The sequence below is a fragment of the Phocoena phocoena genome, chromosome X (genome assembly GCF_963924675.1).
Source record: "Phocoena phocoena chromosome X, mPhoPho1.1, whole genome shotgun sequence".
Classification (NCBI taxonomy): Eukaryota; Metazoa; Chordata; class Mammalia; order Artiodactyla; family Phocoenidae; genus Phocoena; species Phocoena phocoena.
In genome coordinates, this window is record NC_089240.1 from 106258232 (window position 1) to 106546589 (window position 288358).

At 36.0% G+C, this 288358-nt stretch overlaps 1 protein-coding gene across 1 annotated transcript; it reads right to left on the reverse strand.

Annotated features, from left to right (window-relative positions):
* Positions 1-86966: 86966 nt before the first annotated feature.
* LOC136142622 (DDB1- and CUL4-associated factor 12-like protein 2) lies at positions 86967-88346 on the reverse strand. The gene has a single exon (XM_065900895.1). It carries the CDS (start codon positions 88344-88346, stop codon positions 86967-86969), a length of 1380 nt encoding a protein of 459 aa, XP_065756967.1.
* Positions 88347-288358: the final 200012 nt, after the last annotated feature.

The following is a 288358-nucleotide window of genomic DNA, read 5'->3' on the forward strand; positions in this document are numbered from 1 at the left end:
AAAACATGCTAGTTCTATAAAATAAAAAATAACTATCCCCATGTCCAGAAAAGAGAAATAATTTACTTGCAGTAAAGTGTGGTCATGGGGTTAGATCTACACTGAAAATTTCTCCCTGACATATTTGTCTTTGATTGATGGTTGTGGAATGCCAACCTATTTAAACACATATGCACCTACACACTCAATCAAAATTCTGGACACGAATTGATTATTCTTTGACTTTGCTACTGTGCTCAGAAAATAAGGCAGTTATCAGAACACTTGGTCACAACTCCCGGATTACTGATATTAGCATTTTGTAAGTCTAGGCAAAAATATATTGTATAGTTAAGATATTTACAAAATAGAAAGAGAATTATCTGTCGCCTATAAAAGTCACAACTAGGGAAAAGACAGATGATACATATATGAAAGGTAGTTAGTAGGAAAGCCTTTAGTAAATTATAAGAACAATAGCAAATTTATAGGTGGACTCCTTTCAAGTACAGATGTGCTCTGGAAAAGTGCTTAAAAACACTTTTTAAAAATCTCTCAGGATTCCTATTGGAAATTAAGAGGTAAAGAGGGATTGGACAGATTATTATCTAAGGAAACTGTGTGGTAAGGTATTTTGAAAGTGAGTTAACCCATTGGAATGTGAAATATTACCCTTTTTAAATGAAGCTTTAGATTTTTTTTTCACCAGCTAGTATTAACGTTTGGGACTGTCATAATGTTAAGATTTGAAAAAGGCTTTGTTCAAAAGGGAAAAAAATTAACAAGGCTTTGATGGTAAATATCCACAGTTCTCTATGCAGATTAGATTATTAACAATAACATGCCACTCATGTTTTTGCCTCACAAACTTTGCACTCACTCTTCCCACTGCTAGAAATAGTCTTCCCTCAAGTATCTATATGAAGCTCCCTCTAATTTTACTCATGTCTCTGCTCAAATGTCCCGTTATCAGAGAAAACTTCTCAGACAGCATATATGTGTGTGTGTGTGTGTGTGTGTGTGTGTGTGTGTATATATATATATATATACACATACATATATATATCATACATATACATAAATATATACTATCCTCATCTCTCTACCTGTATTTATAGATATCTTCGACTCTAATTCAGCACCAAAGAATTTATTCTAGCCTTTCATCTTGCTTATTGGATCTTTCTCAGACTCTCATTATCTACAATATATTTGTTTATTTGTACATCCATAGTGTAGTTATAAGAAGTTTCATAATCGTATGCTGATACCCCTGTGGGGTGAGGGGGACAGAGGACAACTAAAGTACATTATGTTTACAAACTGAAGAGTCCATCTCTCCTGCAACTTCCCTTGTGCAACCCTTTGTAATTAACTGCTCTTCCAACCCCAGACCATGGTTTCCACTGATTTGTGCTCCATCAGTATAGGTTTACCTTTAAAAGAATGACATACAAATAGAATCATATAATATGTAACTTTCTGACTGACTTCTTTCACTAAGCGAAATACATATGAGAGTTACTGATGTTGCTGTATCAAGAGTTCATTCCTGTTTATTGCTGAGTCGAATTCCATTGTATGGTTGCCTGACAATATGCACATCTATTCAGAGTTTGAAGGACATTTAAGATGTTACAAGTTTTTGGCAAATATGAGTAAAACGGCTATATGCAATTACATAAAACCTTCGTGTGAACATAAATTTTCATTTCTCCTGTGTAATTGCTGAGGAGTGGGATGCTTGGGTCATATGGCAAATATATGATTGTATTTATTAGAAACTGCCAAACTAGGATTGGAACCAAGATGGCGGAGTAGAAGGACGTGCTCTCACTCCCTCTTGCGAGAGCACCAGGATTGCAACTAGCTGCTGGACAGTCATCAACAGGAGGACACTGGAACTCACCAAAAAAAGATACCCCACGTCTAAGGACAAAGGAGAAGCCACAGTGAGACAGTAGGAGGGGGCGCAACCACAGTAAAATCAAGTCCCATAACTGCTGGGTGGGTGACTCACAGACTGGAGAACACTTATACCAGAGAAGTTCACCCACTGGAGTGAAGGTTCTGAGCCCCACATCAGGTTTCCCAAACTCGGGGTCTGGCAACGAGAGGAGGAATTCCTAGAGAATCAGGCTTTGAAGGCTACTGGGATTTGATTGCAGGTCTTTGACAGAACTGGGGGAAACAGAGACTCCACACTTGGAGGGCACACACAAAGTGGTGTGCACATCGGGACCCAGGGGGAGGAGCAGTGACCCCAGGGGAAACTGAACCAGACCTACCTGCTAGTGTTGGAGGGTCTCCTGAGGAGGCAGGGGCTGGCTGTGGCTCACCATGGGGACAAGGACACTGGCAGCAGAAGTTCTGGGAAGTACTCCTTGGCATGAGCCCTCCCAGAGTCAGCCATTAGCCCCACCAGAGAGCCCAGGTAGGCTCCAGTATTGGGTTGCCTCAGGCCAAACAACCAACAGGGAGGGAACCCAGATCCACCCATCAGCAGTCAAGTGGATTAAAGTTTTACTGAGCTCCGCCCACCAGAGCAACAGTCAGCTCTACGCACCACCAGTCGCTCCCATCAGGAAACTTGCATAAGCCTTTTGGATAGCCTCATCCACCAGAGGGCAGACAGCAGAAGCAAGAAGAACTACAATCCTGCAGCCTGTGGAACAAAAACCACATTCACAGAAATATAGACAAGATGAAAAGGTAGAGGGCTATGTACCAGATGAAGGAACAAGATAAAACCCGAGAAAAACAACTAAATGAAGTAGAGATAGGCAACCTTCCAGAAAAAGAATTCAGAATAATGACAGTGAAGATGATCCAGGACCTCAGGGAAAAGAATAGAGGCAAAGATCGAGAAAATGCAAGAAAAATAACAAAGACCTAGAAGAATTAAAGAACAAACAAACAGAGATGAACAATACAATAATTGAAATGAAAACTACACTACAAGGAATCAATAGCAGAAAAACTGAGGCGGAAGAACGGTTAAGTAACCTGGAAGACAGAATGGTGGAATTCACTGCTGCGAACAGAATAAAGAAAAAAGAATGAAAAGAAATGAAGAGAGCCTAAGAGACCTCTGGGACAACATTAAACACAACAACATTCGCATTATAGGGGTCCCAGAAGGAGAAGAGAGAGAGAAAGGACCCAAGAAAATATTTGAAGAGATTATAGTAAAAAACTTAGCTAACATGGGAAAGGAAATAGCCACCCAAGTCCAGGAAGTGCAGAGTCCCATACAGGATAAACCCAAGGAGAAACACACTGAGACACATAGTAATCAAATTGGGAAAAATTAAAGACAAAGAAAAATTATTAAAAGCAGCAAGGGAAAAACAACATACAAGGGAACTCCCATAAGGTTAACAGCTGATTTCTCAGCAGTAACTCTACAAGCCAGAAGGGAGTGGCATGATATATTTAAAGTGATGAAAGGGAAGAACCTACAAGCAAGATTACTCTACCCGGCAAGGATCTCATTCATATTCAATGGAGAAATCAAAAGCTTTACAGACAAGCAAAAGCTAAGAGAATTCAGCACCACCAAACAAGCTCTACAACAAATGCTAAAGGAACTTCTCTAAGTGGGAAACACAAGAGAAGAAAAAGACCTACAAAAACAAACCCAAAACAATTAAGAAAATGGTCATAGGAACATACATATTGATAATTACCCTAAACGTGAATGGATTAAATGCAACCAAAAGACACAGGCTTGCTGAACAGATACAAAAACAAGACCCATATATATGCTGTCTACAAGAGACCCACTTCAGACCTAGGGACACATTCAGACTGAAAGTGAGGGGATGGAAAAAGATACTCCATGCAAATGGAAATCAAAAGAAAGCTGGAGTAGCTATACTCATATCAGATAAAATAGACTTTAAAATAAAGAATGTTACAAGAGACAAGGAAGGACACTACATAATGATCAGGGGATCAATCCAAGAAGAAGATATCACAATTTTAAATATATATGCACCCAACATAGGAGCACCTCAGTACATAAGGCAACTGCTAACAGCTCTAAAAGAGGAAATCAACAGTAACACAGTAATAGTGGGGGACCTTAACACCTCACTTACACCAATGGACAGATCATCCAAAATGAAAATAAATAAGGAAACAGAAGCTTTAAATGACACAATAGACCAGATAGATTTAATTGATATTTATAGGACATTCCATCCAAAAACAGCAGATTACACTTTTTTCTCAAGTGCGCACCGAACATTCTCCAGGATAGATCACATCTTGGGTCACAAATCAAGCTTCAGTAAATTTAAGAAAATTGAAATCATATCAAGCATCTTTTCTGACCACAACGCTAGGAGACTAGAAATGAATTACAGGGAAAAAAACACAAACGCATGGAGGCTAAACAATACGTTACCAAATAACCAAGAGTTCACTGAAAAAATCAAAGAGGAAATCAAAAAATACCTAGAGACAAATGACAATGAAAACACGACGATCCAAAACCTATGGGATGCAGCAAAAGCAGTTCTAAGAGGGAAGTTTATAGGTATACAAGCCTACCTCAAGAAATAAGAAAAATCTCAAATAAACAATGTAACCTTACACCTAAAGGAACTAGAGAAAGAAGAACAAACAAAACCCAAAGTTAGCAGAAGGAAAGAAATCATAAAGATCAGAGCAGAAATAAATGAAATAGAAACTAAGAAAACAATAGCAAAGATCAATAGAACTAAAAGCTGGTTCTTTGAGAAGATGAACAAAATTGATAAACCATTAGCCAGACTGATCAAGAAAAAGAGGGAGAGGACTCAAATCAATAAAGTTAGAAATGAAAAAGGAGAAGGTACAACAGACACCGCAGAAATACAAAGCATACTCAGAGACTACTACAAGCAACTGTATGCCAATAAAATGGACAACCTGGAAGGAATGGGCAAATTCTTAGAAAGGTATAACCTTCCAAGACTGAACTGGGAAGAAATAGAAAATATGAACAGACCAAACAAAAGCAATGTAATTGAAACTGTGATTAAAAATCTTCCCACAAACGAAAGTCCAGGACCAGATGGCTTCACAGGTGAATTCTATCAAACATTTAGAGAAGGGCTAACACCCATCCTTCTCAAACTCTTGCAAAAAATTGCAGAGGAAGGAACACTCCCAAACTCATTGTATGTGGCCACCAACACCCTGATACCAAAACCAGACAAAGATACTACAAAAGAAGAAAATCACAGACCAATGTCACTGATGAATATAGATGCAAAAATCCTCAACAAAACACTAGCAAACAGAATCCAACAACACATTAAAAGGATCATACGCCATGATCAAGTGGGATTTATCCCAGGGATGCAAGGATTCTTCAATATACGCAAATCAATCAATGTGATACACCATATTAACAAATTGAAGAATAAAAACCATACGATCATCTTGATGCAGAAAAAGCTTTTGACAAAATTCAACACCATTTATGATAAAAACTCTCGAGAAAGTGGGCATAGATGGAACCTACCTCAGCATAATAAAGGCAATCAACGACAAACCCACAGCGAACATCATTCTTAAAGGTGAAAAACTGAAAACATTTCCTCTAAGATCAGGAAAAAGTCAAGGATGTCCACTCTCTCCACTATTATTCAACACAGTTTTGGAAGTCCTCACCATGGCAATCAGAGAAGAAAAATAAAAGGAATACAAATTGGAAAAGAAGAAGTAAAACTGTCACTGTTTGCAGATGACATGATACTATACATAAAGAATCCTAAAAATACCACCAGAAAAGTACTAGAGCTAATCAATGAAATTGGTAAAGTGGCAGGATACAAAATTAATGCACAGAAATCTCTTGCATTTCTATACACTAATGATGAAAAATCTGAATGAGAAATTAAGGAAACACTCCCATTTACCATTGCAACAAAAAGAGTAAAATACCTAGGAATAAACCTACCTAAGGAGACAAAAGACCTGTATGCAGAAAACTATAAGACACTGATGAAAAAAATTAAAGATGATGCCAATAGATGGAGAGATATACCATGTTCTTGGATGGGAAGAATCAACATTGTGAAAATGACTATACTACCCAATGCAATCTACAGATTCAATGTAATCCCTATCAAGTTACCAATGGCCTTTTTTACAGAACTAGAACAAAAAATCTTAAAATTTGTATGGAGAAACAAAAGAACCCAAATAGCCAAAGCAGTCTTGAGGAAAAACACGGAGCTGGAGGAATCAGACTCCCTGACTTCAGACTATACTATAAAGCTACAGCAATCAAGACAATATGGTACTGGCACAACAACAGAAACATAGATCAATGGAACAGGATAGAAAGCCCAGAGATAAACCCACGCACCTATGGTCAACTAATCTATGACAAAGGAGGCAAGGATATACAATGGAGAAAAGGCAGTCTCTTCAATAAGTGGTGCTGGGAAAACCGGACAGCTACATGTAAAAGAATGAAATTAGAACACTCCCTAATGCCATACACAAAAATAAACTCAAAATGGATTAGAGACCTAAATGTAAGACCGGACACTATAAAACTCTTAGAGGAAAGCATAGGAAGAACACTCTGACATAAGTCACAGCAAGATCTTTTTTGATCCACCTCCTAGAGTAATGGAAATAAAAAGAAAAATAAACAAATGGGACCTAATGAAACTTCAAAGCTTTTGCACAGCAAAGGAAACCATAAACAAGACGAAAATACAACCCTCAGAATGGTTGAAAATATTTGCAAATGAATCAACAGACAAAGGGTTAATTTCCAAAGTATAGAAACAGCTCATGCAGCTGAATATTACAAAAAGAAACAACCCAATCCAAAAATGGGCAGAAGACCTAAATAGACATTTCTCCAAAGAAGATATACAGATGGCCAAGAAGCACATGAAAAGCTGCTCAACATCACTAATTATTAGAGAAATGCAAATTAAAGCTACAATGAGGTATCACCTCACACCAGTTAGAATGGCATCATCAGAAAATCTACAAACAACAAATGCTGGAGAGGATGTGGAGAAAAGGGAACCCTCTTGCACTGTTGGTGGGAATGTAAATTGATACAGCCACTATGGAGAACAGTGTGGAGGTTCCGTAAAAAATAAAAATAGAACTACCATATGACCCAGCAATCCCACTACTGGGCATATACCCAGAGAAAACCATAATTCAAAAAGACACATGCACCCCATTGTTCGTTGCAGCACTATTTACAATAGCCAGGTCATGGAAGCAACCTAAGTGTCCATTGACAGACAAATGGATAAAGAAGATGTGGTACATATATACAATGGAATATTACTCAGCCATAAAAGGAAAGAAATTGGGTCATTTATAGAGCCGTGGGTGTATCTAGAGTCTGTCATACAGAGTGAAGTAAGTCAGAAAGAGAAAAAGAAATATCATATATTAACACACATCTGTGGGACCTAGAAAAATGGTACAGATGAACTGGTTTGCAGAGCAGAAATTGAGACACAGATGTAGAGAACAAACGTATGGACACCAAGTGGGAAAGCAGCGGGGATGGGGCTAGTGGTCTGATGAACTGGGCGATTTGGATTGACATGTATACACTGATGTGTATAAAATTGAGGACTAATAAGAACCTGCTGTATAAAAAATATATATATTTATTATTCAAGTCATCCAATGAAAAATTAATTAATTAATTAATTTAAAAGAAAGAAACTGCCAAACTACCTTCCAAAGTAGCTGTACAATTTTGCATTCCCACCATCAGATAAGAGAATTCCAGTTGCTAATAAGTCTTGTAGTTTTCAGCATACAGATAATGCATGCATCTTGTGAGATTCATACAGAAGCATTTCATCTTTGGTATTATTGTTAATTATGATGTTTTATTAATTTTGAATTCTAAGTTTATTACTAATGTATAGAAATACATTTTATGCATATTGACCTTGTTCCTATGTCCTTGTTAAACTCACTGTTTGCTTTAGTATCTTTAGGGTAGACTTTTTGAGGATTTTCTATGTAAACATTTGTACCATCTGCAAACAGACACAATTATTTTCCTTTTCAATCTGTGTGCCTTCATTTCCTTTTCTTATTGCATTGCAAGCACTTAGTACATAATGTTGAATAGCAGTGGTGATAGTGAACATCCTCGTCTTATTCCCAATATCATGGGGAAAGAATTCATACTTTCAGCATTTAATATGATGTTAACTGTCAGTATTTTGTTGATGCCTTTGGGTTAATCAAGCTACCTTCTATTCTTAGTTTGCAGGATTTGTTTGTTTCTTTTTAATCAGGACAGGTTATTGGATTTGTCCTTTTTTTTTCTCTGCCTCTACTGAGGTGGTCTTATGGTTTTCCTTCTTTAGTCTGTTAACATTGTGATTTATATTGATTGATTTTAAGTACTGAACCAGCTTCACATTTGTCAAGATTTATTATCCTTTTTGTATGTTACTAGATTTACTTTTCTAATATTAAGTTGAGGATTTTTCCATCTATGTTCATTAGGGATATTAGTTGGTGATTTTTTTTTTCCTGTAATATCCTTGGCTAGTTTGCTACCAAGGTAATAGTGGTCTCATAAAATGAGTTGGGAAATAGTCTCTCCTCTTCTATTTTCTGGAAGAATCATTTACAGTTGGCATTATTTCTTAATTATTTGGTAGAGTTCAACTGGGTCTCTACTTTTCTTTGTGGGAAGGTTTTAGACTAAAAATTCAATTTATTTAATAAATACAAGTCTAAAAAGAGTATCTGTGTCCACTTCCATGAACTTGGTATTATGGCTTTGAATGGATCCTTCCTTTCCATCTATCTTGTCAAATTTATGGGTATAGAACTGTTCTTAGTATATCCTTATTATCCTTTAAATGTTTGTATGTTTTGTAGTAAAGTTCTTCCCTAATTAATTCCTGATATTGGTAATTTGTGTCCTGTCTTACACATGCTCTCTCTCTCTTTTTCTTGGTAAGGCAATTAAAACAAAAGGTTTTTTTTCAAGGATCTAGCTTTAGGCTTCATTGCTTTTGTCTGTTTTTGTTTTCAACTTCACTGATTTCAGTTCTCATCTTGATTATTTCCTTTCTTTTGCTTGCTTTGGGTTTAAAATTATCTTATTTTGGTTTCTAGTCTCTAAGTTGGGAGGTTAGATTACTGTTGTAAGGACTTTTACTCCTTTTAGTGTAACCATTTAATGATATAAATTTCCTTCTTAGTACTGCTTCAGTTGCATTCCACAAGTTGGGATGTGTTATGCTTTTGTTTTTATTTAGTTCAAAATAATTTTTTAATGTTCCTTGAGGCTTCCTTTTTGACACATGGGTTATTTAGAACTGTTGTTTATTTTCAGTATATTTGTGGATTTTCAGATATCTTCCTTTTATTGAGTTCTATTTTATTAATTTGTCAGAGAGCATGCATTCTATGATTCCTGTTCTTTTAAAATTTATGCTCTATTTTGTTCAATGTTACATGTGCATTTGAAAGAAATATATTCTGCTCTTGCTGGAATGAGTGTTCTACAAATGTCCATTAGGTCATGTTGGTCAATAGTGTTTTTCAGATCTTCTCTATCCTGACTGATTTTCTACTTGTTCTATCATTTACTGAGAGAAGAGTGTTGATGGCTCCAACTACAACTGTAGATTTTTCTTTTTCTCCTTCCAGTTCTTTCAGTTTTTGCTTCATGTATTTTGAAACTTGTTGTTAGGTGCATGCACATTTAGAATTGTTACGTCTTCTTGGAAAATGGGCCTTTTTATTATTATATAATGTCCTTATTTTCTCTGATAGTATTATTTGTTCTGAAGTCTACTTTGTCAGACATTAATAAGGATATTCCAGCTTTATTTTTTATCAGTGTTTGAATTGTGTATATTTTTGTTCCTTTCTTTAAATCTGTCTATCTACCTATTTATCATCTATCTAGTGGTTTTCCCATAGACAGGATGTAGGTTGGTCTTGAATTTTTTATCCAATATGGCAAACTCTGTCTTTTAATTCCCACATTTAGATAATTTTACCTTTAATGTGATTATTGATTTGGTTTGATTAAAATTGACCATCCTCCTAGCTGTTTTCCGTTTGTTTCATCTTTTTTCCTTTTTTTGGCCTTTATTTAGATTAATTGAGCATTTTAGTGATTCCATTTTATCTCCATTATTGACTTATTGCCTCTCTGTTAAAAAACAGTGGTTATCCTAGAGTTTAAAATATACATCTTCAATTAATTAGAGTCCACTTTAAATAATATACCACTTCATGTGTAGTGCAAGGTCCTTACAATTATATACTCAAAATTCTTTCCTCCTATCTTCTGTGCTATTTTTGTGATAATTGTCACTTTACATATGTTTTAAAAACACAGTGCTAGGGTACTATTTTTGCTTTAGATAAGTAATGCAAAACATAGAAGTAATAAAACAATTAGAATAAAGACAAAAATAATTTTTACCTACATTTTTTTTCAATTTCCAGTGGCCTTCATTTCTATGTGTAGATTCAAACTTCTTCCTGATATCATATTCCTTCTGCTTGAAGAATGTCCTTTAACATTTCTTGTAATGTAGGTATGTAGCAATACATTCACTCAGATTTTGTTTTTAGGGAAATAATTTCTTCCTCATTTTTGAAAGGTATTTTCACTAGGTATAGAACTATGGGTTGAATTTTTTTTTAATTCAGCACTTTTTAAGTGTCATTTCAATACTTTCTGTGTTGTATGGTTCCTGACAAGAAATTTTCTGCAATTCTTATCATTGTTCTTTTGTATATAATGTGTCCTTTTTTCCTAAATGACTTAGATTTTCACCTGCTTGAACATAAATCTAGTTTTGTGTGTGTATACGTGTGTACACGGTTGTGTGTTAATAATTATTCTACTTGACTTAATCTGAGCTTCTTTACTCTGTCGTTTGTTGTGTGGCATTAATTTTGACAGATTGGTAAAGGCTGACTATGGCTGGAAAGATAATATAGAATCCCTGGGGGCACAGATGTAAGGGTGTAATGAGTACATATTCATTACAGGCTCTTCTCCATGGGTGTCACTGGACACTCAAAACAAAGATTGGTGAGATCCTGACAATGCATCCCTTGTAGTACAAAAGTCTGAGTGAGAGGAATAGCAGCAGCAAATCCAGTATTTCTCCAAATATCTTTTTTAACTCCCTGTTCCCTCTTTTCCTTTTCGGATTTTGGTTACACATATGATAGATCATTTGATATCGTCCTTCAAATTTTGACTGTTCTGTATTTTTATTTTCACCCTTTTTCTCTTTGTGTTTCTGTTTAGATAATTTCTGTGGGCATATGTTCAAGGTCACTGGTTCTTTCTTCAGCTATGTCCAATCTACTGATGAGCCCATCAAAGGTATTGTATATCACATTTACTGTGATTTTCATTTTTAACATTTTACTTGATTCTTTCATATAGTTTGCATTTTTTTCTCCTGAAATTTGCCATCTGATTGTGAATGTTGTCAGTATTATCTAGAAGAACCCCTAACATATTAATCATAGTTATTTTAAATTTTCTTTCAAATAGTTCCAACATTTCTTTCTTATCTAATTCTGGTTTTGTTGACTGCTTTGTCTCTTGACAGTATGTTGTTTTTTAATTGCTTTTTAAAATATGCCTGCTATTTTTGTTGTTGTTGTTGAAAGCTGGACATCTTATGTAAGACAATAGAGACTAAGGTGAATAGTTCTTATGTCGAGAAATTGGCATGCTTTTGTATTTACTAGGCTTTTAGCGTTTGTGTGTATGTGAGTGTATGTGTGTCATTCTAGTCAAGAGTAGATTGTGGAGTTTCTTGCTGCTGTTTTTAGTCTTGTTAAGAGGTGTGCCAGGCTTTAAATTCCTCAAATGATACATTAGTTCAGGGTGGGTTCTGGTTGCCCAGTGGTTTTTATCAATGTCTGCTCCACAGCTTTGGGTCTTCCTTTGGGCTGTGCCTCAAGGAGAGTCTTCTTTCAGGCTCTTATAACACTTTCCTCATTATTTCACTGTCATTTATCACTTGATTCTGATTAGCCTGATGATGGAGAGTGTTTTCTGTTGTTCTAATTAATCCTCTATCCTGGGCAAGAACTGTGTCCCTAGGTCTTGGAGGTGTGGCCTTCTCACTACTCTTGCCCCTCCCAGATATAGTTCTTGGCCCATCCTCTTGCTCTCCCCAAGGGTACAGTTTTGTTTTGTTTTTTTCTTGTTCTGTTCTACCAGCTGCAGTACATTTTCACCAGTGCCCTAAGGGTGACAGTTTGTGTTGCCCTTTCCTCTCTCACAGTTTACAGTTTTTGTTCCATAGATGAAATAAGAGAAACAGATCTGGGTAGGATTTGCTGCTGCTATTCCTCTCACCCAGACTTGTACTATGAGGGATGCCTTTTTTTTCTTTCATAGACTGAGGGATGCTTTCTCAGCATCTCACCAATATGTTTTCAGTGTCCAGTGACACCCATGGAGAAGAGATTGCAGTCAGTATGTACTCCCCTTATACCTGTGCCCTCAAGGTTCTATATTCTCTTTCTAGCCATAGTCAGCTTTTACCAATCAGTCAATAATTTATAACAGTTAAAAAAAACTTTTAGTAACTTTTAACTTATAGAAAAATTGCAAAATAGTAGAGAGTTCCTGTATATGTGCCATTCATCCGGCTTCCCTTTATGTTAACATCTTGCATAACCATAGAACATTTATCAAAACTAAAAAATTATTCTATATAAAAAATTGTACTATACTATTCACTTAAAAATTGCTTAATTCTTCTTAATAGTGTCTGGCTACATCCATCTTCACATAAGGGCTTATATCTTTTCTTCTATTGCCTGTCTTTCCTTAGATTTAAAGTTATTTGGTTGCCTTGTGACCTCAGCTTTCTGATAGGTTCAAGAAAATTATGAATTTGCAGGATATATGGCTTTGTTGTAAAGGTAGAAGTGATGCTCTTTCCAGTTTTGTATATTCCAAGTAGAAATTGGGAGTTAACAAATATGTTTTAAATGAATGAATAACTGAATGAATAATCTGTTGTTCACAGGTAAATTTGATATACAATGGAAAACAAAACAATTATTTAAGTATTAAGGTACATCAAGCAGACTGAGTATTTTCTAACTTAGTGTGTTTATGTACTAACGTAGTAATCCATTTGGGAATCCTTCATAGGCTAAATCTAAATGTAGTATTTGCAAACACTTTACAAAAAATGTTTCTTCTTTTTTAAGTAGCCACCCTTCTTAGAGGATAGTTTTTTGTTTTATTTTTTTTCAAATTTGAGATCGTCTTTTTTTTTCAGTGGATACATCTACAGAGTGAAAATATAGAAAGCAATAGCTCTAGGTCCTTGAGCTCTGATTTGGAAATCTTTTGATAAAAGCTCAGATATGCTTCAGATTAGTCACAATATTTAAATGAAAAACTTCTCTCCTTTCACAGAAAATAAATTACATAGATATGAACTGTGGTAATATATTGGTAAATCTGACCTTGTTACATGTCAATATGCTGCAACCATAATGTGCATTTTTGAGTCTTTCTGTTTTGGCAAATAGACATTGGATGTTTTAAGACATTGAAACACTTAATGTTGTCATTGTTATCACTTAAAACATTTTGGGGCACAACTATGGAACAGACGGATTATTTTTTTGAAGGCTCAAGAAATTGTACCCAAATTAAACATCTTTCATAATGTGAGCTATAATTCTAAAAAAATAGTTTCATGGTTTTTACAAATGAAAGGGATTTTAGAGATTACTTAATTCAATGTTGAGGGAAAGGAGATCCACAAAAGCAAAATATCATAAAAGATCATATGTCCAATTAGGAAGGAATCTGCTCAACTTTGAATATTGTCACAGCATGCCCAGGGTACTTTTTATCACATGCATTGCTCTTTTGTTTGAGTGCTTGCTTTAAGAAAGCCTACCAGAACTTTTATATAAAACATCTTTTGAAACTGTCTGTAGATTAATTTAGTAGTCACACAAAAATATCACTTTCATTACTTTCAAGTCATGCCTCATACACTTAAATTGTTGGTAGAAAATATATATAAGGAGAGATTTATATTAGCCAAATGCTCGCTTCTCTCTCTCTCTTTCTCTCTTTCATTTTCTTCCTCTCTCTCTCATCTGTTTCTCTCTCTCTGCACTGTTGGCACAAATGACAAGCATCTACTGTGCATAGTTATTATATATTCCCTCAGATTCCTTGCTTATTAAACTTAAAGGGTATGTAGGATGGTAATTGCCACTTAATCTGCACTCTGTTTTGGAGGAAAGAAATTAACATATATTTATTTTGCAAATACAGCAGTGGCTAAAATCGAACTGATTTCACAAGACACTTTTCCTTATTTTAATGCAAACAACTGTGACAAATTTTAATATATCTCAAAAAACTCTTAAAGAGAAAATATATCGTACAGTGATATTTTCCATTTTCTATCTTTTGTTTAAAGGAAACTAATCCTATTTCTTATGACATGTTAGGCCTCAGATAATAGTATATAACTTTAAAATATCGAGTTTTTTTAATGAAGACATACTATCTTTTGTTTACAAATAAAATATAAAAACCCAGTTGCTTCTAATGGTATAATTCTGTACAGTTTTATTCAACACATTTATTTTGCAAATAAAATCTACAAATCTACAGATCTAGGTAGGAGGTTCTAATAGTGAAAAAAAAAGGCAAAAATCCCTTCCATGCATTAATATGTCACTGGGCATTTGGTTGGATGTGGCTGAGTCATTCAGTTAGGACAGAGTTTGAAAGGAGGAGCTTGGTCAAGCTGCTGTGTAAAGCAGGCAGTGACCTTGTTGATGTAAACACTATACAGAGCATCTTCAGGAGGAGTGAGAACGGGTGTGGCTCTCCTACTACACAGTGATCAGGTGTAATAGCTGCCATGAGGGTGATATCAGGCATCTAATTAACATCCCTACAACTATCTCATCACCCATGGTTAATGGTCAGTGTTTCCCTTGGATGGATATCCTATAGAGGTACACTAGCAATTGCGGTAGACTGCCAGAAGCATCTGCTTATTTGGAGAGATTTTAATGGGTGTGATTCCCACACTTACCTGCCCATTGGCATTGACCACCATGCCCTCCACTGGTGCCGACATACTGGCTAATCCTGTCCAGTCGAACCAGGTGTCAAATCCATAAGACATTAGTAAGGTTTCTTCTACCAGTAAGCCATAGACCATTGGTCAGACTGCTGCAAAAGAAGAAAAACGATGATAAATAACTCTTCTTCTGTTGCTTGGCAATATGATATCTTTATTTGAAAATTCTCAGTGGAATATGGCAGAAATAATATCCTCACAAAAAGAAAAGCCCATGGCACATTGTAATGCTTTTTGTTATCATTTCCATTCCCTTAATAGATAGGAGTAAAAGGTACTGGTTTTGTGAAGAGAGGAGAACCTGCATGCCCAAATGTACAAGCTAGTCAGGATTTGGATAACAGTGCAATTATTCAAGATGGAAAAGGAAAACATCAGCAAAACGCTGATGTTGAAGGGGAAGTAAGAAAAACTCTGAATAGATTAAAAGGACACACAGAAGAAGAACCAAATGCAACACCATTGTAGGTACTTCAAAGAACTCTCCATCATGATGAAGAAGTCCTATTAATGCCACCAGAAAGAAACTCATTGAAGAAGTCATTGCATGGAAATGAAATTCCAGAGTAGTATAAAGTGACCAGACATAGAGAATGATTTCTTATGCACGATTCTGGTGCCCAAGATGAGGAAAGCATTCTTATTTACACAACTCTGACAATATTCAATATTTAAGTGACAGTACATTATTCAGTGATAGCACCTTCAAGATGGCACTAATACAGTTCATTCAGTTATCTACTGTGCATGGTGTAGTATTAGGTTATACTATGTCATTGATTTATGCACTAAAAATGAAAAAGCAAGAGGACGCTTACATACATACATACATACATATATATATATATGAAAGTACTTGCATTTGCATGGAAAAGAAATCTCAACATTAATCTTTCATTGTGTATGATGGATTTCAAGGTTGCAAATATGAATGCGATTCAACTGTTCCTACCAAATGCCCAAGTAAAAGGATACTTATTTCACTTTTCATAGTCATTGTGGTGAAAAACATCTTCTTTGGGTCTAACACGAGAGTATACAACAATGAAGACTAACACCAGTACATGAGCATCCATGATGTTTGGACTTCCATTTATGCCTTTGGAAGATGTAAATGAAACTTTTGAGTACATTGTGGAGAATGCAGAAGAATATTTAGATGACCTAATGAATTATATCCTTGGAAGTCATGGCAGAAGCAGAGGAAAAGCAGAAGTTCCAAGATTTCTGCCAAAAACTTGGAATGTTTATATATCAGTACTGAATAGCAATCACAGGACAAATGATGCTGTGGAAGACTGGCATAGCAAATTTCAAAGCTAATGGTAGTGCATCATCCTTAAATTTGGAGATTTATTGGAGTGTTAAAAGATGAACATCAAACGAACAAGTTATCACCCAGGTTCTTGGTGGTCACACTCAAATACAACCACCAACTTCATGACGATACCAACAAAATCAAATTCCTATAACTGAAATTGTTAACAGATATAACAAATATAAAGCCGATAATCAAGTTGATATATACTTGAGATCAGTTGCTCATTGACTTAAGACTAACCTTGCTAAACTTCATGATGAAGAAGAACAAAAATAAATGTGAAGTCCAAAATTTATCAGGAATTAACAATAAAAATAATGAAAACAAAACTCTAATGAAGTTAAATGTTTGTATTATTTGATGAATCATGGACCAAATATCTCACGGACGTTTTGGACAGGACCAAATTTTAAAGACCTTTTCGTGTGGACCAGATGTCTCAATGGGCATTTTGGACAGGGCCAAATGCCCTACAAGCTTTCAAATAAATTTTCTAAACCTATACATGGCTGTAGTTTAAGTACTATTATTATCATTACCAATGAGTAAAGTAAGGTTCATAAAATTTCAGTAGCTTGATAATAAGCTGCTAAGCATAGGTAATAAGTATTTGGTGTTTGACTTTCCAGCATGGGTATTGTGATACTGGGATCCCAGAGTTTCAGAGCCACATGGTTATGTGACTGGATAACAAGTTTTGAGATTTCAAGTCTCTTTATGTCTTACTTATACCAGATGCTAGCCAGACTCTATGTTTGAAACTTTCTCAATAACTCTTGGTTCTCAATTACTCAATCATACTTCTTGCCTTGCTTTCATTTAACTCGGAACCCAAGTTACCTAGGGTAGGGAGGAACCTGAAACAGCAACTCCCGATGGCCAATAACAAAAGATGGTTTAAAGTATATATGGGCCTCCAGGCAGGGACACCTCATTGATTAATTTTGAAGATTACCTGTGGAAACACTTATGTTAAGGGCAAATGGAAACTTGTCTTCTCATTCCAAAGTAGCTTCTGATGTTTAGTACTATATAGAAATTTTTAGTACAGATATTTCAGAGACATTTTAGAGTTTCAGTTTGTATTTCATTTGTTTTATCTCAGAACTACATGAAATTCAGGAGATAAATTTATACTATATTGTTTCAGTCTATAGTCCTAACACCATTTTAATTGAAATATCAGTATTACAATAGCCCTATTATCCTATTTATTAACTATTCTCTAGAAGTTTATATTTTTTCACATATCCAATATATCATACTGAAAATAGTTAATTATGTTCTCATCCAGTTATCTTTGCAGCCTCCTGACATAAAAACCTGCTATGATTTGCATGAATTTTGTTCCCTCTGGACTTTACTGTCAAGTACTCTTGACAATTTGTATTTCTTATCTCATATAACCATACTATTTGGTCACTTTAGCATCTTCATTACTAAAACCTTTATCCTGTTTCTTTTCACCAGCCACTCGCATTGCATCCCCAAAGCCAATTCTCACTCCTTTGGTGTTACCTATGAGCCTGTGGCAGAGACTGGCTAACTACTGACCAAAATGATTGCTTTCCATTTTGACTGGATTTCTGCTAGATTGAATTTCTCAGCCTCTTGTGCAGTTAGGTCTAGCCAATGGAATGTGAGCAGAAGTAGTGTATGCCACCTCTAGGTCTGATCTATAGAATCCTCCATACAATCTTTCATTCTTTCCCTTTCTTTCCATCCAGAGACCCTGAGAACTTAGACAAACACATGAAGGAATGAACTTACACCCATGAATGACTATGAAAGCATAATTCTCATTCCCTCATAGTGCATATTGTCACAGTAGCTAGTACTTATTAAGCATTCTACAAATATTATCTATTTTGATCATTAAACCAGGCCGTATCTTTAAAGCATTTCCTTTTCTCTTCTACCTCTTAGGGCTACTGAAAGAGATAACTCATAGATTGGTAATGTTTAATTATTTCAGTTTTCATTAATTTTCTTTTTTGGTTCTCTACCACCATTACATTATATTATATTGTCTTGGGGAAGATAGTTTTGTGTTGCTATCTTGGGCTTACCTATAATCTTCATGAATGTGGATGTCCAAATCTCTCCCCAGATTTGTGAAGTTTTCAGCCATTATTTCTTTAAATAAGCTTCCTTCCCCTTTCTTCTTCTCATCTCCTTCTGGGACTCCAATAATGCATAGATTATTTCTCTTAATGATATCTCATAGTTTATGTAGGCTTTCTTCACTCTCTTCCTTCTATCCTTCCTTCCTTCCTTCCTTCCTTCCTTCCTATCTTCCTTCCTTCCTTCCTTCCTCCCTCCCTCCCTCCCTTCCTTCCTTCCTTCTCTGACTGGATAATTGCAAAGAACCTGTCTTCTACTTAACAGATCCTTTCTTCTGCTTGATCCAGTCTGCTGTTGATGCTCTCTATTGCTTTTTTGTTTTTTCATTTTATTCATTGTATTCTTCAGCTCCAGAATTTCTGTTTCTTTTTTTTAAGATTTCTGTGTCTTTATTGAACTTCTCAGTTTATTCATGTATTGTTTTCCTGATTTCACTGAACTGTCTTTGTATTTTCTTGTAGTTCACTGAGTTTCCTTAAGACAATCATTTTGAATTCTTTATCAGGAAAATCAAAGATCTCCATTTCTTTGTTTTGGTTACTGAGAAATCATGTCCCTTTGGTGGTGTCATGTTTCCTTGATTTTTCATGTTTCTTGAATTCTTGCATTGCTGTGTTCGCATTTGAAGAAAGCACTCACCTCCTCCATTCTTTACAGACTAGCTTTGGGAGTAAAATTCCTTCCATCAGCCCTGTTGGAATTCTGAGGGTCTTCTCAGACCTTTTCTGTGGGTGCTCTTGCTCCAGAGTTCTCATTCCCTCTTGTGGCTGAATTATTAAGCTTGTATGCTTTCGCTCAATCCTGCAAACCCAGGCCAGGTACTGAGAGCATCCCTCTTTCTTTCCTTAGAGTGTTACTGAATGCTCAAGTTTGTGTAATTTCTCCCAGTCCAACGTACTTTGACCAGCTTTCTGTGTACACTCACTACCCATTTGCAAAACCTTGCTCTTGCTGCCATTGGGCACGTGCACAGAGATCCAGCCATGGAGTGGGAGATGTGTGCAGGTGAACCGTATAGAGCTTTGAGTGTGTCCATGGGCCAGTGGAAGAATCTACAGACATTGCATACCCAGTAGCTTGTAGTCAGACTTCCTGATGGAGTCTGCAAACTGGTCAGCAAGATCTGTGTCACTTTGATGACCCCTGAGAGCCCTATCTGCTGTTCTCCCACCTGCTTTCTGCTTTCCAGTCACACAGCACATGTCAGTATCCTGAATGGGGTGAGAAACAAATGAGTCTCTCTGGTAGCATCCCACATAGCTGGGGAATCTGGGTGGTCATTCACATGCTTTCATTTCCCCCCACAGGGAAATTGTGGGCTAAGTAGGTCTCTCTGGTACTAAGCTGTACCACCTTGGAGGAGGGTGATGTGAGTAAAGCGAAACTTCCTCTTATTCTCTTCAGTGGTCTAATCTTGCTTTTTTTTTCTTTTGGCTCCAGTGGTGTTCTTATACTTCTCTGCTGGACTCCTGGACTTTCAAAAAGACTCTCTTATCCATGGGTGATTGTTTAAATCAGTGTTCCTTGGGGAGAAGATTGTAGAAAACTCTTATTCTGCCATGATGATGACATAACTCTTAACTTTTTTTCCTGGTATTCCTTATACAGAAGTTTCTATCTGCAAGGTGAACTCTGTCCACATTTCTGTCTCCATCTTACCTTGTAAATATGAAAATAGCATGTGCATGGATTATTTTCTTTTTCACTATTATTTATTTTTATAAACCTGACTTATTGATATATTTTATTTAATCACAAGTATTGGCAGACATTAACAGGGCTGATGATTCCAGTTAACACTTATCTCTCACTTCTTTGACTCTAATGCATCTATTGTTTCTGTTACTCAAATAGTACCTTATTAAGCAGCATTATTAATAACTGATATATTCGAAATAATTGGTGTACATGAAATCAGATTATAAACACATTAGGTGGAGGTGCCTAATTTTTTGTTACTTTAGTTTAAGTTAGGATAGCACTACTATATTTCCAAAACACTTAGTGTACTGCTGAACACATAGTAACAACTCAATTAATCATTGTTGCTTACAAAACAGATATTTAAGATCACCACAATGATGTAGGAAACAAGAGAGTTAATTGTGTGCGTCTCCTTGAGAAAAAATTTTATATTTTCTAAGACAGCAAACATGTGTTGCTAAGATATCATGGAGTCTTCAAACATGGAAGAGTAAATAGGAAAAGAAAATGGTAAAAGTTGCTAGTAAATCTTCCTGACCCAAGGCTTTAGTTAGTTATATGTAGTAGTTTTTCTTGCCAATATTGAAGAATGTTAGAGACCCTAAGTTAGAAACTACACATAGAAAAGTAAAAAAAAAATTGTGTTCAAATCAAGCTCTGCCACCTATTGTGAATGTGGGTGTTCTCTTAAGTTTCCTGAGCCTCAATTTTCTCACTTATAAAAAATGAAATGCCACCTACACCTACAATTAAATGAGATGAGGAATGTCCCATTCAGGGTTAATATAGAAATATTTTCAAGTGGTTTTATAGTGCAAGTGTTGCTTACTTTCTACCAAAGATATAGGAAATTATTATTTATTTCATAAAATAATCATTAATTTTAAATATGGATTTCTAATAATATTTCTTTAAGTGCTTTTAAAAATCAGTGTGCTTCATGTTTTTGGTTTATGTAACCATTTGAGGAACATAGTTATATATATTTTGAATGTATGGAATTTTAAATACAAATTTACACATTTTATGAAATAAAGTAATAGCTGGTTCAGAGTAACATTTCTCTTTCAGTTATTTAGACATAATCTTAATAAAGTGTACTTATAAAAAGAAATGTCTTTGAACTACAAAATAAATAGGCTTCTACATACATCTATGGAAAACATTTTATAAATTAAATGTTATGATCTAACTAGGAGATAATCCAGGGAAGGTAAATCTAACCAACACATGAACCTTTTTGGGGGCAGAAAAGCCATCTCAGGTTCAATTCAATCAGAGGGCATAGGTAATTTCTATAAGATTCCATCCAGAAATCATCTTGCCTCCAGTTCTACAAATTACTAATTTCAGAGACATTATGTGGAAAGCTTCACAGACTCCAAATTTGGATAGTAAGATAAGTAATTACCAAAATATTAATGTGCCACAGAGAAACGATTTAGGTTATTGATGTGGTCTGGCTATACACGTTTGAATTTCTCCTTTCCACAAGAAAAGGAAATCACTGTGTAGCACTGATTCAAAATATACTTGAATGTATTATGTATAGTAAATTCAATTCAATTCAATTTAATGAAGATATACTATGCCAAAGTTGCGTGTATTTAAAAAAATGTAAAATGAATTCCTGTCCTCAAGAAGCCTATAATTATACTAATAATTATAATATAAAGGAAATACTTTAGGTATAACAGGAGAAATAGAAATGCTGCAGTATCACTCTGGGAATTTAAAGGAGAAGAGTGAGACCGAGAGAGAGAGAAAATTACTAATAAGATTAAAAAGGGCTTCATGAAAAAGGTGACAGAGAAAAGACTGTAAACCTAGTAAACTTTTCCATCTTAGATATCTTAGATGTTTTCAAGTATAGGATAGACCAGTGTTATTCAAACCATTATATAGAACCCTTGATTAAATTTCAATTTGAATTTTATCATTTAAAATATATTTTTACTATTTAAAAATAAGATACAAACTCAAATGTATTATAGATCTACATTTAGAATTCTGGAGACAACCAAAGTATTAATATGTTTTCAGATGAGGAATTTTTTTTCATACATGAGAATAAAATCTATTGTAGCATCTTTGTGAATACATCTGAACTTCTTATGAATAGCATCAATTTAAACTTTTCTAATTCTTGTATCAGTTTAGGAATTGTCTTTTTCATCTAAACTTTCAAATATGTTGGCATCAAGTTGTTTATAATATTCTTTTATGGTTTTTAAAAATATCTGTAAGTCCTATGTGAAGTTTCTTTTCTTTATTTGCTCTCTCTTTCTTTGTCTCCCTCTGTGTGTGTGTGTGTCTCTCTCTCACATCACAATGGATTTAAACTAGAAATAAAAAACAACAAGATAGCTGGAAATTCCCAAAATAATTGGAGATTAAACAACATAACACACTGCTAAATTGCTAAATAACACATGGATCAAAGAAGAAATATCAAGAGAAGTTTAAAAAACATTTTGAATTAAATGAAAATGGGAAAACAACTTATTGAAATTTGTGAGCTGCAGTGAAAGCAGTGCTTAGAGGGAAATTTTTAGCATCGAATGTACCTATTGGAAAAGGAGAAAGATCTAAAATGAATAATTTACCCATCCACCTTAGGAAACTAGAAAAAGAAGATAAAATTAAATCCAAAGTAAGAAAGAAAATAATAAATATTAGAGCAGAAATCAATGAAATTTAAAACAGGAAATCAACAGAGAAGATCACAAAACCTAAAGCTGGTTCTTTGAAAACATCAATAAAATTGATAAGTCTCTAGCCAGATTAACCAATAAAAAGAGAATATAGAAATTGTTAATATCAGAAATTAAAAAGGGACATCATTTCAGATTCATTGCAAAGTAAAAGGATAATAAAGGAGTATTATGAATAACTCGATTCCCACAAATTTGAAAATGTAGATGAAATACCAGTTCCTTGAAAGAGACAATCAGCCAAAACTCACACAGGAAGATATAGACAATGTGAAAAGGTCTATATCTATTGAAGAAATTGAATCAATAATTAATAACCTTCCAAAAACAGAAAGCAGTAGGCCCAGAAGTGTTATTTAAGTGTTTGGTAGCTGAAATCTACCAAACACTTAAAGAAAAAATTATACTAATTTTCTACAAGCTCTTTCAGAAGATAGAAGCAGAGGGAATACTTCCTAATTCATTCCATGAGGCCAGCATTATCCTAATAGCAAAACCAGAAAAAGATGTTACAAAACATCTTTTATAACTACAAAAGGAAAACTACAGACCACTATCTCTCCTGAACACAGATGCAAAAATCCTCAACAAAATATCAGCAAATAAAATTCAATAATGAATAAAAATATTTATACACCACAAACAAGGTATCCAAGTATGCAAGATTGGTTAAAAACTTAAAAATCAACCAATGAAATCCATTGCATCAACAGACTAAAGAAGAAAAACAACATGTTTATATCAATACATGCAGAAAAAGCACTTGGCAAAATCCAACACACATTCATCATAAAAAATATCTCAGCAAAGTTGGAATAGAGGAGAACTTCTTTAACTTGATGTTAAAAATCTACAAAAAAACCCAACAGCTGACGTACTTAATAATGAGAAATTTGAAGCTTCCTACTAGGATCAAGAACAAGACAAGGATATCCACTCTCACCAATGCTTTTCACACCATACTGGAAGACATAGAAAATGCAATAAGAAAAGGAAATAAAAGGTACACAGATTGGGAAGGGAGAAATAAAACTGTCTTTTCTTGCAAATCACATGATTGTCTACGTAGAAAAGTATTCTACATACAAAATTCAACAGCTTTCTTATATACCAGGAATGAAAAAATGGAATTTGAAGTTAAAAACTCAGTACCATTTATATTGGCACCCCCAAAGATGAAATGCTTAGGTATAAATATTTAGGTATAGATAAAATATGTGCAAGATATATGTGATGAAAACTACAAAACTGTGATGAAAGATATCAAAGAACCAAATATATGGAGCGATATTTCATGTTCATGGATAGGAAGACTCAATATTGTCAAAATGTCCATTCTTCCCAACTTGATCTATAGATTCAATGCAATACCAATCAAAACCCCAGGAAGTTATTTTGTGGATATTGAATTATTGATTCTAAAGTTAACATGGAGAGGAAAAAGACCCAGAATAACCAACTCAATATTGAATGAGAAGAACAAAATCAGAAGGACACTACCAGACATTAAGACTTAGTATATGAGTCACTTTGCTGTACAGAAGAGATTGACACAACATTGTAAATCAACTATACTCAATAAAGAAGCAAAATTAAAAAAGACTTAATATAAAGCTACAGTAATCAAGACAGTATAGTACTGGAAAAAGAAAAGACATATGGATCAAAGGAATAGAATAGAGAGCATATAAGTAGGCCCGCATCAATAGTTATGTCATCTTAGATAAAGGAGAAAAGTCTTTTCATCAAATGGTGCTGGAAAAACTGGACATATGCATGCGCACACACACACACACACACGAAAGAAACTAGACACAGACATTACACGCTTAATAAAAATTAACTCAAAATGGATCACAGACCTAAACGTAAAATGCAAAATTATAAAATTACTAGAAGATAACATAGGAGAAAACCTAGATGACCTTGGGTATGATGATGCCTATTTAGACACAACATCAAAGTCATGACCCATGAAAGATATAATTGATAAGCTGGACTTCATTAAAAATTTTTTTAAAATCTTGTCTGTGATAGACAATGTCAAAGAAATTAGAAGACAAGCAACAGACTGGGAGAAAATATTTGCAAAAGACACATCTGATAAAGGACTGTTTTTGAAAATATACAAAGAACTCTTAAAACTCAATGGTAAAAAAATGAACAGCCAGATGTTTTTTTTAAATGGGCAAATGAACTAAACAGATACATTACCAAAGAAGATATACAGATAACAAGTAAACATATGAAAAAATGCTCAATATTATATGACATTAGTGAATTCCAAATTGAAGCAACAATGAAATAGCATTACACATCTTTTAGAATGGCCTAATTCAAAACACTGACAACCCCAAATGCTGGCAAGGATTTGGAGAAACAAGAACTCTCATTAATTGATTCTGGGAATGCAGAATGTTGCAGCCACTTTACAAGACATTTTGATATTCTTTCAAAACTAAACATATTCTTACCACATGATCCAGCAATTGCACTCCTTGGTATTTACTCAAGTGAATTAAAAACTTATATCCATACAAAGCATGTACATGGATATTTATAGCAGCTTTACTTGCCAAAACGTGGAAGCAACCAAGATTTCCCTTAATAGGTGAATGGAAAATTAACTGTGGTACATCCAGACAGTAGAATATTACTCAGTGCTAAAAATAAAAGAGCTATCAAGCCATGAAAAGACATGGAGGAAACTTAAATGCATATTACTAAGTGAAAGAAGCCAATCTAAAAAGGCTACCTACTGTATGATTCCAACTATATGACATTCTGAAAAAGAAAACTCTGGAGACAGTAAAAAGATTAGTAGATGCCAGGTCTTAGTTGGCAGGGGAGGTTGAAGAGACAGCACAGAGGATTGTTAAGGCAGTGAAATGATTCTGTATGATACTACATTGGGAGGGTGCATGTAGTTAGTTATACATTTATTCAAACCCATAGAATGTACAGCAAGAGTGAACCTGAATGTAAATTATGGACTTTGAGGGATAATGATGTATCAATGTAGGTTCATTGGTTCTAACAAATGTACCACTGTGGGGTGGGATGACCATATTGGGAGAGTTTGTGCATGTGTGGAGACAGGGAGTATATGGGAATTCTTTGTACTTTCTGCTCAATTTTGCTGTGAACCTAAAACTGTTCTAAAAAATAATGTTTATTAATTTTAAAAAAGAAACATATGGAAATCCTGGAACTGAGAAATAAAATATTTCAAAATAAGAACTCAATAGATGGGTTTAACAGCAGATTAGACACAATTAAAGAAATGATTTGTGGGTACAGATTAAATCATTGACAGAAACAAAAAAGAATGAAAACCCAGGAGAAAAAATAAAATGCATATAGGACAAGACAAAATGTTCTAAATACTTGTAATTAGTGTCCCAGTGGTGAGGAAAGACTGGGGAAGAAGCAATATTGGAAAACAAAATAGCTGATGGATTTCTAGAACTGATGAAAGTTATCAAGCCACAGATTCAAGAAGTAACACAAACCCAAATAGGATCACATAAAGAAAACTTTAACTAGCTGAATCATATTAAAGCTCCTAAGTATCAAAGATAAAGAGAAAATGTTAAAAGCAGCTGGAGAAAAAAAGACAGTAATCCCAAAGGAGGGAAAATAACTCTGATAGTTGACTCAACAACATAAATTTTGATAGCCAGTAGACAGTGGTCTGATCTCTTCACAATCCTGAAAGAAAATAACTGCCAATCTATAATCCCATATCCAGAAAAATATAGTCTTCAAAAAGGAGAGCAATTTAAAGATATTTTCACACCTGCACCAAATGAAATACTGAAGTCTTTTTTGAAGGAAAGTGATCCCAGATGGAAGCATGTTAAGATGTATTTTATGAACCAGAATGTGTTCTATCTTGAAAACTGCTCCACATGAGCTTGAGAAGAATGTGTAATCTGCTATTGCTGGGTGAAATAATCTATAAATGTCAATTGTATCCAGCTATATAATGTTGCTGTTAAGTTCCATTCTGTCCTTACTGATTTGATTTTCTGACTGCTGGATCTGTCCATTTCAGATAGAGAGATGTTAATGTCTCCAACTACAATAATGAATTCATCTATTTCTCCTTGAAGCTCTCTAAGTTTTTGCCTCACATATTTTGATACACTGTTGTTGCCACATATACATTAAAGATTGTTTGTCTTCTTGGAATATTGACCCCTTTATCATTATATAATGCCCCTCATTTTCTCTGATAATTTTCCTTGTTCTGAAGTCTGTTCTGTTTGAAATTAATGTAGCTATTCCTGCTGTCTTTTGATTAGTGTTAGCATGGTATATATTTCTCTAGCCTTTTACTTTTAATCTATATGTGTCCTTATACAGGCATACCTTATTTTATAGTGCTTTGCTTTATTCCACTTTGAAGATGCTCTGTTTTTTACAAATTGAAGTTTTGTGTCAACCCTTTGTCAAGCAAATCTATTGTCACCATTTTTTCAACAGCATTTCCTCACTCCATGTCTCTGTCACATTTTAGTAATTTTTGCAGTATTTCAAACCTTTTTGTTTCCCTAAAGTTTGAAATAGACTTTTACAACTAATCCACTTACGTTTCCAAATAACACTATAACTCTTCCAAATAACGCTGTAACTCTTCACCAATAAGATTCCTAATATCTTCCTCCCATCCTTTGTATCTTTGGTGTCATTCATTTCACTTATAGATAAGCATCCTTCCATATATATATATATATATATATATATATATATATATATATACACACACATTATGTATATATACACACAATTATATATAAAGTTGTTATTCTTCACTTTTGAACGATAATTTTGCAAGTTACAGAATTCTAGGTTGGTGGGGCTTTTTTCCCCTTCAATACTTAATTTCACTCTACTCTTTTCTCGCATGCATGGTTTCTGAGAAGTTGGATATAATTCTTATCTTTGTTCCTCTGTCTTCTCTCAATATTTTTCTTTATCTTTGATTTTTTTAAATTTAAATATGATATGCCTAGTTGTAGGGGTTTGCTTTTATTTATTTATTTGTTTATTTATTTAGTATTTATCCTGTTTTGTGTTCTCTGAGCTTCCTAGATCTGTGATTTGGTGTCTTGACATTAATTTGGGTAAATTTTCAATCATTATTGCTTCAAATATTTCTTCTGTTCCTTCATTAATTTCTTCTTCTAGTATTCCCATTACACATATGTTATACCTTGTGTAGTTATCCCACAGTTCTTTATTTTGTTCTTTTTTCCCTTTGCTTCTAAGTTTTGGAAATTTCTATTGTCATTTCCTTAATTCAAAGATTCTTTCCTCAGCTGTGTTCAGTCTACTAGTGAGCCTATCAAAGGAATTCTTTATCTCTGTTAGTGTTTTTGAACTCTAGTATTTCTTTTTGATTCTTAGACTTTCTCTCTGCTTATATTATCCATCCGTTTTTGCATGTTTTCTACTTTTTCCATGAAAGCCTTTAGAATATTATTCATAGTTTAAAAAAAAATCCTGGTCTGATAATTCAACATTCCTGCCACTTCTGACTCTGGTTCTGATGCTTGGTTAATCTCTTCAGACTGTGTATTTGCCTTTTAGTGTGCCTTTTAATTTTTGTTGAAAGGGGACATTATGTAGTGGGTAAAAGGAATTGCAGTAAATCAGTCTTTAGTAATGCAGTGATAAGGTGTTGGGGGAGGGGAAGAATTTTATAGTCTCATGATTCTGTTTTAGTTTTTTGGTGAGTTGTGCTCCTGGACTATGAACTTGACCAGTGCTTCTCAGTCTCCTCCCTTAGATGGGGCAGGATGGCTAAAGGGAGCTGAAGTTAGGCAACTCAGGTTGGTTAGGCTCTAAAAAAAACCTCAGTAAATTAGGCTCTGGCTAAATAGTTTTTCCTGAGGGCAGACTTTATTAAGAACAGAATGATCTGGCATACTTCAAAATGGTTCCTTTTTCCCCTCCCCTGCCAGAAGCATGAGGAAGATTTTCTCCAGTATTCACTGTGAGGGGGTCCCTCTATGACTAGGTCCCCCTGGAGTTTTTATCTCTCAGACTTGTACATACTGAGCCTCCAGCACTTCATTCATTACAGTTCAGGTTTTCCTATCCTGGCACTGGTTCCTGTGGAGATTTCTGCTCCTTGGTTTCTGTTCTGGTATGTAGTGATTCTCTGTATCCGCCTGTGTTTCCTTCCAGTTTTGGGGGCAGCGATTTGCTTGTGACCTCACTTTTCTGATCAACCTAAGAAGAGCTGTTGATGTTTCAGTTTGTTAAGCGTTTTACTTATTGGAATAGAGTGGTGACTTCTAAGTTCCTTATATGCTGAACTGGAAAACCAGAAGTGCCCATATGTTTGTTATTTACAGCTTCCTATTCTGTACTGAAATTCTCATTTTAAAAATATTAATTACAGTTATTTAAAATTTTGTGTCTGGTAACCTTAACATTTAAATATCCTATACATCTATCGATAATTCTATTATCTAGTTTTCTGTTGATATTGGTCACCTGGTCTTATCTGCTAGTATGTTTATTGTTTTATTACATGACAGAAATGGCATATGAAGTGTTTTAAAGATACTTTGAGGTTCAGAATTACAGATCTTCCTCGACTTATGATGGGGTTATGTCCTGATAAATCCATCATAATTTGAAAATATCCTGTCAAAAATGCATTTAATAACCTACCAAACACCGTAGCTAGCCTACTTTAAACATGCTCAGAATACTTATATTAGTCTACAATTTGGCAAAATCATCTAACACAAAGCCTATTTTATAATAGTGTTGAATATGTCATGTAAGTTGTTTAATACTGAACAAAAAGTGAAAAACAGACTGGTTGTATGGGTACAGAATGGTTGTAAGTGTACTGATTGTTGACCCAGCATCACAAGACAGTATTCTACCACATATCACTAGCCCAGGAAAAGACCAAAATTCAAAGTATGGTTTCTACTGAATGCGTATCACTTTCAAACGACAATAAGTCAAAAAATCATAAGTGAAATCATCGTTAAGTTTAGGAGTCTGTACAGTCTTTCCTAAGAGAGGATTTGCTTTTGCTTCTTACTTTCATTAGAATATGGACATAATACCTCCATAAATTCAGTGATTGGTTACATTAGAAGCTGAATTTAATCCTTTATGTGGTCTTGTCTATGTCCAGTTCCCTGTTTTCCTGAAAGATGAGCCTTCAAAAGTCTAAAATGAAAGCCAGGTGTGTTGAGAGATACTCCTCCTTATTGAGCTCTGAATTCTGGTTGTCTCCCTTTGACTCATGAGACTGCTCAAAGCACTGATGGTTTCTCAGCCTCTCAGAAGCCGTATAATAATTGGTTAATGCATTGAAGGGAAAATTGAATTGAAATGCCTTCCTTAAATTTTTTTTCCCTTTGTTTCTGGATTTTGGCCCTGCAGATTCTGGCTGCCTTGGCAGCTCACTCATGCCTTCAGAAATATTTTACACGATATTTTCCACAGCTTTTCTAGTTGATTTTTGCAGAATGGCTTGTTTGAAAAATATATATGTATATTTTTTTTTCGGGGGGTACACGGGCCTCTCACTGCCTCTCACTGTTGTGGCCTCTCCCGTTGCGGAGCACAGGCTCCGGACGCGCAGCCTCAGCGGCCATGGCTCACGGACCCAGCCGCTCTGCGGCATGTGGGATCTTCCCGCACCGGGGCACGAACCCGTGTCCCCTGCATCGGCAGGTGGACTCTCAACCACTGCGCCACCAGGGAAGCCCCTCCTGTATATATTTTGATATGCTATTTGCTACATATTTGCTACATAAAGTTTCATGACTGAATCATTTAACCGTATTTGCAGTCTTCCTTGGTTGCAGGAGTTATTTATTTGTCTTGGGATTCAGGTTGAGAAGGAATATATTCTTGGTGTACTTTGTTGAGTATTTTACTCCCATGTCTTCTAATTTCCTCTTGCTCCTGTTAGCCATATCAAAGGGCCGATCAGTTCAAACGGTTACTTTTTTTTCTACCTTCTAAAGATATAACACCAATACATAAAAAGCTTAAATTCGTATAATATTTTGAAATGGTAATAGATTTTTATTGATTTAAATTAGGCTTCATGGCTACAGGTTGTTTGTTTTTTAATGTATCACCTTGACTAGGCTACATTCCCTGTTTATTCAAACATTAATCTGGGTGATGCTGTGAAGTTATGTTGCTAATGTAAATTCCCTAATCAGTTGACTTTAAGTAAAGGAGCTTGCTCTGGATAATCTGGGTGGGTCTGATTTAATCAGCTGGAAGACCTTAAAAACAGTGCTGAAATTTTAGAGAGATTGAGAGAGATGGAGAAAGAGGGAGATGAGTTCAGCCTGTGGACAACAGTATAGGCCCATGCCTGTGGGATCCATCCTGCCCTTACTTACAACCTGCCTATGGATTTTAGGTTTCCTTAGCCAGCCCCACAATTATGTGAGCCAAGTTATTTTAATAAGCCTGAAGATTTATTAGGAAAGAATCTGAAGCTTTCATATCTATATCTATACATCTTTTATTGATTCAGGTTCTCTCGTTGAGTCCCAACTGATAATATGTCAATGAACATATTCTTCAGGAAAAAAATCAGATCATATAGTGTAAATGAACACAAGAGTATGCCATAGCCATGAAATGGATCTGTGGTATTATATTTAAATGGGTTTCTTTGTCCTGTATCTGACAGAAATGGCTATAAGGTACATAATTAAGTCAGACTTCTTTAATTAACTTTGGGAATAGAAATGGAAATAGAAACACAATTAATGAATATGCTAATTTCACCCCATGAAATGTCAGGGGATAGGTGATCTTTATCAATGGCTTAAAAATACATACTAGATTAAAGTGATGATTCCCATAAATTTTTTTTTTCTAAAGAACAATGCTTTTTCAAGGTTAAACTTAAAACAATGGGAGACAGACATCAATTTATTATCATTGAGATTAATTAAATATGAGATATGAGAAAATATTGACTAAATACCAGAAGGCTGTATTGATGCTATAAAAGGGTAGGCAGCTAATAATGATTCTTAATAATGTCCAGTGAGAATAGAATCCCACCACTCTCTATTAGTGAACACTGTTTGTTCTTTTTTGCAAAAAAGCTAACATTACCATAATAAGCATGTAAAACATCATAAATAATTGTGTATGCAGGAATAAATTACTTCTGCTCTAAGAAACTATAACCGGAGGGAAAAAATATTCTTCTGGATTTGGGCAAGCAAAGCTCTGTGGCAAAGTGAAACATTAATTCCTTGGAAAGAATTTGAAGTTTTAAATTTGGAGTGATTCCCTTCAGAAGATTTTATAAATCTATTCTCTTTTTTTTTGCGGTACGCGGGCCTCTCACGGGCCTAGCCGCTCCGCAGCATGTGGGATCTTCCCGCACCGGGGCACGAACCCGTGTCCCCTGCATCGGCAGGTGGACTCTCAACCACTGCGCCACCAGGGAAGCCCTATGAATCTATTTTTAAGTGAATTATTTAAAAATAAATCGATCAGTAGTTATCTAAAACCTTCTTTTGAACTCAGTTAAAATGAAATCCAGTGTTCTTTAGTTGCTCAAATTGGCAGTTTTTGAAAAAGTGGGTTACTACTAAAGCTTTGGTTCACATAAAATTACTCTTTAAGCATATGCAAAAGACGTCATTATTCATCTACCAAAATATATAAATAACAATAAAATCATGTTTAAAAAGTAATTTTAGCACATATGTCTGGGTTAGGCTTAGGTCCCATGTTTTGTTAAGGGTTATAGTTCCAACTAAAATTTTCTTTTGACCTTCAGGTGTTTTATACTAACCTCTACCCTCTGTAACGTCATCATTCATAGCTGTTAAGCAGTTTCATAATATTTAAGTGTATGGAGACTGATTTGACATCCTAACAATTTTACAAAAACCGAAAAGTAAAAGAGCCAAGTGAAAGTTGAAAAAAAATGTAACACTATGACAACCAACAGTCCACAGCATTTTCTTTTTGGAGTTAACTGTAACAGGACTTGAAGTACTATAACTTGGATGATTGCTATTATCATCATTTGCTCATTCAGTAGGAGGCCATGTATGGTACAATAGGAATTATCAAGAAAATACACTTCAAGTATGCTACACAAACTTGTTTAAAACAACATGGAATAAATGCCAGCTTGTATTTTACTATGATGGGGTTTTTATTAACAAGCACTGGTGAGACAGAGCCTTCTTTGAAAATAGAAATGCTACTGTACCTAGTTCAATTATTTAGGTCCAGATTTTAATAATTTTTGATGTGTCTTAAAAGGAGAATTTCATGACAAAAGAAAATTTCAAATATCCTTTTTCTTTCTAAACTTCCCTTTGAAATAAAAGTAGTTATTTGACATTTGAGAAATATTTCCTATCTTAGATAATAAGTTGGATTCTCTCCTACAAACATTTACCCTTGACTCACTGTTCATTTATTGATTTTAAAAGAAGACCCATTCCTGATTTATTTTGTGTATTTGATTTCATTCTGGATTATATTTGATAATTAATGCAGCTCCCCAAATCAACATATAATGTGCTGCCCCATCATGCTCCTAATTGAGGGGGGCCAACTCTGTAGATTCTTAATAACACTCAGGGTATTGTGAGTATCTGAAGCATGTTGATTAATTTATCAAAAAAAAGTAGCACTGTCTAAATGAATATTAGTACTTTGAAAATTTAGGAAACTAGGAGAACCAAGGCTCTTATTTTCTATGTGTACAGTATGCTTTATTTCTCTCTAGAAAGTATGAAAGTCATCAACCTCAAAAAAGGTTGCCTATTTCCAGTATATACTATCTCCTCTCCAATACATACATATGTTCACAAGTCCTCACTTCTTTTGTTAAGTTTTCTAATTAAATAACTTTGAGTTAACAACACCTTTCTAACATTATTTTCTAAATATCATAGATATACCACACAAAGATAACCCAATGCACCGAAAGTTTATGTGTTTTTAATGCTCTATTATGTACTATTTTAGTATAGCATAGGCATGTTTCTGCATGAACTATAAACCTGAGAACCATATCTTACCAATGTGTAAGCTGTTCTCTGGTAACAGAATGCTTCACTATCACTTCTCTGGCATAATACTGGCAACTTAGGGATGCCAGACTTCAAAAGCCAGTTAACATGAAGTATTTCCCCTTTTATTAGGCATGATGAAAAAAAGAGAAATTCTATGTCAGTTTTGTCTTCGCTTATAGAAATAATAGGCCCAAGGTTGAGAGAGTGACTCTTTTTGGAAGAACGTCAAGGAGGACTGTGGCTAGAGCAAATATAATAAGGGAAAAATGGTAGGAAATGAAGTGAGAGAAAAGTAAGGGGGACGCAGAATATTGTTTAGTGTTTAGATCATTGTAAGGGTATTTGTTTACACTCTTATTTGATATTGACAGCCATAGTAATGACAAGATCTGACTTAGATAAATGAATCTCTTTGTTGCTGTGTGAATACTAGACAGTGTGTATGGACAGAAGTGGGGAGTGGGAAGGGTGGAAGCAGATACAGCAGTTAGTAGGCTCTAAGTTGATCAAGAATGATGATTTCTTGGACCATGGAGCTAGTAGTGGAAGTTGTGAGAACCTGTTATTCTCTAGATTTATATAGAAGTTCGAACCAAAAGAATTTGTTGACGGACAGGATATGGGGAGTGAGAAAGAGTTTCCACTGACTGAAATGGGAAAAGACTGTGGATGGAATCTTTTTGGTAGGGAGAGGATAAGAAACTAGATTTTGGATATATTAAATTTGAGTTGCCTATTAATAACATATCTACTATGGAGAAACAATTTGAGGAGACCTATAGCATCTACAATCTTCATGTTTTCTGATACTTTATTATTAATATATCAGTCAAGATCTCACTGACAGTATTATAAATATTGGCAATCTTGATATTCATTATGTATTATATATGCTGTCTTATTGAGAAGTAAAATCTTGGGTTTAAAAAGAAGTCTCTCCTTGCTATCATGGAATTGATCAGAAGTGACAAATGTTTTCTCCAACTAGAAACTAGTTTAACATTCAGAAAGGAATGGGTGGAAACATTTCTATCACAGGCATGCACCTCATCTTTCAAGTGGAAACTTCGAAACTCAAATAAAAAATTTTTAAATGGGAAAAACTTACGTGTCCATTTGTATTAAAGTACTGAAGGATGCAAAATCTTTGTGATACCCTGTCATCTAGCCTTATCCCTAACTCCCCAAACTTGCAAAAAGAATGTTACTAGCTGCTAGTGAGTGACACTAAATCTCCTATACCATGACAGGCATAATCCTTTGATAAAATAGGCTTCTTTATCTGTAATGTTATCAACTGTCAACCAAAGTGATGTGATGTCCCATCAAGGGCAGAATATAATATGATTTGGGTATGGATACACTAAGTTTTCTTTTGCATGAAATAATCGGATTTAGAGATATCTGACAAGTACTGTAATTATTTAACGTACTTGTGACAAAGTAGCATAATTTGTCAATATTGCAAACATACTTGCAATGTGAGTATTCAAAATAATTGTGATTAAACTACTCTTTAGACACTGTTTAGAAGAAGATAAAACAAGAATGACAAGCAGCTATAGTTACTGTCATTTAGAACTCAGGGAGAATTTTCAACCTATCTATAGGGATTGCTTTCATGAAAAATGTTTTTCAGTTCTGATTCTGATGTTACAAAGGTATATGATAGCAGCTGTGCATTTATATGGGACTGTCAAATAAATTCTGCTTTTCACATGGTGTGGCATACAGCTTCTAATTACCATTCCATCACAATACATCACTCTAGAAGAACTTCATCAATTGTCCTCTCAGAACTTCCTTTTGTTTTTCTTTAAAGAAACCTAGATTATAGGGCAAGTACATTTTCAAATATTTATGTTAATCTTCATTTGAGTCTACTTATGGATGTTTATTCTTAATCATTTTACTTAAACAATTGAACACTTTGATTTCAAATGAATATCGTATTCTCATTTCTTATTTGCCTTATGCACTTTATCTGCAACATTCTATCAACTATGTCTCTATATTTACTTTGATTGTTTTGGCTGTTGTAAAGAAAAAGTTTTGTTTAGACGCATGGCTTGGATTGTTCCTCTTCTTGCCTTTAATTTTTAAGTTGTATCATACTAGCATAGGCTTGAAATTCATAAATACTGATTTATGAGTCCGTGACCAAACACGTAAGGTCACTGAGTCTCCAAAAACTATATATAAATACGTATTTTTGTCATCTCAATGAACTATTGGCCTAGCAGACTGAACAATATGTAACATTAAAAATCAGTTAAATGCCTACTAGAAGAATTGTCTCCTTCTAATACTACAAGAAAGTTGAGCATAAGCATTATTGTAGAAATATGAATATGAGCTTTAATAAAAGATCAGATCTCAAGTTGTACAGCATCATTGACATAATCTTCCTTTGAGTAAAATGTATATATATATTTATTTATTTATTGCATATTTTTTAAATTGAATGTGTACTTTATGGGTACTCTAAAGATGGGACATACTCCACTGTGCTTCAAAGGGCAAATCATTCATGCCCAGGCCATCACATTCAGAAAATCATATTCACTGTTTCCTTCTTTTTAGAATACTTGAATCTCTAAAGTCTGATATTCGTTCACCTGAAGTTGTTTTTTAGATTATTGGTCTGACTACTTTGTACTTTATAATCCTTGGTGCCTTCAATTAAGATCATGAATTACATTTAACTTACATTTCCATATTTTTACTTTCCTCTATAATATTATCATAAAACTTAGGTCATTGAATTCAGTGTTTCAAATTACATGTAAAAATTGCATGACACCCTATAGGATATTTCAAAATAAACTAAACAGTTCATAATAATTTGTGTAAATCCACTCCTGATTAGACAGAAGCCCAAAGTCTATGGGAGTTCAGTTTATGCCTAAAATTAAATATTGGTATGGATAAGAACAAAATTTTTCAATCGAAGTCTTCATCTATACTAAAATTCACACATAATAGCAGCTTTAAAACTGGCTGAATACATTATTTACATGTGGTATATTCCTTTTTTCATATTACTAATAACACTAATAGGTAAAATGGTATTCTTCTGGCACCTTAGTAGACATCCTTGTAAAATATAATAGACTGCTACTATTTGGAACACTTGTTCCACTTAAGCCAATTAGATCTAATTTAATAAATAAAATTGGATTTAAAATAAGTTTCACCATATTTCTTCTATCTGACTCTACTACTCTTCATAGCAAATCAAGAAATTAGACTTGGAAAATAAGAGGATGGAATTCTCATGTACCTTTTTTGGAACTTTATCCCAGTGCTGTGCTAATTAAAACAAATACCTTGGAAAAGAGTCTTTAATTTAAAGCTATGCTTGATGTCATTCAATGGATTTGGCATCTTGTTTTTCTGTTCTCATTTCCATAAAATGATAGGGAATAGAATTTGGGAAGCTAAATAGCTTCACAAGGCTGAGCTGATGGTCCAGACTTCAAAGACTGTGCTATGGTATTGCTGAATTACAGACTGCCCTTAAAAAATCCCCAACATTACGACCAGGATTCACTTGCAGTCTATTTGTTCATTCTATCGTGGGTATATATGAGGTTGTCAATACGTCCTGGATATTGACACTTTACTTTTTTAACCAGAGAGTGGAAAGAACTTGCTGGATATGGTGCTAAAATATAGCCGTGTCCATTTTTCAGAGAAAAAAGCTTGCAGAATACCACATTACTTACCAGCTTCTCAAGATAGAAGTGACGATGAAATAGGAGATTATGCTTGACAGAGATGTTATTTAAACATGTCAAACATCTAACATCTAAATAAACATAGATGCGGCATTCTCAGACTACCCGAGTTGAGCTGATCAGATTAAATCTGATTTGCAAAATGGCTTTGGTAGAAATGTAGTCCCATCATATAGCAATTTTTAGGTCATTACATTCAGTTCTCTGGAGAGAGCCATGATATTTTCATCTGAATTTGCTGACAAGTTTGGACAGCCCTTTATAACTGTCATATGTTAATTAACTTGGTAATACTCATCATCATATAACCTTCCAAGTTGACTACATCACATGGTACCTCAGATCGCTGGCTGCATAATTTCTAGTATGTTTGCTAAAAATGCCTCATTACTCCAGTTATACCTCAAGCTTGGGCACTTAAGCTTAAAGGATTGTTTCTAAGGAAGAATTGAGAAATCTCCATTCCTGATTTGTAGAAATAGTGTCATCATTTCTATTCAATTAATTAGTATATATTTCTATAATGCTAGTCCTTGTTTGATATACAAACCAAGCTTAAAGTATTTTCAAGGTAAGGGAAGCTAGTTAAAAATGATTTAGTTACTTCTCCTAAATTATTGTAATACAGTTAAATAATAAGCCCAATATATCATTTTAGATGATATTAACGTGAACCTTTGGAAACTACACATCCCCTCCAAACATGTTGAAACTTTATAGGAGCTATCCATCTGTCAAAAGTGAATAATTTTGCTTGTAATCTTTTAAAATATCTCATACTCTACAGTTTTAGATAACTGTAATTTTCAACACACAAATCCGCCCCCACTTGAAGAAAATCCTAACAGAACCTTAATAATTACAACAGTTGTAATCTGTTTGGCATGAACCAGCCTAATAATACTCACGTTCTTTCCCTCTTACATATATATTTTAATATATATTAAATATATTTTAATTTCATTAAAATATATTTTAATTTCATTTTCTACTAGTGCTGCATTGTGTTTCGTTCAACAGGCGAGACTATAAAAATAGCGTTCAGCAGTACTCTCTGGCAGGAAGTCAGAGGTTTTAGAGACATTGGACAAAGGATACATACCGTGTGCTATGTAGTTTAAAGATATGTATATTTAGAATGTTCAAACAGTGTTAGTAATGTAGTTCATATAAGAGAACAGGGTGCGTGTTTTAGGAGTTGCATATAGAGCCTGTGACTTTTGCATTAGAAAGTTAGCCTTACTCTTGCTGAAAAGTAAGACTTGGTCTTAATATATCACTAAATTAAAAGAACAACTATGTTCTACAAATTAGAAAGCATCAAGTAATAAATGTTAGGTTAAAATTGAATTTTTTTTAGGTTTTTAAATTCAAAAAAGGAAAATTTCACTTTTGTGCAAAGAAATGTGAAGAATAAGTTATTTTAATAAACCATAATCACTATAAGAGAAAAAGCATGTACATTGGACTCAGACAAATCTGGTTTGAATTTGAGCTTTACAGTTTACTACCTGTGCGAGCTGGGGCAAGTTACTCAATTTCTCTAAGCTTTGGGTTTCTAATCTGTAAATAGGTATGAGAAAATTTACCTCCCAGTTTGTATTGAAGATTAAGTGGGAAACTGAATATAGAATGATGTAACTCTGCATGTTTATTGTAATATGTAGTAGCTTATTAATATATGTTCTGTTAACTGATTTCATTCACTTATTGTAATGAGATTAGATCTGATAAAGCCCTATCCAGTTCAAGTTTCTTGTCCTTGCCCTGTTGCCTGCCTTTGCCAGATTTCACCCTTGACTACCTAAGTTTATATTTTTTTACATTGCGGTTTTCAGCTTATGAAAATTTATTTTAGAATTGAGTTTTCCTTCCATCATGTCCAGAAGTCACAGTGATTTAAGCTATTTATAATTTAGGGCATTCAAAATAAATATTTACCAACCTATGGTATGTTAAACTATGGACCCTCAAGCACTAGGTACTGAACAACAAAAACAACAAATCAGAGAGAACCTCTTTACCTTTTAATAAAGAGCCTGGAATCTTAGAGAACTAGACATAAGGTATGACATCAGGACCAGCTGGCCTACCATGCCTCTTGAAAATTAAAGAACAGAGTTATATATGCAGGGATGAGGCAGCAGTGTGGTGGAATGGGTTGAGTGGGGGTGAAACAGTAAAATAAATGCCTTGTAAATCAGAAAGTAGAAAATAAGGGATAGTAATGGGAAAATCTATAAAGCAGTGTCATGGGTGAGAATAGAAGGGCTGACCCAGCAGCGATCTCTTCAGCATCTGTAAGATGTCCACAGCATTTTTTGATCCATCAAAAATATGAAGCTCCTAATATTTTTTCTAACTATAGTATGCTCAGATTGTTATTTTTAACCCTGGTACAACCCAGTTACATGATTTTTATATAAAGAATTATTTGCTAGTTTTAAGCAGGTTCCCTCATAGTTTTTTCTTAGTTATAGTACTTTCAAATTAAAGATATGCATTTTGTAGAATATTGTCAGAAATCCCTAAAACTTCCCCAATACTGTGTGTATGTATATTCAATTTCATTTAAATGTTGCTCCTTCTCATCCATTTTCTGCTCCGCACGGAATCTTTGAAATTTAGAACTTGCTAGGAAGACTTCATTTGGAATTGTGTGTGGAAATCATTAATACTTTCACCAGATATTCCCATTCTCCTCTCCTTAGTGGCACAAGGCAGGATTGCATTTTCTGTACCACTTCCTTGTGGTTGGATGGAGCTATAACTAGTTCTGGCTAGGGTTGTGAGCCATTTACTTGCCAATGCAGAGCATTTAATTTGATATGAAAAACCTTCCAGAGCTTCCTTTTTTCTTTGTCACAATGACTGAAACTGTTCAAGCTGGTGATGGTTCTATCTGCCTGGGTTTCAGAGTAAGGTGATTTGGAGCAGAGCCCCCAGACAACCATTAATAGACCGGTATTATGTGTGAGGAATACATCTCTGGTGTTCTAAGCTACTGACATTTTGAAGTTGTTTGTTACTGCAGTATAACTTAATTTATCGAGATGAAATTATGAAATTATTTTGAGCATCACATGTAAACATCAGAGGTATGCAGTCATGGTTATTCTAGAAAGAAATAATCAATACTATAGCCTCAATGATAAAATGCTTTTCATTTTTTCTCTAAATGGTATTCTTTCAGACAGGAGAGGGCTCCATGCATGAAACTGTTTTAGTTAAGCCCAGATTTTTAGTGCTTAACATTTTACCAGATAAATACAAGAATTCATCAAGAGAATATAGATGTACAGTTAGGGAACAGACTTAAGTTCCTATATTGCCTGACACTGTATTTCTTTGGCTGAACAAAAATTATAATAGCTTCCAAGCGACTTGCCTTCATTTTCTTTTAAATCACCCAAGAACCCCAAAAGTCTACAGAAATAGAATCTCCTGACGTAAAAGGTAGCTAATGACACTTAAAAGTATGTTTTCTCTCCCTCAGTGGGCAGGAGGGAACTCCTGAGTGCCTATCAAACAGCTCCAATATGAGACATCGAATTGTTACACAGAATCAAAAATTCCTTAGAGAGCCAAGAGTCACAATTAAGAGACATTAATTCTACCACTTTTTCTTTTCTGCCTCTCTATTTTCTTTCCTCTCTCTGCCTTTACACATCTCCTTCACATGTGCTTATTCCCTACCATGGCTTTCTTTGTTTCCCCACATTTTTATTATATGTTGTAAATATAAAGTATTTTAAGCATTTCTGGAAATAGAAAGTAACAGAAAGGTAACACTAATTTATTTGGGCTTATATGGGTTTTAAATTCCTGGTTTAAGGGATGTATGGAAATAATTAACTTAGACTTTTTTTTACCTTCATCTGTATGGCTAGTTGGAGTTGACACGCTCTTTACCCAAGATTATTTGAAATACTCACCAGTGGCTTTCCTCAATGCCTGTTTGATATTTTGTTAAATGCAAGTTAACACGCACATTGGTAATACTGTTCAGAATAAGTGTCATTTTTTAAAGTCTATAAAAGCCTGAGTAGATACGTCTTAAATTGCCTAAAATTCCCATTGCATTTACAAACAAGGAGACAATTAGAGAAAAGTCCTATTGAGAAGGCAGACCTTCTGAAAAGGGATCTGGCTTAGTGAGTTAAAAAGAACCAGGAGAATATACGGATATAGTTCAGAATTTTTTTAGTAGTTGATTTTATTTCCGATACAACCATCATGTAATTTCTGAAAAACCATAGAACAATCCTGATGTTTCACTTTTTTTAACCAAGCAAATCTTTTCAAGTTACGTTATTAAAAATTTTAGATTACTCTAGAACATAAATAGCGTTGAAAACTACCTTACTCCACTGTTCTTTTCCCTCGCACCTCACCAATAAACTTTGAAAGCAGATTTTCATTTAGGGGGAAGAATTGTAAATGCTATAAAATCACAGATGAGGAAAGGCTTCACTGTATTTAGGGAGGGCTTCAAAGAGGAGGCGGCATTTGAATGTTAAAATGTAGTAGCTTCTCCTACGGTATGAAGTTTTACAGGCAAAAGGAATAGTACAAGCTGAGACACAGGCATTCAGATGGACAATGTGTTTAAGAACATGTGCTAGGGTAGAGCATATCACATTAGGGAGAAGTCATAGAAGATGAGGCTTGGAAGGAAAGCCTGAGCCAAGCTGGAAAACACCTTGATATCAATATTAGTCAGGGTATAGTGCAGGAAATACACTGCTTTAAGTATATTTTTAAATTCCTTTCTCAAGAGCACACAGCTAAGAGTTAACCAGAATTGAGATTTGAATGTAGGCAGGCTTGTCTCCAGAGTTTGTGCTCTTAACCACTATGCTATAGATAAATGTACAGGTGACAGCTTTTATGAATAAAGTACAAGTTAAGGATCAGGAAGCAAGCGATAATTGTGTAGGGCGGCATTCATTACAGTTGTCCTGGGGGAAGTAAACTTTAGATTAATACTTGAAGTATGTTATTTTCATGGTAAGCGGAGAGGAAACACAGGTAACAAAGAAGAGCAAATATTCTCATACCTCATTTCTCTCTTCTCTCTCTTTTCTTCCCTCCCCTAGCCTTCCTTCTCCTCTCTCTCTCTCTTGTCTGTCTCTCTCTCTCTCTCTCTCTCTCTCTCTTTCTCTCTCTCGGTCTTTCTCATCAGGGGGCTGGGAGAGAGAGATTGGAATTCAAGTCACCAGGCCATTCTAACTTTGTTTAGAGTTTAAAAGAATAAATAGTTGTTTCTGAGGTATATTTTGCAGTTAATAGACAAATAGAAACATACAATGTATTTCTCGATCATATTTACAAGCAACAAGTGTGTGTGTCTTTATTTCTCTTTAGATCCCTCACTGTGTTGTTTTTATAACACATTGCGAACTGCATTACAATTACATTAACGAAGAACTCCATTTCCGTATCTACTTATTACACCCAATTATAAAACCTGAGCTGCTTGGCAAAGGTTTTCATTAACCTTTTCAGAGCTTATAATAGGAAATCTAACCACATAGAGGTGGTAGACTGCATTCTGAGAATGAGTCTAGTTGTCACGTACAGTAAATTTTAATACCCAAATTCTCTGTGAATTGGGCAGTTTCATGAAATTGAATGAGGAGGATCTATTTAATCAGCTTAAAGGTATGAAATTTGAATTCATTTGCACTGTAAAAATAATCACTGTATCTGAGATAAATGCTAAAAGAACATTTTTACTTTAATTAAAGTTCCCGTATTTATTAATTTTACTTCCATTTAGATGTTTCAAGGCTTTTCAATTCTGATTGAAATTGTATATTCAGCAATAAACGTTGTTAATTTGTGTCTCCTATTCCAGCATTCTCTTAAAATGCAAAAGGAAAACTAAATATCTTGTTTTTAATAAACACCTTTACCTTAAGTCTCATATTGCTTCTGTAGTGTACAACATGGACCAGCTTTGGTGATTTACCATGTGTGGAGTAACTTTAATTCAAATTATTTGTTCTAAATTTTTAGCATTGCTCGAATTGACACTACCACACTATACATAAAATTCCATATCTAAGAATGATTTAACAATCATAGTTAATTTCAGTGTTCAAACTGCTTAGTTTTTCCACATTTGCCATTGTCAGTAAGTCCCAACTCCTAGAATGTTTCTTTTCCCTTGTTTTATAACTACTCTCTCTTTTTTCTCCTGCCTCTTTGAACATCCTTTATTTGTTCCTATCACTTACCCCTTCATTTAATTCTGGGCTTCCTTGGGCTCTATGCATGTCCATTTTTATGTTCTCATTTTGACAGTCATTTCTGGAAAACATAATTTCTTCCCTTGTCCTCAGTTTTTATCTGTATGCTAATCAAATGTTTAATTTTTCATTTAACGGCTCTTTCATTTATTTAAGGAATATTTTGAGCACCTACTACTTGTTAACTATTTTGATGTGCATCGGGTTAAGCATAGTCCCTATCTTCTAAGAATTTACAGATTAATGAAGGATTCAGGCAAATATATGTGGGGTCTTTTAGTCCAAGGCAAGGCTTTGGTAAGTACTTTTGCGGTTGGATCAAAGTATATAGGGGTGGGTGTTGTGAGATGTGAGGTATAAAGTTCTTTTTAAACATTCGAAGAAATATTTTGCAATCAGGGGTTATTTTATTAAAGCAATATTTAATCTGGATGTACATATACATATAAATATTTTGTGATAGTGACAGAAATATCTTAACATTAGTAATATCCATTATTCGCTTTAACAGCTTCTGAAAACCAAGTTCAGTAGCGCCTTATTAATTTATTCTCGGTATATTCAATATAGATATACGATTTCATGTGACAATGTTATTAAAAATCATGGACATTAACATAGAGATGTAGTCATTGATTATCAGAGTGAGAGTTGTCTCTGTTAAGCATTTTCAAAATATGAGTTGGTGATAGATATAACATGTACTTATTCACTTGGCTCTTCACCTATATTCTTATTTTACCTATTACAGCTCATTTCATCATTAAATATTCTGAGAGTTAGTTCCAATGTAAAGATGCAGTTTGGGTTGGCATAGGAAAGACCCCACTAATATTATCTTGCTAATAAAATACATTATTAAATGCCTGAAGCTATTGGTAATAAATTCTAAAGGCCAATATGTGAAGGGCAGAGACAACCACCTGCACATTTAAATATTCCTATTTCTTAATGGCAGTGCCAGAGAAGTTAAAAAGCAGTCATCAAATGATGCTCTGAATCGTATCAGCAATTTCTCATGTAAGTGACATGGAAATTGGAGTATGGAGATGTGGATAATTTATGAATTTTAGTGCCACCTGTAAATGCAGTCATGATTTTTGCTATTATATTCTATTTCACCTTTAGTTGACTAATGAAAGGATACAGATAACTAACGGATTTCTTGTTAAAAGCAGAAGAGCAAGCCTATCTTTAAAACATCAAGAAAACTAAGTGCTGAAGTACTAGCAATTGAGTTTTTAGCCCTGGATAGTAATAAATGCTCCTGGAGTAAATTTCGCTCATTATAGGGTTGAAAGACATAATGTGGTCAGGAGGACAGACTCAGAAGCTAGACTGTTATTAAATCAAAACTCAGCTCTCCCACTCATTGGCTGTGTTATCTTGAGCAACTGATTTAACCTTTCAATGGCTCAATTTAGTCATCGACAAAATAAGGACAATAATTAGAATACCTACCTCATAAAGTTGTTGTGAGGATTAAAGAAGATTAACGTAGGTAAAAGCAAGTATCTATCTATCATCTATCTACCTATCTATCTATCTGCCTATCTATGGCATTCAGACTCTGTCTATATACAGATAAATATAATTGAATTCTTAAAACCACACTGAGTCAGGTACTAATATTATTCCATATGCCTCATAGGAATTTTTTATGGGTATAACGTTTTCCTTTATTTTACAGATGAGGAAACTGAAGTACCAGGTCACATACCTAGGGAATGGCTTAGTCAGGATTCAAACCCAAGTAACTTGGTTTCAGACTCTTGCTCTGTTATGCATTATGGCATACAACTTCCCACAGAAACTTTTTAAAGAAAAACACCCTAATACAAATATATTGGAAATTTATTCATGATAAAATAATGAGAAATGGGACGGTAAGAAGAAGATGGACAAAGAGTAATATGGCCTGAACTTTCAGTAAGCTATTTAAATCAATTCTTCTTTCTATACCTCCCAACTTTCTGCAGGGTGTCCATGAGAACCCATTAAAAAAATATAACCTATATATAGCTTTCATAGCTTTCCTTCCTCCTCACTTGACCCTCCATTCATAGTATGTGATGATGAGTGGGAGACTTATTTTCTTGAAGTAAAGTGAGATCTAAATTCATCGTCCTCAAAGTTATACTTATGGGAGGGTTATGTACAACTTGCCTTCACATATAATTGGTAACCGTGAGTAAACTCATATATAAAAATCACTGCATAGCGTTTGCAAGAATGATCTAGACAAGGCACATCTCCTTTCAAGATAATCTTTAGATTTCACCCCCAAAGCTGCGCACATATTTACAAAGATCGAATTCAACCTTATCTACCAAAGACCTGAATTCCAAAGTCCCAGTGAGAAATGTCAGTTGGGAGAATGGTAGAACATTTTCTTATGTCCCAATTTTAGGTTCTTACTTTATTTTCACATAATATTGGTAAAATTAGTTCCAACTCCTGAAGTACATGTAGCACTGGGTAATAGGTTTTATGTTTGTATTATTTTGTTTTACTAAGATAAATATTTGCCTTGTCAGTATTTTCTGATCAAAAACCTTCCCATCGTATATCATAAAGTCTATTATACAAGTCAGAGATTACCAGCAAAAATAAAAATGATCAGGGAATTGAGGACAAAGGTAAGGGTAGAGTTGGAATGATTGGCTTTGTGCTGTGGCACGGGTATGGAGTGATTTAAATCCAGGAGATCGTTAAAGTAGTATGATGTTGATCTGAATATTTCAATGGTTTTGAAGAAAAGGTTTACTAAGCGTGAGAAAGTGGAAAAGAGGTGATCACCAGGCAAGGTTATCACAGATGTGTATCTAGGTTCCAGTAAAATCCTTTGTACACAGGAGTACTTCAATAAATATTTGTTGACTGAATAAATGAATAATGCTGTGTATCTGGGTCATCAATATTTTTTTTTAAATAAGACTTTTTTTTTTAAGATGTTGGTAGGAGTTTATTAATTAATTAATTTATTTTTGCTGTGTTGGGTCTTCGTTTCTGTGTGAGGGCTTTCTCTAGTTGTGGCAAGTGGGGGCCACTCTTCATCGCGGTGCGCGGGCCTCTTGCTATCACGGCCTCTCGTTGTGTAGCACAGGCTCCAGACGTGCAGGCTCAGTAGTTGTGGCTCACGGGCCTAGTTGCTCCGCGGCATGTGGGATCCTCCCAGACCAGGGCTCAAACCCGTGTCCCCTGCATTAGCAGGCAGATTCTCAACCACTGCACCACCAGGAAAGCCCTGGGTCATCAATATTGATCTTAGTGTAATTAAGGGTATTGGTCGAAGTTAAGGTGGAAGATTCTGCATTTACTGTTTTTCTTTTCTTTTCTCTTTTTTTACACAAGATTCCACATTCTAGTGCAAATGAGATATTTTGGTGAATAAGATGCATCTCAAAATTCTCAAACCACCCCCATAACCTTAGTAATTACTCAATGCATTATCATGATCACACCTGAGTTTACATGTGGTAAATCACAAAGCATCAATCTATAGTAGCAATTAGTCAAGACAGTCAATGCATTTTAAAGATGCAGTAAATTATTACTCAGGTTTCTTTATAATGAATAAGTCTGTCATATTCCTTTAAGTAGGTATGATTTTGTAGAGAGTAAAAATTATTCAGTAATTCTCGGCACAATGTTCTGGTACAGTGATTATGTAAATTGTTTACCTATTGCTAACAAGTGCTGGAATGGTACACCACCAATAATTGTTGTAAGTTGTCATTAAACATGACAAGATTCCATCTGAACTGTGAGATAAAAGACTCGGCTTGGAAAACACATTTCTTGGTACTAAAAAGGAGTGGAAATGAAAGAAGAATAGCATCTGAAGACAGGTTACAGAATCCACCTGAAAACATACAGTCTCACCATGATTCTTCAACGTGATGTTCAGAGTAAAAAATATATATATATCATAATTGGCTGTAATAAAGCCTAAAGTAAATTCTTTGAAAATTCTAAGTGGGTGGTATAATATCTGAATCCTTTTGCATCTGAAGATTTACTTCTATTGCCTTCACACATGGAAGTCATCATGGCTGAATATAAAAGACATGTCAAATCCTTTTGTCACCTCTAGATTTTGCCTCTTTAGATGTTGTTACATTGCCTTCAGGACTAAGATGTCACAGATAAATCCAGAGCCAGCTTTCTTTTTTCTAGATTATCTTTATTATATTTTCCCCTTCTCAGATGCCTGCAGGACTTTAAAATGTATCCTTATAATGTAAGAAATTAACCAGAATACATTTAGATATGAGTTTCCTTTCATTATTTTTTCTGGAAATTTAGTAAGCCATTTCAAGGTACATACATGGGTATTTTTTGAATTCATAAAAGTTGTCTTCCACTATATTTTTAACAACTTCTGTAACATTTGTTCCTCAGATACATCAATTATTCATAGGCTAGATCTCCATTTTCTTTCCTCCCTAGCTCTCATTTTCCCTCTCATTTTCATCCCTTTTTCCTTTTCTCAGGACTCCAGTAAAGCTTCCTAAGTTTTTATTCTGCATTACTAATTTGATATTCTGCAGTATATTTCTTCTTTTTAGTAACTCCAATATGCATTTAATTTCCTAATCTTCTATTGCATTTTTAGTTACATTGAAACCCTTACTTATCTTGCCCATATCCCTTTTCACCTATTTTTGTTGCCTGCACATCTCAGAATGTTGTCCCTATGACTTTATGCTTTTGTATCTCCAAGACATGTTTTTTCTCCCAATGTGTTTAGGATGGCAAAGAGTTTTAAGATATTTTCTACTGGATCTTGTAGGGACTCATTTTCTCTTCTTTTGAAATTTATGTTCCATTTCCCCAGTCCTGTGTGATTTTTTTCATAACCAATGTGGTGAGTTTTTTCTCTTTACTCATTTTCAAATGAGGCAAGTTCTCTTCAGACAAAATATTTGGCAACAGAACCAGCGAGTTGTTTGCCTTTGGTCCCAGTCTTTCTCAATTCAGAGAATGGTTGAATAGCTTTTTTTGGTCCATAGTTAGAGGATAGGTTAATGCCCACATATTTAAGTCCTATTTCCAGTTTTCAGCTACCACGTGCTTAACATAGCTTTGCTTTACTTCAGTAACTTTTTTCCTACCCTTAACCTTGTTCCAGAATGTACAATAAACATTTATAATTTTTAGTCTCCAGTTATCACAGTTTATTTGTGAGTCTTACATGTTCCCAGGATAAAATATACTACTGTCAGTTCTGGGAGCTGCTGTCTTTCAATGAACATAGTAAAATGGATGAGGGTAGGCCTACTCTTTTTGACTCATAAAGTAGCAACTTCACAGTAGAGATATGGTTGTCCAGAGTTTTGGTTAGTATAGGGACTCTGGGCCATCGGCCATAGTGTAGAATTGCAAAACCTCACGCATCTTACCCCTACCCATCTTAGTTTCATGAGGCAAACTTTGGCTCATAACTTAGTCTGGTCTCATTAACCCAGATACTGGCTTTTTTGTTTTGTTTTGTTTGTTTTAATCTTTCGATCTGTGTGTTCTCATCATTTTCTATGGATTCATAATATTTCCATAGGAAGTTGGGAGAGACTTCAGCAGGGGCTAAAGTTCAGATACATTTTAACCAGAAATTGCCAATCAATTATTCAACATAGTATGTGTTACAGATGGATAAAAGAATCTGGTGGAATTGGTGGAAATTAATCATCACTACTGGGGGAAACATCTCAAAGCTCTGTTATTGGTTGTTTAATAGTTTCATCTTTTTAGATGGATAGGACATTACACTCACAAAAAGCTATCTTGATCAATAAATGAAAAAATAGTGGCTCCTTTCAAGTAGTTTCAGAGCAAAAATATAGCTTAGAAAATCTACTTACTACAGTTGTTTCAAGTGGTATGAGTATCTCATTTTTCTAACAAAATAAATAATTGGAGTTAATTTGCTTAACTCATGAAGGCTGTGGTAAGATTTAAAGTTTAACCTTATAGTATTAATGAACAATTTATAAATTCATACTTTACCTTGACAATATGAAAGCATTGCTGAGTATATTAAAAATATGTCCCTACACACGAGTTTAGTTAACCAAAAACCTCAACGCTTTGCTTACATTAGCTGCCTTTTCCTTACCATACCTAGAAAAAAATATCACTTTATCGTCCATATGCCTCATTCTCACCATATCATCTGCTAAATCCAAGTTGGCATCATCATCAGATCGGAGTAGACTCCTTCAGTGCTTTCCTAGTACTTTGTGTTAGTAGCCAAACGCTCTTCTGCTTTGCCCAAATCGTCAAGTCCATCTGCCATTAGCCTCTCCAGCTCATTATGCCATCTGCCAGGCAATGACCTATCACTCCCCTTGGTCTGGATGCCACATTGTGTGTGTATAGCATCTCCAAATAATCCCTACTGTCTCACATTCTTTCAGAATATAGAGAAATGACTCAACCTGACATTTCAAATCTAGCTAGAGCTGGAGCAAAAAGAACTGGTATTTTACCCTGTGAAGCATTCCAACTATTCAACGCCATAAGTATTTTCTCGAAATAGCAGTGGAGTGTTTCACTGTAGAATAAGATGGTCGGGGTTTTTTCTAGGGAATACCAACTGAATGGGAGGCAAATATTCATTTACATTCAGTGACTTTTCTGAGTAAACATGAGAGCAGTTTTGAAAGGGGTATACGTTTAGAAGCTTTAAGTTAAAATTTAGCCTTCTAAATACAGTGTTAACATTACTGGGAGACAGAACAGAGTAGAAAAGGAAACACAGGCTTTGAGGTAGGAGAGCAATGATGGAATCTCAGCTGTCTCTTACTAGCTCTAGGACCTTGGGCAATGTTTTTAGTCTTTCTGAGTTTTAGATTATTCATCTGCAAAATGGGGATAAAAACATATCTCACACGATTGCTGTAGAAATTAACTAAAGCTGTGTACCCCGATGCATTATGTTAATTTTAATACACTTAAAGTCACTCAGTTACCACTTGGTTGGTTTTTAGGGAGGCTCAACACTAAAAAACTTACTGACCTTACCTAAGTGACTGACTCCTAGAGAGTAACTTGCACACTGAGGAGAGAGCCCCCTACAGTGCAAATGAGCTTCCTTTTATTTTTCATATTGAGTTCTGGTGTTTAAATGGCGGTTAGGCAACAAAATATAATGATACCCCATCAAAACCATAAAACCCTTTATATATTGAAATGCCTGTTTCTTGGGCATTGGTATCTCTAGCTCAATTTAAAATTTGCATTCCTTCATTTTCTGATGGGTGGGGTATAAAAGAACCGTTTAATTGAATGAGAGATCATTAACAGCTGTATCAAAGATAGCAGCAGAAAATCTTCAAATCAAAACACACACGCACACACAGACACATACACACACACTTTAAAATGAGAAAATATACCAGAACGTTATTTTGAAACACACATTTATTAAAAAATAGCATTCATTATTTAAATATCATGAAAATCAATTCAATGAAGCTATGATGAACAAACTGTCATCCTGTTATACTAGCATTCACTGAATAAAAAGATAAAAGAAGCATAAATAACCTACTACCACAAAACTCATTAAGATGAAAGTGATGTACAAACCTTTGCTTTTATATTGTAGCAGAGGACAATTTTCCTGATGTGTAAAATGGCAGTTTTGGTATTTTTATAAAATCATTGGGAAAATGATGACATATTTTAATGAACTGCATGCTAAACAGTCTCCAGTACAAGTAAAATGAATATACATGTCTAAGACCTACACAAAGACATATGCATCTGTATATAGATATGCATAGACAGAACACTCCACTATTTTGTTTAAGATTTTAAATATTTTCCCTTTTATTTGAGCAAAGAAAATATTCAGTGTAATGTATATAGATCATATTCTATATATTCAACCTAAAATGACCAACACCAACAAATATCTCTCACTACCTTAGGTCCCATCTACCACAGCCAGAACTCTCAAAGACACTACATTGAAGATGATTCCTAAAAATAGAAAACATTAGCTTATGAGTACCAAAGATGAACAAGAAAAAAACAGTAAAAATTTAAAGGCAGCGTTTTGGACAGGCCTAGCCTGCCTGCCATAATATCTGCATATAGTTAACCCGTCTCCTGTACCTCCTTACATAATGCCTGAAAGTTTTGCTACATCTCTTGGCAATATTAAACACTATTATTAACTAGTTAAATCATATTGTTTTCTTAAAATTTCTTAACTCAGATCTTCACACTAAGGGGATGAAAATATTTTTTAAATGATACGTTTTTCTGAGGGAAAAGAAAGTATTGATTAAAACTTTATTGAGACTTTTATGTTTTTAAATTACTTTATAATGTAAATATCCATATACCTGCATATGAATATTATCATATATGTAGCTGCAGACTTTAATCTCCCCAGGATGTCCTATTTCTAATTTCCAAGTACTTTATAACCAATCTATATTTTTTTATTCAATGAAAGTATTTATTGAGCATCTACTGAATGTGGGGCACTATACTTGGTGCTAGGAATACAAGAGAGAACAAAATGCTCACGGGTCCTGTCCTCATGGAGCTTGTAGAATTACTGTACCCATGTTAAAATTCAAAGAAGAGACAAAATTGTGGTTTAGTGTGATTTTAAGGAAAATTTATATTAGAGTTTTCTGAATAATTGGCCCTAATACAGGGCCAATTGGTTTATAGTTGACTATGTGTTTTACAACATTCTCTGAGCACTTCATTGGGTTATCATACCTGACTATTTTTTTCCAGTCTGTCTCTTCTCATAAACAGAGCCAATGTGAATGTACAGATGTGACTTTATAAATAAAGCCCTAAGGGTTTATATTTGTCATCTGTCATTCTCAGTGTCGAGAAGGAACCATATAAAGTATATTTGTGTAGGTAGCTATCTTTGTACCTATCACTCAATATAAACGCAGATGTCACCCCCATTTTAATGTTGTGTTTCCTAGGATCTCAAGGAGGAAGGCACCTTGAAGTTTTCTGATTCGATAATACAGAGATGTGTTCCTTTTTTGTGAAATTTTGAAGGCCTTTTTATCCTATGTTTACAGTATCATACAACTTTATACTTAGTAGTGCATATATATTTTGAAGCTTCAGGTTAATTATTGCTTCTTCACTGTTATTGTGTTTATTGTTAGTATTTTATATTTCAAAGTAATGACGCATACTAAGAAACATAGAGAATGCTGGATTTAAATTTAACCCTATTAAGAACCTTCTACACAGTGTCTATTTTAAATCTTTCACAGATTCTCAAGATTGAGATCATATTTTAGACAACTACAAATAATCACAGAATAACTATATAAAAAGATTTTCTCCAACTACATAGCATAGATTCTTTATTCACTGAATTGTTCAATTCTTTATAAATTATGTAGTATGATATATAGATTTATGAGAATAGATTGAAGTCTGTTATTTATAATTTAAGCATCCTTAATTTTTAATGTAAATATAATCATGAAATTGATTAAATATTTATTTAATTAAATTATAATACAAATACTTAGCAATTACCTTAAAAGGTAGATAAAAAGGATATAGAAAATATGACTAGTAATTAGTATGTCTAGACATGAAATGATATGAAAAATATAATCATGATATAATACTGATTTTAAAAGCAAGATTAAACAGTATGTAAAGTATAAGATTAATATGTAACTATATTTATACACATAGAAATATATTTCACTGTAGAAAGGCTGAAATCGTACTGAAATATTAACAGTGTTTATCTTTGAATAAACACTGTAGGAATATGGAATTTTTTTTGTTTTCTTCCTCACACATTTCTATATTTTCCAAATATTATAATGTGGTCCTGTATTTCTTTACAACTAAAATACATGTCAAACGTGACTTGTACAAAGGAGATAAAAAGTTATATAGATTTTATAATGATTCCTCTTAAAAGTGGTTATAATTAATCATCTTGGTGCTTTTAATGCTAAGTTGTATTTATCTGGAAAATCCACTTATGTCGAACTACTCAATTCTCCACAAAGCCAAAATGAAAGAGACATTCGTATATTCAGAATTAGAGTCCAGATTGCCATATCCATAATGGTTCTAGTCAAGTAACAAGACTGTGGTGTATGGGAACACTCTATAAGCAAAACATTCCATTAAGTGTTCCTGTCCAAATATAATAGGCTACCAAATGAGACAAAACCTGCAAAAGCACTCTGTAGATTAGAGAGTGCTATACAATTGTTAGTTGTTATTAATTATTTTGACACATCAGTGTTTATATTTAATTAAGTCAGTTAAAATTTATTCGAACAAGGGCACACTAGTAGAAGAGCATTTTCATGCAGAGTAGCTTTGTACAGCTTGTTTTATGTTTTACCTCCCTTCATATTCACAACGTTGGATGCTTCTCATACCAGTTTTAAGAACTTCTTCATAAAGCTTAGAAACTGATTGGAGGATGGATGGAACAGGCAAGAGAGAGCTCTCACGTCAAATAAGTCAGAGCCTATTACTTTGTCAGCACTATGGCATTTGCTAGTTTGCTTTAAAATACTGAAATACAACATTAGCCTTAGGTTATGAACACTTGTAAAAGAATCTTTAAAAATATACAATATGGTCAAGTATGCATCCAAAAAAATAGCCCTCCATGATGCTCCAGGCTTCAAAATTTATGAGATCAAGTTATTAAACTAGACTAATAATCAACTATCCTCCTATAGAGTGATCCTTAGATAAATGTTTTGCAGTCGGCCAAGCCAATAATAAGTTGTAAACATTTGTCCTGAGGTATCAGGAGCCCCATGCCAACAGTGAAAATGCAGCATAACTTTGATATATTTTAGAAATGAAAAATAATAATTAAAAAAGTAAAGCTCATAACAGCATATATTAGAGGAAAGGAATAATGAAAAACAAATATATATATATTTATATTTTCCCACCCCCCCCCACAGGTAAACATTACTTACACATTGTAGAAGTCATCTTTTAATATTTTACTAGACATCTGCCTCCTTGTTGCTTTGTACTTTTGCAGTTTCTATTGAAGTAGAACTTATATATAGCACAATGCATACTTTGTGAAGAAATTCTATCTATGTATGGATACTCTTGTAATCTTATCTAGAGCAATATTGCATTTTCATCACCCCCAGAGATGCTGCTTTCCAGACAAGATCTCTCCCAGTAAATACTCCTCCAATGTTAACCACTATTCTGATTTCTGATACCATAATTAATCCTTGTTTGTTCCAGACCTCATATAATTTGAATCATATACTCTTTTGTACCTGGCTTCTTTTTTTGTTTGACATACTATTTCTTTTAGTTTCATCCACGATTTTCCATATATCAGTAGCTTGTACTTTTTATCGATGGATAGTATTCCATTTTGTGAATATACCACAATTTGTTTATCTATTCCAGCTTCATGGATATTTGGGGTACTTTTAGTGTTTATTAGTTGTTTTGACTATTATCAATAAAGTTGCTAAGAGCATGCTTGTAGAAATCTTTCCTTAGACACATGTACTCATTTTCATCTTTCTTCAGTATATACCTAGTAGTGAATTGCTGGGTCATGCAGTGTATGTGTATATATATATATATATATTTTTTTTTTTTTTTGCTGTACGCAGGCCTCTCACTGTTGTGGCCTCTCCCATTGCGGAGCACAGGCTCCAGATGCGCAGGCTCAGCGGCCATGGCTCACGGGCCCAGCCGCTCCGCGGCATGTGGGATCTTCCCAGACCGGGGCACGAACCCATGTCCCCTGCATCAGCAGGCGGACTCTCAACCACTGTGCCACCAGGGAAGCCCTGTAGTTGACTTTTAAGTGCTAACTTTCTGAACTCCTACATAATTTTCTCTGTACCGTCCTTAAGGTACTTATCACTTTCTAACTTTATTCAGGGTTTATGAAATCTAGACTAACTTTCTGAATATGCCTGCCTACAAGCATCAGAGTGGGTGAGGCCACGTGGGACAAATGACCTCTCACCAAATCCCTAGGAATGCAGAACTGATTTCAGAAGGATAGAGGAAATGGGACAGTGTAAACAACTGCTAGATTGGCCCACTAACAAGATTCAGCTAATAGAGTACACATGCAGTAGAGCAGATGTGCAAAGGGCAACAAGATTATGGAAGCTGTTGATGAGAAACAAATCCTTTGGGATCACTATTAATTTGGTAGAATGGGCCATACTAATGCCGATAAACCTTCAGTTACTGAGTGCTTACTATATGCTTATTTAATTTAATCTTCAGATTAAAGTTAGGAAGCAGCTACTGCTATGACCCCATTTTATATATGGAGTAATTAGCTAATGGAGGCTCAGAAATGTTAGGTAAATTACCAAAGGTCAAACCAACAGTTATAAACTAGGACTGGAACCTGGGCTATGACTCCAGGCCAGGGCCAGTGCTCTCTCTCTGACATAATATTGTCTCAGAGATGGCTTTGCTAGATTAATGTTTCTTAGAATTCCATAGAGAGACCTACAAACCAGAGTGAAATCAGGTCATAATGAGTTACCAAAATAGACAACTGTGAAAATGTCAATCATAATGTATAATATAAATGTATAACTAAGTATTGATTATGTAGAGCAAGCTGTATGAATCAATGGTAGAGGGATACAAAATGTATACATATGATTTGTGCTAATTAAGGAAGAATTCTGCAATAGAATATTTTTTAAATCAAGATTTTAAAAGAAATCAAGTATAAATATGGCTAGGGAGAATGGTCATTGAACAATTAAGTGTAACCTGTGGAGGCAGATATAAGATGTAAGAAAAGTTTCAGTAGGGATGAGAAGTTACTTTTCTTGGCTGGAGAGCAGATCATGGTAGAGAGTATCTAAAAATAAAGTTGGTGAATTGTAGCATAATGAGATGGGAAAGTGAGAGCTGATGGAGGCCACAGATACCTGATAAGAGAAATTTTACAAAAACCAGTGGTAAGGAGCTACAGGCTTTTGAAAAGGGAAATGACATGGTCAAAATGGTTTTAAAGTGAGATGATTATTGTTTCACCGAGAAGCAGAGTTTTAGAAAAGGCAGAGGACAAGCAAACCAGCTACTCTTATTTTTCATAAAATTAAGTCTGAGGTTTTAATGTGCTTTAACTTCATCTATCAAATATATTTCCTATTACAAAATATATCTTGATCACAAAATGATTTAATGAAACCCAAAAGTTTAGAATGGCTAATTTTTAAAATCACAAATAGATAAAAGTCTACACATGTAAAAAGATAGTAGTCTTGTTATTGTCATTCTATATTTGATACATTTGCCCAACCCATAATGAGAAGGCTAAATTGAAGTATAATTTTAAAAGTTTCAATTTAAGAAATTTAAAATATTTTTTTGGATATAAAAACCTCCAAAGGGAGGTTTTATTTATGTTATGTTATGGAAGTACTTTTAACTTTTGTAAAATATATAAATGCCTTCTAAGGAGGATACAGTTTGCAGGATCAGATGAGTGATGCTATGCTAAATAAAATATGATGAAAATAACTTACATTGGTAGCCTGGAAATGCAATTAACTTTTTCCTAAAAAAATAAGATTACAATTTATGATATTTTCTGGATTAATATATTTCTTTATTTAAACAAAAGCCACTTATATTTCAGTAGCAAAATCGTAGTAGTGTAATTCACACAGCCAATATAACAGCAAAGCAAAGTTTTCATTTGAAAACTGATTCTTTGTTGGAAAACACTCTTCTAAAGTCGTGGATGACTTCACTGATGAAAAAAACGAGAGAGTTAAAAGCACACAATGCAGTGCCAATTACGTTTGGTTCTATAGATATTTTAAGCCTTCCATTTATAAACCTGAAGAGGAATGCAATAATGAGGCAGCTTGATCTGATTGTCAATAAGGGCCAGGTAATGACTACACAGAGAAGTGTATATCATGCCATTTATTTTGTAGATGGCATACAGAAACTACAGATGACTACAAAAATACTACTTTTGTCTCCTCAGCTTTTCATTATTTTTTAAAAATATAGTTTTTTTCCAAAACTGCTCACAAGTCAAATTTTACAGGACTTTGTTTTCAAGAATTTAATATCAAGGAAACTCTTGCCTCTCTAATCATCTTTTGTCTGACTTTTTTTCTTATTCTTTATAGTAAATGTAGCTCTAATTTTTTTCATTCATTTATTCAGCATTCATATACTGAGCAATTACAGGATGCGAGGCATTATGCTAAGTGTTGCAATTATAAATATGAATAAGACCCCGAGCTATTTTCCAACATTATTTTCTTTCTTCTCTCTTTCTTCCTTGGCAGTATGGCTCTGACCTTTCTCCCAAATTCCAGTCCTGTACTTCCAATTTCCTGATTGATATCTTTCTGGATGTCTCATTGATACCACAAGTTATACATATCTAAAACACAATTTATAATCTTTTTTTAAATTTTTATTTTATTTTTATTGGGGTATAGTTGTTTTACACTGTTGTGTTAGTTTCTACTGTAGGGCAAAGTGAATCAGCCATATGTATACATATATCCCCTCTTTTGTGGATTTCCTTCCCATTTAGGCCACCACAGAGCACTAAGTAGAGTTCCCTGTGCTATACAGCTATACAGGTTCTCATTAGTTATCTGTTTTATACATATTAGTGTATATATGTCAATCCCAATCTTCCAATTCATCCCACCCTCCCTTTCCCCCCTTGGTGTCCATATGTTTGTTCTCTACGTCTGTATCTCTATTTCTGCCTTGCTAACAGGTTCATCTGTACCATTTTTCTAGATTCCACATATTTACGTTAATATACGATATTTGTTTTTACCTCTCAGACTTACTTCACTCTGTATGACAGTCTCAAGGTCCATCCATGTCTCTACAAATGACCCAATTCTGTTCCTTTTTATGGCTGTGTAATATTCCATTGTATATATGTGCCATATCTTCTTTATCCATTCATCTGTCGATGGACAGTTAGGTTGCTTCCATGTCCTGGCTATTGTAAATAGTGCTGCAATGAACATTGTGGTATATGACTCTTTTTGAATTATGGTTTTCTCAACATATATGCCCAGTAGTGGGATTGCTGGGTCATATGGTAGTTCTATTTTTAGTTTTTTAAGGAACCTCCATACTGTTCTCCATAGTGGCTGTATCATCTTACATTCCCACCAACAGGGCAAGAGGGTTCCGTTTTCTCCACACCCTCTCCAGCATTTATTGTTTGTAGATTTTTTGATGATGGCCATTCTGACCGGTGTGAGATGATACCTTATTGTAGTTTTGATTTGCATTTCTCTCATAAGTAGTGATGTTGAGCATCTTTTCATGTGCCTCTTGGCCATCTGTATGTCTTCTTTGGAAAAGTGTCTATTTAGGTCTTCTGCCCATTTTTTGATTGGGTTGTTTGTTAAAATACAATTTATCATCTATTGCATCATAATTGTAGTCTTCGTTAGTCATTTACTTGATTTCTATTTTTTTATCTTCTTCACCTTTCTACTCATTCTATTTATTCAATTATGACTCCTTTTAAAATATAACCCATCCTGCAAGCATGTTCAAAATCATTGATGGGGACTTCCACTTCTGTCCATGATTCCTCTGTAAGTTAACAATGAGAAAACTGGGCAAAATATATGAAACACATGCTTTTCTATATTGAAATGTCAAAACCCAGAGGATTGGAACTCCTGCTTTGAGAAGAATGAAAATGGAAAAGCAGGGAACAAATTTACCTTCCCACCTGGAACGAATAACATTCTGGACAAAATGTATGAAACAACATTTTCTGGACATCAGACATTAGTCAACACAGGACAGTGATTCCTGAGAGGAAGGAAATAAATGAGGTGAGCCCTACAAGTGCCCCAGCTTACCTTCTGGAGAGAGGTTCCATATTGCAATGCAGTGGCCAGAAGCTGAGAGGAACCTGACAGTCTATCTGAGTTGAAAAGCTGAGTGGAGTGACCAAACTGGTGAAAAAGGCTAGAGTTCACAGGATAGAGTAATGGAGAGGCAAGGGTTGCATTGAGAGAGTGCTCTGGATATCTGCAGAGGGTTCATCTTGAGTCTTGAGCCAAGTATTGATCAGTTCCTGCATGTGCTAAAATCTACCTGAGGCCAAAAAAAACGCCACCCATAAGGAGCAGAGGGAACAATCGATGAAAACTGCATAGGGCCAAGAAAAGTACCTGTTCCCACCAGCCAGCAGAAATCCTTGTAATTCATGAGGAATTGGTACAGTACTCAGAAGAATATTGCCTCACTAGTGGGGCAAAAGTATCCCTAGACTAAAGGCTATTCTGGTCCCACCTAACAAACTTAGAAATAAGGCTTGAAAGAATCAAGCTAAATCTCAATAACTTAACTATGTCTCAGAATAAAGATCAAGAATATTCAGAGGAATACAAAAAATCTGGCCCTCAGCAAGGTAAAATTAACAATATGTGGCACACAATAAAAAATTACCCAGAAAGCAAAAAAGCAGGAAAATATAAGAAATAATAAGGTAAGAATGCAATCAATAGAAACAGATTTTTTAAAAAACGGAGATGATAGGAGTCAAAGTCATTAAAAGAGTTACTATACACATATTTAAGAACGTAAAGGAAAGGTCAAGCATGTTAAGTAGAGACAATGAAAATATAAATATTCCAAATGAAATTTTGGAAATGTAAAACAAAATATCTGAGATAAAATATACTGATAAGATTAAACAGATTAGACGTTGTAGAAGAAAATATTAGTGAACTTGCATGACTAGCAGTAGAAAATATCCAAAATGAAACAGAAAGAGAAAAGAGTGGAGAATAAAATGAAAATAGCTTTGGGGAGCTCCAGAACAACTTCAAGTAGCTTATTATATGTGTAATTGCAGTCCTCAAACGGGATGAGAAAGTGAGGGGCAGAAAAAAATATTTGAAGAAACTATGGCTGAAAAATGTCCAAGTATGATGAAAACTATAATAAACCCAGTGATCCAGAAATTCAATGAAATCTAAATATATAACATCAACAGCATAATCCATAAAAGAAAAAATGATATATCGATTTTTATAAGAATTAAGATTCTCACTCTTCAAAGCTCATAAGAAGAATGAAAATACAGGTCAAATATTGGGAGAAAATGTTTTGTAAATCTTACATCTGATAAAGCAGTGGTTCCCAACCTTTTTGGCACCAGGGACCAGTTTCGTGGAAGACAAGTTTTCTACGGACTGGGGTAGGGGTTGGGGGGGATTGTTCAGGCGGTAATGCGAGCAATGGGGAGTGGCAGAGGAAGCTTCACTTGCTCACCAGCTGCTCATTTCCTGCTGCGTGGCCCAGTTCCTAACAGGCCGCAGACTGGTACCGGTCCGCAGCCCGGGGGTTGGAGACCCCTGTGATAAAGGACTTGTATACAGACTATAAAAGAAATCTCTCAAAATGCAATAACATGAAAGCACACAACACAATAAAAATTGCCTACAGATTTAAACGGACATTTCATCACGTAACATATACAAGTGGTATGTAAGCACATAAAAGATGTTCAGCATCATTATTCATTAGTGAAATGAAAATTAAAACCACAATGAGATAGCACTACACCCCAACCAGAATGTGTAAAGTTAAAAAGTCTAACCATATAAAGTCTTGGTGAGGATGTGGAGCAACTAGACCACTTAAAGACTGCTTGTTGGAGTGTAGAATGTCACAACTGCTTTGAAAACACATTTGACAGTTCCTAGAAAAGTTCACCATAAGTCTTCCAATTGACCTAGGCATTCCACTCCTAGGTATATATCCAAGAAAACTGAAAGCACATGTCCACACAAAGACTTGTATGAGAATGTTCATAATGATTTTATTAGCAATACTCAAGAACTGAAAACAACCAAAAGTCCATTAATATGAGAATGCATAAACAAAGTCTGGTGTGTGTAGACAATGGAATATTACTCAGAAATAAAAATTAATTAATTATTAACATGTACCAATGTGGACGACTTTAAAAATAATTAGCTTGAATCAAAGAAGTCAAGCCAAAAAAAGAGTATATATGGTATCATCCCATTTATTTAAAGTTCTAGAAGTTGGAAACTATTCTGTAGTGACATAGAACATATCAGTGGTTGCCTAGGGCCTTGGGTAGGAGGAACAGTGGGTGGAAGGGTTTCAAGGTATAAAAAGGAAACCTTTTCAGTTAATGGAGAGTTCATTATCTTGATTGTGTTGATAGTTTCATGGGTACATGCATATATCAAAACTTATCAAAGTTTACATTTTAAACATGTCAACCACATCTCAATAAAACTAGGGGGAAAAACAACATTATCTATCATTATGTAGCAGACTGGACAGATGCCTCTGAGGCTATAGCCCCTTGAGCACCATCCAAAGTTCTTGCAAGCCTGAACTCTTCCCTCTGTAGTGCTGGTATGTGGGGTGAAAAGAAAATAAAAATGTAGTCCATAAAAGGACAACAAATGAAGTGAGTCCTAAAAGTGTCCCTGGGTCACAGAAAGAGAGAGAAATCCCAAGCAGATAGCAGTGGTTTTACTTTGTTGAAAATTCAGAGAACAATGTTTAGTGAGATTGAGGCAGAAGACAAGAGAATAGAATAGCTATGCAGAGAAAAATATCTAAAAATCCACATAGGCATCCCTGAGTCTATTGCTGAATACTATGTGACATGCTTAAAATGAAATTCCACAAGGCTGGGTAAGAAACTACCAGTGAGTTACAACCTGAGCAATTCCTAGAATTCACACAGGGCTGGGAATCATTCTAATTCCCACCTTTTAGACTGCATAGTTTGCTTGAATATCCAGGGCATTTGGTAGAGACACCAGAAAGGTCACACCTTAGTAGTGAGGCTAAAATAACACTAAATTTAAAGCTACTAGAGATATCACCATAACAAAGCTATAAAACAAGCCACAAAAGGACCAGTTTGACTCTCAATTAACCTAACAACCTAAAAAACAATTTTCAACATCCTTCAAGGGTGACAACAAAATCCAGAAATTGAACAACACAGCACTGCAATGTTTAGCATCTAATCAGAAATTACTAGACATATGAAGAAGAAGTACAGGAGAAAATATCATTCAATAGAATACATTATATTCAACACATGATACAGGTTGTATGGTTAACCAAATTTTTTTTAAAAAGGATTTAAAGGAGCTATTAAATACATTCAAGTTTTAAAGAAAAGTATGAACATAAGAGATAAATGAAAAATATAATAAAACACTGAGAACTAAAAATACAATATTTGAAAAAAGTTTCACTGTATAAGTCTAACAGCAAACTAGACATTGCAGAATAATGATCAGTGAACTTGAAGTTACAGCAATGGAAATTATCAAAAATGAAATGCACAGAGGAAAAAAAAGCTTTAAAATCCATGAACAGAGTGACAGTGACTTGTGTGATACTATCAAGCTGTCTACCATATATATAATTGAAGTCTAGAAAGAGGGAAAGAGGGTAGACAGTAAAAACTATTTGAAAAAATAAATGGCCCCTTTTCCAAATTCGATGAAAATAATAAACCCACATAACCACAAAACTCAACAAACACAAGTAGAATACATATGAACAACATGCCAAGGCACATCAAAATCAAATTGCTGAAAATCAGTGATACAGAGAAAATCTTAAAATCACCAGAGGAAAAAAGACATTATTATAAAGGAACAAAAGCAAGAATGAATGCAGACTTCTTGTCAGAAATAATGCAAGCCAGAAGACAACGAAACAATATCTAAACTGTTGACAGAAGAAACTGTCAACTTAGATTTCTATACAGAGGAAACTATTCTTCAAAATTGAGAGTAAAATGAATAGTTTTTCAAATAGACAAAAGCAGAGAGAATTTTAGTGAACCTACATTATAAGAAATGTTAAGGGAACATTCTTCACTCTTTAGAGTGAAGAAAAATGATGCTAACTGAAAATTTGACTATACATGAAAACATAAAGAATGATGGGAATGTTAAATATGTGGCCAAATATAAATTTTTACATAAATTTTAAACACATTGTTGACAATTTAAAGGTAAAATAATAACACTGTATTGTGGAACTTATAAAATATGTAGCAGTGAAATTTTAAGTAACAGTAACACAAAAGAGTAAATGGAAATAGACTATTGTAAATTCCTAACGTTCTTAAATTAGATGTGAAATGCTATATTATTTTAAGACAGATTATGATAAGTTAGAGATGCACATAACGATCCCAAAACAGACACTTAACATGAAACAATGTGGAATAGCTATTAAGTAAAGAATGGAGATAAAATGGAATATTAAAAATGTAATAATTGCCCTCAATAAATGCAGGAAATGATGGAAATTTATGAACAAATAAGATACAGACCAATAAAAAAACATAGGAAAATGGTAGATTTAAAGCCAACAGTATAAAAAATTGCATTAAGCGTAAAATTTCTAAGCACTTGAATTAAAAGGCAGAGGTTATAAAACTGGCTTAAAAAAAGCAAGATCTAACTTTATGCTGTGCAGAGAAAACTCACTTTAAATGTAAATATTGATGATTGGTTAGAAGTAAAATGATAGAATGAGACATACCATGCAAACTTTAATCATAACACAGCTAGATTGTGTAATGTCAGACAGTAAACCTCAGGACAATAAATATCATCGGAGGCTAAGAGGGGCATTTTATGAGTATAGCAGTTCAATTCATTAAAAAGATGTAACAGTCCTAAATGTGTATGTACTTAAAAACAGATCTTCATAATACATAAAATGGAAAAAACTGACAGAAAGGAAAGTAAAATAAACAAATCCCACTTACAGTTGGATAATTTAGCACTTGAAAAAACAGAAATCAGTAAGTATGTAGAAACATAGAAAACACTAGTGAAGAACTTGACCTAGTTGACATTTGTAGAACTCTCCAACTAAAACCAGCAGAACACACATTCTTTTCAGGTGTACCTGGACATTCTCCAAGGTAGACCATGTTCAGAGCTACCTGGCAAGTCACAATAAAGTTAAACAGATTGAAACCACACTGTGTATCCCCATTCCCTCTGAACTTGAATAAAACTAAATTGGAGGGCTTCCCTGGTGGCACAGTGGTTGAGAGTCCGCCTGCCGATTCAGGGGACACGGGTTCATGCCCCGGTCCAGGAAGATCCCACATGCCACGGAGCGGCTGGGCCCGTGAGCCATGGCCGCTGAGCCTGCGCATCCGGAGCCTGTGCTCCGCAACGGGAGAGGCCACAACAGTGAGAGGCCCACATACCGCAAAAATAAATAAGTAAATAAACAAAATAAAAACTAAATTAGAAACCAATAACTAAAAGTTATCTGAAACGTACCCAAACATTTGGCAAGTAACCAGCACCGTCGGATCAAATAAGAAATCATAAGGGAAATTAGAAAATATCTTGAAGTGAATTATAATGAAAAAACATATCAAAAGTGAAATACAGCTACTTTAGCTTTCAGAGGATGTTATATAGCATCATTAAATACTCATATTAAAAAATAACTAAATCTAAGATAAATGATTTAGGATGCCACCTTATAAAAGTATAAAATAAACAAGCAAAATAAACCTAAAATAGAAGGACAGGGCTTCCCTGGTGGCGCAGTGGTTGAGAGTCCGCCTGCCGATGCAGGGGACACGGGTTCATGCCCCGGTCCGGGAAGATCCCACATGCCACAGAGCAGCTGGGCCCGTGAGCCGTGGCCGCTGAGCCTGTGCATCCGGAGCCTGTGCTCCGCAACGGGAGAGGCCACAGCAGTGAGAAGCCCACGTACCGCAAAAATAAATAAATAATAAAGAAAAATAGAAGGGCAGAATAAAAATAAGAGACCCATGACAGAGAAAATGAATAAACATTAGAGGTAACCAAAAGCTGTTTCTTATAAAAATAATCAAAGGTAAGTAAAACTGAAAAGACTCTATTTAAATGAATTAAGAAATAAAGAGAGGAAACACAAATTAGCAATATCAAGAATGGAAAAGAGAAACTCACCAGCGATGTAACATTTTAAAAGAATAAGGGAATATTATGAATAAATATAATACTTATGCCAGTAAATTTGATAACTTTGATGAAATGGAAGAATTTCTTAAAAGATGCAAACTACTAAAACTGATACAAGTAAACATAGGAAATACAAATACAGCTATTTGTATTTGTAATGAAATATGTTCTCATAAAGAAAACTGTAGGCCCAGACAGTGGTTTCAATGGTGAATTCTATCAAATACCAAGGAAGAAATAATATCAATCCTTTACAAACTCTTTTGGAAATATAAGAGGGGGGAATGCATTCCAGCTATTTTCATGAGACCAGAATTCACCTTACCAAAATTTTTGAAAATATAAACACCTTAAATAAAAGAAAAATTAAGGAAGGCCTAAATACGTGAAGTGTATCGTGTTCATGATTTGGAGGACTCAATATAGTTATGATGCTAATTATCCCCAAATTTAACTTTAGATTCAATTCAATTATGAATGTATTGACAATCTGCATATAGAATTCATATGGAAATGCAAATGATCCTGCATAGCCAAAACAATTTTGGGAAAGAACAAATTGGAGGATAGAACTACCAAATATCAAGACTTGCTATAAATCTACAGTAATCAAGACGGTGTGTTATTGGCATAGAATAGATGTATAGATCTGTAGTGGAATAACTGAGGACAGGGAAAGGAGACGTGACCCATAAGCCAGAACCCCTCTGCAAGGCAAGGGGCTGGCACCCCTTGGCAAACTGAGGGCTAGCCAATAGGCCAGACGCCCTCTGCAAAGCAAGGGGCTGGCACCCCTCGGCAAACCGAGGGCGGGCGAATAAGCCAGGACTGCAGGCAGTCCTGGATACTTTGGGCACTGATCCATGAAATGACCTCAGTATAATCAGAATACAAGGAAACGTCCTTGTGCTACTTTAGTATAATCAAAATGATGGGAACACAAGGAGAGGTCCTTGTGCTGCTTATGAGCTCAAGGCCGAAGCACAGCACGTCTTCAAGAAAGCCCATTGTTGCTTGTATAATAAATAAAAGCACATGTTGCTGCTTTGGCATTTCTGGAATGTTAAGAAAACAGGACTTAAAATGTAAACATAGATAATGCTTTAATAAAAGCTACCACAGCAGGACAGACGGCGGCGCTGTTTTGCCTGAGCGAGCGGCAGCCCTCTACTGCTGTGCTCCGGCACAATTCATCCCGTGTGATGAGCTTACTTTCGGAAACCCTGTCATAAGATAAACTGCAACATAGATCCATGAAACAGAATAGAGAGTTCAGAAATAGAACCACACATATTTGGATAATTGGTTTTACTTACAAGGTGCCAAGGCAATTTGAAAGGGAAGTGTGGTAGGCAGGATTTTGGTCCTCATGACCTTTGCCCCTTCTTGTTATACCTATGTATGTTATGTTTCATGGTAAAGGGACTTTGCAGGTGAAATTAAAGTTACGGACCGTAAATAGGGAGATTGTCCTGGATAATCCACATGGGCCTAATGTAAACACATGGGTTCTTAAAAGTGAAGGCAGAAGTGTCAATCAGATAGATGAGACAGAAAAAGAGGCAGGAGATATTCAAAGTATAAGAGATACTTGACCAACCATTGCTAGCACTGAATATAGAAAGAGGACACAGGAATGGGGGTGGCCTCTAGAAGTTGGTAACAACCCTCAGCTGACAATCAGCAAGGGAACAGGGGCCTCATACCTACAATCACAAGGAACCGGGCCCTGCCAATAACCTGAATGAACAGGGAAATGGATTCTCCCTTAGAGCCTCCGGAAGGGAACACAGGCCTGAGAATCCCTTGATTTTGGCCCCGTGAGACCCATGTCATGCTTCTGAACTACGGACTGTAAGATAATAAATTTGTGTAGTTTCAAGCTCGTAAGTTTGTAGAAATTTATCACAGCAATAGAAAACTAACACAGGAAACAATAGTATTTTCAACAAGTGGTGCTGGAACAACTGGTATCCTTATATAGAAATTGTAGAAACCTCAAATTGTACCTCATGCCATAAATAAAAATTAACATAAAATTAATCAGAAACCTAAAGATAAAACTATAATATTTATGGAAAAATAGCATAGTTTCCAAAGCTAGAAGTAGCCAATGATTTCTTATGTAGGACACAAAAGGCAGGAATTACTAAGAAACAAACACAAAAAAATCAAAACGATAAATTGAGCTTTGTTGAAATAAAAAAAAATTCTGCTCTTTGAAAGACACTATTAGTAAAATAAAAAGGCAAAATATGTACTGGGAGAAATATTTGTAGAACATGTGTCTAACCAAGGATTTACATATAGACCATATAAAGAACACCTGCAAACCAATAATGAAAAGGTAAATAACCCAATAAAAATGTACATGACACAAAGATGTACAAGTGTTTAATAAGCACACAAATAGACACTCAACCTTACTAGTCACAAAGGAAATAAGGAGTTAGAATTTAAGTGCACAGGGGCATAAGGAGCTGTTTAGGGCATTGGGGATGTTTCTTGACGGTAGTAGTGGTTACATGGTTTTGTATATGTGTCAAAATTCCTCAAATTATAGATTCAAAGTGAGTACATTTATGTATAAATTATGACTCCATGAAATTGATTTAAAATGATTTACATGATAAAACAAACAATAACAATGACAGATCCTTAAATGATACTCAGAAGTTTAGCAGATTCTAAGTGTCTAATTTTGCCTTTCAAGTCACTGCTCAATTTCACCCAAACCCACATTTCCATACTTCTCTCCTGCCACTGGTCTGCATACACCAAAAGTGATTTCCAAGTGTCCAGGAAAACATGACTATTTATTGTTCTGATGTTTTCTATCTTCTTTCCCTTTTTTTCAGACTCTATTTTTTCAACTTCTCTATGACACCTTTCCTAAAATCCTCCCTTTGTATGTACTTCTCTTGATCTGCCCAGAACTTTTCTTTTTGTATTTTCGTTATGTAAATCTTACTAGAACTAAGACATATATTTCGCTATCCATCACTGTACCTTGTCTGTTTTATTGCATATAATAGTCCCTATATAAATAATGAATGCATGAACAAATGACTGAGTGAATATAGGAATATAAAAAGGTATGAGAGACGAAGAAAATTAGGGACAAAAGTGTTCACTGGGTCAACAGAATTTTCAGTTAACTATAATTTTTCTCTCCTAGTTTTTGTTACGATTTGCAAGATGTAACTAAAAAATTCAGTCAAGTAGACACTAACATATCAAGTACAAATTGATAATTGTCGCAATCCAAAAGAACAGCTTTCAGATAATGAGCAAATCTGGAAAATATAGTGGCACGCTGACAACTATCTGCCTTGCAAAATTAAGTGGTCTTTTAAATATCCAAAATTCTTTATCTGTTTCATGCTGAAATGGGGAGCATTGCATGATGCTATCATATATTGTTACATTTTGGTCATTCTCCACTTTTCAGAGTTAAATACTATTACAATATTTCTTCTTCTCTCACCCCGCATCCTCCTTTACAGATCCATTATGTTTGGAAGGTCTTTGACATTTTCAATAAGTCTTTTTGCAAAGCTGAATGTGGAAACTATTTTATTGTTGCCATTGATAAAGTATCTTCCCTATTTCATTAAACATTAAGTGAAGACCCATGGGGTCTAAAGAAAATGTATTTCCATTTTTTCTCTTTGCTCTTGAGAATGATTTATGAAATACAGATACATTCATAAACTGAGATACCATACCCTAGGGAAAATAGCTGGAATTTATTCCATTGTTAGTGGTTCACATTGTAGTCTCTACCCAATTTACATGGTGAATTTAAGTCATATTTAACCACATCATGTCATCCCAGATGATGAGAAATAGGAAAAGCAAACTTCTATTTGTTATCCAGATCGAAAACTTTAGAGTAATTTAGAATCATGTGTCTATTTTACATGGTTGAATCTAAAATGATATCACCACAATGGAGTTCAGTTCATTAAAGGGTATTTATTCAGAGGAACAGCCTTCTTCCTGCTGTGTTTTCATATGACTTGAGCTATTTATTCAGCTTATGTTTTCACAAAATGACACAGAAAATAACGGCATCACAGAATTGAGGTTGGTTTTTAATCTGTATTTATTGTACCAATCAGAAAAACCATAGCTTGGATTCTTTTTTAAACTTTTAAAATGGATGTGTATTAAGTTATGGTCATCCTGCCCTTGAATTTTCCATTGACTACAACATCGTGATGCCCTAAATATTATAGGAGGGTAGGCATACTTTTTCACATCAACCAGAAGTAATTCAGCAATAATCTAAAACAGCTAGTGCAATTCTCACTGTGATTACCGAAACTTTAGAGAAAACCTTTAACAAAAGCCGGGACCATCTAACAAATTGGGACAATTATCAGCATGAACAGCCAAGGGGGAAACTGCATTTGAATAAAATAGGCCTTTGATTTTCCAACCACCTTCTTTTATTCTATGCCCTTGTTCAAGGTCACTATCCAGATTAAAATCCTTCTTTGGTTTGTCATTGCCTATAAGTAGGGTTTGCTTGCGGCAACTCCAGTTTATACCTGTAGTCCTGTCATTATCATTAATAGTTCCACCTTTATATCTCAAAAGGGTTCCAGCTTAGATGATATCAACCTATCCATAGGATAGTCACTAACCCAATTTATGAACTTCTTTATAGTCTGGTCCCCGGCTGTACTTCCCACTCTATCTTTTCTACTTGTACTTTACCCTCCAGAAACAAGAAACTATTTACCCTGAAAATCCTGTGCATTGCTATATTTTATATTCTTGAACAAATAGTTCTTTCTGCCTGAACTGTACTTCCTCTGCTTTTTTCACATAATGATTTTGTATCCATTCTTAGAGGCACAAACATCAAGTCCTCTGTGACAACTTACCTAATTACCCTAGGCTAAGAATCAGAAAGCAGTTTCAACTTGTTTTGTTACAAATGGTTGTTAAAGCACATTTCAGTTTAGCGAGAAATTGCCTGGAGCCATTAGCAAAGGAGTTCTGCCACAGGCAAGGTAGAATGTGGCAGGTGAGCCTGCTACTTACTATTCCTTCCCTAAACAGTGTTTGATGCCCCCTGCTCTGTGGTTTGGGGTACTGAATTTATTTATATATTTTATATCACTATGCTAAGCAGAATTCTCACCTGGGCTCCAAGATTTCCACTCTCTGGTGTATATGCTCTGTATAATCCTCTTCCCTTGAGTGTGGACAGGGCCTGTGAATATGATGGGATGTTACTCCCGTTATCAGGGCACTAACTAGTTAAACTTGAGTTCTTCAAAAGGAATATTATCCTGCACGGCCTGACCTAATCAGGAGAGCCTTTAAAAGGGACTGAGCCCTTCCTGAAGTCAGGGAGATTTGAAGTGTAAACCTGAATGATTTCTAGAAAGAAGCGTGAGCTCCAGATCAAAACATAGTTCAGCCAACACCTTGATTTCAGTCCGGTGAATCCCTGATCAGAGGACCCAGCTAACCTGTGCCTGGACTCCTGACTTACAGAACCGTGAAGTAAGAAATAGATGTGTGATTAAGTTGTTAGGTTTGTGGTGATTTGTGGTGTAGCAATAGAAAACAAATATAATCACTTAACACATTGATTAATATTTACTTTTATTTAGCATTATGTAGTTTAAAAAAATAATTGCTTAGTAATAATTGCAGTGAGTTTCTTGAGGACAGGGACTATGTTTTATTTTCTTTATTATACTCAATGCCTATCAAAGTCTGTGTACTAAATGAATATTTGTCAAACAAATGAATGACAGTGCCCAATTTCCTCTTGTCACTTAGGGCCCCGAGATAGAGCTAACCACATATGTCCAGTTAGTCCAGGAAACGCCCCACGTCCTAGATCTCTCCCTCCTACATTCTCCCGTATCCAAATTTACCTCCTGGCAGGGTCTGGTTATTAGAAACCTATTCTCTGCTTTTCATATCAATAGCGGCTACTACTGTTCTCTCTCTAGAACCCAACTCAATTGGGTAGCAATTTCATATCAGTAGCTGGTCTGGTTATTAGAAACCTATTCTCTGCTTTTCATATCAGTAGCTGCTACTACTGTTCTCTCTCTAGAACCCAACTCAATTGGGTTCTAGAGAGAGAATTAAAATTAAGCACAAATGCCCTAAGGCATTCCTTGTATGTAATGAAGTAACTCTACTTGTGCATCTAGAATGGTTCTAGTTCCATTCTATCTTTGGGGAAATTTAGAAAAGAATCACTCAAATAGTTTTTTTTTTAATGTTCTGTGTTTTAGATGAGGAACCCATTCACTCTAAACACGAATGGCTTTATGTGTTATCCCCCCCAGTACCATTTTTTTAAAATCAAGAATTCCTGTTTCCACTGGAATGAACATATTGAAGTCATGTCAAGCACCATGCAAAGTCACCCATAAACTGTTTTGTAATAGCATTCAAATTCTTCAAATAATCGTACATAGTCCATTTCTAGGACCGGCAGAAAGTTCCAGACCCTTACATCCAAAATTAACTAATAATAAATTCAACGGCCCTTTCCACTTTGTGAATGCTGATATTTGTACATATTTTTGCACAACTTTAATTACTTCTTTAAGATACAGAAGTAGGCATGGTGTGATGTGCATTGCAGAATTGTCCTCGAAAAAGGTGGCAAAAACTTAACTTAGCGCCACGCTGGGCCTAAGGTTTCTCCAGTGAGAAAAAGAGAGCCCAGGGTGAACATTCAGCTTTTCCAGCATTGCAGGACACTTCTGGGGAGAACCACTTGGTTTTCACCTCACGGGGATCTTGCGGTAATCTGTGGAGCTGGACCATGTGGGATCAAATAGAAACAGGGATTACAGCAACCGTGCTCAGATCTTGGCAGACCATGTTCTGGCAGGTGGTGGCCCCCACGTTGAGAATGCAGCCAGTGGCTTGGCCCATTTGCAGAGCTTAACTGGTGGCTTTGTCTGGCCAGCGAGCTCAGTAGGTGGTTCTGCCTAGTATGGGTCTCCAGCTAACATATCATACTGGCAATGGGGCCCATTCTATATACAGTCCTCTTCAGTCAGGGAAGCAAGTTCACTGCCCCACCTAACTGCTTAGCATAGCCTCTGGTTCACCCCAACAGGAAGCCTAGCCATAGATGTCTGGCAGTCGTGGAGCACATTCTGTGGCCCACCTGGACAGGGAAATGAGTTAGCAGCCCTTCCCGTGGAGCATAGTCTCCAGTCCTGCTCTACCAAGGAGCTTAGCCAGAGTACCAGGGCAGCTGCAGAGCTCTTCCTCCAGCCCTGCCTCACGACAGAGGACAGCCTATGGACTAGCACAATTTCTGAGCAGAGCCTTTGGCCTTGCCCAGACAGGGATACCAGCCCTGGTATCTCACTTTTTTTTTCCTTTTTAAAATAAATGTATTTATTTATTTTTATTTTATTTTTGGCTGCGTTGGGTCTTCGTTGCTGCACGTGGGCTTTCCCTAGCTGCAGCGAGCAGGGGCCACTCTTCGCTGCAGTGCGCAGACCTTTCACCGCAGTGGCCCCTCTCTGTTTCAGAGCACGGGCCCCAGGCATGCGGGCCTCAGCAGTTGTGGCTCGCGGGCTCTAGAGCTTAGGCTCAGTAGTTGTGGTGCACGGGCTTAGTTGCTCTGCAGCACGTGGGATATTCCCGGACCAGGGCTCGAACCCATGTCCGCATTGGCAGGCAGACTCTTAACCACTGCGCCACCAGGGAAACCCCTCAATTTTTTGAGAAATTGTAAGTAGTATTGTATTTTAAATTTCGGTGTCTACATGTTGATTGCTAGCATGTGGAAATGCAATTAATTTTTGCATGTTTTCATATAGCCTATGATCTTGCTGAAATCGTGTGTTCTATGATTTCTTTTTGTAGATTCTCTGGGATTTTCTATATAGACAATCAGATGTCATCTCCTAATAAGGACAATTTTACTTCTTCCTTTATGATTCATATTTAATTAATTAATTTATTTACCTTGCAATGTTTAGGATTTTCATCACTATGGTAAGTGAGAATTGTGAGCGAGGACATCCTTGCATTGTCCATGAACTTAGGAGAAAGCTTTTTCACCATTACGTATAATGTTAGATGTGGTCTCTTTGTAGATAGTCCTAATTAAGATGAAGAAGTTTCCTTCTATTCCTAATTTTCTGTAATTATTTATCATGAACGAGTATTGAATTTGGTCAAGTGCTTTTTCTGCATTGATTGATATGCTCATGTGATTTTTTTCTTTAGGCTTTTAATATGATGAATTATACTAATTGATTTTCAAATATTTAACCAGCCTTGCATACCTGGAAAAACCTTACTTATATGGTCATGGTGAATAATTCTTTGTATGTATTGCTGAATTCTGTTTGCCAATATTAGTTAAGGATGTCTGCATGTATATTCAGGAGGGATAATGGTCTGTAGTTTTCTTGTATTCTCTTTGTCTGGTTTCGGTATCAGGGTATTACTAACTTCAGAAAATGAATTGGAAATTGGTGTTAATTCTTCTTTAAACATTTGATAGATTTCTAGATTTTGGGGGGGAGTTATTAAATTACCAATTAAAGTTCATTAATAATTACACTTCTATTAAAATTGTATATTTCATATTAAGTAACTTGAGGTAGTTTTTGTTTTTCAAGGAATACATCCTTTTCACCTAATTTATCAAATTTATCTGTGAAGAGATTTTTGTAGTTTTCTCTTATTATTCTTTGATGTCTTTAGGGTCTGTATTGATATCCTTTGTTTTATTCCCAATGTTGATTATATGTATCTTTGCTCTTTGTCAGTCTTGCTAGACGTTTGTCAATTTTATTGAACTTTTCAAAGAATCAAATCTTTAGTTTCACTGATTTTCTCTATTGTTTTCCTGTTTTCAATTCCATTGATTTTTAAAATCTTTATTATATTCTTTCTTCTATTTTCTTTGGACCTATTTTGCTCTTCTTTTCCTAGGTTTTTCAGATGGGAGCTTAGATTATTGATTTGAGACTTTTCTTTTTTTTCTAATGTACATGTTCAGTGCTATAAATTTCCATCTCAGTACTGCTTTAGCTGCTTCCTACAAATTTTGATATTTTTTACTTTCATTTTCATTCATTTCAATGTACAGTTGACCCTTGAACAGTACAGATTGGAACTGTGTGGTTCCCCTCATGCATAGATTTTTTTCAGTTGTAAATACAGCAGTAATATAGGATCTGCAGTTTGTTGAATCTGCAGATGTGGAACCGAGATATGGAGGAACCATGTATACAGAGGGCCGACTATAAGTTACATGTGGATTTTCGACTACTCGGAGAGTCAGTGTCCCTAACCCCCATGTTGTTCAGGGGTCAACTGTATATTTTATTACCCTATGAGACTTCCTCTTTGACACATGCATTATTTAAATGTGTGTTGTTTAGTTTCCAAGTGCTTGGATTTCCCTAATATCATTACGTTATTTAATTTAGCTTGATTTCATTGTGTTTAAAGAATACACTCTGTATGATTTCAAATGTTTATATTTGTTGAATTCTCTTTTTTGTCTGAGGATATGGTCTATCTTGTACATATTGTATGGGAACATGTAAAGAATATGTATTCTGCTGTTGTTGGGTAGAGTATGCCATAAATGTCAATTAGATGCTATTAGATGATGGTATTGTTTTCTTCTATGCCCTTGCTATATTCTACTTAGATGTTTTGTCAGTTGTCAGGAGAAGGGTGTTAAAGTATTGTGGATTTGTCTACTTCTTCTTTCAATTCTATGAGCTTTGTCTCCTATAATTTGCATTTCTGTTCTTTGATATATACACATTTAGAGTTTCTACGTGTCCTTGGGGTATTGACTCTTTTATATAATATCCTTCTCTGTCTTTGGCAATTTTCTTTGCTCTGAAGTTGAATTTATCAGATATTAATATAGCCACTCCTGCTTTCCTTTGATTAAATTTTGTATTATATATATGTGTGTGTGTGTATATATATATATATTTACATTCAACCTGACTATATTACTATATTTGAAGAAAATTTCTTGTAGACAGAATACAGCTGGGTCAGGCTTTATAAATCCATTGTAATAATCTCTGAGTTTTAATTGGCATATTTAGATCATATACATTTAATACAATTATTGATATGTTAGGGCTTAAGTCTGCCATTGTATTCTTTTGCTTATGTCTTTGTTCTCTCCACTTTTGGTTGACTCTTTTACTTTTCCTACCTTGCTGTGGGTTATTTGAACATTTTTTACAATTCAATTTTGATTCGTTTTGTAGTATTTTTGAGTATCAAAGGCTCAATAAGACATGGTCCCTGCCCTTGAGGGAATCATAGCAAACAGCAGTAGTTCTCAACTCTGTATGAACATCAGGGTAACTTGTTGATATATATATATACATGATAGATGATAGGTAGATAGACATTATAGAGACATTATATATTATATCTCTAGCTCGCTCTATCTATCTATCTATCTATCTTCCTGTATCCTGAATAGGGATTCTAATTTTGTGGGACTGAGTTACGACCCAGGGTCTGATGTTTAAAACCTCCACAATTCAATTCTTTTTGTTGTTTATAACAACTTTATTGAGATATAATTCACACATCATAAAATTCACAACTTTAAAAGTGTGTAATTCTTTGGTTTACAGTATATTTACAGAGTTTTGCAACAATCAGAACTATCTACTTTCTACCTCTATGGATTTGCTTATTCTGGACCTTTCATATAGACAGAATAATAAAATAGGCGGTCTTTTGTGAGTGGCTTCTTTCACTTGGCATTTTTTCAGGGGTCATCCATGTTGTAGCATGTGTTATACTTTATTCCCATCTATTGTTGAATAATATACCATTGTATAGATATATCATAAGTTGTTTATCCATTTTTCAGTTGATCACTATTTGGGTTATTTTTACCTAATGGCTATTATTAGTAATGTTGCTATAAGCATTCTTGTACAAATTCTGTGTGGATCCAAAGTTTGATTCTGATATCCCACTAAAACTGTGAACCAATAATCTAGAGCATCACTGTCTATTATAATCTTCTGCAATAGTGGAAGTAGTGTGTATTGGCAACATCCAAAGCGGTAGCTGCTGGCCAGATGTTATTATTAACCACTTGTCGGAACTGTGGTGAAATTTTATTTCATTTTAATTAATTTTAATTTTACTAGCCACATGTCACTAGTGGCTACCATACTGGACAGCATAGAAGGAGACCTGGATTTAGGAAGGTAAATACTGACAATAAAATATGGATTGGTAAAGAATGAGGATGTAGGACAATATAGGAAATTATTTAAAAATTCCATTTTGAGGAGACGAGGGTCAGAACTAGGCCAGTAGTAGCAGGAAATAACCTGAGGAGAAAAATCCAAGAGGCATCTTAGACTAGACATGAATAGGTTGATGATTTAGGGGAATGGAGAGGGAGGAGTCTAGTCTTAAGCCCTGCTATATGTCTAGGCCTCACCTTGATATGTATACATCTGTTTAGGCTTGTTTGTTAATGTTTAGCAATATAGAGGCATTCCCTCTAAACTCTGCCATTATTCAATTGACTAAAATCTGGAACTCACTGGTAGAAAAAGTGTATTCACTACAGATGTGAACATGTTAACAGTTACCATTACAATTTTAAGGATTGCCATTCTTATTTTTTTATTTAATTAGAAGTTTCAATATTTATTTTTACATAGAAAAATACACTTAGCATGCAATGCTTGTGCTATTATTATACTGAATAAATAAGCAAGGAAAAATCTGTGACTCTTAACTTCAGAGATGAATTTGTAATCTACAGAGGTTTTCCTATAACTATTGTCTAAAGATGGGTATTCTTCTATTTTATATTTACAAAGCATATGAGGAACTTGGGTAGCAGTTATGTAGGAGCTACTGTAAAATAGTACTGAATTCACAGTGCATGTTTATTCTTTCAGGTTCTATCACTGTTATTTAATTGTTAATGGAAAGAGAATTAGGGAACAGTGCATGCTTGTTTTGACAGTGGCAGCTGTAATGATTAGTAAAAATGTAGTCAATAAGCCACATTTTATGAAAAAACAATGAAATACGTAATTATCCCTTTCCTCATCTCAACCATGTTTTTCTCAGCTTGTCTTTCAGCTGTAGAATATACTTATAGTACAGTGATAAACAACGTACAGTGATGTAGATGTAAGACATACATTCCCTTTATATTTATTGAATGACTAAGATAAAAGCTTTTTCAGTGGGTTTTCAGAAGAGTGATATATCTCATTTTATTAAGTCAAACGTTTAATCCTTGTTCTGCTTCTTACTTAGCTGTATGACATGAGTAAACACATTCACTCTGGTTTAACTTTAATCCTCTATAAAATCATCTGGTTGCTAGTAAACAAGGATATTCAAATTACAACAATAACATGTCATATTTTATCCACCAGACTGGAAAAAAATGAAAATATTTAAAAATATCAAGTGTTGGTGAGGATATGAGACAAAAGGAAATTTTATACACCATTTACAAGAATAAAACTTGACACAGCCAGTGTTAGTTTTCTATTGCTGCCCAACAAATTACCACAAACTGAGCAGCTTAAAACAATCTCCATTTATTACCCCACACTTCTGTAGGTTAGAAGTCCAGACACAACAGAACTGGGTTATCTGCTTAGAATCTTACAAGGATGAAATCGAGATCTTGGTCTACCTTGTTCTTGTCCAGAGAGAGACTCTGGGGAAGAATCTACTTCTAAGCTTGTTCATGTTGTTGTCAGAATTCAGTATTTTGTTTATGTTTTTGTCTTTTTTTTTTTGTGGTTGAAGGACTGAAATTCCCATTTTCTTGCTGACTGTTGGCTGGGGGTCACTATCAACTCCTATAAGCCACCCACAGATCCTATTAATGTCACTTCTCCATCTTCAAAGCCAGCAACAGAGAATATCTCTTGTGTCAAAAACCTCTCGTGGTTCAATTTTTTTCTCTCCAGGAAGAGCCCAGTCCCTTTTAAGAGTTCACCTGATTAAGTCCACCCCAGATAATCTCCCTATTTTAAAATCCACTGATTTGAGATTTTAATTATATCTGCAAAATCCCCTAACAGCATGATTATTTCTTGTATTGCTGGGAGAAGGTGTATGTGTACCTGAGGCCAGCCATCCTTGGGGTCATCAGAATTACTCTTACCCCAGGAAGCTTAGAGTTCTGTTTTGGCAGCATGAAGCAAATTGAAAATGCACACACTCTGTAAAATGACAAGTCCTCTTCATTTAAGAAAAATCTAGAGTAGTTATCTCATGTGTGCATCATAATATTTTTTTAAATGTGTGTATTGCAACATAGTTTGAAACACAGAAAATTTGGTAAGAACCCAATTGTCCATTGATATAATACACCAATTGTGGTATATTCATATAATAGATGATCCAATGGTGAAAATAAACTAAATAGATACATACACATATCATTAGAAGATTGTAATTACATAATGTTGAGTAAAAAAAGAACAAATTGCTGAATAAATTCAGTATATAATTTATGTAAATTTTGTAATGCACTCAAAATTAATAAAAGTCATTCTGTATATTATAGATGGAAACATTTATATGTATGGACTGACTCTGGATATAACTCAGCATCTTACCACCTCTTATGACCTTGGGCAAATTATTTAATTATTCCTTTGTAAAGTGATCATCCGTAAAATGTGGATTACTATGAGGGTTAAGTAAGCAAATCTTTGGAAAGTGTTAACTGTCTAGCACATGCTAAGTACTTAAGAATTTGTTAAGTAAATATAAATAGATAACAGTATAAAACTTGAACTGGACAGATACTTGCTGAACTGTTATAGTGAGTGTTTACCTCTGGGGAGGTGAGAAGGTAATTTATAGCGTTCAAGGAGGGCTTCTACTTCATCCATGGTTTTACTTTCAGTTAATTCTAGAAGGTAGAAACATGAGTTTTTGTTACATTATGTGTACATTTTGTCATTTTAAAAATTATAAGTCAGGAAATACATTTAAAATGGCCATTATCAGAAGTATCTTGATCCTTAAAAATCAGAGTGTTTTACTATATGATCTTTAATGTATAGACCTACACCTACCTATTCTTGACCATATATTCTGTAGGTGCATACTCATAATAACAGATGAATAAATTGTCATATTTATTTACCGTTTTCTTTTTCTTTATAAGAAGTAACCTTAGGAGAAGCTTAATTGGTAGTATAGATTCTGAAAGGTAGTCACTTCCGTCATCTGATTTCCCATAAGCGCTGCATAATGAACAGTATACACTTTGTACCTTGATATTTGACATTTACAATGTCAGAACTAATTGCTATTATCTGAGCAGCAACTCAAAATATTGAGGTAAAGTGAAGACTTGGTTATTACTTAGATTTGAAGTTTTGAGATTTTTTTAAATGTTTATATGTTCTCAAAGAATGGTGGTGCCAAGTTATCATTCATTACTCAAAGCTCATACCAGCAAATTGGAAAAAATACAACAATAACAGATGCCGGGGGTGACTGCAGTGCTCTGCCATTAGTTTGACTTGTGTTTTTCATTTTGAGACTGGGTGAATCACCCAGAGAGAGTTATAACGTAAAACAAAGAAGATTCAAGATTTTAATAAGACATTACCTTGAGCTCCTCACGTTGAAGATAGTTTATCTCTGTCTGGAGCAAGTGTTTATATATGTGAACACTCACACAAAGATAGAGAGCCCAATAAACAGGCATAGTAATGAAATCCCTTTGCAAGTGAAGATGAAATAATGGCTACTACTTATGTATATAGATGTGACACAAGGATCATTATTCTATTGAGATCCTGAAGGTCAAATATCTGTCTCTATCTAATGCTCCTTCTCAGCAGAAGGTTCTGATCCTACTGTGATGTCTCTGGTTCTTTGCTTATGGGAAGTTGCCTTTTAAAAAGGGAATTATTTAATGCATGATTTTAGTCTTTTATGTTCTTCTATAGAGAATATTTACTTGGTTTTCCAGAACAATATTGTATTCTCAGGTTGCCAAATTGAAAACAGCTAGATGGGCTGGCTGAGGAAGATTATTACTGTTAACAGTTGGTGGTTTGGTCCACATTAGTCTAAATCACTGGTTTGAATGATTCTCAATGAATCGACTCATTCATAGTTATATCAATCAGCTATTATGTTGTGTGTCAATATCATGAGTAATTACTGGGTAAAACCTAGTGAAAAGCAAGACAAATGAGCAAATTTATGTATTATATCTCAGTTTTGCTTTATATTCCCAATGTTAAATATTTGTGATATTTAATCCTTTGTAAGTGAAAGTGTCTAGATTTCAGAAGACCTCTGATTAACCATAGGGAAGTATGCGCAGCAAATATGTTCCCACGTGTTAACAGTGCTCAAGTCCTAATATTGAGGGAAAAAAAGACTATGAATTATGTTTCTCCCCCGTCTGTGACTATAGACTCCATACACCTTTTAAAAGTTCTTAGTGACTATTTTTCTCCTAGCCTCCTATAAATAATAAAACCTCATCAGAAATTAAATGAATTATAGTGTAGGACTGGCCTTATTATCAGTTAAGGTTATCAGAGATGGGAATGGATTTAAGTGTTACAGCAATTACTGAGAATATACCTTGGTCTATTCCAAAGCTAAAATTCACCTCTCCCCTATAATTATAGTTGGGAATGTGGAGCTAGAGAAGATTAATGGACATTTAGGTGTCAAGACTCAAACTAAAATTGTGGCATATAATAAGCAGGATGTTTTGGGGGAAAAAATGAGTATCAAAAAAAACTGAAAGTCTCTAGTGTTAGAGTTTCTTCAAATTAGCCTCTGGCTATGAATTTTATATATATATGTATATATAATTCAGATATATATTATATTGTAATTATTATTATAACATATTATAATTTTAACCAGGAAAGGCTAAAGTACAACACAAATTCTTGAAATTGGTAGGTGCTGGGTCATGTCTTCTCTTTGCTCCGCATCTGGATCGGGAACATTTAATCACTATTCTGCAGACACTGTGAGGTAGTGCCTATGTAACTCTCACCCTACTTGTCTGAAATCAACTGGTTTGAGGAGATGAGAAGAGGTAAATAGAAAACCAGTCTGTCAGGTATTAATGGGACCAAGGGTCCCATGGTCAATTTTGAAACACACTGAAATCTTTATCCTTCTTGGAGAGCATGCAGTTGATTACTATTGCAATTGTTCTGGCAAAAGGCCTCCGTGGACTTCCACATTACATGAAAACGAATTTGTCTCACCTTTAGCGTCTTGCTGCATTGAGCACCATTGATCATTTCCTCCTCCTCCCCTCTCCAACCAGGCCTTTTAAAATGTGTCTTCATTGTTTTTTTCCCCTTATGTTTACTAAAGAAATACATGTCAGTACAGACTGTTCAAATATTACATAAATATATAAAATAAGAAAAAAGTCCCCTATTATACCATCTCTTAGAGACATACAGTTAACGCATTTGTATATATTCTTATATATACTGTATGCTTATTCCTCTCATCTTCCTCCTCCTAGTTGAAACAAAAATGGGATTATAGTATGCCTCTGGTTTGCAGTTTTCTTATTTCATCTAACATTATCAAGGCTACTTCTCCATGTCAGTAAATAATCAACTCCAGAATTGTCTAGTATTCCATCATTTGGAGAAGGGTCCAGCTAGCCAAGCCCATACATGGACAGTTCTCCAACTGTGCTTGCCGTTTCAAAAATCACTCCTGCTATTGATGCTCTTTTGGATTTCTTTTTTTTTTTTTTACAGTCATATCATCTGCAAATAATTATAACTTCTTTCTTTTCCAATATTTTCCTATCTTTTAAAACTGCCATATCTGGAATTTTTATAATAATATTAAATACTGGTGATGATTTTTAGAATCCTTGTTTTGTTCCTTACTTTCATAGGAATTCCTCTGTGAGGAATTTTATTGTTCTATTTAACTCTATTCAATGTTGTACCATTAAAGAAGACTATGGTTCAGGTTTGAAACACAACACACGTACACACTCACCATGTGAAGATTATATTTCTTCATACTTTACTAAGGACTTTATCAGAATTGTAGTAGGGTTTTATTAAATTATTTATTAGAATTTATTAACATGAGCATGTGTCTTATTTGACCTGTTAATATGATACATTGAAATAATAGATTTCTCAATAGTGAACACGCTTTGCATTCAAGGAACGAGCTCCACTTTGCCAGGGTATGGTTTCCTTTTAATACACTGATGGATTATATTCAGTGTTTTTAAAAGATACATTTCATTTATTTATCTATATATGTAAAACTGGTCTCTTCTCATTTTGCACAATTTTAGTCAGGTTTTTTATTAATACTATGCTGGCCTCATATAGGAAAGAGTAAACTTTTCTCTTTGGGCCCTGAAGTGGCTCAAAATGAAATATTCCTTGACAATGTGAAATAATTTATTTGTGAGACCATCAGGCTGAGCATGCCTATTATATGTTTATATGTTTATGTGTGTGATTTTCTTGGAGGGAAGGGAAGATTAAACAAGATAGCATTCACAGTTTTCTGTTCTTGTTTCTCATTTCTTCTGGAAAAAGTTTAGTTATTTGTATCTTCTGATAATTTCTTCACTCAGATTTTACAGTTACCTGCCTTATAAATAAATCTGTGCCTGTGGTTATTTTTTCTTTTTCACCTCTAATTCTCTTTATTTGTGCTTTTGTGATCGTGATGCTGAGGAAAAGAGCATCCTCTCCTGGACACCCCATTTGTCCTTTGGTAGAATGGGAAAAGTGGCAGAGGCCTGCACCTGTGGGATTGAGGCAGGAACTCAAACACAGGCTAGTAGCAGCTGGTGATGAGGTGATACTCCACCTCTGTGAGGCTGCCAGGGCTTTGGCATGACTGCCAGGCATACTGGTGCCAGCAGTAAAACTGGCCTTTTGTGACTGAGGTGGAGACTCAAAAGTTATTGTAATTATAAAATAATTAGAAATATTTGTTGTCTCATGCTGATGAGGTCATGGCATTTGAGTAAAATAAGCCTCTTCTATTTTACATTCCCCCCCCCCCTTTTATAGGCTCTTCTATTCTGCTTGCCCCTAAAAGGGAGCGTTTCCCAGCATTTCATATCATTCACCTTCCCAGCAGTGAGAAATCTCATTCTGGAATATATAACCAGTTCTTCACTGGGTGTGTTCTCCTGATGCCAAATAGGCACCGCAAATTCAACATGTCCGCAATTGAGTTAATCACCCTCCACGTGTGTCATCCGTGGCTATATTTTCTATATTCATTTGTTGCCACTATTCATTTGCATTCAATCTCAGAGCCTTAGAGTCCACCTAAATTCTTTGGCTTTCTTCACCCTTCATGTGAAATACCAAATACTGCTTGTTCACTTAATTTTTCCCTCATTTTTCTAATACCTTCCTCCCTCTCCACACTTACCTCAAATATCCTAGCGCAGGCTCTCATCATCTCCTTCTTGGATTTTCTTCAGTGACATGTGATGCATTGAATACAAGAGAAACCAGGGTGCAATAAACCAGGAAACGCTACTAGCTCCAGCTAAGCATTTAAGAAATGTAGTCTTTTATAATCCATCTGCAGATATGTGAACCTGAACTGTCGGTGTTCTCTGCCTTTGGTTTGACAGTATTTTTATTGCTTGCCCTCATTTCCTCATATTCTTGATCTTTGTTTCAGAACCTACTTGGTACTCTGACCACAAATCTAGTTAACTCAGCCACAGTGGCTTAGAAACAAAGGATCAAGATCAAGTGGATATCTGATTGGCAAAGAGCACAGAATTTGATGACACACTGTTGGCAAGAGTGTGGTAAAGCAGGCTTGCATACATTACTTATGGGAGGTTAAGTTGATAGGACCTCTTTGGAGGGTAATTTGGCAATGGCTATTAAATATAAAATTGACCCAGCAATTTCATTTCTAGGAATTTATCCCTGCAGATACACTTACACATGTGCATAAAGATGTATGCACCTGAGTAATCATTGCAGAACAGTTCATAGTAACAGAAAATAAGAACCAATATAAATGCTCATCAAAAGTGTAATGAAGAAATAAAATATGTTCCAGCCATATTTTAGGGAATAATATACAATTAAAATGAATTAGGTAGATATGTATGAGAAAGACTCTAAGGTTTTGTGATAAAAAAGGCACAGGTATGTAAAACATGTGCTACCATTTGTGTAAAAGTTGCATACACACATACATATGTGTTTATATATGTATAGACTATCTGTAAATGGATAGACACACAAGATGTACTGCCTTTGAGCTATGGGCAGATCAGGGAACTTGGGGTATGACACTCACTTTTCACTATACACCTTTTATAAAGTATGATTCTTTTTTCATATGCAAGTATTACTTAAGTTAAAATAAAACAAAACAAAAATAGAGACCAAGTGGGAAGTCTTGATAGATGTAGTTTAAAATATATGAAATATCTGCATATGTAAAATGGCATACATCTATGCCTTTTCCTCACATGGGAAGTAACATATACATATACACAAATATACAGTATATGTGAGTAGGTGGTTATAAGCACAATATGTATGTTTGTGTAGATGAAAAACAGTGTGTTAAATCATCTTAAAAGCACGACAAGACCCCTAACTGTCCTAACCTGTAGCAAGTATATTTAGATAAGGTATTGAAGATGTCATTGAATGTTTTAACCCATAATAGAATAAGTTTGCTGTTCAAAAACAAATGTACAGAGTACTGTATGCATAGGTGATATTTCAGCTTCAGTTTCTCTCCTGGAAGATTTTGACTTTGATAAATATATTCCTAGAAGGACAATTAAGAAAAAGTAAAGTGTATGTTTAAGCATTCAAAAACTTTAGCCTAGCACTTAATTACTAAAATGCTGAATATGTTTTATTTTTTTTTCCTGCAATACATCATATACTCAATCCAGATAGAAGACTTATCCAGGTATACAATAAAAAATTGTCAACACCTGCATTGAGCACAACAATCAGCCTTTCTCTGTAAATGGCTGCCTGGATAGTGTTACCTGAAATGTAAAGAAATGTTTACCCCCAAAAGTACCTCCCTGATTGTCAAGCCACATATAGGCCAGTTTTGATTAGCTCTTAAAATCTGTAGCATAAATGCTACCCAAGGAAGCAGGCCATAATATAGCAGATTTAAAGAAGAAGGCTGAGGGCCTGGGGGTACCGATGCTAAATTTCTACTAAATAATCAAAACTGTGATTAATAGGATGAACATCATTGTAAGATTTCTTAACAAAGAGAACATATTTTAAAGTATTTTATACACCAACAATATACAAACACTGAGTTTCCAACCTCCAAATGAAACATACCCCAAATGGTGGCAATCTAGAACTTGAAATGCATTTCTAATTGGAGCAGGGCTATAAACCTGCTCTGTTACATGATGGGTTGTTCCTCAGACCAGCCCAAAAGACACTTTTTAGCACACATTTTCCAGAAATACATCTGAAATGTGTAAAAGACCTGAACATACTGTTGAAATATTGATAAAACTAAAGTACTAAACGGTTGTTGGAACCATGACTACATCAGCCAAGAGAAACAGCATATGTGAATCACTCAGAGAGAACACAGTTAAGGATTAGTCAAAATTCTTTGTAAGAGAGGCAAAAAAAAAATGGTGATATTGGAGGAGGTGCAGAAAAATCTGAAAGCCAAGTTTTGATTGCCCAAGAGACCACTTTTGCCTTGTTTCTTTCTCTCTCTTTGCCTAATACACTGAGCAGAGGTAAGTTGGGCCCTTTCCACCTGGAAGATAAAAGCCACACAGAGTAAAAGCACAAACACAGAGTGAAGGAGGAAAGCAAGAGGGGACTGGAAGGTTTATCTGGGCACTTTGAGGACACGGAGGCCATCCTTAGCTCCAGAGGCCGGCATAGTTCCCGTGGAGGCCAGAAGGGAGAGGCCCCCCAGCGACGAAGAGCTTCATCTCGGGCCAGTTGTAGCAGTGCGTGTAGAGCGCGTTGGGGAACTCGCCAATGCCACCGAAGTAGTTCACCCACAGGTCATCGTGGTTGAGCCAGCCTCTGCCACAGGTGAGCTTGAGCTTCCTCCCTGCGGGCCCCGGAGAAAAGTGCGGGCTGGCCGAGGCCCTCTCCTCCAGGAACTTCTGCGCGCGGATGTCATAGAAGAGCAGGGAGCCGTGGCCCGTGCCCACGGTGACGATGTGCTGGTAGAAGCTCAGGGAGCGCACACCCGTGCCGCCCTCTCGGGAGCACAGGGGCCGGATGTTCTGCTGGCGCTGCCGCGGATCCAGGAAGGAGACGTGGGACTGGGAGCCCACCGCGTACAGGGACAACTCGTCGCAGTAGGTCAGGCACACGTTCTCTCGGCAGTAGGGCAGCCTGATGGACAGCAGCCTGGACAGGTTGCTCCGGGCTTTCCACAGGTGGAAGTAGCCGTCCAGGGACACGGCTCCCAGCTCCTGGTTCTTGCCGCTGAAGGCCAGGGCCCGCACCTTGCGGTTACTGGGGTTGGTGCTGGCCCTGGGGATGGTCTCCACGTCCCTGGGACGGATGTGGGCGTACACGGGGAGGCCCGCGTCGTTGTGCCAGGCGATGCTGCCGTGGAACATGTCGGGGTCCATCTTCCAGAGCGCCACGGTGCCGTCGCGGGAGCCGCTCACGGCCACCGTGTCGCTCAGCCAGGCGATGGCGAAGATCCAGTCCTTGTGGCCGTGGCGGTCGCCCAGGCACACGGGGTCTAGCGTGGGCAGCTGGTAGACGGCCAGGCTGTTGGGGTTCTCGCCCCCGGTGGCCAGAAGCGTCTTGGAGGGATTCAGCTGGATGGCGTGGATGCCGCAGCTCGGCTGGGCGCGGGCCGACCCGGGCCCGCGGTCCCGCATCAGGGGGATGCGCGTGATCTGGCCCGACTGCACGTCCACCACGAAGAGCGTGTTGCACTTGGTGCCGCACACCACCTGCCTGGCGTTCAGCCACTGCGACGCGAACACCTTGTTGAGGGTGCCCAGCGCCAGCTCGCGCTCCCTCAGCAGCTCGGGCAGCTTCTGCACCGCGTAGCCGCGCAGCTTGCCCTCGAAGCCCGGGAGCCCGGCGCGGCCCCGCGCCCCCACCTCGCGGCCCTTCAGGTAGTGCAGCAGCGAGCGCAGCGCCGCCGGCCGCCTGGGCTTCTTGGGAGGCTGCGGCCCGTCCCCATCCGCAGCCGCCGCCGAGCCCAGCGACGACGCCGCGAGCGCCGGCGCTTTCCGCTTCCTGCTACCTGTTTGCCTCGGGGCCATGGTGGGCGGCGGGCGAGTGGCGGCGGCGGGGACGGCTGAGTCGGCCGGGGGCCGGGGCGTCCGCGGGGCGCGGAGCCAACAGAGTCCGGGGCGCGGCGGCGACGGAGGCGAGGGCGGCCGGGCCGGACGAGGAGAGGTGGCCAGGGGGAGCGGAGCGCAGGCGGCGCGCGGCGGCTAGGGCGGCGGCGGCACGAATCGAAGCGAGGGCGAGAAGCGCGGCCGGCGGCGCGGCGGGAGCGAAGTCTGTGTGGGACGAAGACGACGCGGGGGGCGAGTGTGAGGGGGCGGAGGCGGCGGGGGGAGCGGGCCTGGGGTGCCAGATAGCACACGCCGGACTGGGAGGGATGGGATAAGTGCGGGAGCGAGGGGGGGAAGTGGAGCCCGCGAGGAGGGGGAGACTAACCCAGGACCAGCGCTTCGGGATGCCCAAGGCTTCTCCGTGTGGACACATCTAGTGCGCCTGCCCATGCCCCCTGATATCCTACTTGGGGAGTTTCACTACCCTCTGGACAGCAACCAAGTAGCCTTCTTAAAATCCTTACTTAAATAATTCTGAAAGCTAAAATACAGTCAAGTATGAGGCTAGAAGGAGCGCTGAAGTTATCTGTCGAAGAAACAAATGTGCCCTTGGTGCAATTTCGGGAGACTCTTTGCTGCAATTAGATAGTGAACTTGACCAGGGATGGTAGTGTTTGGCAGAGGCAAAGAGGCCCTCCCCATTAGGTCTCGCCTGCAGCCGCTCCTGTCTCAGCCCCTCTACCGGTGTCTGTTAAAATTTTTCAACCTATTTTTTAAACCAGTTTTTCCCTGTATTTCTCAAATTGAGTCCCCTGAGCTCCTGCGCCAGAATCTTTGAGGGGTGCATTCCAAATGTAGTTCCCCAGGCTCCACTTCCCGCCGGGGTGGGGTTAGGACCCTGTGGTCAAGAGGGAAGCCTCAGGATCTGAGGGGATGGCACTGAGGATGGGCGTGGGTGTTCAGGGTGTTGACTTCTCTTGAACCTCAGAGCCCTCAGGCGGTGGAGCTGACTGGAAGAGGGCTAGGAGACTGAGGGATACCCCTTTCTCTGCTCTAGGGAGGGAAGGGTCAGTCCTCACTGTCAGTCTCAGGAGAAGCCCGCGGAGCCTGGGCAGAGCCCTGTCATGTGTGAGAGGCCCCCTGGGACGTTGGCGCAGGGCCCTGAGGGATGCACAGGATTTCCAGAATCACATAGTGAAGAACTTTCCAAAAGGATATAACCACATAAACACAGTGGTGAAGAGTAGGAATTCAGAGCATGCGTTTAGCAGTCTAAGGATTTGGATGGTCCATACGTGGCTCTGCAGCTTCAGAGCAGCCGCAGTGGCAAGCCCATATCCAGGCATGCTCAGTTACGCAGTTACAAGTGGCTGGTGGCTGATACCAGCTCTGCACACACACCCCAATCTTCTGCTATAAAACCGTGTTTGCTCAGTGGGTGCATATGGGGAGGGGAGGTGGATTAACTTTTCTGATCCAGCAGTGGAAAGCATGGGAGTTACTTTGTTGCTGCTTTTATGCCCCTTCACCAAGCCCTTTTTGCGACCCCACCTCAAATGCACAAACTCCAAGTACGTAAACCATGGGTCCTTCCCACCACTCCAGTCCAGCTGCGAAGTCCCAGTGCCCACTTCTCCCCCATATTCCTCCCCATGTTTAATGCGATATCAAGATGTGGGTGAGGATGGTGGATAGGGAGTGACCTGACAATGAAAAGAGTGCTGACAACTTCATAATTAGAACTGATGTTACTCGAGAATAACTGACTGCAAATTCCTTTAACTTAACCTACCATGATGTTTTCCTTTTTTTTTTTAATTCAACCTCAGAAAAATGGATATTATACAGTAAGAATTCATGGCATATTTTTTACTGTTGTGGTAGAACAAATAGACTGAACGTTTGGGGAGATAGATAGATAGATAGATACATAGATACATAGATAGATACAGACATTTCAATTGTAAAAATAATTCTTATAACAGCTATTATTTATTGAGAGCCTATTTGTGTCATGGGCTGGAGGGCTGTGCTAAACACTTCGAATGCTTTATGTGCATTCAGTCTCACAATAGCTTGGTGACGTAGGTTCTATTTTTATAGCCATAATTTAAAATGAGAGAACTGAGGCCCAGAAAGAGTAATGATGACTCCCCCATGGTCACACAGCTAGTAAATGGTAAAGTCGGGTTGTGAATCCCGGTCTGACTCCAAAGCTTTTAAGACTAACAACTACTCTGTATTATTCTATAAATACAATTTTTCTATTTCTGCCTCTTTAAAAACCATGTAAACTACCCCATCATGGAAATTTTACAGGTGTTGCATCTTGTGCATTTTTGAGAGACAGCCACAATTTCTAAAATACATGAATAAATACTGAATGCAAATTATGTATAACACTTTCCGTAGAATATTTAAAGGCAAAAATACGATCTCTGAAGCACATTTTTTTTTACAAATTCTTTTAAATTAATATTTATGAAATGTAATAATATATGCCTACATTTGTTTGGTTTTTGTTTGGTAAAAATAACACCCATATAAATTGTCCTGGTATTATGTCTCCACTTTTTTGATAATATAAATATGCAATATTTATGTATAGTAATGTGTTTGTAGTCAGTGTGCAGATTACTATTTTGTATTGATAAATGAAGTGTGTTAATTTTATCTGGAATACAATACATGAAACGCATTTCATTTCATTTATGTCTGCACTTTCAAATTTCTCTGAGCTTTGTACTTAAAGATGTAAAACTTCCAGACCAGAGCCAAGTTATGTTGAGAGGTTTACAGTTTTTTATGTCAGCTTACAAATTTGAACCTTTATTTACATTTTATTGCTTCCATTTTTAGGAAAACACAATGTCTGATAATATATAAAGTCATGCACAGTACATTTATTGTTAAAGCAGTAGGTGTAATGGCCTGATGATAAAATTTCAGATGTCTGCATGGCCCTCTGAATGTCAGGGTCTCCATTACTTTTTGTTACCTGTGAAGACCACTGTGTGTATGAGTGTAAACATCTTGTCAGTCCTTGCTAATCTATTTGTACATTCATTACTGCTTTGTGCTACTAACATATACCCGGATAAATTTGTATTAGCCTCACCTATTTCCCCTACACGATATTCCCCTCCATTGGATAGGGGCTTTTATGTGTGGTTTCAGGGCACTGTCTTATCCTGTTCTCTAATCACTTAATATGTTTAAATGTTATTTTCTTAATCAGATTGTAAACTCCTCAAGGGGTTAGGTAATGTTTTCTACTTCTTTCACACCATCACATCCTTCTAGATACGCACTAAATGGTTTGTAAAACTTGATTGTCCTGTTGATAAACTAATAGAAGAAAGGAGAGAAAACAAAATGAAATATCAAAAAATTACAAGTAAGATATTTTGAAATCAAATTACTTAAGGGAGAAAGTGAAGGATTTGAATTGATTTGTAATATTGCCACATAACTTGTTTGAAGTTATATAAATATATATAACTTCAGTATAGTTATCTATATTGATCTATATATCTATATATATTCAAAAAAGTTATGTGGAATTATTATCTATATCAATTTATCTCTCTGTTTTTATATGTGTTTCTTTTCAGCCTACTGAATAATTTTATCAACTGTGTCTACCTTCCTAATCTATGAATGAAGAAAAGTATCTGTCTAGCCAAAAAATGTTAGATTACCAGTTTAAAATTAGTTAAGGCCGAAGATATTTTACTGTGATATAATGAACATAAACTTGGTTGTTAAATATGACTTAAATTATTTTGAAAATATTACTATTTTTCACTTCAAAACTAAAACAGTCTCAGGAGAAAGGCACTGAAAGAGAAAGGCAGGGTAATAAGAAAATTGGAAGGTTAGCAACAAGTCTTTTTGAAGAAGTGATCAATTCTGAAACTTTCTTTTCACATTCTTCTATACAAAACTAGATCTTACAAATACAGGCTTTAGAGATTGGAGCACATTGTCAGGTATAAAGGCATTTGTCTTCAGAAGTGAGGTTTATAATTGTTTCTGATACATTGTATATAGATGTAAAGCAAGGCTATCCTCAAGCATATTTTTGACATCTTGTCTATATTTGTATGTATAGCTTTTCCATTATCTTTATCAACAAGTGTAAGGCACTAAATAAAAAAAGAAATATAGTTAATTAAGCTTGTTTGAAAATAATATATGATAACGATACCCTGTTATTTATAACAGACACAAGGCAAACTATTCTTGAATGATTAAATTGAATACATTTTCACTTAATCTCTGATTATAATACAGCCATAGCATTTCAAGCTGTGACCTTGTCAAGGCTCCTAAGATAAGCAGCTGTGAACCTGGTTTGTAGTCAGACGGGAGGCTTCCTCCAAACCTCGTGATGCAGAAACTGGTGGAGATGACTCAGCAGGCTATGTTTCCCCCAACAAAGGCACTACTAAAGGCATATGCTGTCAGATGGGGGAATAACGGAAAGATTTATCACATTATTTCATTTACTAGAAACAGAATTATAGGGAAAGAGGCAATTTTGACTCTATGACCTCTTCCTTGCCCTTTCTCTCTCTATCTTCTCTAAGAGGAAGAAATGTGTCAGAGCCCAAGCTTGGACTTTGTTTATTGAGAGGGTAGATTCGATGCTGGTTATATGCTTTATGGGAGGCACAACAGTGTAGTGGTTAAGAGAGTAGACTTCGAAGCCACATAACATGGTTTGATTCTGTTTCTGTGGTTTTCTGGTCTTGGAACTGGGTCAGTTAGTATACCTTCTTTGGATTTATTCCCTTATCTATAAACATAGGATAATAACACCTATGTCCTGGGGTAGTTTTGATGATTGAATGAGTTAATACGTAAAACCCACTAAGAACAGTGTCTGGAAGACTATAAGCTCTTAATAAATTTCTCTTAAACCCTAATGGCTTCCCCTCCTTTCCCTTATTTAACTTTATGAAGACAACTGGGAAGCTGCAGAAAGGGGGTTTTTGAGTGTGAACTGCAGTGCAACACACACTTATACACTAGTACACACAGGGATAAAATATGTGGAGAGCTAGCTACTTGTCTGCTCACATACAACTCATCAATCTCCATTATCTATCCAACCTATAGATAAACATTCTGTCCAATCTGTAGGGTTAGTGTTATCTATAGAGTTATAGATAAATATTCATATGGGAAGAATGTATTGTAGGAACAACTTTATAGTATGCTAGTAGATGAACCTCTGTACAAAAAATAGGTCTTTTCTTTGATTGGGGGCATTGCCCACTGATGATAGTAGTTAAATTGGACAGAAGTGACTGTAAAAATGTATATAGACCACACTCTAATGTCAGATGGGTACATAAAGGAAGCCCGTAAAGTTCATTGATAAACAATTCTATTCCATGTTCTGTAGTGTCTTAACTGGATAGAGATACCCAGTTATTACTTTCCCTAACTTAGATACTCACTTACACCTAGCCTCAACTACACCATATATACCAATGCCTCCCAACTTTTTATCTTTGTCCCAAACTGACATGGCCAACTTTCTGCTTGACATTTTGGACATCAAGAAAGAACTTCAGACTCAGCATGTATAAGCTCAAGATCTTGAATTTGACTCCCATGCACCTGATCTTTTACTGTTTCCTATCTTAATGAATAGCACCACCATCAGTCCAGCTGTGTCAACTTGAGTCCTAAGAATTATCCTTGAAACCCAATGCTCCTCATCTTCAGGTCCCATATCTATCCTCTAACATTTTTCAAATCCACTCAATTCTCACCCTCTCCACTGCTACCACCCTTTCCTGAGCTACTGTTTCATCTTGACTTGACAACTACAGTAGCCTCCTAACTGATTTTCCTGCAACCACTTTTGCTCTCCTCCATTAAACACTCTACACTGCAGCCAGAGTGATATTTTCAAAATGCAAATATGGCCATGTCACTGATCTGATTTAAACAAGCCAGTGTTTTCCTACTGTCTTAGGATAAAGACCAAAATCTCTAACACAGCCTATGAGACCCAGCATGATCTGACTTATGTTCTCCAGCTACATTTCTACCTTCTTTTCATTGCTTTTTCTGCTCCAAGACACACTGGCCCTTTTTAATTTCTTCAGTGACATTACATAAGTTCATGCCTCAGATCCTTTTTTGTATGCTGTTCTCTCTGCCTGGAAAGCTTTCTACCTGCAGGTCTTCCCACCTTTTAACCCCCACAGATACCTGACCTTGTTAAGTTCTTATCCTTCAGATTTTAGGTAAGTTATCACTTTCTTATGGAAACTCTGACTACCCAGACTAGGTCCGATCTATTATACATGGAGATCCCCTTAACTTTATTTCATGGCATTCACCACAGGTGAAATGGCATGGTTATTTCTGTGACTCTTTGTTTAATGTCTGTATCTACCAAAATATTGAATGAAAACTTCGTGAGGACAGAGGCAGTATCCATTGTGCTCACTACTGTATCTCCATTACTTAGCATGTCATAGAAATAATCGGTGTTCGTTGAATAATACTGACAGAAATTTTAGAGACCCTGGATCTCTGTTTAACTGGTACATCAGAACCCCAAAACTTCATGCTGTTTGATCAACCACTTCTAACTGAACACAACTTGGAGGGAAGAACTTTTGCTACCGTCAAGTCAAACATTACCTTCTCCACTATGATCACTTCTTTGACTCTACCAGATAGGCCTAAGAGCATCTTTTTTTGTACAGTACGTACATACTTCCATTATAGCAATTAACTTACTTCATTGCAGGCATTGACTCATCTAATTCGAAAATAAGTGCAAGCCCCTTTGAAGTAGAAATATTTTTTAAAATATATTTGGATCCCCAGAACCTAGCACACTGCCTGGCATATAGATGGCCCATGCACTTTTGCTGAATGAATGAACAAATGAATTCGGCCTCTATCCAAACCCTTGCTAATAAAATATAATAGCATTCTGAAGGCTGATTCACATACTTTCAGTTTTATTCTTGAATCACCTTAGGCCACCAGGAGACTGTATCATAGGATCATATTAGCTTAGTATTTGCTGAATCAGTTTCACTCGCTTGCACTTTAATGTTATGCTTTAGGCAGTTATCAAAGGTCATTAAAAAAAATAGCCAAACAGCTATACGGATATTCGTTCTGCATTTATTGTAAATCTGTTATGAAGGGCACTGTTCATCACATTGTTTAATGTCCCCTTTATACAATGTCACACAGAAAATTAATTTTATAATATAATGACAAAAGCCTTTATCTCTGGAATTATTATATTTCCTCCTTTCTGACCTTGAGAACTATATCAGAGTGCAGACTATGAAGTCAGAGAGTCCTTGGATTTGAATCTTGGCTCCACTTAAGGGTTTAGTTTTGTGACACTGGGCAAGATCATTTTTCCAACTTCAGTAACTTCATCTGTAAGATGAGGATTATAACACCTACTCTCCATGGCTGTAGTGAAGATAGATACAATGTCAGTGCACCTAGCAAAGTTCCTGGCACACAATATGCGTACAGTATATAGTAAAAATCATTTAATTTTTTCCCCTTGGCTGCTAGGAAGCACAGAGGCAAACTTGATACTTAACTATAGCAACTATATCAACTTTTCCACTTTTTCTTGACCTGATTTTAATTTTCCTTGAATTTTATTTTTAAAAACTACTTCAATTAATTATGGAAAGGAGGCACATAAAATATATAAAAGGATTATTACCTGTGAACTCTGAACTACAGCAACAACAAAAATCTCCATTAGTTAAAAACCCTTAAGTTATAATTATCATAGACTACTGTAGTATAGGAAATGTCGAGATTTAAGGGACAGAGAAGAAAACCCCAATATTTCTACAAGTGCCCCCCTTTAGGTGCCACAATATATTGCATCTCACCATTAGGGATTCCTCTTCCAACAGGACTCTTGAAATGTAAATACACGAATATACATTAAACTATTACTTGTCGTCAGAATCAGGAGGATCAAAGACAGGAAGGATTGCTTAGAGGAAAAGGACATGAGGAAGAGAATAGAAGGGGAGAAAATGGTTAAAATATTTTGAAAAGAGAAAAAGCTGGAAATGAGGGAAGAATGCAGAATACCGACTTTGCTCATATCCTAATTTCCTTCAGGTAGACCACATCATACTGTTCTTTGGGATATAAATTAAAGAAGAAACAATTACTTTACAATATGTCCTCTAACTAAAGAGACCTATTATGGAATATGCATTTGAAATGATCACAGATATGCTTGTGAAAAAAATGGGCAAGATGCTAGGACAATAAGGTAGATTGCAGTGTGAATGATTAATGGTTGTATTTATTCAACAAGGACTTGTTACATGCCTGTGATATGCTAGAAGGCATTCGATATTAGGAAATACCAAGATTAATGGGACATAAAGTCTTTCCCTTCAATGAATTGCCATTCTAGTGTGACAAAGAGGCAGAATGGAAGGATAGGAGACCAAACTCATTCACCAAACACTCACATGGATAACTACTATGTATCGGGAACTTTGCCAGAACCTGTGTGTACATCACATATATTTTTTAAATTAAAAATTATTATTTACATATATTTGCATCTATTTAAATAGATATACGATATATCTATCGTACATATAAAATATGATATATATCGTACATATAAAATATGATGTATATATCATATATATATTTGTTTATAATAGCTTCCAGGTTTTGATAACCTGTGTTGCACTACAGATTTTACGTATATTATCTCTATACTTCACAACGAATCTGTGTAACAGAGGGCATTCTTTCAATTTTATAGATGAAGACACTCAGGTTTAGTGAAGTAAAATAGCTAGTAAGTGACAGAGGTGAGATTCCAACCAGGCCAGTGTCCTTTCCCCCGTCGCACTGTGTCCGCTACAATATTCTTTTCTGGGCCTTTGCCAGTACCATAAAAGTGGTGAGTGTGGCATGAGGTAAGTCAATATGCTACAGTCTCGGTGCCTGGCCACTGAGTGATTTGGAAAGCTACCCCAATCTGGGTGATCCCCAGCCTTCCTATTTTGCCCTGCCAGCATCTTGCTAGTTGTGGTACATAGCCTCTGAGATGGTCCCCAATGAGCTCTGCCTCCTAGTTTCCATACCCTCATATAATCCCCACTAAGCATTTGACTGGCCTAGTGACTTGACTCTAATCAATTTAATACAGCAAAGATGATGGGATGTCACTTCCATGAGTAATTTACAAAAGACTGTGACGTCCATCTCCCCCCTTCTTTCACTGGCTCACTGTGAGAGAGAAGCCAGCTGCCACGTTGTGAGTTGCCTTTTAGAGAGACTCACTTGGTAAAGGACTTGATGTCAGCCTGCCTACAGCCACATGAGTGGGAGTGGATTCCCCCTCCCCTGCCCCCAGGTGAGCTATGAGATGACTCCACAGCCCAGGCTGACATCTTGATTGCAGCCTGATGACACACTCTGAGCCATAGAAACGCACGTAAGCTGTGCCCAGATTTTTCTGATCTACAAAAACTGTGAGATAATAAATGTGTGTTGTTTTAAGCTATTATGTTGTGGGGTAATTTTTTGCATAGCAATAAATAATTTATTCATTGGGGGGAAATGTTTCCCAGATTTGTAAATAGTTGATTCAACCAGAACAATGGCTGGGCTAGTGACTCAACATGGTAACAAGTACATGACTTGAGCTCTTGAAACATTAAAACATTTACTGAGCATTTGCCAAGCACCAGACCCATAGAAGATGATCTTAGTTCTTTAAAACAAGTCTATGGAAGTACTGTATTCAACCCCATTTGGCTGATGAGGAAACTGAGGCACAGCGTTTTCCAAGTTTGCACAGCCAGTAAAGTAGCAATGCTTTGATTTGCACCCAGTGCTGACTCTAGAGCAAGCATTCTTAAATAGATAGCCATGTTGTCTCAACTCTGCTATAATATTCTCAGTACATTTCCTAGAAGTTAGCTAAGTGGTTCTTTCTCCCAGTCTTTTTTTTTTTTTTTTTGATAAGGACGTAAAAGGAATATTGATGAAATTTAGAGATGGAATATTGATGAAATTTAGAGATGAAATTAAACTGGGAAGCAGAATGAATATGAAACATAACAAACATGATTCAAAAATCTCAATAGATTGGGGCAATGTTCCAAATCTAGCATGGTGACACTTAATGGGGATATGTGCTGAATTTGCATATTTAAAATTTTTAAGTATAAAAGCAAAATGACATGGCTTCACACTTAGAAATCCATGTTAAAGGACTTTGGGATTTTATTTAATAATAATCCCAAAGAGTGAATAAGAAAGGTCCTCTGATTTTAGACTGCGATAGTAGAAGTGCAGTACGTAGAAGAAGCAAAAGATAATTTTACTCTTTATGAGTATGTTAGATTACATACGAAGGGCTGCATTCAAAATTAGTCACCTTATTTTAAAAAACTTTAGACCCGCTGGAAAAGGGCATTGTGGGGGTGGCTGCTGACCCCCAGGGGACACTTTGAAAACTTGGGGTGATTTTTGTCTTAAAAAAAGTTTTTAGGGCTTCCCTGGTGGCGCAGTGGTTGAGAGTCTGCCTTCCGATGCAGGGGACACGGGTTCGTGCCCTGGTCCGGGAAGATCCCACATGCCGCGGAGCGGCTGGGCCCGTGAGCCATGGCCGCTGAGCCTGCGCATCCGGAGCCTGTGCTCCACAACGGGAGAGGCCACAACAGTGAGAGGTCCGCATACCGCAAAAAACAAAACAAAACAAAAAAAAAAGTTTTTAGTTGTAACTTACACATTGCAAAATATGTTATTTATTATAAATCTATTTCATTGAATGTCTCATTTATATTAAAGTTCAAGAATTATATAGACTTTTATAGGTGATGTGTGTAGGTAGGCTATATTACCTATGAGTTTAATTTCAGTAAAGGGGATGTAGCAAAATATGGTCATTAAATCTGATAAGCTTGATAAGAACAGCACTGGAGCATATTTAGGGCAGAACAATCAGGGTGGTGAGGAGACTTGGAACCAGATTATTGGGAAACTGGAAAGAGTTGAAGTGTTGTGACAGAGAGAAGAGAAATATTACTGTAGGGTAGCATGAGAGTTATCTTAAATACTAATGGCTTGTCCTGCAGAACAGACACTAGAATTGTTTTATAGTGTCCTAATAACTAAAATGAGATAAACAAAGGAAATTCCAGAGAGCATATTTCAGTGAAATACAAGGGAGACCTCTCCAACAAGGCATTATCTGATAGAATGGGCGGCTTCACGCCTCTGAGAGTTGCAAGTTACTACGTGTAGTCAAGTACTATCTGCTTTAGTGACTAGTACATGTGAGGTGTTCAGTGACTATGTGTTGAATAAATGAATAACTTTCATACAAAAGATTCAAGCATTAGACTGGTCACTTGAATTAGATGAACTCTAAGGTTCTGTCCTACTCTGAAAGTTTGTGATTAAGACTGGAACTGAAAAATATAGGTATGTTATATATCTTTGTAAACTATGAATTTCAGAATGGGAGGCTACACATGTGATGATGAAAAGAAAAATAATAGCATGTCTGATCTGTATGCTATAGAAATGTCAACCACCACAGTGTAAAATAGATGATGACTGTCAATCTACACAATATACAGAATCTCAAAATTGCCAAAGTCTGTTTTTAAAGCATAAATTATTAGCTCAATTTTGGTAAAGTTTTATAAATTGACAGGCTATATTAAGCAAGGAAACACTTGTGTTCTCCTGTTAAATTAAATGATGGAAGAAGGTGTACGTGGCAAGTGTGCTCATTTGCTGGGTGGATGATCTGATGGCAGTAAGTCAAAAATTCAGAAGTGAGATTTAACTCATTTAACTCTCCTTATCAATAAATATTGACAGTTTCTTTATCAATCGATATTCATTGAGGATCTAGTACGTATATAATGATATTCTCGGTTGTGCAGAACATCTGCAAGAAAATGAATAATGGCCCATGCCGTCCTACTTTGGTTAGGAAGATAAGATGAAAATAACATAACATTTATAATAATTTTTAAAATTCACGACTATAAAATTAAGTGCCAACACAAGGGGTCATAAAGGAGGGTTGTGAAGGAAATTACTCAGTATAGGCTGTGGCACAGAGAGAAGAATTCATGGAGGAGCTGTGACCTTCTTGAACCTTGAAGGTTATTTGGATAACATGAGCAGCACAGTGTAGAAAATAGCCTGATGAAAGCAGAGTAATTGTGTTATGGAAAAGTGGGAAATTGACTTGACCATTAAGCTAAGGATCATCCAATTACAGAAGGCTTTGGAAGTCATGCAGGGTAGTACTGGTAAATAGGGAAATACCATAGGTTTTTGAGAAGATGAATGAGATGATGGGTGTATCATTTAAAGGAAATTAGATTAGCCATGGTTTACTGAGTGGGCTTAATCAGGGAGAAAAAAGACTGTAGAGACAAGTAGGCTGTAATAATCCATTCACAGGGGAATAGTGTTTTAGAATGACATATTTTCTCTGGAAATGAAAGTTAAGGTATAAACATGTCTAAATAATGCTAAGAAGACTTGAGTATTGCCTGGGCATAAGAGATGGAGAAAAACTACTCAAGTGGCTACAAAATTCTAAGCTTAAGAATTGACAGAGAAAAGAAAATTTAAGAAGAGAAGACAAAGGAAAGTGAAGATGTGGATTTCTAAATTGATTCAGTATTGAACAAATGAATTTAAGATGGCTCAGTTAAAGAAAAACAATGAAAGAAGCACATCCTCCTAACTTGAAAAGTTCCTTTGAGACATACCTATCTTCTGATTTCCTCATAATAGCAGTCACAAGTACAAAACCTTAATATTCTTTGGTTTCTTATACTGGAAGATATAAAGGATAAAGTAGACTGTAGAATTTGTAATTTAACAATGCTAAAAATCATGTTAACAATTCCTAGACAAAATATGGTGGTAGGTATTAGGGAAGGCAGGAACTACTGTAGCACCATCATAATTCCCATTCTTTAGAAACTTAGTAAAAGATAAAAAATATAGAGGGATGGAGGATAGAGCATTGAGAAAGGTAGAGGATGGGGTGCTGTTGTAATTTCATCTCATCCAGATGCTTTTATTAACCATTTCTTATCTTGGCAAGGAAAACCATTCTGCTTATTAAAAACAACTGCCTTCAGCATCATTGCTTTTTGAAGGCAGATATATATAATCTCCACAGATATCGCTTGTGCCCAAGTGATAGTGGAAATATAAGGAGTTAACATGGTTTGCGAAAGCATCATCTATGCATGTGGGAAACTTGAAGGGAAATACCATATTCTTTCATATGCAAATGTTCTAGGAAATTGCTAATGGGACAAGAAAACCCCAAGAATAAATAAGAAAAACTCAAGAAATTTGAACTTCTAGAACTTAGTTCATGTCTATATTATGTCAAAACAACTGGTTAAAAATTCCAAGAAAATTGCCTTCAGACCAATTTGATGTTATATTTGACTGGGGTGGATTCTAATGTACTGCCCACAGTAGCTATTAAATAAATATGAATAATGATACTAAGGATTTAATAAAATTTTAAACTTTTTAACCCATTGGGTTGGTAAGTAGCTAAAGTCTTACTCTGTTGTGAAAACACTAGGCAACTAGATTAACAACTCTAATTGATTATACTGGTCACCTCGGACCCTTTTACTTGTACCCTTTGACCAGCATCTCATCCACTTCCCTGCCCTGGTATCCACTATTCTACTCTCTGCTGCTATGCATTTGACTTTTTTAGATTCCACATATAAGTGAGATTATGCGGTTTTTCTTTTTCTGCGTTTGGCTTATTGAGCTTAGTGTAATGTCTTCCAGGTTCATCCATATTGTCAGAAATGGCAAGATCACCTCCTTTCTTAAGGCTGAATAATATTCCATTGCATATATATGCCACAAATTCTTCATTCATCAACGAATAGACACTTAGGTTGTTTCCATGTGTTGGCTGTTGTGAATAATGCTGCAATGAATATAGTAGCAATCCTTTCACTATGCATATATCTATCTAATCATCACGTTGCACATCTTAAACATATACAATCTTTATTAAAAAAAATAACAGAAAAGAAAATTTTAAAGAAATTGAAAAAAAGAAAAAAACTGGGATGGCCTGCCTCCCCTTTGGACTGTATTCTGGTTCACACAAAGGGAATTGGAGAAGAACTTTCAAGTTTTAAAAATTTGGTTCAGTGTCTTTTCTCTTTGTACAAATTGGCATGTTCAAGAGGAGAAAGAATGAAAACAAGGTAATAGATGGAAACATGTCATTGGTAACGAGAGAGATCTAATGATTTACTTTAAAACTTTCTGAGCTTTGAAACTAAGGAGAGCTTAATTTTACATCTACAGAACTTATGCACTTAAATGAGCTATTTTTGTTTGCTTGCACGCAATCTCCCTCTTCTGTTCCTGCTGTGTTACAGAGACAAATGAAAATAAATTTACGGTAATAAAATTAAGAGCTTAAACATGCTGTTCTTGTGTATGTTCATAAAGTTGTTCCCCCACCACCACACCTACTGCGATTTGCCCTGGAGTTTCAAAACCTCTTTATTTGGTTGGTAGATAAGCTATTTTATCACAAAAGTACAAAATGTCATTTTGAAAGCCTACTAACTTTTTTTAAAATTAATTAATTTATTTATTTTAGTTTTGGCTGTGTTGGGTCTTTGTTTCTGTGCGAGGGCTTTCTCTAGTTGTGGTGAGCAGGGGCCACTCTTCATCGCGGTGCGCGGGCCTCTCACCGTCGCGGCCTCTCTTGTTGTGGAGCACAGGCTCCAGACGCACAGGCTCAGTAGTTGTGGCTCACGGGCCCCAGTTGCTCCGCGGCATGTGGGATCCTCCCAGACCAGGGCTCAAACCCGTGTCCCCTGCATTGGCAGGCGGATTCTCAACCATTGCGCCACCAGAGAAGCCCAAGTCTACTAGCTTAAAAAAAATTACATTGCCCACCATAGAGAATTCAAGAGTTTGTGGTTGTTAGAGAAATGTCTGAAGGTATTGAGTTAACATATGCAAACAGCAACAACTTTCTTTTCTTCTTTAACTTTCCAGTCAAATAAAAACATTTTTGCAAGTTTTAGATGAAATCATGTTCTGAAATTTAAATCATATGCTTTCCTTGGCATGAGAAAGACTACTGACCTTCTTTAAGTACATAAAGCAGGGTGTCTCGTGTTGTTTGAAGATATTTTGAGTTTGCTTTTTAATGTGAGCCCTATGTGAACAAGGAGCTTTGCTTGAGCGTGTTTTGAAAGTGTAGGGAGTGCCAGATCCCAGTTCTCCAGTGGAGAGCTGGCAAGTTGCCCTACTCAATATTCATCCACTGAGCAGAAAAATATTGACGTTCACAGAATAAAAGAATTAAATATGCATTTTTAAAGTGTAAATAAAATGTGTCGCTTTATAAGCATTGGAGGATTAGGAGGAATCAGACATTCTAACTTTTATTGACACATTGACATCAGCAATGGTAAAGAAAAGAAGAAATGTCATAAGGTTTACTTATTGTGTCTTGAAATTCTCATACTAGTAAAAGTATTATTACTGGAAGCATATAAAGGTAGGAATTATCTAATTTCACAATCTCTGCCAACAAAGCAGAGAACTAAGGTTAAAATATTATACAGAGAGAGGGATATAAGAGGCATTTATTGGTTTTTTAGCCTTGTACTTTCCTTTTGGATTAATTTCATCCCCTCTGAGCTATTGACTAATTGATTTACAAAACTCAGGACATGAAGGTAGGGAATTTCTTAGAATATTTTGTTTGCTTGACCAGATAAACAGAGGTTATTGGGATAAGTTAAAATGACCACATACGTATATTATCGTTAAGACTCATATTTCCTGTAATATGTAAATTGGTCCAAGATGTCACATTGAAGTTCAACTATCCAGAATCCTTTCTGATTTTGGTAATTAACAGTGTTGACAACACTTTGTCAGTAAGCAAAACTGGGCAGATGGTGACTTTCAATATACACTCATTATGCAGCATGAATGAGTGTAAATAACGTTGCTCTTTGTTTTGGAGCATTTGAAAGGGATTCTTTTAACTAATATTTTTAAGTTGACATGGAGCTTTAAAGATGAAAACCTAGAATACTTAAGGACTTTTAGAAAGTAAGTCCCTTCTATTTTATGAGAGACTGAACTTTTGAAGTAGATATACACCTTTTTTTCTTTGTTCCCATCTATTAGATGCTCAATAAATACTTCTTGAATAAGTGAATGAATTAATTCCCTATTAGCTTCTAAAGGGAAGGAACCATGATTTAAACATCTCTGTATCCTCAGAGTCCAGGAGAGTGTTTGACACAAATTCTCAGCAAAGGTTTATTCCACATTTACTCTAAAATATAGAATAAAAGTATGAATACATCTCAAGCTTATCATTAAATCCCTCCCTATAACCCTTAAGCTCTGCAAGATATCTCTGATCTTGAATTCTTAAGTATTTGAGGAATCCCAGTTAGAGTTAGCAATATATTTAACAAAAACATTTATATGCAAAATATACAAATAGTTCCTGTACAGGGAAGCCTACAATATCAAAGTAACTTTTTTCCAAATTTTTTGAAGTATAGTTGACAAATAAAATTGCAATATATGTAAAGTGTACAACATGATGGTTTGATATACGTATATGTTGAGAAAGGATTCCACCATCAATAAAATAACTCTTTTATTGACTGTTTACATGACTTAGGAAAAAGCAAAGCCTTAGAGGACAAGACAAATATTGGTTTGAATACTGGCTCCACCAAGTTACGAACTGCAATCTGAGGTAAGTTATTAAAACTTTCTGAGTCTGTTTCTTCACATATAAAATGTGGTTAGTAATATTCATCTTAGATAACTAAATAACAGACATGAAAATTCATTAGGATATAAATAATTGGATAGAACAGATACTCAGATACAACAGTTTCTCAAATCTATGTTTTCTGAATATTTTGTTTCTTAACATGCATAGTTTTGTGAATAAGGTACATTTAACAAAAATGAAATTATCTGATAAATGATGTTTGAGTTTTGACAAGTATGCTTCGATATTTGTCTAGTTACAAATTATAAGTTTTTGGATGGCACTATATTTTAGTATTAAAATTGCAGTGTTTGGAGGCAAAAGATCTACATTAGAATCCTGGCTCTTCTACTTCCTAGCTCTGTGATTTTGGCTGAGTAATTTAACCTCTCTGAGTTTTACATTCCACACCTCTAAAATAAGGATTAAAATACCTGCCTTACATGCTTCTAAGGTTGTTCTAAAAAAAATGAGATAATGGGTGTGAAAATACTTTGTAAAGTGCCAAGCACCATGCATCTGCTAGGTGTTTATTATTATTGCTTTCTCTGTGTTAGATTTGACTTGGTAGTTACCTTCATTGATTTGTCAGAAGCAGTTATTCAGTGGTTAAGAGAGTTGACTGAGAATAATGACAGAAATTCCTTAAGGAACACATTGCACGGAACCTGCAATGATACATTTTTGTTTCAGTCTCTATCATAGATATAATACGTGACCTTGAAAAAAATTACTTTTTCATTTCCCAGTTCTCAAAATGGGAGCAAGAATTACCCCAATTAGTGCAGATTAATATAAGGATTGCAAGGGTAATAACACATACTGAGATACTGGATTAAGAGGAACACTGTAATTGCAAATGTAACAGGGTGTTTCCTATTGTCAATAAGGATTTTTCATTATCCAATCTGTTTTTTTGGCTAAGAAAGGCATTGAGTCAGATTTTCCCCTGCCGTTAAACTACTATGTTAACATTTTACTAAATGGAACTGTGGTAGTTCCAAAATGTCAGTATAAGTAGCTCACTCCCAGACAGTAGCTTTTCCATTGTAAGAACCTGGTTTATTCATTCATAATAAGAACACCCCCAGTATGAACCTTAAAATTCTCTAAATGTATAACTATTTACATTTAGAATTGACAGTCAGAATTGTCACATATAATGTCTTTAAACTTGAGTGATACGTTAAAAATCAAAGAATTAATTTAAAATAAGCTGACAGCCCCAATCCAAACAAAAATCTTTCTGAAATGGTGTTTTATTGTCAAGTAATGATTTTTCTGATGGCAGCTGGGTAAAGGGTGATGGTGGAAGGGGTGGTAGAGGTCTTGAAAGGATGGAGCTCTCTTAGCAATAGAGACATTTAATCAAGAAACTATTGCAACTAATAATTGAAAAATAAATCTTTACCTATTGTAATCAGACTCTATATGTAGATACGGGATTTGTATGGGTGACAGAAAGATTGAAATCACTAGAAGCTTTCAGCCATGAAGGAGTTGTACGCTGTAAACACTCAAATCAAGATCTTTCATCCATGACAGAACGGCTTGTTACTTTGCACAAAGGACAATAAACTGGCTTATAAGCAAAGTGAGTAATTTTTTAAAACACTCTATTGCATGTATAACAATCCTTGTAACATATCTGTCAAGCACATCATTTGTAAATACAAAAGGAATTTGAAAATAAATCTTAAAGCCAGAAAATCAGGGAGAAAGACTGGTGGAAATCAAATGGGTCCAAGAAATACATAATCACAAGTCCTGACAAATTACCTTTCGCAAATTACCTTCTTGGTGATGTGCCTCCAAAATGGAAAATATTACTGAGAGATGGCTGTATTTACTGAGAGGGAGAAGAAATTCAGGAGCTAGAATTTTTGTCTTTATTTTTTTTTCCATCTTACTGATGAGGCCTTAGTGAAAATAAAACTGTAAGTCACAGGCATTGATTTTATTTTCTGTAGATCCAAATGACTCACAGTTAATGGTACAAACAAAAACATGTTTATTAAAGTAAGAGAATGCTCCCATAACACAATTTTGAATGAAGGTGTAATTTTTGTTTTCCAATGAAAGTTAATGTTCTTTCCTCTTTAATAAGATGCTGCAAAAGAATCTTTAGCCAACTCAAACCAACAACAACGACAACAATAATAATAGAAGCCAAAATAAGGGTTTTGAAATGGAGTAAAAGGTCACAATAGGAAAAAAGAAAAAACTTGCACTCCTTAAGAATTGATTAACTTTTATTTGAATTATATCAAGTGTAATAAAGGCTGTTTTCCAGAAGTTGTTCCATAATTAAGGAATTCAGTTATGCTTGAAATAAACTACACTTTTAATAGGTCAATATATGTATTGCTTACTACAGAAATGTTTTTCAAACCTAGCCTCAAATTAAAATTTAAGGAAGTCTCATTAATTTATATATTGGTGGTTAGGCTAGGAATGAAGAGTTAATATACACTTCCTTTCCTTGAATTTTAGTATACCTCACTTATTTGACTTGAATTCTCTCCTCAATAAAAGTTAGTGTTTTTCCTCCCTCTCTCCCTCTTTCTCTCCCTCCCTCTATCATGTTTGCAGAAACACACATATACACACATACACATGGATATAGGCACAGACATACAGATACATACACACTCACACATACCATTCTTTTTTTTTTTAATTAATTTATTTTTGGCTGCTTTGGGTCTTCGTTGCTGAGTGTGGGCTTTCTCTAGTTGCGGTGAACGGGGGCTACTCTTTGTTATGGTGTGAGACCAGACACTATAAAACTTTTAGAGGAAAACATAGGAAAAACACTTTGACATAAACCACAGCAAGAACTTTTTGGACCCACCTCCTAGAGTAACAGAAATAAAAAAAAAAAAGGACTTAATTAAACTTAAAAGCTTTTGCACAGCAAAGGAAACCATAAACAAGACAAAAAGACAGCCCTTGGAATGGGAGAAAATATTTGCAAATCAAACAACAGACAAAAGATTAATCTCCAAAAATGCAAACAGCGCATGGAGCTCAATATCAAAAAGACAAACAATCCAGTTAAAAAATGGGCAGAAGACCTAAATAAACATTTCACCAAGAAAGACATACAGATAGGCAAGAGGCACATGAAAAGTTGCTCAACATCACTAATTATTAGAGAAATGCAAATCAAAACCACAATGAGGTATCACCTCACACCAGTCAGAATGGCCATTATCAAAAAAGCTAGAAACAATAAATGATGGAAAGGGTGTGGCGAAAAGGGAACCCTCCTACACTGTTGGTGGGAATGTAAATTGATACAGCCACTATGGAGAACAGTATGGAGGTTCCTTAAAAAAGTAAAAATAGAACTACCATTGACCCAGCAATCCCACTACTGGGCATATACCCTGAGAAAACTGTAATTCATAAAGAGACATGCACCACAATGTTCATTGCAGCACTATTTACAATAGCCAGGACATGGAACCAACCTAAGTGTCCATCCACAGATGAATGGATAAAGAAGATGTGGCACATATATACAATGGAATATTACTCAGCCTTAAAAAGAAACACAATTGAGTTATTTGTAGTGAGGTGGATGGAACTAGAGTCTGTCATACAGAGTGAAGTAAGTCAGAAAGAGAAAAACAGATACCATATGCTAACGCATATATATGGAATATAAAAAAAATGGTACTGATGAACCTAGTTGCAGGGCAGGAATAAAGAGGTAGGCATAGAGAGTGGACTTGATGACATGGGGTGGGAATGTGAATCTGGGGCTGAGAGTAGCATCGACATATATACACTACCGAATGTAAGACAGTTGGCTGATGGGAAGCAGCAGCATAGCACAGGGAGATTGGGTCAGTGCTTTGTGATGACCTAGAAGGGTGGGATAGGGAGGATGGGAGGGAGGCTCAATGGGGAGGGGATATGGGGACATGTGTATGCATATGACTGATTCACTTTGTTGTGCAACAGAAACTAACACGGTATTGTGAAGCAATTATACTCCAATAAAGATCTATTAAAAAAATAAAAGTAAAATAAAATAGATTCATGATATCTGGTTTCCTTTTTAATTCTTTCTCCAAAATAAGAGAAGGGAGTTGTCAAATTTTGCTCCCTAAATAATATAATCTAAACTTGTAAGCTTTGAACATTTATTACTACTATATTTTTTTAAATAGAAGAAAATAAATAAATAAAAGTTTTTTATAATAGTATCTAGAAACTTATACCATAATACAGAAACACTGAGGATATTATTGTGTTAAGAAAACCCAGTAATCTATGATTTGTGAAATGTGACCACCTGGTCACTGGGTATTTTATGTAACAGTTTTATTTATAGGTCATATACTGTAAACCTCTATTTTAAAAATCATATCCTCTGCATTTTATAAATTACTTATACTTCCAGACATAGCAAATTATTTTTTTTTAATCTTTGTAATTTAAATTGCAAAACAAATTCATATTTTTCCCAAGATGCTAATAGTTCTATTTAGTTAATTTCTGTTTGCACAACTGTAGATCATATAAATGTGTATAAAATGTTGCTTTGATTTATGAATCACATTATAGATCTAAAGGTTTCAATTCATTAGCAGTGAATATAATGACTTTGGAAGCACTGAGGTGTCTCATGTCATATGTAGCTATCTAATGTCCAAAAGCTCTGCAGTAAAAGTCTAATATCCACTGGATAGGAAATTTATATCAGACCAAAACTTTTTAAGAATAAAAATGTCCTTAAAGTGGTTTTGTCAAATGAATGAAAGCCATCATCCTTCTGAAATGCAGGGCTGTACTGATCTTTTTTTTTTTCTGTAAAATATGGATATTATACCACTTTGCTTTCAGTTTTAATCTGTTGTATTGTTTATATAGTAGGGGTACTGGAACATAAGATTGGGATCAGATGCAAGGCTATATAGCCATTCCTATATTCTCGTACAAGAAACAGATTCATAGACAATTTTGTTTAGGTAGGAGCGTTTTTCACATTTAAAATTAATAGACAGATTTCCAATTTCTACTTGAATATCCTTTAACCAGTATTTCATATTACTTAATTTCTAAAAATTTAATATTTTCCATTAATGATAATAATTTAAAATCATATAATTTGGACTTTGTGTACATGGCAGTTCTAAAACATTTTAAATTAGAAAGGTTTTGGTAAAATAGGTGATGTGATAGTCATTACAACGATATTTTAAAAATGATTTGGATAATAAAATCAATTTCAAGAGTGCCCATACCACCATCTATACATGTATGCTAATACTTGATTGCCTAAAGACAGATAGTAATAGCACATTTATGGAGTGTTTATTATGTGTTAGGTACTGATCTAAGCATTTTACATTATTATCCCCTATTTTATAGATGATAGATCTGAAGCAAAAAGAGATTATATCACTTGCCTAAAGTCACTTGACATGTACTTGCTGAAAGCAAATATTTTAACTCTAGAGCCAACACTTTTAACTTCTAGACTTTACTGTCTCTAATGGTAATCTGCAGTATTGAGGGAGGCAATACTAAAATACTTCAGTTTTTAAGTTTTTCTGCTGATATGGGGGTATTGGATTTTACTGAGGCTCTGAAAATTACCAACAGCTCACCCTTGAACAAGTCATATCACCCCTCTGAGCTTCCTCAATTTCTTCATCTAGAAAATGAGAGTCTGAATGAAGTAGAAACTACATTTCCTTCAGTTTTGCAATTTTATGTTTATATGATTTTACTCAGAGTTCAAAGAGGTAGAAATCAATGCATTGACTACTTACAATGCAGAGAATGAGAACAAAAGGACCATTGATTCTTAAATTTATTTTCACTGATGCCATACAAATGGACGTCAAGCAAGCTTATGAACACAATCTTTGGGTGTTATTCTTTCTATTTAGAAAACATTCTTTCTCGATTCTTTCTTTAGGTTACTTTTATACTTTCAGACTTCTGTCAACCTTTACCTCATTCAGGAAGCCTTCTCTTTTCTTCAGGAAGCATTCTGTTTTTCACTGCCATATCATACATTAGGAGAGGTGACCTTCATTTTAATCATATCTGTGACTTAAAACCCCTTTCCCTGCTGCTCTATGAAGCTCCACATCTTTTTTTTTTTTTGCCTGGCTGCCTCCTACTCACATTTTGATAGGCATTATCTCTTCAAGTATTTCTTCATTGGCCTAACCTCCTCCTCAAGCTGGTTTGAATGTCCCTATTCAGGGTTTCAATATCATCCCACACATATCTCAGAATGCTCAACAGACTGTATTAAAGTGATGTATATACGTGACTTCCTCAATCATTATATGATCTGAGAAGACAAGGGTCATGTTGTATTCATTTTTATAAACCTAGAGACATTGCCTGGAATGGAATGTGATCAACATATATTAGATAAACTGAGCTTAAATGGTGATTCATTTAAGCATTAATGAATGCTTAAATTCATTTAAGGTGCTACCTTAAATGCAGAGGTAGCCTTGAGGTATTCCTTTACCACATCCTAAAGGGAGGGCAGTCACATCTTACTTATTTTTACCTTATAGAAAATTATGAGAATTAGTGAGTCAAACTACTAGTTTGAGGTTTTAAGACTAGATGATATACAAAGATGCAACACATAAGCCAGCTACCATTATACCTAATAAACATATGAGCACTGATAACATTTCTGATAACAGTAAGTTACATTTCACAGAGATGGATTTTTATTAGGATACAAACACTTAAAAGGGTCATAGTGAACTTACAGGGTGAATGTCATACGTAAGTCAACTATTAAAATAAAGTTAAATTAAATTAAAGCTTATTGAAAACAAATTAGCATATTATGCTGGCTGTTAAACTTTCCCCATTGGTGTTCTCAGCAGCTATGATCTGGGGCTTAAATGAAAGTTAAATACGCTAAAGAGGCTGCTGATGAATTAATGAGGAATATGGGCGTAGCTCAGTAATAAACTCCTAAGTGGAGACTAGCATAAGAAAGAGAATCCAAACTTGAAGTATTTTATCAAAATCCTTAGTGCCATATAGCAAACCTTGTTTACACAGGGCAGTAGACCAATTTCTAGGCTGCTGTGAAGCATAACTCTTCTCTCCCTTGCTCCCTACCTTCCAACATTCAACAAACACAGGCACCTTGATAGACCCTAAAAGGAGGGTTGGGATTCAGAGATTAATATATAGTCCCTGAATCTTCTCAAACATGATGAAACTTCTAGAGACACTCAAAAGTGTAGTTCCCTCTAAGGCTAACAGGTCCAACAAAATTAGCTACTTTGCCACTATTATAGCTATAGCTTTACCTGTTTATACTTTGAAAATCCAGAATCAGTAAGATAATTGTCATCTTCAATAAGTCAGTCCCAATTGGTATGAATATAGACATTACATATCAATTCATTTGGGAGTGATCTGTCTTTTGTGGCAAATAATTTTTTATTCAAGTTTTAAATTTAGTGAAAAACATCCCATTATTAGAGACTACAGGGGAAAAGTGTGAATACTTTTCAACTTTCTTTTCGTATCTACATGTTTTGTTAGATTTGAGTTTAGGGACTGATAGTGCATCTTTTTTTTTTTTTTTTTTTTTTTTGCGGTACGCGGGCCTCTCACTGTTGTGGCCTCTCCCGTTGCGGAGCACAGGCTCCGGACGCGCAGGCTCAGCGGCCATGGCTCACGGGCCCAGCCGCTCCGCGGCACGCGGGACCCTCCCAAACCGGAGCACGAACCCGCGTCCCCTTCATCGGCAGGCGGGCTCTCAACCACTGCGCCACCAGGGAAGCCCCCGATAGTGCATCTTTAAATGACACCTCTGATTATATCATTCCTCTGATATAGGCAGTGTTACTCAGTGCAGTGTAACATTCCAAAGAAATGACCATGTCAGACCAAGTATTTCAAAAATGATGAATTAACAACATGAGAATTAAGAGACATCATGATGGAGTGAACAGAAAGCTGTTAAGTATGACCCCATGATATGAGCAAATATGGACATGATCTGTTATTAGAATAATACTAGGATTGTGAATATTTTTTTAAAAAATAACATTTAAGGTTGCCATTTAGCACCAGAGCATCATAGAATCGCTATTAAATAAAGTAGAAGATTCATTTTGCAATCCACATTACCATTTGTGGTATATCAGTGACATTAATAATTATTACCTTAGGCTACTGCAACATCAAAGAGAAAAAAATAACCCTGTGTGGTTCATTTCATAATAGAAGACATAGAGTCCTTGGAATTGAGATGCCACACTTGAGCACATTTAGTGTTCGGCAAATAATTTCTGAATGTCACTGATCCTAGATCATTTTTTTTTTTTTTTTTTTTTATGCGTTACGCGGGCCTCTCACTCTTGTGGCCTCTCCCGTTGCGGAGGACAGGCTCCGGACGCGCAGGCTCAGCGGCCATGGCTCACGGGCCCAGCCGCTCCGCGGCATGTGGGATCCTCCCAGACCGGGGCACGAACCCGCGTCCCCTGCATCGGCAGGCGGACTCTCAACCACTGCGCCACCAGGGAAGCCCCTAGATCATTTTTAAAAAGCTACTTCCCCTTACTTTGAAAGACGTGTTATGCTGCATTTCATTACTTTTCTCCTTACCTCGTTCTTCTTTTGTTTTAAAATAAGCGATGAGGCTTTCGGTGAAGATTAAGCACTAGCAGGCAGTAACGCAATGGCCCAAACAGGGTTTTAATTGGAACTTCAAATCCTGTGAAAAAATAAGAAATTAAATCATTAATAAAATGCATTTCCCAGAAGACACTACATTGATATATGTTATGTTAGGAAGCCTTCATTTATTTTTTCCTATAAGATTCTTATAGACACATTTGTGAAACCTAAAATTCACTAGCCATGCCACCTTAAGATTATATAATGAAATTCCAGCCCTTTCAAAGTTCCAAATATCAAGGAATAAATAAGAAATCCATAACAATTTTCCTTTTACGAATATTAGCATTTTTATGTCAACATTAATCCTCATGTTTCCTTACAATGTTACAATACATTCATTACTTAAAGCAATCTTGGAAGTACTACAGAAATATTTCAGTATGACCCAATCAAAAGCACGGCACAGTGTTAAACAATTCAAGCTGCCACATAGCTGAAAGTTTAGAATGAAATGTCTTTTCTCTAGAGACTTGCAAAGACTCTAATTACAAATGCCCCCATTAAAGAAAATCATAAGAACAGTCTTCTAGTGAGCCATAGGTTATACCAGGTATGTGACTAAAGCACATTATAGAAATAAAAATGCAGATGATAAATTGTAGAGTACTAGATTTAGGATCCTGTCTAAAAGACCCTTTATTATGCATTTGGTCAACTAACAATTATTGAGAAACTCTAGACCAACTTTTGCTTAAGAGTAATGCAAAAACAGATTATATTGAAGAGCTTAAATCTAGTTGGGGGAACCAACTGCAAACGTTACAACTACATATTAATCCATATATATTGAGAGTAATGATTCTAAGGTCATGTTTTACCATTCAAATGGCATATTATTATATTTCATAATTACTTTTGGTGATCTGTTTTAGGGGGTAGGAGTTTATTTTTGTAAAGAACATGTTTCTCTATTTTATAAGTATTCAGATGAGTATGTATATATAAGATACACACTACACTCCTATACTGTGTTCTATAAAGAGATGCACATGCTACTTTTATGCGTCACCTTTTACTGTTCGGTAGTAAATGTAAACAATGACAAATTATATGTAGTATAAACATCTAAAATCTTCTTTACTTCCCCTTGCCTCATTGATTTCAAATGGCTTATTTGCTTGGTAAACCTTAGTGCAGATAAATCCAAAGCCTATACTATTGGCATTTAAAAGGTCACACATTTTTCAAGTGTATTCTATCAATTATAACTTGCTACTCTACTGCATTTATTCTGTCATATGCTGATGAGAGGATGTCTCCCAAAGATTATCAACAGGATTGCAATTCTCCTCGGCTTCTGTCTTCTGTCTCTAATATACTATTTTAGTAACCGAACAATACTTTGCATTTTGATAAACACGTTCTTGCAACAAATATTTATTGATCACTCAAAATATTTTACTAAGTGCCATGCAAAATACAATGAAATAAAATAAAAAGTTGAAATAGACATGACCTTTACCTTCAGGGTGCTTTATAGTCTTGTAAGAGAGATGACAACTCATTACTAAAAAGAAGATGATGAATATCATAAAAAACATAGTGAGTGAAAAAGCTACACTAGTTCAGAGGAGGAAAGTTTGCTTCCAACTGTGAGGATCAAGGAAGATTCTGTACAGTATGTGGGATTTCTGCAGGTCTTTAAAGGATTTGGGCAATTAGAGATCAAACAAAGCATTTGGTAGAGAGAAAACTGTATGGGAAAATGACTATAAGGGGAAAGTGCAGGGCAGATTTGGAAATTAGTGGGCAGCTTTATTTAGCTGAATTACATGGAACTTGGATTGAGGTAGTAGAGGTAAGGCCTGAAGGATATATGATTATCAAACAATGCAAAGTCATCTGCTTTAGCATCAATTGTTACAGTATTTATGAGAACTAAAGAAGCTATTGAAAAATGTACAGATGTTTGTTGGAGTTGTCCTTCACCTAATGGACTAGAATTTTTAAGTAATTCATTTGATTTAGTTTTGTTGTTGTTCATTTTATTTTTACCGTCTTTCCTATCAAGTTGTCAATTGTCACTTATTGATGAACTGGTATAGCAGGTTCTGGCAGCCTCTTCATTCCCTTCAGATTTGGTGCTTATAATCTACTACTGATTGAGGAATGCCATAAAAATTCACTAGACTTGTGTCTAAAGTAAAAGTAAATATAGTCTAAGTAAGGGCCAGTAGGACTTGGTTAAATGTAAAGCACAAGAATCATAGTGCTTGGATTCTGGCTCATGTGTATCAATGGACCCACACCTAGAGTAAATGGGTTCAGAGTGTGGCTCCAGGGTTTCTGTGGTATTCTGGAGTTTATGCCTCTGTTTTTATATCCTAACCCCAATAGTGATATAATGATTAAAAGTTAAGCCTGGAATGAGGGACCTAATACAGAATTTAAGAATTTAATACAATTTAGGAGCCAACTGATCTAGGTACTAGATAGAGTCATGAGCCTTTGAGAAACCTATAAAATGATTATGAAGACAAAACAGACACACATACATACATACATACACATGTTTTCCAGCTTCCTAATCAAAGGCCTATAAAGGTAGAGATTTTTTAAAATTTGACTCTTAAGAGATATAAATTTCCTCTAGATCTTGCTCTTGGCCCCTGTAGATTTCAATGTTCCAAAACATAAATGAGAGGGTTAGGCTAGATGGGCTCTAAGGTTGCTTCCAGCTCTAACATTCTGGGAAACTGTGATTGTCAAGATTTATAGAAATGCCCAATCTCTGAGCCAGGAAAACATTTTGAATTATAAAATTTGATGTTTTGATTTGAATTTTGCTAATTTGAAGCTAAATAACTAAAACCTAAGAGGAAATATGATCTTTCAGAAACTAACTGGAGAATAGATCAGTGGGGCTTAATTAACCTATTAAAGCAACTTGTCCATCACCTTAATTCTTTCCAAAGGCCAAAGGTGGTAACTAGACTGTTTGTGTCTACTTACTTAGGTCTTTTAGTAGAGCAAATCCAGTTTGATCATCAGTAAAAAAATTCATGTGATAGCCAACAAAATGGAGATATTTGGTTGAATGTCTTAACTGCATTATTCAAGTGACTAAGAGATAAGGCAATCTTAATTTCCTAAACTAATATACCGCATATTGAAAAAATGACTGGGGAAAAAAGAGTTAAAAAGTTGGTAGTCTTTGCATTTTTCATCATTACATGGACTGAAAAAGTATCAAAAAAACTCTAAAGCTATTTGCACAACCAATTATTAAACCATATTCAGTGTCCTCTCTCTGGGCAGAACTAAAATTAAGTCTCAAATAATTAGACTTAATTTAGTCTCAATAAGCTGGGAAATCATCACAAATAGCAGTTAATATTTATTGAGCACTTACTATGTGTTGGTCACTGTTTTAAGTGCTTCACATTCATCCCTTCCATTAATTATCTCAAAGGCCCAGTGAAATGAGTGCTAGCATTATCCTGATTTTAGAAGTAAGGTGATGGAGGCACAGCAACGTAAATAAATTGCTCAAGATCAAATAGCTGGCAAGTGGTGAAGTCAATACTTGAGCTTTTAGATTATTAGATCATATTGAGCTGAAGCTTACCATTGTGTTTCAATAATGAAGATCCTGTTTGAGCAAACTAAAATAAAAGTGTAAATAAAACAGAAAGAAAAATATTTACCCTACTTGAAATAAAAGTAAGTTGTCTTAAGTATATCATTAATTTGTAGGTAAGCAGGTCAGTTATAGCTGAGTCTTATCTGTTTCTTGAATTAAGATTTTATAGGGCTTATATGTAAAACTTTTAAATCAAAACAGTTTGATATATGTACCTGAAAGCTATATTTATATAGCTATATCTATCTATATATGGGTATATGTACATATATTTCATTTCAAATTGCTATAATTCAATCTTTCTTACTAATTCAAATAAGCTTTAGCTTGAATTATTCAATCAAAGTAGGATTCTAGTATGCACCGTCCTGCACTTAAAGGGGTCCTTTTCTTTATTAAGAATGATTTTTTCTTCAACCTTATTGAGGTATAATTGTATACAATAAAATGCATCCATTTTAAGTATACAGTTTGCGTTTTAACAAATGAAATTATTACTAATGTTTTAGCACAAAAATTAGATTTAATCAGAAAGCCATTCTTACTAATAAATAAAACTGTATTTCCATTATTCAGGTTTCAATAAAAGCTGACTATCAACCACACAATAATCATCAAATACTTTAAGCATCTTGAGGTTCCACAAGATAGTATTGTTCAAATTTTGTGCTGCTATTCTCTAGGGAAACAATGTATGCAGTATGATTCTAAGGTATCCCAAGAGCCTCAAACAGTGTCTGGCACATAGTAGGCTTTTAAATCCAAATATTTCTTAAATGAATGGAATGAGATATTGATAATGAAAATAAATGTGGGAAATCAGTGTGGAAATAAATGTAGATATATTACCACAAAGAGGTATTCAAGGTATTTGAGAATGAAATCTAGAGATTAATGATGAAGAGTTTGCCTAAAAGTTACCTGCAGAGGCATCTAAATTGGAACAGAAGAAGTAAAATTATCTCTATTTGCAGATGACATGATCTTATATGTAGAAAACTCTAAAGATTCCACAAAAACCTGCCAGAACTAATAAATGAATTCAGCAACGTAGCAGAATATAAAATCTACACTAAAAAATCATGTTCCATTTCTATACACTGATATTGGAATAATCCAAAAATGAAATTAAGAAACAATTCTATTTACAATAGCATCAAAAAACAATAAAAAATACTTAGGAGTAAACTTAACCGAGGATAAGACATATAAACTAAAAACTACAAAATATTGCCAAAAGAAAATTCAAAGACACAAATAAATGGAACAACATCTGTGTGCATGGATTGGAAGACAATATTGTTAAGATGTCAACACTACCCAAAGTGATTTATAGATTTAATGCAATCCCTCTCAAAATCTCAGTGACAGTCTTTGCAGAAATAGAAATATTCATTCTAAATCTTAAATGGAATCTCAAGGGACCCCAAATAGTGAAACCAATCTTGAAAAGGAAGAACAAAGTTGGAGGTCTCTCACATCCTGATTTCAGAACTTGCTACAGAGTTACCACAATTAAAACAGTGGTGCTGTCGTAAAGACAGACATTTGGACCAATGGAATAGAATACAGAGCCCAGAAATAAACCCTTGCATATATGGTCAAATTATTTTCAACAGGTTGGTTGCTAAGACCAACGGGGAAAGGTAGTCTCTTCAACAAATGGTATTGGGAAAATTGATATCCACAGGTAAAATAATAAAATTGGACACATACCATATAGAAAAATTAACTGAAAATGGATCAAGGATATATATGTAAGAGCTGAAACTAATAAAACTCTTAGAAGAAAGCAAAGGAAAAGCTTCATGCTATTAGATTTGGAAATGATTTCGAGATATAACATCAAAACACTGCCAACAAAAGAAAAAATAAATAAGTTGGAATTCATCAAAAACTTCTGTGCATCAAAGAATGCTATCAACAGAGTTAAAAGGTAATCCATGAAATGAGAAAAAGTATTTGCAAATCTTATATCTGAAAAGGGATTATTATCCAGAATATATAAAGAACTCCTATAATCCAGCAGTAAAAAAATCCCCAGACAACACTATTAAAAGTAAACAAATGACTTGAATAAACATTTCTCCAAAGAAGATAAAGAAATGGCCAATAAACACATGAAAATATGCTCAGTAATTAATCATTAGGGAAGTGCAAAGCAAAACCACAGTGTGATACCATTAGGATGGCTACTATTAAAAACAAACAGAACAAAATATCAAACAGACATAGAAAATAAAAATGTTTGTGAGAATGTGGAAAAGTTGGAACTCTTGTACGTTGCTGGTGGGAATGTAAAATAGTGCAGACACTGTGGAAAACATTATGGTGATTCCTCAAAAAATTAAACATAGAATTGCCATATGATGCTGCAATTCCACTATCGCACATATACCCAAAAGAAGTGAAAGCAGAGGCTTGAACAGATATTTGTAAACCCATGTTCATAGCAGCAATAGCCTGAGGAAAACAATGGCAGATTTTTTTGACTAACTAGGTATTCGAAGTACTAAAGAGAAGCTGCTTACATTTGTTATTGAAGAAAATGCTCAAAGAGAAGTTAGTGAAAATAAATATTTATTATTTCACTTTCTATATGCATGGGCTTTTTGAATTCAGGTTAAGAACCATAAAGATAAAGAAAAGAGCAAACAGAATCCAACAGCACATTAAAAGGATCATACACTGTGATCAAGTGGGGTTTATCCCAGGAATGCAAGGTTTCTTCAATATACGTAAATCAATCAATGTGATGCACCATATTAACAAATTGAAGGAGAAAAACCATATGATCATCTCAATAGATGCAGAAAAAGTTTTGACAAAATTCAACACCCATTTATGATAAAAAACCCTCCAGAAAAGTAGGCATAGAGGGAACATACCTCAAGATAATAAAGGCCATATATGACAAACCCACAGCCAACATGGTTCTCAATGGTGAAAAACTGAAAGCATCTCCTCTAAGATCAGGAACAAGACAAGGATGCCCACTCTCACCACTATTATTCAACATAGTTTTGGAAGTTTTAGCCACAGCAATCAGAGAAGAAAAAGAAATAAGAGGAATCCAAACTGGAAAAGAAGAAGTAAATCTGTCACTGTTCGCAGATGACATGATACTATACACAGAGAAGCCTAAGGATGCTACCAGAACACTACTAGAGCTAATCAATGAATTTGATAAAGTAGCAGGATACAAAACTAATGCACAGAAAACTCTTGCATTCCTATACACTGATGAAAAATCTTAAAGAGAAATTAAGGAAATACTCCCAATTTACCATCGCAACAAAAAGAATAAAATACCTAGGAATAAACCTACCTAGGGAGACAAAAGACCTGTATGCAGAAAACTATAAGAAACTGATGAAAGAAATTAAAGATGATCCAAACAGATGGAGAGATATACCACGTTCTTGGATTGGAAGAATCAACATTTTGAAAATGACTATACTACCCAAAGCAATCTACAGATTGAATGCAATCCCTATCAAACTACCAATGGCATTTTTCACAGAGCTAGAACAAAAAATTTCACAATTTGTATGGAAACACAAAAGACACTGAACAGGCAAAGCAATCTTGAGGAAGGAAAATGGAGCTGGAGGAATCAGACTCCTTGACTTCAGACTATACTACAAAGCTAGAGTAATCAAGAGAGTATGGTACTGGCACAAAAACAGAAATATAGATCAATGGAACAGGATAGAAAGCCCAGAGATAAACCCATGTGCATATGATTGCCTTATTTTGATAAAGGAGGCAAGAATATACAATGGAGAAAAGACAGCCTCTTCAATAAGTGGTGCTGGGAAAACTGGACAGCTACATGTAAAAGAATGAAACTAGAACACTTCCTAACACCATACACAAAAATAAGCTCAAAATGGATTAAAAACCTAAATGTAAGGCCAGACACTATCAAACTCTTAGAGGAAAACAGAGGCAGAACCCTCTATGACATAAATCACAGCAAGATCCTTTTTGACCCACCTCCTAGAGAAATGGAAATAAAAACAAAAATAAACAAATGGGACCTAATGAAACTTAAAAGCTTTTGCACAGCAAAGGAAACAATAAACAAGATGAAAAGACAACCCTCAGAATGGGAGAAAATATTTGCCAACAAAGCAACTGACAAAGGGTTACTCTCCAAAATATACAAGCAGATCATGCAACTCCATATCAAAAAAACAAGCAACCCAGTCCAAAAATGGGCAGAAGACCTAAATAGACATTTCTTCAAAGAAGATAAACAGACTGCCAACAAACACATGAAAGAATGCTCAACATCATTAATCATTAGAGAAATGCAAATCAAAACTACAATGAGATATCATCTCACACCTGTAGAATGGCCATCATCAAAAAATCTAGAAACAATAAATGCTGGAGAGGGTGTGGAGAAAAGGGAACCCTCTTGCACTGTTGGTGGGAATGTAAATTGATACAGGCACTATGGAGAACAGTATTGATGTTCTTTGAAAAACAAAAAATAGAAGTACCATATGACCCAGCAATCCCACTACTGGGTATATACCCTGAGAAAACCATAATTCAGAAAGAGTCATATACCACAATGTTCACTGCAGCACTATTTACAATAGCCAGGACATGGAAGCAACCTAAGTGTCCTTTGACAGATGAATGGATAAAAAAGATATGACATATATACAGTGGATTATTACTCAGCCATAAAAAGAAACAAAATTGAGTTATTTGTAGTGAGGTGGATGGACCTAGAGTCTGTCATGCAGAGTGAAGTAAGTCAGAAAGAGAAAAACAAATACCGTATGCTAACACATATATATGGAATCTAAAAAACAAGAAAGAAAAAATTGTTCTGATGAACCTAGGGGCAGGACAGGAATAAAGACGCAAATGTAGAGAATGGACTTGAGGACATGGGGAGGGGGAAGGGTAAGCTGGGATGAACTGAGAGAGTAGCATGGACATATATCCACTACCAAATGTAAAATAGATAGTTAGTGGGAAGCAGCCACATAGCACAGGGAGATCTGCTCGGTGCTTTGTGACAACCTAGAGGGGTGGGATAGGGAGGGTGGGAGGGAGACGCAAGAGGGAGGGGATACGGGGATATATGTATACATATAGCTGATTCACTTTGTTATGCAGCAGAAACTAACACAACATCGTAAAGCAATTATAGTCCAATAAAGATGTTAAAAAATGAACTATTAAGAAGGGGAATAAATAAGTTAAAAAAAAAAGAAAGAAACTCTTTCAACTCCAATAGAAAAGAAGCTGCAGTGCTGGCAACTCTTAAAATAAACACTGCATATTATCAAGAACAGCCTGGATGCCACTGGCATTTACCTTAAAGTTGTAACAGGGAAGAGCAAATCTGACTCCATATTTCATCAGTTTCTTTTACTTTAACCTTTGCATTCTAATGCTGTTGCTTTGAGTTAAGAGTGTTGCCTATAACCTGAAATATACAGGATAGCCCATTCTCAAGGCTCTGACCTTTAAGCGTATAACACGTTTACAGTCATATAGAGATAACAAAGTTGTAGAACAGAGAATAACATTTGTCTTGTTGGAGGTTTACAGAAACATCATGACCTGACCTATGTGGACAGGCGCAAGAACAAATGATTCCTAAACCCAGAAGCCTGCAACAACCAACAACATCCCTCCCTCATCTTGCCTGTAAAAATGCTTTGATGAAACCCTTTGGGGAGTTCCTGGTTTTTTGGGCATGAGCCACCCATCTCCTTGCTTGGCCCTGCAATAAACCTTTATCTGCTCAAAAAAAAAAAATGATAAAGCAAAGGAACGATGATGGCTAGATATAGGAGATAAGGGAGATTAAATAATTCAAAATAATTTCAACATTTGTTCCTGATTAATTGTCAGCTTTAATTAGTTCTCTGTGGACAAAGTTAGGTTCTTCAAAAGGACTGCTACACTTAGTGCTATGGTCTGAATATTTGTGTCGCTCAAAATCCATTTGTTAAAATTCTAATCCCCCAAATGATGGTATTAGGAGGTGGGCCTTTGGGAGGTGATTAGATCATGAGGACAGGGCTCTCATGAATGGAATTAGTTCCCTTATAAATGAGACCATAGAGAGATCCCTAGCCCCTTTCACCATGTGAAGACACAGAGAGAAGTTGGTATTCTAGAACCCAGAAGAGGGCCTTCACCAGAATCTGACCATGCTGGCACCCTGATCTTAGACTTACAACCTCCAGAACTTTAAGAAATACATTTCTGTTCTTTATGAGCTACCACTTCTGGAGTATTTTTTTTAATAGCAGCCTGGAAAGTCTGAAAAGACTAAGATACTTGGGGATTAAGAGATGACACATAAGAACTTCCCATGGGACAGAAATGTGAGACTGGATGCAGGCAAGACATAGACTAAAGATAAACATCAGAAAGTAATTTCCACATATATAAAAATGGAAGCATCGGAATGGGCAATATTCATTTGAAGAAGGGAGAGTAGAGTTGCACAGCATATGATAGTTTAAGATATGCAAAAGAGGAAACAGATTTTTCCATTTGGAAAAATGGAAAAATTGGCTGGGGAAGTTATTTCCTCTTCATGAGGAGATTAAGATGATCTATAGGTTTTCTGCCATGTTTTATTTTATACTATTACAAGCTTTAGAGAAAATTAAGGATAGAACATGTTAATGTCCATGTTAAGGAGAAAGATCAGGCAATAAAGCAAACATGTAAGATGTGGTCACAGAAGTGGGAAGAGAACCAAGGATTTAAGAGGTTAAGGAAGGAGGGAGTTTAATAATGAAGGCTACGTTTAGCTGTAAATATCTCAAAGATAGAGAAGAGATGCTTCAAGATCTTCTATAAGACATATCCATCAGAGTTGTAAGGGGCAGGAGACTGGTTGTAAGCAATGCAGAAGTGATAATTTCGTGAAAAGAATGAGGCAAGAATTGTAGATTATTTTTTGAAAAGATTGCTGTCCATAATACTAAAAGATGACTCCGATCAGCTCCCCAGTCTTAGCTTTTGTTTCTCTTTACTCTCATTCCACCTCTTAAAATCTGTTGTCTTGCTTGTATTTTCCTACATTTGTCTGGTTTGTTCACACTTACCATGCTGTTTTTGTCTCCCTTCACAATAAGGTGCTTCTGAATAGCTAACATAGTGACTGGAACATGTGGATGCTTTATAGTTGTTTGTGGAACGGGTACAGTGATGAATGTGTGATAGTAGAATAAGGTAAATTTGTACTGCTCTTCATACGTGCTGATCAATGGATCAATGTCAGTTTATGTGGAGGTCTCCTCACATGTTGCCAGGTTCTGAATTTGGTCTTATCTTGATCAACACTTGTATCCATAATCCAGGTTATCTAATCTGCAAGTAACACAAACCTGGAGTGGTAAGTGGATGTTTGTTAGATGATAGACTGAAGATTCACAAAGCTCTCAAGATCCTGTGATTAGGTGATGAAAGGAGATACTTCTATACACACAATATTTGCATGTAACTTCAGGGGCTAGAGTGATGGACTAAAAATTAAAGACAAAAAATAGTAATAAAAGTCAATTTCACAGGGAAAAATGTAAAAAAAATGAAGAAAAGGTGAAAAAAATCAACATCATGTATTTTGATTGAGGAGGCCTGGCTTGACAGCAGTCTCTGTACAAAAGACCTGGGATTCAAAACCACAAACTGATAAAGATAAGTCCGTACCATCCTTGCCTGTACTGATAAATATGTAGTGTCCAGACTAAAATACATATGTAGTGTCCAGACTGCAGGGGGTTGGGCATCAGTCCAGTGGATGGGTTGCAACTCTATGTAGTGGAGTACTCAATCATGCACACCATGCTCTAGAAGGGACATTTGACAAGGGTGGTTAGGATGGTGAAGGGAACCTGGTGGTACCACTTGTTATGGGTTGAATTGTGTCTCCCCTCAAAAAAGATAAACAGGCATACCTTGGAGATATTGTGGGTTTGAAGACCACTGCAATAAAGCGAATTTCACAATAAGGTGAGTCACATGAATTTTTTGGTATCCCAGTGCATATAAAAGTTATTTTTAGGAAATTCCCTGGTGGTCCCATGGTTAGGACTCCGCGACTTCATTGCTGAGGGTGCGCTTCAGTCCTTGGTCTGGGAACTAAGATCTCGCAAGTCCCGCAGCTCAGCCAAAAAAAAAAAGAAGTTATATTCACACTATACTGTGGTCTATTAACTGTGCAATAGCATTGTGTCTACAAAAAAGTGTACATACCTTAATTAAAAAATACTTTGCGGGCTTCCCTTGTGGCGCAGTGGTTGAGAGTCCGCCTGCCGATGCAGTGGACACGGGTTCGTGTCCCGGTCCGGCGGCTGGGCCCATGAGCCATGGCCGCTGAGCCTGCGTGTCCGGAGCCTGTGCCCCGCAGCGGGAGAGGCCACAACAGTGAGAGGCCCGCGTACCGCAAAAAAAAAAAAAAAAAATACTTTGCTGCTAAAAAATGCTAACTATCATCTGAGTCTTCAGCAAGTTGTAGTAAGAACATCAAAGATCTCTGATCATAGATCACCACAACAAATATAATAATAAATGAAAAAGTTTGAAATATTGCAAAAATTACCAAAATGTGATGCACAGACACAAGTGAGCAAATGCTGTTAGAAAACTGGTGCTAATAGGCTTGCTTGATGCAGAGTTTCCATAAACCTTCAGTTTGTAAAAAACACAACATCTGCAAAGCTCAATAAAATGAAGTTTGCCTGTATTGAAGCCCTAACCCACCCATACCTCAGTGTAACCTTATTTGGAGGTAGAGTCTTTGCAGAGGTAATCAAGTTAAAGCAAGGTCATTAGGGTGGGCCCTAGTCCAGTGTGACTGGTGTCCTTATAAAAAGGAGAAAACAGACACACATAGATGAAAAACCCTGTGAAGAAGTCATCTTGTGAAGATGGAGGCAGAGATTGAGATTAAGCTTCCAAAGCTAAGATGTTTCTGGGGTTTACAGAAGCTATAAGAAGAAAGGGAAGATCCTTTACCTACAGGTTTCAGAAGGAGCATGGCCCTGCCAACGCCTTGATTTCAGATGTCTAGCCTCCAAGACTGTGAGGCAATAAATTTGTCATTTTGTAAGTCACCCAGTTCGTGGTACTTTGTTGTGGCAGCCCTAGGAAACTAATAAACCAATGAAGAACCATTGGGAATCCTAGCGAAGAGCAGCTTAGTGGATAGAAGGATTGTGATGGCTGCCCTTCAGTGTTTTTGGTCAATGATTCGTAGTAGCAGTTCTGGCCCAGAAAAAGAAAATTACAACTTCAGAAAATAAAGAGAAAAAAGTAAAATCTTTAGTTTCCTGCTCTGGGAGTTATTTTTGGCTCAAGGATTCAAGAAGAGTAGAATTTAAGAGATGATTGCCAGTTAGCACAGGGAATTATTGATTTGTTTGGTTTGATTTGGTTTTTAATCTTCACCTTCTTTTCTGTATACTGTTTCCTTCATTATATATCCTGTGTTTGTGCCACTGACATATTCATATTGGTATATATATATATACACCCTAATAATTTTTAAAATATTTATGATTTTTCCCCAGAGTTAGATATACTTATTTATTTTCTACTTCTATAATAAAAATAAAAATTATATTCACACAGTTCTGATTTTAGGGGACAAGGGCACAAAGGATGCTCTGTACATAGCTGTAAACCTGTGGCAGCATTAAACATGTTCAGTAGTTCCACCCATTTGAGTAGTTACAATCTGAGTCTGTTTAACTCTGGCTGATGCATTTTTTAAAATTTCCTAGGTGAAAAAGGAATCCAGGAAAAAGCAGGCAGGCAGCCAGTCAGTAAGCTAGTGACATCCATGAAATATTTGTTCATCTTGGCAGTCATTCTGGCACTGTGCTTGTCTTCTGAGAGTAGGTGTCTGACAGGTATTCTTTTGATGTAACCAATGAATGAAATGCTGTTGGTAGCCACTATGCCATTAGTTCTTGCCTAATTAATATACCCAACCAACCATTGATTCCTGTGAGAATATATAGGGCCTATGGACCTGGAGGTAGAGTGAGTAAAGTAATGAGTGTGGTTTTCTTAAAGAACACTCCAGAATTCAAACACACAAGTGACTGTTAGCCCATTCAAAATAGTTGTCTTGGAAAGCTGACCTGGATACTCCATATTTTTTTAAAATGCATACAGTTTTGGAGATTGTCAAGGTAGGCCAAATGGAAACAAATCCTGTGAAGAGCCATTCCAGTATATAACTTAGTCTGAAAGGCCTGAGAGGCACAATTACCAGTTGTTTTGCCTTTCTAGGCCCACTATCTGGGAACAAACTGGGAGACCTGCAGAAATAGAATTGAGATGCTAGGACTCTCTCTAGTCATTCAGTTGGGCGGGGTGGTCGGCCTACATTGTCGCTATGTCCCAACAGAGCATGCTGTACAGCTTCTTCCTCAAGTCTCCAAAGCTGAATAATGCCAACAAGGCCCCAGTCGGGGCCTCAAGTGAACGCGGAGGCACCTTCCCCCTTCCCCCAGCGGAGATGCGGCCTGGAGCAGCCCAAAAGGAGGGCCCAGGCCAGGCCTGGACACCAGCCTCGGCGGTTTCGGGAACTGGGGAGGGAGACTCACCTCTGAGGCTTGTAGGTGTGCCGCCAAGCCCTGGGCTCTGAGGAGGTGAGGCTGCACACTGGCTTGGAAGAATGTAGTGGCTGAGTTTGTAGCATTGGAGTGGGTGATGTATATCATCAACAGGGTAGGATGAAATAGACTTCAAGAAGGGTTAGAGGGAAGAGAATGGGAAAGTTTGGAGGAAATGCTTTGGCCAGGTTGGGGGCTGGGTGGAGGAGAGGGAGCTGTGAGCTGCTGGGGGTGAGGAGGAGAAAAGGGAGATGGGAACACACACACACACACACACACACACACACACACACACCCTTGGGTCTCTACAGTGGTTTGCAGGCATTTCAGGGCCTGGTGAACATGATCAGTTGGAATGTAGGAAGAAAACATTGGAATTTATGTTTAATTTTAATCTTTTTAGAAAATCTTATTTTCGTGGAGCTTTATGATATACTTAATAATTAGTATACTTACTACATGCATATAACTCATAAATGAATAAAATCCGTATATTGAGTTATAAGTTCATTTTTAAAATGTGGAAAATAGTAGTAACTAATTTATAGGATTGTGTCAAGATCAAATGAGTTAATACATACCACATACTTATAAGAATGCCTGGAAGACAGTAAATACTATATGAGAATTAACTATTGTTATTACAGTGTTCAGTTGTAGGAGGTTTGGTGAACTTGGCTCCCAAGAATAAGAGGAGATTGGTACTCAATAAACGTTAGCTATTAATATTATTGAAACAATTTCTAAACAGTTGATATTTCCAAATCCTATCAAAATGACACCAAAAGTATAAAATAAGATTAAATGAATAACAACACTGGAAAACTGGGTAGGTGGCATTAATGAACCAGAAGCCCTGATAAATGTCTGCATATTATGAATTAGATGACACCAGGTTGACAGTGAAAACAGGGCCAAGGAACTATAATACAATACACTTGAAACAGAGACTGATGGAAAATGAGTTTTCACAGGAGAATCTGTACTAACCCCCAAATTAGAGACAGAAATGATTAGTTATGAGGGCATAGATAGTTTATAGGGATGATCAAGGGGGTAATTAGTTTTAAAAGTGCTAGAGGTTGCGGGGGGGTGGTCCTTACCTACAGAATATGCCACAAATGGCACACAAGCCCCATAGCTTCAAGGCAAGGTCCTGGGCATACTAAAGGGAGGTGCAAAAGTATACCTCAGTCACTCATGTGAGTCACAGCTCCAGCAAGTCTCAAAGAGTTAATATCACAAGTGCTAGGAAAACCCACTCTAGTTACTAACTGTGGTCAAATAAGACCCTCATTTGTGAAAATGAGCAGAAAATCACGATTCATCACACTTTTGAAGGAAAACAGCCGAAATAGAAGAAGGCACATATTGATCAGAGAAACCGATCCCTAAGCAAACCAAGTTATCAAATAAATAAAACGGATGAGAACTTTTAGAACCACTGACTGTGTCTGTAAAGTCAGGAGAGTATTGAGCTCTAAAATGGGATTCTATGGTAATGAAGCAAGCAGAAAATTTTACGTAAATATGGGAAATTAAAAACATGGTAGCTGATATATTAAAAATCAGTAGGAGAGCTGAAATGGCAGAACTGGCATACATGACTACTGATATCGAAGACCGGACCAGAGGATTCTCCTAGAATGCATTGCAAAAAGATGATGAAAATTATCTTTTTAAAGAGAAGACTTAAGAAACATAGAAAGTATATCTTAGACAAAAAAAAAAAGGAGAAGAAAAAGAAACTGGAGTTGAGGGAAGGGGAGGGAAGGGAAGAAATTAGTTTTCTTGAAAGACTTTCTTCTCTTGGCTTCTGAGAAAATACTGTTTTCTGCATTTCCATTTACTTTATTGGTTACTCCTCTGACTCACCCTCTTCCTTACCTTTGATATTGGGATATCCTACAGTTCAAACCTCCGTCTTCTTATTCTCTTCTCTATCTAAGCTCATTCCTTAGATGACTTAATCCTGTTCCAAGGATTTAAACACCATACATATGTGGATGATTTCTAAATTTATATCTTTACCCATATTTCTTCCCTGAACTCATATATTTTATTGTTCACACAACATGTGTACTCGAAGGTATAACGGACATAGAATATTTCACATGGCCAAGCTAAATATTTGCTTTCTCCAACTAAATATGCTCCTCTTGCAGTGTTCCTGAACTCAGTAAATGACTTATTCAATTGATCAGACCGCAAACCTGGAAGTCACTATTGACTCTTTTTTTTTTTCTTACCTCCCCAAAACCAAACTTTCAGCAAATCTGTTGGATTCTACCTTCAAAATTTATCCAGAACTATGTACTTTCTCTGCCTCAAATATGGATCCAGCCATTTCTTGAAGAAATCCTGGCTCCTTTCAGTGGGGGAATGTAACTTAAGCACTAAAACCTTGTTAGAACATTACTCATTGCTACTGGGGTGTCATTGTTCTTAGGCTTTTTAAGGGAACAAAGCTAAGAAGTACCCCTTTCCATATTTGTATTTCCTTTATTCCACAGTGAGAATCCTTCCTCCCAATAATATCAATATTTTCTCTATCCTAGAATATACACAGTTTCAGAATAATAAACCAGTATGAGGGGTGGAATAGGGAAGGTGGGAGGGAGACGCAACAGGGAGGAGATATGGGGATATATGTATACGTATAGCTGATTCACTTTGTTATAAAGCAGAAACTAACACAACACTGTAAAGCAATTATACACCAATAAAGATGTTAAATAAATAAATAAACCAATGTGAGTTCTGAAAACAAACATGAATAAAGTTCAAGTTTTCTATATATATTTTAGTGTGTTTAGACTATATCCCTGCCAGTGTAGAGCCAGAGTATTAATTTAAATGTTATTTGAATTAAATTTTTTTTTCTTGATGTGCTTGGATTTTTTAAAAATTTACTTAATTTTTTTAAACAGGTTGTTATTAGTTATCTATTTTATACATATTAGTGTATATATGTCAATCCCAATCTCCCAAGTCATCCCACCACCAACAACAACACCCCTGCCGCTTTCCCCCCTTGGTGTCCATACGTTTGTTCTTTCCATCTGTGTCTCTATTTCTACCTTGCAAACCAGTTCATCTGTACCATTTTTCTAGATTCCACATATTTACATTAATATACAATATTTTTTTCTCATTCTGACTTACCTCACTCTGTATGACAGTCTCTAGGTCCAACCACATCTCTACAAATGACCCAATTTCATTCCTTTTTTATGGCTGAGTAATATTCCATTGTATACATGTACCACATCTTCTTTATCCATTCGTCTGTCGATGGGCATTTAGGTTGCTTCCATGACCTGGCTATTTTAAATAGTGCTGCAATGAACATTGAGGTGCATGTGTCTTTTTTAATTATGGTTTTCTCAGGTTATATGCCCAGGAGTGGGATTGCTGGGTCATATGGTAATTCTATTTATAGGTTTTTAAGGAACCTCCATACTGTTCTCCATAGTGGCTATTTCAATTTACATTCCCACCAACAGCGCAAGAGGGTTCCCTTTTCTCCACACCCTCTCCACCATTTGTTGTTTGTAGATTTTCTGATGATGCCCATTCTAACTGGTGTGAGGTGATACCTCATTGTAGTTCCGATTTGCATTTCTATAATAATTGGTGATGTTGAGCAGCTTTTCATGTGCCTCTTGGCCATCTGTATATCTTCTCTGGAGAAATGTCTATTTAGGTCTTCTGCCCATTTTTGGATTGGGTTGTGTTTTTTTTTAATATTGAGCTGAATGAGCTGTTTATATATTTTGGAGGTTAATCCTTCGTCTGTTGATGCATTTGCAAATATTTTCTCCCATTCTGAGGGTTGTCTTTTCGTCTTGTGTATACTTCCCTTGCTGTGCAAAAGCTTTTAAGATTCATTCGGTCCCATTTGTTTATTTTTGTTTTTATTTCCATTACTCTAGGAGGTGGGTCAAAAAAGATCTTGCTGTGATTTATGTCAGAAAGTGTTCTCTCTCTGTTTTCCTCTAAGAGTTTGATAGTGTCTGGTCTTACATTTAGGTCTCAAATCCATTTTGAGTTTATTTTTGTGTATGGTGTTAGGGAGAGTTCTAATTTCATTCTTTTACATGTAGCTTTCCAGATTTCCCAGCACCACTTATTGAAGAGGCTGTCTTTTCTCCATTGTATACCCTTGCCTCCTTTGTCATAGATTAGTTGACCATAGGTGCGTGGGTTTATCTCTGGGCTTTCTACTCTATTCCATTGATCTATGTTTCTGTTTTTGTGCCAGTACCATACTGTCTTGCTTACTGTAGCTTTGTAGTGTAGCTTGAAGTCAGGGAGTCTGATTCCTCCAGTTCTGTTTTTTTTTTTTTTCCTCAAGATTGCTTTGGCTATTTGGGGTCTTTTGTGTCTCCATACAAATTTTATGATTTTTTGTTCTATTTCTGTAAAAAAAATGCCATTGGTAGGTTGATAGTGATTGCATTGAATCTGTAGATTGCTTTGGGTGGTATAGTCATTTTCACAATATTGATTCTTCCCATCCAAGAACATGGTGTATCTCTCCATCTGTTTGTGTCATCTTTAATTTCTTTCATCAGTGTCTTATAGTTTTCTGCATACAGGTCTTTTTTCTCCTTAGGTAGGTTTATTCCTAGCTATTTTATTCTTTTTGTTTCAGTGGTGAATGGGATTGTTTCCTTAATTTCTCTTTCTGATCTTTTGTTATTAGTGTATAGGAATGCAAGAGATTTCTGTGCATTAATTTTGTATCCTGCAACTTTACCAAATTCATTGATGAGCTCTAGTAGTTTTCTGGTGGCATTTTTAGGATTATCTATGTATAGTATCATGTCATCTGCAAGCAGTGACAGTTTTAGTTCTTCTTTTCCAATCTGTATTCCTTTAATTTTTTTTTCTTCTCTGACTGCCGTGGCTAGGACTTCCAAAACTATGTTGAATAATAGTGACAATAGTGGACATCCTTGTCTTGTTCCTCGTTCTTGATCTTAGAGGAAATGCTTTCAGTTTTTCCCCATTGAGAATGATGTTTGCTGTGGGTTTGTCGTATACGGCCTTTATTATGTTGAGGTAAGTTCCCTCTATGCCCGCTTTCTTGAGAGTTTTTATCATAAATTGGTGTTGAATTTTGTCAAAAGTTTTTTCTGCATCTATTGAGATGATCGTATGGTTTTTATTCTTCAGTTTATTAATATGGTGTATTACATTGATTGATTTCTGTATATTGAAGAATCCTTGCATCCCTGGCATATATCCCACTTGATCATGGTGTATGATCCTTTTAATGTGTTGCTCTATTCTGTTTGCTAGTATTTTGTTGAGGATTTTCGCATCTATATTCTTCAGTGATATTGGTCTATAATTTTCTTTTTTTGTAGTATCTTTGTCTGGTTTTGGTGTCAGGGTGATGGTGGCTTCATAGAATGAACTTGGGAGTGTTCCTTTCTCTGCAGGTTTTTGGAAGAGTTGGAGAAGGATGGGTGTTAGCTCTTCCCTACGTGTTTGATAGAATTCACCTGTAAAGCCATCTGGTCCTGCACTTTTGTTTGTTGGAAGATGTTTAATCACAGTTTCAATTTCAGTGTATAGTGAAACTCCAGTATATCTCTAATTGTAATGCCTATAGTGCTTAAGAAAGATAATTCATTTGTTTTTGTTTTGGTGTTGCACTAACCTGAAGGGAAATGTATTAAATGACTTCTGTATATCTCCTACAGTTCTCTGATTCTAAGATGTTCATCCTTTTGTATGTTTGCAGTATTTTAAATGAAAGGGAAGTCTTAAACACAGCATTACTATTGTTGATTATAAAGCAACTATTATTTCCATTTACAACCCTGCACAGATTCTTTATTTGATGAAAGTTGGTCAGATCTTTCCCTAAGCATTTTTGTTTCAGAGAACTGATGGACGGATGGGGCCAAACTCATAGAATATGAAATTCATCACTGCATAATATCCATTCAAATGGTAATAATAATTCTCAGGTATCTATCTTCCCCATGTTTTTGTAATTTATTCATGCCTTCTATTTTCTTTTCCTACTACTGTTCACTCTTTGGCTTACTGTTCATTAGCATATCTAACAGATAGTGAACAAGAAAGGCAAGGAAAATAAGTTGAAACAAATCAGATTGTTTTATTATTCATCACCAGATCTCAAAAAGCAGCTGTAGGAAGAGATTGGAAATTAATTTTTAAATGGATATTTTGTATTATCTCAGTCTTACCTGATGCCTATATTTTACAAAAAATAATCAACTTTATTATTGACAAAACCAAATCTAGTGTTTTTGATCTTGTATGTTTGCTAGACCGCTCTTTCAAAGGGCAGTTTGCAGAATATTTCATAAATATTTCACTGTCTTTCAATTCATCAGTATTTATTAATTTTTAAAAAATTTCTGTAGGTGTAGAATACCTAATACAGAGCTAGAAGAAACAAAAGATGCATTTGATGTGCTTGCTGCCCTCAGGGAGTTTACGAACCAGCTAGGGAATCTGGCTTACACACCTAAAACAGATAATAAGAAAAGACAGCAAACTATCATTCAACACCAACACTATCATTCATTGTGGAGTACAAAGGAAAAGAAAAAGGCAAAATCTATACTAATGAATCAAATAAGAAAGTATAAAATTTATTTGGCACACTCTATCTCATTTCTGAAATTAACTATTATTGATACTTCCATTCTAATAATGATTCCATTAGTAACAGACTCTAATGATTAGAGATAGTTTGTCTTTATCAAGCATGGAGTCAACTAAGACTTTGCTGAATGGTTCAAATTATATTTTTATTATAGAAAATATCATTGGTTTGACAGGTTATATATGTTTAGGTTTTTGATGGAGTTAAATGCTCTGACCTAACTTTTTTCTTCTGGAGCAAACTCTTAAAACAAAGACAAATAAAACTTCATTAATATGCCAACGTATTTTTTTCCTTTGAATTTTTCTTGAGTATAAAATTTGTCATTTGGCTTGAGACAGCAGTATGTTGGTGAAATATGATTTACAGTAGTATTTTCCTAAGTTACTTGGTTAATAGGCCACATTGCTTGGACAAAATTCTGCATAATTAATACATATAAAAATCTATCATATACCTACTATGTGAAAAAGATTCTTTGTGTTATATATTCTTCCCATTTCCCCTCCTTTTAATGAATAATAGACTAATCTTCCTATAGTAATAAGACAAACATTGCTGAGAAATCAATAAGAAAATGCCCAATATTTATAAAATTATAGCAAAATTATGATTACATATCAAATAAAATGATCATACATTGTCACAAGGTAAGAAATATCTGAACTTTGACACATAGAAGAATTTTATTTTATTTTTTGAGACTGAGACTTCTGGTGATTGTGTTCTCTGAACTGTGAGTGTTTATATATGATGATAAAGAGGGGCAGGTGATAGATTCCATCCAGCTGTTGGTTTGTCACAAAGAGAGATCTCCAGATACCTAAAAAAACAATTTTCTGCTTTTTAACCTTCCTCAGAAAGTGTAAACAGCTTGGTTGAAATCCTTCCCCACACCCCTCTTCCTGGATAAACAAGTCACATTTTATAGCAATGCCTATATCGTCATCCACATTAAAAAATAAAATAGAATAACAAACAAAAATTAGTACAACAGTCACCATGTATTCATTGAGACTTACATTATATAATTTCCTTTAACATTCTGTTAAAATTACTGGTTGGTTCAGTTAAAATGATCTGCTTCACATCATCACCCAATCAAAAAACAAACTTAAATATGTCTTGTATTATTTCTAAGTCTGTCTACACAAAGTCTAAACAACCCATAACAAAATGAAAAGTTCAATCAGTCCCACTGTTTAGGCTATATGATGCCAAATTACCAGTTTGAGTTTTCCCCACTGAATTGGCCAGATGTTTTAGCATTTTGCAGACACAGCCTAAGAAAGTATTCAACCACTTACTACCGATGATTGTATCAGAGGGTGGGAATTCACATGCCTAGCCACACCAGTACAGGCAGTAATACACCCTTTGCATAAAGTGAAGCACACCGTATAATTTTATGATGTTATGTCAGCAGTCATATTTTATCTTGCACAGAAATTATGAGGACATACTGCAGTCATATAAAACAGGATTTTGTTTTACCTAAACTCCGATGAATTAAGGTAATTTATTGTGCATAGTTTTTTGCATGTATTTAAAATGCCTAGAATATGTAGTTATATATATACTTTTTTGAATTAGTGACCTGAAGATTTTTCTAATGATAGAATTGTGAACTCCAGGCTGAATTTTTTTTAAAAAATGTGATGATAGATTTACAATTCAAAGGAACATAAATGAACAGCAATGCCCTAAAAAACAACTATCTACCTGACTGATCTAAGAAAATGAACACTGAAAACAAACTGCCCTATAGTAGACTTTGTGGTAAAACTGATCACCCTGAGCATAACGAATTTATTTTCTTTTATGCTTATTATGAACTTGGCCAACTGTCTCTGGTATAATTATTTCACTGTAACAATGAAGAGAAACAGCAAAAGCTCAACATCCAAGAGGGAGCTAGAACTGCTTCTTGGAAATTTGAGGACTCTGAGAAAACTTACTTTCAATTTGCAATTCTTCTTTGGCAATTAGAGTTAGGAATCTCTTTATCCTTAAGTTTCTGTCAAGCCTAATTAAAGAATGTAAGTGTCATTGTGGAGTACAAAGGAAAAGAACAGGAAGTGAGAGAGTGAGAGAAATGGTGGTTGGGGAAGGATAGAAGAGAAGGAGTGAGGGGAAGAAAGAAGAGAAGGGAAGGAGGGAGAGGAGAGAAGAGAGGGAGAGGCATCAGCACAGTAGTAGAGTAGTGTTGGCATTCTTGAAGTGTGGTGTAATAAGTAAGCATGACCTAAGCTGTCAAATGAAATCAGGTTTACCCTTTTCAAGGTAGTCAAGGAGTCTTGAATATAGAGCAAGGTTAAATGATTTCCGGTGATTCCATATGCAAAAAGTCAACATGTCCATATTTCTTCTTGAATAACACCATTTCCCCAAGTTTTCTTGGTTGCATACTTGCTAGCACTATAATATGCTAAAGGCAATTCCTTTAAGTAAATCTTAAAGCTCTGTCTTTTTTTTTTGTAAATGACATTGCTAATAAGGAACCTTTTAGAGCAAAGGAAAATGGGCTCAGTTAAACACGTTAGTGCTGTTCTACAAGATTCTGGTATCAGAAATTCTAAATTACAAAAATTTCCATTAGTGCATCTGTTTATAAGCAGCCTGTATGGAAAAATGAGTGAACCATAAAAAAGTCAATACCACGGCATGATTTTATGTAGCAAAATTCAGCTAGTGAGGTCTATGATGCTTAGGAGTGCCAATTACATTTCTGCCATATCTTGTCCCCCCAGAAAAGATTTCAGCTGCCTTTTAACAAGAGCTACAGATGCATTATAATCATTGCAGCCAGCAAAAATAGGCAACAGCAAATAATAGATGGAGGTTGGTGTGGAGGTGGGAGAGATACTTATCTTCCTGGCGATCAGAGTAAAGAAAGGAGAAATAATGGACTAACTCCCATTCTCAAATAAAAAGAAGCAACACAGATTTTCAGATAAGACAAACTCTCTGTCGAAGGCCTCATCTTTGAAATAAAGTATTGGTGTGATCCTTCATGTGAGAAGTATTAGGCAACAAACTACTGTCTTGGATAATTTTACAAAATAAAAGCATAAGGACAGTCTTTATGTGTTTTTCAATAGTGAGTACAGATCAGAGTAAAGAGAAAACATGAAACTGTGTATTTACTGAGGCATTTCTGTGGGGAACTATAATAGTATTAGTTAAATTTGCAGAAGTCTGACAATCTGATTTGATAGAAAGCTACAGCATAGAGATTCTGACAACTTCATTATTTATGTCAGTGGCTTTTAACTGAGCTAGTCATTAAAATAATCTGGAGATCTTTAAAAATATACATCTGGTTCTGATTCTCTAGTATGCCGTTTAAATATGTTTGAGATGGGGCTAAGTATTTTTTAAATATCTATTTTTAAATGTCTCTTTCTGGTTGGCTCTTCTGAATATTTGACATCCTTATTCTCTGGGTTTCCTCAGAATGCAACCAGTATATTTATGCCTGCTGTAAGTTTATGTTTTCCTGATGCTATTTTATTATCATTTATTTCTTTTCCCTCTGGATCCCAAGAAGATATATTATAGACATTTTTTTTCCAGGTGACATCTAGGAAACCAAACTTTCAAAACTGTAAAATTTTAACTGATAGGTATAGCATTTGCCTGAGTTCCTGGAAACTCTACATGGTGGCATGGCTTAAAAATTTTTTCGTCTAGACAAGTACACCAGTTAACGGATAAAGAAGAGAATTAATTTAAATATATTGAGTGTCTACCCTGTGCCAGGAATTGTATCACTTTATATCACTTTATATATGTTATCCCATTTAACCACCAGAACAATTCTGGGAGAGTTATAACCCCCATTTTACATATGAGAAAACTCAGACTCATAGAGGTTAAGCCTTGCCCAAAGTTACACAGCTTAAAAGTGGTGGAGCTGAGATTTAACTGTCCTTAAAACCAATGATTGTTCCACTCTCCCATGTTGCTTCTATGGTAGGTTATACGGTGTGCTACATACTTTGAGTTCATGATGATAACTGATGGCATGGCTTAAAATCAGACAAAAAGGTATATAGTGCTCCTTCTTACTAAGCAAGAGCAAAAATAAATTATTTGTTTGATTCTTAAATTTATGAATCCATTGCTCTTCAAAGCCTATTGTAACTAAGATTGCTTCTCTATCATTGTGCCGATGATCCTCTGGTCATTTTATGAGGGCAGAGATTCTCTTTTTGCCACTGAGAAATGGAACCAATAGATAATATCCAGGTGTTAAAAATGAAAGCACACAGCAAATAAAAACCTTGATTGAAAAAATTTTGAAATACCAAAAAAAGGAATCTTAAAATCCCATTAATAAACAATTACCAAAGAGCCAGAATTTAAATAAATCTTGTTAATTGTGTTTATCTCAGTGTGAAGCCATGTCAGAAAGTCTAAAGCAAATGTATTTTGTTAAAAGTACTACTGGCACAGCAGGCCCTGAACATTAAAAAGGAAGCTTGTCATTATGGGGCTGCAACTGAAAGAGGAGACTAACATGGGTCTAAGTCATTAATATTATATCTTAAACTTGAAATGCTGCATTGTAAAGCTGTTTATGTCCAACAGAATTCCCTACCACCCTGCATTTGTCTTAAGACTACTTGAATTGAGCATTTATAATCTGTTGAACATCAAGTGAATCACAACTTAGGGACTTGGCTTGTTAGTTATACTCAGAGTTGTAATACTAGTGTGCTTGAGACTATTACCAATATTAATTGATATAAAAATGATTTTCCCTTTGGATAGATTACTGGGTGTCTATCGTGTAACACAGATAGAGTCCTATAACCTGAGAAGTAAGAATGAGAATCTTTGATAAGGTATCTGGTTCAAGATGATAGACAGCACACATTTATATCCTTTCTTTTGGAAAATCTTCTGAATAATAGTAGTGAAATATTAAAGATAGTAAATCTGTAAATTCACTGAAAATAGAAAACTCATTAAAAGATCAGGGCTATGATACATATTCTAGAAGATGGAAGAAAGGTGAGACCATATTAATGGACAATCTACAAAGGTGAGAGCCAGAGCTCAGGACCTGCACAGAATGCTGCAGCAGAGGTTAGAGGTGCTTTCACAAGAGAGGTGGAATAGGAATAGTATTATACAGCAACAGGATTGATGATCTATAGCAGTGGTCTCCAAGGTTGTGTGTGCTCATCCTAGAGGGTGCGCGAGATGATTCCATGTGGTACACAGAAAAAATAATGAAGTTTCCATTTCTACTTGTTTTCTATCAAAAAATAAGAAATATATGGTGCTTATCAATATTTTATAAACAGATTTATAAACACAGTAGTCTGTGTATGTGATTAAGAAGTATATATAATATATATATTGATATATTAAATATATAGTATTTATTTATTTATATAAATTGATACAAATAAAAGTATAAATTTATATAAATTTTTTTTCACACACACACACTGTATTTTATTTTTACAAGAGATAAATAAACTGACACCAAGCATTGTAAATGGATGACCACGACAAAAGCAACAATGATTGCAATTACCACACACGAAACACACTCATACTATGTCATAATATTGACATTCAGTCCAGTAATCCTCCACTGTAACAGGTCCTTTACTCTGCAGTGAAAATTGATTTGTATATGTTTTGCCTCTGAGTCCTTGTGGGATTTTTTTTTTATTCAAACAGAAAGTCACAAAAGTTATAATCATCTTCATCAGTTCACTCAGTCCCATGTAATTATTTTCTTTTATCTTGATCTTTTGTTAGCACTTTTATGAATTCATCAGTTTTCCATTAGAATTCTGAAAATGCTTATTCATTCAGTTCCGCAGTATAGTCAGTTACCAGAAACCTGTACTTGTCAGAGTCTTTTCCATGAATTAACTTGAAGATGAAACACTTTTATAGGAACATTTTTGCAAAAGCATCGGAGTACACCCAGAACTGTCTGTAAATGACAAAAGACTTAAAAATGACCATGGTTAAAGATTTGATGAAAGTTCATAATAATGCAACTGACAAGGAAATTTAGTTATTTCTGAGATATAAATTTTAAAGTAATAACTAGAATTATGACTTATAACATTATACCAGAACATATAAGATTTTTAGAAATTTCATGTAATGTCTGAAACATTTATATTAACCTATTTCCATACAAATAACCCTAAGAAAGTTTAGTATTAGTTGTTTTTGTTTGTTTGTATGTTTATACTGCAGGTTCTTATTAGTCACCAATTTTATACACATCAGTGTATACATGTCAATCCCAATCGCCCAATTCAGCACACCACCACCACCACCCCACCACGGTTTTCCCCGCTTGGTGTCCATATGTTTGTTCTCTACATCTGTGTCTCAACTTCTGTCCTGCAAACTGGTTCATCTGTACCATTTTTCTAGGTTCCACATACATGTGTTAATATACGATATTTGTTTTTCTCTTTCTGACTTACTTCACTCTGTATGACAGTCTCTAGATCCATCCACGTCTCAACAAATGACCCAAGTTAGTTCCTTTTTATGGCTGAGTAATATTCCATTGTATGTATGTACCACATCTTCTTTATCCATTCGTCTGTCAATGGGCATTTAGGTTGCTTCCATGACCTGGCTATTGAAATAATTTATTATATATATATATATAATTATTGATGGATGTCCTTTTTTGTAACTGATAGAGTCTGCAGAATGGCTGTGGGGATCAGCAACACCCCTATACTGGCCAAGATGCTATTTTCTAAAGAAATGAATGATCTACCAGGAAGGGGTTAGTGCTCTTGTTATGGTAGTTGATACCTCACAGAAGAGCCATCCTCATTTTGGTATATAGAAGAGTGACTGTGTGCCTGTTTTCTGCCATAAGCACTAAAATGTAATCCACTTGTTTGAAGTTAGATCTGACTTTCAGGAACAAGGCTTGTGGAAGGAGACCTTAAGAATGGTAGAAGAATTGCTTGGTAGTGACCTATTATAATCCACCTAGTCCTTCATTTGTAAGTATGAATAGAAAACCAAGCATTATCAGATATTTGAGAAAGACTGGAAACATAAAATAAGCACAACTAACTCTGGAAAAACCAGGAATTTGGAAGAAAATAACTTAAAAAAATTATAGTAATTAATATTCTTGAATCAAAAGGTTCCCACATTCATAAAATAAGAGCAGATGACTACAAGAATAGCCAGAAAACAAGGGAAATTTAAATTTGATTAAAAAGAAAGTCAACAGAATAAATTCAAATTGAATGTAAAATGAATTGCAAAAATATTGGATATCACATAGATGATGAAAGTTTTATTGGCAAACAGTAAGAATCACATGGCAGAGCCATTGGTAAATGAATATCTAGTAAAATTAGATCAGTTCAAAATTGAAAGAAGAAAAAAATTGATAAATATAATGACATAGGGCTCCCCTGGTGGCGCAGTGGTTGAGAGTCCGCCTGCCGATGCAGGGGACACGGGTTCGTGCCCCGGTCCGGGAAGATTCCACATGCCGCGGAGTGGCTGGGCCCGTGGGCCATGGCCGCTGAGCCTGCACGTCCGGAGCCTGTGCTCTGCAATGGGAGAGGCCACAGCAGTGAGAGGGCCGCGTACCGCAAATAATAATAATAATAATCATAATAATGACATGGTAGGTGTTTCACAAGAAGGTAATTTAAATATCAAAATATTAGGGAAATCCTTTTGGAAAATGAATGAAGCCTTCAAATATTTTTGTAAAAATGACTTTATTTTCATGCAGTGAAGTTTAAATGCAAAATGAGGAATATAGTAGAATGTTATAATTTAGTTGGGAAAATTCTTTCCCAGACCCCAATAAAAATTAATACTTTCATTCATTGTTTATTCTAAGAAATTAATGCAAAGTTTTAATTAAAACATAAATGTTATTAAATATAAGATTAAAGAAATGTAAATTTTATTGTTTTTCCAGGCAAGTTCTCAATAAAACCTTTACTTTCCACTATTTTCATAACTGTGAAATTTTGGTTCTGGTTTTCAGCATTTTCACTTTAAGTAGAATTTTTAAAAAACATGGATAAGGAAGTCTTAGAATAGTATGATTTAAGAAGGTTGATGATCTTAGTCATAAGGCAAATAAGACATACATTTCTTATGTCAACAGCCAAAAAGGGGGAAAAAAATCCCTGACCCGTTATGCTAGGAAAAACAAGCTCTATAAGGATGTAATGATCCAAAGACAAAGCAAACTAAAATGTGGCATGATTTTGAGCATTAAGTGGAGTGTAAAATAGAAGAATGCATTTGACTTTGATGCTTGAAGTGTCTTCCTTTAAGAGAGTATATGATTTTTCTGTAGATCCAGTCATACCACTTGGCCGTACAGTGAAAAATATTCACATAATTCTAATATTGAAAAGTATAATATACATATTTACATAATTTGAACAAACAACCTATAAATTTGGAAATTTTAATTATATTTGAAGTGCAGGTTTATGTCATAAATCTTGTCAATGTAAAAAGAAAAGGTCATGTTAAGTTAGGATGTAAAGGGGAAGAAGAAGATTGCAATTTTTCTCTGACTTAGTGGGGGAATCAATGGCTATAATTTAAAATCAATAAATTAAGAAGTAAGGCTTTGTAAAGATAATCAACAGAAGAATTATAAAAACAAAATCTATCTAACAGATATTGGGAAGACTGGAGAAAAAGGGTCTATTAATTGAGCTCAATTCATTATATTTAAATACTCTTTAAATTTTCATTTGCAGAATGGGAGTATAAGCATATTATTTAGAGATTTTGACATGACCCCCAGAAAAGCAAAATAAATAACTCCTAAGTAGTGGGACTGGTAATGTCAGAATGGGGTGGATTTTTAAAAACTTCTTATTTAATACACTTCTGTAGTTTTGAAATTTTATTTCCATGTGCATATATAATACCCTCTTCTTCCTCACTTTCTAATTCCTTCCTCCTGAAGTAACCAATGGTAAAAATTTAATATACCTTCATTCACACCCTTACATCTGCTAATTTTCTCTATTCTCTCTCTCTCTCTCTCTCTCACACACACACACACACACGCACACACACACATGCATACATGCATACATACTTATTAGTGCTTTTTGTCTTTCTGTAGGTGAGATTCTCAAAAGAGTGATTGTTAGGCCAAATAATATGCATATATTTATCGTAATAGATTTTGCGACATTGCTTTTTTAAAAAGTTGTAGCATTTCATAATCCCAGTGTCAATAATGAGAATGCCTTTTCCCGTATCTCTGCCAGTACTGGATATTATTATCCTTGTTAATTTTACCATCAGATGGGTAAAAAAAAGTAAGTACATTGTTGTTTTACTTTGAATTTCTCTGACCACTGATGAGATTGAGTCTCCTTTCATATGTATATTTACATTTCGATTTTCTTCTTCTCTGGATTGGTTGTTTGTAACCTTTATACATATTTCTATTTAATAATTAGTCTTTTCTTCATTAAGCATAGTATCTTTTGCTAATTAGTCACATTAACCCATAGTCAGAAAATTTAGAAAATATTTGGGACATGAGTATAATTTTTAAATGATTGTTTATCTGAAATGCATATTTAAATGGGATTCCTTTGATTTATCTGAAAGACTACCCATAGTCTGTTATTTATTTGATTTTGCTTATGATATCCTTTGCCAAACAATTAGGTAATTGAATTTACTAATCATTCTCTAAAGGCTTCTATTTTCCTGTCTATATTAAGAAGATATTCCCCACTCCATGGTAATGTGAATATTTCCTGTTATTGCAAAATGTTTCTATTATTTTACTTGTTACATTTAGATCTTTATATGGAATTTATTTTTTGATTATGTGAAGTAGTAGACTTTTTTCTCAAATGAAATCATTTTTTCCAGCACCATTTATTAAATAAATTATGCTTTGTCAACTGAATTAAATGCCAACTTTGTCACATTTATAATATATATTAGATTTAGACACTTATGCTTTACAACTAATCTATTTGTCCATTCTTATCCACCTGACTTTAGAGTAAGTTTACTGTTTGATACAGAAGGTCTTATATCACTGCTACTGCACTATCAATTTTAATATAATATCCTAGGCATTTGATGATCTTTACTATTCTATATAAAATTTTATATCATTTAATCCAATTCTAAAAATTTGGAATGAGTAAAATTATGTATTCATTTGCAATAAATTGAGGTGTTCATACTATTAACTACCCCTATGCAGGAAATGCTATTCATTCCCACTAGTTCTGTTATTTTTATGTTGGCCTATAAAATTTGTTTTTAATTTAATTAAATGACTTATTGAGATAATATTCACATACCATAAAATTTACCCCTTTAAAGTATTAAATCCAGAGGTTTTACTATATTAACAAAGATGCAACCATAACCACTATCTAATTACAAAATAAATCATTACCCCCAAAAGAGAGCACATACCCATTAGCAATCATTTCCATTTCCTCTTTCTCCTCAGTCTTTGACAACCACTAATCTAATTTCTGTCTTTATGGATTTGCATATTTTGGACATTTCATGTAAGTTGAATTACATAATGTGTTGTACTTTGAGACTGGCTTCTTTTACTTAGCATAATGTTTTCAAAAGTCCATCCATATTGCAACACATATCAGTATGCTATTTCTTTTTCTTGATGAATAGTATTACATTTTATGGATATACCCCACATTATTTATCCACTGTTCAGTTGATGCATATTTGAGTTGTTTCCACTTTTTGGCTATTATTATCAATTCTGCTGTGAACACTCATGTATGAGTCTTTGTGTGGATATTTGTTTTCATTTTTCGTGGGTATATACCTAGGAGTAGAATTGCTGAGCCATAGGGTAACACTATGTTTAAATGCTTGAGGAAATGCTAAACTCTTTTTCATATAGGCTGTACCAGCAAGATATATGGTGCATATCTTCATCAACACTTAGTATTGTCTCTCTTATTTATCTGCCACCCTAGAGGCTATGGAGTTGTATCACATAGTGATTTTCATTTTCACTGCCCTGATGGCTAATGATGCTGAGCATTTGTTCATTTTTTTAATTACCATTTATATGTACCTTCTTTGGAGAAATGTGTTTTCAAATCCTATGCCCTTTTTGAAGTGGACTGTAGACTTTTTATTGTTGAGTTAGTAGAATTTGTTATATATTCTCGATGCTAAAACCTTATAACATATATGATTTGCAAGTATTTCCACCCATTATGCTTTTTTATTTATCCTGTCCCCAGAAATCTTCCTAAATTACGTTATCTGCTTTGGTAAGTTTTTTAAGAGTAGACTTTCTTAGGTTGTCTACATCAATAATTAAATCAAACAAAAATAAAAATATATTAATTGGTTTCTAATATTTGTGCTAATTATTTCAGTCTCTTATATTGGATAAAACTAAAACAAGTCTTTTTAACTGAATTTATTTATTTATGTATTTTTATTTTTGGCTGCATTGGGTCTTGGTTGCTGGGCATGGGCTTTCTCTAGTTGTGGTGACCCGGGACTACTCTTCCTTATGGTGCGTGGTCTGTCTCATTGTGGTGGCTTCTCTTGTTGCGGAGCATGGACTCTAGAGCGCAGTTTCAGTAGTTGTAGCACACGGGCTTAGTTGCTCCACAGCATGTGGTATCTTCCCGGACCAGGGATCGAACCCATGTCCCCTGCATTGGCAGGCAGATTCTTAACCACTGCGCCACCAGGGAAGTTCTAAAACAAGTCTTGTTAACATGGTCATTTATCTCATTGACTTATTTCTAATTTATTGAAATTGGCTCCAGTATTCTTCAACTAAAATAATATTTGATTTTGGCTTTTCATAAATAGTATTTTTCATAGTTACTAGTCCTATTTTATTAGGAGTCATATGGAATTCTTTTGGAATTCTATTAAATGTCATTTCAGTATTTAAAACACAACCATACGGTTTTCTTCACTTTCTTCATGTAATTTGTTAATGTAATGACCTTTGTTCATATATTTCTTAATGATTAAAACGATGAACCATCCTTACAATTTTGTAATTAACTAAACGTGATTCTTGTGTATTATTAATATTTAGATTCACTTATGATTTTTTTTTTTTTTTTTCTGTACGTGGGCCTCTCACTGTTGTGGCCTCTCCCGTTGCGGAGCACAGGCTCTGGACGTGCAGGCTCAGCGGCCATGGCTCACGGGCCCAGCCGCTCCGCGGCATGTGGGATCTTCCCAGACCAGGGCACGAACCCGTGTCCCCTGCATCGGCAGGTGGACTCTCAACCACTGCGCCACCAGGGAAGCCCCCACTTATGATTTTGATTGTTAATATTTCTTTTAAAAATTTTCAATGACATTAACAAATTATTTTATATCAAAATGAAAGAATCACTAAAAGCCCAATTCAATTATCATTTCCTTATCCCTAACACTGAACTGAATCTTTTAGATTGCTTTTACTACCCACAATCTCCCACTTAACTGCTTGAATTTGCTAAATATACTTTGTATTCTTAATTCCCAATACCATTAGCTGTAATATTAGTACATATATTTTGTTTTAACAATTCTTGTAAGAACAACAAGAGCTGTAATAATTATGAGGAAGAGCACAAGGAAAAGGAAGAGAAGATATAATAGATGATGGGTTAGTTAAGTCATAAAAAGAAACAAATGGTGATTGTTCTCTATTATTACTGAAAAATGTTCCAGAATAAATAACTGAATTATATTAATGAGAGAGAGAGAGATACCGAGAGACAAAGGAGGAAACATAAAGCTTATTAAAGAACATAATAGTTAGACAAAGGGAAGAAGGGGGATTCTTTTGTTTCTGAGACAAATGTGTGCCTGTTAACAGTGAATTACATCATTGGACTATGGCCTAACTGTTTTGATCAGTTCTGTGATTAGTATCAGTCGTAGACACAAGTATTATGCATTTTTTGGTAGTTATGGTTAAGGGGAACAATATGATGTGAATATACTTTTAAAAAATATCATCTATCTTGTATTATTAGAGTGGAATTAGCTTAAATATAGTAAGCTAATTCCTAAAGTAATTTTGGGTCAATCAATCTGATTCTAAACTTTGAACTTTGAGAGGTTTTAGTTGTTCCTGTTGTTGTTGCTGCTGCTGTTTTCCTTTTTATTTTGAAAGAATTTTAGGTTTATGGAAAAGTGATAAAATCATATAGAAGTCCTACATTTCCGTCACCCAACTTAGATCTTCTAAGATGAAGATCTTACACAGCAATAGTAAAATTATCAAAACCAAATAATTAACATTGGTACAATCTGATTAATAAGCTGTAGAACTTACTTCAGTTTTACTAAAGTTTCAACTAAACTCTAAGGTTTTAACTTTTTGTATCTCAGGATTCCATCTTGAGCTTAATCTCCAATCTCTCACAATTCCTCATTTGTTCCGTGTATTCCATTACCTTGACAATTTTGAAGTTCAGTTATTTTGACACAGATTACTTTTTTCTTTTGTAAGTTACAATACAAAATAAAATGATGGAAACCGCATGCCCCTCCTATTGTACAAAGAAATACCCACTAAGTCTATAGAGTTCCAGAATTAAATGACTGATATCATAAGTCTACAGGCTATTTATATCTGGAAGTTCTTCCCTCAGAGTGGAGACAAATGGAAAGAGATTGGAAATCTGATGTGCTTCCTAATATTTGCTCTGGTGCATTCTCCAGAATATTCAGAACCTAGTTATTTTCTGCATATAAATTGAACAACTCAGTTCTGATCTGAATGGAAAGTGGATAATATTCTCTCAAGATTGCAATATAGTAATTAAACTGATCAGGGAATAATTCCTTCATTTGAAAAGGAGTGTGAAAATGAATATGAAGATAACCATGTTTACATATTCAGAGAATGACCCATCTTATTAGATTCCTTATTCCCAAAAAAATGGGAAAGTTATTAAAAACCAGTATTCTTTTAAAAAGCCTGACATTTTAAAAACATGATAATAATGATGAAGTATAGAAAGATTTCATGAAAGCCCTGTAATTATATTACTGTTGAGATGGGAAATAATTACTCATTATAAAAAATAAATGAGTCATAGACCTTAAAAACAAAACTATGGTTAGGGAAAGTCTGTTTTAAAGAAAACAGTCTATTGGAAAAGGATCTTCAGACAACTTTCCCCTTGCTTTATTACAGCAAATTACTCTCCTTTTGCTCAATGTCTATTAAGCAAACTAAACTAAAATCACATAATTTTTTCTACCTTGATATAAAATAAATTGTTACCTGAGGGAGTCTGGATTTTTGCAATTTGTATTGAGATATAATTCCCATCATATAATATTTACCATTTTAAAGTGTTCGATTCAGTGGTTTTCAGTATATTTACAAGGTTGTGCAACCATCACCACTATTTAATTCCAGAATATTTTCACGTCCGCAAAAAGAAACCCCTTACCTGTTAGCCATCACTCCCAGCTGCCACCTCCACCCATCCGCTTACAACCACTAATCTAATTTCTGTCGCTATGGGCTTGCTTATTTTGGACATTTCATATAAGTGAAACCATATAATGTGTGCCCTTTTGAGTCTGGCTTATTTAATTAAGAATGTAGGGCTTCCCTGGTGGCGCAGTGGTTGGGAGTCCGCCTGCCGATGCAGGGGACATGGGTTCGTGCCCCGGTCCGGGAAGATCCCACATGCCGCGGAGCGGCTGGGCCCGTGAGCCATGGCCGCTGAGCCTGCGCGTCCGGAGCCTGTGCTCCGCAACGGGAGAGGCCACAACAGTGAGAGGCCCACGTACCGCAAAAAGAACCCAAAAAAACAAAAAAAACCAATAGTAATAAGAATGCTAACTGAACTGGGGAAAAGATAGAGGAACACACTGAGAATTTTAACAAAGAACTGGAAAATATAAAAAAGTCAGAGCTTACGATTACAACAACTAAAATGAAAAATAGAGGGAATTAATGGCAGATTAGGTGATATGGAAGAACACATGTGATCTGGAAAACAGAATAATGGAAATCAAACAATCAGAACATTAAAAAGTAAAATAAATTTTTAAAAAATGAGAATAGTTTATTGGACCTCTGGGACAACATCAAGCATACTAACATTTGTATTATAGGGGTCCCAGAAGGAGAATTGAGAGACAAAATGGTATAAAATGTATTTGATGAACTTATGGCTGAAAACTTTCAGAACCTGAAAAAGGAAACATATATTCAGCACAGAGTTCCAAACAAGATGACTCCAACGAGACCCGCACCAAGATATATCATAATTAAAATGGCAAAAGTTAAAGAGAGAATTCTAAAGGCAGCAAGAGAAAAACAAAGCATCTACATACAAGCAAACCTCAACAAGGCTACCAGCTTATTTTTCAGCAGAAATTCTGCAGGGCAGAAGAGAGTGGCATGATATATTTATCATGTGCTAAGAGGAAAAAATCTACAACATAAAATCCCCTACCCAGCAAGGTTATCATTCAGAATTGAAGGAGTGATAAAGAACTTCTCAGACAAGCAAAAACTAAGAGTTCATCAATACTAAATCAACCTTACAAGAAGTTTACAGGGTCTTCTTTAAGTGAAAAAGAAGAGGCTACAGCAAGAAATTATAAGAAGTTATAGGAAGGGAAAAATGCAAATCAAAACCAGAGTGAGGTATCACAGCACACCTTACTGAACGTTTCAATCTGCCTGTCTCCTTAAGGATACTCTAGTAAATATCCTCCAACCTCCTTGCTGTCACATATAATAAACAATTTCTAGCTCTCCTTTGATCTCTTAACAACATTTGAGTGTTGCCCGTTGTTATTTCGCATTGCTCTGTTACCACACTCTGCTGGTTTTCATTCTATTTATGTAAATTTTCATATTCATCATACTCATTCTCAATTTTCTTTGCTGGCTCCTATTTCTCTCCATATATCATTCTTTGGTAGGTCCATAACTTATCTCAGTTTGGTTAACCTTATCCACTTGCATGGTTTCAATTACCTAATTCTGTATCTCTAGCCCAGAAATTGTTCTCCTGAGTTCCGGACCTATGTATCTATCTACTTAATGCCCTGTTCACCTGTATTTTGATCAGTCACCTAAATCTCAAAAGTACCTGCCGCTTTGACAGGCCCATTTTGATGAGATCAGACTATGTATGGCAAGCACAAACATTTAAAAAATATTTTTAAAACAATTATTTTATACTTTAAATGTATACTAAATGTAGTTCATACAAGATTCCAAAACTGAAAATATATACAGTGAAAAGTGAGTCTCTCTCACTGCCCTTTCCCCCATTACTTAGTTTTCCAACCCAGGGACAACCACTTTACTAGTTTCTTAGAAATCTCTACAGACATATTCTGTCTGTATGCAATACGTTCCATCGAAGAGCTTGTTGTGTTTCCCCCAATATTTAAACATTCAGCTTTTTTTTTATTGAGTTGGTGCTATGAGTACTTTGAAGTTATGATACGTGACTTCACAATCTTTGCATCCCAATTCCTAGTACAGTGTATGACACATAGTAGGAACTCAGTGCATCATAATTAAATAAATGATAAATTATGCACTGTGCTAAAACCAGACAACATAACAATAATCAGACAGACCAAATGGCAATTACATTAACACATAGTGGATTTTCAAAAGCAACTTCCCGATTTTAATTGTATGAATTTTAATTTAGCTGTTCATTTATTAAATCTTGCTCCAAGCTGTATGTAATTTGATCTGTAGTGCTCTTTAATGTTTATCAGTAGTTCTGTTCACTAGTAATTAGTTTTATTTGAAAAAAAGCATAATTAAAAGAAGAATCATGCTATAATCTTTGATTCAGGTCAAGTGTATGGGAAATCTAGAGGTTCAGAATACAAGCTCCCGTGAAGTGTAGTCTTAGTAGCTAGTGGGATAAAATAACAGCTTCAGGAGTATGCTGGCCTCAGAAACTAAAAACCCATAGAGTGATGACAAATACCAATTTTCTCAAGAAGATAAACTGAACTGGCCTAGTTAGCATATGTTTCGATGTTCAGTAAGGCATCTGATTAAACTTGTCTTTCTCCTTTATTTTTCACGTATAATTTAATTTACTTTTATAGTTACAAATCTGAAGAAAAAGCCCTTTAGTATTCACCTGATTCTTTTCAGGTCACTCCATGAATATAAGGCTATAATTCTACCTAAAAGGTTCATAGATAATAAACCTCAAGAGCACAGGTTTTTGTAAGCAGTTAACCCTCCATTCTTCCACCTCCCCAACTCCCCGTAAATTATTTACTTTTAAAATACATCGTGTTGGCAGAAAAAGTTCATAGTGCAAGAAACACATAAGGAGAGAGGGCCACAGTATATTCAGAAGGATGAAAAAATTGCTATTTGAGGACAGAGATCACTTGGAAATGCAAAAGTACAGCTGTTCCTAATGCAAAAAGTACATAGAAATTATTTGTGTTAAATGAAGCTTCCAAAGTTCCATGGAGACCTAAGGACCCTACAGTCTAGACATTCCATTGAGCTGTATGTCACCCAGACATAGCACAACTTGACCTCATTCTTCATTACACCAAATGTGACTTTTAAAGTGCAGTCTCAGTTAGCTCAGGGAACAAAAATACTAATTTTGACTTTAACCCACTGTAGAGGACCTACAGATGCCAATAATTATTTTCTAAATCATTTGTTTCCTTTTCCCAGATCCTTTTCTTCAACCTGACTTTCCCCTATCCAAATCTATGTTCCAAAAGAAGCAAAACAAGACAAACCACACAAAAAATCTCAGTTGGGGCTTAAAATTATCATGTCAACTCTACCTGAAGTTAAATTTTGGTCTTTATGAAATGCTAGAGTGCAATATTTTCAACTGCATCTGAATTATGTGAGATAAATGCTAACAGATTCAGTGTGTATTATGTGTGATATTTGTTCTTTTGGTATGTGTTCTAAAACAGTTCAAGTAAAATGAAAATGTAAGGATACTAAATTACAATGGTGTCCAGTATGACCATGAGAGAACAGGGGTGCCATCTTCTACAGTAGTCATGTGCATCTCATCTTTTTCTACTAATTTTTCTGGGTGCTCGATCTGTATCATTTACCTGGTTGCTTCCCTTAGAAAAGTTTTATTTCAGCTAGGAAAAACATGCTGGGTTATTCAGAAGCAATCTATATAGATTTCAATTCTCTGTATATACTCCAATGTTAATTCTAGTCTAGAAAGAGGCCAACGTTGGGGAAAGGAGTACACTTCAGAGCTACCATTCTCTCAGTGTGTGTGTGTGTGAATAGTTTGAAAAGGCTCATCAGGAGATTCTAATAGAGTTCCTACACCACCACTCTCATCCAATTATTTGTTCATGTTCAAGTCTAAAGTAGTGCCATGGAAATTGAATGTATTGCTCATCTTTGTAAATAAATAGAGGAAAACAACAGGTACCTTTGTGTTATTGAGAGATAACTGCGCACGAACCAGGCTCAAAGCTGAGTATGTCCTACATAGTACCAGCTCTGCAAAGGTTTGAGGAAGAGAAATGAAGGACGACTGAAGAAAAAGACAATTCCAATGTTTCCTGAGGTAAAGAAGTAGGTCACAGTTGAAAGTTAATTTTTCAAAATAAATACTAATGTTTCAAATTTCTATTAAAAGAATTGGGGCTTGGTGTTGAGTTGAGAGACTATTGCAGTAATATGGGTGATAGATGACTGGCCTGGACCAGAGTGGTAGCATTGGAAATGGTGAGAATTGGCCATATTCTGAACATAATATGAAGGTAGAACCGAAATATTTGCTGTGAGATCTTAGGTGGAATATGGAGGAAAAAATGAATCAAGGATAACTCCAAGTTTTTGGCCTAAGAGACTTAAAAAATTCAGTTGGCGTTAACTAAGTTAGGAAATCCTAGTGGAGGAGCAGGCTTAGGGATGGTGATATGGAGTTTAGTTTTTCATCATGTTAAGTTTGAAAAGAGTTTGACTTTTTTTTTTTTTTTTTGCGGTACGTGGGCCTCTCACTGCCGCGGCCTCCCGCGCCGCGGAGCACAGGCTCCAGACGCACAGGCCCAGCGGCCACGGCCCACGGGCCCAGCCGCTCCGCGGCACGTGGGATCCCCCCAGGCCAGGGCACGATCCCGCGCCCCCCGTACCGGCAGGCGGACTCCCAACCACCACGCCACCAGGGAAGCCCAAGAGTTTGACTTTTAATTTGAATAAGTCTATTCCATTTATCTGCATAACAATCTTTAAACTTAGTGAATTAAAACAGCAACCATTTAACTATATTTTATGATTTTCTGTGTCAGGAACTAAAATGAGGCTTGGCTGGGTGATTTTTCTGGTCCATGTGGCATTGATGAATGTCACTTGTTGCCATTCAGCTGGCAGATGGGTTGCTTTGGAGGTTCTGCAAAAGGTTGCCTCACATGTTTGGCACCTTGGTGGGGATGGATGGAAGGCTAAGCTGAGCTAGGACTGTCAACCACAGCACAGCAAACTCAGGACAGTTAGATTTCTTACATGGCAGCTCAGAGCTATGAGAAACTATTCCAGTGAACAAGGTAAGACCTGCATAATCTTTCATGGCCTACCGTTGGTAGTCACATAGCAGCATTCTGCAACACTCTACTGGTCAAAAGAGACATATGCCAACTCAAGGTGAGAGGACATATATTTCACCACTTGATGGGAAGTGTTAAAGATTTTGCAGTATGCTTTAAAGCTACCACAAATTCACTGGAGTGTTTCGAGAAGAGGATCAGCCCAATGTGACTTAGGTTTAAAAGGATAGCTCTGAATGCTGTGTAGAAAAAAAGACTATAATGGGGAGAGGGTAGAAGCAGGGAGAGCAATTAGAAGGCTATTACAGTGATTCAGGTGAAAGATGATGGCTTTGACCAGAGTGGCAGTAGTGCAAGTGGTAAGGAGTTTTTTAATTTCAGATACAATTTGAAGATAGAACTGATGGGAATTCGATGGGAAAGATGTAAGGAAAAGAGAGAAGCCAAGGATGATGTCCAAGGCTAAGTCTAAGCAACTGAGTGCATTTACCTTTATGTGGAATATTGCAGGAATAACAAGTTTCAGAATGAGGGAGTAGAAATCAACAGTTTAGTTATTTATCATGTAAGGGTTAAGATACCTATTAGATATCAAAGTGATAACTGGATGTAGAAGCCTGGAGTTGAATCGATTGCTCATGGCTACTTACATAAATTTTCAAAATACAGATGACATTTAAAAGCATTAGGACTGTATGAGATCATCAAAGAATTCAGTCTAAATAGAGAAGGTAAGAGGACACGTGATGACAGACTCCTGGAGAACTCCAATATTTAGAGGTTGAGAAGCGGAAGAGAATTGAGCAAATGATACTGAGAAGGAGCAGCCAGTGAGATAAGAGAAGGACAAGAAAAATTTTATGTCCTGGAACCTAAGTAAAGGAAGTGGATCAGTGATCAACTGTGTCAAATATTAGTAATAGTTCTAGTAAAACAAAGACTAAAAGTTGACCCAAGTTTTTGGCAATTTGGAGGTTGTTGTTGACTTTGAAAAGAATGGCTTTAGTGTATTGATGGGGATAAAAATCTGTCTTTAGATTTTTGAGTTGGAAGCAAACGACGACTTCTGAAGAATTTTCTATGAATGGAAGAAAAAAATGGAGATGGCCGAGGATACGTGGAGTCAGGTAAATAATTTTGAAACATGGTAGATATAGTACTTCTTTGTGATGAAAGTGAGAAATAATGAATTTATGCTCAATCAATCCATGTAATCATTATAATGTTATTTTTAACATTTTAGCAAATATTTTAAAGGTATATTTGAATTTACACACATATTATTAAGGTGAAGTTAGGGGAAGCAGTCTGTGCCCTTAAATATTACAAAATTCAACAAAAATTAACTCATATTATTAGACAAAACCATGAATATATAGTGAAGAAGGTGCATTCCACTGAAACGTTTTTAGCAGAAAATTTACTAACTGGAAGTACATAATCTTAGATAAGAGGATTTCAGGGGTTGTTAACAGGGACAAATCCTGTCAATGCCCTCTTCACAGTATTTCTAACATTGTTCTCTTTATTTCGATTCCCACTTTCATCACCTAATTCTGGCGTTCTTTATCCCTTGCCTGAATTATTACAGGAGAATATTTACTGATTTTACTCTCTATCCCTATACGAACTTATCTAATACTTGGCTGTAAATGTATCTTGACTGGCAGAGTTCTAACTTGGATGTTCTATGCCTGCCACAATCTAACCTAAGTGAGCTTTTAGCTATATCTCTCACTATTCTTCTATCCTCCTGCACAACATACCTTTATACTCCAAATAATGGTGACTAGTCATTTCCAAAACTAACCTTAAATTTCCCTAATTTCATGCCTTTCCCTATGACCACTGCTTAAATAAGTTGAAACCATATTTATGAGTAGCAGTGTAGGGAAGTGGAAATGAAGGGTTTGGGGGAGGGGAAAGGGCAATCTGTGTAGGCTGGTTTCTTAATGCTAGATCTGCTACTCTTAGGTGTATGACCATTGGACAAGGTTTTGATCACTGTGAGCCCTTGTTTCCTCGAGTGTAAAATAACTTGTTAGCATTATTGTGAGGATATAAGTGGTATGTATAAAGAGCATCACAAATATCTATCTGGCAAGCTGAACTTGCTCAAAGGTGGTAGCTATTACTGTTATTACAGACTTGATTTAAATGAAGCCTTCTTCCATGAAATCTTCCCATATCCTTTTGCTGTGTTTCCACAGTACTTTGTTGACATCTTTATTATTGATATCTCAAAATCACTGCTGAGCTGTAGTTATTTGCGCATGCATCTTTCTTTCTCATTCCAGGAAATGTAGTGTAGTAACATTCATTAAAAAGTCTGTCTCTGGTGTCAGAAAGACCTGAATGAAAATCCTAGGTCCTCTACTTACTAGCTGTGAGACTTCAGGTGAGAAACCTCTGCCTGAATTTCTTCACCTAAAAAGTACAGATAAAAATAGTAGCTAACTCATGTGGGTTTTGCTAATAAATGTAAATGCCAGGACATGTGTGAAACATAGTAAAGGCTCAATAAATGTAAAATGTACTTGGTTTTAAGCTCTTAAAGGATGGGAAATGGTTTTGTTACCTTTGTTCTTTCCCCGCTAAGTCTATTAGTGTAATGTGTTGCACATTCTAGGTATTCAAGTACTTGTTGAATTACAATGATATTGATTAAGACAATGCGAAATATACCAAGATGATTCATCTTTTGGCTTTGGAGCAGAGAGGAGAATGGTTGAATTAGGGCTTGAACCAGGAGCCTGACCTATGTATACTGTATTAAAGATGTTCTTTCCACCTCATAATGTGGGCGTGGCACAGTATCTTATACTTAGTAAATGTGTAACAGATATTTATCAAATGAGTGAATGATCTTTATTTTTAGATATCAATTGCAAAGTAACATTGTTGATTGTTGTTTAGTAGTAAACAATAGAAATTTATTTTTCAATAAAATAAGTTTGGAACCAAAAAGCATCAAGGAAAGGAAAAGATAAAACAATCCAAAGTGAAATTTTCATAGAACCGTTATGATACTGTGAATCAGAAAACATACCTCTATATTTTTCATCATTTAACTTGAGTTCATAACATAAAGCTTGACTTTTAAAAAATATCTGTATACTTACCTGTTAGACAATAGACTTGTAATTGTGATAGTTGCCACGTGAATACGAAGTAACACAAAGACATGGCAAATAAGCTTTTCTTGGGTGTGGAAGACAGAGAGAAGTGGAAATGACACAGCGACCTATAAATTGCATGGTTTCCTCAAGGTATCCATAAGAGGAATTGTAATGGAAGAGCATCACAAATGTGTGTTTGTGTAAGTGAATGTAGTCTGTGTTTTTGCAAGAGTATGTGAATTAATAGGGTTCTATCTCTGTGTAGGTCTAAGTAAAGAACAAGTAATGTGGAGAATGAAACACAAAAGTTAAAAAGTGCAACCCAGGGCTTCCCTGGTGGCACAGTGGTTGAGAGTCTGCCTGCCGATGCAGGGGACATGGGTTCGTGCCCCGGTCCGGGAAGATCCCACATGCCGCGGAGCAGCTGGGCCTGTGAGCCATGGCCGCTGAGCCTGCGCGTCCAGAGCCTGTGCTCCGCAACAGAAGAGGCCACAACAGTGAGAGGCCCGCGTACCGCAAAAAAAAAAAAAAAAAAAAAAAAACTCTGATACTTTCTGTAACTACTGCAAGATTCAGTTTCCCAAAGTACAATTATGATCACAATGCTACCATTCATTCATTCATTCATTCATTCCTGCCTTCAAAAATGTGTCTTGAACATCTATTATGTATTAGGCTACCTAGACAATGAGGATAAAAATATTTATAATACTCAAAGGGCTCATAGTCTAGTAAGAGAGACAGACAAGTAAAGTGACTATGGGATTTTCAGATATAAAACTCAGGAGAACATTGGGTTGGAAATGGATACTGTAAAATTCTAAAGATAGTGGTGGTAATTGTAGACAAAGGTATAGGTGAGATGCTCCAGGAAGAATATGAAGAAACAACATTTAAGGGGTAAATAGGGAAAAGACTTTGTGAAGACTAAGAAAGAACAGCCAGAGAGGTAAGAGGAAAACAAGACGTAATGGTGAGGAAACAGTTTCAAGAGGAACTTGTATCATTTTCAAAGCAGCAGAGATAAACAACAAAAAGTATTCAGAAAACATTAATGGTTCTCCAATTCCTATTAGTATGCATAAACTTACCAGTGTTACACGAAAAAATTCCATAAAATGCTTCCAACCTACTTTCCCCACAAGCATTTCTCTATTTGTCTCCTTCACTTCTACTCTTGAAGGAGTTGGAATACTCATTGCACCATGAACATAATGAGAACTTGCCTGCCTCTGTGACATGATTCATGTTATACCTCTAAACTGAATGATCTCCTCCTGGATGAGGCACACCTGTCCACAGTCTAGCAATACTTCTAGGCCCATATTTTCTATGAAAGCTCTCTTGGTAATCTTTCCTTCTTTTAACTCTCATAGCACTTTTTACAATAGCTTCCTGGACACTTATCATATTACATATTGGATTATAGCTATTGGTACACTCTATATACTTTTCCTATTCTCTCTATGCGTTTTTATGGAAGAGTCTGTGCCATACTCATATTCAAAACCTCAGCATAGTACCATGCATATATAGATGTTCAATAAATATATTCTGAAAGCTGAGTGAATAGATGCTCAAGTACCCCGAGAAACCAACAAAATTAATGACACAAATATCGAGAATACACATTGAGAAACCAGAAAAACAATTTCCCATTATTTAGCCTTCAAATTCTCTTTCTGACTTTCTTTCAAGCACAAAGTATCTATTATCTTTATGGGTAATATCTCTATGAGAACATTTTAGGCCGGTGTAGAATACCTTGACTCATACTTCTATATTAACCACAGTAAGCATTCCATATTAATTGAATGATTAATCTTAATTATGTGTTAACTGTGACATAGGGGACAACTATTTCATTATAATGAAAATGTTCATTGCAAAAATTATCAAAAGTAGATTGCAGTGCTTGATAAACCAATGGTCTGCAGTATGCAATGTCCTTGTGCAGTGCTTGGTTCCCAGACTCAAAGATAATTTGTCAGGAAGGGTGGCAGGTTATTCTTGGTTCACAAAAGAAGAATTCTATAAATGATGTTATGCTCATTTCAGTTGAACTCTGTCCATTTCCTTCTTCAAGATAGAGTAGAACTTAATATTCTAGGGTGCTGCAAACTCTGAACACTAACACTTTTGATTTATTGCTGTAAAAATGAATTTACTTGAAGAAACAATGGGGGAAGACATATATCACGAGAAAAAAAGTTGTTGCAGAATGTATTTCTATTATGAAATAAATTTGGGATTCGAGGTTGTAGGTTATTTAATATTTCTTTTCAGGGGGATCCCTTCGATTTTTTTAAGAGAAAATATTTGATAGAATAATGCTATAATACCTCATGAAAACCACACTTCCTAGAAAGATAATCTTTTGCGCAGTTCAAAATGATTTTGGTAGATGAGCATAAAATTTGCATGGGGGGGTGGATGTGTTGATCATTTAGATTCGAAACAGCTTAGAAGCACCTCAAAGTTGTTTTAAAAATGTACTGAAGAGACATTATGAAAGGTGGAATAAATCATGTTTTTTTCACAACTCTCCCAAATATTTATTTGCCTAAAACAGGTACAGAAATCTGAAAGTAAACATATGCATTGACATTTTCTTGACAGATTCATAACCCTATAGTTTCCAAAACTTTAATGTTCAATAACATTTCATTAGTATACTCCAGTGTATTTATTACTCTGCATTATTAATACATATAGGTGCCTGGGAGATGTACAATTTGTAATTATTTTTCCTTTCAAAACATAATAGCTTCACACTGGGCTTGTTGCAGCTATGATATTTCATCTCTGAATTCTCCTTCAGACTTTCTGGGGCTGTGACAGAAATGTGTATTTGAACAGAAAAGCTGTCAAGAAGGTGCTGTGGTACTATCCATCACATTTTTAATCCTGACCTTACTTAGATGCTACTGAGGTTGGCTGTCCAAGACACTAAACAAAGATTGAAATTATGCCTTCTGTCCTTACGCATCAAAGTAGCACCATTATACCAAATTCAATAGGCCTGTATTACACTCTATTAATTTCCTATTAGTTCTCAGCTATGCAAAGTCTAACCATGGTGTCACTATGCTTTAGACATGCAACCTTGATTCCAGCATCAAAAAAATGGAACCTGTCACTTCTAATAATTTTACAGGAGATTCTACAAATGTAAATCCTTTTTCATCTTGTCATCCTTTCATGTCTTTAATGAGTTTGCTCACTAACAGTGTAGAATCTTAATTTAAGTTTCAGAAATATTAACAGCTATTATAATTGAGCATCTCTAGGAGTATACTAATTAAAGTGTAATAAAGAGTAATTTATAATACCCGAAACATTTGCCTTTTAAAAATCCCATCAATATTTAACTGTATATCAGAAAGAAAACAAAGACAATAGTGAACTCAAGATTCCTAGCCAAAGTGCTTATTTTGAGAGAAAGCATCATGTAGCATAACTGGATCATCTACAAGTTAAACTCAACCATTTGTAAAAACAAGCAAACACCATGTGCTTCAAAAGCAAATTAACCAGGGATTACCATGTTAAAGTTACATCACAGAAAATAGTTAACTCTTGAGAATAGGCACCATGATCAATCTGACAAGTACTTTACATGAAATATTAGTATATCCTCTCATAGAAGTTTATGCTTTATTTAGATACGTTGCCTTTTTCTGCTATTGCTGACCTTTAAGTCTAATTAAAGTCCCTTAAAATCCAGATCTACATCCTTTTATCTCTCTTGACAGCTTTTTATTTGAATGTCTGTAATAAAGTCCACTAAAATTCATAATGTATCCGTAGTAAAAATAGCGCTTGCTGTACTAGGGTCTCAGATATAATACTTTAAGCTGAAAGAAAACAACGACTCAAAATTTTTAATTTTGAACCACAAACTTCCTTATTAAATTTTCTAAAGATTAAATGGAGTGGGTTTGATAGTAGAATTATACTGATTTTTTTCCTTTAATCTATTTCCCCCATTCCATGTTGTTGAATTATTTTATAAGCAATAATATAACATCGATTTTTTATAGAGAATCAGAGGAACTTATTCTGGTGTTCCAGAATTCTACATTCAAGGAGTCTGAAGCCTTAGGCATTTGGTTGGGGAAGTAACATTACACAGGTCAAGTCTGCCAAACCACAATTGCTCAAGTAATCCAAGTCTTGGCTTTCAGATTTAACTGTAAATCTTAACTGCTTCAAACTGTGCTTCATCATGACACAAGAAGTTTTTTTCTATATACACTGGACACAGAATACTTTATTCATTTCAATCTTTTCTGTCCATTACCATTCTAGAAGAGCTAAATTGCTGAAAGTCTGCTTTTATCTCAGTTTCAACTGCCAGGGTGACAATTTCAGCATAAGTCGTGATATGTAGTAGTACAAAGTACACATGATATGTAGTAGTTTCAAAGTACATTCAATGAATGTGTATTTTACTATTTGTCAACACAAAATATCTTTGTCTACAATTTTGAACCCTTCTGACCTAGCATTTATATTATGGTTTTTACAAATAGGAAGAGCATTCATAGCAAATAGCTATCAAGTATTTATGTCTTGGGCACTAAGTGAAGCCCTTTACATATATTATCTCATTTAATTTTTGCCTTATCATTAACACTGTATAACATATAAAGACACAAATACAGAAAATAGTTAACACCTTTTCCAAGATCATATAACTTGTAAATGTTAGAATTAGGATTCAAACTCTTAACTACCATTACTACTCCCCTCGATGGTAATCAAAAGGGTGAAATAATATCTTTTAAGGGAGATCTGTTGTTCTGGAGGTTTCAGAATAAGATATTTTCATGACTGCTGACTATAATTGGGAAAACATAAATTTGAACACTTAAGATCTGTATATTGTATTTTTATGTATTATATATTAATAAAATGGAAATCAAATTTCTTCCTGAATTTAGCTCCTTCTCTAAACTAATCAAGTAAGACTAGGGAGTCAATAAAGAAATCTTTCCCAGGGAATTTTCACCCTCTTCTCCCTTTCATTTGTGGGAACAGAATGAATTCAAGTAAGTTTCATCTACATTACAAGGAAGAGAAGGAATTTTTGACAAAGCATAGTCCTCTTTCACAAAGGAAGCTTGTTTGGGGGCATCCCCTATTAATTTCCCAACAAGAGTATTATATTAATCAAGTATAACTAAATTTATAATATTCAGATAGAAACAAATCAATACTTGCATAAAAGTTCACTTTATAAAGGAATTTATTTCAGAGTACCATTTAAGTAATGTTTTCTTCCTAAGAGTTGCCACATAGGATTTAATTTATTGGAATTAAATTTACATGTAATTATTCAGGAATATAATCACTAAATAAAGCGAGGTATAACTCTTCTTTGTTTAAAATTTCTTTTTCCTTCTTGGGAACTTTCATGTATATTGTCTTTTCATTATGTACAATTTGAAGCATTTAAAATTATACACACCATCTTTTGGCCTTTTTCTAAATGTGCTTTTTCTTGATAGCAGCATCATATTTAAAATTACCACTTAGCCAAGAAGTTCCTGAGGGGGAAAGGTGGAAAGCAATCTTTAGAAATGGTGTGAAACGGTAGATGACTGGGGCAGCAGGGAGAAAAAGACAGGCCTTTTGTGAGCAAACAGACTTGGGAATATTGATGTTCATAGGAATTGGAGAGATTCAATACTAAGGGTGAAACTTTTTACAATATTGTAAGCTAGATAAATGGTCTGACAAATCTCACCCATGGAGATGGGGTCATTATGCACATACCTGTGAATTTCTGGGCCATAAAGGCTTCCTTTATATGTAGCCAGATGGGAAAAGTGCTATTTAAAAAACAAAATGTCTGCTTTTCTGCTGCATTCTAGGGGAAGATCAACAATCTCCTTAATGTTGACTATCACCTTTTTTCTTTCTTTTTTTTTTTCAGGACAAAAAAAACTGCAGTGTACTTTGAGGAGCCTTTTTGGTTGAAAAAGTTAGAATCCAGAGCACTAAAAGAGATAACTTTATAGTGCTACCTAAGAGAGTAAAAAAGATTGTGAGTTCATGCAGGCAGCTTGAAAGAAAGGGCAAAAGGACACCAATGTGGAGATGAAAGTGAAAGAAACAAGTCTTGAAAGAAAGAAAGAAACCTGAAAATGTGATAGCATACGGAAGAGATAGAGCCACCAAGAAGCTCTTAGTGGCAGGGAAGGCCCAGTAAAAATTTAGGGCAGTGATATCTGATGCTAAATTTTAAGATGTTTTATGTTGTACTATAATCCCACTATATTACTCCAAACCTTCAGCATAAACCTGATACATGTAAAATACTTGATAAGTGTTGTTTGGTAGAGAGTGAAGGTAGGGAATGAAGGAATAGGCATGAGGATAAGAGGTACCCAGGAAAAGCATCAGCCTTCCACTTCCCAGCTCACCCAAGAAAACTTAGAGACACAGGGAATAGTGTTGTGACTAAGCTGCTATATTTGAATAATAAAGAAAAAGTGAAGCCAGAGGCTAGAGGACTAAGGGACACACACTCATTAATCACACGTGAGCTAGGTGTATGTGTGGAAAATGTTCACATTGCTATTAGTAAAAGTTCCTGTGTGTTTCATACAGTATTTTCCTGCTGATACTGAGTAACATCAGAAATCATTACATAGTTGAATGTATGAAGCACTTCTGTCTATTAAGTGCAATATTCACAAGTATGGAAACATTGGTGTTAAAGCAAATTACTGATGTAGTGAATACCATATAACATATTTGGAGATAGGCTCTCTGTAGGTTCTGTGAAAAAAAGAATCACAGAAGCATCCACAGCTGGATGCTTGAAATCACATTTTCTGTGAAACGTGAAGTGTTATTCAATAATATTTTAGAAGTTGGAGGTTAAATGTTACCCAACTGCTAATATGTCCCTATTGTGAAGAAAGGAACAACACAAATGATGGCCCATGTTGTTATGTAGGTTGTTATGCCTGTAACATCTGAGTCATCTCATTTTAGAAACCGGGTAAAGGAGGCAATAATTTAATAATGTGGACTATATATTCGTATAAAGTCAAGGAAATGGATCCTAGTAATGATGTGTGCTCAAATTATGGGTCCCTAAGTAAGAATATTTGAACAGGCTTCTATTCCACTTCCTAACGGCAAAATAATCACTGCTTCAGGGAAAAGTTCTGTTTGGCTCTCATCATTTCTGCCACCTGCACCCAGGTGAATAAGAAGGAATTAAGTTGTGACTCTGGGACTGCAGACTATCCCTACATGTGGAAATATGTGTGTGTGTGTTTGTTTGTGTGTGTGTGTTGTGTGTGAGGTATTCCATAGTAGGACATCATCCTGGCTTAATAAGCTATGTAGAATATGATGAATTTCAGGATTCAATAAGATAAATTCTAGGTCTTAGCTGCATGTTGGAATCTAGTTTTATGTAACATATAGGGCTGACTTCTAACAGGTCACACTTTCAGAAGGGTTTGTTCTAATTTCCACATTTATTGGAACTCTGAAGCAGCTGCTACTCTGGATTCTATATTTACAAATCTTTCCCCAAATCCACTAAATGCCTGAGATAAGTTCCATCATCTATCTTTTCTTATGTGTTGTCTTGGCTTGCTGAAACAAGTCCCTCCTCCAGTATCTGAAGGCCTTGCTTGAACTGCTGACCTTTCTCTTCACTTAAGTAAATCAATATCAATTCAAATCTCCCTTTCCAGTTTCTTTCTTTTACCAACTTCTTATGTATACATTCTCCCTATTGTCCTGGAGTCTGTCAACAAATGCTGAGTCCTTCAGGAAATGAATATCTTTATCACATTTTTGTGAACAGTAGAAAGGGGTCACAATTAAACAACACATTGTTCAGGACAAGGTGCATCAAAAAGGGCACCCTTTTTTCATGCTCTCTTTCCTTCTTCCTATCCCATCTTTATAAATATATGATAAAAATTAATAATGTAACAAAATAAATCTATAATTATTAAATATATTAGATTTATCAACTGACAGAATATAGATCTAGAAGGGGACCTTAGAAATCTTCTACTTTAATCTTCTCATTTTATATTTGAATAATATGACGCTCATAGGATTACAGCAAATTGCAAATGTCATAGAGTTAGTGAGTGGCAAATCCAAGTCTCAGACCCCATTCTCCTGACACCCAGTTTAATTTTCTTTTTACTATACCACTGTGATGGAATAGACTTGACAAACCTCAAAAAGATGGGCTGATATTAACCAAAATAAAGTAGTAAAAATGGGAATAAACGTGTGCATGTTGTATATTATAGGGATAGCGAGTATTTGAATGACTGCTCAGTGTGTATTCAGTGTGTAGTCTAATAAAGTAATTTTAATTAGTTATATGGAAATAGAGATGATAATCACATTTTTGAAACTGTCATTCAATATTACTCCCAATAGGTAAGGAAAATATAACAAAAGGAGCAATATTAATTAGAAATGATTTATAAATATTGCAGGTTTTTAAGTATCAAAACTCTAGTTCACATACTCAACCTATAATAGTTTTTGCTGCATAATAAACTACCCCCAAACTTAATGACTTAATGCAGTATCCATCTATTAAATTCACAGTTCTGTAGATCTACAGTTTGGCCTGGGATTAGATGAGTGGGTCCTTTGGTCTCAGCGGCACTCATTCAGGTATCTGCAGTCAGCTGGTAGTCAGGTAGGAGCTCTGCTTCTGGAGGTTGGCTGGCTCTTCACTGGATTTACTAGGGCAACAGGGACAGGTGCATCATCATACAATATGCTAGCCTGGATTTGTTCACATAGCAGCTAGGCAGGGTGACAGGAAAGACAGCAGAACAATCAAAGCCTCTTGAAGCCTAGGTTCAGAACTAGCTCAGTGTTTTTCCTGCATTCTATTAGCCTAAGCAAACCTCAAGACCAGCCCAGATTCATGGGTTGAGGAAAAATAGTCTGATATTTAATGATAAAAGCTGAAAAATTACATTGCGAGGGACACAGGTATAGGGGGAAGAATAAGTGCAGTTTTTAAAAAATCTATAATGTCACCCAAGCAATCAACAACAAGCACATTCTCTCTCTGTCTCTCCACATATAAATCTATTTAGTACACTTATATGTACATGAATACAATTATATATACATTTGTGTAAATTCATATAAATGTATATATAGGTGTATATATAAATTTAAAATATAGCTTCATATGAATTTTAATTTAAATTATTTTTTAATTTTCAATTTTTATTGCCATTGATGTTGATTATTTTATGCTTATATTTATATTACACATTATTATAAATTACATGTTTCTAACCTATTTACTGTTTTTTAATAAACTTTTAACAATTTTAGAACAGTTTTATATTTGTGAACATGGTCCAGAGAGTTTCCATATATCTCACAGCCATTTTCTCCCTTTATCAACATGTAACAGCAGTATGGTGCATTTGGTACAATTAATTAACACCTTATTATTTATTAAAGACCACATGTTATTCAGATTCACTTAGATTCATTTGTTTGTTTGTTGCAGGCAGATAGGGCTCATTTTATTGATTTATCTGTGTAATTGTTGAGGCTACTACGTTCACACAAGAGAAGGGGAGCTTTATTTCTTGGTCTCTTCTTCCTTGGGCAGAGGTTTGATTTCCTCCTTCTTAGCCTGGAGCCAGTCTTCCTTGGTTTTAGACCCGTGGGCATCAGGCTGCTCGGCCAGGAGCTTCTTCTGAGCTTTGTTTCCTATATTTCCAGCTTACTGGAAGTTTCCATCACAAATGAGTGTTGGATTCTATCAAATGCTTTTTATACATCAATTTATATGACCAAATGGTTTTTCTTCTTTAGCCTCTTGATGTGGTGGATATTGATTGATTTTGAAACGTTGAACCAGCTTTGAATCCCTGGAATAAATCCCACTTGATTTCAAGGTAAGATTATTGTCAGATATTATTGTATTCAATTTCCTGATATTTTGTTGAGAGTTTTCACATCTATATTCATGAGAGATTCATGAGGCCTGAAATTTTATTTCTTGTAATATCTTTTTATGGTTTGGCTATTATGGTAATACTGATCTTAAAGAATGAGTTGTGGGGCTTCCCAGGCAGTCCAGTGGTTAAGACTCAGCACTTCCACTGCAGAGGGCATGGGTTCAATCCCTGGTCGAGGACTAAGATCCCACATCCCGTGCCGCCAGAAAAAAAAAAAAAAAAAAAAAGAATGAGTTGGGAAGGATTCCCTCTGGAAGAGACTGTGGAGCATTGCTATCATTTCTTCCTTAAATGTTTGGTGGAATTAGCCAGTAAAACAACTTGAACCTGCTTTATTTTTTGAAGGTTATTAATTAATGATTCAATTTCTTTACTAGATATAGAACTATTCAGGTTATCATTCTCTCCTTGTGTGAGTTTTGGTGGTTTGTGCCTTACAAGGATTTGGTCTATTTCATCTAAGTTACCAAGTTTGTGGGTATAGAGTTGTTCATAGTATTCCTTAGCAGGCATGCCTCAGAGATTGCAGGTTTGATTCCACACCGCTGCAATAAAGCAGATTTCTCAATAAAGTGCAATCACATGAATTTTTTGGTTTCCTAGTGCATATAAATGTTAATGTTTACAACGTATTATAGTCTACTAAGTGTGCAATAGCATTATGTTTTTAAAAGAATGTACATACCTTAATTTACATAAATTTGTTGCTCAAATACGCTAACCATCAGCTGAGCCTTCAGCAAGTCATAATCTTTTTCCTTTCTGAAATATTGCAAGAATTACCAAAATGTAACATAGAGACACCAAGTGAGCAAATGCTATTGGAAAACTGGCACTTATAAACTTGTTCCATGCAGGTTGCCACAAGCCTTCAATTTGTAAAACCACAGTGTCTGTGAAGCACAATAAAGCAAAGCATAATAAAATGAAGACTGCCTGAATTATACTTTTCATTGTAATGAGATCTGTAGTGATGACCCATTTTCATTTCTCAGATTAATAATTTGTTTCTTTCGTAGTCTAGCTAGAAGCTTATCAATTCTATTGATCTTTTCCAAAATCCAGCTTTTATTTTCAATTATTTTCTCTATTGTTTCCCTGTTTTCAATTCTGTTGCTTTCTGCGATAATTCTTTTTTTCTTAACATCTGTATTGGAGTATAATTGCTCTACAATGGTGTGTTAGTTTCTGCTGTATCACAAAGTGAATCAGCTATACATATACATATATCCCCATATCTCTTCCCTCTTGCATCTCCCCCCTACCCTCCCTATCCCACCCCACTAGGTGGTCACAAAGAACCCAGGTGGTCTCCCTGTGCTATGCAGCTGCTTCCCACTAGCTATCTATTTTACATTTGGTAGTGTATATATGTCCATGCCACTCTCTCACTTCGTCCCAGCTTACCCTTCCCCCTCCCCGTGTCCTCAAGTCCATTCTCTATGTCAGCGTCTTTATTCCTGTCTGTCCCCTGGGATCATCAGAACCATTTTTCCTTTTATTTTTTTCCATATATATGTGTTAGCATACGATATCTGTTTTCCTCTTTATCACTTCACTCTGTATGACAGACTCTAGGTCCATCCACCTCACTACAAATAACTCAATTTCGTTTCTTTTTATGGCTGAGTAATATTCCATTGTATATATGTGCCACATCTTCTTTATCCATTCCTCTGTCGATGGACACTTAGGTTGCTTCCATGTCCTGGCTATGGTAAATAGAGCTGCTATGAACATTGTGGTACATGACTCTTTTGGAACTATGGTTTTCTCAGGGTATATGCCCAGTAAATGGGACTGCTGGGTCATATGGTAGTTCTATTTTTCATTTTTTAAAGAACCTCCATACTGTTCTCCATAGTGGCTGTATCAATTTACATTCCCAGCAACAGTGCAAGAGGGTTCCCTTTTCTCTACACCCTCTCCAGCATTTATTGTTTGTAGATTTTCTGATGATGCCCATTCTAACTGGTGTGAGGTGATACCTCACTGTAGTTTTGATTTGCATTTCTCTAATGATTAGGGATGTTGAGCATCCTTTAATGTGTTTCTTGGCAATCTGCATATCTTCTTTGGAGAAATGTCTATTTAGCTCTTCCGCCCATTTTTGGATTGGGTTGTTTGTTTTTTTGATATGGAGTTGCATGAGCTGCTTGTGTATTTTGGAGATTAACCCTTTGTCAGTTGCTTCGTTTGCAAATATTTTCTCCCATTCTGAGGGCTGTCTTTTTGTTTTGTTTACGGTTTCCTTTGCTGTGCAAAAGCATTTAAGTTTCATTAGGTCCCATTTGTTTATTTTTATTTCCATTTCTCTAGGAGGTGGGTCAAAAAAGTCTTGCTGTGATTATGTCATAGAGTGCACTGCCTGTGTTTTCCTCTAAGAGTTTTAAAGTGTCTGGCCTTATATTTGGGTCTTTAATCCATTTTGAGTTTATTTTTGTGTATGGTGTTAGGGAGTGTTCTCATTTCATTCTTTTACAGGTAACTGTCCAGTATTCCCAACACCACTTATTGAAGAGGCTGTCCTTTCTCCAATGTACATTCCTGCCTCCTTTATCAAAGATAAGATGACCATATGTGCATGGATTTATCTCTGGGCTTTCTATCCTGTTCCGTTGATCTATATTTCTGTTTCTGTGCCAGTGCCATACTATCTTGATTACTGTAGCTCTGTAGTATATTCTAAAGTCAGGGAGTCTGATTCCTCCAACTCCGTTTTTCTTTCTCAAGATTGCTTTGGCTATTCGGGGTCTTTTGTGTTTCTGTACAAGTTGTGAAATTTTTTGTTCTAGTTCTGTGAAAAATGCCATTGGTAGTTTGTTAGGGATTGCATTGAATCTGTAGATTGCTTTGAGTGGTATAGTCATTTTCACAGTGTTGATTCTTCCAATCCAAGAACATGGTATATCTCTCCATCTGTCTTTATCATCTTTAATTTCTTTCATCAGTGTCTTATAGTTTTCTGCATACAGCTGTTTTGTCTCCTTAGGGAAGTTTATTCCTAGATATTTTATTCTTTTTGTTGCAATAGTAAATGGGAGTGTTTCCTTAATTTTTCTTTCAGCTTTTTCATCATTAGTGTATAGGAATGCAAGGGATTTCTGTGTATTAATTTTGTATCCTGCTACTTTACCAAATTCCTTGATTAGCTCTAGTAGTTTTCTGGTAGCATCTTTAGGATTCTCTATGTATAGTATCATGTCATCTTCTGCTATAATTCTTATTATTTCTTTTCTTCTGCTTACTTTATGCTTGAATTGCTCTTCTCTCATTTTTAGAGTGGTGCTTAAGTTACTGAGTTTAGATCTTTCTTCTTTTCACATATATGCACTTAATTCTATAACTTTCCCTCCAAGCTCTGCTTTTGCTGCATCTCACAAATTTTGAGTAGTTGTATTTTCATTTTGCTTTAGTTCAAAATATTTTTTAAAAATTTCTCTTGAGATTTCCTCTCTGGCCCATGGATTACTTATAAGTGTGTGTGTGTGTATGTTTTAGTTACCAAATAGTTGTATATTATCCAGCTAAATTTCTGTTACTGATTTCTAACTTAATCCCATTGTGATCTCAGAAAATACTTTGTATGATTTTTTTCCTTTAAATTTTTAAAGTGTGTTTCATGGCCCAATATGTGGTCTATCTTGAATGTTCCATGTGAGATTAAGAAAAATGTGTATTCTGTTGTTGAATGGCATATTCAATAAATGTTATTAAGATCAAGTTGATAGATACTGCTGTTTGGTCATCTATATCTTTACTGATTTTCTGCCAATTTGATGTACCAATTAATTATGGAAGGGTATTGAAGTCTTCAATTATAATAGTGGATTTTTCCATCTCTCCTTTCAGTTCTATTTGCTCTTGCCTCATCTAATTTGGCACTCTATTGTTAGGTGCTTACACATTTAGGATTGTTGTATATTCTTTGAGAATTTCACCCCTTTAACGTTATGTGTATTCCTTTTTTATCCCTAATAATCATCCTTCCTCTGAAATCAGCTTTGTCTGAAATTATTAATAGTTACTCCAGTTTCTTTTGATTAGCATTAAAAAGGTATATTTTCATTCATCTCTTTACTTTTAACCTATATGTGTTTTTATATTTAAAGTAGATTTCTTATAGACAGCATATAGTTAGACGTTGTTTTTTAATGAACTCCCATAATCTTTTTTTTTTGCATTTAGACCATTCACAGTTAAAATTATTATTAATATAGTTGGATGAATATCTACCATACTTGTATGTTTTCTATCCATTGCATTGTTCTTCATTTTTTTCACCCCTCTTTTTTCTGCCTTCTGTGGTTTTAATTGAACATTTTTATAGTTTTGTTTTTATTATTTTTAGGGTTTTCCTCTCTTAGCATATGAATTTAATAAGAGAACACTTCTCTTACTAAAACTAAGTTAGTGTTTTCCATAAAATTTACAATATACTTTTATAACTAATCTATGTCCACTTTCAAATAACACTGTACCATCCCATGGTATTGCAGCTACCTCATAAAAGAGTTTTCCTAATTCTTCTTTCTCATTTCTTATGACTTTACTGTCATTTATTTCAGTTATCCATACTCTATAATCTCTCAATACATTGCTATTATTGACTATATTTCTTATATGTGCTGTATATTATATTCCAGTGACTTATTTATTTTATAACTGATAGTTTTTACCTCATAATCCCCTTTACATATTTTGCTCCTTCCCTCACCCCTAGTCCCTCTGGCAACCACTAGCTTGTTCTTTGTGAGTCTGTTTCTGTTTTGTTATATTGGCTTTTTTGTTTTTTAGATTCCACATACAAGTGAAAACATACAGTATTTGTCTTTGTCTGACTTATTTCACTAAGCATAATACCCTCCAGGTCCATCCATGTTGAAGGGTAGCAAGATTTTAATCTTTTTCATGATCAGGTAATATTCCATTGTATGTATGTATGTTTGTATATATACAAACATACCTACATATTATATATATATATAATATCTTAATTACGCATTCATCTGTTGATGGACACTTGGGTTGCATCCATATCTTGACAACTGTAAATAATGCTGCTATGAACACTGGGGTGCATATATCTTTTCTAATTAGGGTTTTCATTTTCTTTGGATAAATATCCAGGAGTGGAGTTGCTGGATTGTATGGTAGTTTTAATTTTCTGAGGAACTTCCACACTGTTTTCCATAGTGGCTGCACCAATTTACCTTTCCATCAACAGTGTGCTAGTGTTCCCTTTTCTCTACATCCTCACCAACACTTGTTATTTTTTCCATTTTTGATGGTAGCCATTCTGACAGGTGTGAGGTGGTATCTCTTGTGTTTTTGAGCTGCATTTCCCTGATGGTTAGTGATGTAGAGCATTTTTCATGTATCTGTTGGCCATCTGTATGTCTTCTTTGGAAAAATTCCTATTCAGGTCCTCTGCTCATTTTTTAATTGGATTGTTTATTTTTTTGATATTAAGTTATTTGAGTTACCTATGTATTTTGGATATTAACTCCATGTCAAAATATCATTTGCAGGTATCTTTTCCCATTCAGTAAGTTACCTTTTCATCTGTGTATGATTATGTTCCACATAGTTTGATATTTGGGATACAGAGATGATTAAAATATTACCCCAAGTCACATAGTTTGATTATGGCTATTTGCTATGATTACATAATAAAGTGTTCATTTCCCTCATTTTATAGTTGAGGAAAATTAAAATCAGAAAAGTTAAATAACTTGCCAAGGTAACCAAGCTAGATAGCACTCCAGTGAATAAATATTTGCCACATATACCATAATATATTTTCAAGTTTTAAAAACTGTGCTATAAAAGAAGCATTTAGTTTAAAAAATATTTTATGTAATACAATACTTTTAAATTTAAAATTTATAAGATATTTTTAGTGCCTCAATTTAGTTTTAAAAATTATTATTTGAACTACAGTGATGTGAAAATACCTTTTAGAATTTATTGTACTATAATTGATAAGGGGCCTAGGACACAAAATGGCAACGTTTAGGGAAATGGAAATGAGTTTAGAGTATCCAAAAAACTTTTTTACATAACTCCTAGACTGTGGCATAACATGTTAATTGAAATTACAAATGGCATAAAGCTCTGAAAATAATAAAAAATATAAAATTTATTAAAGAATTTTATTTAGCACTTTCTACTTTCCAGTTTTGTTATGAATAAGCCCTAAGCATAACTTATTGGTTCAGTCTATCATGCAATTTCAATTTTACCATAGATTCCTACAAATTATGTAATAGTCAGGCCCTATTCTCAAACCTTGTTATGGTATCATTCATAGAACCATCAGAGTGATATTTCTAAAGTGTCGAATTTGGTCATATACATATACACTGATTTAAATTTGTCAAAAGCTCTTCATTACCTACAGGAAAAATACAGACTTAACCAACATGACGCTTCATGAATAGGTCACTATTAATCTATCCAGCCTCATCCAAACAGTCATCCTATCCTCTCTGAGAACTTCCCCACTCACCCACAGGAGCGGTTTGAAGAAGTTTGAACAGTGCCATGCCATCTGTAAGGTCCCATCACTGGCTTGTGCTATGATGATCAGAATATCTGACCTGGTAATTTTGAACTTGGAGTCAGATCTTATAATTAAGGAGTTAATGCCTGAAAGTCATAGCTATCATAATATCTGAGATTTAATGAGTGTTTCATATATGTAAACTACTGTACAGAGCACTTTGTTTTAAATTTTCCAATTTAATCCTCAAAACAGCTTTATAAGTACCAATTATCCTTGTCTTACTGATGAGGAAACTGAGTCCAGTGAGATTAAATAACTATTCATGTTCACTATACTATTTTGTCATCACAAGGTCATCTGTCTTTGAACAGGGGCAACACCTTAGAAAAGGAGAATGCATTTCTAATGATGAAACTTTAGGTGTGTATTTGATTGAAGATCTTAAGACTGACATATTGCTGCTTTTCCATTCATACCTTAAAGTTGATCTTCAAGTCCACATATGATTAAAGTCAGTTTCTTTAAGTTATTATTCAACAATGTAGGTAAATCCTGACATTCTGCTTGATTTTTGCTTCCTACCATCTTACCCCCAAAAAACGAAACATGATAACTATGTTGATATATAATATCAGGATCAGACATTTGGTAACACAGCCAATTAAACGACATTTACTATGCAAACTGTCTTTCCTCCAAAAGGATTATCTAAAGCAACATTCTTTAATATTTTCTGCATGTTTGGGGTTTATTTAAATTATATTAATAATTAATTTTTATATTCCATAGTATGCCATTTTATTTTCAGTATTAGAATATAATTTATAATATTGTGGAGATGGACAATAAAGATTTAACCTAAGATAACTAAACTTGAAAAACGATAGTCCAGCCACCAATATGTCTTATATCATGGAATATCTATACTTGTATTAGAGTCCTGTCAGGAAAACAGAAACCACACTAAGGATTTCAACAGTTATAATTTAATATAGGGGGTTGATTACACAAGTATTGGAGGACTTAATAGGCAAAAAAGTAACATTGAGATAACACAGATGTAATAAATATAGGAAGTAGCTACATTCCTAAGAAAGAAGGAAAGAGACTAGGTTATTAGAATCTAGAAGCTTGGAGAAAGGGCTCTCAGTACGGGTTTTGGAGCTCTGATGAGCAGCTGCTACTTAGCTAGAGCTGATTGATGTCTTTGAGAAGAAATAGTGAGAAGTAAGATCTGGAAGTGCCAAAAAGTAGTTGGAAACTAGAAGGAATAACTGCTGTCATAGTGAGGTGCTATTCCTCACTATGCTGTATTAAATATTTAATACTTGCTGTATTAAACAGCAAGCAAAACAGGAATGTTCAAGTCCCCTTTACACTTTTCATGCTTTCCAGTCTCTCTCTAGTTACCTGTCAGCCTCCAACCCCATTCTTTGAATTTAACAATGAATCAGCTGGCAAAGGATAAATATATACTGCAGAATCATAGCTCTTACACCATATAACTGAGTATAGTAGGGTGACTGTGGGGTTGAAAGGAAGCAGGTTAGTTTTTGGCACAATACTTATGAGTAATCCTTAATTAAGACCCCTTTAAAAATTATAATTATGGGCAATCTCCATTTTCATTTATTGAAGAACATATTTCTGAAATTTTCAAAGGATCACTAAATAGCAAGGGAAAAAAGGGGACAAAGACCAGAAATTAAGACTATAGTAATTAGTATTAGTCTAATGATAGACAAAATGAACAATGGAACAGAATAGAGAGTTCAGTAAGAGACAAACATACACGCTATGTCACATACATACATACATACTATATAGGCAAATATATATACTATGACAAAGGTGACAATTTGCTCAGTGGGGGGAAATGGTCTTTTCAGTAAATGGTTTGTTCTATTAGAAATCCATAAAATATTCAATGCATCTCAATCGTACCTCATACCATATTCAAATATCAAGTCCAGATGGATTGCAAATCTAAATGTGAATGTTAATAGGCATTAAAATAGAAAAGATTAAAAATACCAAGTTATGATAATGATGTAGAACAACTGAAACCCTGATAAACTGCAGGTGGTGGGAGTGGAGATTGCTACCACCAATTTGGAAATCTGTTTGACATGATCTACTAAAGTAGAACATATATAAGTCCCATTTCCCAACAATTTCACTCCAAGTGTATACCCAGAAGAGATGTGTGTATTTGCTCACCAGAAGCCATGTACTGGGATGTTTAGAGCAGCATTATTCACAAGAACCCCCAAACTGGAAACTAGCCAAATGTTCATAAATGGTAGAATGGATAAATTGTGGTATTTTTACACAATGGAATGCTATATAGCAAAGAAAACGAGCAATGTACAACTAAACTGAATAATATGGATAGATGTCTCAAATTCATAATGTTGAAGAAAATAATCCACACCAAAAAAAGAATTCATACTGTATGATTCATTTTATATAAAGTACCAAATAGGCAATACTAACCTGTTCTATTAAAAGTCAAATTAGTGGTTACTCTAGGAGGTTGGTGACTAGAAGGGAATTGGTCATTTTGTGATGTTAGTAATTTTCTGTTTCTTTAATCTGGGTGCTGCTTACATAATTGTGTTCAGTTTGTGAAAATTAAGCAAAAGGTATGCTTATATTACATGTACTTTTATGTATGTATATTTATTCATGAGGTATATATTATACTTCAATAAAATGGGCAAGGATAAAGTCCCTCATTATACTTCCTCATTTATGCATTTTCAACAAATAGAGTTTATAAATACTTTACAAAACTTCAAATATTTTTATGAAGAATATATCTTGAAAAATACATTTCCTCACCATAACAGACTATAGCTGTTTTTCAACAGTGAATGCTTTGCTAATAATTGTCTTTTTCCTTGTGGAAACTATAGCTATATAATATAAGAGTGAACTTGCTCAAGCATAGGTCTTTTGTCTTTTTCATCCACTAATTTCTACATCTAATGAATGCTACTCTGCCATTAACCGCTGCAGACATTCTATGTCACACAACATCATGGCTCTGGAAGTCAACCCTTTAAGCAAGTACCCTAGTTGTCAAACAGAAAATAGTGACTTGGATAGTTACAAAATAGTATTACACAAGGTATTATGCAAAGACATATGCATGAGCTTGTTTCCTAATGTTTCAATGACTAGGAAGCTAAATTTATAAATGCTGTTTATTTACTACCAAAGACACTTGACTGTGTTTTTCCTCCAGTTCATTTTGCACAGTCTTCCTTATGATATAATTGCATGCACCATTTTCAATTGATATGGGAGATTTAACAGAAAACAGATATATAAAATATTTTGATACTTATATCTTCAGCTGTTTATTTAAACATCTGAAAGTATACTTAAACACCAGTGTTAATAATATCGTAGTGATATTGCTCAGTATGAGAGCACAACACATGCCCGCCGTGTATCGATTGTCACTGCTAATTCAAAATGTTGATCATATGTATCATGGACATAGGATTTTTTGAATTCAAAAATAATTTTCGGGGCTTCCCTGGTGGCGCAGTGGTTGAGAGTCCGCCTGCTGATGCAGGGCACACGGGTTCGTGCCCCGGTCCGGGAGGATCCCACATGCCGCGGAACGGCTGGACCCGTGAGCCATGGCCGCTGAGCCTGCGTGTCCGGAGCCTGTGCTCCACAACGGGAGAGGCCACAACAGTGAGAGGCCCGCGTACCGCAAAATAATAATAATAATAATAATTTTCATTTCCATCTATATAGGATGGATGTGCAGAGAAATCCTTGCTAGTATAGAATACTTAAAAAATTTTTTTCTCTCTCTCTGTATGTGTGTTTGTGGATAGTTTCTTTTTATTAAAAAGCATGGCTAAGTTTAAGAGGGCTACACATGGCAAGATAGTTCTATTACATAGAGGTAGTCAAACTCTGGAGCAGGTGTTTGCCCTAAGGGTGTATGAAGGACATTTGCCTAGAGACTGGGTTTTAATGGGATAGGTTTAAGAGGAGATGGGCGGAGGTCTGATGAGACCCTCGCATAATGTCTAGACCCACAATTATGACACTGTCAGTGGATGAAATTGAAAGAAAAAAAAAGATCTCCCCATAGAGGAGAACAGTGTCAGAGCCAGTTTCAATCTTTATTCTTTTAACTAATGTAGGTGACAGTTTTCCTCAATATGTGAAACAAAAAGTGAAAACAGTAAGTAGTTTGGTAAAGCATATTGCAGAAAACCATGACTTTCGGATTACATGGACTCCAATGTATTACTTAAAAAAAAGTTTCCCTAACATTAAAATAATACTGACATACAGTGAATAATTAAAGAATGCATGTGAAATAATGGCCTGGATAACTCTCATGCATGGTGGAAAATGTATTTTAGGGTAGCAAACATGCATCAAACTTAACAGGATCCTATAACCAATGTAAAAGCGCTTGCACGTGAGATACTCATTAACAGACGTCTTAATGTTATTTGCTGTAGATTTTCTTGTCAAGGATCATAATTGCCACAGTATGACACATTTCTCAAATTCTGACTGAAACTAAATCTAGATATATAAAGAAACATCTAGTAAATCATAAAGTTCCGATGTACCACATGATTTTTGAGCATGTACTTTTTGTAAAGAGTAATCTATCAAAAGGTAGACACAGATTTTACATATGTATTTACATCTCACATCTATTGCAGCTTGAGTGAAACAAAAAGAATATACAGGAATGATTCTTAAAAAGTGTTGAGGTGGAAGGGTTTGCTATTCCAAAAGGTAATAATACAATTTTTGATTCTCATAATTGAACTTTTTAGTATGGAAATGTGCAAAGTGAAAAATGTCTTGAGATTCTGGAAGGGACAATATCGATGTGAAAAAAATGTATTCAGAATAATGCTTCCAGATACAAAATAGGAAACAAATCTTCAATGAAATGACACCAATTGTAATTACCCATACTTTAGGGAGATATTATCATTTTAGCTAATGAAGTAAAATGCTGACAAAGAAAAAGAAAATAGAACGTATTCAGAAAGATTTGGGGGACCCCTGCAGAGAATGCTTCAAAAATGAAATGTTGTAGCCAGTCTGGTTGAAAACAGATTATGCGTGCTCATCTAGCAACTTTTCACCTGAAAGTAGGTACTAATCACCTTTGAGGAAAAACCATCTATGAACGAACTACCAGTTTTCTCTCACCAAAAGTCACATTAAGGAATGTATATTGACTCTTGTGTATAATAAAGCATTTGTGTGTAGGATAGTTTACATAATTTATTAGTCTGGGAGAAACCATGTGGTTTTAAAGGTTTTGGATCCAATCATAAGTCTGATATTTAATTTGATCACTGAATAAAAAACGAAGAATCCTTTGAAAACATGTGTAATGCAGTTATTATTCAGTGACACCCAATTTTCCCTTCACTAAAGTTGTTTAAACATAAATAAATATTGCTTGTTAAAATAGTACAAACAAAATTTTTGCCAGAGGCTTTGAAAATGTCCCTGAATCTGTGGGATTTTCAACTCTGGACAACATCCATCTCCTTTAAACTTAACCTGAGTGTGCTGCTTTGAGGAAGAAACTATTACTATAATGCTTAGATGTGATTACAAGGTCAGGATCAATAATCTTGGAGAAATCCTGGAAAACAGAAGTCAGAGACAGCTCAGATCCACTAATTCACTAAAATGGGAAAAGATAGATATTGATATTTAAAGACTTACTTGTTTGAAACATATTCCCAGAGAAAATAAAGTTGTAAAATAGCTAAATATGGTTTATAAACATTGAAATATAAAAGAATGTGATGATCACCACTAACCATAAAAGGTTCACGAAGAAGTCATGGCAAACTAATATAATTTAATTTTTTGTTACAGAAAAATTCAAAGAGAATAAAAAGTAGAGAAAATAGTAAAACCAACCCCATGAGCCAGAATGTGTTTTTGCCTATGTTTAGGGGCAACAGGGTTTGCTGTTTCTCTCCCCTGTAGCTTAAATCTTTGCCTTCTTTTGAGAGGTCAATCTAACCTCATATTAACCTCTAATAGGTTAATCTAATAGGACTGACACTATGTGGCAAAGGATCACCTACTGTGCACCTGTACCAGAAAGCAGGACTTTTTATCTTCTCTTATCCTGCCCCAATCTTTCTCATGAGCACTTGGCAGACACCCATGAAAAATGCCTTTGAGTGCAAACTACCTCTGTGTGTCAGCCCCCTAGCTATCACAGACTGACTTACCAGCCTCCACTTTTTTTCGTAACAACTTGTTAAGATTTTAGCTTATAGCTACTTACCAGCTTGTGTGGCAGCCACGTCCTCCTCTTGAGCTCTGCCACAGGTAAGCCTATGTACGCATTTCATTTCTCTTTGGAGAGGCTTATCCTTTCTTGAGAGTTAGGCTGTTTTTTTGGCCTGAAATTTCAGATCTCTGATAAGTTCAAGAAAAGTTAAGATTTTCTAGTTTATCTGGCTTTTTCTTACTGTTAGTTTGGGAGCAACACTCCAAGTTTTCTACATCTCAAATGGTAAAAGGAATTCAAAGTCCATTACTTTATATTTAAAATAATCCACAGTTCATCAGTGTGGATTTTTACTGGTATGATAGTTGTATTTTTGTTATATAGTACAATGTCCTCTTGTGTGATGCATCAGGCTTATTTAGGGGTAGGATATAATAAAGATTGTAGCCTCCTTGTAATTTCCTAAGTGATAAGAGGAATAAGAGCATCTTTCATTCTAATATTTAGTGGGAATTTAAAATATGTTTTAAAATTTTATTTTTAAATTTTTGTACAATTTCTAAAGGTTACTTTTCATTTACAAATATTACAAAATATTGGCTATATTCCCCCATGTTGTACAATACATCCTTGAGCCTATCTTACACCCAGTAGATTGTACTTCCCACTTCCCCACTTCTATATTGGCCCTCCCTGCCCCTCCCCATTGGTAGCCAGTAGTTTGTTCTCTGTATCTGTGTCTGCTTTTTTTTTGTTATATTCACTAGTTTGTTGTATTTTTCAGATTCCACAAATAAGTAGTATCATACAGAATTTGTCTTTCTCTGACTTACTCCACTTAGCATAATGTCCTCCAAGCCCATCCATGTTGCTGAAAATGCCAAAATTTGATTCTTTTTTATGGCTGAGTAGTATTACATTGTATATATATTGTACCACATCTTTTTTTTTTAACATCTTTATTGGGGTATAATTGCTTTACAATGGTGTGTTAGTTTCTACTTTATAACAAAGTGAATCAGCTATACGTATACATATATCACCATATCCCCTCCCTTTTACGTCTCCCTCCCACCCTCCCTATCCCACCCCTCTAGGTGGTCACAAAGCACAGAGCTGATCTCCCTGTGCTATGCGGCTACTTCCCACTAGCTATCTGTTTTACATTTGGTAGTGTATGTATGTCCATGCCACTCTCTCACTTCGTCCCAGCTTACCCTTCGCCCTCCCCCAGTCCTCAAGTCTCCCTCCCCCAGTCCTCAAGTCCATTCTCTACATCTGTGTCTTTATTCCGGTCCTGCCCCTAAGTTCTTCAGAACCATTTTTGTTTTTTTTTAGATTCCATATATATATATGTGTTAGCATACAGTACTTGTTTTTCTCTTTCTGACTTATTTCACTCTGTATGACAGACTCTAGGTCCATCCACCTCACTACAAATAACTCAATTTCATTTATTTTTATGACTGAGTAATAATCCATTGTATATATGTGCCACATCTTCTTTATCCATTCATCTGGTGATGGACACTTAGGTTGCTTTCATGTCCTGGGTATTGTAAATAGAGCTGGAATGAATATTGTGGTATAGGACTCTTTTTGAATTATGGTTTTCTCAGGGTATATGCCCAGTAGTGGGATTGCTGGGTCATATGGTAGTTCTATTTTTAATTTTTTAAGGAACCTCCATACTGTTCTCCATAGTGGCTGTATCAATTTACATTCCCAGCAACAGTGCAAGAGGGTTCCCCTTTCTCCACACCCTCTGCAGCATTTACTGTTTGTAGATTTTTTGATGATGGCCATTCTGACTGGTGTGAGGTGATACTTCACTGTAGTTTTGATTTGCGTTTCTCTAATGATTAGGGATGTTGAGCATCCTTTCATGCGTTTGTTTGCCATCTGTATATCTTCTTTGGAGAAATGTCTATTTAGGTCTTCTTTTTGGATTGGGTTCTTTGTTTTTTTGATAGGGAGCTCTGTGGGCTGCTTGTATATTTTCGAGGTTAATCCTTTGTCAGTTACTTCATTTGCAAATATTTTCTCCCATTCTGAGGGTCGTCTTTTTGTCTTCTTTATGTTTTCCTTTGCTGTGCAAAAGCTTTTAACTTTCATTAGGTCCCATTTGTTTATCTTTGTTTTTATTTCCATTTCTCTAGGAGGTGGGTCAAAAAGGATCTTGCTGTGATTTATGTCATAGAGGGTTCTTCCTAGGTTTTTCTCTAAGAGTTTGACAGTGTCTGGCCTTACATTTAGGTTTTTAATCCATTTTGAGCTTATTTTTGTGTATGGTGTTAGGGAGCGTTCTAATTTCATTCTTCTACATGTAGCTGTCCAGTTTCCCAGTACCACTTATTGTAGAGGCTGTCATTTCTCCATTGTACATTCTTCCCTCCTTTATAAAATATAAGGTGACCATATATGCGTGGGTTTATGTTTGGGCTTTCTATTCTGTTCCATTGGTCTATATTTCTGTTTTTGTTCCATTTTCATACTGTCTCGACTACTATAGCTTTGGAGTACGGTCGGAAGTCTGGGAGCCTGATTCCTCCAGCTCCGTTTTTCTTTCTCATGATTGCTTTGGCTATTTGGGGTCTTTTGTGTTTCCATACAAATGGTGAAATTTTTTTTCATAGTTCTATGAAAAATGCCATTGGTAGTTTGATAGGGATTGCATTCAATCTGTAAGTTGTTCTGGGTAGTATACTCATTTTCACAATGTTGATTCTTCCACTCCAAGAACATGGTATATCTCTCCATCTGTTTGTATCATCATTAATTTCTTTCGTCAGTGTCTTATAGTTCTCTGCATACAGTGTCTCCTTAAGTAGGTTTATTCCTAGGTGTTTTTTTCTCTTTGTTGCAATGGTAAATGGAAGTGTTTCCTTAATTTCCCTTTCAGATTTTTCATCATTAGTGTATAGGAATGCAAGAGATATCTGTGCATTAATTTTGTGTCATGCTACTTAACCAAATTCATTGATTAACTCTAGTAGTTTTCTGGTAGCATCTTTAAGATTCTCTATATATACTATCATGTCATCTGCAAACAGTAACAGCTTTACTTCTTCCTTTCCAGTTTGGATTCCTTTCATTTTCTTCTCTGTTTGCTGTGGCTAAAACTTCCAAAATTATGTTGAATAATAGTGGTGAGAGTGAACAACCTTGTCTTTTCCCTGATCTTAGAGTAAATGGTTTCAGTTTTTCACCATTGAGAACGATGTTGGCTGTGGGTTTGTCATATATGGCCTTTATTATGTTGACATAAGTTCCCTCTATGCCTACTTTCTGGAGGGTTTTTATCGTAAATGGGTGTTGAATTTTGTTGAAAGCTTTTTCTACATCTATTGAGATGATCATATGGTTTTTCTCCTTCAGTTTGTTAATATTGTTTATCACATTGATTGACTTGCATATATTGAAGAATCCTTGCATTCCTCAGATATACCCCATTTGATCGTGGTTTATGATCCTTTTAATGTGCTGTTGGATTCTGTTTGCTCGTAATTTGTTGAGGATTTTTGCATCTATATTCATCTGTGATATTGGCCTGTAGTTATCTTTCTTTGTGACATCTTTGTCTGGTTTTGGTATCAGGGTGATGGTGGCCTTGTAGAATGAGTTTGGGAGTGTTCCTCCCTCTGCTATATTTTGGAAGAGTTTGAGGAGGATAGGTGTTAGCTCTTCTCTAAATGTTTGAAATAATTCACCTGTGAAGCCATTTGGTCCTGGGCTTTTGTTTGCTGGAAGATTTTTAATCACAGTCTCAATTTCAGTGTTTGTGATTGGTCTGTTTTTATTTTCTATTTCTTCCCGGTTCAGTCTCAGAAAGTTTTGCTTTTCTAAGAATTTGTCCATTTCTTCCAGGTTGTCCATTTTATTGGCATATAGTTGCTGTAGTAATCTCTCATTATCCTTTGTGTTTCTGCAGTGTCAGTTCTTACTTCTTTTTCATTTCTAATTCTATTGATTTGCGTCTTCTCCCTTTTTTTCTTGATGAGTCTGGCTAATGCTTTATCACTTTTGTTTATCTTCTCAAAGAACCAGCTTTTAGTTTTATTGATCTTTGCCATTGTTTCCGCCAGTTCTTTTTCATTTATTTCTGATCTGACCTTTATGATTCCTTTCCTTTTGCTTACTTTGGGGTTTTCTGGTTCTTCTTTCTCTAATTGCTTTGGCTGTAAGGTTAGGTTTTTATTTGAGATGTTTCTTGTTTCTTGAGGTAGGATTGTATTGCTATAAAACTTCCCTCTTAGAACTGCTTTTGCTGCATCCCATAGGTTTTGGGACATGTTTTCACTTGTCATTTGTTTCTAGGTAGTTTTTGGTTTCCTCTTTGATTTCTTCAGTGATCTCTTGGTTTTTTAGTAGTGTATTGTTTAGCCTCCATGTGTTTGTATTTTTTTCAGATTTTTTCCTGTAATTGACATCTAGTCTCACAGCATTGTGGTCGCAAAAGGTACTTGATACAATTTCAATTTTCTTAAATTTACCAAGGCTTGATTTGTGACCCAAGATATGATCTATCCTGGAGAATGTTTTATGAACACTTGAGAAGAAAGTGTATTCTGTTGTTTTTGGATGAAATGTCCTATAAATATCAATTAGGTCCATTTTGTTTAATGTATCATTTGAAGCTTGTGTTTATTTATTTATTTTCATTTTGGATGATCTGTCCATTGGTGAAAGTGGGGTGTTAAAGTCCCCTGCTATTATTGTGTTACTGTTGACTTCCCCTTTTATGGCTGTTAGCATTTGCCTTATGTATTGAGGTGCTCCCATGCTGGGTGCATAAATATTTACAGTTATTATATCTTCTTCTTGGATTGATCCCTTGATCATTATGTAGTGTCCTTCTTTGTCTCTTGTAATAGTCTTTATTTTAAAGTCTATTTTGTCTGATATGAGAATTGCTACTCCAGATTTCTTTTAATTTCCATTTGCATGGAGTATCTTTTTCCATCCCATCACTTTCAGTCCGTATGTGTCCCTAGGTCTGAGGTGGGTCTCTTGTAGACAGCATATATATGGGTCTTGTTTTTATATCCATTCAGCCAGTCTATGTCTCTTCGTTGGGGCATTTAATCCATTTACATTTAACATAATTATCGATATATATGTTCCTATTACCATTTCCTTAATTATTTTGGGTTTGTTATTGTCGATCTTTTCCTTCTCTTGTGTTTCCTGACTAGAGAAGTTTCTTTAGCATATGTTGTAGAGCTGGTTTGGTGGTGCTTAATTTTCTTAACTTTTGCTTGTCTGTAAAGGTTTTAATTTCTCCATCACATCTGAATGAGATCCTTTCTGGGTAGTGTAATCTTGGTTGTAGGTTTTTCCCTTTCATCACTTTAAATATGCCCTGCCACTCCCTTCTGGCTTGCAGAGTTTCTGCTGAAAGATCAGCTATTAACCTTATGGGGATTCCCTTGTATTTTATTTGGTTTTTTTTCCCTGGCTGCTTTTAATATTTTTTCTTTGCATTTAATTTTTGGTAGTTTGATTAATATGTGTCTTGGCATGTTTCTCCTTGGATTTATCCTGTATGGGGCTCTCTGTGTTTCCTGGACTTGATTGATACCACATCTTGTTTATCCATTCATCAGTTGATGGACACTTAGGTTGTTTCAGTACCTTGGCTGTTGTAAATAATGCTGCTATGCACATTGGAGTATGTACCTTTTCAAATTAGTGTTTCATGTTTTTCAGATATATACCCAGGAGTGGAATTGCTGTGTCATATGGTATTTCTATTTTTAGTTTTTTGAGAAACCTCCATACTGTTTTCCACAGTAACTGTACCAATTTACATTCCCACCAAGAGTGTCCTAAGGTTCCCTTTTCTCCACATCCCTGTTAACATTTGTCATTTCTGTTCTTTTTGATACTAGCCATTCTGACAAGTGAGAAGTGATATCTCATTGTGGTTTTGATTTGCATTTCCCTGGTGATTAGCTATGTTGAGCATCTTTTCATGTGCTAGTTGGCCATCTGCATTTCCTCTTTGGAAAAATGTCTATTCAGTCCTTCTGCCCATTTTTTAATCCAGTTGTTTGTTTTTTTGATGTTGATTTGTATGAGCTGTTTGTATATGTTACAAACAGCTGTATTCCTTATCAGTCATATCATTTGCAAAGATTTTCTCTCATTCAGTAGGTTGTCTTTTCATTTTGTTGGTGGTTTCCTTTGCTGTGAAAAAGCTTTTAAGTTTAATTAGGTCCCATTTTTTTTCTTTTGCTTTTGTTTCCTTTACTTTAGGAGATGGAACCATTCTTTTACATGTAGCTGTCCAGTTTTCCCAGCACCACTTATTGAAGAGACTGTCTTTTCTCCATTTTATATTCTTGCCTTCTTTGTCATAGATTAATTTTCCATTGCTCTATGTGTCTGTTTTTGTGCCAGTATCATATTATCGTAATTACTAAAGCTTTGTAGTATTGTCTGACGTCAGGGAATATGATTCCTCCAGCTCTGTTCTTCTTTCTCAAGATTGTTTTGGTTATTTGTGGTTCTTTTTGTTTCCATGCAAATGTTAAAATTATTTGTTCTAGTTCTGTGAAAAATGCCATTGGTATTTTGATAGGGATTGCAATGAATCTCTAGATTGCCTTGGGTAATATGGTCATTTTAACAATATTGATTCTTCCAGTCTAAGAACACAGTATATCTTTCCATCTCTTTGTGTCATCTTCAATTTCTTTCATCAGTGTCTTATAGTTTTTGGAGTACAGGTCTTTTGCCTCCCTCGGTAGGTTTACGTCCTAAGTATTTTATTCTTTTTGATGTGATGGTAAATGGGATTGTTTTCTTAATTTCTCTTTCTGATACTTTGTTGTTAGTGTGTAGAAATGCAACAGATTTCTGTATATTAATTTTGTATCCTGCAACCTTACCAAATTCATTGATGAGCTCTAGTAGTGTTCTGGTGGTGTCTTTAGTATTTTCTATGTATAGTTTAATGTCATCTGCAAACAGTGACAGTTTTACTTAATCCTTTTCAATTTGGATTACTTTTATTTTTTTCCTTCTCCAATTGCTGTGGCTAGGACTTCCAATACTATGTTGAATAAAGGTGGTGAGAGTGGGCATCCTTGTCTTGTTCCTGATCTTAGAGGAAATGCTGTCAGCTTTTCACCATTGAGTATGATGTTAGCTGTGGGTTTGTCATATATAACCTTCATTATGTTGAGGTTTAGTATTTAGTTTTTGTACCCAGTTCCTAAAATCGCTTCAGAACATCAGTGATTTAGGTGAAAGAAGCATCTTTAGGTATTCATAGCCAACACTTTTCAACCATAGCTGAGTTTATATTAATGAGGTGACTTTTGGAAAGCCCCTAAAGATGGAGGACTGGTTGCCAGGGGAATCAACCATGTGATTAGAGTGTTGAAATTTTCAGTCCCACTCAGTAACCTCCAGAGAGGAGAGACACGCTGGAGATTCAACTAATCACCAATGGCCCGTAATTGAATAAATCACGCCTGCCTAATGAAGTCTCCAAAAATCCCTTAGTGAAGGGGTTCAGAGCTATTCCTGGCTCATGAACACATTTGCATGCTGGGAGAGTGGCATGCCCAGAGAGGGTGGCTATACTTACGATGGACAAAATAGAGTACAAGTCAAAAACTGTCTCTAGAAACAAAGAAGGTAATTATATAATTATCAAGAATCAAATTGAGAGAAAGATATAACAATTATAATTATATATGCATCTGACATCAGAACACCTAAATATATAAAACAAATATTAACAGATCCAAAGGAAAAAATTGACACTAACTTAATATTAGGAGACTTCAATGCCCCACTTTCAGCAATGTATAGAACTTCCAGACAGAAAATTAATAAAGAAACAGCAGACTTGAACAACCCTACAAAACAAATGGACCTAACAGACATATTCAGAGCTTTCTACTCAATAGCAGAATACACATTTTTCTCAAGTGCATACAGAATAATTCCCAGGATAAACTACATATTAGGTCACAAAACAAGTCTTAACAAGTTTAAGATGATCAAAATAATTCCAAATATTTTTTCCAACCACAATGGAATGAAACTGGAAATCAAAAACAGTAAGAAAATGGGGAAATTCATAAAAACATCAAAGCTAAAAAACACACCCTTCAACAACAATTAGGTCAAAGCAGAAATCAAAAAGTAATTTAAAAACTATCTTGAGACAAATGAAAACAAAACCCAATATAATAAGACTTATGGATTGCACAATAGGCATCTTATAAGAAGGACGTTTATAGCAGTAAATGCCTACATTATAAAAGAAAAGAGATAGCAAATAAGCAACCTAAACTTACACCAAATAGAAGAAGAACAAACTATTACCAAATTTAGCAGAAGAAAAAATATGATAGAGATTATAGCAGAAATAAAGCAAATAGAGAATTTTTTTAAATAGAAAAAAATCAGCACAAAAAAGAGTTGGCTTTTTGAAAATATAAACAAAATCGACAAATCCTGAAGAAAAAAAAGAACTACCATATGACCCAGTAATCTCACTTCTGAGTATTTATCCAAAATAATTTAAATCAGGATTTCAAAGAGATATTTGCATTTCTGTGTTCATTACAGCTTTATTCACAATAGCCAAGAAGTGTACCTTAGTAAGCTCAGGCCGCTCTAACAAAATACCTTAAACTGGGTTTCTTATAAACCACAGAAATTTATTTCTCGCAGTCCTGGAGGCTAGAATTCTGAGATCGTCAGCATGCCAGCATAGTTGACTTCTGGTGAGAGCCTCTTCCAGATAATAGATTGCTGACTCTTCCTTGTATCCTCACATGGCAGAAAACAGAGAAAAGAAGCAAGCAAGGCTACATATACCCTCATGACCTAATCTAATCCTAATTACTTCCCAAAGACCCTTCCTCCTAATACCATCACTTTGGGGCACAGGATTTCAACATATGAATTTGGTGGTGGTGGGGCACAAAAATTCAGTCCATAACAACATAGAAATTAGCTAAGTGCCCACCGAGGGAAGAATGGAAAAAGAAAATGTGGTATAGATATAAAATAGACTATTATTATTCAGCTATTAAAAAGGACATGCAGTCACATGCTACAACATGGGTGAACCTTGACAACATCATGCTAAGTGAAATAATCCAGTCACAGAAGGACAAATACTGTGTGATTCCATTTACATGAGGTATTTAAAGTAGTCAGACTAATTGAAACAGGAAGTAGAATGGTGGTTGTCAAGGGCTGGAAAGAGGGGGCAATGGGGAATGCTTTTCAATGGGTATAGAGTTTCAGCCATGAAGGATGAAAGAGCTCTAGTTATTTGCAGCACAACATTGTGCTTATAGTTAACAATACTATGCTGTACCTTCGTTGAAGTTAGATCTCATGTTATATGTTTTTACCACAATAATAAAAAATAAAAGGTTATGTCCACCAAAGACTTGTAAAAAAAAAAGAGAAAACAATCTACAGTAGCATCAAAAATAATATTTAGGGATACATTTAATCAAGGAGGTAATATTCAGCTATAGAAGGGAATGAAGTATTTATACATGCTACATACAAACATGGATGAACCTTGAAACATTATGCTAAGTAATGAAGCCAGACACAAATGACCACATATTGCATTACTCTGTCTATTTGAAATATACAGAATAGGCAAGTTCATAGCGAAAGAAAACAGATTAGTGGGTGCTAGCAGCTGGGGACAGAGGAATGGAGAGTGTCTTAATGAGTTTCCTTTTGGGGTGATGAAAATATTTTAGAACTACATAGTGGTGATGATAGCATATCATGACTATATAAAATGCCACTGAATTTTACACTCTAAAATAATTTAAATGGTACATTTTACCACAATAAAAAATTGAAAAAAAAAAGCAATGTAATACTGAGGCATGGTACAACATAGATGAACCTTGAAAACATAATGTAAAGTGAAAGTCAGGCACAGAATGCCACTTATTGTATAATTCATTTATATGAAATGTCCATCATAGACAATTCCATAAAGATATGCTTTAGATTACCAATAACCAGGCCCTGGTGGAAATGAGGAACGACTGCTAATGAGTATGAGGTTTCTTTTGGGGGCGATGAAAATATTTTGTAATTAGACAGTGGTGATAGTTGCACAAATCTGTGAATGTACTAAAGCTATCAAAATGTGCACTTTAACAAACTCTATTGGGCATGATTTTAACTATGTTATATTATCAGGTAGCATAACATAGGGGTTAAGTTCACAGGCTTTGGAATCAGACAGACTTTAGTTTGAGCCTGGCCTCCAAAACTTAAAAGCTCTTTGACCTTGAACAATTTATTTTCCATCTCTAAGCTACCTTTTCCTATGTAAAAGGGAAATTACTATAATTTGTGTTTAGGTTGTTTCAAGAGTTGCTGATACAATCCATTTAAAGCACTTAAAACAGAGCCTGAGTTACTTGGAGTTCATGGAAATGGCAGTTATTTTTGCTGTTGTCATAATCATCTTTATTATTATTCCATACCTCTACATAGAAAAATGCCTAGCTGGAAATACATATCGTTGGCTAAAAAATTATCTCTAGATGGTAGGATTATGGATGATTGGTATTTGATTGGTATTCAAAGTTTTGTTTATTTTATAAATATTCTACAATAGGCATTTTAATTTGATAATATAGCTAGAATGAACTTTATTATTATTGAAAAATTGAAACATTTCACCTTAAAAAAGAAGCAACCTGCTGTGAACCCCAGAAAGTTCTGCCCTATGATCTACTGTGAGGTATTTGCTTAGTTTGTTGGGTGTGGCTTCTATTTGGGGGAAATAACCATGGCAACTGACATCTCAACAGTACCATTATGATTTGCAGATGGTCCAACAGGTGGTACTATGGCTGACTGTATGACCAGTCAGAAGTAACAAGACCTGAGGCTACTGCATCAGGCAACTTTCCAGATTATTAACAGTAGTTATGTGATGGAAAATGTGGCAGAGAGTAGTGTCAGACCTGCAGATTTAGTGGTCCACTGACGTTGTTGATTGGTTGAGTGACCTTTTAATTATAACCTAAGTAGCCTGGAGTATTTGTTTATGGAAGGTTTCTAGGACTGCACTCTTGCATACATCCTTATAGCAGTATATACTTTACAGCACTGCAGCACTGGTCGATTTATGGCCTTCTTTGGAAGAGATTGTAAATCTTGGCTTGCAAAGTTATTGATCCACAGAATTCCAGTTTGATGATAAAAAAGAATCTCCAGCATTTGCCAACATATATATTCTGTTTTTACGACTGTAAGTCATACAATATTTGTAGAAGAAGAAAGGTATAAATACATTTAATTTTATGGTTCATAGGACAGTACCATCATTGCAAAGATGGAGCAATTCTTATATAATATCTGAAAAACAGTATGAAACTTTCTGTTTTTCACCAAGTATATTGTGTATGTTTATTTTCCCTGTTGTATATCTTTCCATTTGCCTTAAAAGTCTTTAAGTGATAAATCAATCTACAGAAACATTTTGGATTATTCTTCTTCTGTTTGAGTGAAGAAATGTACATTTAAAAGTTACTTCAGAGTTTTATTTATAAAGAATTTTTAAACTGAAATATTCATTTCTAACCTGGGCAAGAAAATCTTGTAGATTTCTACAAGCCTAGTTCTGCTCTAACACTAAAGGAAAATTTCTTCACCCATGAAAAGGAAAATCTCCCTTTTTCTAACTTCTACTCTTCAAATTATTGCTTTCTTCAGGCCTCTCCAAGCTTGCCTATCAGAACACTTACTCCTAAACACAGAGACTGGGTCAGGCGGAGTGGGTCAGTGATCTAGATAGTACCAATCTAGACCTAACGATAGTGACTGACTCAGGGCATTAGGGCTAAGTTGATCTGAAAATAAATCCTGTGCCTTCTTCAGATACTACCAAGAAGACAGAAGTTGCAGTTGGCCATTGCAAGGAGATGGCCTACAATAGAGTAAAGCCTTTGTGAAGGTAAGCAACTCCAAAAATGGGATCCCAATGAGATTATTTTAGTCCCTGATTCTAGCTGTTTGTGAAGATGATAATCCCCAACGCTTTTTATTTTCTTTAAACGGGGTTAGATTTTCTGTCATTTGCTACAGAAATAATACTAATTGAATTACAGCGCAAAATGAGGAAGGAACAAAAAGAAATGAACGACTAGAAAGTTGTCCCAAAGAAAGTGCCATTTACATTTAGATGGTGTACTAAAGGATATGTATGTTTCATGTGATAGCAAAGAGAGGGAAGGAAATTTCCTGCATAAGAAATAGTTGTGCACAAAAGCATGAAGGTATGAATGTGCATGGTGTGTTCAGGGAATGACAAGTCGGGAATGACAAGTCAACACCATACAAAAAAAATGACAAAGTACCTCCATAGTCTTAAATTAGTGACAGGACTTAATAACCTAACAGAGTTCTGGGAATATAAATTAATAGTTTTGTCAAAATACCAAATGGAGGAGGATGGATAAATGTTTCAATATTCAAGTTTACATCTCCTCTCACCCATTTAAGGCATTACAACAAGAAACACAGTTTTATTTTCTTGTCCCTTAAAAGACAAACTTTATGATGTCTAAATTCCAACTGTGGAATCTGATATAGGGTGATAATGGCTTTACACACAATTTTCAGAAAATGGAAATTCACTTTCTGTAACATACAAATCAACTATTAGGTTAATAAGAAAGATAAGTTGAATGGGATTTCTCTGCAAACTCAAAAGTAATAGAGAATTTAAGCAAATCTAAGATATGAAGCTTTTGTTTTATTTTTCTGATTATAATGATAATAAAAGCTCTTTTTAGAAAGTTGGAAAATATAGGACAATTATGAAGATAAAAAGTAAAGGAGCATAGTCCTATGATGCTGAAAGAGCTACTGTTATATTTCTTTCCATTATTATGTTTCATACAAATATTTATTAGGAACCACTATTTGTGTTTTACACAATTGGGTTATAGTCTTATATTTTGCTTTCTATACCTCAAATGAATTTGCAAACTTTCATCACACTATTACTTTTAAAATATATAATAGCCTATTTGATGAATGTGGTATAATATCTGGTTATTGTTGGTAATTTGGGTAATTTCCAATTTTTCATGTTACATATAAATATTCGATGAGTTTTTTGGACTAATAAAGTTAATGGCATCTCTTTCTCCTCAAAACCGATTCCCTCCCCCACTCAAAAATAGGGAGGAGAACTTGGTCGAAAAGAATGATTCTTTTAAAATATTTTATGCAAACTATCAAAGTGTCCTTCCAAAAATATTACCAGTTTACACTTTCATTAGCAGATTAAGACAGTATTTCATTACACTTCCAAACACTACTTATGATAATTTTAAAAAAAGGTTTTCAAATTTTACCATGGCAACATAGTCACTTATTGCTATTTTAATTAGAATTTCTTAGTTTATTAGTGAGGTCAAACATTCTCAATTTGCTAGCCTTTCTGTGTTTCTTATTCTGTGAATAATTTAGGGCTTTCATTGATCTTTATATAGTAAGACATTTTTACTTTGTTTGAATGTTTTTCTCAAATAGTTTTTTTTAAAATTTCCTTAGTGTATATGACCAGCAGAACTTTACATTTTACATGTTTATGTATAAAACATTTCCTTTTATTATCCTTTGTGACATATTTGTTTTTAATCTAGATAATTTTCTCTGGACCTGTTATCTGAGATATGATAAATATTTTACCTCCCTTTCTCTGCCAGCTATTTTTATATTTTATTGTTTTATAGTTAGTTCCTCAAAGACTTATAATTAATTTTGCTGTAAAGGTATACTTTATTTTCTTTTTAATAATTGAACAATTATTCCATAACCATTTGTTAGGCAGCCCTTCCATTTCCCAGTAATTTATGATACTTCTTTTATCATATTATAAATTATTAAATATATTAGGGTCTATTTAAAAGTTATTGCTTTCAATAACATCTTTCATTATGTCAAGAGAAGCTGATCACTGTAGAAAACTAAATTATTAGATTGAGGTATAAAGAAAATATCCCATTTATGATTCCACCAATCCTCATTTAATTATCCTTTGGAATATATGTGCATGCATATGTACATGTGTGTGCATGTTGAGCGTGAATTTTTCAAATTTATAAAATTCACATAAACCAGCCATATTGTGTTTTACTATAAAAATCCTGCTTTTAAAAATTGTATCAATTTTCCTCATATCATGAAATTCAAAATTACAAATGTAAACAGGTCCATAGCATTCTGTCATAGAGTTGCAGCATAATTTATTCACCCATTCCTATAATTTAGGTTATGTTTATAACATTAAATATTATTTTAAAACACTTTTAAGTAGCTGTATAACAGCTCAACAAAAGTATTTTTTTCACCGTATTTTATTTATTGATTTACATAATTTTTTATGTTTAGGTGGTCACGTAAGGGGTCAAGTTTTTGCTAATATGAGTGAACCTGCAACAAAAAATCTTTCTTATAAAGATTGTTGATGGAATCTTGACTATATTTAGTATAATTCCACAAATGTGCAATTACTAGGTCAAAGTATATGCACTCTTGGTTAGTTATTTTGTTTTAATGCTCTATTGAATCTGTGCCAGTGCCAAATGCCTTAAACTAATGCCGATATAAATATATGAAAAAATACACATTATATATACTTTACTTATCATATATGTGTATATATATATATATATATATATATATATATAAAGGCAAGTTCCCTTTTAATACTCTTCTTTGTACAATTTTCTTAGTTTTTCTTACTTTTTTACAGAAGAATTTTAGAATCATTTATCATTTTAAAATATGTAATTGAAATTATCATTGGAATTGCTTTAAATTTGTAATTTAATTTGTGAAGAAATAACACTTACAATTATGCTTCTTTCTATCCAGATATGTGAGATCTCCTTTGATTTATTCGTTTTATTTTATGTCACTCAGCAAAGTTTCATCTTTTCTTCTTTTTATGTAGATCCAGCACATTTCTTCTTAAAGGATTGTTCTTAGATATTTTATACTTTTTTGTTTCTTAGTTTAAATACTCTTTTTTTCTGTAAATACTCTATTTTCCATGTGATTATGTCTGATATATTAGAATTCTAATCTAATTTTCCTATTGTGCTAATTCTTTTATTTCTCTTATTAGTACTAATTAGTATTCTAGGTAGTGATATGACCTATAAATAATGATAATTTTGCCTTTTTATTTAATAATTATTCCTTTTATTTTTGTTTAAAATCTTGTAGCACTGGGTTGGAAATCTATAACAATTTTAAATTACAATTTTAAATCAGTTTCTAATTTCAACCAGAATGTTTCCAGTGTTTACTGTTAAACACATCATTCATGCTACAAAAATGTTTTTTAGATTACCTAGAAAGGTTTTTTTGCACATGTTATTTTTATCAAATGGCTTTTCAGCATCTATTGAGATGATTATCTAAAGTTTTCCTTTGATTTATAGATGTGAGGATTTTTATTGGTAATAATGAGCTAGTATTTATGTAGCCACATAAATGAAATTGGACCCCTATCTTAAACCATACACAAAAATCAACTCAACATGGATTAAAAGACTTAAAAGATCAGAAACTTTAAAACTCTTAGAAGAAAACATAGGAAAAAAGTTTCATGAAGTTGGCATTGCCAATGATTTCATTGGCATGACAGCAAATGTACAGGCAACAAAAGCAAAAATAAACAAGTGGGACCACATCAAACTAAAAAGCTTCTGCACACCAAAAGAAACAACCAACAGAATGAACATGCAGTCTACAGAATGAGAGAAAATATTTGCAAACCATGAATCTGATAAGGAGTTAATCTCCAAAATATATAAGGAACTCTTACAACTCAATAGTTTTAAAAAAAAAAAGATCCATTTTAAAAATGGGCAAAGGACCTGAATAGACATTTCTCTAAAGAAGTGAGGGGACTTCTTTGGTGGTCCACTGGTTAAGACTCCACACCCCCAATGCCCGGGGCAGAGGTTTGATCCCTGGTCAGGGAACTAAGATCCCACATGCCACACAGCATGGCCCCCCAGAAAAAGAGAATGTCATACAATAGCCAACAGTTATGTGAAAAGATGCTCGGGCTTCCCTGGTGGTGCAGTGGTTGAGAGTCCGCCTGCCGATGCGGGGGACGCAGGTTCGTGCCCCGGTCTGGGAGGATCCCACATGCCGCAGAGCGGCTGGACCCGTGAGCCATGGCTGCTGAGCCTGCACGTCTGGAGCCTGTGCACAGCAGTGAGAGGCCCATGTACCGCAAAAAAAAAAAAAAAAGAAAAAGAAAAGATGCTCAACATCATTAATCACCAGGGAAATACAAATCAAAACCACAATGACATATCCCCAACACACCTGTTAGGATGCCTATTATCAAAAAAAGATAAAAAGAGAAAAAAGATAAGTGTTGGTAAAGATGTGGAGAAATTGGAACCTTTATACACTGTTGGTGGGAGTGTAAAATGTAGGTATATTATTAGGCAAGATTAGGCAAAAGTTTTCATATTTCTTCTTTTGTTCCATGTACCTCCCTGGTTTTCTTATCCAGATTATTCTAACTTCATAAAAGAATTAAGGATCTTTCCATATTTGTAAGAATTTATTATCATTTCAATAAGAGTTATATCCTTAAGATTTTGACATATTAGTAGACAAAACTTTTGGATCCGTAATCTTTTGAGGAAAGTCATGTTTGGACTACTTTATCGATCTCTATAATGGCTATTATTCTTTTCAAATTTTCCATTTCTAGTTTTAATCTTAGCTAAATAATTTATATATTTCAAAAATGTATGGTATTCATATATAGTTTAAAATTTATTTCCCCATATTTCTTCATACTATTTATTTAAAATTATTTACTCTTGTCCACATTCCAGAAGACTGCTAGGAAAGGTTTAGATTTTATTCATTTATGTATTTGTGTGAGAGTTTTAAATCCATGAATTAATATTATTTTTCACCAGGAAATGTTCAAACTGAAGGCAGAAACACTCTCTCAAGCAGTACATGGCTGAAAATAAATGTAGGGAATTTGGATTGTCACAGGAATTTTGTATTTTATAAATGAGACAAGATAAGTAGCATCATTTGGGAAATTGGCTTTACCGGAAAAACACATTGTACTCTAAAATAAAGTCCATTTTTAGGGTTGGGAGGGGAATACTAGAAAGAAAATTATGCAAGTTTAAGTGAATATGACGGAAATCACCTTTCAAACTTTTGGATTTATAAATTTGGCTTTCCTGGTGATGGTATCTTTTATGTAACAACTCACAAAAAGGAAAATGGATGTCTAATCTGGAACAGCTAGATAAATTCACCATGCTTGGCAGTGTGAGGAACAGTTACTTGGCTATATTTGTCTGAAAGACTTTGTACTTGACCCTGCTCTAGGAAAATAAGAAACACATAGAATTTGGAGTTGCCATTTAAAAATTTTTTAAATTCAACAGTCCTTTAATGAATTTGTCTGTTGTATGTTAATGTATCTGTATTTAGAGATGATGTGACTGTGAAAGTATGAATGTAAATAATATATATGAATTTGATATTTGAATTCTTGCCTATACTAGTACATTAAAGGTTAATCTGGTGTGGGAAATTGGCCTGCTTCCTTAACAGTATGATTGTAGACTAAAAATAAATTACTCTAAAATCCATCTAACTTTGGTCTGGAGGAATTGTGCTAGATTGCAAAATGTATGAGCCTGAAGCACACCAAGATAACAGCCGAGAGCAAAGTAAGTTAAACTAAACACTTAGGCAAAGGGTAAAATATATTTGAATTGTAACAAATCATTTTGTCTCTGGTTATACATAATTGAATTTGCTTTTTTTGGTGGTGGCATGAGCTGGCATGTTACCTTTACTTCTAATAATGTAAATACATTTTATTTGGTCCTTTATATTAATCAGTATAAGTTAACATATATAGTTACATTTGGGTTTTATAGGTCCTATGACATATTTCTTTGTAGGCAATGCTTATATATAACCATGTGATATTTTGAATGGGCTTCTGAATGCAAGCTGGCTTGGTAAAACTATAATCTTTTATAATCTATTTTATTTTATACTACTGAATTTTGCATTTTCAGCCTAGTCAACTGAATTCTTTACAGGTATAATTTCATTAAATAAGAAATTGATTAAATTTAAGTTTTATGGAAAGAAAATTGGAAATAAATTGAATGATATTAATTCTAATTGAAAATAGTCCACTATTCTGAAATTAATTTATTTGGTGATGTCATTTCTTCAGATAGGAACTGTCATTGGCAAATGTGGTCATTATTATGGTATTTCATATTATGCTGATTGGTGGTGACACCTTTTCATAAGTAAATCACTGGTAATAAAATTCTTGGGCTGGCTTTCAAATGCAGTCCCATGAATATAATACAAAGAAGCCAGCGTATGGCATATTTAATCCATATGAATGATTACATTTATACCCAGAAAGCACTTACAGTCATTTTGAAAGCTAGAGCAATTACAAGCTAAGCATGTGGGATTATATTCAGATCTGAAAAAAGAAATTCTAGGACAGAGCAATGGCAGTTAATTTGACGAAAGTCAAATACTATCTGTTCTCTAAAGTCTATCATGGCATCCTCCCTCTTAGCCATTATTCACATCTTTATTATGTAGTCACTATCTGTTTACCTGTATGTGTCTTCCATATTAGCTTGATGAGCTTTTGAGGAGAAAGAACTTGCCATAATGATATTGGTACCACTGTGTCATCATCTAGAGCAAAGCATTTGTTCCAGAACCCAGACAAATGACAGATAATATATTTTTTAAAGGCTGTGACTTAAAACTGCATCATGGAGTGAGTTGGGGAAAAAACAAAAGGTGAAATAATAAGAAGCAAATTCTAAAATAAAATGGATGTAGAGAATTTCAAATTCCATTGAAGAATGCAATGACTTTAGGGTTCTTTAAAACTCAGGTCCCCTAAAATATCAGATCCTTTGAGATTTTGTCTTTCCTCTCAATTTATATCAAAGATGACTGATTCATTGAATAACAAACTACCTGTAATATATTTTCTCAACTGTAGGACTCACACTCTCAGTAACAGCTGTGGGGACCCACTTGGACCCCCAGAGTTGGTATGAAGATTATATTAAACTGAAGACATTTGAGAATCAACAGTTGTAGAAAGAAGCCTTCTGAAAACTTTCCTTATCTGACTAAAAACAGAAACTTGTGGGAAATGGGGCTGCCATAAATTCCATTTTTGGGGTACCTCTACTCCCAGGAGAGAGAACAGTGGTAAACCTACCATAAATACCCTCTTGGGGAAGTTTCAAGGCCAAGAAGAAGTCAGAAAGACCACTTGCACCTGCATAAACAAACATTATTACAAAATTTCTTATCTCCCATTTGCTCTCCTAAAACTTAATTTGTCTTTCCTGAAGAAATCTTCTTTGTTCTTTTCATAGAAGAGAAGCCTTTTATTTTCCCTCCCTTTTCTCTATTAACTTAGGTATATAAACCCTTAACTTTAGGCATTTAACAAGCTGGCTACTTCTTTTGTTAGCTACCATACACATAGGAAAGAACTATTTTTTTTTTACTTGTTAATCTATCTTTTGTTGGTTTAATTAGCAGGCCCCAAATGTGAAACCTTAGGAGGCAGAGTAGAACATCACTGGTTTATAGGACATTTGGGTAGTCAAATATTCACATGGTGATAGTGAGATAACAAAGGTAATCAAAGTGACCACTGAGATACTACAAAATCTAAACCACATAAATTTCTCATTTCCTGAAATATTTAGGTAAACTACCCCATGTGGAATAGACTGATTTTGGTCATCAAAGTTTGTATTAGGAACAGTTTTGAAAACATAGTTAATTGTACTGTAAATATGATTTAGTGAGTGTAAATTCATATTCCAGTCGGCACTTGGGAGGCTGCCTTTTACCAGCTTTTCAACCCAATGTTAACTGACTTGAATTTTGTGAAGCCCAGGATATCCTTGTATAATAAGGCAGATCATGTTAGTGAGGACACTAGTCCCTAGAATAAGAGAAATCAGCACTTTGGAGGGGAATATGTACAAAAGAGCCAATCATATTTTGTTTAGTAAATATTGCTCTAGTTGTTCCATTGCACTGAAAAATGACCTTATACATGGAAGTTTACTACTACTAAATAGAAAGTAGAATAATCTTCCGTGGATCTCTTGGTGATTTTGCTAAAAATATTATAACTGTTATTTTCATTCCTAAACTAAAGCTAATATTACACATTGGCACATTATTTGGTTTAATTACTATTCACAGAATTATTGAAAATGAAGAAATGCTAATTACATGAGTGAAGCTTGTAGTTTTTAGGTTACTGTTTATTGTATTAGGTTTGGTGTAATGTCTCAGATGACACTGGAGGCAGGTTCGAAAATTAACTGTCCTCATTATGAGATTTAATTGATTTGTGTCAGTAAACTGAGGGAACTTTGACCTTGCAGCAAAATCTCATCCAAGCTGTTTGCCACAAGGATGTAATTTGATAGGCAACTCTAAGCCACTAGAAGACAAGTTAAAAAAAGTATAGCATCGATATAAATGTTCTTAGGCTGATGATATCCTGAGGCTGGGAAAACACTTCCACCATCTTGACTCTTCACTTCTTCAACAGGCATTTTATGACTCATATTTACTTGAATTGCATTTAGATCCTTTAATGGTTTCACACATCTAAAGTTACTGGTCTAGAGAGAGAGGCGGAAGATGCCGGAAGAGTAAGATGCCGAGATCACCTGCCTCTCCACAGATACACCAGAAATACATCTACACGTGGAACAACTCCTACCGAACACCTACTGAATGCTGGCAGAAGACCTCAGACCTCGCAAAAGGCAAGAAAGTCCCCACGTACCTGGGTAGGGCAAAAGAAAAAAGAATAAACAGAGACAAAAGAATAGGGACGGGACCTGCACCACTGGGAGGGAGCTGTGAAGGAGGAAAGGTTTCCACACACTAGGAAGCTCCTTCGCGGGCGGAGACTGCGGGTGGCGGAGGGGGGCAGCTTCAGGGCCGCGGAGGAGAGCACAGCAACAGGGGTGTGGAGGGAAAAGCGGAGAGATTCCCACAAAGAGGATCAGTGCCGACCGGCACTCACCAGCCCGAGAGGCTTGTCTACTCACCGGCTGGGAGCTGAGGCTCCGGCTTTGATGAGAGCGAAGGGAGAGGACTGGGGTTGGCAGCGTGAACACAGCCTGAAGGGTGCTAGTGCACCATGGCTAGCCGGGAGGGAGTCCAGGGAAAAGTCTGGACCTGCCGAAGAGGCAAGAGACTTTTTCTTGCCTCTTTGTTTCCTGGTGTGCGAGGAGAGGGGATTAAGAGCGCTGCTTAAAGGAGCTCTAGAGACGGGCGCAAGCCGCGGCTAAAAGCGCGGACCCTAGAGACGGGCATGAGATGCTAAGGCTGCTGCTGCCGCCACCAAGAAGCCTATGTGGGAGAACAGGCCACTCTCCACACCTTCCCTCCGGGGAGCCTATGCAGCCCGCCACTGCCAGGGTCCCGGGATCCAGGGAAAACTTCCCCGGGAGAACGCACGGCGCACCTCAGGTTGGTTCAACGTGACGGTGGCCTCTGCTGCCGTAGGCCCGCCCCGTGCTCAGTGGCCCTCCCTCCCCCCCGGCCTGAGTGAGCCAGAGCCCCCGAATCAGCGGCTCCTTTAACCCCGTTCTGTCTGAGCGAAGAACAGACGCCCTCCGGCGACCTACACGCAGATGCAGGGCCAAATCCAAAGCTGAGCCCGGGGAGCTGTGCAAACAAAGAAGAGAAAGGGAACTTTGAGAGCAAGATATATTATTTTTTCCCCTTTTCCTCTTTTTGTGAGTGTGTATGTGTATGCTTCTGTGTGAGATTTTGACTGTATAGCTTTGCTTTCACCATTTGTCCTAGGGGTCTGTCCATCAGTTTTTTGTTTTTATTTTTGTATTTTGGGGTTTTTTTTAACTTAAAATTTTTTTCTTTCTTTTTTTTTTTTTGCGGTACATGGGCCTCTCACTGTTGTGGCCTCTCCTGTTGCGGAGCACAGGCTCCGGACGCTCAGGCTCAGTGGCCATGGCTCACGGGCCCAGCCGCTCCACGGCACGTGGGATCCTCCCAGACCGGGGAACGAACCCGTGTCCCCTGCATCGGCAGGCACACTCCCAACCACTGTGCCACCAGGGAAGCCCGATTTTTTTTCTTAATAATTATGTTTTATTTTAATAACTTTATTTTATTTTATCCTCTTTCTTTCTTTCTAATTTTTCTCTCTTTTATTCTGAGCCGTGTGGATGAAAGGCTCTTGGTGCTGCAGCCAGGAGTCAATGCTGTGCCTCTGAGGTGGGAGAGCCAACTTCAGGACACTGGTCCACAAGAGACCTCCCAGCTCCACATAATATCAAACAGCGAAAATCGCCCAGAGGTCTCCATCGCAACACCAACACCCAGCTTCACTCAATGACCAGCAAGCTACAGTGCATGACACACTATGCCAAACAACTAGCAAGACAGGAACACAACCCGACCCATTAGCAGACAGGCTGCCTAAAATCATAATAAGGCCACAGACACCCCACATCACACCACCAGACATGGACCTGCCCACCAGAAAGACAAGATCCAGCCCCATCCACCAGAACACAGGCACTAGACCCCTCCAGCAGGAAGCCTACACAAGCCACTGGACCAACTTTAGCCACTGGGGACAGACACCAAAAACAATGGGAACTACGAACCTGCAGCCTGCAAAAAGGAGACCCCAAACACAGTATGATAAGCATAATGAGAAGACAGAAAAACACACAGCAGATGAAGAAGCAAGGTAAAAACCCGCCAGACCTAACAAATGAGGAGGAAGTAGGCAGTGTACCTGAAAAAGAATTCAGAATAATGATAGTAAAGATGATTCATAATCTTGGAAATAGAATAGAGAAAATGCAAGAAACATTTATCAAGGACCTAGAAGAAATAAAGAGGAAACAAGCAACGATGAACAACACAATAAATGAAATTTAAAATACTCTAGAAGGGATCAGTAGCAGAATAACTGAGGCAGAAGAACGGATAAGTGACCTGGAAGATAAAATAGTGGAAATAACTACTGCAGAGCAGAAGAAAGAAAATAGAATGAAAAGAACTGAGGACAGTCTCAGAGACATCGGGGACAACATTAATTGCACAAACATTCGAATTATAGGGGTCCCAGAAGAAGAAGAGAAAAAGAAAGGGACTGAGAAATTTTTTGAAGCGTTTATAGTTGAAAACTTCCCTAATATGGGAAAGGAAATAGTTAATCAAGACCAGGAAGCACAGAGAGTCCCATATAGGATAAGTCCAAGGAGAAACACTCCAATACACATATTAATCAAACTGTCAAAAATTAAAAACAAAGAAAACATTTTAAAAACAGCAAGGGAAAAATAACACACAAGGGAATCCCCATAAGGTTAACAGCTGATCTTTCAGCAGAAACTCTGCAAGCCACATGGACTGGCAGAACATATTTCAAACGATGAAGGAGAAAAAACCACAACCAAGATTACTCTACCCAGCAAGGATCTCATTCAGATTTGATGGAGAAATTAAAACCTTTATAGACAAGCAAAAGCTGAGAGAGTTCAGCACCACCAAACCAGCTTTACAACATATGCTAAAGGATCTTCTCTAGGCAAGAAACACAAGAGAAGGAAAAGACGTACAATAACAAACCCAAAACAATTAAGAAAATGGGAATAGGAACATACATATCGATAATTACCTTAAATGTAAATAGATTAAATGCTCCCACAAAAGACTGGCTGAATGGATACAAAAAGAAGATCCATATATATACTGTCCAAAAGAGACCCACTTCAGACCTAGGAACACATACAGACTGAAAGTAAGGGGATGGAAAAAGATATTCCATGTAAATGGAAATCAGAAGAAAGCTGGAGTAGCAATTCTCATATCAGACAAAATAGACTTTAAAATAAAAACTATTACAAGAGACAAAGGAGGACACTACATAATGATAAACAGATCAATCCAAGAAGAAGATGTAACAATTGTAAATATTTATGCACCCAACATAGGAGCACCTCAATACATAAGGCAAATACTAACAACCATAAAAGGGGAAATCGACATTAACACATTAATAGTAGGAGACTTTAACACCCCACTTTCACCAATGGACAGATCATCCAAAATGAAAATAAATAAGGAAACACAAGCTTTAAATGATACATTAAACAAGATGGACTTAATTGATATTTATAGGACATTCCATCCAAAAAAAACAGAATACACATTTTTCTCAGGTGCTCATGGAACATTCTCCAGGATAGATCATATCTTGGGTCACAAATCAAGCCTTGGTAAATTTAAGAAAATTGAAATCGTATCAAGTATCTTTTCCCACCACAACGATGTGAGACTAGATGTCAATTACAGGAAAAGATCTGTAAAAAATACAAACACATGGAGGCTAAACAATACACTACTTAATAACGAAGTGATCACTGAAGAAATCAAAGAGGAAATCAAAAAATACCTAGAAACAAATGACAATGGAGACACGATGACCCAAAACCTATGGGATGCAGCAAAAGCAGTTCTAAGAGGGAAGTTTATACCAATACAATCCTACCTTAAGAAACAGGAAACATCTCGAATAAACAACCTGACCTTGCCCCTAAAGCAATTACAGAAAGAAAAACAAAAATACCCCAACGTTAGCAGAAGGAAAGTAATCGTAAAGATCAGATCAGAAATAAATGAAAAAGAAATGAAGGAAACGATAGCAAAGATCAATAAAACTAAAAGCTGGTTCTTCAAGAAGATAAACATAATTGATAAACCATTAGCCAAACTCATCAAGACAAAAAGGGAGAAGACTCAAATCAATAGAATTAGAAATTAAAAAGGAGAACTAACAAGAGACACTGCAGAAATACAAAAGATCATGAGAGATTACTACAAGCAACTCCATGCCAAAATAATAGACAACCTGGAAGAAATGGACAAATTCTTAAAAATGCACAATCTGCCAAGACTGAATCAGGAAGAAATAAAAAATATGAACAGACCAATCACAAGCACTGAAATTGAAACTGTGATTAAATTCGTCCAACAAACAAAAGCCCAGGACCAGGTGGCTTCACAGCCGAATTCTATCACACATTTAGAGAAGAGCTAACACGTATCCTTCTCAAACTCTTCCAAAATATAGCAGAGGGAGGAACACTCCCAAACTCATTCTACGAGGCCACCGTCACCCTGATACCAAAACCAGACAAGGATGTCACAAAGAAAGAAAACTACAGACCAATATCACTGATGAACATAGATGCAAAAATCCTCAACAAAATACTAGCAAACAGAATCCAAGAGCACATTAAAAGGATCATTCACCATGATCAAGTGGGGTTTATCCCAGGAATGCAAGGATTCTTTACTATATGCAAATCAATCAATGTGATACACCATATTCACAAGTTGAAGTATAAAAGCCATAAGATCATCTCAATAGATGCAGAGAAAACTTTCGACAAAATTCAACACCCATTTATGATAAAAACCCTGAAGAAAATAGGCATAGAGGGAACGTATGTCAGCATAATAAAGGCCATATATGACAAACCCATAGCCCACATCGTCCTCAATGGTGATAAACTGAAACCATTTCCACTAAGATCAGGAACAATACAAGGTTGCCCACTCTCACCACTCTTATTCAACATAGTTTTGGAAGTTTTAGCCACAGCAGTCAGAGAAGAAAAAGAAATAAAAGGAATGCAAATCAGAAAAGAAGTAAAGCTGTCACTGTTTGCATATGACATGAAACTATACATAGAGTATCCTAAAGATGCTACTAGAAAACTACTAGAGCTAATCAATGAATTTGGTAAAGTAGCAGGATACAAAATTAATGCACAGAAATCTCTGGCATTCCTATACAGTAGTGATGAAAAATCTGAAAGTGAAATTAAGAAAACACTCCCATTTACCGTTGCAACAAAAAGAATAAAATATCTAGAAATAAAGCTACCTAAGGAGACAAAAGACCTGTATGCAGAAAATTATAAGACACTGATGAAAAAAATTAAAGATGATACAAATAGGTGGAGAGATATACCATGTTCTTGGATTGGAAGAATCAACATTGTGAAAATGACTCTACTATGAAAAGCAATCTACATATTCAATGAAATCCCTATCAAATTACCACTGGCATTTTTCACAGACTAGAAAAAAAAAATGTCACAATATGTGTGGAAACACAAAAGACCCCGAATAGCCAAAGCAATCTTGAGAACAAGAAATGGAGCCGGAGGAATTAGGCTCTCTGACTTCAGACTATACTATAAAGCTACAGTAATCAAGACAATATGGTACTGGCACAGAAACAGAAATATAGATCAATGGAACAGGATAGAAAGCCCAGAGATAAACCCATGCATATATGGTCACCTTATCTTTGATAAAGGAGGCAGGAATGTACAGTGGAGAAAGGACAGCCTCTTCAATAAGTGGTGCTGGGAAAACTGGACAGGTACATGTAAAAGTATGAGATTAGAACACTCCCTAACACCATACACAAAAATAAGGTCAAAATGGATTAAAGACCTAAATGTAAGGGCAGCAACTATCAAACTCTTAGGGGAAAACATAGGCAGAACACTCTATGACATAAATCACAGAAAAATCCTTCTTGACCCACCACCTAGAGAAATGGAAATAAAAATATAAATAAACAAATGGGACCTAATGAAACTTTCAAAGCTTTTGCACAGCAAAGGAAACCATAAACAAGACCAAAAGACAACCCTCAGAATGGGAGAAAATATTTGCAAATGAAGCAACTGACAAAGGATTAATTCCCAAAATTTACAAGCAGCTCATGCAGCTCAATAACAAAAAACCAAACAACCCAATCCAAAAATGGGCAGAAGACCTAAATAGACATTTCTTCAAAGAAGATAAACAGACTGCCAACAAATACATGAAAGAATGCTCAACATCATTAATCATTATAGAAATGCAAATCAAAACTACAATGACATATCATCTCACAGCAGTCAGAATGGCCATCAACAAAAAATCTAGAAGGAATAAATGCTGGAAAGGTTGTGGATAAAGGGGAACACTTGCACTGCTGCTGGGAATGTGAATTGGTACAGCCACTATGGAGAACAGTATGGAGGTTCCTTAAAATACTACAAATAGAACCACCAGATGACCCAGCAATCCCACTACTGGGCATATACCCTGGGAAAACCATAATTCAAAAAGAATCATGTACCAAAATGATTATTGCAGCTCTATTTACAATAGCCCAGAGATGGAAACAACCTAAGTGTCCATCATTGGATGAATGGATAAAGAAGATGTGGCACATATATACAATGGAATATTACTCAGCCGTAAAAAGAAACGAAATTGAGTTATTTGTAGTGAGGTGGATGGACCTAGAGTCTGTCATACAGAGTGAAGTAAGTCAGAAAGAGAAAGACAAATACTGTATGCTAACACATATATATGGAATCTAACAAAAAAAATGTCATGAAGAACCTAGAGGTAAGATGGGAATAAAGACACAGACCTACTAGGAATGGACTTAAGGATATGGGGAGGGGGAAGGGTAAGCTGTGACAAAGTGAGAGATTGGCATGGACATATATACACTACCAAACGTAAAATAGATAGCTAGTGGGAAGCAGCCACATAGCACAGGGAGATCAGCTCGGTGCTTTGTGACCACCTAGAGGGGTGGGTTAGGGAGGATGGGAGGGAGGGATACGTAAGAGGGAAGAGATATGGGAACATATGTATATGTATAACTGATTCACTTTGTTATAAAGCAGAAACTAACACACCATTGTAAAGCAAATATACTCCAATAAAGATGTAAAAATTAAAAAAATAAAAATAATTTTTCTGGTCTAAAGAAGCCTCTTTTCCCACTCCTCTCTCTGACAGATTGTACTCTGAGAACAATTACGTTGGGAAAAATGTATTTAAAAGTATTCAGAATTTTAAAACGAAACAACAAAAAACTTTACCTGAAGCCTTACTACCTTTTCCATGTAATTTTTTAATCAGCCTGGGAATAAATATATTTATTTCTTTGAAACATTTGAGGATAGTTTAATACTTTAATTAGCTATTTACACATGGAAAAAATTACAGAAGTAATTACGGATATTCAGCTTAATTAAAAGCATTAGGAGGTATTAAATGTGAAAGAACAGATTTTTAAATTAAATATTTCAAGTTTTTCTTTTCAAAATCTTCTGTACTTAAAACAGAGGTAGTAACAGTTTTATCTGAATCAGTTATGCTAGAAATAGCACAAGTCAAGTATTAGACATTTTTTTAAGTGAACTGGTTATAATCTTTTGGATTCACTTGAAGTTCTGTTTCACTCCTCACTTATTAAAAATGTTTTAGTGAGATGAGCCTTCATTGCTATTAATAAATGTTTTACTAACATTGGGAAAACTCAGAGGCCCGAAGGTTTAACTTGAAAATCTCCCAAAGAGACATACCTGCAGGAAGGATGGTTCTGAATAAGCTGACCACAGTGTTCTTTTTGTAGTGAAACAGGTGAATCCCATCTATGCATCAGTGTAAAGAAGATAGTCAAGAGAGTGGAGTGCTAAGCTTTGGAAGCGACTGACAAATGCTAATAGAAAAGCCATAGTAGTAAGTCAAAGTTAAGTTTTAGATAAAGCAGGGAAAAGTTCATTCTCCTCCTAGTAAGACTGGGCTGATGGAAAAGAATATCTGTGGAGCTGTTGAATAAATGACTCTTTAAGCTTACAGTCCTCACAGCTTCCTAAACTTCAGGTGTAGGTGATGAGAGAGCTGTGAAGTAAATTTAAAATGCCAACAATTTCTTTCTCTCCATTAAATGGAAATCATTAAACTGAAATTTGGAGTATGCTGCCTTTACAAAAATAAGAAAACAAGAGGAAAAGCAAAATCATCTTTGGAGAAGAAATCCAAGAGGATTTGGGAAATGAACATGGTCCCATGAAAAGGACTACTCTATCACATGAATTGCTCTTAGAAAAATCTGAATATTAGAGTTAGATAGTGACTCATAAACAACTCTTCTCTCACTGCACTATTTAACAAATTTCATTAATATTCTTCAAAAACATGATATTTAAATATTGTTTAATATTCCACAGTAGGAATATATCATAATTTACTTAACCATTTCACTATTGTTGGACATTTGTGCTTTTTCACATATCACCGTAATGAACAGTTTTGCTTACCAATCTTTGCCCACATATTGATAATTTACTAAAGTTTGATTTCTAAAACTTGAGATGCTAGACGAAGGCAGGGAATGTTCTAAAATTCTTGAAGAGTTTGCTAATTTACATTTTCACCAACATAGCATGAATGCTCATCACTTTGAGCAAAATACTATATATTACACTTTTCCATTATTGTTAGTTTGATAGGCAAAAAGTTATTTCTATTTTTAGCAAGTTAAATTTCAGGCTTTGTTAAAAATACAGTATAATTTAAGTTACTAGCAAAGGTATTTCAGATGGCTGTTATCATAAATCATAAAGGTGCACTTAACTCACAAGTAACAAATCACCTCCTCAGGAGAAGGGATTGTCTCCTTGTAACCATTCTTAACATTTTAATTTATTTTTATTTTTAAAATTTTAAAATTTCTTTTTAAATTCTTTATTTTTAAATTGAAGTATAGTTAATTTACAATGTTGTGTTAGTTTCAGCTGTACAGCAATTGATTGAGATATATGTATGCATAACTGAATATATATATTTTTTCTTTCAGATTCTTTTCCATTATAGGTTATTATAAGATATTGAATATAGTTCCCTGTGCTATACAGTAGGTCCTTGTTGTTTATATGTTTTATATATTGTAGTGTGTATATGTTAATCGCAAACTCCTAATTTATCTCTCCCTCTACACCCCCCACCCCCGCTATCCCCTTTGGTAACCATAAGTTTTTTTTAAAATTTGTTTATTTATTTATTTATTTATCTTGGCTATGCCGGGTCTTAGTTGCAGCATGCAGACTTCTTAATTGCAGCATGCAGACTCTTAGTTGTGGCATGCATGTGGGATCTAGTTCCCTGGCCAGGGGTCATACCCCAGCTCCCTGCTTTGGGAGAATGGAGTCTTACTGGACCACCAGGGAAGTCCCAGTAACCAGAAGTTTGTTTCCTATGTCTGTGGGTTTATTTCTGTCTTTTAAATAAGTTCATTTATATCATTTTTTAGATTCCACATATAAGTGATATTATATGATATTTACCTTTCTCTGTCTGATCAACTTCACGTAATATGATAATCTCTATGTCCATCCATGTTGCTGCAAACGACATTATTTTATTCTTTTTTGTGGCTGAGTAATATTCCATTGTGTATATATACCGTATCATCTTTCTCCATCTGTTGATGGACATTTAGGTTGCTTCCATGTCTTGGCTATTGTAAATAGTGTTGCTATGAACATTAGGGTGCATGTATCTTTTCAAATTATGGTTTTCTCCAGATATATGGCCAGGAGTGGGATTGCAGTTTCATATGGTAACTCTATTTTTAGTTTTTTAAGGAACCTCCAAACTGTTCTCCATAGTGGCTGCAACAATTTACATTCCCACCAACAGTATAGGAGGGTTCCTTTTTCTCCACACCCTCTCCAGCATTTATTATTTGTAGACTTTTTAATGATGGTCATTCTGACTGGTGTGAGGTGGTACCTCATTGTAGTTTTGATTTGCATTTCTCTAATAATTAGCAATACTGGACATCTTTGCATGTGCCTGTTGGCCATCCATATGTCTTCTTTGGAGAAATGTCTGTTTAGATCTTCTGCCCATTTTTTTGGTTGGGTTGTTAGTATTTCTTTTTATATTAAACTGTATGAGCAGTTTTTATATTTTATATAAAATAAAATAAAACAAGGGAAATTAATCCCTTGTCAGTAGCATCATTTGCAAATATTTTCTCTCAGTCCATAGGTTGTCTTTTCGTTTTGTTTATGGTTTTCTTTGCTGTGTAAAAGCTTTTAAGTTTAATTAGATCCCATTTGTTTATTTTTGATTTTGTTCCATTACTCTAGGAGACAGATCCAAAAAAAACATTGCTATGATTTATGTCAAAGAATGTTCTGCCTATGTTTTCCTCTAGGAGTTTTATAGTATCTGGCCTTACATTTAGGTCTTTGATCCATTTTGAGTTTATTTTTGTGTATGATGTTAGGGAGTGTTCGAATTTATTCTTCTACATGTAGCTGTCCAGTTTTCCCAGCACCAGTTATTGAAGAGACTGCCTTTTCTCTATTGTATATTCTTGCTTCCTTTATCATAGACTGATTGACCACAGATGTGTGGGTTTATTTCTGGGCTTTCTACCCTGTTTCATTGATCTATATGTCTGTTTTTGTGCCAGTAGCATACTGTTTTTATTACTGTACCTTTGTAGTATAGTCTGAAGTCAAGGAGCATGATTCCTCCAGCTCCATTTTTCTTGTAAAATACTATATTACACTTTTTCATTATTGTTAATTTGATAGGCAAAAAGTTACTTCTATTTGTGTCTACTTTATGATTGAGGATATAACAAAGGGATGTAAAATAGAATAGGATAAAATGTAGGATAAGTGTGCATATATTGTTTTAGCTCTGTATATTCATCATTGATTTATCATGTATTTATTGAACTTCTATATCACTTTTTTGGATCTTGAATCAGTATATGTGAATCATACTGTTAGTCTTTAAGAAACTCATACTGTATTTGTAGAAATGGGTGTATAAACGAATAGTTATAGCATATTGAGGTAACTTCCAAAAACTAACTGTAGAAAGCTCTTCAGGAAGAAAAGAATAACTGGGGGCAGATGATGGAGAGACTAAGCTTCACAGAAATAGTAGCATTTGAGTTTAATTTTGGTGATTGAGATTGCTTGATGTACAAGTGCAGGAGGGGAAGTGTTTTTCAGAATAAAGAAGAGGGCTTCCCTGGTGACGCAGTGGTTGAGAGTCCGCCTGCCGATGCAGGGGGCACAGGTTCATGCCCCGGTCCGGGAAGATCCTGCATGCCGTGAAGCAGCTAGGCCCGTGAGCCATGGCTGCTGAGCCTGCGCGTCCGGAGCCTTTGCTCCACAACAGGAGAGGCCACGGCAGTGAGAGGCCCATGTACCGCAAAAAACAAAACAAAACAAAAAGAATAAAGAAGAGAATGTATAAATTCAGGAAGTATGGAGGAAATGGTGTGTTCACAGAACTGCAAAGAGGTTAGTGTGATTAGAGTGTGGAGTTCATTTTGGTGAGTGAGAAATAATGAAAGAAAAGTGAATTGTAGTCCGATAGTGAAGGATCAGTCTCTGACCTTCAACATAACATTTTAACTAGTGAAAATATTTCTACTATATATTTCCATAGTATCATGAACATCTCATAACACACCACGTTTTAATTACTTATTAGTTTCACTGTCTTTAGACTCTGACATCCATCATGGCAGGGAGTGTACCTGTCAGACTCACCTTCATACCTCTAGTTCCTAGCACAGTGCCTGATGAATAAATAAATGGATGAATGAACTTTATAACATAGGCATCAAGGATTTATTGAAGCAAGGATTTGTTAAACAAAAGAATAACTATATAAAATTTGTTATAAAAATATATATTTATATAAATATTATGGTGGGTTGAAGAGTGGCCTCCGAAAAGTGATGTCTAAGTCCTAACCCTCCAGCTCCAGCGAATGTGACCTTATTTGGAAATAGGGTATTTGCAGATGTACTTAAGGATCTCAAGATGAGATCATACTAGATGTAGCGTGGGCCCTAACTTCAAGGACAGGTTCCTTTATCAGAGAAAGGAGAGGGAAATTTGATACACAGACACACAGGAGTGAAGGCCACATGAAGATGGAGGCAGAAATTGGAGTTATGCTTTCACTAACCAAGGAGGCACCACAGCCTGGACAAATTAAGGGATTATTCTTCCCTAAAACCTTCAGAGGAAGCGTGGCCCTGCCAACACATTGATTTTGGTCTTCGGGCCTCTAGAAATGTAAGAAAATAGATTTCTGTTGTTTAAAACCACTTATTTTGTAGTAATTTGTTACAGCAACCCTAGGAAACTAAAATATAACATTATATATCTGTATTAGTCAATTATTTATGTTTAACCACTAGTAGGAAAGTGAGGAATGGAATAAAAGAAGAAAGGCTGAAGATAGGATAAAAATTAAGGAGGGCATTTATTGTTAATGGACCAGGTCAGAAATGATAGGAGAATGAAAAAAGCCTGTAGCAAGGGAGTATATCTTGTACATTTAGAAGACAGAACTTATAGATATATTGGATTTCAGGGGGAATAAGTAAGAGAAGATAAAGATGAGTCCTAGATTTCTCCACAAGCATTTGATTGACTGACCATTTTATTAACAGAAATAAATAATGCAAGGGGGAATCATGGATTTGGTAGATCTGCACCTTAAACTGAGGTATTATTTGTCATATGTAGCCAGGGAAATACCTTCGACGTTAGCTTAGTGGTCAGCTATTTATTTATACAGCAATTTCATAATAGTATAAGTCTTCCATTTTTTTGCCTAGGGACTCTGTGTACATGTTGTTGGATACTTTTAATGCTCTGCCATGAAACTGACAACTGCACTTTAGCCCTCACTTCCTGCTTGTACAGAGTCTCAGTGTGATTAGCCTGTTGTGTGTCCCAACTGTTACCTACTGCTTCAGACACCATGAATTTAATCAATTGCCTGTAACTATTTTTGACAAACACCCATTTGGAAAAGTCTTTTTACTCCTGGTGACCTCCAAGTCAGATCAAATAAGACAGCCTCACAAGTATGGTCGTCCAGGGAAATACCAGACAGGTCAAATAATGTGAATTCTTTGGGAATGAGGCCCTGAAGGAGCTCCAGCTCCATTCTGCTCCTTCTGGCAATCACAAGGCCTGAGTTTTCATAGTGATTTCATGGTGAATGTGGGCTGGTTGGTTCTCAAAGCTATGGAGAATCTGGAGGTGGAGATTGGAATAGGGCAAATTAAAACGCCACAAAACTTGTTGCTGTTACTGAGATTCCCCTGTTTTTCTTGAATAACTTCTCCCTGAATTGCTGCAAGCCTTTGGTCAATTTCCAGATTTCTAAAAAATTTGTTTCTGATAATTTTTGCCAGTTTTTCTATTGCCTTTAGGGGGGAGAGAATTTTAGAAGGTCCCTACTCTGTCATTTTTGCTGACATTACTTTATGCTGGTTTTCATCCCGTATTTACATTTGATAAGATTTTTTTTTTTTTTTTTTTGGCCACACCACATAACTTGCAGGATCTTAGTTCCCCGACCAGGGATTGAACTGGGGTCCTCTGCAGTGGAAGCGCAGAGTCCTAACCACTGGACAGCCAGGGAATTCCCAATAAGATTTTTATATTAATTACTATAGATCCCAATTATTGCTTTTATTTTTATTATTACATGTGTACTGAGGTAATATTCTGCTAAATAATATAGCCAAAGATTTTCAAGGACTGTCTTTAGTAGAAAATGGTTTGGAGAATAAACATCCCTTTAGTCTACTTCAACAGTGACCTTGCTCCCTATTCAGACCCTCATTATGTATATATGTCAAAATCAATCTTTAAAACTGCATTTTATTTACAACCTCTGAAAGTTTCTTGATTGTATATAGTAGCAGTTGAGTGACATTTTAGCTACTGTTCTTACAAAATATATCAAAGAAATCCTCACAGTATTTTTTCTTTTGAACAAAAAAATCCAGTCTTCCTCATTGTCTCTAGAAGAATTCCATCACTGGATAAAAGAATTACTAAGATTGCTAGCTGGGCAAAATCATAGAGTAACTATAACAAGAAATAATAAAAGAGGAGAAATACCTCATGTCAACAGCATAGAAAAAGACAAGTTAGAATTACTCATATTTTTTAACATAGCTGTATCTTCTATATTAAAAATCACAGTTCTACAGAGAATAATAAATAGATTTTCCAAATGAGTTTTCACCTCTTAGGAAATAAATAAGTAAATAAATAGGTTAATCAATACGGGGTGACTGAAATTAAGGCAGACAGTTGACTTTAAATTATTTCTGTGTGGATAATCCATACATGGCCTTACTTTCCTTGTATTTTGCCTCCATATCTCTCCTTGTTCTCTTGAATTACTAACACTAGGGAGGAAAACTCTGGATGGAATGTCTACATATGATATTCGAACAACATCCTAAAGTGAAATATAATTTATTTGGGATTAAATGGTACTCTATAATACTATGCCATTTACCTCTCATTGGAATATTTGTACATTATGTATATAAAGGCAAACAATTGTTTCCACAATAGTATTTTATTGTTAAATTTATATATTTATACTTATTATTATTCAGCTAGTTTTAAAATCATAGACATTTCCCTATGAAAGAGACTGTTAAGATGAAATACACATATCTCTCACTGCCTCTACCAATCAACACATATCTTCAACATTTTCTCTGGGCATTCCTTTTCCCCGCTTGCTTTGATATAAACTTGACCATCTCCATAAGAGGCCACTTCTCTGGAATTTTTGTCAAGTGGTAGATTCTTTCATGTCTCACGTATTTTAGGTTGAGTTAGTATTTTACTTCCTCCACTTTGAAATAATTATTACCCTCTTATCTTAACTTCGTGTTCAATAATTATCTTATCTTCTTGTTCAAGCAGATAAAACAAAAGTTACACAAAACCATTTCAATGAGGATGTGTCCTATTCAAAGATCTGGACTTTTGCTGAGATTTCCAGTTCAGCATTGCCTCAACTTGCACAAGCCTAAGGTCTAATTTCTCATTTTTTATGGGATAGGCCACTTATCCATGAAACTGCAGCTTCATATTCCAGCCCATATTTCACTTAGCACACTTGTTTTAACTCCCTATGTCATTTTTGCAGCCTTGGGCATTTCTCTTTCTTAAGACATCACCAATATACTTAAAGTACATTTTTTATACTTTAAGCAACATCTATGTGTTTTACACTGGAATTTTCCTTTTTTTTCTTCAGGATATCTAGTTCACTGTTCTATGGTGAGCATAAATATGGACTTTTATTTATGTTTCTAATTTTTTTAACATCTTTATTGGAGTATAATTGCTTTACAACAGTGTGTTAGTTTCTGCTTTATAACAAAGTGAATCAGTTATACATATACATATGTTACGATATCTCTTCCCTCTTGCGTCTCCCTCCCTCCCACCCTCCCTATCCCACCCCTCTAGGTGGTCACAAAGCACCGAGCTGATCTCCCTGTGCTATGCGGCTGCTTCCCACTAGCTAGCTATCTTACATTTGGTAGTTTATATGTGTCCATGCCATTCTCTCACTTTGTCACAGCTTACCCTTCCCCCTCCCCATATCCTCAAGTCCATTCTGTAGTAGTTCTCTCTTTATTCCTGTCTTACCCCTAGGTTCTTCATGACATTTTTTTCCTTAAATTCCATATATATGTGTTAGCATACGGTATTTGTCTTTCTCTTTTCGACTTACTTCACTCTGCATGACAGACTGAAGGTCCATCCACCTCATTACAAATAGCTCAATTTCGTTTCTTTTTATGGCTGAGTAATATTCCATTGTATATATGTGCCACATCTTCTTATCCATTCATCCGATGATGGACACTTAGGTTGTATTCATCTCCTGGCTATTGTAAATAGAGCTGCAATGAACATTTTGGTACCTGACTCTTTTTGAATTATGGTTTTCCCAGGGTATATGCCCAGTAGTGGGATTGCTGGGTCATCTGGTAGTTCTATTTGTAGTTTTTTGAGGAACCTCCATACTGTTCTCCATAGTGGCTGTACCAATTCACATTCCCAGCAGCAGTGCAAGAGTGTTCCCTTTTCTCCACAGCCTCTCCAGCATTTATTGTTTCTAGACTTTTTGATGATGGCCATTCTGACTGGTGTGAGATGATATGTCATTGTAGTTTTGATTTGCATTTCCATAATGATTAATGATGTTGAGCATTCTTTCATGTGTTTGTTGGCAATCTGTATATGCCCTTTGGAGAAATGTCTATTTAGGTCTTCTGCCCATTTTTGGATTGGGTTGTTTGTTTTTATGTTATTGAGCTGCATGAGCTGCTTGTAAATTTTGGAGATTAATCCTTTGTCAGTCGCTTCATTGGCAAATATTTTCTCCCATTCTGAGGGTTGTCTTTTGGTCTTGTTTATGGTTTCCTTTGCTGTGCAAAAGCTTTGAAGTTTCATTAGGTCCCATTTGTTTATTTTTGTTTTTATTTCCATTTCTCTAGGAGGTGGGTCAAAAAGGATCTTGCTGTGATTTACATCATAGAGTGTTCTGCATATGTTTTCCTCTAAGAGTTTGATAGTTGCTGCCCTTACATTTAGGTCATTTTGAGCTTATTTTTGTGTATGGTGTTAGGGAGTGTTCTAATCTCATACTTTTACATGTACCTGTCCAGTTTTCTCAGCACCACTTATTGAAGAGGCTGTCCTTTCTCCACTGTACATTCCTGCCTCCTTTATCAAAGATAAGATGACCATATGTGCGTGGGTTTATCTCTGGGCTTTCTATCCTGTTCCATTGATCTATATTTCTGTTTCTGTGCCAGTACCATATTGCCTTGATTACCGTAGCTTTGTAGTATAGTGTGAAGTCAGGGAGCCTGATTCCTCGGGCTCCATTTCTTGTTCTCAAGATTGCTTTGGCTATTTGGGGCCTTTTGTGTTTCCATACAAATTGTGAAATATGTTGTTCTAGTTCTGTGAAAAATGCCAGAGGCAGTTTGATAGGGATTGCATTGAATCTGTAGATTGCTTTGCGTAGTAGAATCATTTTCACCATGTTGATTCTTTCACTCCAAGAACATGGTATATCTCTCCACCTATTTGTATCATCTTTAATTTCTTTCATCAGTGTCTTATAATTTTCTGCATACAGGTCTTTTGTCTCCTTAGGTAGGTTTATTCCTAGATATTTTATTCTTTTTGTTGCAATGGTAAATAGGAGTGTTTACTTAATTACACTTTCAGATATTTCATCATAGGGTATAAGAATGCAAGAGATTTCTGTGTGTTAATTTTGTATCCTGTTACTTTACCAAATTCATTGATTAGCTCTAGTAGTTTTCTAGTAGCATCTTTAGGATTCTCTATGTATATCATGTCATGTGCAAACAGTGACAGCTTTACTTCTTCTTCTCCGATTTGGATCCCTTTTATTTAGTTTTCTTTTCTCATTGCAGTGCCTAAAACTGCCAAAACTATGTTGAATAGGAGTGGTGAGAGTGGGCAACCTTGTCTTGTTCCTGATCTTAGTGTGAATGCTTTCGGTTTTTCACCATTGAGGACGATGTTGGCTGTGGGTTTGTCATATATGGCCTTTATTATGTTGAGGAAAGTTCCCTGTATGCCTACTTTCTGCAGGGTTTTTATCATAAATGGGTGTTGAATTTTGTCGAAAGCTTTCTGTGCATCTATTGAGATGATCGTATGGTTTTTCTCCTTCAATTTGTTAATATGGTGTATCATGTTGATTGATTAGTATATATTGAAGAATCCGTGCATTCCTGGAATAAACCCCACTTCATCATGGTGTATGATCCTTTTAATGTGCTGTTGGATTCTGTTTGCTAGTATTTTGTTGAGAATTTTTGCATCTAAGTTCATCAGTGATATTGGCCTGTAGTTTTCTTTCTTTGTGACATCTTTTTCTGGTTTTGGTATCAGGGTGATGGTGGCCTTGTAGAATGAGTTTGGGAGTGTTCCTCCCTCTGCTATATTTTGGAAAAGTTTGAGGAAGATAGGGTTAGCTCTTCTTTAAATATTTGATAGAATTTGCCTGTGAAGCCAACTGGTCGTGGGCTTTTGTTTATTGGAAGATTTTTAAATTTTATTTTATTTTATTTTTTGCGGTACGCGGGCCTGTCACTGATGTGGCCTCTCCCGTTGCGGAGCAGAGGCTCTGGACGTGCAGGCTCAGCAGCCATGGCTCACAGGCGCATCCGCTCCATGGCATATGGGATCTTCCCTAACCGGGGCACAAACCCGTGTCCCCTGCATCAGCAGGCGGACTCTCAACCACTCCGCCACCAGGGAAGCCCCTGTTGGAAGATTTTTAATCACAGTTTGAATTTCAGTGCGTGTGATTGGTCTGTTCATATTTTCTATTTCTTCCTGATTCAGTCTTGGCATGTTGTGCATTTCTAAGAATTTGTCCGTTTCTTCCAGATTGTCCATTTTATTGGCATAGAGTTGCTTGTAGTAATCTCTCGTGATCTTTTGTATTTCTGCAGTGTCAGTTGTTACTTCTCCTTTTTCATTTCTAATTCTATTGATTTGAGTCTTCTCCCTTTTTTTCCTGATGAGTCTGGCTAATCGTTTATCAATTTTGTTTATCTTCTCAAAGAACCAGCTTTTCGTTTTATTGACCTTTGCTATTGTTTCCTTCATTTCTTTTTCATTTATTTCTGAACTGATCTTTATGATTTCTTTCCTTCTGCTAACTTTGGGGGTTTTTTGTTCTTCTTTCTCTAATTGCTTTAGGTGCAAGGTTGTGTTGTTTATTCAAGATGTTTCCTGTTTCTTAAGGAAGGATTGTATTGGTATAAACTTCCCTCTTAGAACTTCTCTTGCTGCATCCCATAGGTTTTGGGTCGTCGTTTCTCCATTTTCATTTGTTTCTAGGTATTTTTTAATTTCCTCTTTGATTTCTTCAGTGATCGTTTTGTTATTAAGTATTGTTTAGCCTCCACGTGTTTGTATTTTTTACAGATCTTTTCCTGTAATTGATATGTAGTCTCATAGCTTTGTGGTCGGCAAAGATACTTGATACGATTTCAAGTTTCTTAAATTTACCAAGACTTGATTTGTGACCCAAGATATGATCTATCCTGGAGAATGTTCCATGAGCACCTGAGAAAAATGTGTATTCTGTTGTTTTGGATGGAATGTCCTATAAATATCAATTAAGTCCATCTTGTTTAATGTATCATTTAAAGCTTGTGTTTCCTTATTTATTTTCATTTTGGATGATCTGTCCATTGGTGAAAGTGGGGTGTTAAAGTCCCCTACTATGAATGTGTTACTGTCGATTTCCCCTTTTATGGCTGTTAGTATTTGCCTTATGTATTGAGGTGCTCCTTGGTTGGGTGCATAAATATTTACAATTGTTATATCTTCTTCTTGGATCGATCCCTTGATCATTATGTAGTGTCCTTCTTTGCCTCTTGTAATACTCTTTATTTTAAAGTCTATTTTGTCTGGTATGAGAATTGCTACTCCAGCATTCTTTTGATTTCCATTTGCATGGAATATCTTTTTCCATCCCCTTACTTTCAGTCTGTATGTGTCCCTGGGTCTGAAGTGAGTCTCTTGTAGACAGCATATATAAGGGTCTTTTTTTTGTATCCATTCACCAGTCTGTGTCTGTTGGTGGGAGCATTTAATCCATTTACATTTATGGTAATTATCGATATGTATGTTCCTATTCCCATTTTCTTAATTGTTTTGGGTTTGTTATTGTAGGTTTTTTCCTTCTCTTGTGTTTCTTGCCTAGAGAAGTTCCTTTAGCATTTTTTGTAAAGCTGGTTTGGTGGTGCTGAACTCTCTCAACTTTTGCTTGTCTGTGAAGGTTTTAATTTCTCCATCAAATCTGAATGAGATCCTTGCTGGGTAGAGTAATGTTGGTTGTAGTTTTTTCCCCTTCATCACTTTAAATATGTTCTGCCAGTCCATGTGGCTTGCAGAGTTTCTGCTGAAAGATCAGCTGTTAACCTTATGGGGATTCCCTTGTGTGTTATTTGTTGTTTTTCCCTTGCTGCTTTTAATATGTTTTCTTTGTATTTAATTTTTGGTAGTTTGATTAATATGTGTCGTGGCGTGTTTCTCATTGGATTTTTCCTGTATGGAACTCTCTGTGCTTCCTGGACTTGATTAAGTATTTCCTTTCCCATATTAGGGAAGTTTTCAAGTGGAATCTCTTCAAATAATTTCTAAGTCCCTTTCTTTTTCTCTTCTTCTTCTGGGACCCCTATAATTCGAATGTTGGTGCGTTTAATGTTGTCCCAGAGGTCTCTGAGACTGTCCTCAGTTCTTTTCATTCTTTTTTCTTTCTTCTGCTCTGCAGTAGTTATTTCCACTATTTTCTCTTCCAGGTCACTTATCCGTTCTTCTGCCTCAGTTATTCTGCTGTTGATCCCTTCTAAAGTATTTTTAATTTCATTTATTGTGTTGTTCATCATTGCTTGTTTCCTCTTTAGTTCTTCTAGGTCCTTGTTAAATGTTTCTTGCATTTTGTCCATTCTATTTCCAAGATTTCGGACCATCTTTACTATCATTTTTCTAAATTTTTTTCATGTAGACTGCTTATTTCCTCTTCGTTTGTTAGTTCTGGTGGGTTTTTATCTTGCTCCTTCATCTGCTGTGTGTTTTTCTGTCTTCTCGTTATGCTTATCTTACTGTGTTTGGGGTCTCCTTTTTGCAGGCTGCAGGTTCGTAGTTCCCGTTGTTTTTGGTGTCTGTTCCCAGTGCCTAAAGTTGGTCCAGTGGCTTGTGTAGGCTTCCTGGTGGAGGGGACTAGTGCCTGTGTTCTGGTGGATGGGGCTGGATCTTGTCTTTCTGGTGGGCAGGTCCACGTGTGGTGGTGTGTTTTGGGGTGTCTGTGGCCTTATCATGATTTTAGGCAGCCTCTCTGCTAATGGGTGGGGTTGTGTTCCTGTCTTGTTAGTTGTTTGGCATAGGGTGTCCAGCACTGTAGCTTGCTGGTCATTGAGTGAAGCCGGGTGCTGGTGTTGAGATGGAGATCTCTGGGAGATTTTCGCTGTTTGATATTATGTGGAGCTGGGAGGTCTCCTGTGGACCAGTGTCCTGAAGTTGGCTCTCCCATGTCAGAGGCACAGCACTGACTCCTGGCTGCAGCACCAAGAGCCTTTCATCCACATGCTCAGAATAAAAGGGAGAAAAAGTAGAAAGTAAGAAAGAAAGAAAGATGATAAAATAAAATAAAGTAAGATATAATAAAATAGAGTTATTAAAATAAAAAATAAGTATTAAGAAAAAAATGTTTTTTAAATAAAAAGAAAACAAAACCAAAAAAACGGACGGACAGAACTGTAGGACAAATGGTGGAAGCCAAGCTATACAGACAAAATCTCACACAGAAGCATACACATACAAACTCACAAAAAGAGGAAAAGGGGACAAAATAATCTATCTTGCTCTCAAAATCCACCTCTTCAATTTGGGATGATTCATTGTCTATTCAGGTATTCCACTGATGCAGGGTACATCAAGTTGATTGTGGAGATTTAATCCGCTGTTCCTGAGGCTGCTGGGAGAGATTTCCCTTTCTCTTCTTTGTTCGCACAGCTGCCGGGGTTCAGCTTTGGATTTGGCCCCGCCTCTGCGTGTAGTTCGCCAGAGGGCGTCTCTTCCCGCTCAGACAGGACGGGGTTAAAGGAGCCGCTGATGCAGGGGCTCTGGCTTACTCAGGCCGGGGGGGAGGGAGGGGCACGGAGTGCGGGATGAGCCTGCGCGGCAGAGGCCGGCATGACGTTGCACCAGCTTGAGGTGCGCCGTGCGTTGTGCCGGGGAAGTTGTCCCTGGATTCCGGGACTCTGGCAGTGGCGGGCTGCACAGGCTGCCGGGAGGGCGGTTAGTGGAGAGTGACCTGTGCTCGCACACAGGCTTCTTGGTGGCGGCAGCAGCAGCCTTAGCGTCTCATGCCCGTCTCTGGCGTCTGCGCTGATAGTTGCAGCTCGCGTCTGTCTCTGCAGCTCCTTGAAGCAGCGCTCTTAATCCCCTCTCCTCGCGCACCTGGAAACAAAGAGGCAAAGAAGAAGTCTCTTGCCTCTTCGGCAGGTCCAGACTTTTCTCCGGACTCTCTCCCGGCTAGCCGTGGTGCACTAACCCCTGCAGGCTGTATGCACGCCGCCAGTCCTCTCTCTGCAATTTGACCGAAGCCCGAGCCTCAGCTCCCAGCCCCCGCCTGCCCAGCGAGTGAGCAGACAAGCCTCTTGAGCTGGTGAGTGCCGGTCGGCCCTGATCCTCTGTGCGGGAATCTCTCTGCTTTTCCCTCCGCACCCCTGTTGCTGTGCTCTCCTCCGCGGCCCGAAGCTTCCCCCCTCCACCCCCCGAAGTCTCCGCCCGCAAAGGGGCTTCCTAGTGTATGGAAACGTTTCCTCCTTCACAGCTCCCTCCCTGTGGTGCAGGCCCCGTCCCTATTCTTTTGTCTCTGTTTATTTTTTTTCTTTTGCCCTACCCAGGTACGTGGGGAGTTTCTTGCCTTTTGCGAGGTCTGAGGTCTTCTGCCAGTGTTCAGTGGGTGTTCTGTAGGAGTTGTTTCACGTGTAGATGTATTTCTGATGTATCTGTAGGGAGGAAGGTGATCTCCGCGTCTTACTCTTCCGCCATCTTACCCCTCTCCCCTGTTTTTAATTTAATGCCCGCCTGTACTGTTTGAACATTTTTGTATTTTGTGCTTATGTTTATTTTATAATACATACATATATACATTATTACATATAATGGAAGCCAATACAATTTATTCCCCAAAGATTTCATGATTCTGATATCAAAATCTTGTTACAATGCTATGCCTGCTCCAAATGAAAATATGTATGTTCACACACACATACACACACACACACGCACACACACACACCAGAAAAGAACGCAGATTATTTATTGGTGAAACACTAGATATATTCTCCTGAAAACAGGAACAAAGTATGTCTACTCTTAAAATTATTTTATAATGTTTCAAGATACCATTGTAAGACGTTTAGACTTCTACAGATGATGATGTAAATATCATCAAAATTTTATTTTTGGCTGTTTAGCTTCAAAGTAAACCTTGATTCAATTGACTTAATTCATCTTTGCTATTTGTGGATTTAACATTATCATTACTTTAATGCTAACTATACCTCAGAGCTGTTATATATTTCTCTGTCTTAGCCATTAACTACACAATAAGTATGGTATGCTCATTTTCCAACCTTTATTACCATGAAGGAAGAAAACCTTGGTGGCCTGACACTGAGGGCCACTATGTAAGAATTGGTGCTTGAATGATGCAATTGCATTATAGAAAATATTTCTACATCAAGTAAGACATAGATGACAATTTGTTAATTTGATTTCACCTCAAGAAAGGTGTTCTTCAGTATATATGCTATTATTGAATTTTAATTTATAATTTATAAAATTTTTATTAAAATTCTTGCTAGGTTTTTTCATGTCTCTGGTGACCAGACCTACCACTTCTTTATCCTTGTAAATGCATGTTCCAGATCCATTCTTTGCTTTGGATATTGTAGTTTCTCTGTACGTTATGTGAAACTTTGGTTGCACATTTTTAAAGAATATGAAGAAACTGGTGTTTTTTTTCAGAGAATAAGAGAAATAATTGGTATAATAGGCAATATATTATTTTTAGAATGTTAAAGGAATTAAGGTTGTTTAGCTTACAGAATGAAGGGTTAAAGACTAATTAGATTACTATCCCTAATATCCTAAGAAGCTTGTAAGAAGAAATATTAAAGAATAAATGTGCATGTGTTATTAAACAAGAAGAGATTCCCTTAAGTGGAAGTGAGAAATATGATTTTTAGAGAAACAGAAAATATTGATAAGATACTGAAATGCATTATAGGCTTCTTGAGATCTGCAAGACAATAGACAATCATCCATCCTGAATGGTTTAGCCTAAAGAAAAAGGGACTAGGTCAGATAATGCCACAGCTTATCTCTCTCATTTTGTAAATTCTTCTATGACTGATCTCATCAATAGGTAATGCTAGCAGTCGGAAAAGGCCCCTTTCGGCATCCACTGGAATTTGTTAGCTTTGGATGAGATGTTTTCACTTTCTCTAAGCATGGGTAATTCTAATTCACTAAGAATGAAAGAACAGATCTTCCTCATGGGAAAAAGGATATTTCATCCTCCTTTTTTTCCCCTGGGTATTACTTCTAACTGTTTCAACATTAAACCAGATTAACAATGAAACAACTCTCTGACCTTTGTTGGACATTTGGCCTACACCGATATCACCAATAATGTATACATGAAATAAATTACACCACAAGCTTACAGAATTTTGCTCTGCCCAGAATGTGTCCCAGCTGTTGGATGATAAAGCCATTGTTCACTAATACACAGAATAGACCAGAGGCTAACATGTCTATATGCCAAATTGTCTATAGTTCAAAAGTATATTCCACACAAAGCAATACCCTTGCTCTCTGCCTCTACCTTGCATTCCCCTTAGCTCTGTAGCTGAGAAAAGCTCTATTTAAAAACATTTCCATACTGAGATAAGCTAAACTAACATTTATGGGCAAAGACTCTAGTCAACACATATTTTATTATACCATAAAAAATTGTCCATAGAACATGACTTTTCTGACAAATTATAGTACTATTTTTTTGCTTTTGTTCTTTTTGTATTTTTATGTTTTTGGTCTTTGGTTTTTAAATATTTTTGGTATTCCTGGACAGTGCAATTTGTATTATCCACAAATTAAGTTTTTAATGCATGTATTTTAATCTGGTGTCTAAAATACTATTTCTAAAAGGCACACTGACATATTAAGGCATGCCAAGCTAGGTTTTCTGCAGGAGAAATTGATAAGTTTTACCTGTGCAAAACAATAAAAGGATGGCATTGATAGTTTTGATTGAGCAAAATATTGAGCTGGTAAAATTAAAGGATCTGTTATTGGAGTATATGGGAAAGTGGTATTTGATCAAGAGTTTTAACCTCTTTATCCCCAAATCTTCCCATAATACACTGGGTCTGGCATATTGAAGTTAATATGACACATAGAAACATGTGAAGGATTAAATGTCCCATATAAGTGTGCTAAGAGTAACAAGCTTTGATATTACAGATGTTCCTCTCTTTATTAACAATCAAAAATAAGAGTTTATAAAATGTATAAATGGAGTAGTAAATACATAAGGATTTGCTACAAAGCTCTTTTCTAATAGTGAAATGAATTTATATAAGGCATTGCTTAGAGATATGCTTATAGAATGCAGTTAAAATCAATAGTTCGTTGAAGATTCTTCTGGTATAAAATGAGGTGCAACCAATATTTCAAGTAGGTCAAGGGAAAATGAAATTTAATTTTTTCAAAAAATGGGTGTCTCTCTCTTTCTCTCTCTCTCTCTCTCTCTCTATATATATATGCATATATATCAATAATATGTACTTTATTCAGCAGCTACACATATTGAGAATTTAGAACCATGTGAAATGGTATAAATTCTAGAAGGTTTATTAGTTTACCGCTAATCATAAGGAGGCAGGAAGTAGACCTTTTTGGAATGACATAACAAGTGAGGGAAGCAATAAGGTAAGAATGATTAGGAAGAGCCTGGTGAAATGTTGACAGAATATTGATAATTGCCAGAATTTGATATCCTACTTCCTGTCTCTATTTCCTAGGTCTAACTTTTTCTCACTGCCACAATGATAATCTTTTCAAGCATTACTTGCATAAACATCTTACAGATGAACCTTATACTAAATTCTTCAAGCTTGACTTAAGTTTCTCCTGTATGCCATATCTATTACCTCCATTTCCTTTGATTCCAAATACAAGACATATAATATATTGTACCCTCCCACATAAAACTCCCTCTTAAATCACTATGTTATTATCTCACCCATCATATTTGCTGTGAATATTTGGGTGCTTATCACCTGAACTCCCATGTGGATGAATTTTTTACGTCATGAATTTTGGCAGGAGAGAGAGCCCACTTTACACGATAGAAACTGAAAAAAAAAAAAAGATACCCACTTCTCCAACCTACCTTTTAGCTAGTAGATAGCCATTTGACTAAGTTTGTCACCCACTTAAATATTGAATTTGATGTTACTGCCACTGCTTCTGTCACTTACAATAGAATGTATTCTCCATTGTACCCTTGCTCCCTTTGTCCTGCTCATTTCCCAGACCTCGTTTTTCATCTTCTTTGTGATTGTACGAGCTATCAAATAGATTTCAATAAAATATGCTTTTTCCCTAAATGATCCTAAAGTAGTTTTGGTTGCCTGCAATTAAGAACCTTAACTAAATCATCTTGTATACCAGTCTCATGGTTTTGTTTTTAAGATTTCAACTATAAACCTTTATTAAGAAATGTTAGATAGTTTTCCCCTTCTAAAGTATGCACTTTTTTTTTTTAAGAAATTTTCTATAGTCCAGAAAAGTAATACTGTAATTGCAGGGATTCAAGCATTTGTATGAAAGTTTGTGGAGAAACTAATCTGAGGCAAAGGGATATTTTCACATTACTTACTTTCAAATCACAATTAGAGGTGGCTTACTTTCCATAGAGCCACTTCCAAACATATCAGATGTCATGGCATCCAAAATGTTTCACAATTCTTGGAATTGATGTAGAGCTTTTTTCTTAAATGTATATCTAACTTATTTTTTAATTTTAAATGGATTGTGTCCTAAAAAAATGTTAAAATAACACATAAGCCTACCCCTCAAATCAATGTACTTGAGGATATTTTCTTTATTACATTTTCTTATGGAATTTAAGAGGTTGTGATCATGCTATTCATTCAATTTTGTATATTGTTCTTTCTTTACTTAGCAGTATATGCAAACTATTTCTCATCTAAAGTTACAAGCAGAAAGACAGAGAACCAAAATTTGCTCTGTTTTTGTTCACTACAACCACTCTTGAATGGAATACTCAGGGTTTATTTGCCCTATAAGAGAGCAAACTAACTGAAATAATTTTCTAAGAAAAACAAATAGCAGACTGGGTCAGAATCATATTTCATACAGCCCAGTAAAACACAAGAAGTCCAAAGAGAAGCATGGCTGACTTCCCTTTGTTCCAGGAACTCTAGGACAATTCTGCAGAATCAAGTGCTTTCTTGGCTATTTTCCACCAGACAGTGAATTCTTCATCTGGGAACATAAGGATTTGGAAATATTACTAGGATGTCATAGTATAGCAAAATTAGGCTTTTCATCCCCAAGAGATAATTTCTTTATGGTATAAATGAGGAATGGAAGAGATCATGGGGTGTTCCCTAGCCTTTATGGGTTATATTATAAATACCATGAGAAGTTTTGTATACATGCTAATTTGTAAACATCTCTGCATTTGTAGGAAGCTCTTGTCTCAATGCTTAATTGAGGAAAAATTATAATTGAGTGTCTTGACTAGCAGTCAATTTAGGCATAAAAAAAGGAGGTAGATTTTGTGAAAGGAGAGGATCAGGGAGCAGACCATGCCCGTAATGACTGACCACAGACAAACCACTTTTAGGCTAAGGCAGGAGACTGTTTTGATTCTCTGCTTGGACATTTGAAACAGTTAAACATTGGGTAGGGAAACCTCATCACTGGAGGAGGGCTGAGAAGCCAGGGTGGATAATAGCTGATTGTTGTTTAATATTATCCTAAATAGAAAATAAAGAAACTTTATGGAAATCTCTTTGGACCAATGTTTATCTCTGAGAGCTCAGAAATTGTCATTCACTGCCTTATAAAAGGAATCTGTTTATTTGGATCCAGCTGTGGAGAGATAAAAAGTCTCTTTCCCTGACATTTGGGCCAAGATTTCCTCTAAAGTATCTTCTTAAATATTTTCCTCAAAAGGCTTGAGATATCTTTCTTTTTTTAACTTTATTGAGGACTAATTGGCAATTGTAATTATATGTTTAAAATATGCACTGTGATGATTTGGTATACATATACATTGTGAAGTGATTACCAAGGTCAAGATAATAAACACATCCATCACCTCACGTAAACTCTTTTTTTGTGTGTGTGGTGAGAATGCTTATGATCTGCTCTCAGCAACATTCATGTATACAAAACCATATTATTAACTTTAGTCACCATGCTATATATTAGATCCTCAGAACTTATGATTCTTCTAACTGACAATGTTTATTCTTTTTTTTGATATTTATTTTTTAAATTGGGGTATAGTTGCTTTACAATGTTGTGTTAGTTTCTGCTGTACAGCGAAGTGAATCGGCTATATGTATACATATATCTGCTCCCTCTTGGACCGACCTCCCACTGTCCTCCCATCCCACCCATCTAGGTCACCGCTGAGCTCCCTGTGCTATACAGCAGGTTCCCACTAGCTATCTATTTTACACATGGTAGTGTATATATGTCAATCCCAATCTCCCAGTTCATCCCACCTCCCCTTCCCCTCCCCCTGTGTCCACATGTCTGTTCTCTACATCTGCATCTAATATTCCTAATTTCTGTTTAAAAATCTATTATGGATGTATCACTCTTGTAATTATGTTTCTTTAAACTATTTGTATTGTTAGCATATGCCTTTTTTTATTAGTAATTCTGCTTTATTTTTTATGTGTAAAATGGTGAAGTAACATTTAATAAATTCCCATTAAATGTCTAGTATGAAAATAATATCTCATTTAGCTCCCCAAACAAGTTATTGTCATTATCCTTATTCTTTGGGTGAAGAGATGGGATTCAGAGACAAAATAACTTGCCTAGAGTCACACAACGGGTAAGTGTTGGAACTCACTCTCACTCAAACCTGTTTTACTTCAACATCCGTGCTCTCTTTAGTCAGCCATTCAATCTCCTGTGGAAAATAATTTTTCTTTCTCCTGGTCCTAAAAATACCTGTTTCACACTTTCAACACTGCCCCTAGTTTTATAAAACAAGAACCTAGAGAGTAACACTTCACTGGAAAATCCTAGTTTAAGGTTGTTCTTCTATGGCAACATCTCCTATTCTGTGATTATTTAAGTTTCTCCTACCCCATTGTGTGGGGTCTTTCTTGTGATCCAGTGATTGTAATTGCAAGTAGTTCCAGGTACAGATGTTCTGTGGTTTCGCAACCTAGGATATGTGTTGGTCTCCTCTGCATAAGAAACAGTCAACAATGACTTCCAAATCCCCATTCTGGGATTTGATGGATATTTCAGAGCCAGTCATTTAAATGTAGTTTAGGTTAATTTTCTCTAAATGCATATGACCCATTTGGAGTTTAAAGGAAGTTGAACAATTTTATAAAACCTGGTCCATACTATTTATGTGCCAAGTGGCTTAGTCATGTTAAATAGATACTTTTGCATTAAGCTGAACTGTGATTTTTAAGTTAGTTGTTAAGTACATGTAAACACATTTATAAAAGCAAACAAAAAGAAAGAGGAAGAAGTTTACAAGTATCACAACATTTTGTAGCTTCATATACTTATACAAGTAAGAATTCTTAATTGTACAGAAATACATTTTGTGAGCCAAACAAATCTGGAGTCAGGCAGCATCAGAAGGGCACAATTTTCTTCCTGTTTGTGAGAAGATATTAAAGTGGAACTCTGAATTTGCTAATCAGTGACAACTTTAAGAAGAGTCTGAGAAGGTCTCTCCTTGAAAATTTCCCCTCTTTCTTTGATGCAGTAATAATATTTGGAGGTTCTTTTTAGTATCTGCTAATACAGATAAAGTTATGCAGAAGTTTTGACCCAGTTGATTAAATATCTACTTAGACATGAATTTCTCCCAACTCCTTAGTTGAATCTTGTAGTTTGCTACACTAAAGAGTAAATGATAACTGATATTGCCTAGTCCATCATTGCCTCACCCTTTCTTCCTTCCTTCCTTCCCTCCCGCCCTCCTTCCTTCCTTCCTTCCTTCCTTCCTTCCTTCCTTTCTTTCTTTCTCCCTTTCTTCCTTTCTTTCTTTCTTTCTTCCCTTCTTTCTTTAGGTATAGTTGACCTACAATGCCATGTTAGTTCCAGGTGCACAACATAGTGATTTGGTATTTTTATACATTAGAAAATGATTTCCATGATAAGTATAATTACCATATGTCACCAAAGTTATTACAATATTATTGGCTAAATTCTCCATTCTGTACATTTCATCCTCACGAATCATTTATTTCGTAAATGGAAGTTTATACCTCTTAATCTCCCTCACCTAGTTTACTTATCCCAACTCCCAACTTTGGCAATCATCTGTTTATTCTCTATATCTATAAGTCTGTTTCTCTTTTGTTTTGTTAGTTCATTTGTTTTGATGAAATTGTAAATGGGATAGTTTTCTTAATTTCGCTTTCTGATAGGTTGTTGCTAATGTATGGAAACACAACATATTTCTGCATATTACTTTTGTATCCTGCAGCTTCTTTGCTCAATTCATTTATTACTTCTAGTAGTTTTTTGGTGGCATCTTTAGAAACATATGTGTGTGTGTGTGTGTGTGTACTAATCTACTCTTTATTCCTTCTAGTGTATCTTTTAGTTCAATTATTATATTCTTCAGCTCTGTTTGGTTCTTCTTTATATTTTCTAACTCTTTGTTAAACTTCTCATTGTGTCCGTCCGTTCTTCAAGCTCTTTGAGCATCTTTATGATCATTACCTTGAACTCTTTATCTGGTTGATTGCTTATCACTACTTTGCTTAGTTCTTCTGGGATTTTATCTGGTTCCTTTATTTGGAACGTATTCCTCTGTCGCCTCATTTCACCTAATTCTCTTTTTATTTCGACGTGTTAGGTAGGTGGTTTACATTTACGACTTGGGAGAAGTAGCTTTATGTAGGAGATGTCCTGTGTGGCCCAGTAGCACACTCCCCTCTGGTCACTGGAGCTGTATTCTCTAGGGGTGCCCCCATGTGGGCTGCATGGGCCCTTCTGTTGTGGTGGGGCTGACTACTGCAGATGCACTGGTAGGCTGGACTGGTCCCAGCCCAGATAGTTACCCAGCCCTGCCTCATGTGGAGGCTGTTGGCTACTGGTAGGCAGAGCCATGTCCTAGCATGCTAGCTGTGGTGCCCAGGGTATCCTAGTCCTGTTGTTGGCTCATTGTTGGGCAGGGCTGTGTCCTGAAGTGGCTAGCAGTAGGGCCTGGGGGTTCCTGGGGCTGGTTCTGGCCTGTTGTTGGGCGAGGCCAGGTCCTGGCGGGGCTATTAGTAGGCCCCGGGCATTCCTAGGTCTGGTGCTGGCCTACTGGCAGGTGAGGCTGATTCCTGGGCCTTCTGGTATGTGGAGCAGAGTCCCAAAACAGCTGGCTGTGAGGCCCGGGGGGCCTGGGGCTGTTGTCAGCCCACTGGTGGGTGGGTAAGCTCCCAGCGCTAATAGGCTAGAGGGAGGACTCCAAAATGTCTCTTGTCAGCACCAGGGTTCTCATGGTAGTAGGAGCTCCCCAAAATGACTGCCATCAGCATCTGTGTCCCCAGAGTGAGCTCCACTTGCCTCCTGCCTCTCTGGAAGGCTCTCCGAGACCAGCAAGTGGGTCACACCAGGTTCCTTTCAAATTACTCCTTCTGCACTGGGTCTTGGAGTGTGTGAGATTTTCCGTGCACCATTTTATGAATAGAGTCTCTGTTTCCTACAGCCGTATGGCTTTCCCGTATGCAAGCCCCACTGGCCTACAAAGCCAGATGTTCAGGGGCTCATCTTCCCGATGCAGAACCCCAGGGATAGGGAGCCTGATGTGGGGCTCAGACTCCTATCTCCTTGGGGAGAATCTCTGCAGTTGTGATTATCTTCCCATTTGTGGGTCGCCTTCCTAGGGGTGTGGAGCTTGACTATACTGGGTCTCTGCCCCTCCTACCCATCTTGTTGTGGTTTCTCATACACATACATTTTACTAAGTGAGAAAGCCAAGGTTTGGGCCCAGTTTTGTCTGTCTTCAAAGGTTATACTCTGTTAATTATATCACACTGTCTAAAGAAGCCAGGTACCTATTTTGAATCTTAAACATTTTAAAGAGGGACAGTTTCAATGACTTACTTACATTTCTAGAGATTTAGATAAAAAATAAACTCATTTGTCTGACTTTCTGTCCATTTGGGGAACTGCTAATTGACAGTGTAGCTTGCTTTATGTCTTAGATCACTTATAAATCTCTAAAGTTTCCTTAGATCATACCTAGTTGTTGAAGATCATTTTTTTTTCCTGGATGGTTAAAAAAAACAGTAAACTCTGGTTCTTCACCATAATTAATTAGGGATTCCAGGGCACAATGGGACATTTTACTTTAAAAATAAATTTGTATTGAAACAGCTGCCTCTCTCATTACCAGGAGATCTGTACCCTTTCAGCTGCCAGTGCTGACATTTCTGTTTCCCCATTTCTCTGCAAAATGAGCATCTCTAAGAATTCTAAAGGGTCTTTTCATGATTAACTTGCAGTGGTATTTTAATAGGGCTTTTTGTGCACTTTATATCATAAGAAATTATGTAAAACGTAACGGCTAATAACTTCCTGGACTTTATTTTGGTCAGTGATTCAACTTTTTGGAACTTTTTGAATTTCTGTCTTTTTGTATAGCCAGGTCAAGTTTAAGAAGTCAGCCTTGCAAATCTATAATATTTATAAATGCAAAAAAGAATGTGTAAAAGAAAATAGCAGCGAGTAAAGAAGAAAGCTAGCAAAGCTGTGAAGCATAGGTCTCTCCCTTATGATAATCTGCCCTGTATACCTTTGAAAGTAAACAGATTTCCTTACCCCAAGATACCCATGACCAGGTTTTTCAATCCTAGGTACTGTTGAGTAGGGACTTTGCTGATATAATTAAGGTTGGTAATCAGCTGACTTTAACATAGGGAGATTATCATGGATCTTGAAATATCCAGGTGGGCCCTGAAAAGTAGAAGGAAAGGACAAAGAAAGATGGGGCAGAAGTTGAAATAAGAGAAATTCAAAGTGTGAGAAGGACTTGACCCACCATTGCTGGAGGGTGGCCACATGGAAAGCAATAGAACATCCTTATTCAGCAGCTGAATAACTAGCTTTGACCAGCATCGATTTCTTGTCATTCAAACATTCACCTATGTGTACATGCACAAATACTAACTGGAAAACCTTTAAGAAAATACCTTAATCTTCGAGTACTGGAAATACTATAATATAACGATGATGCCAAAAGGAAAAAGAAAAAGGTACATCCATCCCTAGGTAATACTGTGAGTCAGCACAGTATATTCCCAGTTGCTTTCCAATCCCCATTTTCCCGGTCCCCATTTTGGTGACCTTATTTTTGCCTTCTGTGTCTTGACTTAGGGACTCAGAATCCTCATTCTGCACCTTGGTAAGAAGTCTCTCACTAGAGTTCCACTGAGTTTGTTTTTGCTTATACAGGTGCTCATAATATCACATGCTTCATATTAATAATACTTAAATAAAACTAAATTTTCCTTCCTAATTCCCTCTTTCTGTTAAATGACAACAAATATACTCATTTTTATAATTGTATCTCATTTACTTTTTTTTTTTAACATCTTTATTGGGGTATAATTGCTTTACAATGGTGTGTTAGTTTCTGCTTTATAACAAAGTGAATCAGCTATACATATACATATGTTCCCATATCACTTCTCTCTTGTGTCTCCCTCCCTCCCACCCTCACTATCCCACCCCTCCAGGAGGTCACAAAGCACCGAGCCGATATCCCTGTGCCATGCGGCTGCTTCCCACTAGCTATCTACCTTACGTTTGTTAGTACGTATATGTACATGACTCTCTCTCGTCCTGTCACAGCTCACCCTTCCCCCTCCCCATATCCTGAAGTCCGTTCTCCAGTAGGTCTGTGTCTTTATTCCTGTCTTACCCCTGGGTTCTTCATGACATTTTTTTTTCTTCTTAAGTTCCATATATATGTGTTAGCATACGATATTTGTCTTTTTCTTTCTGACTTACTTCACTCTGTATGACAGACTGAAGGTCCATCCACCTCATTACAAATAGCTCAATTTCGTTTCTTTTTATGGCTGAGTAATATTCCATTGTATATATGTGCCACATCTTCTTTATCCATTCATCTGATGATGGGCACTTAGGTTGTTTCCATCTCCGGGCTATTGTAAATAGAGCTGCTATGAACATTTTAGTACATGACTCTTTTTGGATTTTGGTTTTCTCAGGGTATATGCCCACTAGGGGGATTGCTGGGTCATATGGTAGTTCTATTTGTAGTTTTTTAAGGAACCTCCATACTGTTCTCCATAGTGGCTGAACCAACTCACATTCCAACCAGCAGTGCAAGAGTGTTCCCTTTTCTCCACACCCTCTCCAGCATTTATTGTTTCTAGTTTTTTGATGATGGCCATTCTGACTGGTGTGAGATGATATCTCATTGTAGTTTTGATTTGCATTTCCATAATGATTAATGATGTTGAGCATTCTTTCATGTGTTTGTTGGCAGTCTGTTTATCTTCTCTGAAGAAATGTCTATTTAGGTCTTCTGCCCATTTTTGGATTGGGTTGTTTGTTTTTATGTTATTGAGCTGCATGAGCTGCTTGTAAATTCTGAAGATTAATCCTTTGTCAGTTGCTTCATTTGCAAATATTTTCTCCCATTCTGAGGGTTGTCTTTTGGTCTTGTTTATGGTTTCCTTTGCTGTGCAAAAGCTTTGAAGTTTCATTAGGTCCCATTTTTTTAATTATTGTTTTTATTTCCATTACTCTAGGAGGTGGGTCAGAAAGGATCTTGCTGTGATTTATGTCATAGAGTGTTCTGCCTATGTTTTCCTCTAAGAGTTTGATAATTTCTGGCCTTACGTTTAGGTCTTTAATCCATTTTGAGCTTATTTTTGTGTATGGTGTTAGGGAGAGATCTAATCTCATACTTTTACATGTATCTGTCCAGTTCTCCCAGCACCACTTATTGAAGAGGCTGTCCTTTCTCCACTGTACATTCCTGCCACCTTTATCAAAGATAAGGTGACCATATGTGCATGGGTTTATCTCTGGGCTTCCTATCCTGTTCCATTGATCTGTATTTCTCTTTTTGTGCCAGTACCATACTGTCTTGATTACTGTAGCTTTGGAGTATAGTCTGAAGTCAGGGAGCCTGATTCCTCCAGCTCCGTTTTTCGTTCTCAAGATTGCTTTGGCTATTCGGGGTCTTTTGTGTTTCCATACAAATTGCGAAATTTTTTCTTCCAGTTCTGTGAAAAATGCCAGTGGTAGATTGATAGGGATTGCATTGAATCTATAGATTGCTTTGGGTAGTAGAGTCATTTTCACAATGCTGATTCTTCCAATCCAAGAACATGGTATATCTCTCCATCTATTTGTATCATCTTTAACTTCTTTCATCAGTGTCTTATAATTTTCTGCATACAGGTCTTTTGTCTCCTTAGGTAGGTGTATTCCTAGATATTTTATTCTTTTTGTTGCAATTGTAAATGGGAGTGTTTTCTTGATTTCCATTTCAGATTTTTCATCATTAGTATATAGGAATGCCAGAGATTTCTCTGCATTAATTTTGTATCCTGCTACTTTACCAAATTCATTGATTAGCTCTAGTAGTTTTCTGGTAGCATCTTTAGGATTCTCTATGTATAGTATCATGTCATCTGCAAACAGTGACAGCTTTACTTCTTTTCCAATTTGGATTCCTTTTATTTCCTTTTCTTCTCTGATTGCTGTGGCTAAAACTTCCAAAACTATGTTGAATAAGAGTGGTGAGAGTGGGCAACCTTGTCTTGTTCCTGATCTTAGTGGAAATGCTTTCAGTTTTTCACCATTGAGGATGATGTTGGCTGTGGGCTTGTCATATATGGCCTTTATTATGTTGAGGAAAGTTCCCTCTATGCCTACTTTTTGCAGGGTTTTTATCATAAATCGGTGTTGAATGTTGTCGAAAGCTTTCTGTGCATCTATTGAGATGATCATATGGTTTTTCTCCTTCAATTTGTTAATATGGTTTATCACATTGATAGATTTGCGTATATTGAAGAATCCTTGCATTCCTGGAATAAACCCCACTTGATCATGGTGTATGATCTGTTTAATGTGCTGTTGGATTCTGTTTGCTAGTATTTTGTTGAGGATTTTTCCATCTATGTTCATCAGTGATATTGGCCTGTAGTTTTCTTTCTTTGTGACATCCTTGTCTGGTTTTGGTATCAAGGTGATGGTGGCCTCATAGAAGGAATTTGTGAGTTTTCCTCCCTCTGCTATATTTTGGAAGAGTTTGAGAAGGATAGGTGTTAGCTCTTCTCTAAATGTTTGATAGAATTTGCCTGTGAAGCCATCTGGTCCTGGGCTTTTGTTTGTTGGAAGATTTTTAATCACAGTTTCAATTTCAGTGCTTGTGTTTGGTCTGTTCATATTTTCTATTTCTTCCTGGTTCAGTCTTGGCAGGTTGTGCATTTCTAAGAATTCGTCCATTTCTTCCAGCTTGTCCATTTTATTGGCATAGAGTTGCTTGTAGTAATCTCTCATGATCTTTTGTATTTCTGCAGTGTCTCTTGTTACTTCTCCTTTTTCATTTCTAATTCTATTGATTTGAGTCCTCTCCCTTTTTTTCTTGATGAGTCTGGCTAGTGGTTTATCTATTTTGTTTATCTTCTCAAAGAACCACCTTTTAGTTTTATTGATCTTTGCTATTTTTTCCTTCATCTCTTTTTCATTTATTTCTGATCTGATTTTTATGATTTCTTTCCTTCTGCTAGCTTTGGGGTTTTTTGTTCTTCTTTCTCTAATTGCTTGAGGTGCAAGGTTACGTAGTTTATTCGAGATGTTTCCTGCTTCTTATGGTAGGATTGTATTGCTATAAACTTCCCCCTTAGAACTGCTTTTGCTCCATCCCATAGGTTTTGGGTCGTTGTGTCTCCATTGTCATTTGTTTCTAGGTAATTTTTGATTTCCTCTTTGATTTCTTCAGTGATCACTTCATTATTAAGTAGTGTATTGTTTAGCCTCCATGTGTTTGTAATTTTTACAGATCTTTTCCTGTTATTGATATCTAGTCTCATGGCGTTGTGGTCGGAAAAGATACTTGATACAATTTCAGTTTTCTTAAATTTACCAAGGCTTGATTTGTGACCCAAGATATGATCTATCCTGGAGAATGTTCCATGAGCACTTGAGAAAAAAGTGTATTCTGTTGTTTTTGGATGGAGTGTCCTATAAATATCAATTAAGTCCATCTTGTTTAATGTATCATTTAAAGCTTGTGTTTCCTTATTTATTTTCATTTTGGATGATCTGTCCATTGGTGAAAGTGGGGTGTTAAAGTCCCCTACTATGAATGTGTTACTGTCGATTTCCCCTTTTATGGCTGTTAGTATTTGCCTTATGTATTGAGGTGCTCCTATGTTGGGTGCATAAATATTTACAATTGTTATATCTTCTTGGATTGATCCCTTGATCATTATGTAGTGTCCTTCTGTGTCTCTTCTAATAGTCCTTATTTTAAAGTCTATTTTGTCTGATATGAGAATTGCTACTCCAGCTTTCTTTTGGTTTCCATTTGCATGGAATATCTTTTTCCATCCCCTTACTTTCAGTCTGTATGTGTCTCTAGGTCTGCAGTGGGTCTCTTGTAGACAGCAAAAATAAGGGTCTTGTTTTTGTATCCATTCAGCCAATCTGTGTCTGTTGGTGGGAGCATTTAGTCCATTTACATTTAAGGTAATTACCGATATGTATGTTCCTATTCCCATTTGCCAAATTGTTTGGGGTTCGTTATTATAGGTCTGTTCCTTCTCTTGTGTTTCTTGTCTAGAGAAGTTCCTTTAGCATTTGTTGTAAAGCTGGTTTGGTGGTGCTGAACTCTCTCAGCTTTTGCTTGTCTATAAAGCTTTTGATTTCTTCATCAAATCTGAATGAGATCCTTGCTGGGTAGAGTAGTCTTGGTTGCAGGTTTTTCTCCTTCATCACTTTCAGTATGTCCTGCCACTCCCTTCTGGCTTGTAGGGTTTCTGCTGAGAGATCAGCTGTTAACCTTATGGGGATTCCCTTGTGTGTTATTTGTTGTTTTTCCCTTGCTGCTTTTAATATGCTTTCTTTGTATTTAATTTTTGACAGTTTGATTAATATGTGTCTTGGCATATTTCTCTTTGGATTTATCCTGTATGGGACTCTCTGTGCTTCCTGGACTTGATTAACTATTTCCTTTCCCATATTAGGGAAGTTTTCAACTGTAATCTCTTCAAATATTTTCTCAGTCCCTTTCTTTTTTTCTTCTTCTTCTGGAACCCCTATAATTCCTATGTTGGTGCATTTAATGTTGTCCCAGAGGTCTCTGAGACTGTCCTCAGTTCTTTTCATTGTTTTTTCTTTATTCTGCTCTGCAGTAGTTATTTCCACTATTTTCTCTTCCAGGTCACTTATCCGTTCTTCTGCCTCAGTTATTCTGCTGTTGATCCCTTCTAAAGTATTTTTAATTTCATTTATTGTGTTGTTCATCGTTGCTTGTTTCAGCTTTGTTTCTTCTAGGTCCTTGTTAATTGTTTCTTGCATTTTGTCCATTCTATTTCCAAGATTTCGGATCATCCTTACTATCATTATTCTGAATTCTTTTTCAGGTAGACTGCCTATTTCCTCTTCATTTGTTAGGTCTGGTGCATTTTAATCTTGCTCCTTTATCTGCTGTGTGTTTTTCTGTCTTCTCATTTTGCTTATCTTACTGTGTTTGGGGTCTCCTTTTTGCAGGCTGCAGGTTCGTAGTTCCCGCTGTTTTTGATGCCTGTCTCCAGTGGCTAAGGTTGGTTCAGTGGGTTGTGTAGGCTTCCTGGTGGAGGGGACTAGTGCCTGTGTTGTGCTGGATGAGGCTGGATCTTGTCTCTCTAGTGGGCAGGTTCACGTCTGGTGGTGTGTTTTGGGGTGTCTGTGGCCTTAATATGATTTTAGGCTGCCTCTCTGCTAATGGGTGGGTTTGTGTTCCTGTTTTGCTAGTTGTTTGGCATAGGTTGTCCAGCACTGTAGCTTGCTGGTCATTGAGTGAAGCTGGGTGCTGATGTTAAGATGGAAGTCTCTGGGAGATTTTTGATGTTTGATATTATGTGGAGTTGGGAGGTCTCTTGTTGACCAGTGTCCTGAAGTTGGCTGTCCTACCTCAGAGGCAGAGCCCTGACTCTTGGCTGGAGCACCAAGAGCCTTTCATCCACACGGCTTTTGCGCTGCCCTAGTCTCGAAGCTGCCGCCACTGCTCCTCAGGCCGCGTCGTCATTCATTTACTTTTATGATTAAATATTTGTTGAATTTTGAAAAGAGTATAATGTCTGGTACTGCCTTAATGAGTCACCTTACCAGGATAATTTTATCTTAATAACAAACCAGAATGTCAATACTGTACTATAAGTATTTGCTGAATATTTCCAAGTTTTTCCTAATAATTCTAAGATTTCAAAGGAAATTCAGTGGAGGGGAAGCCTAGAAGAAGGGAAAGGAATGCCTTCCATTAAAAGTGCAGCAGTAGCTCAGTAATTTTTCATATCCCCCCTGAGAAAACAGGGTGGCAAACTGCCAATCGATGTACCACAAACTTTTAGGATTTCCTATTAGTTAAAACAAGAGGGGACCAGGTGAAGGAAGAAGGAAAGAATAGAACCCTGAACAGAAAAATGCTTCCTGTAAAAAAAAAAAAAAGTCTGAGAAGTAAAGTGAGCCAATTTCAGTGGTACTTCTTAAAGTTTAAAGAAGAAGGCTGATTGCTAGAATGGGCCAAAGAGCATTGAGGGGCATACCACATTAATGCTACCTGACCTGTGTTCATACACAGCATCTAGACCTATAATTAGACCTGGGGGAAAGTGAGATTAACTTAACTGACAGTGAAAGCCTACTAGAAGCCAAAAGTCAATGCTACAGGCAGCATCACTAAGAAGCTGGACACTGCAACGACTTATTCTTGGTACAGGGAAGCTGATTATTGTGGGCTTGCTTCTAGTGTTTGTTTGCACTGAACTTGCTCTTGCAAATGAAGAAAATAGCACAGTGGCAAAGTTTCCTACTTTGTCTGTTTAGGGCCCTGGATCCTTTCTCAATCCCTCCAGAGTATGAAGTCACTAACAGTATAAATTTACAATAATTATAAATATTCCCTCTTCTTTGCATCTAGATCTGAAAACTTTATGCAAAGATCTATACCAATTTCTTATAGAATCTATCTCAATTTCTACTGAACTTTCGCAAAGTAATGAACACCATAGATATTCTGATGTGAAAATTTTTAAAGAGACATGGAAAAACATCACCCAATATATGAAAATAAGCTGCAGTTCAAACAAAGGAAATTATCAAGAACCAGAAGAGTATTCAAGTGACTGAAGAGCATTACGGAAGTTTTAAGATTTTTTTCAACAGGATTTAAGAATATAATGGATCCCAAAAATAAATAAAACAACACTAGAATGAGTAATTATGAGAGATGAATAGCAGTTACAAACACACACACACACAGATTTTTTTTAAAGCAGGATTGTTAAATTTAACACTTTAAAGAAGTACCATATAATAAGCTAATATTTGAATTTTAAAAGTTGCATATGGATTCAAGAAATGCATTTGGAACTCTGAGGAAATGGTAAATTGGTGAAGCACAGTAAAAGAAAATATGAGAGACATTGTGGACAAATTCAAGGAATCCAATACACAGAAAGCAGGAATTTTAGAAGAAGAGGACAGACATGATGTAATAAAAGCAAAGAACTGTGGAGAGAAATTTTCCTGAGCTGAACAAATATTTGACTTTTTAATTTTAAAGGGATGGCTAATAGTCAAATTTACTCTGTGTGTGTGTGTAGAGGAGGGGATGAGGGGAGAGAGAAGGGAGAAGTGTAACCCCTAGACATATTTTGGTAAAAATTTTGAATTTCAAGGACAATGATTGCATTAAACCAGAAAAATATAGTAAATTTCAAAACAAATGTTAGAGTTCAGGATTCAAAAGCTGTAATGTACCAAATGAAATAACCTTACAACATATTTTTAAATAAATACAGCTATAAGAAGAATCAAGAGAAACACATTCATAGCAGGATACTTTAAAATGTCCTGCAGGGGCTTCCCTGGTGGCGCAGATGGTTGAGAGTCCGCCTGCCGATGCAGGGGACACGGGTTCGTGCCCCGGTCCGGGAAGATCCCATATGCCGCAGAGTGGCTGGGCCCACTGAGCCTGCATGTCCAGAGCCTGTGCTCTGCAACGGGAGTAGGCCACAGCAGTGAGAGGCCCGCGTACCACAAAAAAAAAAAAAAAAAAAAAAAAATTAAAATGTCCTGTAAGTATTTTATAGATCACATAAACAGAAAAAAAAAAATAAATCATGGTATAGAGGAATTTAATGTTATAATTAATAATTGATCTTGACAGAAAGATGGCCCAAGAACTAATGTCTTGATCCCTTTTCCAGGATCCAATTGAACAGAAAGAAAAACAAAAATGGTGGGGGGATCCCTTGCATCCAAGGGGCCAACCACTATACAAACTCTGAGAGATTTCTGTGACCTAACGTACAGTGGGAAAAAAATTGAAAGAAGTCACAAAGGTCCCGAACACGATTACAATTGATAGTGTCAATAGTGGAGTCTGGCTTGGGAGTGGGGAGCCATTGGGAATCTGGATACCAGTCCACTAGATACCACATGTGACTCTACACAACAATCAAGGCTGCAGTGCCAGGACTGGTATAGCATTACATCAAGCACGAAGCAGAAGAGATTTTCTCTGAGCTGACTTTATTCACTCATCCATTGTTCATTCAGCAAAAAATTCTATAACATCGATGTGTACCAAGGATTGTGTTAGATGATGGGGAAAAAGCACTGAAAAAGGCAGATAATATTCTTTCCTTCATGATTTTTCTATTCTGACGAGGGAGACATAAACAAATATAAAATAAAATAATTTCAAAAAAGTTATATGTGCTGCAAAAGAAACAACCCAGGGCAATGTGATCCAGAGTTTGTAGGTGCTGGAAGTAGGAGTTACTTTAGACTGGGTGATCAAAGAAAGGTTTTTTCTCTGAAGAAGTCACATATAAACTGAGATCTGAACATTTACACTGAGACATTTAAACTGAGACTTTAAAATGAGCCATTGAAGAGAAGGAAAAAAGGTGCTTTAAGCCGAAGCAATAGCATAAACAAAGACTTGGGGGAGGGCGGGGTGGTGGTGGTGGTGAGTAGGCTTATATAGATGGCAAAAACAACACTCCTTACTATGGTAAAGATATCAATACTTCCAAAATTAGTTGATGGATAATTGCTGGGAAAATAACAATGATTATTTTTTGGGGTGAAGGAGATGTGAGACTGTGATATTAATGACTATGTAGAAGAATAAACTGTTAGAATAGCTGAGGAAATATGCTACAATGAAAATTAGTTTATTACTAATGCAAGAATATAGAGACGTGGGAAAAAATAGTTCCCAAGTAGCCACCAATGTAAGTACAAATTTAGCAATTTATCAAGGTGGCATTATATTATATTAGGGAAAAAAGCAGTTAGCCAATAAACAGTGCTAGGGCAATTGGTTAGTTTTTTCCCAGATTTTAAATAGTCACTTATCAGCACTCACCAAAACATGGATTAGAGGGTTAAATGTTTAATAAATAATTAAATCTTAAAACAAAACATAAGTAATTACTTGTGCAGTGTTGGAGTGAGGAAGACATCTTGAAGCAACAATGAAGGAAATCTTAAAGAAAAAAACATATTGCATTTGGTGATAAATGATTGCTTGCCTTTTAAAATATTTTACATTTTCTAAGTCATATATATTGAGAAGGTTTTAATTTTAGAATCAGCAAACTAATGCTTATTTTAGAAAAAACTCCAAAACAATTGCTTCAAAAGAAAATTGAGGGGGCTTCCCTGGTGGCACAGTGGTTAAGAATCTGCCTGCCAATGCAGGGAACACGGGTTCGAGCCCTGGTCTGGGAAGATCCCACAGGCCGTGGAGCAACTAAGCCCGTGCGCCACAACTACTGAGCCTGCGCTCTAGAGCCCGTGCTCCGCATCAAGGGGAGCCACCTCGCTGAGAAGCCCACGCACCGCAACGAATAGTAGCCCCTGTTCGCCGCAACTAGAGAAAGCTCGCGTGCAGCACTGAAGTACCCAATGCAGCCAAAAATAAAATAAAAAAAAAAAAAGAAAATTGAGGGATTGTTTTACAGAAGAGGTGTACCTGGTGCCTCTAAAACCATGCCCCAAGGAAAGTCACCTTCTCTGTTTATTTGGTATCCCAGCATTACTCTTAAAATTTTTAGACAACAACTGCTGTTGTGTTGTTTCTTATTCTTTAATTTTCAGGGGATGGATTGTGCAAAATTATTTTAGCCTTTTAGTCTCTTGCTTTAAAAACACAGCCAAATATTGATCTTACCGCAAAGATCTGATAGGAGACGAACTTGGGAACTTCCCCCCAGACTAAAGAGTCCAAAAGAGACCTGATAACACATATTTTATCATTGTTTTCCCAGGCTTACTCTGGGAAACCTGTCTGATAAAAAATAAAAATCACAACCCTGTTTGATCCTTTGGTGCAGAATTTTCCCTTCTCTCTGTCTCGTGAAAACAAAGTTCTCTCTCTCTCTCTCTCTCTCTGTCTCGGGACTCAGACACTTTTGCTTTCATTAATACCAGAACAGCAACTTTTTTATCCAGACAAAATGGGTTCCCTGGGAATTACCAGACTTATCATTATTTAAATAAAATTACATATGTATGTCAATTCAATTGTCTTCAAATATCAGTGGTATTTCTCAGTCAGCAAGTAACCAGACTGTAGACTTTTTGCATTTTCATCTACTTTAAAGTGCTAGTGCTAAGGTAATGAAATCACTGTAGCCAGGCAGAAAGCTCAAGTTTGAAGAAAAAAATATTTTTTTCTTTTTCAATCCAAGGTTATTGTTGTGTGTGTGGTTTTTTTTTTTTTTTTTTTCTTTCAACTGCCCATTTTAAATTGTGGGCAATGAATTCAAACTTTTTAAAAAATTTTTTTTACATCTTTATTGGAGTATAACTGCTTTACAATGGTATGCTAGTTTCTGCTTTATAACAAAGTGAATCAGTTATACATATACATATGTTCCCATATCTCTTCCCACTTGCATCTCCCTCCCTCCCACCCTCCCTATCCCACCCCTCTAGGAGGTCACAAAGCACCGAGCTGATCTCCCTGTGCTATGCGGCTGCTTCCCACTAGCTACCTATTTTACGTTTGGTAGTATATATATGTCCATGCCACTCTCTCGCTTTGTCACAGCTTACCCTTCCCACTCCCCATATCCTCAAGTCCATTCTGTAGTAGGTCTGTGTCTTTATTCCTGTCTTACCCCTAGGTTCTTCATGACATTTTTTTTTCTTAAATTGCATATATATGTGTTAGCATATGGTATTTGTCTTTCTCTTTCTGACTTATTTCACTCTGTATGACAGACTGAAGGTCCATCCACCTCATTACAAATAGCTCAATTTCGTTTCTTTTTATGGCTGAGTAATATTCCATTGTATATATGTGCCACATCTTCTTTATCCATTCATCCAATGATGGACACTTAGGTTGTTTCCATCTCTGGGCTAGTGTAACCAGAGCTGCAATGAACATTTTGGTACATGACTCTTTTTGAATTATGGTTTTCTCAGGGTATATGCCCAGTAGGGGGATTGCTGGGTCATATGGTAGTTCTATTTGTAGTTTTTTAAGGAACCTCCATACTGTTCTCCATAGTGGCTGACCCAATTCACATTCCCAGCAGCAGTGCAAGAGTGTTCCCTTTTCTCCACACCCTCTCCAGCATTTATTGTTTCTAGTTTTTTGATGATGGCCATTCTGACTGGTGTGAGATGATACCTCATTGTAGTTTTGATTTGCATTTCTCTAATGATTAATGATGTTGAGCATTCTTTCATGTGTTTGTTGGCAGTCTGTATATCTTCTTTGGAGAAATGTCTATTTAGGTATTCTGCCCATTTTTGGATTGGATTCTTTTTTTGTTATTGAGCTGCTTGTAAATTTTGGAGATTAATCTTTTGTCAGTTGCTTCATTTGCAAATATTTTCTCCCATTCTGAGGGTTGTCTTTTGGTCTTGTTTATGGTTTCCTTTGCTGTGAAAAAGCTTTGAAGTTTCATTAGGTCCCATTTGTTTATTTATGTTTTTATTTCCATTTCTATGGAAGGTGGGTCAAAAAGCATCTTGCTGTGATTTGTCATAGAGTGTTCTGTCTATGTTTTCCTCAAGGAGTTTGATAGTTTCTGGCCTTACATTTAGGTCTTTAATCCATTTTGAGCTTATTTTTGTGCATGGTGTTAGGGAGTGATCTAATCTCATACTTTTACATGTACCTGTCCAATTTTCCCGGCACCATTATTGAAGAGGCTGTCCTTTCTCCACTGTACATTCCTGCATCCTTTATCAAAGGTAAGGTGACCATATGTGCATGGGTTTATCTCTGGGCTTCCTATCCTGTTCCATTGGTCTATCTTTCTGTTTTTGTTCCAGTACCATACTGCCTTGATTACTGTAGCTTTGGAGTATAGTCTGAGGTCAGGGAGCCTGATTCCTCCAGCTCCATTTTTCGTTCTCAAGATTGCTTTGGCTATTCGGGGTCTTTTGTGTTTCCATACAAATTGTGAAATTTTTTCTTCTAGTTCTGTGAAAAATGCCAGTTGTAGTTTGATAGGGATTGCATTGAATGTGTAGATTGCTTTGGGTAGTAGAGTCATTTTCACAAATCTGATTCTTCCAATCCAAGAACATGTTATATCTCTCCATCTATTTGTATCATCTTTAATTTCTTTCATCGGTGTCTTATAATTTTCTGCATACAGGTCTTTTGTCTCCTTAGGTAGGTTTATTCCTAGATATTTTATTCTTTTTGTTGCAATGGTAAATGGGAGCGTTTTCTTGATTTCACTTTCAGATTTTTCATCATTAGTGTATAGGAATGCCAGAGATTTCTGTGCATTAATTTTGTATCCTGATACTTTACCAAATTCATTGGTTAGCCTAGTAGTTTTCTGGTAGCATCTTTAGGACTGTCTATGTAGAGTATCATGTCATCTGCAAACAGTGACAGCTTTACTTCTTCTTTTCCAATTTGGATTCCGTTTATTTCCTTTTCTTCTCTGATTGCTGTGGCTAAAACTTCCAAAACTATGTTGAATAAGAGTGGTGAGAGTGGGCAACCTTGTCTTGTTCCTGATTTTAGTGGAAATGCTTTCAGTTTTTCACCATTGAGGATGATGTTGGCTGTGGGTTTGTCATATATGGCCTTTATTATGTTGAGGAAAGTTCTCTTTATGCCTACTTTCTGCAGGGTTTTTATCATAAATGGTGTTGAAGTTTGACAAAAGCTTTCTCTGCATCTATTGAGATGATCATATGGTTTTTCTCCTTCAATTTGTTAGTATGGTGTATCACGTTGATTGATTTGTGTATATTGAAGAATTCTTGCATTCCTGGAATAAACCCCACTTGATCATGGTGTATGATCCTTTTAATGTGCTGTTGGATTCTGTTTGCTAGTATTTTGTTGAGGATTTTTGCATCTATGTGTATCAGTGATATTGGCCTGTAGTTTTCTTCTTTGTGACATCTTTGTCGGGTTTTGGTATCAGGGTGATGGTGGCCTTGTAGAATGAGTTTGGGAGTGTTCCTCCCTCTGCTATATTTTGGAAGAGTTTGAGGAGGATAGGTTTTAGCTCTTCTCTAAATGTTTGATAGAATTCGCCTGTGAAGCCATCTGGTCCTAGGCTTTTGTTTGTTTGAAGATTTTTAATCACGCTTTCAATTTCAGTGCGTGTGATTGATCTGTTCATATTTTCTATATCTTCCGGGTTCAGTCTTCGCCCGTTGTGCATTTCTAAGAATTTGTCCATTTCTTCCAGGTTGTACATTTTATTGGCGTAGAGTTGCTTGTAGTAATCTCTCATGATCTTTTGTATTTCTGCAGTGTCAGTTGTTACTTCTCCTTTCTCATTTCTAATTCTATTGATTTGAGTCTTCTCCCTTTTTTTCTTTATGAGTCTGGCTAATGGTTTATCAATTTTGTTTATCTTCTCACAGAGCCAACTTTTAGTTTTATTGATCTTTGCTATCGTTTCTTTCATTTGTTTTTCATTTATTTCTGATTTGATCTTTATGATTTCTTTCCTTCTGCTAACTTTGTGGGTTTTTTGTTCTTTCTCTGATTGCTTTAGGTGCAAGTTTAGGTTGTTTATTCGAGATGTTTCCTGTTTCTTAAGGAAGGATTATATTGCTATAAAGTTCCCTCTTAGAACTGCTTTTGCTGCATCCCATAGGTTTTGAGTCATCGTGTCTCCATTGTCATTTGTTTCTAGGTATTTTTTTATTTCCTCTTTGATTTCTTCAGTGATCACTTCGTTATTAAGTAGTGTATTGTTTAGCCTCCATGTGTTTGTATTTTTTACAGATCTTTTCCTGTATTTGATATCTAGTCTCATAGTGTTGTGGTAGGAAAAGATACTTGATACGATTTCAATTTTCTTATGTTTACCAAGGCTTGATTTGTGACCCACGATATGATCTATCCTGGAGAATGTTCCATGAGCACTTGAGAAAAATGTGTATTCTGTTGTTTTTGGATGGAATGTCTTATAAATATCAATTAGGTCCATCTTGTGTTATGTATCATTTAAAGCTTGTTTTTCCTTATTTATTTTTGTTTTGGATGATCTGTCCATTGGTGAAAGTGGGGTGTTAAAGTCCCCTAGTATGAATGTGTTACTGTCAATTTCCCCTTTTATGGCTGTTAGTATTTGTCTTATGTATTGAGGTGCTCGTATGTTGGGTGCATAAATATTTACAATTTTTATATCTTCTTCTTGGATTGATCCCTTGATCATTATGTAGTGTCCTTCTTTGTCTCTTCTAATAGTTTTTATTTTAAAGTCTATTTTGTCTTATATGAGAATTGCTACCCCAGCTTTCTTTTGGTTTCCATTTGCATGGAATATCTTTTTCCATTCCCTCACTTTCAGTCTATATGTGTCCCTGGGTCTGAAGTGGGTCTCTTGTAGACAGCATATATATGGGGCTTGTTTTTGTATCCATTCAGCCAGTCTGTGTTTTTTGGTGGGAGTATTTAATCCATTTACATTTAAGGTAATTATTGATATGTATGTTCCTATTCCCATTTTCTTAATTGTTTTGGGTTTGTTCTTGTACGTCTTCTCCTTCTCTTGTGTTTCTTGCCTAGAGAAGTTCCTTTAGCATTTGTTGTAAAGCTGGTTTGGTGGTGCTGAACTCTCAGCTTTTGCTTGTCTGTAAAGGTTTTAATTTCTCCATCAAATCTGAATGAGATCCTTGCTGGGTAGAGTAATCTTGGTTGTAGTTTTTTCTCCTTCGTCACTTTAAATATGTTCTGCCAGTCCATGTGGCTCGCAGAGTTTCTGCTGAAAGATCAGCTGTTAACCTTATGGGGATTCCCTTGTGTGTTATTTGTTGTTTTTCCCTTGCTGCTTTTAATATGTTTCCTTTGTATTTTATTTTGGAAGTTTGATTAATATGTGTCGTGGCGTGTTTCTCATTGGATTTTTCCTGTATGGAACTCTCTGTGCTTCCTGGACTTGATTAAGTATTTCCTTTCCCATATTAGGGAAGTTTTCAAGTGGAATCTCTTCAAATATTTTCTCAGTCCCTTTTTTTTTCCCTTATTCTTCTGGGACCCCTATAATTCGAATGTTGGTGCGTTTAATGTTGTCCCAGAGGTCTCTGAGACTGTCCTCAGTTCTTATCATTCTTTTTTCTTTCTTCTGCTCTGCAGTAGTTATTTCCACTATTTTCTCTTCCAGGTCACTTATCCGTTCTTCTGCCTCAGTTATTCTGCTGTTGATCCCTTCTAAAGTATTTTTAATTTCATTTATTGTGTTATTCATCATTGCTTATTTCCTCTTTAGTTCTTCTAGGTCCTTGTTAAGTGTTTCTTGCATTTTCTCTATTCTATTTCCAAGATTTTGGACCATCTTTACTATCATTATTCTAAATTTTTTTCAGGTAGACTGCTTATTTCCTCTTCATTTGTTAGGTCTGGTGGGTTTTTATCTTGCTCCTTCATCTGCTGTGTGTTTTTCTGTCTTCTCATTTTGCTTATCTTACTGTGCTTGGGGTCTCCTTTTTGCACACTGCAGGTTCGTAGTTCTCATTGTTTTTCGTGTCTGTCCCCAGTGGCTAAAGTTTGTTCAGTGGCTTGTGTAGGCTTCCTGGTGGAGGGGACTAGTGCCTGTGTTCTGGTGGATGGGGCTGGATCTTGTCTTTCTGGTGGGCAGGTGCACGTCTGGTGGTGTGTTTTGCGGTGTCTGTGGCCTTATTATGATTTTAGGCAGCCTCTCTGCTAATGGGTCGGGTTGTGTTCCTGTCTTGCTAGTTGTTTGGCATAGGGTGTCCAGCACTGTAGCTTGCTGGTCATTGAGTGAAGCTGGGTGCTGGTTTTGAGATGGAGAACTTTGGCAGAGTTTCGCCATTTGATATTATGTGGAGCTGGGAGATCTCTTGTGGACTAGTGTCCTGAAGTTGGCTCTCCCATGTCAGAGGCACAGCACTGACTGCTGACTGCAGCACCAAGAGCCTTTCGTCCACACAGCTCAGAATAAAAGGGAGAAAAAGTAGAAAGAAAAAAAGAGAGAGAGAGAGAGGGAGGGCGGGAGGGAGGGAGGGAGGGAGGGAGGAAGGAAGGAAGAAATAAAGAAAAGAAAAAAGAAAGAGGATAAAATAAAATAAAGTAAGATAAAATAAAATGTTATCAAAATAAAAAATAATGTGTAAGAAAAATAAATTTTTTAAGAAAAATAAAATAAATGGACAGATAGAACCCTAGGACAAATGGTGAAAGCAAAGCTGTACAGACAACATCTCACACAGAAGCATACACATACACAGAAAAAGAGGAAAAGGGGAAAAAATCATAAATCTTGCTCTCAAAGTCCACCTCCTCAATTTGGGATGATTCGTTGTCTATTCAGGAATTCCGCAGATGCAGGGTACATCAAGTTGATTATGGAGCTTTAATCCTCTGCTTCTGAGGGTGCTGGGAGAGATTTCCCTTTCTCTTCTTTGTTCGCACAGCTCCCGGGGTTCAGCTTTGGATTTGGCCCTGTCTCTGTGTGTAGGTCGCCGTAGGGTGTCTGTTCTTCGCTCAGACAGGACGGGGTTAAAGGAGCAACTGCTTCGGGGACTCTGGCTTGCTGAGGCCGGGGGGGAGGGAGGGATGTGGATGCAGGGCAAGCCTGTGGCGGCAGAGGCCTGCGTGACGTTGCACCAGCCTGAGGCGCGCCATGTGTTCTCCCGGGAAAGTTGTCCCTGAATCCCAGGACTCTGGCAGTGGCAGGCTGCACTGGCTCCCCGGAAGGGGGGTGTGGAGAGTGACCTGTGCTCGCACACAGGCTTTTTGGTGGTGGCAGCATCAGCCTTAGCGTCTCATGCCCGTCTCTGGGGTCCGCGCTTTTAGCCACGGCTCACGCCCATCTCTGGAGCTCCTTTAAGCAGCGCTCTTAATCCCCTCTCCTCGCGCACCAGAAAACAAAGAGGGAAGAAAAGTCTCCTGCCTCTTCGGCATGTCCAGACTTTCCCCTGGACTCCCTCCTGGCTAGCCATGGTGCACTAACCCCCTGCGGGCTGTGTTCAAGCCGCCAACCCCAGTCCTCTCCCTGCAATCCGACTGAAGCCTGAGCCTCAGCTCCCAGCCCCGCCCGCCCCAGCAGTGAGCAGACAAGCCTCTTGGGCTGGTGAGTGCCGGTCGGCAGCGATCCTCTGTGCGGGAATCTCCCCACTTTGCCCTCTGCACCCTTGTGGCTGTGCTCTCCTCCGCGGCCCCGAAGCTCCCCCCCTCCGCCACCCGCAGTCTCTGCCCACGATGGGGCTTCCTAGTGTGTGGAAACCTTTCCTCCTTCACAGCTCCCTCCCACTGGTGCAGGTCTCGTCCCTATTCTTTTGTCTCTGTTTATTCTTTTTTCTTTTGCCCTACCCAGGTATGTGGGGACTTTTTGCCTTTTGGGAGGTCTGAGGTCTTATGCCAGCGTTCAGTAGGTGTTCGGTAGGAGTTGTTCCACGTATAGATGTATTTCTGGTGTATCTGTAGGTCGAATACAGCCTGGGGAATCCTAGTTCGTGGCCTCTAGGTGCTGTACATCAAACAGCTAAGAATAATTTTCAGTGACTTCTACTGAAAAACCCTATGTAATAACAATTCACCTTTATTCTGATCCTTGTGCCAAAGGCAATGTGCTCTTCTTGGGGAACTACTCATATTCTGCAGCTATGCCAGTTCTCCGGGAGCCATCAACTCAGCTGTGCCTGCGAGTCCGGAGCCTCGGACAGGCCTGCCGGAAGCACGGAATCCACACAGAGGGGGCAGAGCCGGGGGCTAGGAAGGAAGGGACACCGGGCACGAAAGAGAGGGGCCGCTCGCTCCCCCAGTCAAGGAGAGTGGCTGATGGTGGGAACTGTGACCACACGCAAACACTCACGCACGCACCGTGTGTGTATGTTTTTTTTTTAATGACATCCCTCTGTACTGAAATGTTACTACAGGCACACCTTTGAGATATTGTGGGTTCAGTTCCAGACCACCAAAATAATGCATCTATAGAAATAAAGTGAGTCACACGAATTTTTTTGGTTCCCCAGTGCATATAAAAGTTATATTTACACTATACTGTAGCCTATTCAATATGCAACAGTATTATATCCAAAAAACAATGTAGATGTCTTAATTTAAAAATACTTCATTGCTAAAAAATGCTAACCACCATATGAGCCTTCAGCAATTCATAATCTTTTGCTGGTGGAGGGTCTTGCCATGTTGACAGCTGCTGACTGATCAGGGCAGTGGTTTCTGAAGGTTGGGGTGGCCAGGGCAGTTTCTTAAAATAAGACAGCAATGAAGTTTACCACATCGACTGACTATTCCTTTCAGGATGTAGCACTGTTTGACAGCATTTTACCCACAGTAGAACTTCTTTTGAGATTGGAGCCAATACTCTCAAAACCTGTCTCTGCTTTATCAACTAAGTGTGTAATATTCTAAGTCCCTTGTCTTTTGAACAATCTTCGTAACGTCTTCACCAGAAGTAGATTCCATCTCAAGAAACCACTTTCCTTTCTTATCCATAAGAAGCAACTCCTCATCTGTTCAAGTTTATCCTGAGATTGCAGCAATTCAGTCACATCTTCAGGCTCCACTTCTAATTCTAGTTCTCTTGCTATTTCTACCACGCCTGCAGTGACTTCCTCCACTGAAGTCTTGAGTCCCTCAAAGTCATCCATGAGGGTTGGAATCAACTTCTTCCAAACTCCTGTGAATGTTGATATTTTGACCTCCTCCCATGAATCACAAGTGTTCTTAATGGCATCTAGAATGGTGAAACCTTTCCAGAAGGTTTTCGGTTTAATTTGCTCAGATCCATCGGAGGAATCACTATCTATGGCAGATACAGCCTTATGAAATGTATTTCTTAAGTAATGAGACGTGAAAGTCAAAATGACTCCTTGATCCATGGGCTGCAGAACGATGTCGTGTTAGCAGGCATGAAAGAAGAAACCCATGAATCTCATTGTCTGTCTCTACCAGAGCTCGTGCGTGACCAGGTATATTGTCAATGAGCAGTAATATTTTGAAAGGAATTTTTTTCTGAGGAGTAGGTCTCAACAATGGGCTTAAAACATTCAGTAAACCATGTTGTAAATAGATGTGCTGTCATCCAGGCTTTGTTGTTCCAAATACAGAGCACAGGCAGAATAGATGTAGCATAATTCTGAAGGGCCCTAGGATTTTCAGAATGGTAAATGAGCACTGGCTTCAACTTCAAGTTACCAGCTGCATTAGCCCCTAACAAGAGAGTTGGCCTGTCCTTTGAAGCTTTGAAGCCAGGCATGGACATCTTCTCTCCAGCTATGAAAGTCCTAGATGGCATCTTCTTGGAATGTAAGGCAATTTCGTGTATGCTGAAAATCTGTTGTTTAGTGTAGCCATCTTCATGGATTATCTTAGCTAGAGCTCCTGGATAACTTGCTGCAGCTTCTGTATCAGCACTTTTTGCTTCACCTTGCACTTTTATGTGATGGAGACGGCTTCTTTCCTTAAACCTCATAAGCCAACCTCTGCTAGCTTTAAACTTTTCTTCTGAAGCTTCCTCACTTCTCTCAGCCTTCACAGAACTGAAGAGAGTTAAGGCCTTGCTTTGGATTAGGCTTTGGCTCAGGGAATGTTGTGGCTGGTTTGATCTTCTATCCAGACCATCAAAACTTTCTCCATATCAGCAACAAGGCTGTTTCGCTTCCTTATCATCTGTGTGCTCACTGAAGTAGCACTCTTATTTTCCTTCAAGAACTTCTCCTTTGCATTCATACCTTGGCTAACTGTTTGGCTCAAGAGACCTAGCTTTTGACCTATCTCAGCTTTCAACATGTCTCCCTCACTAAGCTTAAGCATTTCTAGTTTTTGATTTAAAGTGAGAAACGTGTGAGTCTTCCTTTCACTTGAACACTTAGAGGCCATTGTAGGTTATTAATCGGCCTAATTTCAATATTGTTGTGTCTCAGGGGATAGGGAGGCCCGAGGAGATGATTGAGATGGGGGAATGGCTGGTTGCTGGAGCAGTCAGAACACACACAACATTTATCAATCTTATATGGATGTGGTTCATGGAGCCCCAAAACAATTACAATAGTAACATCGAAGATCACTGGTCACAGATCACCATAACAAATATAATAATAAAGAAAACGTTTGAAATAATGTGAGAATTGTCAAAATGTGGCACAGAGACACAAAGTGAGCAAGTGCTATTGGAAAAATGGTGCTGATAGATTTGCTTGATACGGGGCTACCACAGACTTTGCACTTGTAGAAAATGCAGTATCAGCGAAGCACAATAAAGTGAAACACAGTGAAACGAGCTATGTTTGTATATGAAATTCCACCAGTGTATGAAATTCCTCTTTTCTCTATTTTCCTGACAGTATTTGGTATTGTCAGACTTTGCCTTTTTTCTCGTAGTGGAAATGGTACCTTACTGTTTTAATTTGTATTATCTTGATAACCATTGAGGTTGAATGTATTTTCGTATGTGTATTGGGCATTTGAATTCCCTCTTCTGAAAAATGCCAGTTCAAGTCTTTTGCTCATTTTCCTATTGTGTTGTTTTTCTTACAGATTTTCAAAACTCATTATATATTCTGGATCTCTATCTTTTGCCAGTTATATGCTTTGTAAATCCAGTCTGTGGTTTGTTTTTTTTTGATGTGTTTATGATGTATTTTGTATATAGAAGTTTTACATTTTCATGTAGTGAAGGCTATCCATCTTTTATTCATAGCTTGCATGTTTGAGCTTTGTTTAAAGAAGCCTGAGCACACCGAATACCTGAGGGAACAGAGGGCTAGAAGGGCAGATGATAGAGGGTGGAAACAGATATCGCCTTCATTCTTGTTTTTCTCATCTTTCTTCTTCTATTATTTCTCCATTTTTCCTTATCCTGAAATCGATGCCTTTAACAAACAAGTTAGGCAGCTTTTTTGCTTTGATTTGTTCATTTTTGTATCTAGATATCTTTGGCTCTTTTTTGCTGGGCTGCTTTCTTCAAACTTTTCCATCTACTTGGTGCCACCAGTAAATGCCAGTGGAGAAGATTGCTTTGTGCCTTCAAGAATAAAAAATGAATAAGTACACCTCGTGACTGAAATAATTGTGCCAAATGAATTACCTCATATAATGAAAAGTAACAAGCAAGAGATCTCATCTGGTGCATCTCTATTGTTTTTAGGTAAAGGAAGACTTTTTATACAATCGTTTTCTAAACTTCCATTGCTTTAAATCACTACTGCATTACCACAATGCCATGTCCATAAACCCCCTCACAATCTAATCAAAATCATTGTAACCTGGGTTGGGGATCAGGGGAGAACTAAGAAAACTGAAGGGCAATGTTGCCTTGAACCCCTCTAAGTCATCCATGAGGGTTGGAATCAGTCAACCCTTGAACAAAGTGGCAGTTAGGGGCACCGACCCTCCACACAGTCAAAAATCCAGGTATAACTTTAGGGTCAGCCCTCTCTATCTGCTGTTCCACATCCACACAAACAGCGTTGGATCATGTAGTACTGTAGTACATAGTTGTTGAAAATAATCACGTATAAGTGGACTTGCCCAGTTTAAACTCACGTTATTTGAGGGTCACCTATACTTTGCCCAGGTCCATCAGAGGAATCACTATCTAGAGCAGCATAGCTTCACGAAATGTGTTTCTTAAACAATAAGACTTGAAAGTTAAAATTAGTCCTTGGATCCATGGACTGCAGAATGGATGTTGTGTTAGCAGGCATGAAAACAACATGAATCTCATTGTCTGTCTCCATCAGAGCTCTTAGGTGACCAGGTGCATTGTCAATGAGCAGTAATATTTTGAAAGAAATCTTCTTTTCCTGAGAAGTAAGTCTTAATAGTGGGCTTAAAGTATTCAGATGTGCTGTCATCCAAGCTTTGTTGTTCCATTTATAGAGCACAGGCAGAGTTTCCTTAGCATAATTCTTAAGGGCCCTAGGATTTTTGGAATGGTAAATAAGCATTGACTTCAACCTAAAGTCACCAGCTCCACTGGCCCCTAACAAGAGTCAGCCTGTCCTTAGAAGTTTTGAAGCCATCAAGTTCTTCTCTCTAGCTGTGAAAGTCCTAGATGGCAACCTCTGCTGCCTTCAAACTTTTTTCCTGCAGCTTCCTCACTTCTCTCAGCTGTCATGGAATTGAACAGTTAGGACCTTGCTCTAGATTAAGCTTTGGCTTAAGGGAACGTTGTGGCTGGTTCGATCTTCTATCCAGATCACTAAAACTTTCTTCATGTCAGCAATAAGGCTGTTTCGCTTATTACTCAGGTGTTCATGGGAGTAGCACTTTTAATTTCCTTCAAGGATTTTTCCTTTGCATTCACAACTTGCCTTTTTGGTGTAAGATGCCTAGTTTTAGGCCTATCTGGGTTTTCCGCATGCCTTTCTCACTAAGCTTAATCATTTCTAGCTTTTGATTTAAAGTGAGAGGTGTGTGATTCTTCCTTTCACTTGAACACCTAGAGGCCATTGTAGGGTTATTGACTGGCCTAATTTCAATACTGATGTGTCTCAGGGAATAGGGAGGCCCCAAAAGAGAGAGAGATGGGAACAGCCGGTGGATGGAGCAGTCAGAACACACATAACGTTTATTGATTTAATTCCACGTCTTATATGGGACAGTTTGTGGTGTCTCCCAAAAATTACAATAGTAGCATCAAAGATCACTAATCACAGATCACCATAACAAATATAATAATAATTTAAAAGTTTGAAATATTGTGAGAATTACCAAAATGTGACACAGAGACACAAAGGGAGCAGATGCTGTTGGAAAAATGGAGCCAATACACTTGCTTGACACAGGGCTACCACGACCCTTCAATTTGTAAAAAACACAATATCTGCAGAAGTCAATAAAGCAAGATATGCCTTTACTCGTTGTGCTTGGTGCAGTTCAATGCCGAATCTGTAATTCTATCTTATGGGAAAATATTTCTTTCTATCTTTTTAATCTTCGTGAAGTAGCTATTCACAAGCTCATGCTTCTGGGAACTTTGTAATTTGAATATTGTTAGCAAAATGTTCAAAATTCTTAGGGGGCCTGCCACATACAGAGTGGAATAGAAGACTGGTCCAGAGCCCTTTTCCTGGATCACAGCAAGGTGACCCACCACTGGAGGAGGGTCTCATTTGCTCCAGGTAGGCTGGAGAGGCTCAGGTTTTACCAGGATTGTGAGTGAAGGTCTCAAGTTCAGGCCTCCAGCCTGCAGCACCAGGCCAAGTCCATTGGCTTTGTGAGCAGACCTCCTCAGGGTCCAGACTTTGTTGGGGCCATGGCAGGGTGGACGCCTAGGGCTTACTGCTGCTGGGTGAGACCTCACAACATTGGGACTTTGTGGGCCTGGGTCGCCAGTACTGCATGGTGTCTACTGGTGCCTGGTGGAAGTGACTGTTGAAATCTTGAAGTTGTCATCAAAAATGCTGAAAGCAAACTGCTTGGAACCCTAGACCAAGTGCTGCTCCACAGTCTGCTCTGGTCCATGGGGCTGTGGAGGAACATTTTCTTAAAAAAAAAAAAACAAAAGTATGCACACACACACACATACATATTCAAAACTCCTAATGGAAATTCAGAGAACCTGGAGACTTCTGAACAACAAAAATAAATTTAAATGGAAAGAGATTAGTTCTTTAAATATTTTAAATTGTCAATCACATGTTCTTGATTATTACAAGGTTAAAGAGTGACTACTGAAATCATTTTGAACATTGCCTCTCCCTTTCCACATTCTACAGATGGCCTCTAGGGTCCATCAAACATTAGGTTGAGGAGAGTCTATTTTACCTTCCACTGTAATTTTGTTTTCCATTTTCTTGTTCTCTCTTCAAATGGGGTATCTTCTGTTATACAGATCACAGTAAATACTTGCAAAACTTGCCTTGCCTTGAGCAGTATGTTGCTTGAGATTGAAATAGGAAGCTAGTCTTGTATAAACGTTTGAGTTCTCTTTGGCTTATCTCATATAATTGGGGTATTTAAGCCTTAGCCCCATCTCTTGGTCCTAATATTTCTAGTACTTATCAAGGAAACTATTCATTCAAAATTAAGTGATTTGAGAAAGCAGGATTATAATCTTGTTTTAACTCTATGGAGTCTAAAGATGTCAAAGTTTGTGTGAGGTGGGGAAGATGGAAGAGACTCTGAACTCCCACACCCGTGTCTCACTGAAAGCAGTTCTAACTTTATCTGTAGACTGCTATAAATGGTGTCTTGCACGTAGTTAATTACTCAGTATGTTTTAGCTACTAATGTTTCTGCTGCTGTTGCTATGCTACTTACAGCTAAAGATTGTGTCAATAATGCTGATCTGTACTTCATAAATGATTTTCAGTGTTCAAAGTCATATTCCCAGGGCCTAGTGTAGCCTGCCTGACACACAGTTGACGCTCAATGTAAATTGAGTGAATGAATGTGTCCTTTGTTACATGAGACACAGGATAGGAAAATGTAGAGAATTCATTGGAAACTAGTCCCCACTTCTGAGGACTCAATTCACAGAATTAGAGTCATTATGTATTTTTTTCTCTCCAGGGAAACATTGAACCTTCTCAAAACTCCCTCTATAGTTGTTTTCTGAGTGATAGCCCAGGGATAATTTCTAATACTGTAGCATTCCTATAAGGACTAGTAAAATATTAATGATGAATATTAGGTTCTGTTTCATAATAAAATTATGCATTTTTAATCACTTATGAGATATGAATATATAGACTGGGGAATCAGGATATGCAATGATGGTTAAAAATACTATACATATTTATTTCAACAAAATATATATTTTTAAAGGGCTTCAAATGCTTGGCTTTTTATTTATTTATTTATTTATTTATTTATTTATTTATTTATGGCTGTGTTGGGTCTTCATTTCTGTGCGAGGGCTTTCTCTAGTTGTGGCACGCGGGGGCCACTCTTCATCGCGGTGCGCAGGCCTCTCACTATCATGGCCTCTCTTGTTGCAGAGCACAGGCTCCAGACGTGCAGACTCAATAGTTGTGGCCCACGGGCCCAGTTGCTCCGCGGCATGTGGGATCCTCCCAGACCAGGGCTCGAACCCGCGCCCCTGCATTAGCAGGCAGATTCTCAACCACTGCACCACCAGGGAAGACCTCAACAAATTTTTTAATATGTGAGAGTAATTGTGTTATGTGCTTAGAAAATGTAAGGCTACATAAGACATCACTTTTGTTATCAAGCAGTATATAAGATACAAAAACGCATAACAATTTAAAGATTCTACTGAAATGAGGTACAGCTATACATATATAAAAAAACATGTATCACTGATTAAACAAACCTTTATCTCCATTTTCCAGAGCCTGACTGCATACAACTCAAAATCAAATGGGTGTCAGACAAGTAAATAGGCAATTTCAGTAGAGCCTGATGATTATTTTTTTAATAACACAGGAGCATAAGATTCTATGGGAACACAGAGAAAGGGATGAACAGCAGCCCGGTTTCTAGAGGTATCTCTAGAGCTGAGGTTTCAAGAAGGAGAAAGAGTTAGCTAGAATATGGAACAGGGAGATCAGCGAAGATGTTACAGGCAAAATAAGCATATTGTGCGAGGTTTTTAAGATTTGCTATGTCAAACTTCATGCATGGAGGTAAATAGGACCAGAGTGAGGATGGATATAGGCAAGAGACAGAAATAATAGAGGCAGAGAAATGCTAGATAATAAAGAACTTTGTATTCTAAACTAAAGAGCTTGCATTTTATCACCTAGGTTATGGGAAAGTCATTGCAGAGTTTTGTAACAGCAAAAGTAATGCAAATTCACCATAAACATTCAAACAATACAGTCGTGTAGAAAGTAAAAAGTGAGTACCTCCAACTTCATAAGTATATTCATATGACTGATGAGTGTGCCTTTAATGACATTTAAACCAGTTTTATTAAAATTAAAATGGTGTTTTTACTTTATATTAAAAATGTAAAGTATAGGGAAGAATTTAAATAAAAAGTAAAAATCCATTCTACTGTGCAGACCTCTACCTCCAATTCCACTTGGTAGGGACAAAATTGTTAATAATTTCTGGCTTTTAATACTTTTAAACTTTCCACTTTAACTGCAAATAATATACCTATAAATCCATTTCCTACTGAATCCCCGCTAAAAAAGATGAGGTATAAGGATGTTATAAATGGAGAAAATTGTCAGATTACCTATCCTCTAAAAACAAAGTAGCCTCACAGAGTGAATTCTATTAACACTATAAGCAAAAGATGATTCCAATCTTATTAAACTGTCCCAAAGAATAAAGTGAGAAGGAAAGCTTTCACGTTTTATTCTTCTTTCAAACAACACAACACATTGATGCTTGAGAACTCACAAAGAGAGCTTGGTAAAGAAAACTACAGCTTTATAGCACGTGGAACTATATTCAATATCTTGTAATAATCTATAATGGGAAAGAATCTGAAACTGTACACCTAAAACTAATACAGTATTATAAATCAACTATAAATAAAATTAAATTTAAAAAAAGAAAACTACAGCTTCATCTGACTTATGAATATTGAAGCACAAGCAGTAACTAAAAATCAAACTAAGCATAGTATGAATTAGTCATAAAATTCAGAGTTCAATCTGGGAATGCAAGGATGGTTCAGTATAAAGAAATACCTAAAATAATATATTATAAATAGTATACAGAGAATGGTAATAAAAGTGTGATTGGAGCCTAGAGTTCATTGGGAGATTGAAGATGATAAAGTTGGCAAGATAGATTGGGAAATGGATCATGAAGTAATTTATATACAGTGTGAAAAATATCTGTGATTCTAACCAACAGGAGAAGGAGAGTTAAATAATATTTTTTTCATTTTCTGTACAAGGGAAGTAGTAAAAATTCTGTTTAGTTTGATAAAACAGTTATTCCCATAACTCACTTTTTATAAGCATCAAAACGTTATTAGCAGCATATATCTGAATATATATAATAAGTATATAGAATAAAAAGTATATATATTGTATCCAGTATGCATTTTTAAATGTTTTACACAAAAATCACATCATTAATTTTTTCTTACTCATATTAATATCATATTTTATATAAAAATATAAATATTAACAAATAAATAATCATATAATTGTATATTAACATGTAATAATAGCTAGCTTTTATTGTGTTCCCTATGTGCCAGGAAAAAAATGTACACATGTAAGTATATATGTTTAAATATATATATAATGAAACCTCACAACAGCAACGAATTAATTGCATTATCCTCATATTAGAGATAGAGAAACAAAGGCCCACAGGAAGCTTTCTGATACTAAAATCTCTGTGTTTAATCCACCACATCCTGCTATCCCTGCATAGTACACTGTGGAAAGACAATGTTTAGGAACTTTCTAGTGAGCCAGAATCTTTGAACAAGGGTGAAAAATTGCTCAGGAATAATCTGCAAAATGAAACCCATATGCAAATAATCTACACATTCAAAAACTATCAATCCCATCTAAAGAATAAAGTTCCGTTTAAACAACAGAAAAAGTAGCAAATAATGAAATAACTTCATTCAGACTTTTTACTCGAAGTAGAACATTTGTTTTGAATTAGCCTTTAGACTTGAAGTAGTCATGACATGAACAATTTTGGAATGTGAAGTTCTGTGTTTGTTCCCAAGGACTGTGCACTTTGCTCTTTCACATTTGAAAACTTCTACAGGTGTGTCACGGGCTTAACCCTGTCATAATAGTTTGAGAATATGAGCTAGACAATGAGTGAGCCTTACAATAAGTAGAGACCAGTGAAGGAGGATGATGTAGCTGAGGTAGCTTCTAGTGTAGAGCAGCGGTCCCCAACCATTTTGGCGCCGGGGACCAGTTTCGTGGAAGACAATTTTTCCACGGACGGGAGTGGGGTGCGGGGGTGTGCGGGGGGAGGTGGTTCAGGCAGTAATGCGAGCGATGGTGAGCGGCAGATGAAACTTCGCTCACTCGCCCACCCTCACCTCCTAATGTGCTGCCCGCTTCCTAACAGGCCACGGACCTGTACCAGTCTGCAGCCCCGGGAGTTGGGGATCCCTGCTATAGACTATTCAGTTTCACACTGTGGTGCTAGTTTCAAGCAGTAGTGAATATGTGAGCCGGGATAATACATACCTTGTTAGGGAGCCTTGCAAATAAATAACCAAAAAACCTTCTACTTCTAATAATCAGTGCCTCTACATAGTCAGTCTAATTTTAGTTTCATTGGAGAAACTGAGACAGCCTATTAGACCCAGAAGTATTGACTAACACAGGTACCCTAAGGCAAGAAGCATTGTTAAATTAAATGTGCTAAAAAAAAGCGGCCCTCTTACATATATAAATGATAACTATTCATAGAATCGAGGTAGAGCTACTTAATTAGCTTTTGGATTTAAAGCATAATCTGAAAAATAATTATGGATTTTAAAAATGTGTTTGACTCTAGCTGAGGATGGCATCCATTTTAAACTAATGACCCATTTTGTGCATGTGTTACATGTGCACACATGTACACATGTGTTTATTTGTATATGTGAGTGCATATATTTCCTTGAAAGATATGGTTTAAGAGAGAAGTGACAAGATCCCTCTCAACATTCTACGTGTTGAATCCCAAGATTCATTCTATACTCACTATCTGATGTGATCTGACAGCACAAAATTCAGTTGCAAAGCCACATAGAATGCAAGCTGTAGCATTGCACTATCTTGCTGGAGGCTAATCACTTTATAATGAGTTTAGTGAAAAGTACCTATGCAATAAGTTGTTGTTGACAGCAGCCCAAGGGAACCTCTAAGTGCTAAAAATTAGCAGCTGAGAGATGTTGGATTGCATCCTTTTGAAGATAGAAAACAGATTCCTTTCTAAAATACAAGCAGTTTAAATTCGACATAAATCAAACACATGGTAAAAGAAATATCTTGTTGCTATGGGCTTTATCCTGTTTTTGTTCTCACTGTTTTATGAAATGAAAGAAGAAAAAAGTCAGGCTTCTAGTGTTCCAGTTTGAGGAAACAATATCTTAACAGCACAGAGAAAATGATTTTTTTTTACTGTGATATTGTATATTTGACAGTTCATGAAATAATTTACACCAAGCTATATTTAAAGAAAATGGTGAACATGCATTGAACAGTCAGCTTCCTTTTAAATGATTCACTTTCATTGTAGATTTTGGATATTAAATAATCAATCTGGACTGAAGAACTTATAATAAAACTCAGTCACTACTATTTATATAAGACTGTTGCAGAGCTGGGTTGCTATAAAGACCGCTATGCACCAGAGGAAGTATAATTTTAGTTAGTCTGTACTGATACTATTGATAAGCATCAAACCCATGCTAATTTTGCCTGCAAGAAAGATGCAGCATAAGATAGAAAGAAAGAAGGTTATGGCACTGCTTGGTAGGAAGAAATCTATAAAATAATGTTTTAGCTTTCCAACTTGGCACTAGAAATGACAGAGAACAAAACAGAAAAGAGATACATTTGACACAGTGCCATGAAATGCATTTGACACAGTGCCATGAAAAACATTTCTGAACTTCAGTATATTTCCTTAAATCGAAGGGCACCCACTGTATCAGGGTTTTACAGAGGTCAAAGTAATCAGCAGTATGACAGTTGTAATTGACAAATACATTCTCTAAACTACTTGTGCTTCTATAGTAAGTACTTGTATTAAAATGATATATTAAGTTAAGTATCAGACAAAGTTCCACAAATGTGCTAGGTAGGAAATGTAATTTTACAAAAGGATTTGACAGTACCACCTACAGTTGCTAAGAGGTGACTGGGGAGAACACTATGGAGTGATGCAAACTGGTAAGTCTTCACAGTCTTTGTGGTTTCGGTAGGGGTTTGAGGATAGGGTAGAAGTTAAATCAGCAGAGAGAGAGGGGAAGAGCATTTGTGCAAAGTAGAGAGATATCAAGATTTTGACCAGATTGTGGGAAACTTTAAATGTGAAACTGAGGAATTATAGGTTTATTTGTTAGGCAATTAACGGGCCATTGAAGGATTTAAACAGAGGTTAATGTGTACAAAATAGTGTTTATGAAGATTTACTTGTCAGTAAATGGGGAAAGACTGAAGGCAAGGAAACTAGTTAAGAGATCATGACAACCATCCAGGGAAGCAGTGATGAGGGTCTGAACAAGGGTTTTGATGGGGGAATGAAAGGAAAGGCTATTACAAAAGAAAAGGAACACACTGGGCTTGGCGATTGATGAGATGCAAGGGAGGGAGGGGTGAATCAACATTTGTGATAAGCAGGGTAATGAATTTCGTAACCAAATTTTTAAGTCTCTCCAGAAAGAAAAGAATCAAGAATGATTTGAAAATGTAAGCCTGAGGACAGAGAAAAGGATAATTTCATTAAAAAATACATATGTGCAAAGGGGAAATATTCTGAAGAAACAAATTCATTATATTTTCATTACGCAGAGGTTTCGTGGAATGTCTTTGGTATTGTGTTGATACTTTTATAATATTAAATGTAGTTCAACCTATGGTTTATTATTTTATGTTCTTGGAGTATATATAACATATTTGACCAAATTTATTTGTCATGTGGTATTTAATCACGTAGATACGACCTGAGCTGCTAAGTCTGATCTTGATAACTAACCATTTAAAATTAGGAATAATATGTATATTTAGAATATAATAAATGATATATACGTTATGTTGTCAAAGTTTCATGTTGTTAAGAACATATTCTTGCTGTGTGTCACTGGTAAACCTGATCTACACATTTTCTGTTATGAAATGGAAGCAAACCAAACCACTGTGATTACAAACTGGCATTAGTAACAGTTTATAATCACAATTTTTTTAAAAAAATATCAAGTTTAAGCAGTTACTCATAGAAATCAAATCAGTGTTTTTAAAAAAGTAAAGAAAAATTTTAGATATAAGAAATCATTTGCATGTCCTAATGCATTTTTATTGACAGGAAATACACATCCAAGTCAACACATCTGGCATATATACTCGTCTCCTGAGAAACCATAGATTCATGTTTAAATTTTCTTCAACCTCTTCTTGTTAGATAGCAGCCCGCCGTGAGTGAAACCTACAATTGCGATAAGTATAGTAAGTGTTTTTATGTCAAAATTCAAGCAGAGCTGTTTCCATTTAAAAGAAAATCAAAACATTATGGCTCATTTTAGTTTCTCTTAGATAGAACATTGGGCAATATGTTTCTAACTCCATTTTATTACCTTGCTACTTCTTTTTACCTCTATCCATGAATTGAAAACATAATCTTAAATGCCCTTATAGGAGTTTGTTTCCAAAAACTGATGCATCTTTATAGCTAAGTACTCTGACACTGTTTCTCTTTAAAACCTGCTTTTCAATAGAGGTCTTATTTTATTTTAAAGGTGGAGTAGCAACCGTATTGTACCTCCAGTGAAAAGTGTACTTTCTATTCCTTGATTGAGGTTGGGGTACCAATGTTCTATTGTGTCTTCTTATCTAAACCTATTCTTATTAAAGAATCAGATCAAGTTATGTATACTAAGGTGTAAAGATTAAAAGAATATCATAAAGTACACATTTATTGAGCTAAATTGTTAAAATTTAACAATGGTAACTATTCTGACTAACAGTGGTCCAGGCACTGTGATAAACACTTTTTATAATGATTTTTTTGACACAACTATTCCACCAAGTGTATATGTAGAAGATCCTTGCTAGCCAGGCATTGATAATGTTACTACTGGTAGTTGTAAGGTTTCTTGAGAAGCAAACATAATCAAAGTGCAAAATTATTCACTAATAAACTACATAAAATTAATGCCCACTTAATTATTCCATCATGGTAAATACTACTTTCCCTCTCTTTCCAATATATCCTAATCATAATCCAGTGTTTTAATGCAGACATATTCAAGTTCATCACAATATAAAATTGTAAATTTTACAAAACACGCAAAATTTTATGAAATGAATAAAAATGATACTGGAAATTACCTGTGACCCCAATGACAAGTGGGAATCGTGCAGAGACACACCAGTTAGTACTTGAATAGAGAACATTGACCGGAATGATGAAGACAGAGTCCTTCAGAAAACTGATGAAGCCCTTGTATATTTTTCCAGAAAGGACCCTATTAATTAGTATGCAAACAAAATAAAAAATAAAGTTTGGCATATAATACTATGTTGTTATATGATTTTTCAGGAAAAATTGCACATACAAGAAAAATCAAATCAATCTTTGTTCTGAGAAGTAATGCATAGTTCTAATTATAAATAAAATTTTGTTAAATGTAAGATAAATACTTTATATAATTTTGATTATTTTTTCAAGCTTTTGTCCCAATCAAACGTTTTATTCACAATTTACAATGTATTTTCAGTCCTCTTTTAAAGTACATTCACATAAGTAGACTTTTCTGGTGCTATCTACTCTTGGAAAATGAGAACTTCCTGCATTGTTGTCCCTATATTTAGATGAGGAAACTGAATTCCAGGGAAATATAATAGCTTGCTCTAACAGTCAGGGTCCAGCCAGGGGACAAAAACCACACTAGTTTTTTGTGGGTTTTTTTTTGTTGTTGTTTGTTTTAATAGAACTTTATTGGAGTATAATTGCTTCACAGTACTGTGTTAGTTTCTGTTGTACAACAAAGTGAATCAGTCATATGCATACATATATCCCCATATCCCCTCCCTCTTGAGCCTGCCTCCCACCCTCCCTATCCCATCTCTCCAGGTCGTTGTCACAAAGCACTGAGCTGATCTCCCTGTGCTATGCAGCAGCTTCCCACTAGCTATCTATTTTACACCTGGTAGTGTATATATGTCGATGCTACTCTCACTTCGCCCCCAGCTTCCCCCTCCCCTCCACCGTGTCCTCAAGTCCGCTCTCTATGTCTGCGTCTTTATTCCTGCCCTGCCACTAGCTTTATCTGTACCATTTTCTTTTTAAACCACACTAGTTTTTTGAGCAAAGACAATTTAAGAAATAGTTAACTAAGTATAAAGATTGTTAACTTGATAACTGAAAAATAAAAGGAGAATACTAAGTTATCATGGAGTTAGCAACTACAGGAAGCAATTACCACACCTAGGACTGGACAAACAAAGAGAGGAATTTGGGATTATTAAAACTAGAAACTTAGAGGAAGAGCTCCACAGCAGAGATTCTCAGACCTATGAAGAGGGGCACTGGTGACTGGGGGAAGGGGAAGCAGGTGGGATGAGGCTGGTTCTGTACATATCACAAAAATGACATATTTCATTCAAATGCTACAGTGGGAAAGAACTGCCGCTTCAAGGGTGTAGAAGCTTGCTGGGGAGAACTATGGGACTCAAAGGAACAGGAAATCAACATGAAACCAACAGAGATTAAGCAAGGAGTATATCTCTTATTTCTCCTCCAGTCTTGCAGTCTCCCAGTCATACCCCATATTGGCAGAGATGAGCACATAACCAAGCTGGCACAGCAGAAATGTGGTTTGTGGAGTCCTGGCACCAGCATCACAAAGGGTAGAGAAGGGTGGTTTGAAGCTGAGAGATAATAGTTTAATAACTGGCACAGTCCAGCTTTTTAGCTACTCAGCATCCAGATACACTCTCCTACACGTATTTGAACTTCTATACAATAAAAACAACTCTGTGTTTCCAGCACTAACATGATGAAACTACCCTTCATAAAATCAAAGACCTTCTCATATTCCCACCCCAAACGAGGGAACAAGAAGTAACAACAGCCATTGCATCCAACTTTGGGAGATAGTTACACTATTCATCTCGGGCACAATTGCCTAAGCGAATATTGCTGGTGATGGTGGAATCAGGGTATGAAACCCAAACTGTCTCAGAATCTACAGCTTTTTCCAATGCACCAAACTATCTCTCAATGCTAAACTCTATGTCAGAGCAGTATAGACACTGCTGCAGTGTAATGTGAGGTGGTTACACCTAAACAACATAAAAAGCTATGACTGATTTAAAAAACAATAAGCAAAATAAGCAGAATAATCCAATTCCGACTGGAGTCTTCTATTAGCAGATCTGGTAACAGATTTTGAAAAGTAAACATCATAACAAATTGGTCTTACATTATCGCAAGAGTTGGAATAATCCTCACTCCTACAGTTCTTTATCACATTACCCAAATATTTAATCTAGTTATTACTTCTGACAGTTCTTTTTTTTTTTTACATCTTCATTGGAATATAATTGCTTTACAATGTTGTGTTAGTTTCTGCTGTACAACAAAAGGAATCAGCTATATGTATACATATATCCCCATATTCCCTCCCTCTTGCATCTCCCTCCCACCCTCCCTATCCCACCCCTCTAGGTGGACACAAAGCAGTGAGCTGAGCTCCCTGTGCTATGCGGCTGCTTCCCACTAGCTATCTATTTTACGTTTGGTAGTGTATATATGTCCATGCCACTCTCTCACTTCGTCCCAGCTTACCCTTCCCCCTCCCCGTGTCCTCAAGTCCATTCTCTAGTAGGTCTGTGTCTTTATTCCCGTCTTGCCCCTAGGTTCATCAGAACCATTTTTTTAGATTCCATATATATGTGTTAGCATATGGTATTTGTTTTTCTCTTTCTGACTTACTTCACTCTGTATGACAGACTCTAGGTCCATCCACCTTACTACAAGTGGGAATGTAAATTGATACAGCCACTATGGAGAACAGTATGGGGGTTCCTTAAAAAGCTAAAAATAGAACTACCATATGACCCAGCAATCCCACTACTGGGCATATACCCTGAGAAAACCATAATTCAAAAAGAGTCATGTACCACAGTGTTCATTGCAGCACTATTTGCAATAGCCAGGACATGGAAGCAACCTAAGTGTCCATCGACAGATGAATGGATAAAGAAGTTGTGCCACCTATATACAATGGAATATAACAGTTCATTTTGATCTTGTCTGCTAAATTAGCCATAATATTGGAAAGCAAGAGAGCTAGAGCAAGTGAGCAAGAGAGAGAAGGTCAGACGCATTTTTGGAATATTCACACGCAGGAGAGATAGATTAGTATATGGCTTCTGTTATTCAGCACCTGGACAATACATTTGTTGTTGGAATACTTCTGAAGAAATTTAAAAATTTTATGTTTCCTATATCATAATAAAAAACATTATGGCCTGCTGCTCCTGGTGAGATTTTCCACCTACAGCCAGCTGTGTGCAAATGATAGATTTTTAACTCATACTGTTCAGCCTATTTTTCTTTTTACTTGTAAGCAGATGAGAAACACAAAAATCACAACAACTCATGAAAAATTGTTTTTTTTTTTTTTTCTGGAGATGAAAAAGTGTATAAACTTTCTCTAGCCATCCGGAAATACAGTAAGAGGATAGTATGTGTTGGAAAGTTAGACTTATGTTTTATAAGGTATAATACTCTAAGTATTTCACTAAAAGTAAGGTTTAAAGGCTAAGATAAATGTTTGAGGAAGGTGAGGAAAGGAGCATAAAGAATGGAGAATAAAGGTGGAGTTAAAGTCACTGTGTCTAATTGTTTTGTCATAATAAACATTTATGAAGTCCTATATCAGTGGTGTGAGTTGTAGGGCTTTCTGTCCTTAGGTTTTCCTACTTGGGATTATTATCAGTGTTAAGGGAATCTCACCTCATATTTTCTTTTAAGAATGTTTCTCTGCAAGGACATGTTTTATTGTTTTTAGGCATTTCTAATTTATTTGAAAGAATTTATCTGGCATTATGACAGCTTTAGCCACATGTTTATGCCTTTATTATGACTGTATAATTTTTACTGTCTTCTGTTATAATTAAGTAATATTTTAGGTTATATTACATTTTTATCTTTCCTATCAAAAGTCCCTGTCACATAGTAAGTGCTCATTATATAAATTGTGAATGAATGAATGGTGAAGGATAGAATAGACAGCCTCTTTGAGAGAGGGACTGTTTTATTTATCCATGTATCCTCGAATTTCGCACAGTGTCTATCACATAGTAGGTGCTCAGTTAAATGAATGAAAATGAGGAGGGGATTTAAGGGATAATTATGAAGAAAAAGCCAGCATGATGCATTAGAAAGAATACTGATTTGGAACTCAGGCAGTTCTGGGTTTTAAGAAATAGTTCTACCAGACTATGTAATTTTAAATAAGTTGTTTTACATACTTGAACTTTAGCTTCTTTCTATTAATGACAAGAATATATTTTTCATAGGGTTGTTATGAGGGTTAAATGATAATGAATGTAAAATACCTAACAGCATTCTGTACAAAGTCGAGTTTTTCAAGGAGTTGGATGATGAAGGCCCTATAAACAACTAAGAGACAGGAGTTCAACTGCCTTATTGGATAACTGAAGGAAAGGATGTGACTTTTAGTATGACAGGTTTCCTTACCATAGTCAAGCAGAATCAATGGGAAAATTAGATGTTGGGAGGATTCTGGCAAGAAAAAAAGATTACAAAAAACTATATCATAATTCTTATATAATGCCAATGCATTTTTATGATAATTCATTAGTTCCAATATTTTCTCTTCTATGACACTGCTGAAGAGCCCTAATGAAATGATTATTGTTTGGGGATATTCCGATCCAGTTTTCATAATCATATGTATTTGCCTGGTGGCAAACATAGTGTGCATAATTTTTTGCATGTTTTTCCTTTAACACTCTCCTCTGTTATTAAACAACCATAATGTTATTTTAATGATTATATAACATATGCGTAACATCACTTACCTATCCGTTCCTATATTGAAAATTTTTATTATTTTTTCATAAATATAAACAATAATAATAGAGCATCTTTGTGCATTATTTCTGTGTAGTAAATTTCTGGAAATAGGATTATTGGATCAAAGCATTTAAAAATTTTGTGGCTCTTGCCAAATATCTTTCCAGAAAGGTTACCAACTTACCATATATGACAATATTTAAAAGGTTGTATATTCTTTTCTCTCCATAAGTGTACCATGTCTCTAGCCATGATATTTTGGGTTGTGCATTTCTCATCAGTACCTTCCAAAGTATTCTGCCTCTGTTTTGTGGCAGTAAATTCTTGGTATGAATTCTAGGCTTCATCTTGTTTTTCATATTTGTTTTGCAGGTCTCAGGCTAGTAACCTTATCACTCTTATTCCTTTATATAAAGTGTTCAGTTTGAGCAGTACCTCATATCTGAGTTATTCTACCTTAAAAACTCATCTAGAGGTTTTAAATTTCCTACCCAACAATACAAAGATGACACCTTGAATTTTATAAATTGAGGTAGATCTTATTGGTTTAATTTTATTGTTTCTCTTTGTTTCTTTCTTTTTTAAAAATTTATTTATTTATTTTTGGCTGTGTTGGATCTTCGTTGCTGCGCATGGGCTTTCTCTGGTTGTGGTGAGCGGGGGCTACTCTTCGTCGTGGTGTGCGGGCTTCTCATTGCCGTGGCTTCTCTTGTTGCAGAGCATGGGCTCTAGGCATGTGGGCTTCAGTAGTTGTGGCACGTGGGCTCAGCAGTTGTGGCTCGTGGGCTCTAGAGTGCAGGCTCAGTAGTTGTGGTGCACGGGCTTAGTTGCTCCGCGGCATGTGAGATCTCCCCAGACCAGGGTTTGAACCCGTGTTCCCTCCATTAGCAGCCAGATTCTTAACGACTGCACCACCAGGGAAACCCGTTTCTCTTTCTAATGAAAAGATAGAGAACAGATCAATAGTACATAAGCAAAAATAAATATTTTTTCCAAGAAAGACATTAACAGGACTACATGAGGATTTCACCTGCCACCTGGACCTCATCAGCAACTTACTCTAATAAAAAATGAACCACAATCAGGTTAAAAAATCATGGTTTAGACTCTTCCACAAAGGAATGCAGGAAAAGTTAAATGTAAGCATTATTTTAGGTTATAAGTAGGTCAGGAATCTCTTAGAGGTTGTGGGCAGAGAAAAGGAGTAAGCACCTCTTTAGTCGACTTTGAGGCCCTGGGAGAATGGTAAGAAATAAAACTTGGGAGGCCAGGATGAATAAGATTGGTAATGAATAACAGGGGTAAATGGTAAATATAAGGGTTACTGTCAGTCGTTAAGGGTAATAAATTCAGTCATCTCAAGTAAACATTGGCACAGAGTTCATGTATAGTGTGAGTTCCATGTAAGCTTAAATGATCCAAGCCAGGCTGAATGAGTATAGAAACAAGGGAAGATGCAAGAGTGAGGAACAGATAATAAGAACAAGAGTAGGCAAGGACAAAGACCTGAAGGAATTCTGTTTCTAGAAGAGTTCATTATTTCAGTTGTCTTTTATTCTAATCAATATTTTGTAATGTCCCTGCCCCAAGGCCATTAAGATACTACACAGTTTCCAACATATTATCGGTTCTTATTTTATGTAATTTAAGACTTGGTTCCCCCAGCCTAAATAAAACCATTCATAGGGACAAAATAAAAATTTCCATTGACAGATGAGTCTTAAATACGTAGCACCGGAGATTGTTAAATTAGTAGTCTAAAAATAAATTTGAAAAGGATTACTAAAAATTTGAGTTGGCGATCATGATCATTTAGAACTTATTTTAGTAAGGTAATTTTGTTCTTGACGGCTTTGCTGTGTAATTGTTTACGCTGGTTATTCATGTTTGATAAAATATATTAATTTGGAAAATGATGATTGGGGAATTAAATGACTCATCTAAGAGACTGTTTATAAACCCAAATCACGGTTTTATGATAATTGAAACAGCACTAATAATTATGTGTATACATATTTTACATGTGCAGATTAGGACTTCAACTTTACTGATCAGTAATTTAGCAGAATATAAAACAAAGTGTAGTCCTAATCTAAAAGATTAAATACATTGAAAAAAAGCAATTCCAGGGCAAGTGATCTAAAAGAGTTTGTCTCTATTGCTTCCCCCAAGTCACTGGAGGGACTCCAACATTTGCATGGTAGACCATGAGGATTAGAAGTCCTAAATTCTGACATTAACTTGTCAAGTAATCTTAGACTTCTGTTTTCTCATCTTTTAAATGTAAGAAGTAACATGTGCCATCGCTATTCCACAGTGTTATTATGATTAGCAAATGAATAATGGATATAAAAACACTTCGACAATTTTAAAGTAGTATATTTCTGCAAGGTATTATTGTTTCCGAAATCTAGCACACTAATATACTTGATACAAATTACCATGCCACAGGATAATACATTCAGATATCAAGGAAAACACAAATCATTTAATGCAAAAGATACAAAGATCCCATAAGAAATTATTTTAAAGTCATGAAAAAAATGCGTAATTTGATATTAGTGTCAAGACAAAGATGGAAAATGACAACTGAATTACTTGTATGAGAGAAAACATCTAATTCATAGAATGAGCAGAGAGATACATTTCAAAAATTCATGTTCACATTATTTTGTTATAAGCACACTATAAATTTCATTTCACAGATTTTAGTATTCCTGGTAAAAAATGTGCATTTTAACAATACTAAAACACCTTTTGTTTTATTTTAGGACAGCCATTACAATTCCGTTAAGATCAGCTTAACCACATGAAACATACTGACATTAGCCTAACACTAACCGAATTTGCACTGTGTAATCTAGACTAATGAGAATTCTAGCTAGACTAAGAGTTTTAAAAGAAAAAAGAAAAGTGGGTGATTGCTATCTTTAATGAAAAAAGGGTGATCTAATTTTAGTTTCAGTATGTGGGAACAATTTAACTCGAGGAAAAGTTATCAAAATTAAAGAAGGCTATTCACATTTATTTGTGAATATTTAATTGGTGCACAGAGAACTGGCACAATTTCAAGCTGTTAATCACAGATTTCTAAATGCATATTAGCTAATGGATGTATAAAATTATGCTTATCTTGTCTTAGATAAATGCCTAATTAAAAATCCTTTGAGGGGAAAAAAAATCTTCACATCACACACACAAAAAAGAAAAGAACATTATGTAAAGCTGTATATAACTTTAGAGAGAGAACTTAAGACTTTTTTCACACTAGAGTACTTTGCTGGATATTTAATATCCGAAGTTTTCAGACCAGATGAATTTTGTTTATTCAGATTTATATGTGAGCCTACTAAAGCATGAGGCGATTAAATACATTTCTCATACAGTGACTTGTTTCATTTTCAGTAGTAATCATAAGCATGAGTCACACTTCAGGATACTCGAGGACTTAGGTTAGTTAAAATGAAATGCTTAAAAGTACTTCTATTCAAAGTTACACTACATGTTCAAATCTTAACTGAGCTATATAAAGATAAACTTAGAAAAAAGAGGGTGCTATAGCACTTATATTTGACACTTTGTTTAGGTGGGCTTAAAGGGAGGATAACTACAATTGCTTCTTGATTGGCATAGACAAGAATTTTTTTTAATCCAGTACATCTGTTCTATATCCCATTACATCCTACAAGCTCCGGTCTTAATAATATGGAACACCAATTCCATCAAAGCTACCAAAAGTTTGTTAGATCTGCCTTCGTAGAAATATATATGGCCCATTTTAAGGAAACTTAGAGTACACAAATCCAGTTTTAAAACAGATATCTTAGGGGTGGTTATTTTGTAAAGAGAACTGCCTTATTACAGAAGATTCACTACAGCTTTAAAATCATCCCATTTCCTTGCTTATTGCATTTAAATGCTTTATATTAGGTAAAATTCACTTCCATACCATATTTAGGAAGACATTTATGGGGTAAAGCAAGTTACCCATGCATTTACTTAGACTATAAATATAAAAGCTATGAAGGACAAACACATATAGATACTCCATCTCCTTCTGTAAAGACACAATTTTTTTTAAGTGTGTAAATTGAATGCACTTAATTTAACTGAGGTTCTGCTACTAGATGACTACTGAAATACTAGAACAATCTCTAAAGAAACATGAAAAGTCAAATCACTCAATGTCCTGGCAACGTTCTATTTCTTAACTTGAGTAGTAGCTACATGGGTGTTAACTAATGTGATAATTCATTGAACTGTACAATATTTTGTGTCTTTTTCCGTAAGTCTCATACTTCATTTTTAAAAGTGAGTCAACTTACTAAGATTGTAATTGTATACATTTAAATTTATCATTATGAGACCCTTTCAGGACCTGTTTCTCAATTTTAACATGCAGAAATTAGTCCTTCAAAAATATAAGCAAAAAATAATCTTGTTTTTATAGAATGGGTCAGGAATATTCATTAGGCTAAATGATTTTCCGTATAAACAAGAATTGCAGTTTTCTGCCAAGAAAATGTACTCTAAATGTTGGAAAGAAACTTAAGGATTCTTATATTTCCCTGTGGGCTGAATTTAGGTCAGTAGAAGTGGGGAGGCTGGAACGGAGGAGGAGATGAAGTTGAGAAGTAAACTTAACTTCATGGGAAGAGAAAATCAAAGCAGATTTTCCCCAAAACCATAATTTGGGTGAGGACAGAAAGATAGTTGGTGAGATTATTAATAAAAAACTCAGAATTTAGTGGCATCTTATGTACTAGAGTATTTCGGAATCAATGAAGTGCAGCGAGACACCGAGTATTGTGATTTGTCACTTCCAATTCAGAAAACCAATATTTTGCTCACTTAAGTTATAAGAAACTGTGAATTTGATGTATTTTACTCTGCTTACAATTACGAGATATTTTTTTCCTCTAAGAGCAAACGGGAAAGTCATTTGAATTCAAATGACCTGTGTTTTTTAAAACCCTAGTTGCTTTCCTGACCAACTGTGAGATCTTCTTAAAGATCCTAATGTCTCCAAGCCTGTAAAACCAGAATCATAGTGCGTAGGTTGCATGCAAAAGTACCTGATAAACATTAGCTTTTGAACAACCGTTATCTGATTATTTCTTTTTGAGGAGAGAATGGGAAGACTTCCGTTGCTGGCTGAGGTGAAATACGCTTGCTACAACTTAACTCTCCAGTTGATTACAACTAAAAACCATGGATAAAATATGAAAAACAAAGATATGAGATCTCCAAGATGTAAATAATAGAGACATTGGGGAGGGAAGTCAAACTCTGTAGAAAGACCAGGGATAATTTTCTTATTTGGCTTCTTTTTTTTCTTTACCTGCGGGCTTTTATCAGAACACAAAACCATCTTGGGGAATTGTGCAGTGGGCACAGGCAGCCAAAACTTCAAGATGAATCTCTCCTTCTGACCACAATGCCAGGAAAAAGGAACCCATCAAGCCACAGAGTAGGGGGAAAATTCCAATTTTTTCTTTTTTCTCTCTTACCCATCCTGAGGCCAGCATCAGCTGCTGAACTTCACTGCTGCAACAGAAGCAGAGGTATCTAAAACTCCAAGAGAAAACCCATCTCTCTGGGTAAAGGGACCAGGAAAAGGAGGCTCTGTTCTGCAGAGTGCCAGTTATCCTCTGATTGCTTTTTTTCTCTCTATTCTCTTGCTGCTTCTCCCTGAAAGCAGACCCATTCACATTGAACTGCAGACCTGTGCAGGTGGCTACAACTCTGAGAGAACTCCATTTTTTCAGCCAGAGGAACAAAGGGCCCCTGGGACACTTGGAGTGTGGGGAGTTCACAGAGTTGGAAACGTGGATCCCCTAATCCTTTGTACGAACCGACACAAATCCCAGGCTCAGCCTCAAGCTGCAGGTGTGTGGAACACACCCAAAGAAGCATAGTAAAGACTTTGCCATCGAGTATCTAATGTAAACCACCACCCAAGTCCCAGATTAACCCTACCAGTGGCTTATATGGGGGTTAGACCCAAAGAGCATGGCAAAGGGCATTGGTATCACCACCTGCACAAAGAAAGACAGCGCTTGTGGTATAAACTTAACTTGGTCGAATGTTTGCTAAAACAAAAGCAAATAAAATTTCTCCAGAGGAATTTAACAGGAACCAGAGTCCCACAACACAAAATTTAAAATACCCATGAAAATTTTTTTAAATATTAGAATTTTAAAAAAAGGGAAATATGACTAATTCTGAAGGGAAAAAACACAGAAACCAATAAACAGATGCCAATGCCAATATGTTGGAATTACCAGACAAAATCTTTAAAGCAGCTAATATAATTATCCTCTATGAGGTAAATACCTTGAAATTAAGTCAAGATAGAAGGTCTTAGCAGAAAACAGAAATTATAAAAATGAACCAACTGGACATTTTAGAACTGAAAGATGTGATACCTGAAATAAAAATATTAGCTGGATGAGCTCATTATCAGAATGGTGTTGATAGAGCAGTAAATCATAGATCAAGAGAAAGTATCCAATTTGAAGAACAGAAATAAAAGATTGAAACAAATGAACGGATCCTCTAAATAATATCAGATACTCTAGCATTTATGTCATTGACGTCCCTGAAAGAGGGAGAAAAATATTGATGCAGAAATAATGTCTGAAAATTTCTCAAATTTAGCAAAAGACAAAAATTTACAGGTTTTACTCAGTGAACTGCAAAAGAATAAAATGTTTTTAAAATGCCAAGGCACACCATAATCAAATGACTGAAGACAATAACTTAAAGGCCAGGAGGAGAGATATTGAAGCATACTATTGTAATGTTCTTACACTATAGATAAAGCGATATAAAAGTAAACATCTGTTTCTCGTAACTGTGATATTCTGACATTCTATTAAAATTATGTAGGCATAAAGACACAGCCCAACTTGAGTCTATGTGGGAATCAGAAATATATGGTGAAAAAAAATGAAGCAAACTTGACAAAATCTACTGGCATGACAACTGCAAAGCTTTCTGGGAGAGACCTTACAGTAAGGCAAGAAAGAGTCCAGCATGAAATTGACATTGTGCTAAAACCTTGGCTATTGTTAGGAAGAGCAATTCCAAGTGCAGTGTCGTGTTTCATCCCATGTTCTAGCCCTCATTCATTGTTTAAGCAAAATTTAATGAACAATATGATGAATGAAAGAGATAGTTTCTTCCCTCATGATGCTTTTGGTCTACTTTGGATCGCGTCAGAGTCCTCTACAAGGATTATAATTAAAACTTGAAATTGCTGTCTGCTAAAATCTCTGTTTAAAAAAAAGAGATATAGTACCTACCTTCATAGAACTTACAGTCTACTCCTAACAAAAGATGACATATGAGGCTGGGGGAAGTTTTCTCCCATACATCACCACAAAATAGTAGTTAACGTTGGCATGCTGAGAATGCCAGTAAATTGGTAATGACTCTAGCGGAAGCTGGTTCCTGATGGAGCAGTGGCAGAGTGAATAAGATACTGGAGAAGCAGTGAGAAGCAGCAGGAGTCTGTTTTGCCCAGTAAGAAGTAACGAAGCTAGCAGAGACTTCTGAGTCTGTCAGTCCAGCAGGATCAGACGATTTTTTTTCTGTAACTACATGTGAGGCATTTCCCCAGGATTCCCAGAGATACTTAAGGGACTCTACAGAAAGAAGGCTGAGATCTTGTAAGCAGGTGTGGACAAGAGCCAGTGGAATGTGAATGCTTACCTAATACGTGACCTCATCTATTCTCAGAAACTGGTGAGGCCTGTGAAAAGTCAAACTACTTTTAAATGTCTGTATGTCTGATTTTTGCATGTATTTGATTTCAGAGCAGGCATCAGACACAATCAATTCCAGATGCAAGTCAAACCTATATTATATAAGTTAAAAGTTATTATCTTTCATCATAGAAATATAAACATAATACTGACCTGTTAGTTCTTCTCTCATTAATTGAATTTGTCTATATTAGTTGGGCATACACATATGCTTGGAGTGTAGTAACTTTTTCCTACAGTCTCCTAACTGATTCTTTCTCTTCTGATATCTCAAAGATTTTGGATGAGAGGTCACCGTGGAATGAATCTCTATGTGGCTTCATTAATGACATGAAAACATAGTTGGGATTTCTATCAAGATGTGGGACTTGGCTTTAGCAATAATATGAATAAGGAAATCATAGATTGGAGCCAGCACTCTAAGATAACTCTCAGTTCTGTTTCCCAAGGCCAGACACCAAATACATTTTCTGGTTGTGATTTAAAGCAGTAGTTGTCAAATTTTGTTGTTTTTTTGTTTTTGCTGTATCTCACAGGATGGATAAAAATTGCATACTCAACACATTCCCATAAATGGATTCTAATTTCCTAGTATATTCTACCCCTTTCTCTTCCACTCAAAAAAGGATAAAAGAATATACACTAAAGAGGATAACATAACCATAAGATTGAATACTATATAAGGTAAAATATTTGTAAACTTTATATTTTAACTTTGCCCAGTTACAGATTACTTGTACAACACAACTATGTCATGATATAGAGGTTGAGACATGCTAACTTAAATTATATGTCCTACTTCTTCTAGCTATTACAGGGAACAGCAACACAAAAACCTGGCATTCAGTAGCACCTTACCTGAGAAATTCACACAACTCATGAGACTAAGTTATAGAATTTAAACATAGCTAGTTATTAAAGAGATATTAATACCAGTCTATCAGGAAATAAGTAATTTTCAGTTATAAAGTACAACTCAAATTAAAACTAACTTTTCTCCTATTAATATGTAGGAAATAAAGTTCCGTTTGTATTATCAATCAGCCGTGCTTTTAAGTTTTCCCTTGCACAATTTGTAGTCTAAACTTCCATTGTTATCCTACAATGCAAATAAATTATTAGCTTTTTTGACATATAATACATATTCATAAAAGTGCCTAAATCATACACGTACAGCTCAACTAATGATCACAAAGTGAGCCAGCTCATGATATTATCATCCAAATTAAGAAATAGAACATTATCAGCGTCTCATTCCTTCATACCCTCTCCCAATCATCATCCTTCGGTCCTATAAAAATTTAAAATATCGCATCACTTCTTTGAATAAGATCTGAATTTCATGAAAGGAAACTATTTCTAAAAAGTCATGTCAGCTCTGTGCTTCGTGTCCAGCTAGAGGGGTGGGATAGGGAGGGTGGGAGGGAGACGCAAGAGGGAGGGGATATGGGAACATATGTATATGTATAGCTGATTCACTTTGTTATACAGCAGAAACTAACACACCATTGTAAAGCAATTATACTCCAATAAAGAGGTAAAAAAAAAAGTCATGTATTGCACTTCATAAACCACGAATCGAAGTCCAAAAATCATTTATTATTGAATTTACAGAACCCTAACATACCCATTCTGCAATTGTTCCTTACCAACAAACTTTATTTCTTCTGAATACCAAGCTTCCAAACTTCTCACCTTCAAAGTTTTGCTTATCCTTCTTGGGGACAAAGTGCCAACTAAGTTTACGCACTCACTTGAAGATCTTTTCTACTTTGAGAGACAAGGAAAAAAAAAAAACATAGGCATAGATAACTATTCAGTTTCCTCATAATATGCTTTATTTTTAACCTCTCTTGGAGAAGGATGAGACAGCTCTAAATTGGTGAGGTTAGGACAGCTTGGAGGAACGATGCTAATGAATCCAACACCTCACATATCAACAGTCAGTATTTCCTTTTATCCCCTAGAGCCCATTGTCCTCTGTATTCAGGAAAACTGCATGACCAAAAATGTTGAAAGGATTAATAGGAAAAAAATTTAGATAAATCAATCACAACCCACAATTGACATTGCAGCTAAACTTGCAAGGCTGCCAGAAAAATTTTCCATACAGAGTGCTGTGCCACTGGCCATTATTTTGTTCTCAGTGTTTTTATCTTGTTCTCAGTACAGCTCTGACTGGTGGCATTTGAGGAAAATGCCAACTTCTTCCTTTCCTCCTTCCCTGACATGTATACTGGATACTCACCAGACACTCACTGAATTATGTGGCCCCTCTCGGAAATGTTGAAGTCCCCAGAGCGCTATTAACCATGATCTACTGAGGCTCTTGTCGGAATTAGACAAAAAGTAAAATTATAGTGGTGTGCTAGTGCCATTCTAGTTAAAAGTCTGTCATCTTTGCCATTATAAACGTCTATTTCCTACACTTTATAACTCAACCGACAGAATTTGCCTTGCAGTCAATAGAGTAGCTGAGAAAGTGTCAGTCTTTCAGAGATTTTTTTTTAACCTGATAGACACTTAATAAAATCTTTTTGGCTATTATGCTACAGTGAAAGATTTTGTGTGTGTGTGTGTGTGTTTAGGGAGAGTTGTGATGTGATCTTATAGGACTTGGTTTGAAGGGGAAGATAATAATGAGCTATGTTTAAAAACATGAAAGTTTAGGAAACAAAGGAGAAAAGATAGAGAAAAATCATGATCTAAGTCAGAGTTATAGCTTTATAATCATAGTCACATTTCTTTGCTTGCCTTTTACCAACAGTCCTCATTTCTAGTCCCAGATCACCTAATTATGATTACTATATTTTCTAAACTTAATATTGTTATTTGGGTTAGAAAAAAGAAATGGAATTCTAATTTGACTACATTCTGAATGGTAGTGAATTTCCTGCAAGGTCTATTAAATACCTCTTGGCTTATGTGATCATAATCTTTGTATTTTCTTTTTTTTTTTTTTTTTTGACTATACTCTTTGAGTTGAAAACCTGTTGTCTACAAATCACGAACTACAACAGTCCTCGAAGATTTTTACAATGGGTTCGCTGCTTATGAAATAGGGTTTCTACTGCAGAGTCTCTCAGAAATCAGGATTAATGGCTATTAATTATGAGAGCCTACTTTTGTGCAAGCTGCTTGCTAAGCACTTATATTTTCAGCATCAAAATAATCCCTCAAGCTTGGTATTTTTTATGCTCACTTTTATGTTAAAATAAGCAAGGCTTAGAGAAATTAAGGACTGCACAAGGCTACACAGCTGGCAAGTATACATGAGTGGGGATTGGAATCAGATTCACAGTGGCTCCCATTCATGTAAGATTTCCTCCATACTTTGGAACCAAAGTTCAATTCACTTGGGAGGGAAGGAAAGCAACATTTGTTTGTTAAATACCTACTCTGTGCCAAGCAACTTTAAAGTATAATAGTAATTTTAATCCTTATGAAATTTGCAAATTAGATAGTATTAATTGTAATTCACAGATAAACTAAGGCTCAGGATGATTAACTGGGTTCATGAAATAATTAGCCTGAGGCATCTGACTGTAGACTTAAGTTTGGGTATGTCTAACTGAAAAACCAATGCTTTTTTCACTATAATACTAGACTTTGATTTCTTAAATGTAATGCTCTAATCACAAAAGAAGAGTGATTATAGGATTAAAGTCACATAGTCACCCTTCCATTCACTTTATGAATATTTACAAACACATATTCTATATATCAAACACTGTGCTAGGCACCACGTTATTCCTAGGATGCTTGTTGGTTGCTTATTTACAGTTCCATTTTTGTACTCTCTTATGCTTTTCCCTTTCCACTCTGGCTTCTCTTTCAACTATGCATAAAACAGTATTTCACAATGGGTGATTCATGGGTCACTTATTTTTCAAAACTGCTCGAAACAAAAGGTCCTATAGCCAGATAAGTTTGAGAAATGCTGCAAGGTATACCACATTCTTAGAGATTCACAATGAACATTAGCATACTAAAAACTTTGAAAAATCTTTCAGGAATGAAATCTGTTTAAAACAGAAGATAACCCTGTAAAGCTATTTTTTCCCATGTAATACCTATTAGCATCCCATGAAATTAGTGATCCAGGCAGCATGCTTTAAGAAATGCTGGCCTAGCTCATTAAATTGTCCTGCTTATCCCAGAACTAGATTGCTTGCCCAACCCTTTGCAGTAATATGTAACTCATTTTTAATAATGTAATGTTTCAGGTATTTGTAATGTCTTCACTTTATAATGCCAGACGAGTTATTGAAAAAGAGATCAAATATGGGATTTGATTAATTCTATACATCTTTGGTCTTTCATAACCATTGTTTTTCTTGAAGAACATGTAGATTATTCTGAAGAAGACACATTTAAATAATTTTATATATTATATATATATATACACACATACAATGTTTTTTAAAAACTGAATAAACAGGCATACTAAGCTTAACGTTATTAAATTTAGCATTAGTGATGTTGATCACCTTTTCATATACCTGTTGGTCATTTGTATTTCTTTTTTGGAAAAATGTCTATTCAAGTCCTTTGCCCATTTTTTAATCAGGATATTTGGGGTGCTTTGCTATGGAGTTGTATGAGTTCCTTATTCCACAATCAACAGGGAAATGCAAATCAAAACCATAATGAGATATCACCTCACATTTGTTAGGATGGCTATTATTAAAAAGCCAAGATAAAATGTGTTGTCAAGGATGTGGAGAAAAGGGAACACTTGTGCACCGTTGACGCTAATGTAAATTGGTGCGGCCACTATAGAAAACAATATGGAGGTTCCTCAAAAATTTAAAAACAGAGCTACCATATAATCCAGCAATCCCACTTCTGAGTACTTGTCTGAAGGAAATGAAGTCGATATCTTGAAGAGATATCTGCACTCTCATGTTTATTGCAGCACTGTTCACAATACCCAAGATATGGTAACAACCTAAGTGTCCACTGACAGATGAATGGATAAAGAAAATGTAATATATACATTATATATTAAGCCATAAGAAGTAAGGAAATCTTCAGAGAAAGATAAATACTGTTATGATCTCACTAATATGTGAAATCTAAAAAAGTCAAACTCATAGAAGCAGAGAGTAAAATGGTGGTTGCCAGTGGCTGAGGGTTGGGGGAAATGGAGAGATGCTAGTCAAAGGGTACACATTTTTGATTATAAGGTGATGAATTCTGGGGATCTAATGTACAGCATGGTGAGTATAGTTAATTATACTGTATTTTATAATTGAAATTTGCTAAGAGCATAGATCTTGTGTTCTCACCACAAAAAAAAAGGTAACTGTGTAAGATGATTGATGTGTTAATTAGCTTGATTGTAGTAATTATTTCACAATGTATATGTATATTAAATCATCATGTTGTACACCCTGAATATAAATAATTTTTATTTGTCAATTATATCTCAAAGCAGGAGAAAATATAAAATCAACCTATTAAATCACACCAAAATTTTGCTGAATATAGTTATTATTACAAAAAATTAAATGATACTGATTTTTAAGAAACAAACAACAATTATTATTTATATCTTTTGTTTTCATAAATGATGCAAATGGCTGCTTAGGACAATTGTATTCCTGCTTTTACAAGTCAAAACCAATGCATCAGATACTTATCTTAATTCATGGCTAAAATAATGAACTCATACAATAAACTTAGTGAGAAATAGTTTCCTAATCTCCAAGTGAAACACTTTCTATAAGCTTTCTTCTACAATGATTAGAGACAATTAGCCTAACTCATTAGGTGAAAGGAAGTAACATATCTAATTATAGACTAAAATATGAACTATTTTTACACAATACCAAGGTAATCAGCTAATTCAGTGGTCTTGAGGGGTGGATAGGAAATGTGGATGTCTAACCAAGTTGTTTGATATTAGGCTGACATAACGAATGTTCTCACTTTTCCAATGAGTGTGTTGGCTTAATTTAGTATTAGTGTAAGTAAGATCAATGTATGTTGAAATATTAGTAAAGAACATAAAAATGAATCACAAGTAATATATAATATTAATATGTGTAATATCACGGCTATTAGCATACACTAATTGATATGTACCATTCAGATCTAGATGTTGCTTAACGTTATGCCTTGATCTATACTGGGAAACAGAACTAAGACTATATCTTGTAATTCTGGCTACAAAGGAAACTATTGTGTTTTTTGTTTGTTTTCTTTTGTTTTTACATACTTCCAACCTGGCAAATGTATGCCAAATTCTCAGTACTTGAATACTTCTGAAATCGCTTCTTCTTTCAGCTTGTACTAAATGGGAGTTACTTCCATGAGGAAAAGTAATGTACACACTGACAGAATTCCACTTTTGCCAGTGGGAGACCAAGAAGTAAAGAATGATGGTATAGAACTTAATTCAGAAAACTCCACATGTGAGATACATAAAGCTTTTAGAGTTTTTAAAATTTGGGGGTAAGCAAGGTTACAAGCAAGATAATTAGTTGTTTTAATTTTCCTGAGGAAATTCATAGAGCATATCTTCAAACAAATCTAACAAAGGTATTCATGGTCAAGGAAACGTCTCATTTAAATCTTTCTACTTTGTCAAGCATATGCTTTTAAGAATCTTTTAAGCTGGGTATGTGTTAATGATTTTGAGAATTCTTAACAACTTCAAGTAAAGCTTTTCAGAGTGCCTTTGAAACACATATGGTTACTATAATATTCAGTGTTTTAAGTAAGCTACATATGCAGTTCATCCAATGACCTGAGAAAGATCTTTTTAAAAATAAATGATTTGCACGGAGAGTGCGTTGTTAGCTACCCTACAGCTGAACTGTACAGCATAAAATAATCTATTTGCCTGTTTTTCATAAGGTAATATAATGAAGCCAGAGCAGGAAAGGGTACTAAGATTTGATTTAAAGTTCAGTCAGGAGCCAAGGTTGGGGATACAACTTATTGGTTATGAATGGGTAGAAACAATTGGCACTCAAAGCCAAGAGGGTAAATGTTAGGAATGGCAATAAGTAGGTAGAAATATTGCCAAAAGGAGCCACGTAAAGGTGCGCAAACACACCTAAGGGAGTTAGCAATGATGGGGCTTCAGTGAATATTGCAGTTAATGATTGATTGGATCCCTGCCACATTTACCTTCCACCTTCAGCTTCAAGCTCCACAATTTCTTGGGATCACAGCCTGTCTAGAGATAGCCCAAAATGAAACAGAGGTCACAGGGCAGGAATGGTAGTCTTAGCGCATTAGGGCCCCTGGGCTGAGAACCATAAATCACTACTATGTTAAGGACATTGTATATGATGTCTACTGTCTCCCTAATCATCTCTGAAGCCACACTAGGCAACTATTGCATTATTATCCCATTCTGTAGAACAAGTAAACTGCTAGTAGGTGACATTTCACACTGACTCACCCATGAGGAGGTGGTATACTTTGGAGTGTCACATTCATGGATACTAGGCCCTCTTCTGCCACAAATCAGCCATGGGTGGTTTGATTTTTTAAAAAACTTTTCTGAAACTCAGATTCTTAATCTTCAAAATAGAGATATATAATAAAGCCTATATCACGGAGTTGTCAGGAGTACAGGAGATGATGTACATAGCATATGAAATATAGCACCTTGCTCATAATAAGTGCTCGATACATGTTAGATAGTGTCTTATGCCCTGAAAAATAATATATTTTATATTTTTACCAAAACTTGTGTATACAGTATTATTTCTAAGCTTATTTCCATAAAATATACCAACTTCAGTAGAGAACTACATAGTAGATTCTGTGAGCATATGTATATATTTAATTATAGATTATAGTTTCAATAAATGACTATTTTTTATAATTTTAGCATTAACCCAGCATGCTTTCCTTAGATAGTTCCTGTAGTCCTGTTGAAAAGCAGAGTAGCATACTGGTTAAAAGATGGCCCAGAGGTAGACTCTTGAATAACCTAAAATCTACTACTTACTAGCTGGCTGAGTTTAGACAGTTACTTAGACCTTATGTACTTTGATTTCCTCATTTTAACAAATGAGGATATTATTATTACTATTAAGTGAAATAATATGTATAATGCTCCTTGCTTATAGTAAGTGCTCAATAAGTAGTACCTATTGTTATTCTTCCTTCAACATAGGCCATCTGTATTAGTTTCCTATTGCTTCTGAAAAAAATTACCACAAATTGAGTGGTTAAAATAGCGCAAGTGTACTTTCTTATGGCTCTATAGTCTGACATGGGCTAAAATCAAGGCTTTGGTAAGGCTTTGTCCCTTTCTGGAGGTTCTATGGGAGAATCCTCTTCCAATTTTATCTATATTATTGGCAAATTCAGTTCGTTGTGGTTAAAAGGCTGAAGATACTGTTTCCTCACTGCCTATCAGCTGAGGGCCATTTCTCCCTCCAGAGATCACTGGTATTCCTTGGCTTGTGGCTTCCTTCCTCCATCTTCAAGGTCAGCAGTAGTCGGTTGAGTCCCTCTCGTACTTTGGATCTCTCCTTCTATCCTTCCATTACATCTCTCTGATTGACTCCTTGGCCTCCCTTTTCTACTCATAAAGCCCAGTGTGACTACATTGGGCCCACATGTACAATCCAGGATAATCCCCCTATATTTAAAGTTTTTAGCCTAAATTCCATCTTCAAAGTTTCACTTGCCATGTAACATAAAATATTCACAGATGGGGGGTTAAGATACGGACATATTTGGGGTGAGGGGGGTATTATTCTGCCTATCACACCACAAGGCTACCTCTTCCAGTTCTCTCTGAAGAGTGTACTTACAATAATCAATTCAGAATTTTATGCACATGCAATCGGTACTTAAAAATAAAACTTTTTGATTGTTTCAAAGAAGTAAAGGTGTGCCTCCGTTATTTAAGACAATGATAAAAGGTATTGATTCTTTACTTTGAACAATCATATAGTGAATATATAAATAGTGAGAGCTATTGACACATTGAGAGAATTCGTTTTCTTAAATTTATTTATACTTCTCAAAAAGTTACACGTAATGAAAGAATGGCTATAATCTACTATTAATTGGAAAAATAAGTCCAGTGTAATTGAAATAAAAACAATTTCTCTACACTATGAGCAAAAATTCTCTAAGTTTGTAGTTGTGACATGAAGCTTATTTCATCTCTTTCATATTTAATTTTCTACCCAGCTCTACAAATCAAGCATTGATTATTGTAGGTGTAACTCTTAAAATGTATTTAAGATGAACTTAGAATAAATGTATAAAGTTTTGCAAATGAATAATTGATTTAATGACCAACTCCATT

Coding starts and splice junctions, on each gene's coding strand:
- LOC136142622 (XM_065900895.1), bottom strand. CDS start 88,346: ATGGCCCCGAGGCAAACAGGTAGCAGGAAGCGGAAAGCGCCGGCGCTC.